General features: G+C 31.6%; 35 protein-coding genes, 2 long non-coding RNA genes and 1 other non-coding gene across 49 annotated transcripts in view; 23 read left to right on the top strand and 15 right to left on the bottom strand.

The window, feature by feature from the left end:
* The window catches only part of LOC114185476 (protein NSP-INTERACTING KINASE 1-like), a 3663-nt gene extending 1082 nt beyond the window's left edge, over positions 1–2581 (bottom strand). Inside the window, exons 1-9 of the mRNA XM_028073212.1 lie at positions 2037–2581; positions 1814–1946; positions 1596–1667; positions 1370–1513; positions 1203–1274; positions 1032–1091; positions 813–910; positions 519–668; positions 42–383 (exon numbers count right to left, since the gene is read on the bottom strand). Coding sequence (XP_027929013.1) covers positions 42–383; positions 519–668; positions 813–910; positions 1032–1091; positions 1203–1274; positions 1370–1513; positions 1596–1667; positions 1814–1946; positions 2037–2136 — 1171 coding nt within the window. The 5' untranslated portion in view covers positions 2137–2581. The remainder of the gene's footprint in view (positions 1–41; positions 384–518; positions 669–812; positions 911–1031; positions 1092–1202; positions 1275–1369; positions 1514–1595; positions 1668–1813; positions 1947–2036) is intronic.
* A 13404-nt stretch (positions 2582–15985) lies between these two features.
* LOC114184992 (pentatricopeptide repeat-containing protein At3g02490, mitochondrial-like) lies at positions 15986–19062 on the bottom strand. Of its 3 annotated transcripts, none has more exons than XM_028072450.1 (2): positions 16932–19062; positions 15986–16218 (listed from the first exon to the last, which is right to left on the bottom strand). In XM_028072450.1, the coding sequence occupies exon 1, from the start codon at positions 18887–18889 to the stop codon at positions 17000–17002; it is 1890 nt and encodes a 629-aa protein (XP_027928251.1). In that variant the 5' UTR covers positions 18890–19062; the 3' UTR covers positions 15986–16218; positions 16932–16999. The 3 variants fall into 3 exon arrangements, with proteins under 3 accessions (XP_027928251.1, XP_027928249.1, XP_027928250.1); XM_028072448.1 differs by lacking the exon at positions 15986–16218 and adding an exon at positions 16283–16720; XM_028072449.1 differs by lacking the exon at positions 15986–16218 and adding an exon at positions 16283–16665.
* Positions 19063–20378: 1316 nt separating this feature from the next.
* Positions 20379–21388, top strand: LOC114186028 (short-chain dehydrogenase reductase ATA1). Its single transcript, XM_028074026.1, has 2 exons — positions 20379–20431; positions 20563–21388. Exons 1-2 carry the CDS (start codon positions 20379–20381, stop codon positions 21386–21388), a joined length of 879 nt encoding a protein of 292 aa, XP_027929827.1.
* A 248-nt stretch (positions 21389–21636) lies between these two features.
* On the bottom strand, positions 21637–22383 carry LOC114183044 (mediator of RNA polymerase II transcription subunit 15-like). Its single transcript, XM_028069876.1, has 3 exons — positions 22199–22383; positions 22037–22105; positions 21637–21918 (listed from the first exon to the last, which is right to left on the bottom strand). Exons 1-3 carry the CDS (start codon positions 22316–22318, stop codon positions 21838–21840), a joined length of 270 nt encoding a protein of 89 aa, XP_027925677.1. The 5' UTR covers positions 22319–22383; the 3' UTR covers positions 21637–21837.
* A 2544-nt stretch (positions 22384–24927) lies between these two features.
* Positions 24928–27672, bottom strand: LOC114185260 (S-adenosylmethionine decarboxylase proenzyme-like). 2 transcript variants are annotated; one of them, XM_028072886.1, is made up of 3 exons: positions 27449–27672; positions 26494–26642; positions 24928–26400 (listed from the first exon to the last, which is right to left on the bottom strand). In XM_028072886.1, exon 3 carries the CDS (start codon positions 26247–26249, stop codon positions 25176–25178), a length of 1074 nt encoding a protein of 357 aa, XP_027928687.1. In that variant the 5' UTR covers positions 26250–26400; positions 26494–26642; positions 27449–27672; the 3' UTR covers positions 24928–25175. The 2 variants fall into 2 exon arrangements, with proteins under 2 accessions (XP_027928687.1, XP_027928686.1); XM_028072885.1 differs by having other exon boundaries at positions 26494–26646; positions 27449–27629.
* Positions 27673–32833: 5161 nt separating this feature from the next.
* LOC114185010 (proline dehydrogenase 2, mitochondrial-like) lies at positions 32834–35687 on the bottom strand. Its single transcript, XM_028072482.1, has 4 exons — positions 34901–35687; positions 33470–34115; positions 33142–33382; positions 32834–33039 (listed from the first exon to the last, which is right to left on the bottom strand). Exons 1-4 carry the CDS (start codon positions 35441–35443, stop codon positions 33000–33002), a joined length of 1470 nt encoding a protein of 489 aa, XP_027928283.1. The 5' UTR covers positions 35444–35687; the 3' UTR covers positions 32834–32999.
* Positions 35688–37876: 2189 nt separating this feature from the next.
* Positions 37877–41402, bottom strand: LOC114185749 (protein YIF1B-like). 4 transcript variants are annotated; one of them, XM_028073644.1, is made up of 5 exons: positions 41243–41402; positions 40089–40276; positions 39390–39488; positions 39131–39282; positions 37877–38578 (listed from the first exon to the last, which is right to left on the bottom strand). In XM_028073644.1, exons 2-5 carry the CDS (start codon positions 40269–40271, stop codon positions 38191–38193), a joined length of 822 nt encoding a protein of 273 aa, XP_027929445.1. In that variant the 5' UTR covers positions 40272–40276; positions 41243–41402; the 3' UTR covers positions 37877–38190. The 4 variants fall into 4 exon arrangements, with proteins under 4 accessions (XP_027929445.1, XP_027929446.1, XP_027929449.1 ...); XM_028073645.1 differs by lacking the exon at positions 41243–41402 and adding an exon at positions 40922–41168; XM_028073648.1 differs by lacking the exon at positions 41243–41402 and adding an exon at positions 41132–41154.
* Positions 41403–45341: 3939 nt separating this feature from the next.
* Positions 45342–46457, top strand: LOC114183097 (stress-induced protein KIN2-like). The gene is made up of 3 exons (XM_028069963.1): positions 45342–45457; positions 45574–45642; positions 46144–46457. Exons 1-3 carry the CDS (start codon positions 45401–45403, stop codon positions 46216–46218), a joined length of 201 nt encoding a protein of 66 aa, XP_027925764.1. The 5' UTR covers positions 45342–45400; the 3' UTR covers positions 46219–46457.
* A 2008-nt stretch (positions 46458–48465) lies between these two features.
* On the top strand, positions 48466–52550 carry LOC114186206 (probable 2,3-bisphosphoglycerate-independent phosphoglycerate mutase). Its single transcript, XM_028074246.1, has 6 exons — positions 48466–48613; positions 49003–49406; positions 50357–50502; positions 50777–51053; positions 51222–51494; positions 51904–52550. Exons 2-6 carry the CDS (start codon positions 49098–49100, stop codon positions 52387–52389), a joined length of 1491 nt encoding a protein of 496 aa, XP_027930047.1. The 5' UTR covers positions 48466–48613; positions 49003–49097; the 3' UTR covers positions 52390–52550.
* A 1148-nt stretch (positions 52551–53698) lies between these two features.
* Positions 53699–56314, bottom strand: LOC114184209. The gene is made up of 4 exons (XR_003604554.1): positions 56188–56314; positions 55167–55365; positions 54570–54677; positions 53699–54027 (listed from the first exon to the last, which is right to left on the bottom strand). It is a non-coding gene; the product is annotated as an uncharacterized LOC114184209 (long non-coding RNA).
* Positions 56315–58334: 2020 nt separating this feature from the next.
* On the top strand, positions 58335–66988 carry LOC114183358 (cell division cycle protein 27 homolog B-like). 2 transcript variants are annotated; one of them, XM_028070362.1, is made up of 16 exons: positions 58335–58528; positions 59441–59513; positions 59713–59822; positions 60106–60152; positions 60488–60585; positions 61076–61377; positions 61629–61784; positions 62162–62372; positions 62941–63167; positions 63310–63375; positions 64128–64247; positions 64928–65004; positions 65510–65629; positions 65715–65934; positions 66060–66341; positions 66520–66988. In XM_028070362.1, the coding sequence occupies exons 1-16, from the start codon at positions 58424–58426 to the stop codon at positions 66568–66570; spliced, it is 2265 nt and encodes a 754-aa protein (XP_027926163.1). In that variant the 5' UTR covers positions 58335–58423; the 3' UTR covers positions 66571–66988. The 2 variants fall into 2 exon arrangements, with proteins under 2 accessions (XP_027926163.1, XP_027926164.1); XM_028070363.1 differs by lacking the exon at positions 58335–58528 and adding an exon at positions 58671–58844 and having other exon boundaries at positions 66520–66777.
* Positions 66989–67767: 779 nt separating this feature from the next.
* Positions 67768–73295, top strand: LOC114183359 (protein FLX-like 2). 2 transcript variants are annotated; one of them, XM_028070365.1, is made up of 5 exons: positions 67768–67934; positions 68017–68551; positions 70817–70962; positions 71056–71153; positions 72582–73295. In XM_028070365.1, the coding sequence occupies exons 2-5, from the start codon at positions 68019–68021 to the stop codon at positions 73065–73067; spliced, it is 1263 nt and encodes a 420-aa protein (XP_027926166.1). In that variant the 5' UTR covers positions 67768–67934; positions 68017–68018; the 3' UTR covers positions 73068–73295. The 2 variants fall into 2 exon arrangements, with proteins under 2 accessions (XP_027926166.1, XP_027926165.1); XM_028070364.1 differs by having other exon boundaries at positions 67768–68551.
* Positions 73296–77517: 4222 nt separating this feature from the next.
* On the bottom strand, positions 77518–78145 carry LOC114185764. Its single transcript, XR_003604890.1, has 2 exons — positions 77895–78145; positions 77518–77813 (listed from the first exon to the last, which is right to left on the bottom strand). It is a non-coding gene; the product is annotated as an uncharacterized LOC114185764 (long non-coding RNA).
* A 5349-nt stretch (positions 78146–83494) lies between these two features.
* On the top strand, positions 83495–88230 carry LOC114183821 (protein trichome birefringence-like 19). Its single transcript, XM_028070973.1, has 2 exons — positions 83495–84068; positions 87260–88230. The coding sequence occupies exons 1-2, from the start codon at positions 83568–83570 to the stop codon at positions 88064–88066; spliced, it is 1308 nt and encodes a 435-aa protein (XP_027926774.1). The 5' UTR covers positions 83495–83567; the 3' UTR covers positions 88067–88230.
* A 4679-nt stretch (positions 88231–92909) lies between these two features.
* LOC114184231 (protein trichome birefringence-like 19) lies at positions 92910–94438 on the top strand. The gene is made up of 2 exons (XM_028071513.1): positions 92910–93464; positions 93555–94438. The coding sequence occupies exons 1-2, from the start codon at positions 92976–92978 to the stop codon at positions 94341–94343; spliced, it is 1278 nt and encodes a 425-aa protein (XP_027927314.1). The 5' UTR covers positions 92910–92975; the 3' UTR covers positions 94344–94438.
* A 513-nt stretch (positions 94439–94951) lies between these two features.
* LOC114184001 (60S ribosomal protein L37-3) lies at positions 94952–95758 on the top strand. The gene is made up of 4 exons (XM_028071228.1): positions 94952–95040; positions 95120–95255; positions 95325–95426; positions 95506–95758. The coding sequence occupies exons 1-4, from the start codon at positions 95038–95040 to the stop codon at positions 95550–95552; spliced, it is 288 nt and encodes a 95-aa protein (XP_027927029.1). The 5' UTR covers positions 94952–95037; the 3' UTR covers positions 95553–95758.
* Positions 95759–100053: 4295 nt separating this feature from the next.
* Positions 100054–105623, top strand: LOC114184943 (proline-rich receptor-like protein kinase PERK8). Its single transcript, XM_028072365.1, is given in 9 exon segments — positions 100054–101231; positions 101234–101885; positions 102673–103086; positions 103599–103685; positions 103975–104045; positions 104214–104290; positions 104517–104664; positions 104748–104909; positions 105025–105623. Coding segments are annotated over 9 exon segments (2235 nt in total). The 5' UTR covers positions 100054–100850; the 3' UTR covers positions 105268–105623.
* Positions 105624–106217: 594 nt separating this feature from the next.
* Positions 106218–114325, top strand: LOC114184160 (putative disease resistance protein At4g10780). 2 transcript variants are annotated; one of them, XM_028071422.1, is made up of 5 exons: positions 106218–106375; positions 107718–107954; positions 108526–108609; positions 108852–108929; positions 110944–114325. In XM_028071422.1, exons 2-5 carry the CDS (start codon positions 107732–107734, stop codon positions 113685–113687), a joined length of 3129 nt encoding a protein of 1042 aa, XP_027927223.1. In that variant the 5' UTR covers positions 106218–106375; positions 107718–107731; the 3' UTR covers positions 113688–114325. The 2 variants fall into 2 exon arrangements, with proteins under 2 accessions (XP_027927223.1, XP_027927222.1); XM_028071421.1 differs by having other exon boundaries at positions 108828–108929; positions 110944–114324.
* Positions 114326–117509: 3184 nt separating this feature from the next.
* On the top strand, positions 117510–118839 carry LOC114184162. The gene is made up of 2 exons (XM_028071425.1): positions 117510–117749; positions 118547–118839. The coding sequence occupies exons 1-2, from the start codon at positions 117638–117640 to the stop codon at positions 118753–118755; spliced, it is 321 nt and encodes a 106-aa protein (XP_027927226.1). The 5' UTR covers positions 117510–117637; the 3' UTR covers positions 118756–118839.
* Positions 118828–120765, top strand: LOC114186025 (probable disease resistance protein At4g27220). The gene is made up of 2 exons (XM_028074018.1): positions 118828–119286; positions 119401–120765. Exons 1-2 carry the CDS (start codon positions 118828–118830, stop codon positions 120763–120765), a joined length of 1824 nt encoding a protein of 607 aa, XP_027929819.1.
* Positions 120766–121101: 336 nt separating this feature from the next.
* LOC114186017 lies at positions 121102–121761 on the top strand. Its single transcript, XM_028074009.1, has one exon. It carries the CDS (start codon positions 121102–121104, stop codon positions 121759–121761), a length of 660 nt encoding a protein of 219 aa, XP_027929810.1.
* Positions 121762–132238: 10477 nt separating this feature from the next.
* LOC114184161 (disease resistance protein RFL1-like) lies at positions 132239–140454 on the top strand. The gene is made up of 5 exons (XM_028071423.1): positions 132239–132244; positions 132821–133057; positions 136599–136676; positions 136934–137020; positions 139022–140454. Exons 2-5 carry the CDS (start codon positions 132835–132837, stop codon positions 140425–140427), a joined length of 1794 nt encoding a protein of 597 aa, XP_027927224.1. The 5' UTR covers positions 132239–132244; positions 132821–132834; the 3' UTR covers positions 140428–140454.
* Positions 140455–147062: 6608 nt separating this feature from the next.
* Positions 147063–153792, bottom strand: LOC114183006 (protein CROWDED NUCLEI 1). The gene is made up of 9 exons (XM_028069829.1): positions 153647–153792; positions 153288–153616; positions 151677–151886; positions 151277–151530; positions 150904–151174; positions 150734–150817; positions 148306–150413; positions 148031–148199; positions 147063–147628 (listed from the first exon to the last, which is right to left on the bottom strand). Exons 2-9 carry the CDS (start codon positions 153498–153500, stop codon positions 147389–147391), a joined length of 3549 nt encoding a protein of 1182 aa, XP_027925630.1. The 5' UTR covers positions 153501–153616; positions 153647–153792; the 3' UTR covers positions 147063–147388.
* Positions 153793–158951: 5159 nt separating this feature from the next.
* On the bottom strand, positions 158952–165349 carry LOC114185066 (translation initiation factor eIF-2B subunit delta-like). Its single transcript, XM_028072563.1, has 7 exons — positions 164724–165349; positions 162832–162978; positions 162098–162447; positions 160059–160803; positions 159885–159981; positions 159744–159798; positions 158952–159351 (listed from the first exon to the last, which is right to left on the bottom strand). The coding sequence occupies exons 1-7, from the start codon at positions 165190–165192 to the stop codon at positions 159289–159291; spliced, it is 1926 nt and encodes a 641-aa protein (XP_027928364.1). The 5' UTR covers positions 165193–165349; the 3' UTR covers positions 158952–159288.
* An 888-nt stretch (positions 165350–166237) lies between these two features.
* Positions 166238–166309, top strand: TRNAE-UUC. Its single transcript has one exon. It is a non-coding gene; the product is annotated as a tRNA-Glu (tRNA).
* An 11232-nt stretch (positions 166310–177541) lies between these two features.
* On the bottom strand, positions 177542–179447 carry LOC114184669 (transcription factor DICHOTOMA-like). Its single transcript, XM_028071984.1, has 2 exons — positions 177976–179447; positions 177542–177861 (listed from the first exon to the last, which is right to left on the bottom strand). The coding sequence occupies exons 1-2, from the start codon at positions 179015–179017 to the stop codon at positions 177806–177808; spliced, it is 1098 nt and encodes a 365-aa protein (XP_027927785.1). The 5' UTR covers positions 179018–179447; the 3' UTR covers positions 177542–177805.
* Positions 179448–198681: 19234 nt separating this feature from the next.
* LOC114186144 lies at positions 198682–199320 on the bottom strand. The gene has a single exon (XM_028074174.1). It carries the CDS (start codon positions 199266–199268, stop codon positions 198966–198968), a length of 303 nt encoding a protein of 100 aa, XP_027929975.1. The 5' UTR covers positions 199269–199320; the 3' UTR covers positions 198682–198965.
* Positions 199321–206610: 7290 nt separating this feature from the next.
* Positions 206611–207956, top strand: LOC114183281 (allene oxide cyclase, chloroplastic-like). The gene is made up of 3 exons (XM_028070236.1): positions 206611–206950; positions 207066–207187; positions 207357–207956. The coding sequence occupies exons 1-3, from the start codon at positions 206731–206733 to the stop codon at positions 207756–207758; spliced, it is 744 nt and encodes a 247-aa protein (XP_027926037.1). The 5' UTR covers positions 206611–206730; the 3' UTR covers positions 207759–207956.
* Positions 207957–220259: 12303 nt separating this feature from the next.
* On the top strand, positions 220260–223899 carry LOC114183778. 2 transcript variants are annotated; one of them, XM_028070909.1, is made up of 6 exons: positions 220260–220848; positions 220936–220980; positions 221067–221348; positions 221448–221614; positions 223397–223586; positions 223694–223899. In XM_028070909.1, exons 1-6 carry the CDS (start codon positions 220629–220631, stop codon positions 223702–223704), a joined length of 915 nt encoding a protein of 304 aa, XP_027926710.1. In that variant the 5' UTR covers positions 220260–220628; the 3' UTR covers positions 223705–223899. The 2 variants fall into 2 exon arrangements, with proteins under 2 accessions (XP_027926710.1, XP_027926709.1); XM_028070908.1 differs by having other exon boundaries at positions 220261–220848; positions 223397–223899.
* Positions 223900–226148: 2249 nt separating this feature from the next.
* Positions 226149–228519, top strand: LOC114184304 (DNA-directed RNA polymerases I and III subunit RPAC2). The gene is made up of 4 exons (XM_028071599.1): positions 226149–226239; positions 226369–226493; positions 227531–227607; positions 228158–228519. The coding sequence occupies exons 2-4, from the start codon at positions 226393–226395 to the stop codon at positions 228271–228273; spliced, it is 294 nt and encodes a 97-aa protein (XP_027927400.1). The 5' UTR covers positions 226149–226239; positions 226369–226392; the 3' UTR covers positions 228274–228519.
* A 158-nt stretch (positions 228520–228677) lies between these two features.
* LOC114184301 lies at positions 228678–230638 on the top strand. The gene has a single exon (XM_028071596.1). The coding sequence runs from the start codon at positions 229257–229259 to the stop codon at positions 230418–230420; it is 1164 nt and encodes a 387-aa protein (XP_027927397.1). The 5' UTR covers positions 228678–229256; the 3' UTR covers positions 230421–230638.
* A 545-nt stretch (positions 230639–231183) lies between these two features.
* Positions 231184–233015, bottom strand: LOC114184303 (60S ribosomal protein L30). The gene is made up of 5 exons (XM_028071598.1): positions 232891–233015; positions 232673–232778; positions 232256–232357; positions 231520–231588; positions 231184–231426 (listed from the first exon to the last, which is right to left on the bottom strand). Exons 1-5 carry the CDS (start codon positions 232909–232911, stop codon positions 231386–231388), a joined length of 339 nt encoding a protein of 112 aa, XP_027927399.1. The 5' UTR covers positions 232912–233015; the 3' UTR covers positions 231184–231385.
* Positions 233016–233931: 916 nt separating this feature from the next.
* Positions 233932–236834, top strand: LOC114184302 (N-alpha-acetyltransferase MAK3). Its single transcript, XM_028071597.1, has 4 exons — positions 233932–234149; positions 234256–234376; positions 234798–234853; positions 236466–236834. The coding sequence occupies exons 1-4, from the start codon at positions 233985–233987 to the stop codon at positions 236688–236690; spliced, it is 567 nt and encodes a 188-aa protein (XP_027927398.1). The 5' UTR covers positions 233932–233984; the 3' UTR covers positions 236691–236834.
* Positions 236835–240572: 3738 nt separating this feature from the next.
* LOC114185501 (ethylene-responsive transcription factor ERF113) lies at positions 240573–243516 on the bottom strand. The gene is made up of 2 exons (XM_028073254.1): positions 243176–243516; positions 240573–241657 (listed from the first exon to the last, which is right to left on the bottom strand). Exons 1-2 carry the CDS (start codon positions 243324–243326, stop codon positions 241065–241067), a joined length of 744 nt encoding a protein of 247 aa, XP_027929055.1. The 5' UTR covers positions 243327–243516; the 3' UTR covers positions 240573–241064.
* A 5707-nt stretch (positions 243517–249223) lies between these two features.
* Positions 249224–256638, bottom strand: LOC114185500 (protein MEI2-like 4). The gene is made up of 14 exons (XM_028073253.1): positions 256179–256638; positions 255484–255617; positions 255320–255359; positions 254628–254768; positions 254082–254521; positions 253770–253886; positions 253531–253685; positions 253266–253321; positions 252787–253185; positions 251997–252591; positions 251047–251131; positions 250600–250668; positions 250292–250471; positions 249224–250063 (listed from the first exon to the last, which is right to left on the bottom strand). The coding sequence occupies exons 2-14, from the start codon at positions 255559–255561 to the stop codon at positions 249971–249973; spliced, it is 2448 nt and encodes an 815-aa protein (XP_027929054.1). The 5' UTR covers positions 255562–255617; positions 256179–256638; the 3' UTR covers positions 249224–249970.
* Positions 256639–262082: 5444 nt separating this feature from the next.
* LOC114185673 (trihelix transcription factor ASR3-like) lies at positions 262083–266129 on the top strand. Its single transcript, XM_028073541.1, has 3 exons — positions 262083–262936; positions 264333–264386; positions 265634–266129. The coding sequence occupies exons 1-3, from the start codon at positions 262294–262296 to the stop codon at positions 265915–265917; spliced, it is 981 nt and encodes a 326-aa protein (XP_027929342.1). The 5' UTR covers positions 262083–262293; the 3' UTR covers positions 265918–266129.
* Positions 266130–269001: 2872 nt separating this feature from the next.
* On the top strand, positions 269002–279476 carry LOC114185332 (ADP-ribosylation factor GTPase-activating protein AGD3). Its single transcript, XM_028072998.1, is given in 20 exon segments — positions 269002–269464; positions 270648–270724; positions 271651–271751; positions 272078–272148; positions 272489–272551; positions 273144–273188; positions 273487–273552; positions 273646–273693; positions 273782–273877; positions 273952–273993; positions 274137–274352; positions 274446–274577; positions 274686–274910; positions 275006–275092; positions 275170–275508; positions 276363–276508; positions 276611–276704; positions 278263–278353; positions 278356–278716; positions 278907–279476. Coding segments are annotated over 20 exon segments (2460 nt in total). The 5' UTR covers positions 269002–269419; the 3' UTR covers positions 279022–279476.
* A 1590-nt stretch (positions 279477–281066) lies between these two features.
* Positions 281067–284195, top strand: LOC114185333 (inactive leucine-rich repeat receptor-like protein kinase CORYNE). 2 transcript variants are annotated; one of them, XM_028073001.1, is made up of 2 exons: positions 281067–282959; positions 283594–284195. In XM_028073001.1, exons 1-2 carry the CDS (start codon positions 282052–282054, stop codon positions 283901–283903), a joined length of 1218 nt encoding a protein of 405 aa, XP_027928802.1. In that variant the 5' UTR covers positions 281067–282051; the 3' UTR covers positions 283904–284195. The 2 variants fall into 2 exon arrangements, with proteins under 2 accessions (XP_027928802.1, XP_027928800.1); XM_028072999.1 differs by having other exon boundaries at positions 281078–282959; positions 283591–284195.
* Positions 284196–284835: the final 640 nt, after the last annotated feature.

Genomic DNA, 284835 nt, shown 5'->3' with positions numbered 1-284835 from the left:
TGTCTAATTTGAGTATGAAATTTAGAACTGATCTTACTCACCCTTGAGACGAGAAGCAACACTGCCATTGGACATGTATGGATAAACCAAAAGCCTTTCTGTTGGTGTCATGCAAAATCCATAGAGTCTGAGGAGGTTTCTGTGCACTGCCAGGCTTATCATTTCAACTTCGGTCTGAAATTGAATCTCTCCTCCAATGGCATTGCCATCTTTAAGCCTCTTTACAGCTACAAGAGTACCATCAGAGAGAACTCCTTTGTAGACATTTCCAAAACCACCTTTTCCTAGGATGTTTTTGCTGCTGAAGTTGTTAGTAGAAATCTGGAGTTCTCTGAATTGGAACCTCTTCAAGTTTCCAAGGTACACTTCTTCATGATGCCGGTCTGAAACAGTTAACATAAAGATCATAAGCATATGAGAACATACCATACTTGAATTCAAACTGGTAGCTTTTGATGCACAGGAACACTATTATATAAGGAAATTGATCTCATTTAAGGTGTTCAATGGGAAAGTACCTTTGACATCGAAGAATGCTTGTTGATTGTGCTTGTGTCTCCACCAAATAACACCTCCAAAACCGATAACTATGAGGCAGAGACATCCCAAACTCAAGCCAAAGGCAATTGCCATTTTATGAGATTTTGGTCTTCCTGATTGTAAAGCATCTAGAGAAGCAAAGATATTGCTATCAGCATCATAACAATGACTGTGCAGAATGTATCAGAGTACACTAGTACATGGGAAACTGACACAAGGCTTGTAAGAACAATGAATTTTAAAAAACATGACAAACACTGACGAGATCTTACGTTCGGTATTGTTCAAGTTCATGGACATAGGCATCAATGTCATCCCATGACAGTTTGGCTCTTTTCCCGTGGCACAAACAATGGGGTTTCCAACAATGCTGAAACAATAAAAACGAATGGGATTAATCTATAGGCCAGCACCCAATTTTCTGTTTTCCTTCCAAGCAAAAATGCACATACATAACACCGAGAGATAGATAGAGAGACAGAGAGAGTTACCTGAATGATTTGGCTAAAATTCTGGGCACCGGGCCACTGAGATTGTTGTATGACAAATCACTGAATTACAATCACAAAACAAGAAACGTTTTTAGCAATACCAAACTGGAAAAATGAACTGAAATGATGCATAAGATACAAGTATAAGACAGAAGAGTTCATGTGTATTACAGAAAATTAAGCTGGGTCATGTTAGCCAGAGACTCTGGGAATTCACCAACAAGAGTGTTATTATTGAGCCTCCTGAAACAATTTTAGGGAAAATTTCAGCATCAGAGAGATTGATACTGAAAATGGTTTCATCTCAAGATATCAAACCCAAGCTTATCTATGCTTACAGGTATTGGAGGCTTCTAAGGTGTCCCAGAGATTGAGGAATCTCCCCTCTGAAGAAGTTGTTTGAGAGATCAAGGGTCTGAAGCTTAGGAAGTTTTCCCAGCTCTGATGGGATTGGTCCACTTATGTTGTTATTCTGTAGCAGCCTGAAAAGTTGTCCAAAACATAGTCAATAAGAAGCATTCATCTTGAGAGTATCAAATTGCATAGAGCCTTGCAATTACTTACACAATCTGAAGGTTGGTTAAGTTGCCTATGCTCGGAGATAGAGTACCAGATAGACTTTGGCTTGGAGTGCCCCTGCACAAAACAACACAACACAACACAACTTTCATCTTAAGCTTGAATCAATTTGCACTACAACCTGGTAGAACACCTGTTGAGTGTGTTCAAAATTGGAACAGTATTTCAAGAGGTTAATTATAAGATTGAAGGAAAAGACTCACAGTCCAACGACCAAGTTATCTGAAGAACATGTGACCATAGTCCAGCTACATGGATCAACTGCATCCCCATCCCAATTGTCTAGAACACCATGTGGATCCTCCAGAGAGCGTTTTATGCTCATTAAGGCTTGCACTGCATTAAAAAGAGACCTATTTCAAAACTCTGCATATTATGAAGCTATGAACAAGGGGAAAGAAGGAGCAAAATTTCAAGTTTGCATACCTTCGAAGTTCACTCCCTTGGGAGAAAGCAAAGCATCTGCGGAGCTCCAAAAGAAGAACAATGTGAAAAACAAAAGAGCTGTTCCTCTTGGATTCCCCATTCAGATTGAAAATCTCCAAGAAAGAAGATGCAAGTACACTTCACTTGAGGTTGAGGTTTCAAAACTTCAACCCAGAAATATGTAAATATGGAACGTTTAACAGTTCTGAAATGGGTGTGCTTTCATCACTGTGGTGTTCAAAATAAGAAAAAGAAACTCACTCCCTTCTTTCCATGCTAGAATCTCATTCACCGAAAAATCTCGTGTCAGATCAAAGGGGTGAAAAAAGACATGTTTTTAGACAGCATAAAGAGAAGTAGCATGCCTGTCACTGAGTCAGGAAGCTGTAAACAAAATATTATATATATAATGGCCTTAATCTCAGAACAAAAACAGATGAATAAAAACCAATTCAAGGTAAAAGTTTGAGTCACATATGTGGCAGGGAGAGAACGGGAAATGCACTTGAGAGTTACTTACTTAATCATGCACATGCACTTAAAAGCATAAAGAAGTTTTCATGAAACTATATATGCATCAGCAAAGTAGTAGATAAAGCAGAAAAAAGAAAAAAGAAAAAAAAGTACTGTCGCATGAGAGATATCATTAGATTTTATTAATGAATATTATGCAGACACATTTAGAACAAAAGAATAATACAGTAGTGCTTTTCTTTCCCTTTTGGCTGCAAAGAACCAAAATCCTACGTGTTTGATTCAGCCTCAGTACATTACATAGTATTTGTTTATCTGTTTTAATTTGTTGGATTAGTGTTAGATTAGCAAGCAAAAGCCATGAGTGGTTATGGTTTGGTGGAGAATCCAAAAGGGTGGAGTTTGGCCATTTAGTAGAGTCCTAAAGTTAAAATTTAGAATATTAAGGTATTGAGAATGTGAGAATCTCGAGGAAAATGGTGTTCTGGGGGACTGAAGATTGATGCTAGATTGTGTGAGATAACATAGATGAAGCAGAAAAATGTGAGTTAGGTATAAAAAATAATATAAGATGATGTGGTTTTGTGGTGGAAATGAATGGTATGTGCTTTATAGATTCCATAAAGCACTATGAGCTAACCATCACACTTTGGTCTCTTTGGTCTATTCCCACAGCAGACAGTCATTCCCATAAAATTGTTCAAAAAGAGTAAAACTTTGAAAAGCAAAAGCTGCCACTGCCATTCCCCTCTCTCTTTCCGTGACCCACCACACCACACACTTTCCTTTTCCATTTTTTTCTTTTCTTATTATTATATCACACTCTCACCATTTCCAACTTACACTAACATTAACCCTACAAACTACTCTTCTTTCTCCTACCTTCTACCTCAGCATTAACCCTAATATTTTGCTTTTATTCTTCTGCTTACTTGTTATTCTTACCAAACAACTCAACTGTCACATTCATTCTCCATACAAAAAATGTCAGAAACGTATATTATTGAACTCTAGTGTTCCAAACATTAACCTCATATCCAAGTGAATACTCCAAAATTTTCAATTATACTTCAATGTTCCACATCGATCAAAAAGATAAAAACAAATTTACGTTACTGTATAAATAGCTATAAATTTCAATGCAGAGTCTAATCTTATACAATTGAGTTAGACTTGAACAATTGTTCCTTATTTTTAGTTTTGTAACTTATACAAATTAAAAGTAATTTTTACCTTAATAATTTAATTATGTAATTTTTTACCTTAACAAAGTGATGTAAAATTGAATTAGGACAAAACTCATATTGGTAATTACCAAGAAAAACAAACTTTTACATGCAAGAGAGGTGTCTTTTACCAAAGAGTACAATTGTGTTACTATTTGGGGTTTAACTTTAGATCTTTGGGGAATTACTTTTAGAAGGATTCGGATCCTTTGCATTTTCAAAAGAATTGCACTCTGCAATTTTATGACATTATGTTTATTATTGATTTGTTTTTATTGTTTAATATAAAACATTTTGAAGGCTGGGGTTTTCTAGGATTCTTTGTCTTTTCTGTTAAATGGGTTGAACCAACATGATGGAGATATGTGTTTAACATTATTGAGAAGATTTTAATCTTGATTGACTTAAAGTTATATTTTTATGCTGTTATTCTTTTTATAAGGTAATAATTAATTATTATATTTATGCCAATATCCAGTTATATCAGACAGACCCTAAAATATTTATCACTAATTATTCATTACTAAGAATGTCAATACTTTTTTGAAAAAACTAGAAATATTGAAAATATAGTTGTTTTGGAAATAAGATTGAGTGGATTAACCAGAATCCGATAAAAGGTGTTTAAAGGAACTTATATTATTTGCATGCCAACTTTTGGTATATGGTTGTTGTTCATTTGCAAGTTTTAATAACTATGAGATAATTTCTTTTATATATTTATTTTTTAATTGATTAATAAATATGTTTACTTACATAAATATAATTTTTAAACTATAAATTTATACATTGTGGAATAACATTATTGAAAAATAATTTTTTAAGCAATTCCTTATTATATATATTACATTGTTTAACATTGAGTATCAAATTAATAAATAAATGGACTGACATTTTGACGATTAGCATAATAAAAAGATAATTTTTTTTGAAAAATACGATGATAAAATGACTAAAATGTAATTTAGCCTAATAGATAATAATATAACTTTAGCATATGATATAGTGGGTGTGATGATTTTAAAGGATTTCAATATAAAGAAAATATTAGATTGTCTTAAAATTTTTTATTATAAAATAACTATATACTCCTCTCTAGGATTAATTTTATTTAATTTAAATTAAATAGAAAATATAAGCAACATATTTTGAACTTAACATGAATTTTTAGGTAAAAGTGTTATAATGAACAATATGAATTGAAGTGAGTCTCCCTTATAAATCAATCTAAAAAAATTCATCAATTCTAATGATACTTAATATACTAAAAATTACTCCCAACATACCTAACCTTTATCTATGATTCTTAATAAATTTATATATCCATAAATTCAGGACAACAAAACAAAACATGCTTCATAGTAAAAGAATATGTGAATCAAAATTTGCATACCTCTCTACATTTTTTCTATAGTGTTTTTAAATATGGAATGTGACATATTTGTGCATCACATGTTCCACAATACATTCATATAGTTGCAGAGTAGATGCTGATTGCATACAACCATATTAAGCACAAAATTATAGGGTGGAAGACACGTCATCAAGAATATATTTGATAAAGACTATATGATAATATATATTACGCATGCAAATGTACTAATAACATAATTTGAAGGGTTAAACGCCATTGATTCACATATGGCAAAGAGCTATAGGTGATAATAAATTATTAATTAGCATTATAATAGGTTGCTAATAAGATTTCAAAATAGGTGACACGCCATCTATGGAGCAATGAGAATGTTTGCCACTTGAGTTAAAGATTATGATATCACAAAAAGAAGTGTTTATATATAATATTGTATCTATAAATGAATTGGATGATAGTAATGTATTTGGATGTGTATGTGGGTTATGTGAAAGGGATGTGACACACTGCCTAATGGTGCACTCAAAAGAAGAATTTTAGTTTTTTTTTTTTTTTTTAACTTGATGAACTTGTTACATAGTTCAACAAAATAAAAATTATTGATTGATCAATTATATGCAATATTCTCTCAAATGGGTTGCTAGATATGATATTTTTAAATAAAACTATGGACAATAAAATTCTTCATGCATATATCAATCTTATGTTTTTTCTTACTACAAAACCAGAACCAGTAAGAGAGATGGCATAACAATGATTCATTAGGTATTAGTCTCATCAAATGTTATATAATATATTTTACTATGCATATGTCAGATTGATGTCATAAAAAATCAGCAAATGTAGTACAATTTGAAATCCATCGAATTCACATTTAATATGTTAACATGCCCTCATTAAACTTGTATGTACGATGTGATCTATTTATTATTACTACTAAAAATTCAAACAATGGACCTGCATGCATAAAAAATAATAATAAATAATAATAATAATAATAATTATTATTATTAAGGGTGTGGAAGAAAACTGTAGGTCAATTATATAAGGCAATAAAGGAAAATAAATTGACCTAACATGAGAAAAAAACACAAAACAAAAATATCCACCAATTAAGGACCAATGCAAAGTGATAACAGCTAGCTAGGATCATATTGTCCTCTCTTCACAATCACAAAATAACCCTCTCCTATCTTTAGTACCATATATGTATATAATAATAATAATAATAATTTCAATTAGTCTTATTTAATTTAGGATTTAAAAATATTTTCTTTTAATTTAGCGAGATATTTTTTAAAATAGAATCATAAATGATTAAAACAGATCATAGCTGGAATGCAGTAACTTAATGTGTTTATAAATAAAACCTATTTGTCTGTATTTTGTGTGTTTTTTTGTCTTTGGTAGATAAATGAGGTTGTAATGAGAACGCAGTCACGGACACTCAAACGTGAGAAACAACAAAAACATGCCAAGTGTACGTCGTTTTTGGAATTAACACATTGGCCTATGTGTTCAGAAAGCTTCTCGGCATTAAATTCGACAAGGATATTACATTGTCTTCAAAATTTATTTTTGCAGATACTATATACATCAAAGTATGGTTTAAATATAATTTTGGTTTCTAAATTATGCTTTAGGTTTTTCTTTTTTAATAAAACATTTTGGTTTTTTAATTTTTTTCAATCCTCTTATTTTTTGTTTTGTTCCTATCATATCAATTAGTCGACATTGGTAAGTGTGCTTTAAATTCAGAAAATTTCCTTAACTTGAATGGAGCATAGTCTTTTTGATTTGGAAGGATGCATGCACTGAACCACACAATATTTGTATAAAAATTAGGTCATAAAGGTTCCACTCCTTCATCATGCTACCCTTGAATACCAAACAAACCCCAGCAGAATTAGTACAATGCAGTGCACTGATGCAGGTTTAGCTATAGACAAGTACCTATCAATTTTAGACACATGAAAACTCAATGCCAACCTAATATATATATCATATAATTGCTGTCAAAATTCTAAATTAAAAATTGTTAATAATTTTCAACATGACATAAAAAGTGTAGTTCTCTTTCCAAATCTAAAAATGAAATGAACATAAAAGATTGTTAAAGAACCTTTTTTTCTGCATGCATCTGTATAGAAGGTAAGAGAAAAACAACTCATCTGAAACATTGAAAAATGGAACCAAATATAAAGATAACTTTGGTTTGGATTATTTTACATGACATTTAGTTGGAGTATTTAAAATAGTGGTATTTTTTTGATGAAGTTCCTCTTGGATTCTTTTGAAAAAACTTAAAAGTACTCTCACTCACGTGATAGTAGTTTGACAGTGTTGTTGAATTAGAAGACAATAGAGAACATCCAAGTTCAAGTTTCAGATTTATTGGACCCTATCTGTTTAGTCACAATTTCAAAAACCAGTTTCAGACTCTTTATTAGTACAAATTCCTCTTTTTTCCTTCTTCAATTGCTTCCACAACTTTCTCTTTTCTATAATTTTTTTTGCTTCTTCTTCTTCTTCTTCTTCTCCATTTGGTTGAAGATGTTTCCATCATGAAAATGGACCCATTCCTCCTTATCAACTAATGATGCTACCAATTTGGATCTAATGTCATCATTTCACAATATCCATTTTAGAGTTTTAATAATGGATACACCCCATTTGTACAAATCATCTTTTTCATTCCATACTTTGTATATATGCACTTTATTTCATTGACATTTTGGATAAATTACATTAATTAATTAATTAATTACTTTCATTCTTTTTAAATGTTTAAATGATTTATTTGACTTTTTCTATTACACTTACTAAACTTGCTCAACCTTAATGAATAATGTTGGTAATAATAATTTTCCAATTAAGTGTAATGGTTGTTTAACATTTTTTTTTTCAATTTAACCCTAAACTTTTTTAAGGATGTAAAACTACTAGTGAGTTTAAATTTTAAGTATACCAATGGATTAAATCTTTTTAAAGTTTTTTACTTTTTTACTTTTATATAGTACTCTAAACTAAAATTGAGGAAACTATGTTGAAAAAATGTTGGAGCTACCTAGAAAAGGAGTGAATAGAGAAGATAAAATGCAATAATGTCAAAGAAGGTTTTGTTCAAACCAGCTTTGATTTTCAAAGCATATATATACACAGTAATCTCTTGAACATTAGAAAACATTGTAAGCAACTGCTAAGAAATCTGTCTTCCAAAACATGTTGATGAGTATTTGTCCATTCTGTATAACCAAATATACTGTGTTGATGAACTTTTGGAAACAAAATGATTACAATCATGATTGAAAATTTTTCAACAGTTGGCTAAGAATGAAGTTATCAACAGTTGCAGTATTTGTGAATCTTTATTAGAGTGTGTAAAATATAAAATTCTAAGCTTATTATAATATATTTGCAGAAGATAATGTGAATAGATAAATGTAACTCACAGAGATAAATCAGAAGGCAAAAAGCTTTGTGCAGCACATGGGCATCATTTCATGAGCCACCATTATTGAACTTGGTTGCTTTAAGGCTTGAAGGAGAACTTTTTTTATAAGGTGATATACTGCTATCTATGACCCTATTAAAGGGCATTTGATAGACTCTGAATAATTTACTTCTCTTACACTTATTTTAATTTTTCCAACTAATTTATCTTCCTTTTCTATGGTGCCATTGCAGGTGGCTACATTATTTGATACACTAATGCCAGGGACAAAAGTCAACCATATTTCTCAATATCCTTGTATCAAGATCATTACAATGTCTGGGAACCATTGATAACGTAAACTCTAAGCATTAAAAAAGAGATTAGAAAGTAGAGATCAAAACTAATTAAATGTTAATTTAGTTTGTTGAATGTATAAGTGGTTTTCATAAGCTTAAAATAAGTTTCCTTCAAGTTTTGCTCAATCAAGATGTACAACAACCTATTGTTGAAGTAACTAAGTAGGAATTTTTGGATTAACTTTTGTACTGTCAAAGTCTGTAATAGATTGTTAACTCTTGTACAACTTTGAAACTGATATAATATGTAAAGAGTAGGGATGGCAACGGGGCGGGGCGGGGACGGGTTTCACTATCCCATACCCATCCCCGCATAAAAAATTCATCCCCATCCCCATACCCAAACCCAACGGGTATCAAACTTTTTTCCCATCCCCATCCTCACCGGGTAACGGGTATAATCTCGTACCCATACCCGTACCCATGTTCTAACTACTTCAATATTAATTTTTATAAAAGAAAAAAAATTACGGTAAAGAAAACATAATATTATGAAATATTCAATATTAGGAGGATTTTCTTCGATGCCAAATACATTAAAATAAATTATAATTGTTTATATTTTATATTAGAATACCAAATAAAATTTCATGTGAACCAAAACATTTATTAAATTTGCAAACTACAACATTAATGAACTTAGTTGATAAAATTAAAAAATATTTCAAAAAATATAAAAGGAAAACAAATATTCAAATTAAAATATATTTTAAATGTTTGTTTACTTCAATTTTTTAAATTCTAATGAATCTCTTTTTTATACACTAATAAAAGTTATAATATATCACTTGATCAAAATGACACAAAGAACAAATATTCAAATTAAAATATATTTTAAATATTTGTTTACTTCAATTTTTTAAATTATAATGAATCTCTTTTTTATACACTAATAAAAAGTTATAATACATCACTTGATCAAAATAACACAAAAAACAAATAATAAACATAATAATAAAATTTTGACATAGATTTTGTATCTTTTGAACTTCAATATATGTTGCATAGTGACAAAAAAATATTCATAGAAATTACATTAAATTTTTATATTGTAGTAAATAAAAGTTATTTATACAATTAAAGTAAAAAAAATTACAGTATGATTAATAGTGAGTTATAAAATAACAAATAATTAGATAGAATATATCAAATATTTTATTCTACATGATGAAAATAAACAACAAATAAAAATATTAAAAAACTAACAAATGTGTGTTTTAGAAATAATTTGAGAGACTATCGAAAGAAATCGCACAAAGGAAATCAAATGTATAATTAAGGTATGATAAAATGAAAAAAACCTTAGAGAACTAATTATTAAATTATGTTTGAAGTGGTTAAAAATAAATAGAAATATCATTAGTGACCAAAAAATTTATCATTAAATTACAAATAAATTAGTAATTAAATTGGTCACTAAATCAAGTACCGATTCGATCATTGAATCAGTCACTAATTTAGACAATAAATCAACTACTACCACCAATGACGAAAAATAATGACTGATATGGGTTACTGACTAAATCAGTCACCATTTCATTTTTTCTTGTAGTGAATTATCATATACTATTCCTAAATATCATTATATATATATATATATATATATATATATATATATATATATATATATATATATAATTTTAACCACTTCAAACAGAATTTAAAGTGAAACAATTACATTATGATATATTATTCTACATGATGAAAATAAAAACAATAAATAAAAATATTAAAAAACTAAAAAATGTGTGTTTTAGAAATAATTTGAGAGACTATCGAAAAAAATCACACAAAGGAAATCAAATGTATAACTAAGGTATGATAAGACGAAAAATATCTCAGAGAATTAAGAAAACTTTTCAAATATCAACATATATACTTAATGGTTGAAAAATAACGAAAATTACTTTAATGAAACAAAAGAGTTCTTCAAATTAAACAAAAATTAATAATAATAATAATAATAATAAGTAAAGAATTTTTTTTATATTACCTTAAATTGAGAGTATAAACATTCTCATGTGAAAGGAAAATTTATAATAAATAAAAATATTAAAAAATAATATAAATATTCAAATGTAAGGCATAATTTTTTTTATTAACATACATTATTTTAACATAATTACATAAAGGTTATGATAAGATAAAAAATATATTGGAGATGAGAATGAGTTTAATGACAAATGAAATAATTAAAAGAAATAAAAAATAGAATATATATATATATATATATATATATATATATATATATATATATGGGTTACTTGATTAATTGTGAATATTTTAATAATTTAAACGAGAATGAAGATATGGCGGGGACGGGTATTATGGCGGGTATATGTACATCCCCATACCCATCCCCATACCCAACTGAGAAAGTCGGGGATTCCCCATACCCATACCCATACCCAGTCAATGCGGGGATTCCCCGTCAAAACGGGGACGGGTTCGGACAATACCCACGGGGATGAGTTTATTTGCCATCTCTAGTAAAGAGTGCATGCCCATTGAGTAGTTGTTAATTGCTAAAGGTGTTTGTACCATCCCAAGTGTTGATTGATTGTTAAGCCAGAGAGGCGTGTGGGAGAAACAACAACAATGAGACCTGAGTGAGTCCAATCAGATGGAGGGTTGACAATACTTTCGATCTAAAATCTTAAGACAATAAGTTCATTTTTACTTGATGTAGGACTTAGACTCGTAATTGGATTTCAACGAGGAAGAAATAAGAGAAGTGAAAAGAGAAAATTGGCATTATTTTGTGGTTGAGGTGCAGGGCAAATGTGACAAAGGGGGGCTTTGACAGGAAAGTAAAAGTGATTCATATGTCCACAATATGAAAGACAGTGATGGAGCTAACGTTGTTAGGGGAAGGTTGATTGAGGGAACACCTTGTCCTCATTTCCTACTTTTGCTTTTTCCACCACCCTCTTCAAAGTCTCCCATTTTCTTCTTACTTTGTGAGAATGATGTTTTAACATCTTGAAAAGATTCCAAAAACTGATCCCCCCACTTTATACCTCTGCACTCTCCCCACAATAATTCACTCTTTGCTTCTTTCCATTATTCCTATTTCACTTCTTACCACACCCAAACACTCATTTTTCTCTCCCTTATCCAACTTCACCTTTTTCTTTCTTTCCCCTTTTTAAAATATTGCCTCCAAAAATTTATCAGCACAAAAATATGGAGAGAAGGACCAAAACCAATTAAATACTACAATAAAGATCTCATACTACTCAAAATGAGACTGAACCTCCACATAAAACTCAAAAGTAAAACCAGAACATTTGTAGCCTTAGTTTTTACAAATAAACACACTGTACTAATGTGAAATGGTAAAAGTGTCAAAAGACACATTCATTGCCTACAGAATCATATTGTATTGTATAAAGCAGTTCTAGAAGAAGCCGTTATATGTTTGGAGCATTTAAACTGTTTTCCACCAACAAGAAATCTCAAAAACATTGGTCTCAAGCGACAAGGTTTGAATAGACACATGATTAGAGTTATTGTATGATTCCATTTCTCAGCACTACACAAATATTGTTACTGGTTACTGGTTACTGGTTATGCAATCTTAAATGTAGCAGCACTAGTGACATAAATCTAGGTAATTAATTCCTTTTTTTCCGAAGATTGAATAATATAACATTCAGTTCTTGAAAGAGGACACATAGCTAGCTATAGCTAACGTACCCAAAACCTTGAGTCACATGTATATGTACTGCTATTTTGAGTCACATGTATGTAACATACATTGCCATTATGTCATTGATAATGTACGTTAGGAATTTTTGTTTTTGGCAACATAAACCATCAATTATCAGTAGTCATGTCATGTCAAATGGCAATGCACCATGAAGTGAACAAAATCTAAAAGGGTCACTGATAGGTGATTAGTTAACCTTTAGCTGAAATTGAGTATAACTGATATTAATATCATTAGTTCAGTTTAATTTATGATGCACCTATTGTTTCTTCAGAGGTTTGGTCCCATCTGATATGTGCATTAGATTTGAGGGAAGCAATAGCTACTAATCATCACGAGATGATGGCATTTTTTTGTCAACATTATCTGTAAGAATATAACTTGTCTTTTGTTTCTTATGTGTGGTTCTGTAAGTTCTGTAAGTTCTGTAAGTCTTGCCAAAGGACTAAAGATGCAACTGCAGAAAGCTCCAAGAAACATTTCCACCAGGAAAATACCTTCAAAGAAGCACTTGATGCGAGGAAAATAATTTTGAGGGATATGAAAATAAATATAATGTAATAAGACAGCACTGTTCTGCTTCTGGGGTCACATTCAACTCTACAGTCATCACGTTTTGTTTGTTGATAAGTCTCATTCAACCCCTTTGCCTATCAGACTGAAAACGCTGTCACGGATTGAGAAATGAAAATGATGTTGTGTTTAGCCAAACAATCCTGCAGAATGAGGTGTTTTCGAGCAAATCAATAATATGTCACTTGAAGCATCATTTTCTATATGCTTCTCAAAACACAATAAAAACCTAAAGCACCTAACTTTCATCATCTTCTCAGTGTCATTTAGTCAGGGATGTGACAAAGTTCTAAACTGATATCTTGGTGCAACCAGATTTTATGATTTTAGGCACAAAGATGCATAAAAAAGACATCTTTTGGTTGATAACCAAAGACTAATTACTCAATTACAGAGACGCATTTAAGGATTTGATCTAATTTTTGTACTTTAATTAACTAATGAGTTACCATGTTTGCAGAAAAGAAGATAGTGTTGTTACAGGGCAAAAGAGGCAAACCTGATGGAATATATTGTAATGAATGAAGCAGAAAATGGTAGCCAAAGAGCAGAAAAAGACCACACGCATGCTTGTTGCAAAGACAAAGTGAAAATAAGAGCCAATTTCAAAAATTCCTTCCCTCCCCATGACAGTAACTTTAGCAGTCTCAAAGCATGCATGTATGAAGCAACAAAAAGCATATGCTTGCTTTGGTCCCCCCCACACAAACCCTTTCTTTCTCTCTCAATTCCTTCAAATCTTTGATACACAGAGGAACCAAAATTACCTCCGTGTCTTAAGCAGCATTGTTGTGACATCCTTTACGACAAGAAAACCCAACATTTTCATTGCCCAGAATCTAGACTCTGTTCATAATGATGCATTACAGAATGTTTTCAAAAGGTTGAACTTAAATAACATGTTCAAAACTGTTAAAAAAGTCTTTATCGATATGATGGCAAGTAAATCAAAATTTGTGATTGGGGTTTGACAATTTGAGGAACTTCTTTCCTTCCAAGTAAATCAATATTCAGTTTGTTTGGTTATTGTTACATTCCTTTTGTTAGGGAGGGTGCAATGGCCAACCGAATTATGCCTTTTTCCTTGAGAAACATAAAAACACGTTTTCTGAGGTAATGTTGGGAGAAAGTTAAAAAAATGATAAAAGAGTCGCATTGTAAACGTTGGTTTTGGAAGCAGTGATTAGTTGTACTATCATGGTGAGTCTCATTTTTTCTGCTCAGAGTGTTGGGTAGCATGAAAAGGGAAGACTCTTTACTTTGCTTTGAATGAAAGGAAGAATGTGGTTGTGTTGTGTTGTGGTTATAATTTGGAACATAGTTTAGGTCACTGATTTTGGAACTACAAGAAACAGGGTGGTCCGTCGTAGGGAAAAGATACAAACTCACACGTCTCTCTTAGTTGGCAATAGCTTCTTCATTGTTTTCTTTTTCTTTTTCTTTTTTTCCTATCAAAAGAAACATGGTTGGGGTCATGAAAAATGACACAAGAATTGAACACATAACGTTGAGGGTCCAAGTTTTTATTTTTTTTATTTTTTTGTTGAGCTGGTGTTCCTGGTTAAAGTTCTCGACTGTAATTTTTTTTTTTTTTTCAGTTGTGTTGCTTAAAAGAGTTCTTTTGCTTCGTTTAAGAATTAATAATATGCCAAATTTATCTTGCATTTAAGTGAAAAACGTTTCTTGTAAACACCATCCACAGAGTAAAATTGAATACTTCAAAGAAAGATTAGTATGTGTGTATACTCAAACGTCAGAAACATTCAGAAAATAGGACGATTACCCATGACCTGCTGCTTCATGTCAATTCAGCCACCCAAAAAGTTTATACTTCTAATACATTTGATTTCTTATTGATTTTATCGGCAAATTTCACTGAAAGCAATTTTGCTTTCTTTGACACCTGGTTATACTTTGTTATAAAATAAAAATTACTATTACTTTCTAGTTTTGTTCTTAAACTTTTCCAACTATTTTTTTTTTTAATAACCATACGCATTCCTAATTGTTTATCACCACTCTCCCAATTAAGTTTCTAATATTTAAGCTATCATCATTCTTTCACCTATCTATTTCATTGTTGAATATCGTGTCGCTACTCTTGTATTGCTAATTTATGATTATCCTCCTTTAATCAATTTGGGTAGTGTAACTCGTCTCGTGAAATAAGGCTTTATAGTTGTTGTAATCAGTATTAATATTTCGTATTATTATCCTATTGGTTTGGAAAACTGAACTGAATGTTAGAACTAATCAAGTTCTTCATGTAAGTTGTGGAAGTCATGAAGAGTTTAATGATTTACTCAAATTATAAATCAAATATCGCTAGTTTTAATTATTTTCCAGATTAAATTAGAAAAAACCTTTCTTTTTCAACATACAGTCGTATCTACCTTCACCACACTTCTGTTGCAGTTCCTGGCATCAATTATAGGACTATTTACATGTACTTTTCACATTAATGCAAATTGGCACTGATATGATATGACCTTACTATTACTGGTGTGAGTTGTCTGAAATGTCATTCAATATAGGCAAATCAATAAAAGGGAAAAATGCTTGCTTCGTCCTCAAGAAAGTGCTTTTATAAGAAACGCATCCACCAGATTTGAAGCGAGATCTACCAGTGGGTCTAAATTTGCCAGGCCCAATATGAAACCATAAAAAGAGGACCCAGTCTACACTTTATCGTTGCAACATGAATATCCAAAAGTAATGGTTAGAAGACGGAATACGGAAAGGTACATCTAAAGTAATGTTCCTTAATCATAATAAATTGTGAATTTGTGACCGTCAATAGTTAGCTGGATGAAAATGGTGATAATGTTGCTTTCGCTCGCTATTGAGAGTGGGTAACAAAAAATAACTTTCCAATTGAAGGTTAAGGCCGTCATCTCTCGGCTGTCGAATTCAACATTCTATCTTCATATTTTTCACCATTTTATGACTGAAATTTTCACGTCACCTTATACATTACTTCGACCAATGCCTTCCACATTTTCAAACATCATGTGTATTTAGAAAAATCCATTCCTAATCATGGCAAACAGGAATGAAAATCCATTGATAATGATTCTTAAACGATACAGATCACCGATTTCACAGGACGAAACTGTTAACATTATTAGCAAATAAACAAACTACAAAGTAAAACACAACAGTGTCTATTGCCTTGGTTCAAACAGTGCTATATTTTTGCCGTCCTCGAATTTACAGTCAGTAGTGGTCAAGAGCACAAACCAATCATAGAAACAACTAACCAAGCTCAGCAGAGTAGAAAGTGGAAATATTAGAATCCCACTATCCTATGTGAAAAGGATCCAGTCCAATAACAAATGAAGCTTACATAATATATCTAAGGCACTGAAGGACTAAGTGTGTAATACTGAAGGATTGCATGTGAATTTGTTAAGAAATACTGAGATAGATTGTTGCAAGCTTTTCATGTCTAGATTGTTTGCTTATATGCAGCACCTCAATCTACAGTGTACATTATTAAGACAGTGTAAATCAGGACGCATCGAACTACAGTCCACTAATGTCAAAGCACCAAGCAAAGCATTAGTTTGGTGTCCTTCAATCAATAATGATGTTGGAGAAGAATTTCGATTTGCATGTCAAATACAAGTTGCATGGGGGTATTATAGAATGTCAAAAAGTTTGGTTTGTTTGGCTTTATTCAAAGCAAGAATCAACTTCTTTTTTTTTCAATAATTTAAATGAAGGTAAAAAGAATAAGCACTCACCAAAAATTTCCGAACAACTGCAATTGCACATTCTTCTGAAGAGTACAACATGAGATATATTCGCAAACTTAAGCAGTCACGATACCAGAAGAAGCAGCTTCCTTAGAGTTCATGGAATAAAAGAGATTCAAGACATCTGCATCATTTCGAATGTACCGTGGACATTTAGAAAGGAAATTATGTGCTTCTTCATGCCTTCCGTGCTCGAAGAAGGCTTCAAACATACGAAGAAACACAGATGTAGACGGAAACCTCTTTGAAGTCATTGCCCTGAGAAACAGTACCGCATCATCGTCACTTCCACTCTTTGACAAGTGTTCAATAAATGGATCAGTATAAGGTGGAAAACCATGGGTTCTCATTAATCCCAAAATTGGTAAAGCATCTGCAAATCCTCCCTGAACTAATAACTCGGTTACCAACAGCTTGTAAGTAGAATGCCAGGGTTTTAGCTCTTTTTCATTCACTAGTCGGCAAAGAATCTTACATGCATCTATTGCCCTATTCGTTTGACAAAGTGAATTCATTAAAACATCAAAAGAATAGCCTGCCGAAGTGATCCCCTCTTTCTCAACCATCTCTTTAAAAGAATCAAGAGCTTTATCAATGTTCCCGGCAACACAGTGCCCCTCAATCAAAGATTCCCATGTCTTGCGATCTGCATTACACCCAGATGCTTCAACTCTATTCACGAACTCATGAGCTTGTTCCGTATTACCAGCAGCACTAAGTCTAAAAGCAATTTTTCTCTGTAAATTACCACCAGCAACAAACCCACACTCTTCCATTTCTTTCAAAACCTTGTTCCACTCTCCAGTCCTACCAACGCTGGTCAAAGACTTCAGCACAGCATCAACAATAGGGTCAGTTAACGAATTACCACTTCCGGTAAAAACCTTCAGAACCCTCGAAAACAAATCCATATCCAGCTCTTTCCCAGCAGCAACCTTCCTCAACAAAAAGACACAACACTCAACCGAAGGCTTATTCGCGCCAGCCATAGCAAGCTCATAAAGCTCAACAGCATCCTTTATCATTCTCCTCTTACAAAATCTCCCCAAAACCCTAGCAAAGGTCTCAACCTCCATCTCATACCCAGCACTCCTCATGTCCTCAACAAGCTTCCAAAACCTATCAATCGAGTCCTCCCTCCCCAACACCCTCGCCATTGCATTGTAAGTTTCCCCATTATGCTTAAACATCTGACTCTCCTCCAACCACCGGAAAAATATCAGCGCCTTAGCCGGCTCTGATGCCAATCCCGCCAAAACAATCTTAACCATATATCCGGAGAACCTAACATTCAACTCCTTAATCTGCCTCTCAACATCATCACTCCACACATTGTTCTTCGCAATCCTACACACTACGGCACAGTTCTTCTCATTCGAGTTATCAAACAAACCCTTCAACTTCGCCACGTCACCTTTCATTCCACCCTTCTCAAAACACTCCAACACTCTATCCTTCACACCCTTGGAAACCCCATATCCCTTTTCCTTCATTAAATCAACCAACTCCCAAAACTCGTTAACCAAACCATTGGTCCCCAAAACACGCAGCATTGAGTTGTAGCACTTGGAGCTCAACTTCTCGGGGTAGTTCTCCGAAACCCATTGGAAGAACCTCCGTGCCGCATCAACGTTTGAATCGAGCTTCCACAGAACCGCAAGGACAGCGTTGTGAGTGATCGAAATGCGATTCGAATCGACGAGGTTTTTCACGTCGTCGGAATCCTCAGGTTTCGAGAAAATGTCGGCGATGAGGACGTGGTCGTTATCGGAGTGAGGGAGAACAGGTTCCGAAGAAAACTGACGGAAACTAGGGTTTACCGGGAAGGAGGAATTTACGGTTAAACGACGGGAAATGGAAGAGGAAGAGGGGAGTACCTGAGAGTGATTGGGAATACGGGGGCGAGAACGGAGAAGATGGTGAAGAAGACGCCATTGGTATCTCATTTCTGCAAACGAACGAATAATGGGATTGTGATTTGAAAAGCAATTGATCGAGATTTTGAGTGTGAGGAAGAAACGAAGAGAAAGAGAGAGAGAGAGAAACAGTAACTAGGGTTTTAGGAGATGCAACTTTTTTTGTTTTGGTCATTGTAAAATTGGGCTTTCTAATTTGGATCTGCCTACTATGGAACTCACTTCTGCACCCATGTTTTCCACTTGCACTTGGTTACGGTATTAAATATGAAGATACTCTAAAGCATTATGGAACCACCACTATTGGCACTCATGACGTGTTCAAATAAGGAGGGGAAAAAGTTACGCTACCTTTCAATGAAAAATATCACAAATTTTGAAGATACTCAAGTATATTAAATGTAAATTGAAATAATTTTTAATTAATTTTTTTAAAATATTTTATTTAGGCAAAATAATTCAAATTTATGAGATTATAATTCTCTTTAAATCAAGTATTTCAATTAAAAAAATTAAATATCAAACAATTGCTATTAACATCAATCTATATTATTCTCACTTGATATCAACCACAATTATTTAGGTTAATATCAATTGGATTATTTTTAATAACATTGATATCTGTGATAAAAAAAATCACCCCAGACATGAAAAAAAAAAACTAAATAAATATGACTCTAAACTTTATACATACGTTTATTAGAACAAAATTACTTTACTACCACGAAAAAAAATTATATCTCCAATATTGGTCGAAAATACAAAGACTCGGCTTGAATGAAAAAATAAGAGTGATTTACATGCTTAATTAGTTGATAATTAAATTATATTTAAAAATTAATTACACTGCCAGAATATATTAATTCAAATTTATATAGTACCAAAAGTTATAAACATCAATTTTTATGAATATTGTTTTAATCATCTTCATTAATTCATCAATTACTTATTTATATTATTATAATATGGTTGTATTGGTTATGAAAATATCTTTTTTCCGGAGTTTTTATTTTATTTTATAATGTTTGAAGGATTCAAATTTGGAATTAAATGTTGATGTCAAACAACTGCCTTTGGAAAAATAAAGGAAACAGAATATTTATCTCCTTTGCATTGTTTTAATTATTTTCCAAGGAAATAATGGAGCAATTATATTTTTCAAAGTTCTCTTTTAAATTCTGTGATGTACAGAAGAGATTATTGTAATAACACTCATTTGACAGTAAATAAAACATTTATGAAGATTAAAATAACCACTTTTGCCTTTGATGATGTTATATAATCTTTTTAACTCCATGACTTTTCCTTTTCTTCTCAGAAACATGAGATCTGAATGAAATTAATTAGCTGAACAATAAACATGGAATTCATGAACAGAATAAATTACGAATACGAAGGAGTGAGTTGAGTAGTGGTTATAAGGTAGCAAAAGCATGTTTACACCATTTCTACACAACTCTCAATATTTAAGTGTTTGTTGAATATACAAAGATCCATAAAACAATATTACATCACTGAAATGGAACCACGCATGAATCAGAATATAGAAACTCAAAACTCATCAGCAAAAAGGTCAGTGCACACACAGTTATCTTGCTGATAAATAATCTCGTATATTTTCCAGTGAATCAATAATAGTATGTGATATGAACAGAAACTTCAACTGAATGCAACATTAATCACTTTTTCGATTTGTTGTTAAGACTAGCTGATAAGGTGGCAGTGGTAACTGGTGGTGCAAGAGGAATTGGTGCAACTGCAGCTAAGCTGTTTGCGGAAAATGGAGCACATGTTGTCATTGCTGATGTGCTTGATGAAGTAGGAGCCAAGGTGGCTGAGTCCATAGGGGGTCGCTACATACACTGTGATGTGTCGAAGGAAGATGATGTTGAATCTGCCATTAACTTTGCACTGTCATGGAAGGGTCATCTAGATATCATGCTCAGCAATGCGGGAATTGGAGGCCCTGAGGGAAGAAGCATCACAACCATTGACATGGACCAAGTGAGGCATTTATTTTCCACCAATCTTCATGGAACAGTGCATGGAATCAAGCATGCTGCAAGGGCAATGATCAAAGGTCGAAGAGGAGGATCCATCATATGCACTTCAAGTGTTGCAGCGGTGATGGGTGGTTTGGCCTTGCATGGCTACACCATGACAAAAGCAGCCATAGATGGATTGGTGAGAAGTGCTGCATGTGAGTTGGGAGAACATTTGATTCGTGTTAACTGCATCTCCCCACATGGGATTCCCTCTGAGATGCTTCTCACTGCTTTCAGAAGGTTTTCGAATGTTGTAGATATTACCCCTCAATGTTTGAATGAGTTTATTGGGACAAGGGCAAGTTTGCTTAAGGGGAGAGGTGCAACCATTGAAGATGTAGCACATGCTGCTTTGTTTTTGGCTAGTGATGAGTCTGGTTTCGTAACAGCACACGATCTTCGTGTAGATGGAGGATACACATATGCTGATAGTAGAATGAGTTACATGTACCAACCTAAAAAAGATGAGAAAATACTCATTTGAGGACAAAATTCAATCTTCATCTACTATATATATAGATATAGTTCTTCAAATTTTATTCCAGAATAACATATAGGTTTTTTCTTTGTTGGCATAGTTCAATGTGTTCTTCCCCTCGCTCTTGAAAAAACAGTTTTCTACAGAAATCAAACTGTGTGTGAACAGTTTGCTTGTAATTTCTGACAAACTCTGCTAACAACTTTATGTGATTAGTCTTCTTGTTACATGTAATCAACTATAGAAGTATTAAGTTATACTAAGAAAAATTTTATTGATAGATAAAATGAGAGCTACATCATAGAGTTCTCTTTAGGAGTACCATTCAAAACAAAAGAAACTAGAGCATTTCTTAAACAATGCCCTGACAACAAGAAGAAACGAGAAATACAGAAAAGAAAAAACAAAATCTAAGTGAAACTGCATGATCAGGATCCGTGCATATCCCTCTTAGTTCAATTATTTTTGTTCATGCCAGTTGCATTCTTCACAGCTTCAGCTGCTCCTTGTGCTGTTGCCATCATCTGCTGACCAGCCTAAACATACAATAATGTAAGGAAAAACATGTACATTAGTGTGTTGATTATACAATAAATGAAATTTTGATCGAGTTTATTATAATTAAACATGCGTGATATGTTCTCAAATTGGAACCTCTTGCATGGTTTCCTTAGCAGACTGAGCAGCATTGCTAGCCATGTCGATCAAATTGCTGGTCTTTTCCTGTCGTACATGCAAAAAAATATGGTCTTTTAAATGACATATAAGATTGTGCACGCCCCAGAAGACTAAATTTGCATGGGGAGTAAGAAAAACCTGAGCTTGGGCTTCGGTTTGGGCCTGAGGTTGGGCTTGGGCTTGAGCTTGTGCTTGTGCTTGACCTTGACCTTCGCCCTGAGCCTGTGTAGCCTCGAAGTGCAACTGCTGAGGGTCCATCTTTTGAACTGTGATGTGTAATTAACGAATTGATTGAATGTAATGAATGAGGATGAAGAATGATTGTAGTTTGAGATGAAGATTAGTTGCTGCAGTGTTGATATTTATATATGTAAGTTTGGTAAAGAATTGCTTTATTTGAGGTTCGGGTACTACATATTTGGTTATGTTAGAAGGATTCTTGAGGCTGTGCTGCTTTTGGGGAGAACCTTTAAACCGGTTCATCAGGAGAGTTTTGGAGAATTCAGTGACATTTTCTTGTGGCTGATAAAAAAACTATATACCACACACAGCATAGGATGATGCACTATATAGTTTAATAATTTTATGAAAGAATATGGAATTGATTAATTAACGTTGTGAAAATATTCCAATAATATATATATATATATATATATATATATATATATATATATATATATATATATATATATATATTAAAAAATACAGTAGAATATTGATAAGTGTTAGATCAAGAATAAAAAAAATAAGTGTTTTGATGGATTAGCATTAAAAAAAGTATTTAAATCTTATAATATTATTAATATTATAAAGTAATTTATTTTATGAAAAATAAATCCAATGATCAGACAAATAAAATTATGTTCTCGAAAAAGTACTAGCACTTAATCCGAAATATCTTAAAAATGAAGAAAAAAATTATTGATTAGCATAATTATGTATAATAAAATATGTTTGTTTTCAGTTTCTACAACAGTACTTTTATTTTATCAGCTTCTACAAGAGTATATACTTTCATAACCCATAATAATAAAAATGAGTCAAGTAGCTTATGTCTGATTAATAACTAGTTCAATTTGGTCTTTAGTGACTCCGGCGTCGTAACTAGCCTTCTTGGAGTCCATATATTCTTTTATAGAGTGAATGAATGAACTAAAGAAAAGAAGAATTGTTGAGTTTGAGATGCAGATGACAATTATGCAAACTGTGTAGACTTAAATAGTTTCTCAAACCACTCACTGGCTAACACTTTTACACTATTTCTTGGGGTCTAATTGTGATTCAAATTTTCATTTTTTTCATCGTTTCTAGAACAAATGTCACGTCATAAGAGGAACAGGATCAAAGAATCAAATCAAACCATGTGTCTAACGCCAATAAATTTTTGTATGGGTTAAGTATGATTTAGTTTTAGAACTTTCACTCAAAATTAAAATTTGTTTTTGTTTAAAATTTTGATTTATTTTAGTTTTTAAATTTTAGAAATGAATGAATATAGTCTTTTTAACCCAATTATGTTAATTTTTTTTTACGTGTCGAACATTTTTCATATTAGTATTGGAGTTTTTTACACTGTTTGACATATTTTTTGTTTAATATCTATTGAAAAATATGTTCGACACTTCAAAAAAAATTAATGTAATTGAGTTAAAAAGACTATATTCATCTATTTTTAAAGTTTAGGAACTAAAATATATTAAAATTTCAGACATGAACGAATTCCAATTTTAGATCAATGTTCAGAGACTAAAAACATATTTAACCTTTTTTTTGTTTATTTATGCTTACGAACCATTATCTAATTTCACATTATTAAAGGATAAGATAAAATTTATTTACTTTTCAAACTTTCGGATTTCTTTTAGATGGGATATTCATAGTTTATGTGTATGTATTAGTTTTAAATAAATTAAATTGTATATATATTTCAAAAAACTAACTTAAGAGTTGAGAAAAAAAAAAATCCTTTATCCGTTCAAATACAATGGCATCGTAGAATTTGCCTATGGAAATACATAGTAGAAGTAGAAGATAATTGGACTAATATATTTTTACTCATCTATCATAAAATATCAATTTAAATAGTTACTTTTAAACAAAAATATGTGTGGGTGTATTTTTATATAAAGAGACTTTTATTTACAAAACATTTCATTGTCTTTTACCAGTATTATTACTTAAATTTAGTTTATTTTAGTATAAATTACATTGTTAATATTAAATCTTAATGAGCTACATACCATTGTGGTGTGAGTTATCAAATCTTACAAAAAATAAATTGAAAATTTTAAATAATATTTTTATGTGATTTACGTGTGTTTATTTCCAAAATGTCTTCATTTTTCTTTACGTTTGTGTGCATCCAAATTTCTCTCGCTAAGGATGATAAGCCATCGTATAGTTTCTCATCAGAGCATTAAAAATACCATCTATCTCTTCAACATGTTTTTTATTTAAAAAGAACATACTATTACCATTAATAATAAAAAAATCCTTAATATAATACTTTATTCAATACATTCTTTTATTTTATATTCAACAACAATAATAATAGTTTTTTCGTATATATTTGCTTTTATTTGAAAAATTAGAAAAGTTAAAAATAGCAGTATAAAATCACAGAATGCGTTTGTGTATTTGCCAAAAATTCATGATTGGATTTGAAACGGGAAAGCATGTATCACCAGAAACCAAAGCATGACCATTTTTTTCTTTTAGTATTTAAGAGGAGATTATGTGAATTAGAATCGCATATCCAAATCTAACATACTTAAAAACAACTACTTCGTTCATCTCCTTAATTTGTGGCTCAAGGTAAAGGTAAATAACAGAATTGAGAATGTCTCACCAATAAGAAAGTTCAACAATTATAATTATAATAAAACGTATTTATTCATTTATTATAGTTCCATGATAAACAGCTGCAACACCCTCATTTAAGAGTACCTCATGAGTTGGCAGTTGTGAGGAAAAACATCAGCAGAATCACACAAACAAACTAGCAAGTGAAGCAACACAGCACGTTGTAGCTTCACTCTCAGATCATAACCCCCAAAGTTATTTAGGTAAAAACACAGATTAAAGGAAAACAGCAAAACATAAAAATCAGAAGCAATTATATCTCCCTTGCTTCATCTTCATTTTCTTCATCCTCACTCCAGCAGCATCTCAGAATTGACCTGGGAGACGCAGTACCATCGCCTTGAACAAATTTTTGGTACATAACTGCACCACCCACTCCAAGTTCTTCACTAGTCCTCTCTCCACAGTAATAGCCACTGATGTCCAAGGGAAATTTGTCAAGCTTTTCACCATGCATGTCAATGTGCAGAGCAACAGAAAACTCTGCTGGACGGAAGCATGTTAAAACCCTATCCACAAGTTCGCACAGAGTCATGTCATCAAAGTCATAGCCAACAGCTTCGAAACTAGCATAACTGAAACCATCTTCTGGAGTGACATGGATAGTGGATATTGCATTCCCTTCAATACCATTCATAGAATAACCACAAGGGTCAAATTCAAAGTCACATATATCAGACAGTGGAAGGATATTCCTAATTCCAGATTTCTCAGTCATCAAAGCTGCTGAAGATGTATTTTCTTTGAAAAATACAGAAGCACATTCCTTGTCTAAACCAGTCATACACATCTCAAGGCCGTACACAGATTCTAACGATTCTCTTGCCTGAGCACTTGCAGAGTAGATGTGCCATAACTGTGACTTTGAAGGATCACCCATTGCGTAAGCTTTGCTACCATTACCGAGGTTCCCGAAATAGCTATCAAGGACAGAGACTTCTTCTGAAAAGCTACGATGAGGATATGACTGTGCACCAGGAAAAATGAAACTTCCGCGGGTGTACCTTACAGATTTCACAGAAAGGTCAATGGAATCAGCTAACTTGAGAATTGCAGGAATGGACAGAAGCAACTTGGTAGTCCCACAAGTTTTGATGATAATTTTGTAAGGATAGATAAACAGGCTTGACTCCGACAGAACATAAGAGTCAAGATAATCGTTTGAAAGCGATGAAACAATAGTGCACTCTGCTGGGTTCAGAAACTCATCCAATTGGTCCCTGGACAATGCTCGCAGACCTGATCCTCCAGCAAGCACACCATCTTCAGAAAATGATATCTCAAGCCTTTTCTCATAACCTTCAAAACCAATTGCTGAGGCTGCCATCTTGACTAGAAAAGAAAGGAAAGTTTTGCTGTGTAGGTAGAGAACAAAAACACAAGGGAGAGAAAAAGAAAAAGAAAACGAAGAGGAGACAAAATGAAGACGGGGGCTATGTCACGCAACAAAGCGAAAGTCAGGATGGCTTGCGGATGCACTGCAATAGACAAAAGTTCGATTGTCAAACATAATGTTGGATACTAAATGTCTGAATCTAATCATCAGAAAAATAAATAGAAAAAATGTTTACGTTGGAGTATGCAGCGGATCTGAATTTCTTGATTCCACCGTGTGGGCGAACGTCTTCAATGATGTAGCCGAGGGGAGTTTCGTACAGAAAGGATTTACTACTAGACGACTTCTTCTTGCCACCTTTGGACTCCATCAGATCATTCAGACCTTTCTGACAAAAAAAGAAAACAAAATCAATCACAGAATGCTAGCAATCCCTGTACAAACATGAATTCTAGAATATTTCATTGTGCGAGAAGAACATGAACATGTTAAACGAAAAAAAAACTGCAATCTTGAACAAATTCACCATGTACGTGGCGTAACCTTTCATCAAGTTGAACAAATAAATACAAAATGTTAATACAAATTCCATAATCAGTTGATAAAACCGTAATCAATAGGGGTAAAAGACGTATGCTATCATGCCTACGCTGTGTGCGTTAAAAAGTCAAAATATTGTTCCCTATAATGCAGACAACAGGGTCTCTCTTCCAAGGATAAAGTATAAGTTAAGATGCTTTTGATCTCTATATCGTTGATGTAAAATAAATTTGCAGTCTGTGATAAGAAAAAAGATACAAGATTAAATCTTCTGAGATATTCTTTTAGGTACAAAAAAACATGATCTTTTTTATTCAAAAACATAAGAACATTATTGATCATTCTGAAAAGGTTATAAATCTGGAAAGAAAATAAATAAATAAATAAAAAATCATGTAAAATATTAAAAAACAGAAACCGAAAATGTTCCTTCCAATCCCCATAAACTCAGACATAATTGAAGAACATGACCAAAAACACACATTCAGATTGAAACAAAAGGTTTACCTGACATTTCTAACCGGGAAAAACTTTTGAATACAATAACACAACCCAAAGAACCCAAAAATTATTCTAGTGTATACCTCAAAACATAAACAAAAATCTTAAATCAAAATACAAAAAAAAAAAAAAACAATTAATATACTTACAGGTGTATATACAATGGAGGCTAGTGAAGTTGTCTGATATCCCCTCCCAAAATTGCACTTCGAATCAAAATTAATCCGAATGAAATGCTCTCAGAACAATTCAAGGAAGGGCGAAATTTGAGAGAAAAAGGGTTTTGATTATTGGTTATACTCAAAATCGCTGGGTTGTTATGGAGAGAAGAGATGGAACTTATATAGGAGCCTAGGTTAATTGGAAATTACGGTAGTACCCCTAAATTTTCTATCTTTGTTTTCATATCCTCCTCCGATAAATTTGGCAAAGAATCTCGGTTTACGTGCTAAACAAACGAATAATATGTTTAATTTTATCTTTCGATTAATTATAGAATATATGGAATGCTTTTTAAAGGTGGTGTTTATTTTAAATTTTAGTAAATTAACACTATAATATACTCAGTCATGCAATTTTATTCTTTCCTTTCAAAAATATAATTCAACCGGTATTTTATAGTCAATACAGATTGAAACTGTAATATATAAATTATTTTTATCTTAAGGAATTTAAAATGATAAGATCATAAATTAAGCGTTAAAAATATAAAATAAAATAAGATATATGTCTGCTAATTAGGATTTTATTTGTATTTCGAAGATAATTTATATATATACTTAATGATATATAAATAAATGAATATTTATGAGAGTCTCAGAATATAAAATACTATAATAATGACTAATTATTTTGAAAGCTGTCAAATCTTGTATATATAAAAGGAAATTTTTATTTTTATTACCTTATCTCAACAAAATATGTATATATTAAGAATGAAATTAAGGAAAAAAGTAACGATAACATTCATACTAATATTTTTGCCTAACATATATGAAAACTTCGTGAAAGAGATAAAGAGTATATTTAATTTTAAAATTAGTAAACTAATTATGATAGAAAAAATATAATCCAAGTTTAGAATTGTAAAAAAAAATGTTATTCCAAGGAATATTTGATTTTTGACCTCATCTTTTTTTATTTCTATGTATATGTTTTGAAGAAAAAAAATAGAATAAGGAATATTAATTAGACGATAGGGAGTTAAATGAAAAAAAAAAAAAAAAAAAGAGGAAAGATGCGATTTGAAAAGAGTAGTGGCGGGGTACGTGTGCGTTTGTGTGAAGCATGTTCGAAACGCAAGTCACGTAAAAAGAATGAAAGAAAGTGGTTTTGGTTTTCTTCATCTCATAATAATTCATATTCTTGTGGTGCTGAATTCGATGTTTTATTCTGCGTTTGGCACTGCGATTTGCCCCACATCGAATCGTCTTGGCCTCTTCTTTCTCACTTCTACATTGGATTGGATCCATTATCCCGTCCACATTGCATGTATATGGTCCCACATCGCTCAAAATTTAATACTCTTCGTATCATCTCTTTATATATTTCTGACCGACCTGACATTTTTTCAACTCTTTTCTCGCTGTTAAAATTATCCTCAGTGATATTATATGTGTAAAGCATTACCGAGTGACTGACATATTTGTTGATACTTAAATGTTTTTTTAGTTAATCCATGATTAGGGAAAGATTCAAAGCATGAAATGAATTTTGGTGAAAGAGTGATAACCTAATACCAAATTATTTTTTCTTGGAGAAGTGTGGAACCCCAATCTGAAAAGAATGTGGAATTTATGCCATATGAGTATGAATGACCTGTTAAACTTCTATGAATGCAATGGAATCAAAATTCTCTTTATAATATTCTTCTTTCCATTCATTTAAGGTGTATCTTCCCAGAACTAGAACTTAGCTAAACTAAGCATCTATAAAACATAGATAAGAATTTTATTCATCTTTCATAAATAGAAGAGAAATCTAATTAAGAAAGTTGTTCAAATTTTATTGTTAAATATATTGATAGAGTTTATTTAATTCTGATGATGTGATTTCTCTTATTCGCAATCCAAATCCTTTAGTTTTCTAGGGTTCTTTTGTCCTGATGGGGAATCATGTTTTAGCGATTTCTCATGCACCAGTATAATAGCGTTCTTATTATTTTATTATTTGGTGCCACATAAAGATAGAAAAAAATAAGTTAACATTGAATATAGACAAAAATAAATATTATAAAAATATCACGTTTAGGAATGTGATACCAATGAAATTATTAAAGTATATTTTTATTGTTGATAATATGTTTGGAGAAAAAAAAATCAAATCATCTTTACATCAAAAGTAAAGTCTAATTAGTTCGAGCTCGAATTAACACACGTTAAGTTAATTTAAGAGTTTGAGTTAAGACAAGTTAAACAGATATAAGTTAATCATAAGTCAAATTTAATTAGTTTAGATTTAAGATTAAGCGAGTTAGTCAAATCTAAATTAAATTGAATTGACTTAAACCTAAGTCAAATCTAGTTGACCTAAGATAGGTCAAGCTAAGCCCATTTATGCTTCAATTGAGGCAAAACGGTGTTCAAATCTTAATTGAAGTGAGTTCACCACCCTACCTCGAGTTATATCAACACAAGCCCATTTTGAGCCAAGTCAATTTAGATTTAGGTCATAATGAGTTGATCCAAGTTCAAGTAGCACAAAGTCAACCTAAGCTCCAGTTTGGTTGAATTTACTTGAGCCCTAGTTTAGTCAAGTTGACTTAAGCCCAAGTATAGTTTAGTTAAGTCAACACATACTTAGGTCGAATATAATCATCCATCCCAAGCAAGGTCGATATGAGTTAGTCGAGCACAAGTCAATCAAGGGCAAAGGTCGGACTGAGTTATCTTAGGCCAAAGCTAGATTGAGTTGCCCCAAGTCCAAATTAAGTAAGTTCTCCCAAACCTAGGTGAATATAAGTAAATATTGCCTAAATAATGATAAGTCAACTCGCTCCCAAGTCGAGTTAAGTCTAGCCAACCTACACATTCAAGTCGAGATAAGTCAACTCAGATCTTGATCGAGCTAAGTCAACCAAAATTCAAGTTGAGTTAAGTTGTCCTATCACCATGGGATGAGGTTAAGTTGAGTACAATCAAAATAAGTTCGAACCGAATGATATAAGATTAAGTTTGGCCAAGTTTAAGGTTAGTCAAGTTCAAGTGGAGCAGTTTCTTTCTACTCCTCCACAACTTTATTCTTCCACTCCATGAAATTGTTTTTTCCAATTTTATCCCTTTTCGAATTATTCTAAATTGCATGATTATTACGGGGGTGTCGAAAGAAATTTATGAAGGTGTAGGAAGAGATTGCTTTTGGGTGCTATCGAGACAAACCAGACTTAACTGGACCAGTTCAAATTGGATTTTCTTTGAATAATAATTCAATTAAAACCATGTCAACTTGAATAGAGTAAATCTCGCATCAAGCTATTAGGTTAATCCAACATGAATTTTAGTTTAAACGACAAAAATAATTTATTCTATATTTAATTCAATTCAACTTGAATTGAAAGAAAAATCAAATGTAATTTATGTGATTAAAATAGATTTAGATCATAAATATTATATATTTTATTAAATCTGAATTAAATTTTGAAAAATTCAATGCTTGAGCCATCTGCAGCAAAAACACATATTGATGATTTGTTTATAATTTTGTCGTCACAATGTTGTATGTATAAATGAATCGGTCCCTTTTGGGGCTGTTCATTTCATAGTAAGTTTAAGTTGGTTATTTCTATCAGTATCGCATATTTCTGAATCCCATTATTTCAGATTTTATTTTTCAAAATGCATTAAATCATTTTCGGAAATATTTTTTCCAAAAACACTTGCTCACTTTTCCGGAAAACATTTACCCACTTCTATTTCGAAAAAAAAAAAAAAAACTCTTGAAACTTTAATGAGGTGCAGAAAGAAATTTGTTGAGTACAAGAAATAACATCCTAACCGAGATTGTATCTTTGTAGACCCGTTTTACAGGTGAGAGCCCAACAATGCAAATATTTTATTGGACAAAAAGAAAAGTCATATATGGACTTCAAGAAAGCCCTTAGCCCATTGACCCGGTGATATATATATATATATATATATATATATATATATATATATATATATATATGAGAGAGAGGGAGTCATATTTATTAGCATAGATAATTACTTGTATGGATATTCTTCTTTCTTCTACGTAAATAACTAATATATCTTTCTCTAAATTCACATGTTTTTTACGTGTGGAAATTTAGAAGTTGTAAGATCTTGGATTCCCCCGATCAACACATAACATTTTTTTCTGAGCAATTTTGGAAACTACTATTAGGTTGTTTCCTTTACTTTTCTTTAATACTTTTCGAGAAAAAGAATGATATTTTCACATTTTTTATATTCATTTAAAATTATTTTTTATTATCTTCATTCTTTCTTTTTCTTTAATAATACAAAATCTCACTTTTGTTAAAATCGTTTTACTTTTATAAAAAAGATTGCAGTTATCAGTTACAAAGATTGCATATTTTTCTGGGTTTCAAAGGTTTGACCGGTTCTCCTTTTATTGTGACTATTGTGCTGCGTCTTCAATTGAGTTTGAACTCAGATTCTTCGGTTTCTTTTCTTCTGTTCCCTTCTATTTTTAAAATATGTTGAAAATTTAATATTTTAAAATACTAAAGTAATTATACTTTAAAAAAATACAAAAAATCTAAGAAAGAATCCAAATTCGTTCAATATACGAATCAAAATAGAAAATTCATGGATTCCCACTCAGCAATAGCTGCCATGGAATCTTCAACTTTGAGTTCAATTTTAAATTTATCCTTGCAAAGAATAATAATTAATAGTATGTAACATTCACCCACATGATTTGGTTACTTTTTTGGGGTTGGGTCATTTTCCATGTCAGGAATTGGAGGGAATTCAATTTGACACTTGCCCAATTAACTTGTGAAAGGGTGATCTATAGCTAGCTATCACATTATGACAATGAACAAGTTGTAACTCTTGTCATCACTTCTTTCGTTGGACTCTTCTTAGTACCAATGATTATCTCCTCCTCACTTTTTTCCAAATGGACCATTTTGATTCCAAAGTCACAATATTAGTATACAAAATTAATATGCAACTTGGAGAATTGATTTTGTGCTATTGGAGTTGGATTCGTTGCTGTTTCAGGTTGGAAAATTTAGATAAGAGTCACTTCGGAGTCCACATTGTTTTTGGTGAGTTCAAATTGTCTGCTTTGTGTTTGTTGTTATTCCTCTTCGGTTGTGCTTTCAAATACACTATGAAAATTAGAAACTGCGCAAAAGAAGATTTTTTTTGTTTACTCATGTTATTTGTCAATATCAGTTTAAATCTTTTGGTGAATTCAAGTTGTAACTGCTATCTTATTTTTATATGACTCGTGTATTTATAGTTTTGCAGTCAAGTTGTTATAGGTAATATATGTTATTATAAGAAAAATGACTTCACTCTTGGCGCGGTAGTGGAATATAATTAGAATATAGATGAAAGTAGGATGTACTTTTCATTGATTTGAATGAAGTAACATTTGAAAAAAAAAGGTTAACAGGATTCTCTAATTTGTACACAAATGTAGCAAATCCTATTTCCTAAATTCGATACATTGTAACATCCATGAATTCGTCCCACCAAATTGAAATTAAAAAACAGCAGCTTTTAGCCTCCTTCCCAGCTCCTTCCTGCAGATAAAGCAAAAGATCAATGTCAGATCGGAATAACAGCACCAAGTATTTGTGTATATGCCTCAATGGGAAAGTGTTCTTATTTTATGTTATTCTCACCTCATCAATTGCCTGTCAAAGCCCGAAGCTGCCAACATTCCTCTATTCTCTTCGGCCCTTCTCAGGAGATATGGCATAACAGTTTCCACAGGTCCAAATGGCATGTACTTACTCACTTGAAACCCTGCATTGCTCAGACCAAAGGAAAGGGCCTCAGACATGCCATGCAGCTGCGCAAATTCAAGCTTGTGGTTCACCTTTCCAATCCCCAGCTCATGAGCTTTTGCAGCTGCCAGTTTCCCTACACGAGCATTAAACACACCTCAATTGGGTCATGATTCCATAAATCATTAAACTCAATGGATGAGAAATGATGATGTGTATGTACCTGACTCAACATTGTGAGTTGCAAGAACAACTCCACCTGGGCCATCAGCAATCTTCTCAAGCATGAAAGATGAGCATTCATTGAAGCACTTGTGTGTGTCATCGATGGTGTCGTGAATTGGGGAACGATATCCTAAAGACTCAGCCAATTTTGCTTCGGTTGACATATAAGCACCCCTCACTAATTTGAACCCCATTGGGATTCCCATCTTCTCTGCAGCCGTTACTGTGAGCAGCAACCTCTCTTTGGCATCCTTCAGGTAGGTCTGAATGGTGCCATATACAATGGCGTTATCATCTTTGTTGTTCAAGATGGCAGAGGAGTAGGTGAAGTAGTCAATAGCAGGTTGAACAGCAGTGTGTTCAGCATCAACCAGTAAAGGAATGTTTGCTTGTGTACACTTTTGACAAAGGTCATGGAATCTCTGAATGGCAAGTTCAAGGTCCTTCTCTTCCTCTCGGGTGAGAGACTCTGGCCTGTTCCTTGTGTGGTACAGAGGGCTTGACTCGGAGAAAATGGGGAAGCAATCTTGCTTCCATGGCAAGCTGAAAGAAGGATCCTTGTGCTGCCATCTCAGCAAGTCGCTCATTCTTTCCAGAAGACTCATTGGACATATTGCGGTGATTTTCACGATCATAAAGCTCACCTGTCACATCAAAAAAATTCATTTCGTAACCATTGCAATCATCATCATACCTCCATCTAAAACACACCACTCTGCACGTGAAAAGAAAGGAAAAAGCACAAGCAGCCACAGGATTTTCGTGGACTACTGTGGTACCAAAAGGAAATTGACAAGGAAATCACGATGGTTCTAGACAGTAGCTGTTGTTGGAGAACAACCAACACTCCATTTCAAGCACCGCGCAACCGTCACCCAAGAGAAATCACCAATCTTGTCCCTCTCCAACAACATCATAATCTAACAGTAGTAGTACTAGATTTTGTTCCAGTGCAAAGGTGGGCGGGATCCCAATCAAGCCACCGTTTCGATTCTCATTTCAACAATGCCATTTATCATACATGTGGCAGTCACTCCCAGATCGCACCATTCGTTGCCGATCTGTTACATGCAAAAACCCAAGAACAAACAAAAAACAGAAGAAAAAACATTGTTCTTATACACATGCACACCGAAATTTCGTTCCTCCCAATTTTACACAATCTGTGAATTGCATGAAATTGGTGTAACGAAAATGGTGTGCTTTCTATACGATCAGTCACCAAAACATACTTATGATCTCAACGTCACACGTGACAATAATCTTCAGCATAAAAAGCTAAAGACCGTGTCAGGTGTTAAATGTATCAAAAATGGTAGAAGATCATATACATACGATGTTTTGGTTCTGATTTGTATAAATTTTTGGTCTTGCGAAAAATCATTTTGAATGAATGAATGAAGGATGAGAAAAATGAAGAAGGGGTTACCGAAGAAGGGGGAAGAGATCGGCTAACGTCGATGGTGTGGAGAAACGCTCTGTAGTTACGGTCACAGGCGTCATTGTCGTGGGCGTCCTCGACGCCGTAAACGAGCATGCCACGGAGGCCGGCGTGGTTGAGGGCACGGATCTTGTAAGCGGCGGTGGGGGCGTCTTCGCCGGCGCAGAAGTGGTCGTAAAAGGTGGAGCGGACGGAGGCGAGGATGAGTTCACGAAGGCCAGGCACTTGCAGGAGGTTGGATTGCATGAGCCAGGTTCCAAAGTCGACAAAGGGTCCGACAGCGGTTGCGTGGAGGACGGTGGCGGAGCGGAGGAGCGAGGGGGTGCGGACGTGGCAGAAGAGCTTCTCGACGTCGTGTAAGTTAAGATCAGCGGTGGCGGCTGGACGGAGCACGGCGGAGGTCGGGGGTGGGAGGCAGGGAGAAGGAGAGAGAGTCGGGGAGAGAGGAGCGTGTGAGGATTTGAGTGGTTTTGTGGCTGTGTTGTATCGGAGATTCCTTAGGATTCTTGGTGGGATAACACGAGTGGCCATGTAACGAACAACGTTAGCCGGTGTTGGTGGGGTTTGTGTTGGTGTTGGTGTTGGCGATGATGGTGTTGTTCCTCCCTGGGTGTGTTTCCTCTCTCTCTCTCTCTTTCTTTCTTTGGGACCTAAAAACGCTGTGAGGATGCAAAATGCTACTTCTGCATAATGCTCTTCTTTCTCTTCCTTTTATAGCTCTCACCATGCAACGTCGTCTTTCCCTTGCTCCCTTCCTAATAGGTCTTTTTTCCGTTATTTTTCTAACACGTTTGTGTTTTGTGTTTTTCTTAGTCCTCTGAAGTGACCGCATCTTTAGGAACCAAACCCTCTCAAATTTCAGACACATTCGGTGCTGACACAGATCCACCTTGCACCAATCTTAATCTACTCATGTTATCTCTTCTTTCTTATCACTCGACACGTGTACACATCTCTTCAATTTATTACTAATTTTAACTTAATTATAAATACACACACTTTCTTTTAATGATAATTAATAATTCATTCATACTACTATCAGAAAACAATAATGGTGTTTCATCATTTTACATATTTGGAGCATCATCATTTTCAGTCTTTTCATTGTAAATTATTCCTTTTTTCACTTGTTACAATACTTTACTCCTTTTTTTTCTTTTTCCAATTAGGGGAAAAACAAAATACTTTTTTTTTTTTCAAATTAAGTTTAATATGATATATTTTTACTGCCGTCCAAATATTTTTATTTTAAAAATGTAAACAAAAAATTAAGAGGGATTTTATTTTTTAAAATTTAGCTAAATAAATTTTGAATTAAAATGTATATTATTAATATTTTGTATACATATTATCAATATAAAAAAATGTAGTTTAATATGATTTTAATATAAAGAATTAGCCAACTATCCTTCTTTATTTCAATCATATAAATTTATTCATTAAATTTAAATTGAATGCTAATTTTAATATTCTTTTAGTATGAAAGAGATAAGTTCACTCAAGAAGAAAGTAAATTAAAGATTGAAGCTATGCTATCTAAAGATTAAATTATGGCTTAAATACCTTTTTAGTCCTCATTTTCATAGTGTTTGTTGCGGATGATTCTCATTTTGACAGAATGTTTAAAATGATCATCATTCGTTTAAATCATTAACAGAGCATTGTACAGGTGACACGATTTGTATTAGGGTGTGTTACGTGTACTATATAGGTGTGGTAATTAGATATTTAGGGATAAATAAGTGAGCTAGGGTTTTGGTAAGGAATGTTTGGACAGTTGATGAGTTTTGACAATCTTGTTCCTCCATTCCTAATTGGTGTTGCTGCAATCTTCTTCTTCCTGCAATCCCATTATATAGATATGTTACGGTCTCAATCTTCTTCCTTACCCTCTGGTTGTAATCGTGGAGGCAATCGTTACAGAAAAGGACTAAATAAAACACAAATTGCAAAAATGAGGACCAGTTTAAACATTCGATAAAAATGAGGATCATTTTAAACATTTGATAACAATGATGACCATTTTAAACATTTTGTTAAAATGAGGACCATCCGCAACAAACACTACGAAAATGAGGACCAAAAAAGTATTTAAACCTTAATATGTAATAATGTATGGTTCAAAAAACTGTTTGACAACACTAAATCACAATTTGAAAATTAAAATTATTTAACTTGTAAATTAACTTTTTGATACTTTTATTATTAAAATATTTTCCATTGATATTTCTTAAGTAGAAGTTTACTTTAAAATTAATTTATATAAAATTTAAAAATAAGTAATTTTCTGTGTTTTTTATATTGTAATTTGATTATGAGTAAAGTGTAATATATATTGTCCATTAAATACCATACTCATAATAGTGCATTATTTAATTCTTAATTGAAAGATCAAATAACTGATCATGAAGGGAGGAAAAAAACATAAAATAAGTGTTGGGACAGTTCTATAAAAAGCACAAGTCAAAATAACTACTAATAGTTAATAAATAATTATACTGTAAATAGGAATAAATAAGATTAATAATTAATAAGTCAAAATAATTATTAATTTTAAAAAGTTAATAAATAATTGCACCGTAAAGAATAAAATAAGAATAATATTAAATAATTATATTGTAAAAAGTAAAATAAAATAATATTAAGGACAGAAGAAATTACGTTTTTATATAATTATAGATGACAATAGTCTTAACCAAAAAATTATTTCAAAATTGCTTTTATCAACAAATGATATATGGTGTTATTAATTATTTCGAATTGTTTTTTGTGTTCGGAAAATAGATTTCGAGAATGATAAGATGTACGTAGAAATTTGTAAGGACGTAGGAAGCAATAGCCAAAATTGTCTTACCCCTTCCTTCTCTTGCGTCTGCAATCCACAAATTCCATTGAATCCATTTCAAAGAAACAGGTACTGCAACAGAAAAATATCATGTAATCTACCATAATATACAGACAACATTTTCAACTCTCACAGATCTTGCACTATTAGAATAGAGATAAAAAATAGTGTTCGGTGAAACGGTAGATACTGATACCAAGGCTACATACCAAACACCACAACACATGAACCTGAGACTGAGAACCATTATGAAGAGAGTAACCTCAAAAGTACTAAAAATCATATAATACATCTGAAGAAGGAGAACACCTATAATTTCGCATCTTTGAAATCCAAAAAAAGAGAGAAAAAAACCTTGTATTACAATTCTTCGAAGTTAACCAAAAAAATTACCAGGAACTTCTAACTCCTAAGAACAGTGTAAATGCTATCACTATATTACCCAATTTACAGTAATGTTTCCAAGCCATGTGAATAATGGGAACTGAGCCAAAGCAATGAAGAGCAAGAGATAGTGGTGCTTGGTTGAATCATAACTCCTGGCTTCAGCGAAAAGGACTCTCTTCATTGTTTTAACCAAGAACACTGCCATGCATAAGCAGGTTGACAGCATCAGAAAGTAGTAGGAGTAACTCCATATCATTCTTCCACAAACAGCCAAACATAAGCCCGTAAAAGTGTACCCAGCATACGCTATAATGTCCAATAGAGGTGCTTCCCCAGTGCCCAATGAAAGTAAAGCAACTTTAAGCAGTCCAGTTTGCATAAACCAACCAACCAATCCCTTGATAAATAACCAGTTCAAAGCTTCAGGACTGAACCTGCCCACAACAAATACAACATGTTTAAAAAACAATGTCAAACTAGAAAGCATGTGGAGATGGAACAAACTCAGCACTATAAACCAAACTAAATTCTTAGTGAAACTTTTCAAAATCCGTCCACGGAGTTATTAAAATAACAATCAAGAAAATGAAATCAGTAATCTTCATATCATAGAAGATCATTACTTGTCTGATTTCTAATCACATTTTATATGTTTTAGTTTGGAACACAAGAATAAAGATAACTCCTCTTGGACTTGAATTTCTTTAAGAAAATAGACTCATCATTACACCCAGTCAAAAAGGGACGTGCCACTGTTCAACTCTGATAATATACAGTATCCTTTTTTATTGCACAAGGTAAAATAACCATTTTGTATTTCCCTTGGCACCACCACAAACAAGCACAAATCGTTTTTAAATAACGGCGACATAGTATATATAAGGGTAAAAATAAGGTCAAGTGGGGGTCCAGGTGGCTAAATTTGAGTTTGAGGAAAATACATCTGATCATTTCAGCAATTAAGATTAAGGAGATATCATACTTACTTTCCATGTAAACCAAGCGAGATGCCGGCAAGAACAACATAGGTACCAAATGCCATTAATGGAATGTACAAGTCAGGAGCATTTATGTCATACATTGGTGGTTTATAGGAGAGCCTACCTCCCACGGGTTCAGTAATTCTAGTCCAATGACCCTGAACGCAAGAAAAAGAGACAAGGGCAAGGGAGAAGATAGAATAAGATAATGAAATGAAAATACAACTAGAAAAATTTGAAAAAGGGTGACACTATTGCTGCTTACCCGGTGCAGGAATGGGAACAGGATAACCTTTAATTTGTTCTTAACATAGTGATCATTCACTTGAAAGTAGTATTGGGGATCAGAGAAATACCGGCTTATCTGTAGTTGAACAGATAAAAATATTTACAAAAAAAAAATACTTTGAATTCACAACTCCATATAATATCTATAATTAAGTTAACAATCCAACTAAAGATACTAAAAATTATCTCAGCTGCATTGGTTTTTTCTCCGAAATCAAAAGAACCTGACTTAATTGAAATGTAAGCATTATTGAAGTGAGAGCATTTGCCATATATGAAATAGATTCAAAAGTGAATTGCAATAATGCACAACATTTAAATTTACTATAAACGGATTAAAAGTAAATGCCAAATATTAAGATGCTAAGTTGTATGGTATAATTGTCTTTTATCATCAACAGGTAAGCATCGTCTCTGATCAGCCGATAAGCATTGTTCAAATGATATACCAAATAGCTTAGAAACACGGCATTCAAAAGGTATCTATGTTTTCTAAGAAAAAGCAGTTTTCCACACACAACATAGATGCAAGGAAGAAATGCAAAACAAGAAAGAAACTAAACATACAAAAAGCTAAAAGGAGAGAGAAACAAAAGATCAGATAAAATTTTGTCAACAATGAATTAGCATGTCAAATTAAATGACTCAATAAAAAGAATGACAGAACGATACATACATTGCTTTGAACATACTCAGAACTCGATCCAAATATTTTTTCTCCATATGCACCCAATCCACCTCGAATGAGTCCTGATCCAGCAGCATTAAATGCATTCCCCAACAAATTAGGTTGTGAGCTCGTTGGAGGTTGAGGATGCAGTTGAGGTGCCCCCGGTGGCATCCCAACATTATTATACATCCTTACTGCACATAAAACAGCATACAATCAATCAGAACCCAGAAATAACTTTTTTCTGTGTTCTATGGAGATTTAAAAAACAAAAAGTCCACAACTGCTATATCAGCCACATCAATATTTTTAGACTCTCCAACTGCAATTGTGGTTACATCAGCCACAATTTCGCAGAACTGCAATCACAACCGCAATTTAAAACCATGATTGGACCTAAGGTGAAAGGAGAAAATGAGAATGTGGGGATTGAAGTTAAACCCAGCCACATAACCAGAGTCGCCTAAAAAGTACGAGATATATAATAACCTTGATGCACTAAATCAAATAAGTAAAAAAAAAAAAAAAATAGCATCTCATGACATGAATAAATCATCCAACTAAAACATAACAAGCCAAAGTGATGCCAAGATCCATTCCAGCAGTTCAGATGTAAAGATGACAGTCTGCTAAATCATGTTGATACCGTAAACCCTGTCCCTCCCTAGCTAGCATCAAACAGATAAATAGCGATGTTTGAAACGTGATTAAACATAAAAATAACAATTTTATTAACACGATGGTCGGTGGGGGTTTAAGAAAGAACAACATGAACTTCAAGTTACTTCAGTAAAATGCACAAACAAAAATAAGATAGAGAAAATGGGGATTAGTAATACCGGTTTAAAAAATAAAAGGGATTTAAATCAGTAGCAGGTTAAGTAATCATGAGCAATAAAATGAGCACAAGAGGAACGGTTCGTTTTTGTTTTTATGATAGCTTAGGGTTGAAGAAGCCCAAATAAAGAGAAGAAGAAAAGTTAGTGTGGAGATATTAGGGATAGCACAAATCAGGGACAACCCAATAGCAAAGAGGTATGACAGATTGCAAATTTCTAAGCTTTACAGCAAACAAAGGCGCAGAGAGAAAGTGAGTGATCTATGATTGAAATGCAAAAAAAATTGATAATGAAAAATCTTTGGGGAAAAGAAGAATGAACCTGAATAGAGAGTAAAGGGGGGCAGAGTCAACAAGAGAAACGCGTTTGGTAGATGAATTGAAGAAAGAAGACAGAGACGAAGATCTGACAGTGAAAGTCTTAAGGAACTGAACCGAATTAAGGAAATTCAAAGTTTTTCTATGCTTTTTCAATACGCACCGTCTCGATGCCTCCTTCTCCAATATACTAGTGGTGCTAAATAATAGAAAATTGTAAAAATTGTATTATTTTAATAATTAAATATATATAATTGTCTATTTTTTATTTTTTGCTCAAATAAAAATATTTTTTTAAATGAAAAAAAAAGGAGTTGAAGAAATAGTTGAAAGTTAATACGTTTTCTTCTCTTAAACATAGTCAAAGGTAAGACCAGATAGAAAAAGTTTCATCAATTAATCTTATTTCATTCTCTTCTTTAAGTTAATTAATACTGCTTATAACAGGGCATTTTGATATTACAAAAAAATAAGTAATTGAAAATAAAATAAATAAGTGAGAATAGATAAGAAATAAAGTGAAAATTAAAGAAATGTAATAAATGATTTTTAAAACTACTATCACTTATAAATTTTTTATGAGACTTTTATAATTAAAATTTCGTAGTTTGACTTTTAACATTTTATATATAAGAATTCTTGAAAGGATCTTATATATTATTAGAAAATATTATAATTTTAAAAGTAGATGAAAAATCTTAATAAACTATTATTATATTTTGATTTGATGACTTATTTGTATTATTTAAAAGTTTTGTCATAAGATGTAAAAGCAAAAGGCTTTTATTCATGACAAAAATTGAAATATTAATTCATAGCGTACTTCCCAGAGTATTTGGTTAAAAATAATGGATAAACATAAAATAAAAAAATACTTATAAAACCTAATTTTATTTTTGGTTATTTCCTACCAACAATACCAAGTTAACTTATGTTCTCTTTAATTCACTTATAATTAACAAGTAAGTTATTACTGTATGTAACCAATTTTAAGATATTTCAGATTTCTGGATAAATTACTATTTTCCAATATAACATTTTATTAGTTTTTTAATTAGGTAAATATTAAAATAACTATATATATATATATATATATAATTTTTAATATAATAAAATAATTATAAATTTAAAATAAATTTTAATTTTATTAATTTTATTTGAAATATGTGTTTACTTTTTAGTAATTATTGTTAATATTTAATTATTTTGTAAATTTAAATTACATATTAATTTTATTTTAAATATATATATATATATATATATATATATATATATATATATATATATATATATATACATATATAATTATATAATTATTAAAAATTAATTATATGCTCAATTATATTAATTATTAATATATTATTGTTAATGGAATTTAAATTAAACTAATATAGTTAAAGTTATGTTAAAAGTGTGAACTTGTAATTATATTAAAAACAAAATATACTAATATTTATTACACTAATTTGACTATTATTTCTTATTAATTTAAATTTTTCTGCATTTTTACATATTATTTTTAATGTTGTTCATTAATTAGAAATAAAAAATAAAGTGTATATGTGTTCCTCATTGGGGAAAACTTGTGTGTTACATCTCCAAGGAGCACTTCCTCTGTGGATAAAAATTGCATATAAAATATCAAAAATATCAAAAAAAAATTTTAATCAAATTGTATATTTATATAACGTGTATTTAACAAAAAAATAATTTATTGGTGAAAATAATATTCACTTGTTACTATTTTATTGTCAAACTTTATTGTAAATTTTAAATAAAATTATTTAATTTTATTCTTTTCTATCGAAACTTTTAACGAGGAAGACAAGATTAAGAGAAAGAAAGATGGACATGCATGGATGGAAATGATACAATAGTTTATCACTTCAAAAATTTATTATATGAGCACTATCTTAGAATATTTATTTTTGGGTGAATAATAAATATACAAGATTATAAAGCACGAATATCCTTTTCTGCATTCTTATATTGAAGTAGAGTAGTAACTTGTTCATCTAAGTATATAAGAAATAAGTTTAATTCACATATAAGGGATTGACACTACTCTCAATCCAAAATCTTGAGACGGTAAATGTTTTCATTTTTGTATAGTGTTCAACTTTCTCACTTTTATTAAATGTAAGATTTAGACTCATATTTGGATTCTCAAAAAATACTTATTAAAATATATTAAAATATAGAAAACAATTGATAGTGCTGCCTAATACTTTCAATTACTGAACTCCTTTTTTATCCTCAATTGAACCAATGAACTATCAGCACTTAACTGGACTTGGACTTGGTATTCTTTTCTTCATGTAATCCTATATGAATTATAATTGGAATTGTACTATTTCATTCACAATATAAGGTGTTCATGTTGTAGTTTCAAAGTTATAGCAGAGAAACATTAATTTTTCAATTCATCATAATTGACGGGCATTGGTGTTTTTAGTTAAAGGTTTCTAGCCACCGATGGGGATTGGTTATGTTGCCTGGATAGGAAATTGGTACGAATACGATACGGATATGGATACGAAGATATGACTAAATTGAAAAAATATAGGACACATGACAGAGCATGTATATACATGTTAAGTTTGAAATTGTCAAACTACCACATTGTCAACTGACACAAAAATGAATCTAATATATCTACCTAATATCCAATATGCGAAAAAGTAGTAATAATATAAAATTTGTTCCTTATTTTAATCATCAAAATCATGTCAAAGATAAAAAATATTTTTCAAATTAAACATAATATATCTTACAAATATCATACAAGTATCAGTGTCTGATACGTATCAGACACTAAACACGTCATTTATGAGAAGTGTCATGGCATCGTATAATCAATGTAAAGGCTGATTTCATAAACCTTGTAAAGGGCGTGTGCTGAAGTGCATTTTCAAGCAGAAAGTTGCAACATGCGATGGAATTTTGGAGTGGAGCAGAAAGAGTGGTGTCTTCGCGGTAGGAATCACAGCACATAAAATAGATGAAATTTTGCGAGCATTGGTTTTGGATGATGAGATTGAAGAAGTGAAGAGCACTCGAATAGGGGATTTTTCATCTGTTCTAAAGGATTCAAACAACAGTTCATAGGTTAGATATGATCCTTCTATCTTTCAAACTCATCTTGCAGCTCTTGTATTTGTATTGTAAACTTATGTAGCAAAGCTCTTACATTAAAGACAAGGGTAAAAAGTTCTTAAAATCAATGTTTATAATTATATTTTAAAAGTATAACGGCAAAATAATACTGAATAATCAAATAATAAATCCAAATTCGGTTGGAACAGTCTTAGTCAATAATCCGAGTTGAAGGTGATTTTCATTCGAGTAACCTATTTTTACAACGATTTTCTGAACCCATGAAAAACTGAAAAGAATGAAAATTTGATCATTCTCGGATCAAAGGGTGTGTTTTTGTTTTGTCCACAATAATTTTTTGTTCATCTTTTTATGTTTATTTTTATTCGTCAATAGTTAGTTACATAAGGAAATATGTTCTATTATTATTTTGGTAATTTTGTTGAAAAATGATCAATTATGTTTATATACAATAAAAAAATCATGAGAAGAGTGTATATTATTAAACTACAAGAACAAAAATGTTATTAAAACAACCATAAATTATAATTTTTTAAATCATAACAACAATCATATTATTAGTTTCAATCCATTATGATAACTCAAAACAATAATGATGTTACTAAAAAAATACATACAAACAAAAATCGTAGGACAAAAAATAATATTACTTTCATTAATGTCCAATTAATGAGGTTATAAACTTTCACATTTTATCAAAGTTGTAAAGACTCTCTTAAAACTAATTAAAAACAATGTTCATGTACCTTTGCACATTCAACAGTTATGCGCTTTCTATTTTTAACACAATGGATCCATACAGATAGGTTTTTCTTTTTTCTCTATTATTGGTTTACTTGGCAATTTTAGAAAGCAAATGAAGCGTAGGTGCCTGTTCTTAAGCCCAAATTTCGCTCACCTAATGGTGCATGTCATTACATGTGTTACTTTGGGCTACTATATATATTGCATCCCACAATTATGAATAACATCTCATATTAAAAAGTGTTTGTTCAATTACCTTTTGCTTTTTTAAGTTCAAGATTCAAAACAAGGAAATCCAAAAATGGACAAATCCCAGGACATGAGTCATCAAGCTGGTCAGGCTGTGGGTCAAGCTAAGGTGAGTTTAGCACTTGTATCATGTCTCATGTGTTCAATATATTCATTTCCTTAAATTTTTGAACAACATTCTTAATTATAGTGGCACAAAAAAGATTAATGTTGTTGATGATTTAGGAGAAGGCAAGTAACATGATGGATAGCGCAAGCAATGCTGCTCAATCTGCCAAAGAATCCTGCCAAGAGGTTAGAACATTTGGTTGATCAATTTAGCTTTGTTGATAGTTTAAAACATAATATAATCAGATTCAGACAGAAGTGCAACAAATACATTTTTATACCTATTAGAAAATGCTTTATTTGTTGGTTTAGGACCCATCATAGATACAATCGACATAAAAAAATTTTATGCCATTTCAGGAACTGTGCCATAAAAAGTCCACATTCTATGCCAATTTGGATCTGTCATAAAAAGTCCACTTGGGACATAGAAAAGTTTGTTATGTCTGTGATAAAAGTCAATTTCTATATCGACATAGAAAATCATACTTTATTTAAAAATAAGGATGATGAAAAGCATGTTTGAGATAACCTTTATGTGAGTGCAATAAAATTTGTTCCATAAATATATTATTTTCTTATTGAAACAACTAAGAAGGAAAGAGCTTTTCTAAACATAGTGTTAGATTCTATATAATAAACTCTAAACTATGGAGGATTTTTATGAAACTGTGTTATGGTGTGTAGGCTGGCCAACAGATGCAAGCAAGGGCACAAGGTGCTGCTGATGCTGCCAAAGATGCAGCTGGGGCTAACAAATGAATCTAATGAAGATTTCTCCAAGTGGCTATTTATGTTCCAAATTTTGGTTTTTGATCTTTCTGCATGTTTATTTACTTTTGCTATTTTTTGCTTTTAGTATTTTTTTTTTCATTTTTTTAATGGATGAATAAGATTGTTTTTGTATCAGTCACTTGAATGAAAGACATGATTATTTGTAGAATTATCATATTATAGTCCAATAAACAACCATTTTTCAATAAAAAGATGCATGTTAATGCAATTTTTTTCCCATTTTTTTCTTCAAAATTTTGTTCTTGAGTAATTCTATTTCAATGCTATTAAGAAGAGATTTCAGGGTTTATCTCAAATACATATAATAAATTTTATATTTAATGTTGAAGATTTAATATCTTAATCATGATTTATAATTTTTTTTAATTATATAAATTAAGAATAATAACAAGTATATGACTTATTGATTATATTTGTTAAAATAATTTCATTCTCAATAAATATATTTATTTTTCTCTTATAAATACAAATGTTTATATAATTTATTTGAAATAAAATGATTAATATAGTTAATATTAGGATTTTGCTATAAAATTAGTTATATTATAGACAAATCAACAATACAAATACTAATATCAAAAGTGAGCAATGCACTCTTAAATTTCATTGCTTGAGTTTTCCACTCAAAATCTATATTGGAAAAACCCATTTGAAAAAAAAAAAAACGAGCAAAACCATTGTTAGTGATTGCATTTATGTAATAATCAACTTAACTTTTAAACAATTTAATATTTTTTAAAGCAAACCAAAAGAGTTAATGTTAGAGTAAATAGAATAAACATAAAGAGAAATGTAACGAAATATAAAAAAATACAAGTCAAGTTGAATATAAATCAATGTGGAAATTGAACTATGCATATGAAATTCTTTATGGGAAAATAGTTTTAAAATAAAAATACTTTATAATCGTAAAAAAAGAAAATCTAAAATGTGTATGAATGACATTTATTTATTATAAAAAATTTAAAACTTCTCAAACAAACAATTTTAAATGTCTATTCTCTCTCTGTAAAAATCAAATAAATCTTATGTCAGATGAAGATCAATTACTTATTTTTTTTTTGGTTTTATTTCATAACTCTTTTAAACATCTACAAATTAATCCTTTTTCAAATTAAACAAAAAGTTAAAATTTCTGTTATTAATAAATAAAATACTATTTTATTTTGTTTAATAAATATGATTAAATATGTTTTTTCTCTCTTAACTTAAATTTTAGAATTAGTTCATTTTAAAACTTTGGACAAATTTAGTACTTTATTTTTTAAAAGTGAATTTAGTATTTTTAATAAAATTTTATTAGGTTTATTTGATATTTTGTACGTATTTTAGGATTATATTTGATTTGTTTATACTGTTTGATATATTTTTTCTTTAATATTAAGTCAAATATTATTATAAAATATACTTGAAATATCAAATAAACTTAACCCAATTTTATTAAAAAACTAAATTTACATATTTTAAAAAAGTAAATTAAATTTGTCTAAAATTTTAAAATAAATTAATTTCAAAATTTAATAAAAAAATAAAAACATATTTAACCCTGATAAATATACTATTTTTATTTTAATCTTTAGTCAAACATACTAAGTGATAAGGATATCACAGAATTGATTATAATGACATATCAGTAGTGTCTCATCACAATATCATCATGGCATTAATGGAAAAAGTTGACGGCTAGATTTATTTCAAAAAAAGGCTAAATATAAATACTATAAAGACTAAAAACAAAAACATTTATGTATTTAATTCCGTAGTATAATCGCATCTAAAAAGCTTTTGCTCCATTTCCCCATTAAATAGTATAATTAGTTTAAAATATTTTTGAAAATTTAAATGTCATTATATTAGATTAGTTATTTTAAAATATAAAAACGTTAACCACACTAATATAATATCAGTGGAAGAATATAATAAAGATAAAATTGACTTTTTTTTAATTTTAAGAAAATCAAAATTAAAATTTTAAAACATGGAATTTTTAAAAAACATAAACAAAAAATGACATTTTAGTCATTAAATATCTGCTTATATACTTCTACTTTTCATATTCTGATTAATTAAATTTGTTGTGAAAACTGGTTTGACACTTGAACCACTTATTTTGTTATTATAATGTTGGGACAATTTTTCCAATATTTATAAAAGATGGTTTTTTTCTTTTTTATAAATTAAGATTGATTTATGCTTTTCCGTTTTTATATTATGATTTGATTGAGTTGAGAATAAAGGGTGAAGAATAAAGTGAACATCTGAAAGTGTTTATTGCGTTGTTGTCTGAAATCTTCATCTTATTTCCTTTCATCTGCTGACTCTTCTGTCTGGATCGCTGACATTCATTGATCAAGCATTCAAGGTTGTATTTTTATTTCAGATGTTATCATCCATTCTGTTCTTCCTTATATTGCAATTTCATTTCCCTGCATCTCCACCATGCCAAGTTCATAAATGGGAGATCGATGCCATTGTACTTATTAATGTTTGAAACGTATTGGGATTGCATCCAAGTTTCCAATTTGAACGCTGAACACAAAATTGAAACAAAGTTCCAATTTTGTTGCTAGGATTTTCTTTCTTCCTTCTCTTTTGTCTCTGGTTTCATTCCTGTTTTTTCTATAGCTGACCACAAAGTTTGTTCTTCCTCTTTTGAAAGAAAGAAAAGAGTGATGGTTGAATGTTATTGGTTGAGCCTTTGTAAGTTGTGAAGCCAAATTACCGAAAAATAAAATGTTACTATGGTGGCAGGGATTTGGCAGTGAAGACACCATTGGAGTGATTTGTTACTTGCTGTTTAACCCTACTATTTATAACCAGAGGGAAGCAAGGAGAAAGGGTGCAGAATGGGTACTCCACAGGTGCCAAAAAAAAGAGTGGCATTTGTGTTGATTGATGGGTTGGCTGATGTGTCACTGCCAAGGCTTGGATTGAAGACTCCTCTTGAGGCAGCAAAAGTACCCAATTTGGATGGCATAGCATCTGCTGGAGTTAATGGACTCATGGACCCTGTTGAGGTTGGCTTAGCTTGTGGAAGTGACACTGCTCATCTTTCCTTGTTGGGTTATGATCCCAGGGTTTATTATCGTGGTCGAGGAGCATTCGAATCCATGGGGGCAGGATTGGCCATGTCACCTGGTGATATTGCTTTTAAGGTTGGTTAAGAACCCTATTTTCACCATTTTCTATGCTTATTTTTGTTTGAAGCTATTATACTTTATTTCATGCCACAGATAATATCACCTTCCTGGATGATTTAGATAGCGGATTGCGTTGAAAGATTGATGCAAATTTTAGATTCAACCAGAGTAGATATTTTTCTCAAATTTTAGCATAATATTGAAAGTTCTGGGCTCATTTTTTTTCATGGTTAACAAAGAACAGTAACACTGTTAGGGGCACTATCAATGTTTTGTCTTCTTTCCTTGCTTTCCTGGATGCGATGAGTTCAGAACAACTTCTCATTTGATAAATTCTGTAAGGGATTCCATATTTAATTTTAAGATTTAAACCATGTATATGTGGACTGCTCTCTGTTGTAGAAAAAGAAAAACAAGTGAGAAGAAAAAGGATAAAATATTTGAGATTTCTGCAGGAAGATTATGAGCTCTTTCTGTTCATCTCAAATTAGGGAGAACTTAAAGATAGTTACTGCTGACGAATAATTTTGCATTCAATCACTATTCTCATTTCTTCATTCAATTTGGGTTTTTTTTTTTGGTCTAATCTCTATTTCTCTGTCATTTATGTGTGAGATGGTTTGATGTTGTGGTTTTCTTTTTAACTAAAAGAAGACTTAACTTTTCGTATTGACATGAAAATCTAGTCTTTTTGGTACACAGTGGTACTGCATGTCTTTTCAAAATTAATGTAGGAGAGACTTTAATAGTCTGAAATTTTGCAGCTTCATCGAAATGCTTTACTACCATACAATGTTGGTTGGCATCAGTATTCTGATCAAGTTTCTAAAATTACTGATATATTTGTTACATAGATTGTGCTTTCTTTCTATGTTCTTCTGTTGAAGTTGTTAATTCTTAACCTTGTCTAAAAGTGAGTTTTCTTTGCATTGTTCATGGTAATCACTCAAAACATTTTCCTGCAGTCAAACTTTGCTACCCTTGATGAGAAAACTGGAATAGTCACCAGTAGGAGAGCTGACAGGCACTTTGAAGAAGAAGGTCCCATACTCTGTGCTGCCCTGGATGGATTGAAGCTTCCATCTTTCCCCCAGTATGAAGTCAGAGTCAGGTGAAGATGCCTGAGGTTGCTATAGCATTTAATGGTTAATTGTTAATGTAGGTTACCACTTATCATGGATAATATCAAGTTTTCAAGGGTTAATTGTTGCACTCTATTTTATTTGGCTTGAAGCTTTCTTCCAAATTTTAAAAATTTCAATTAAAATTGACTACTAAATGTTTACTAGTTTGGGAACTCAGGATTTTTGCATAGCTAAATAAATGATTATTATCTACCAAAATAATTAACAGTTCTTTATTTGTGATGGCTATTCCTCTATTAGGTATGCAACAGAACATAGATGTGGAGTGGTCGTTAAAGGACCAAATTTGAGTGGAAATATATCAGGAACGGACCCATTAAAGGACAACCGCTTACTTTTGAAAGCAGAAGCTTTAGATGATTCTCATGAAGCAAGGAATACTGCTGCTGTTGTTAATGAATTGTCCAAGGAAATAACAAAAATTCTGGTTTCTCATCCTGTGAACGCTAAACGTGTTGCAGAAGGGAAGAACATAGCAAATGTAGTCCTTTTAAGAGGTTGTGGCATTCGGATTGAGGTCTGTTCTTTCAGTTTATTTCATAGTTGATTCATTTATCTTTCAAGCATTAAAGTGATGCATAATAAATGCGGTGATACATCTTAATCCATTTACATATTCTGCTACTTTAAAGGAAAGCCCATCATACATGTGTATGCATTTAAAACTTTAAATTATATATCACAGGTTACACCATTTTTAGATAAACATGGTCTGTGGCCATGCATGGTGGCTCCAACAAAAATAATTGCTGGCCTGGGCTTATCACTCGGAATTGATATTCTAGATGCTCCTGGAGCAACTGGGGACTACCGAACTTTACTAACATCAAAAGCATCGGCAATAGCTAAGGCACTCTCGGCTCCTTTGCAGTCCTGCCCCAAAGTGTTTGTACCTGGAGAGGATGAGTTTAAAGCAGGTCGCTCTGATGGCTATGACTTTGGATTTCTTCATATCAAGGTCATAAATTTACAACTTTTGTTCTTGTTATCTGCTTTTACTTTTCTGCAATTTGCCTCCTATCTGTTCCAGAATCCCACTTTATATATTGGGGAGTTTTGTACAATCTTTTTGCTGCAATCAAGAGCTTAAGAAGTGTTAATTGTAATTCAGTATCTAGCTTAATGTAAAGGATCTGATGCGTATTGTTTAGTGCTGCTGCTGTTGCATAGACTAAAACTATCAAAAGATGATGTTGAATCCAGGAAAATTTAACTAGAAATACAAATACTAAGCAATACAATATCAGAGTTAAAATCTTCCATCTTTTGCTATTGCTGCTTCATTTCTCCTTATTCTTATACTGTTCTAGACTACTTTTACTTCTACCCTTTTGGATTATGCGATAAGACTTTATGTGGTACTGTAGGCAATAGATGATGCTGGTCATGACAAGGCGAGCGTTCTCAAGGTCAAAGCATTAGAAGCTGTTGATACTGCAGTGGGGCAGCTTGCAAGGCTTCTCTGGGAAGCAGAATCTTCTGGAGAAAATCAGTTTTACATTTGTGTCACAGGAGATCACTCTACTCCAGTAGAATATGGTGATCATAGCTTTGAATCAGTTCCATTCGCCATGTGTCGGCTAAAAGACTTTGTTGGTGCTATTGGGGAATCAACTGTTCTGAAAACCTCTCTTGATCCATTTCCCATTCCCAGTGTCAAGTCTGGTGAAGACTTGCTTAATGATTTGGACACAAAGGAGGGAAGAGACAAATGTTGTGAAGCTCACAGTGGTGATTCAGTTTATGAGCTGAATGAAGTGGCAGCTGCAAGAGGGTGTCTGGGGCGATTCCCTGGGGGAGAAATGATGGGAATTATAAAGAAATTTATTAGCTTAGATGAGAAAACTGCTTAACCATGAAATTAGGAGTCTCATGTCACTTCTTATTTTTTTATTCCTCTCACTGACATCTACTGACGTCAGGAACTTTTATATTATGTAGAATAACAAGTTTTGTTTTAAAAACAACAATGTAAACTCAACATAAATAAATTTTTCTCTGTTGTTTTTGTTCATACTAGAGACACATGAACTAAAGAAACCCTTGTGAGCCATCACGTCTGTTGAAAGAGTGTGTACTTTATAAATCAATTATTGTATTGGGATTAAGAATTAGAGGTTTACCCCTGGATGATGTTGACAATTATTTAGTTTGGTGATACGTAATTGTTGTAAGTGTTTGGTTCGAAATGATTAGGTGATTAAATTTAATTGTCCTTTTAGTAAAAATTATAATTAAGAAATCTAAACACTTATCACCGATCAATAGTTTGTCCAGAGATACTTGTTCTCTGACTTCAACACTCTAAAGACTCTCATAAGTTTTAGTTCATAGACTTCTTGAGACATTCGTCCTCTAATATCGAGACTAGAGAACCAAGTATTAAACATAAATCAAGAAAAATATTTGTTCTCTGACTTAGACATTTTAAAGACCATTTACAAACAAACACACCTAAACACAGAGTTATTTGCTCAAAGACATTCAACCTCTGGCTTTGACACTCTAAAAATCTTTCACTCCATCCACTGAAAAAGAGCTACCCAAAGATATATATATATATATATATATATATATATATATATATATATATATATATATATATATGTTTTATGTTTTTAAAACATAACTTGCATTGTTAATCAATTAGATGATGAAGGTATTAGAAATTGGAAAAGTATTGGATCTAGACTTAAAAGTCACGCACATGTAAGTAATATGAACAAATGGATTGAATTAAAAACATAATTGAGAAAGAAAAAACATATCGATAAAGGGATGCAAGAACAAATTACTTAGGAGAAATAGTATGAAGAGAAGATTTTGGTTTGATATATATAACTATAGTTAAAAATATTTCTGAAACATAATTTAGCTTTTTTATGTGGGATAAATGAAAATCATACAAAATAAAATAACAAAATTTTTTGAATTTGATTGAGATGTTACCATAATTTAATATAGATATAGAAGAGTACATTAAAATCTATAAAGGGTGAATTTCATAATTATTACTTGTGTAGGACTACACATAATGATCTTATACCATTGTTACCTTCGGACATATAAATTTTTAATTAAAATGATATAAATTGTTTTCTATCATTCTTCATTGTGCTCCATAATCAAAACTTTGGCACAACATACTCAAAATAATAGAAGTTAAATCAAAATACTTAATAATACATAAATACATTTGTACAAAACTTCTATCCCAAATACACGCAATAAAACCATAGACAATAAAGTAAAATCCAATCCATGAAGATGCTGCTGCTTCAAATCAGATGGCCAAATGGTGTCGCCATTTAAGGTTGTTTGCTGATTTTAATGACAAATCCATTATTTCTGTTACGTACAAAAGTCGAAGGAAGGGTCGGGAGAAGAACATTTTGTGCTGAGGAAGTATATTCATGGTCCTCTCAAATATGTTGAACATTGCAGAGACATATTTAGAAAAGCCTGTGTGAAGAATGCAGTGGTTACTGTACCTGCATATTTCAGTAATCCTCAGCGCAAAGCCACCATTGATGCTAATGCTATTATCTCTCTCAACGTTGATTTGAGGTTAAAAAGTTGATTTACCATTGAATTAGGACTTGTTTTGTGCATTGATGAAATAAAACTATCATAACTTAGAATAAAGGGGATAAACTCCTTATATGCTTACATAACAAAAGTCCGTCTAATGTTACCGGACAAACCAATTTATATTCAATAAATGTACTAATATTTTATAACTGTAAATAACTAAACCAATTTGTACTCAATAAATGTACTAAAATTCTAAAATTTGTCTTTTGAATACTAAAGCTACCAAATTGAAATAGCATTAAACATTATTATAGAACACTACTGTATCAGTTTTTCAAATATTTTTGGCCATAAAAAATGTTGTAAAGCATACCTGCACCAAAAACTTAAAATATATGCACACATACAAAACTTCAAAAAAAAGAAAAGTAAATGAAATAATATTCTCTTCCAATCTTAATCCCTTCTAATTTTGTATATTAAATTACTGATAGTTCACCTTAAGCCCCAAAGCCTGGTATCTCACTATATCATAAGAAATTTACAGGGGAGATGATCATTCTTTCCCATCAGATTTCTGCTTGGTCCCATCAACCGGAGGTAATGTCTAAATAGAAAAGAAGGAGTTGTTAACAACATTATAGGAAAAATTTAAATTCATAGTGAAAGTAGATATCACGCTAAAGATTCTGAACAAGTATGTGTTTGAATGTACTACTACTACTATGTTTGCATAGAATGGCTTGAATTTATAAAAGCACGGACATAAAGATAAATTTGATGAATAGTCAAATAGATCCAACAAGTTGAACTTAAAATTACTGATGGTTATATCTCAAAAAAATAGTTACTAATAATCTTAACTATGCATACTGTTTTTTGACAGTATAAAAAGACAAGGTATTTCAAATAGCATAGGTTTTAATCGAGCACATTAGCTCCTTATGTGTTGAAATATAAACTAGGCATTCAGAATTCAACCAATGAAAAAACACAAATAGCTTACACGCATTGTCATATTAATAACATAACACTGAATAAAGAGGTTACTAGTTAGTTACTAAAAGGCCACGAAAAAGTTGGATTAAAAACTTACAAGATTAGGCTTATAGATATTGTGAACAACAGAAGCACCAGCAAGCAGAGAGAAGACAACAACCACACAGGACAAAGCCAGTGAAGGAGTCCCTGTTGGTTGTCTTCCACCACCAAATTTTCTATTCATCTTCACAAAATATTTCTGACCGTGCGTGTCACCCAAAATGATTTAAATTAAAGCTTGGATCACGCAAGACCTTCAAAATTCAGACACATAAAGTGAACATAAATTGACAATCGAAAAACCTAACATTATGGTTAAAATATAAGCAGAAAGTGGGCTAGGATTATAGGATATCCACACAAAAACTAAATTAATTGCACACACAAATGTACACATAACTAATATTAGATCCTACATTCACATATAGATCTTACATTTCTCAGACAAGTGCGGGATGTTGTCAGAAGAAGAATAAGTTGATGAGACATGCATCATGAGTCATAATAGTTCGTTGTTAGAAAGTTAGGGAACACTTGAAAATGTTGCAAATATCCAAAGAAAGGGTCCACAAACAAAGCACTATTACATTTCCTTTTCAGTATCTCTTCTTTCAATTTTGGGAAAGGGAGGTTTCATACACTTCATCATAACAATTCATGATGTAAAGATTAAAGCCAGTCAAAATTGTTATTTTCTTCAAAATAAAATCCATTTCATAAACATAAACAAAACCCTGATCGATCAATTGAAAAAGACCCAGATTGAGTTTCTTGAAAAAAAAAATAGTGAAACATCAGACAAACTAAAAGTCTAACAATAATCCATCTCACATTCACAAAAGAAGTCAGAAAATAAAAGAAAAAACAAAAATTTCTCACACCCAGTGGATGTAATCGAAATCCAACAATATCCCCGATTGAAATCCCGCTACCCAACATCCAATAAAGGGAGAACGAAGAATGTCCTCGTGGAATTGAGCAAGAAAACAAAATTGAAAGCTGGAATGGTAAAACGGAAAAGGAAGAAACAGATTCAAGCAAGCTAGAAATAAAAGAATCGAGGGTTAGAAACTGACCTTGGGAAGGGAAATGGCGAGGGTGATGGAAGGCAAAGAGAGAGAAAATGCAGAGCTAGTGATGAAGATAAATGAGCGGGAGAGAGGTATCAAGAAAAACTGAAACTGGTATTCAGTAATTAAGTATCGTATAGCGATACTTCAACTTGGTTAAGCGTGTCCCATGTTTTAAAATACTTTAAAGATGTTTTAACATTTATTATAAATGAAAAATAATATTTTCACCAATTTTTTTTTTTAAAACTGGGTTAAAAGTGGATCAAGAAAAATGGGTTAAAGTATCATTGTACTTTATAAATTTATAAATAAAAGATATAGTTTATAAAATAGTAGTGTAGTACAATGAAATATTTAAATAATAATTAATTTTAATGATAATAAATAATTAGTCATTATATAATAACTAAATTATATCTAAAATAATTTTAAAAAAATATAATTGATCTTTAAATTAATAATTAAAATATTTTCAATTATGAATTAATTTTTAAATTAATCATTAACATTATCTATTAGGTTTTAACTACCCAAATAATTAATTTATAATTAAAAATAATTGGATTCACATATTAATAATCATATATTTATTATATATGTAAAAGTTATTATACATTTTTAATATTTATATATTTTATATTGTATCCTATTATTTTAAAACTAAATGTATTGACATATCAAATACGTATCGTGTTTAATATATATATTGATATATCGAATACGTGTTGTATTCGATATACGTATCGACATATCAAATACGTGTCGTATTTGATATACGTATCGACATATTAAATACGTGTCATATTCGATAAACATGCATTATTGATGAAGAAATATAAGATACACTATCAACTTGATTTCTCTTTTAAATCAAACAATGATTTCCACTGTAATTTTTTTTAATATGATTTTCATCCTCAACTATAATAAAATTTGTAAATAGTGTTACCTCTAAATTTTGATATCTCTTATTTTTAAAATTAAAAAATTTAATTGTACTTCTAGTCTCTTCACTATTTGATTTTGAAAGAAAGTCCCTCAGTTAATCTATCTTGTAATTATGAATAGAAGCCAGGGACGATAACAATAATGTATGATAGCGTTTGATAATTTACAGAGTTAGCATATCACAAGAACAAAATAACATTTTAATTAATAAAAGCTATCAGTTAATCGATTCAACTATAGATTGTACCTTCTTAAACATTTGATTGTTGTATCAAAAATAATAACGAAGAGAAAATAAAGTGTGGCTAAGTCGACTCAAGTTTTAATTTTTTTAAATAAATTCACATGTGGCAGACGCATATCACCCTACGTGTCAGCTTTCCAGATGTTAAATTTAGAACGTTGTTTGTTATTTGTTATATAAGATAAAATTTATCTTTGTTGAAGACAAAAGATTAAATCAAATCTGTCAAAAGTTTTATATTTGATAAAATAAATAAATTTAAATACTATACAAGAATAGAAATATATAATATTATTGTTTTAAGGTTTTTATATAAATAATGTCAAATATTTTATATTATATAAAATTAATGTCGTACAAATATATAATTCAAAAAAATCAATGTTTCTAAAAGTAAAAGGATCAGACAAAATTAAAATTTTGAGTATGAACTATTTACAAATTTTTATAATACGTTAGGAATAAAAATATATTTAATTTTTATTTATTTTTTAATTATTTAAAATAAGAATGAAAATGGCGACAAGTACATATCTCCTTCGAAACCCTCATCCATGCTCATCACAAGGAATCTTTCTATCTTATCAAAATGTTCCAAACATCATAATATTCTTTATTTTGTTTTAATTTTTTTAATGTGATCAGATTTATTTTTAAAGCAACTCTAAAGTAAACCACTATGATGAATTATTTACAGACAAAGGGAGCGTTCTTTGTTATTATTAACGTCACAGCCATCGATTTAAACGTTAACAGTTTGGTGGAAATTTTGGAAATTTATCATTTTTCTATTTAATTTTGATTTTAATTTTTTTCGTATATCATTTTCTTTTGGTTTTTCTGTCAGCAACAGCAACGGAACATTTGAGATTCACGATATGAGAGTGACCAACAACAACGTCACGTGACCTATTTTGAAATCGGAGACAAAGCACGTGCCTTACCAATTTCGTATTTTCATTTCATTTCATTTTGAACCGAAACCAAAACCCTCTCTTTTTCCCTTTATTTCTTCCATTTTCTCTCTGAATCGGTTCCGAAGCTGCCATGGAAGCGATACTCGTTGATTGCGTGCAGAAGAGTCTTCGGCATTTCATGCACGCCAACGCCATCTTCCTCTGCCACCGTCTATGCGCCGAGTTCCCCACCGAGGTACCTTTTCCCCTCTTCAATTTTCTACACAAAATTCTAGAAAATGGAAATGGAAGATCATCTCCCTCCGTTATAAGTTCCCAAAACTTCTCCGTTGTAAGCTCCGAGATCGGCGACTCTTGTCTTCACACCTTGCTATTTATTTGATTCAAGTCCATTTCGTAGTTTATGTAGTGGTAGTTGAATTTTTAGTTCGTTTTGGAGGAATTTGGATTTGGATACAACTTCCTCTTTTAGCTTCACAGTCTATGTGAACTGCACAGATTCTCCCTCCTTTCTCACGGTGCACTAGTACGATTAAATTGGGTTCGCGATGGTAATTCTAAGCCTCTAGTTTATTTGGCTCTTCGTTATACTTGATGTTTTTTGTTAGAGTGGTGGACTTATACGTTACGGTTTTCCCTCTTCCAAGTTTTGAAGTTGCGTGTGTGCTCGGTTTGGTAACAGTGATGAAAGGGTTTCTTTTCGTGTGAGTACTGTTTACTACGGTAGCTGTTTTAGGAAAGGGTTAAGGGTGAGGAGATATTTTGTGCTGCCCTTACTAACCCCTTGAATTGCTTACCTTACAATAAGTCTGAAGCAGAAATCACTTAAATAGAAAAAAGGTCATTATAAAGTTTTGACTTAGTTCTTGTTATGTGTTATATTGTATTTATATCTATATAAATGTGCCAGTGTGATATTTAGACTTTGTTCACTTTGAATTGATGTGTATTCTTATTTTTTGTGCCAAGATACATACGACATGCTCAAGTGAAGGCTTTTTATCTTTTTAACTTTGTTAATTGTTTGTTCTTGTTTACTAGTGCTCCTTTCTTTAGATATATATATGTGTGTATTCAAAGTTTCTTTCTGAAGGATATCGTTACTCTTGATAATTTTGGATAACTATCTTTTCTGGATACTGTACAGACAAATCTCCAGTTGTTGGCTGGATGTTACTTGCAGAATAATCAAGCTTATTCTGCATATCACATCTTAAAGGGTATGTGTCTTTCAATATATATGAACCAACCAGTTTTGGAATCTCATTTGTAATCCTGTTAGGTTTAATGGTGATCGTTATTTGTCTTTCTCCTGCCTTTTTTAATAGATAATGTTTTCCTACCTCATTTTTTATCACCTCATATTTATGCTTCTCATTATGTATCTCTTGTTATTCATTTTCTTTTTAATCCTTGAAGGGGCGCAAATGGCTCAATCCCGATACTTGTTTGCAATATCATGCTTTCAAATGGATCTTCTTAGTGAAGCTGAAACAGCATTATGTCCTGCTAGTGAGCCCAGTGTAGAGGTACAAAACATAATTCAGAATATATTTGAGAATGATTTTCTGCACTTTTTTAATGGTCTCTTGGAAGTCTTAGCATTTTTTGTCTCAAATCACTGATTATGTTTTTATCTTTTGTGCTTTTGTGTATTCCTTATCAAAGTTACTATTGTTGAATTCTTTATTCTTGTATGAGTTAGTTATAGCGTGCTGTTTGGCTTTTAGTTGTTTATTATTATAATTTGTCAATAATACATTTGCTATGAGAAGTAGAATGACTCTTATGTTATGTTGCCTTTTTTTGTAGGTTCCAAACGGGGCAGCTGGTCATTATCTGTTAGGGTTGATTTACAGGTTGCTAACCAATCTAACCTACCATATACTTTTTATTAGTTTATCTGAAATTTTCTTTTTATATTATTTAAAAGGGAATGGTCTGGTTGTGGCTAAAGCAGATTATAATCATACATCTTTAACATTAAATCAGACATAATTGAAATTTATATTTGCATCTTCCCTCTTTGTGGCATATGCAAGAGCTACAATATTAGTTTATTCTAAAGACATTGGATGCTGTAACTGGAGTCAATTCTATATAATTGTGTCAGTCACATATGTGTATGTCATGCAAGCATGCCACATTTGATAAATTCACCCTTCTAACTTCTCTTTGGTACTCTTTTTTTCAGATACACTGACAGAAGGAAAAGTGCCATTCATCATTTTAAGCAGGCACTATCAATGGATCCTCTAATATGGGCCGCATATGAGGAGTTGTGCATATTAGGTCGATATGATATATTCAACTTGTTCACTGCGAAAACTTGCCACCCTTTTCCATCATAACCATTTTAAAATTTATTTATGTTCTTTGTTTAGTGCCACCTTGATGCTCTTTGTTTTGACTCTTGATATCTGTCAATTTTCTGTAACCTTTTTAGTGATGAATGCGACTTTACAACTTCACCTAAAAGGTTGCTTTTTCAAGTTATAAGTTTCAAAAAGCTGCACAGTTTCTATTTGATGATGTAATATACTACAATTGGATAATTTTAAAGGTTGATGTATCTAATTGAAAGCAAAAACAAGTTTTATATTCAACAACAAAAAGCATAAGTTAGGATGATAATGTGCAGAACTAGACTTAATTTCATTGGGTGGCTGTTTATATTAATTTTTTAACAATATATCTGAGTTGTAGACTTCTAGTCTTTTGTTGTCCTTAATTATGTTATTGTCCTAATCAATTATCACTATGCTGTTTTCTGAATATTCAGGTGCTGCTGAAGATGCAACTGCAGTTTTTGGTGAAGCAGCTGCTCTTTGTGTACAAAAGCAATACCTACATTGCTCGACCACACCTAAGTTGCAGTCATCAGCCGAGGATTGTAATTTAGTTGACACTAGACACTCTGTCTCAGAAGATACAAGTCCTAGACAACTGAAACTTATGCAGGGCCTGAAGGATGTTCCTGGAAATCATCATGGGGCATCTATTTTAGGAGGAACTTCTCAACCAATTAATAGTGGTCTGTCCAACATATCATTTTATAACACCCCGTCTCCAATGGCAACACAGGTAAAGTGCATCTAATTTCATATCATGTGTGCATATTAATCTTGGATAAAATACACAATTTATTGAGTCATAATTTCTGTAATTTTGATTTTTGAAAATGGTTAGTTTGTAAGTCAGAATCAGAAATATTGGTAAAAAAAAGTGCCCTGTTATTCACCAAATATGAATGGATGTCGATTGGTTTATTGAATGTGTTGCATGTCCATTTTTTTTTTACAAAATTTGATATTTTCTGTTCACCTCTTCTGTAGTTGTCAGGTGTTGCGCCACCCCCTTTGTGTAGGAATCTGCAGCCTAACGGCCAAAACCTGAGTACAGTGAATACTGACAGTTCTCCTAAGTCATCAGTGAACTCTACCATTCAAGCCCCTCGGAGAAAGTTTGTGGATGAAGGAAAATTACGTAAGGTTGGGGACACATGAATGAGAACACGTTAAGAGATCTTAGCCAAAACTCTCCCTGCCTCCAGTTTGAAATAATACAAACTAAGCGTTATTTAGTTGCCTAAAATCTGCAGCTGCTCAATATCTCTGTTTTCTATTGTTTACATGCTACATTCTAGTTTTTATGTAATACATGATAGACTTCTAAATATCTTTGACATGATGTGAGTTAATGGAATAATAGTTTTGTTGATGTCAAAGAAAATGTTTCCTTGGAAACATACTCTGAGTTGTTTTGCTGTAGTTTTATAGATTGCATTTTATTTTATTTTTATTTTTTTACATTTTATTCTGTTCTTAGTACTTTATTTTTTTGATCTTTTGGTTTTTAATTGTTTCAGATTTCGGGGAGATTGTTTGCTGATTCTGGTCCTCGACGTAGCTCTAGACTATCCAGTGATGCAAGTTTAAATGCTAATGCAGCAGTTGTATCTGGAAATGGAACTGGTAATTCTTCTAAGTATCTTGGAGGGTCAAAGCTTAGCAGTATGTCATTTCGTTCCATGGCAGTTCGTAAAGGGCAGCCATGGCCCAATGAAAATGCTGACGAAGGTGAGGATGAGTCTTTATTATATCATATAACTTTTTCTACTGTATTATTTTTTTTTATGTTTTCCTGTGCAAAGATGATTGTTTTGAAGCTGCGGTAGTTATTTTGTCATGAACAATTTTGACCCGGCTAATGATTCTGTGTTTTTTTATGCAATTTTCTTCTATGCTCTTGCCTTTTCAAAGTTTTTTAAGCACATCTAGTAATCCTTGGTAGCAGTTCAGAGTGGCTAACCCAAAAGGGCAATAGTGGGACAATGACTACACCGAACATTAGACATACCACCATACTGTACAATGATTAATAAATACCAACTTTGAATAAGTAGAGTATAGATAGTTAAATGATTGATATTGATCCTAACATTCAGGTATGATATGTTATATCTATTATGCAATGGTAACATAATACTATTTATTCTACTATTACTGATCTTGTACTGGTTATACTTGCTATCCTAATGTATGACTCCCAACTTCCCAAGTTCTTACATAATAAATTAATTCCAATTTTCTTTTATAAAATATTTTTGAACTGCTAATATTAACATATCCTTTCTTTCATCTTCAGGAACTCGAAACGATGTTCTTGATGATTCTCGTTTAAATGTCACATCATCAACATCTAGTTCTACTCCTATCATGGATGCTAAATCTTATGAACAAGAAGCAGCAAATTTTTCCATTGGTGGACAAACAGTGAGTGGTTCAAAAGTCATTTCTGGCGCTTCAGAAATACTGACCCTTTTAAGAATTTTTGGTGAAGGCTGTAGACTTGCCTACTCATATAGTTGTCAGGTATTAATTAATTATCATCCCTGGTTAAAAGATATATAAATTTGTAATTATCTTTTCATTATCTTTTATTGGGTTTACGAAGAAAGGAATAATGATAGAAGAACTAGTTTTCTAATGTTTTGTTTATTTTTTTGTGAAACAGGATGCACTGGATACCTACATGAAACTTCCACATAAGCATTACAATACTGGGTGGGTTCTTTCCCAGGTAATTTTGGTTACTCAGCTAGCAAATTCTGGCCTTTCATAGGTAGTGGTATTGATTTAGCATTATACTACATTCAGATTTACGATGCTATATTCAAATGTTTCGTTGGCTGTTCCTATAGAAAAGAAAGGTTTTTCCTGGATGGAGTAACTTCTGGTTTCCAACTGATGTGTTTTTTTTTTAGATTCCTAATATTCTCATCCTCAGTTGTCCATATCTGACATATTGTGTAATATACCTAAAATTAGGATTCAAATAGGGTAAAATTTTGGCTGAAATTATACTGCCTTCATAGTTATCGTTTTCCTTCTGATTGTGCTCTGTAGCATCTTTTAAATTGTTTGTTCCAATTAATTTCTTTACTGATGCAGTTCTTCATGACACTTGGACTATTTGATATTTTCAAGATTTTAAAAATAATGTTGAAATTGGGGTCTAGTAGGAAAAAAGGGAAAAGAGAACAGGAAAACAGATAAATAATGAGATTGGATTTTTGATAAATACAAAGCTCAAACACCTAGAGTGTGCTTCTTTTTTTGTTGAAAATGATCAAACATCAGTTTGAGACAATTCAACTAGATGCATAATTTTCTGTTGGGGTGCTTTGAAAGTTGTGACTCCTACAAACCAAACACATCTATTTCAGAACATTAGCCCATACCTGCTTGATTCTTGATGTCTTTTGATCTAGAGATTCTTACTGGTGCATGTTACTAACTATTTGTAATATGATGCTTGGATGTTTTAAGCAGGTTGGAAAAGTGTACTTTGAATTGGTTGATTACTTAGAAGCTGATCAGGCCTTTGGCCTTGCTCGTCAGGTCATGCCTTATAGCTTGGAAGGAATGGATGTCTACTCAACAGTCCTTTATGTGAGTTTATATTACATTTCATTAGTTTTTTGTGATATATCATATATTGTATAATAATAATAGTATTAGTAATAATAGAAATTCTTTGAATTGATGATCCTGGAGGGATTTAGGAGAAGAATGGAAAGCTAGAACAAAATCTGAATGATGGTTGGTGTGTTGCAACACGTAATTTACTAACCCCTATTTATACTAATTATCCCAATCCACAAGTAAGAAGATAGATATGAATAAGATGTGATTTGATTTCCTCTCTTGCCTTTGATACTTTGATTAGTGGTTGGTTCAATTAATAGAGCCTCTTGGTAGAAAAAATATGCCACTATCAATGATAGCAATATCACGATACTAGGGACTGAGGATGAATCCAGAGAGAGCTAATTTCGCTTACTAGTCTGATGCACTATTTGGAGAAAAGTATTATAATTAATATCAGCTTGCAGTAAAATTATCCTGCAAAGTTTTTAGTCTGAGGCTTCTCTGATGTTATGGGCTATTTATAAAAACAATTCCTTGTTTTATGGCACTCATCTGGGAGCTACAAAAGCACCATGAAAATTAAAGCGTGGAATAGCCATCCAGAGCTATTTTATTTTATTGTCTTTCTTTTCCTGCTTCTATGTAATGTCTAACTGTTATACCTAATGCTTGATCAAGAGACTAAGTTATCTCTTGTGCAGCACCTAAAGGAGGATATGAAGTTAAGTTACCTGGCTCAGGAACTGATATCAACTGATCGTTTATCTCCTCAGTCTTGGTAGGCTTTATATGGAACTTCTTGCTGATTATTCAAAATATACCGGTTTTTATAAATTTCTTTTTTAAATTATTTCCTTTAGAAGTCACTTCTGCTTGCTATCATCCATATTTGCCTTATTACCAGAATGCTTTAAATTGCACGGCTTTGTGTAGGCAAATGTGCATGTTCGGGGAGTGAAAACTGTGCTGACTTTTGCAAGTGCTTTTATTGTCGACTTATGCCACATTCCAGACGTATATATAATAACTTTAGCATCTATATGCTTACCTACTTCCATTTAATATACGAGTTCTTTCATATGTAGCCCATTTGTGTGTATCAATATTTTTCCTTACCTGACCTATGTTTTTTCAAAACCTTTTCATGAAGTATACTTATTGGCATAACATCACCTGCTATTTGAGAACCATGAGTGTTTAGATGTTTCTTCTTTATTTGGCTGTTCTATCACAATTATTTTCATTTTATCTGGGTTTATAGTTGTGGTTGAATGCTTTGGCAGGTGTGCAATGGGTAATTGCTACAGCCTGCAAAAGGATCATGAAACTGCGCTGAAGAATTTTCAGCGGGCTGTTCAACTGAATCCCAGATTTGCATATGCACACACCCTTTGTGGACACGAGTATGGCCACTCCCTTTTTTATATTATATCCACAAGTCTCAATAACTTCTGCAACTCTTTGTGGTCTTCTAATTCATCGCTACAGGTATGTTGCACTAGAAGATTTTGAGAATGGAATCAAATGCTACCAGAGTGCGCTCAGGGTTGATGCAAGGCATTATAATGCTTGGTATGGACTTGGAATGGTATATCTACGCCAAGAAAAGTTTGAGTTCTCTGAACATCATTTTCGAATGGCTTTCCAAATCAATCAACGTTCGTCTGTAATAATGTCATACCTTGGTACTGCTTTGCATGCCTTGAAGGTAAGTCTCTTACCATACTGATTGTAGTTTGTACATAAAAAATAAAGATTCCATTTGTCTTTGGCTTTTGTATTTTGTAGTATCTTGGAAACTCTAAAATTATGTTATGCTTGTATGGTTGACAGAGAAGCGAGGAAGCACTGATGGTAATGGAGAAGGCTATTTTAGCGGATAAAAAGAATCCCCTTCCAATGTATCAGAAGGCCAATATACTCTTGAGCTTGGAAAAGTTTGAGGAGGCATTGGAAGTCCTAGAGGAGCTTAAAGAGTACGCACCTCGTGAAAGTAGTGTTTATGCTTTGATGGGCAGGATCTATAAAAGGCGTAACATGCATGAGAGAGCTATGCTTCATTACGGTATATCTCTGGATTTGAAACCATCTGCAACAGATGCTGCTTCTATCAAGGTGATTTCGCTTCTAATATAAATCGTTTTGCTTTAAACTGGTCCAACTTCTACATTTGCACTAACTTATCTTTATGCTTTCTGATTGGTTGGGGGAAAATTCAGTTATCTCCGTATTCTCTTAAACGGTATAAACTTGTCACATTTTCTTATGCAACTTGGAACTTCATCTTGAACAGGCTGCCATTGAGAAATTACATGTACCAGATGAGATGGAAGACAACTTGTAGCTAGACGTATGAAGTGCAGAATGCTAGCTTGTGTAAATTACCCTCATTTTGAATCCTTGAATACAAGGACTTGGCTCTGCTTGTGCTTTCGGCAAAATTGTTCGTTGAAGCAGAACTACTTGAGAAGTATTTATTTATTCATGCAGCCATCACGTCCATCCTAAAGAAGGATCTCTCTAAGTGACCAGAGTTTTGTACCGATTCAAATACTAAAAGAAAGGAGGAGATGATGTAACAGAGGTGCCAAGAAGCTCCTATTTAACGTGTACGAATAGTTGTGTCAAAGAAATCTACATGTATCTTTCTTTGGTCTACCCATTCATTTGTTAATAAATGACAGCTTCGGTTTGTGCCCTCGGTTGTTCATTTTGAGCGACCATTTTCTCTGAAGACGCTGAACTTCTCAGCAAATTCGTTAGTTTTTCTTTTTCTTTTCTCATCATTTTTAAAAATTGCGAAATGTTGGGTAAAGAAAATTAGTTAAGTAATCGCTTCGAATTATATAACAGTTACCAAGACAGAAAATGATATTTCCTAACAGAATTACATTCAGTAATATCCACTGTCCTATTATTAGTACACATTTTGAACGAAGAAACGTGGGAGTGCTGACCAAAATCAATGACTTCTCACAAGATACTTACATACTCAAATTAATTGAAGATATTATTTTAATTACATATTTCGCCATTTTACAATTGATTACATACTCTTCAACTTAGATTTTACACCAGCAACTTTGTTAAATTTACGTCATATTTTTGAATTTGGATTCATGCACATACTATAGCAAACTAAGTAATTTTGATTCCGATTAATTGGAAAATTTGAGGTAGTCGATTTATAATGAATATTTTTATTTAATTATATTTTAAGTCTTTGTAATAGGAAAATAAATTTTAGTCGACTGAATTAAAAAAAATATAACCTAGTTTTTTAATATAAAATTTGAAGGATAAAAAGTAAATTTTAAAAATAATTTGAATGCTTAGATTTAACGTAGATAGACATAAGTTATATTTCTTTTTCAAGTTTAAAGAATTTCTTTCATTTATAAATAAAGTAAAATTTATCCTATATTTTAGAGATTAAAAATGAAATTTTAATCTGTTGAATTCTTACTAAAAAAAAGTAAAACAGTTAAAGCACTCTTTCCAATTAAGTTTTACATAAACCTCCTTTAGAAAAAAGAGTGGATTATGATAGCGAAAATTTAGAAGTATACCGAACCATAGAGGCCGGCTGTTGTTGTGACTAACTAACCATTCTGGGGAATTCCTTTTTTCATCTTTGGATTAGGGTTTTTGTGGTTCCTTCATTTCGAAACTTTCTTGGATTCGCATTCTCTCTCCCCTAATCTCACTGTACATGTTTCTTTGTCATTCACATTCCCCTTCTCAATTCTTCATTACCTCATTTTCTTAGTTTTTCAAATTCCATTTTCAGCAATGGGAAGCAAAGGCCGCATGCCGCCGCCTCTGCACCTGCGGCGGTCAATCCCGCCGGGTCCCGCCGTGATGCCGCACCCACTTGTGGCGCCGTTCGATCTACTCCCGCCGCCTCAGGTGATGGAGCAGAAGCTAGCGTCGCAGCACGCGGAGATGCAGCGCCTGGGGACGGAGAACCAGCGGCTCGCAGCGACGCACGGCGCGCTGCGGCAGGAGCTCGCGGCGGCACAGCACGAGCTGCAGATGCTCCACGCCCACGTGGCGGGGTTGAAGGGGGAGCGGGAGCAGCAGGTGCGCGCGCAGTTGGAGAAGATCTCGAAGATGGAGAGCGAGGCGCAGAGCGGAGAGGGCGTGAAGATGGAGCTGCAGCAGACTCGCGGGGAGGCGCAGAACCTTGTTTTGTCGAGGGATGAACTTGTTTCAAAAGCGCAACATTTGACTCAGGAACTGCAGAGGGTTCATACTGATGTTGTTCAGATCCCCGCGCTTATCTCTGAGCTTGAATGCCTCAGACAGGAGTATCAGCATTGCAGGTATCCTTCTTCTGCCTCTTTTTTAGGGTGAGATGTGTACTTATGATGTAGTGACCAAGTATATGAAAGCATTGGTTAAGTGTTGTTTTCTATGTAGACATTGCTTCTTGTGTTGTGGCCTAGGTGATTTGGAATGCTAGCTGTCTCTCTAAGGGATGCAATTATGCCTGTAAAATTCATGGGGTGGTTTTTGTTTCTTCTGTTTAGAGGCTTTGTTAGTATTGGCGAAGGGTGGGATATTATGGAGATGTGGCAATTGGCAAGTTTAGAGATAGTTGTGTCTATTTTTTTAACATTTATCAACCTTTGATGAGGGATATAACCTGATAACATATCTTTAAAATAATGAAAAAAACGAATAGGGTAGTTAAATTGAGAAATTACTTGTGTGAACTTTGTTTAGTGGAAAATATTATGAAGAGTTTTGTAGTAGAAGGGGATGGAGGAATTGGGATTATTGGACAAGGTGAATGTCATTTAGATGATTTGATAGACGGGTAATAATATATGGAAATATATAGAAACAATGAACTAGGTTTTGTTACGCACAAAATCTTATAAGACTCTCCTTCCTCCAAATGATGTTTTACCTCTATTTACATGATTTTTACACACTCATGATAGGTTTTCCATGTTTGGAATTGGAGATAGACAAGTGAAATTTCAAACTCTATTACTATTACTTATTATTAAGCTTAAAAGAGATTTTCGTGTTGATATTTGTATATAGTGATATGCATGTTTGGTAGATTTGTGGTATGGTAGTCCAAAGTGTTTGGGAGTAGTGAGTTTGAGTCCCATATTGGGTATAAACTAGAAAGTTAAGCAATATATAAGGGAAGGAAACTAATCATAAACTCATTGTCTTCCAAGCTTTGTGTAGGAGAGGTTTTATATGGGTTAACTCAGTTAATTGATGTGACTCTGCCCGATTTCCTCTAAAAACTCTCGAAACACCCAAGGAAGGAATTTGTGTTGGAGCTTTGGGTCTTTTTAATTTGGGTTCTGCATATGTATTTATGTATTTATCCAGAGAAAGTATTGGTAGCTGATGAATTTTCACTTTGTAAGGGTGCAGTATTTTTTGCTTGAAATGCGATATATGTGATTAGGACCACTGATTGTAGACTTCCTAACTCTCTATACTTGAATGTCTATTTAGTATGCAACTTAATCCATCACATGCTCTTTTTCCTTATAAATTGTCAATACCGGATAAATAGGTTTGGCAGTTATAATGGTTAAGGTAAATATTCCATTCATTCTGATGCCATTCTATTTGGAATCCCAACTGCCACCCTTTTGGTTAAGGGTGAATCTTCCATTCTCATGCCATTCTATTTGGAATTCCAACCGTCGGGTGACGGAGTTTGACCATAACTTAGATGGGTCAAAATAATATATTCTCTTTTATTTTGGGTTCTAGGTGTCATAAATAAATGAGTCTATTTTTTTATTATTTATTTATCTGCCTATCCAAAGCAAAGTTTAAGAGTAAAAATAATTATTTAAAAAAACTCATGACATGAAAAATACTATCTATTAAACTAATATTTTATGATCGAGTGAGACAGAAGAGAATTACTTTTCAATAATGGAAAAATATATATGAAAAATAAGAATATAAAAGCATGAGTTTGTGTCTATCTTCATATTTTTTTTCATAAACGAAAGGGAGCAGAGTTACTTTTTATTTTCAATAATGAAAAAATATATATTAGAAATAAGAATAGAAAGCATGAGTTTGTCTAACTTCCTAATTTTCTTCATAAACAATAAGAAGCATGAGTTTCATGAACAAAAGGAAGCATGTGAGAGTGAGAATATGTATGAAACAAAAAAAAATATCAAGAAAACATAAAAAATAATTTATTTATTTTTAATTGCATTTAATTTTATGTTTTATTATTCATTAACATCAAATTTTATATTTTATAAAAGAAAAAATATCTACCTAATTTAATTTCCACTAATATACTAATTTTAAAATTTTTAAAAATTTAGGTGTGTTATGGTTCCTACGCCAAGACTAAGATATGTTTCTGACTGCCACCATGTGACCCTTCTAAACCCATTTATGATTTGGGTTGATTCTTACCATAGATTTATTCTGAACTTTCCATCTGCTTTTTTATTTTTTTACCCATAATTCACTCAAGACAACTTTAAAGCCAACCAATTCCTACTCTCTCCTTACATCATGTTGGCATAGTGTCAGAGTGCCATGTTTAGGGCCCTTGACAATCTTTTGTTCTGGTCATGCAGGGCCACTTTTGACTACGAAAAAAAATTATACAATGATCACCTTGAGTCACTCCAGGTGATGGAAAAGAACTATGTTTCTATGAGTAGGGAAGTGGAAAAACTTCGAGCCGAGCTTACAAATACTGCGAATGTGGATCGGAGAAGTAGTACGGATCTCCTTTCATACCTGTTTTCTGTGTTAGGATAGATCCGTAGATTTTTTCATATTTGTGGATTAATAACTGGTAATAAAAATTCAGGTGGGCCATATGGTGGAACCTCTGGAAGTAATGAGAACGAGGCTTCCGGTCTTCCTGTGGGACAAAATGATTATGAAGATGATTATTCTGTTATGCAGGTGTGTGATGCCTACATGTGTATATTGTCGGAGTGCATCATTTTAGTTCATTGTCTAATACTTTTAATTTTAAATCTTCTAATAAAAATTAATCTATCCGACGATTTTTCTTGTTTTTATTTATTTTATAAACTCTTCATTCTTAAATATAGTAAATAAAATAATGCTTATAAATTGCAATTAAGTATCTGTCCCTTGTATCAAGAATTAATGACGTGGTCCTGAGTTTATTATACTACCTGTTGATGAACTTTTTGAACTAAATGCCTAGTTGGAGTTTATTTTTTTCTACTATATTAATAGAGAGATCTGAATTAAAAAACTTTTATCTGTTTTCTCTATGCTTTTGTTACTCATTTTTTTATCAGCAAAAATTGAATAAATTAAATTAGAACACTCGGGGTATTCTAACCTTTTACAAAAGGAATTTACAAGAAAACTTCACATAAGGTCTACACTTTTTATAGGTACCTATGCTAACAATAGTTTTTGAGGAATAGACTAATAGGTTAGTCTATATGTTGTCAAGTATAACACCAATCTATAATTGCAAAGATGTTATAAAATTACAGACTCATGTAGTAACAAAACAATTTCTCAGACCCTACCACTACATACTAATCCTAAGGTTAAACAACCATAGAATTATGTTCTCAATATGATGCTGCTTAACATAATGGACATAATGGCATTTTTCTAGTGGTTGTCCACTCTTTTGTTACTCATTAATCTTTGATAATCACTTTTCTGATGGTACCAAATTAACATAATCACCTTGCTGATGGTTTTTGTTACCATGATAAAGAAATTCAAAATTTATAGGATTATCATGCTCATTCCCATGTTTAGGTGCTTTGCATGATAACAATTGGGAATATATTAGTGTATTATCTGTGTGCAGAGAAAATAGGAATGATATAGTGGTAGCAATAGATGCTTTGTGTTCAACTGCTATATTCTAACATCTGCTCTTCTAAACATAGTGCTAAATGTAGTGCTACTGATGAAAGATTTTAATTTGCGTTTAGATTAGGCACTAATAATGGGTTTTCAAGCAATGTACTTGCTTAGTGCCTTAAAACTAGAATTTCAAATTGATATTGAAATCTGATATAGATTCAAAATCCTGAATGCAAATTCTGCATTACAACCAGTTATTAAAATAGCTCCTAATCAAGCATTAGATATCCATATTTATGATGGCGGGTCATTGCATTTGTGCCCTCAATTGGGGATAATTTTAGATGCCATAGTAGCTAAAACCAAAAAATAAAATCTCCGCTTCCAATACTGATCTGAAATGTATGTGTTGTGTATCAGTAAACGTGACTTATCTTGAGATATGCTAATAAAGTAAGATTTACCGAGTAGAAGGACTATGTTCTTAGGTTGATTCGGTTTTTGAATTCGAATATTTTTGTTTTACAGGGACGTGGTCCCCTCCCTGCAGCCAGTGGGGGTGGTGGCAGTGCTACTACACTTGCTTCTGCTGGAGCGCAACCTGGTCCAACTCCTGCAGCGACCGGTTATGATGCTCCCAGAGGACCTGGTTTTGGAGCATCTGCAGAACCTAATTATGACGCACAAAGGGGTGTTACTTACGACACACAGAGGCTGACTGGATACAATGCCTTTAGAGGAGGATCTGCTTATGATTCCAATAGAGGAGCAATTTTTGATACTCAAAGAAGTTCCTATGATCCACAGAGAGGTTTGGGATATGATATGCAGAGAGGAGCTGATTACGATTCATCGAGAGCAGGTGGCTATGATACACAATCAAGAGGGGTTGGTGGTCCTCATGGACATGCTCCACCGGTGAACAATATGCCGTATGGTTCCTCAACACCGCCGGCTCGTAGTGGAGGTGGATATGAAGCTACCCGAGGTGTAAACCCCGGTAGGAGGAGATGATGATGACGACGATGATGGTGGTGACCTTGAGTCTGAATGGTCATGAACGTTTGGTTTTGTCCTATCTTGTAATGTGCATAGTCCACGAGAGGGGGAAACAAATGTTCGTCATTATTGGGAAGACATTCTCATCGCCTATAATTGCTATACATGAAATTGATAACACAATACCATATCTAACTTTCTTGTCTATATAATTTATTTAGGATTTGAGATGGTTTAATTTTATTAATTTCTTGTCTTCCCTTACCTTCGATTAAATGATTTCAAATCTTTTTTTCTGTAAATCTATTTTAAATTTTCTACAAGATTAATGCTTCTTTAAAGCAGAACATGAAAGAAAAAAAAAAGAATAATAATATTGTTTGAATTAGGAGAAAGAGGATAAATAATATAATAAAATTACTGAAACTTTTGTAGTTAATTTAATTGAATAATTCGTAGAATATCTTTTAGAAGTAGTTCGATGCAAAAGTAATTTTCAAAATATGAATTAAATTTAAAATAAAATGTTCAATATAATAAAAAATCCAATCTAAATAAGCAAAAAATTAAGTTTAAAAATATAATAATATATAGAAATAAACTATTTTATAAAATATGAAAATTAAATTAGTTTATTCCATTTTATTTATTATTTTAATATTTTTAATATATATATATATATATATATATTAATTTTTTTACTTTTATATTCAATAATATAATTATCATAAATATTTTTATATAAATGTAAATAGTGAAATAATATTTTTAAGCATAATGTATTACATTAAAAAATATAATTAATTATGTACATAAATACTCTAATATTATTGACATACCGATTATACTTTTTAACTTGATTATGGTACGTCGTAATTATCTTTTGTTACAATGTGGAAAGTTTATTGATTTTTTATATATTTTTTTTCTAATTTTTGGTTTTGCTTTTGGTAACTCTTTGTTACATAATTTGAAAAGTTTATTGATTTATTGTCATCTCATGCTTATATTTTGTTTTTGATGCTAACCGTTCTCTTCAATTTGCACAAATACTAAATCGCGCAAAGCTAAAACAAACTTCAGCACCACCTATTTTACATTGCATCGAGCTCTCTTATTATTAGACCAAAAGGAGTTACCCATATTTAGGATTGAACTTAACACTAAAAAATATCACAATTCAATTATGATTTACTTCATTTGATCTATCATAGGAAATTGAGACACCCTGTTAAAATCTATCATAATTTGTGTAGATTATTTATCAAGTTATCACATGTTTAATTACACATTACATATCAGTAATGCATGGGTTTGATTGAAGCTGCCAACAGAGACATGTTGAACAGCCATATAAACTCACTAAAATAAGTTTTAAATTTAGAATCAACTCCTTAATGTAAAACCACAAAGTTAGCATATAATCTTAAATAAACCCAACATGAATTTGCATACACTTTGGAGATCAATTTAGTGATTCCTGACCTTTATAATGGATTTTATTTGTGCATTACGATATAAGGATTTCTTCCAATTGAGTGTGATTGTTGTTCACTTCAACTTCAAGTACATATACGATATAAGAATATACCTCAAGACTGCACAGGTTTTCACCCAAGAGTTGTTGTTGTTTTGTCATTGTCAAATCTATCAAATATCTTTACAGATAACTCAACCCAACGTGTCTGAATCTGATGCATGTGCAATGCTACCATGGACCAAGACCACTTCCTAAACAGGTAAAATATATGTAATATAATACTCATATCAAAGTATTAGAATTAAGGTGCATTAGGAAAGTTACAAGGAGTAACCAAATGTTCAACGTTTGAATCTTCCTTCATGACTTGTATATGCTTTTGTTTGTCGTATATCTTTGTTACTAGTTTTGAGTATGATTGCTAATAGCAGTTATCTGATATGAAGGGTACTTACTCAATTTTTTTCATTTTTATCGATACGAGACTTAAACTCAGGCTTAAATTCTCTGTCAGATATTAATGCATCGAGGTTTCTGTGTGATGATGTCCATATATATCCCTTTTAGTTACATCACATCCAATGTTGTTTCATGAGCTGTGATTTCATGATCCAAATTCCAATCAAGAGAACATGTTGGTTGGGTTGGTTCTGATGGCCCCACTATCCCAAGAAAACATTCACTATGAAAATGAGTATTCCCTACTCTACCGCTGGTTTTTCTGTTTCTTTGCTGTTGTTTTGCTTTAACTGTTTGTTTCCTCAGGGTTCATAATTACAATACTTCTTCAAGAACAAAAGGTCGTGACTATTGTTCACACTAATTGAGAAGTTCTAGAGTCAGAAAAGTGAAGTGAATAAACCTTAACAAGTTCTACACTATTTGAATAAGCTATGTGGTGCAAGAAAATGCAAAAGATTGTGGTTGGTATAAATTTTGGACTTAGTATTTGGAAGAAAGAAGTGTGCTTAGTCATTTTCCTTTGGATGGTGTGTTTGTAGAGTGCATTTTTCATGGGCAATTCAATTACTATCTCTTCTCTTCCACCTCATGATTCACGTGCAGCCAAATTTCCACATCTTAAATGTTCAACTTTATTCTCTGTGGCTACCCACTGCACTTACTAACACTCATGTTATTTAATTTTCCCCCTACTCATTCTCTAACATCACCATTCAGAGTTTTACTTACCAATTTAATATACTTTAACTTTCTGCAGAAATTTGAAAACAATTTCATTCAGACCCTCACAAACACTACATATCAACTTCTTATGTGTTTAGTTCTGACTTATTCTCCGATTTTTTTAACGTTAATGCATGCTCTGGTGTTCATGGATAATATGAAAATTTGTTTATTAATGTTGTTTTATATATATATAAATAAGATCAATTTATAATGTATAAGTGAGTGCAAATCTCACATTATTCTATTTTGTAAGGTTCAGTTAGATTTAAAATTTACTTTTTAGCATGATATTAGAACAATGACTTAAAGTCTATTTTGGATCACCTATTAATGTTTAGTCTCATGCAACGTTTGAAATGTATATGTTTCAGCGTGATGGAGGTATGTTACAAGTATGTTAAGCCATGAAAATTTCTCATTTTGTTTGGTAAGGTTGAGTTAGATTTAAAATTTACTCTTATCATTGTATTAAAAATCATAAGTTAGAATCTATTTCATATTATCTACGCTTATGGTCGTTCTTAACGATGGTTGCTGGACTAACAAATCCCTTTCAACTTCCCTTATTCCTATGAATGTATGTTGGAAGCTTTTCAACCATTTAAATTTCTCATTTTGTTTGGTCCTTTTAACTAGTGTATTCTATTGAGACCATATAGTTTTGAGTTTATAAATAATATATAGTTTTGAGTTTTCCTTTGGGAAATTGGTGGTTGAGTTTGATGGGTTATCTTATCTGTTAGTTGGACGTTAGCTACATCAAGATTCTCCCGTTAAACTTTTAATATATGATATATAATATCGTGGATCATGCATTCATACGTAGATATTGTGCATATATATTTGACAAACACACTCTACAGTCTCTTGAAAAAAAAAACTACCGATGAAAATTTTTACTCTAGAATATGTATTAAACTATTATTCTTATTTACTTCTTAAATGATTTTTCTAAAAATAATTAATTATTTGTCAAAATATAAGCCGGATTCAATGGTTTAAATGTTTACACTAAATACACGAAATTTATTTTTAATATCTTATCTCTCGAAACAAAATTTCCCACTTAACTAACAAAACTGCCGAGGATATACTTCTTTGTCGGATATTCAATTATTCTTTGTATGAATATGTGTGATTTTTAATTTAAATATTATAAAAAACCAACATGTAAATTTACCATGTCTGAATAAAATATGTACATAATATTTTTGCTTTGGATTGAACTTATCTACTGTTCAAAACTTTGAACCATAAAAACATTATCAAACATGTGAATCACTAATTGGATCTGAATTGAAAATATTTTCTTGAATTTATTTTTAAAATACTTAAATTTCTCGTGTTCATTTAAAACAAGAGGGAAAAAAGTGAAGGTGACATAATTGGCCTGCACCATCTATAGAATGGTCCACCTAAAACCAGACCTGATGTTCATAAGCAATAAATTTGAAAACGAAAGGAGCTTCAGTGAAAATCTACTATACAGTGCATAAATACAGATATTTTTCTTTCAAAGTTTTTACCTTTTATTTCAATTTTGTTGCTGTTTTTTCCCCCTCCCACTTTTATCTATGCAAATGGCCTAAAAGAAACTCAATAATTCATTTTTCTGGTACTTTCCACCTTCCATTTTTATGCAAGTGCCTCAAACAACAAACTCATACAAATTCTGCAAAGTTTTTGCATGCTTCATACCATTCTAGACTTGTATACCTAACATGATTATTAGTAGTACTAATTACATGTGATTGATGCAAAGGTTAAGAGTTAAAGGATATAGAGTAAGTTAAATCATTGAAATTCAAAGACTCATGTATATGAATAGCAGAAAAACTTAATTATTGAAGAGTTTTTACCAACACAATAATACATAAGCATCATAAAGTGAAGGTTCTGGACTTAGGTGAATCAGCAATTTTTAAGGTCTCTTCAATGAGTTTTCTGGCTTTTCTGCTTCTTATCTCCACTCTCATGCTCTCACTCTTCTCCATCTTATCATAAGGTTTCCTCAGTTTCAAAGACCTTATTTTGGATTTTAGAGTCCCTACCAACCTTCCCAGACCCATCATCGTTAATTCTGCGAAAAAACACTGAAATAAAAACACTAAGCACTGCATAATAACAAGCACAAAGAAAAGAATGGAAAAACAAGAGGGTGATGAGAAACATACCTTGTCCCCTTGTTCTTTGTGGTAACAGAACACTTCCTCCACTTTTTGGTAGAGAATGCAGAAGAAGATGAAAACAAAAACTACACTTGTTGTAGAAAAAAGAAAAATGAAAAGGGTATATGATATGATGAACAAATAGTTTGTGTTTCTGTGTTAAAGGGGAAATGAAACAAGTTAGGAAGAGGAAATGAATGAATTGAAATGTGAGAATTGGTGTGAAATGTTAAGCATTAAGAGCATGTAAGGCCAATAGCAGTGAAGATATATATATATATATATATATATATATATATATTCAAAGTTCTGCATAATAATTTAAGTATTGGATATTCAGAACCATAAAAAAAGTTCTAATTACTAGTTTTTTTTTTTTACCAGAATTTGTAATATTTAAGTTATGCAAATAAATTCCTTAAAAAAGTTATGGAAATGGAATACAGAATTTAATTGCAAAAAGATCACTTAGGGATAGGTGACTAGTCTCTTATTTGATTTATTTTATTTATATTATATAATTAAATTATCAAAGAAATTTGTAGTTTTAAATAGTTATGCAAGAGTTTCAATTAAGTGGTCAAAAGGTCACTGTTTGTTGGTTTGTGCAGAAAGGAATTCCTACACGATGTGGTTTTAATCCTGAAATTTATTTGTACAACAAAAATTTGTTTCTTTGGCTATATATATCTTAAATATTAATGTTGACTACAAAATTCTTAAAAATTCATTTGTTTTAGAATTTAATTTATATATAATATTAGTGTGATACTTTTTTATAAGTATATGTATTAAAATTACCTATTTTATTTTATTCATTGATACAGCATGATGATAATGATTTTTGTTATATGAAAATGTTTTACGATAACAGAGTAGTACATAGATTAAGCTCTTAATTATATAACGTGTGGACAATTATTAGTTATAAATAGGAGATTAAATTGGGTGTGATTTGTGGTTAAGTCACCATCATCTTTTCTAAAGTATTAAATTCAGTATTTTATATGCTAATTATTTTGAATAATCAAAGATAAGGATGAGTTATTATTGACCTACAGCCACTCAATCTCTAAAGAGGATTTCTTACACTTTATATATTACTCATAGTATCAAATGAAACATTTCTGTTATAATAAAAAATAGAATTAAAGATATAGATTATTATATCATAGTTTAACAATTAGATTCACACACACATATAATAATATCACGGGATTTTTAGAACTATGTATTTATATATTATTTATCACATGACTATTACTCAATTTGGTACTTTTATTATAATGATTGTATCACGGGATATAAATAAAAACTTTATAAGATGTAAAAGATACATTCCATTTGAAAAATGAATTAAAGGTAATTAAGAAATTTAATAGAGTTAAGAAAGTTTTCACTTGTAATGTTGTGAAATGAAGCCCATTTAAAGTTTTGTTTGGGCCCAGTATGTGTAATATGTGAGAGAAGATCGTGTGGACTGAAAAAGATTAAATACCGTTTTGATTTATTGTTTTTTTGTTAACATGGAAATTAGATAGTCTAACCTTTTTAGTGGACTTACTTATATTTTATCTTTCTACTGTCATCAATGTATATGGTTTTGCACAAATTAAATTTATGAAAATTTTTAATTATTGCAATTAAATTTTTTTCACCATTTTTGTTTTTGTTTAAAGCTCTGCGTATCCTTATTTTTTCATTAAGATAATTTGATATTTAAGCCAAATTTTAAGATAAAAAATGAATGAAAATATCACTAAAGCATATTTCTTTTTATCACCCAGATCACAACATAAAAAAAATTAATGTTTTTTCTTTCTTTCTTCTTTCTCTTATTCTCTTTCTACTGAGTTTATAAGAGTACACACAAATTCACTAAATAAAGAGAAGATTTTATCACTGTTCTAAATTTGTTCTGAAGAAACACTTGGACAAATATAAGACTCGAATGGTCGGAAAATTGTTCGACAATTTACTTGGAGATTGAGAAAATAAAAATTTCTTAACTTAAATGAATGTTTTTATTTTTTAATAAATCTATTATATGAATTGATTTGTAGGTAAAATAAATGGATGATAAGTAAATGAATTATTGTCTTACTTTTAAACTAATTCAGAGTAAAATAGAACAAAAATATATTTATTTAGTATGTAAATTTATTAGATATATAGGTCTTTCTTTTTGCATAACTTTCTTAAATGTTATAGAATTAAATAACCTAAAAACTATCTATTTTATTATACTTTATTTGTCATTTGTTTTTCACTATCTTTCCTTATCCTTTCTTGAAGAACCAAAAGGAAAGAGTAAAGGATGATGAGAAGGGTGAGGTACAATAATTATTGTAAGATGTGAGAAAAAGGAAGCAATGGAATGGAATTTTGAAGATTTCCAACGTAAAAGGATCTAAAAAGAGAAGATGACAATGAAAGAGATAACATGTAATTTAGTTTAGGTGTAAAGTTAAACTTTCTCACATTATTAGCCTCATTACCACGTTCCTCCTCAATTATTGCTGGGCCTTCATTCCTCCACATTAACTTCAAGAGAAAATTTTAAAAAGTATAAATACATGTGAATGTTAAATTTGACCTTTTTTTCTAATTGAGGAGTAATATTTCATGTCTAAATTTAAAATTTTTGGATTACATTATTTTCAATTTTTTATAATATTTACTTTAAGTTAGAGGTAGAGAGAAAATTAGTTACACCACAATATCATATGACACATAATGTTTATGAGAAGGACACGGTAAAATCATGAGACATAGGAGAGAAGTATTTCTAAATGACAGGTTATGCATGCATTATGTACCATGTTGAATGATTTTATTATAGAAAAATAATTTTTTACTATTAAATTTTGACAACTTTCTCTTACAACTTTAGGTGGTATCTTCTAAGAGATTTTTCATTTTCTCATTATTAATATTACAAAAGCACTTAAAAGATGTTATCTCATGTTGTAAAAAAAAGTTGACAAAATTTAGTAGTCAAAAAATCATTATTCTTATAATATTTAGACTCTGATTATTTATTGTTTTTTATTTTCATCTCTATGAGATTTGAGATCGAAAAGACTTGTATATTTAAGTTCTTTTTCTTCTATACGGTGGAGAGCTTATTTCTAAAGTTTTACACTTACTTTTTCACTTGTAAACAAATATTTTACTCATCCAATAAAATGTTATGTTCTTATGTTTTTTAAATTGTGTATCATAATTAAAAAAATAATAATAAGTAAAAATTTGGAAAATTCATGCACTCAAGTCAAGTGTACTTGTGTAGTTGGTTACTTAGGTCAAACATGGATTTGGTGTTACATACACCAATTGTTTGAATTAATGTTGTCACAAAGGTGTAAACATGGTGGTCTGATTAGTTTTACTACCTAACCGGACACGAGTATCTTCTTCCATCCAAATCATGTTGTTTCTAATTGCCTTCTTCTTTGGCTGCAATAAATTACACCATTGATGAACACACAAACTTCAAAGGGAATAATCAATTACAGAGGAAATTGAATTCAAGGTGGTTGTGCATTCCTTTTCTTTCATCCATTGCTCTCTTATTTCTTCTCCATTCAACTCCAACTTTGCTACTACAAAACTCATTAATCAAATCAATCATACCTAATCAAAGGATAAACATGAAGCTATATATGTCTTTTACATATGTTTTATTTTTAAAATGATTATATATTAAAAAAAATATTTTGGATCCCTTACTTTTCTTTTTAATGAAAAATAGAATTAATCTCTTGTTAAAATTTTAGACCAATTTAATTTCAATATTTAAACTTGCGTATATTTAATCTTTTTAATAATTTTTTAATAAGTTTATTTATCGTTTCCTAACATTTGAGTAAAAAAAATTGTTAAAAAATATAAACAACTCAAAAACCATCATGAAACATATTCAAAACATCATATAAACTTAACAAAATTAGATTTAGAAAATTAAATTTATATATTTTTAAAATTGAAGAACTAAATTGAACCAAAATTTTGAAAAAAAAGTAATTACAATTTTTAATAAAAATTAAAAAAAAAAACTTATCTCTTTCTTAACAAAACACACAATTAATTATATGACTGAGTCCTGCTCATAAACTAGAGAATTAGCATTTGATTAGGTTATTGTTGAATTGATTAAATATCAAATCAGACATCAATTAGTTAGTCCCCACATTTAATTTTAATTAAATAATTTTTTCATTATATATGCAAGCTTACCATAATTGTTTTATGGTAGTCTTGATCATGACCTGTGGTTCGTACATGTGTCCTGATATGTTGTGATTGCACAAACAAAGATTAACGAACACAATATTTCCATTTCTTAACCCATTCATCATCCTACTACATTTGACCTTTGTCATCAAAATTATTAGGTAGTATTCGGAAACCAGCTTCGTAAAATAATTAATGAATCACATCACTTTCTAACATCACCAACATAATTCAAAGGAGAAATATTAAAAAACAATCACACTACAACAACATTTTACAGCACAAATTGCAGAAGATTCTTCCAAAGAAAAGCTGTGATCCGTCTTCTATTTAATAAAGAATATCAAATCCAAAAGTAAATATATTTAATATCACGGAAATACAAAAATGCACTCAATATTTAAAGGAAACGAAGATTATTGGAATAATATAAAGAGAATTTAGAATTCATTATATTAAAAATATAGATCTGGATCTAAAATTCTGACCTGCAAGCTTGATTATATTCCTGATCAATATATTGTCACTTGTCAAATTCAATCTATGTCTTGAACAAATTGAAAAAGCAAATTGCCTAATTTACCCTCCAAAAATATTCCACTTCCCAAGATGAAAAGAATGGCATTTGGTGAATGATCACGGATCTCGATGTAGTTTAGTTTATGTAAAATTCGTAAATGCAAATTAATTAAACATAAAAGTCTTAACCCAATAGAGAAATTATATAAAAAAAATTCCTTTTACTGTTACAGTTATTTTTATTTTTGTCTCTTTTTTTTTTTGGTTACATATTGCTTATCACAATTAATTAATTAATTTTATTTCTCTTGTTTTCTCCACCCACTTTTACAGATTTCAGATTTTCATTGACAAAGCAAAGCACAATATATATAGTGTAAGTCAACACTGGAACATATAATAATGATATTATTTACCTGCTCACCTAAGTAGTAGTTGCTTTGGTACGTAACATAGAAGACATTTCAAGATTTGTAATAAAATATGTTGTTTTCGAAATAAGGTGCATGCATTCATAAAAGAAAAAAAAAAACACCGTCTGTTTTTAAAGATTAATAACTATAAACAGTATTTGCGTTATTAATAACGTTTTGTAGTAGGACAAAGAAAAAGACAATTTCCAAATATTATATACCACTGTGCATAGCGCATGGGTGATGCCAACCAAAAATCCAAAAACTTTTCTCAAAAGACATCTCATATATCTCATGCATGTCTGAAAAAAAAAATTAATTAAGTGTAATTAGGAAATAAACTTTCTTAAGTACTTGCAATCATAATCCAAATGTAAAAAATGAAATAAAATAAAGTTCTTGCACACAACACAACAGATATTTTATATAAGAAAAACTTCTCCATTTTGTTCTATACAACCTTGTATGTGTTTGTTCCTACCCTTCTCTTCTCTTTCTCCCTCTTTCCAAAATGAAGTTCCAAGTTATAGAGCTTCTGTTCGGTAAAAGCACCCCAAAACAAATGATCCCAAAAGTGACTTTACTTGCAGTGTTTGCCATACTGTTATTCACTGTGACACCACTGTCCTACCCTTTGTTCCGATACTCTTCATCATCGAACAAAGAATCCAAGAAGCCATACTCAGCATTTGATGATCTGAATGAGTCTTCAAGCTTGCCTTCAGCTTCGATCAAAAAGTGTGACATTTTCAGTGGGGAATGGGTCCCAAACCCAAAGGCTCCATATTACTCAAACAAAACATGCTGGGCTATTCACGAACACCAAAACTGCATGAAGTATGGTAGACCAGACTCTGAGTTCATGAAGTGGAAGTGGAAACCAAATGGGTGTGAACTACCTGTCTTCAACCCTTTCCAGTTTCTTGAGCTTGTCAGAGGAAAATCCATGGCGTTTGTTGGAGACTCAGTTGGCAGAAACCAGATGCAGTCCATGATTTGCCTCCTATCAAGGGTAAGTTTTCTTATTTGTTCATAGTTCATCATTTTTAAGCTTCTGCTAAGAGTTTTCTGGTGTAAGTTTTTGATCCATCAAGAGCATGTGAGCTAGTTAGTTTTTTGTTTTTAGTATTAATTTTTTGATTTATAATTTATGAAAAAAATATATTATTTTTATCTGGGTGTGTTTTATTTTAATAACTTCTTACATAAATAATCAAAAGCAAGAACTAAAATACTAGTGGAAGGAGAGAGATTATTTTTCTACTACTTAAAAAAAAATAAAAAAAATCAAAACTTTAAAATTAGTTCTGGATCTGATTACATTGAAACCCTTTATCCTCACCTAAATTTCAGAGCCACAAAAATTTAAATATCTTAATAGTTAGTAAATGATACTACCCTTTTCGTTTTCTTTATGGAAATCTAAGCTTTGTGATATTTTAAGTTTAAAATTTTGAGGTGGAGATGGTGGGATTTCAAATCTATGAGCAGACACAATTACTACTACTATTCTTCTAATGTCTGCTGACACGTGAAGATTAGACATCAATAACGTTTTAGTCAAATAAATCACTTTCTTAACTTTATCTTCACCGTGCTAATTATTCCACTAATTATTTTTGAAAGCTATGTGATACAATTAATCAGCTCGTATTTGTTTTTCTCCAAATGTCTCTATCCCAACCCTGTTACGATGAGTTGTTATCCATATAACAATATTTTGCAACACTTTTTATTGCCATTTTTATCACATCATTATCTTTTTCCTTTTTTCATCTTATCCCTTTTTATTGAACAGATTTTATTGAAAAAGTATATGGATGCAGTTTTTTTTCCTATTTCGATTATATATACGTTGTCGTTTATCCTTGTGTCTGGTTTGTTCACCTAAGCCATTACGATACTCAAGGATTAGGTAAAATGATCAAAGGAAAGTAACATGCGTGAAAGCGCATCGAGCATGCATGCCGAGGAATCGAATCTTTTCTCGGGAAACTGTGCCACTCACTCACATTCGATTCAACTCGTCACACACACACCTTGTTCTCCACGTCTGTGTCTAGCTACCACATAAAAGAAAATGAATATAATATTAACCTTAAATTAGTGTTGCTAAATTTTCCAAAACCATTTATCAGTTCAACTAATAGCAATTAAATGTTAAGTATTTATTTACAGAGAAAAAAAAAAATAGTGTCGGCATAATTGTTGTCCCCTCTTTATGTATATCTAACTAACTAGACTTCCATTATTCAAAACCTGAAAAATTACTATACAAAATTTGACGTTTCGGGTATACTTGTGATACACAATAGTACTCCCAGAATTACCCTATGGAGGAAGCTACCCTGTCAGTAACTTAGTCACACTTTCAAAAAGAAAAAACTTGGTCACTGTTGATGGTAGCAGAACTTTTCATTCTATTGGCTTCTGCTTTGAATCATACACTGATATTATGAAGAAGAGTTTATGTCAACTTGCATTTTGAGACAGCAATAATTGTTCAGGTCCTGCCAAACCAGAAAGTAGAAATGGTTGAGAATTGAGCTTTCACATTTAATTATAAGATGGTGTTAGCACTTGATTATTCATTAGGTGATCATATAAGAAAACAAATGAAGAATTAATACATATAAAAACATGTAACTTGGTATTACACATAAAATGTACCTGATGATTAATTATAGTGAGTGTGTGTTAAAGAGTACTATTTGCTTGCATATTTCTCTTGTATGACACAGGGAAAAGAAAAAACACAAGGTACCCCAGTTTCTTGTTGTTTTATGTCAGGTTGTCTTTTGACATTCCAACCATTCTGCATAAGGCTATTAGCTAAGTGCTTGTTCGGTTCAGAATAATAATTATACTACGTTTGGTTGTTTTTATAAAATTCTTTTCAGTTTGTCTTGATCCTCTTTTACGATATTCCTTCTTCTTTTTAACATTACTTTTAAGAAAACATGCATTAGTTTGTTAATAGAAAGAGATTAAGAGAATATAATATGTCTGAAAATCATGTAAACTACTCAGTTTCTTATAAATTGAGGTCTTGTGCAAAAGTGACAAAAATGAAGCAGTTAGGACTTGCTATTATAGGTTCAAGTTGTAACACCAAACTGTATCTACTATAAGAAAGAAAGATTGGGAGAAAGAGAGAGAGAGAGAGAGAGATGAGAACTATATAAAGGTGGTGTGGAGAGTTCAATAATAGATCTTGTTGAGAGGTCACATTTCTGAAATTAGAAAAACCAGTGATGCTGTTGTGCACGTCAAATACTCTTTGATAACATTAGGACTTTGGTTGAATATGAAATTAATGAGAAATTAAAGCTTGGCCAACCAAATCCATATGCATGGACAAAATTTCATATTAGTCTGTGTTTGAAGGGAATCTGAGATGTGAGAGAGAGAGAGACCAGATGGGACCACTCGATTATTTTATTTACTCCAAATACAAAAGTGAATATATATATATATATATATCATAATGTATTATTGCCATTAGCGTAATGCATTATTAATAAGATTAGCTATCCATTTCTGTGTCTTTTGCGGAAAAGTTCACATGTAAACAATACAACTATGAGCTGGATCCTCCGAGTTTGTAACATGCAGGGTTTTGCTTCTTTTCCCAACACAAAAACATGACTTAAGATGATAAAGGAGGCTAAAAGGAAATGCTCTAAAAGGTGATGTTACATGGAATAATTTCAGAATTTGGCAATTGTTTAGGAGCTTAAAATTTGCAGTACTTACAGTACAAAAAGAGAGGATTCTCTGATAAAGTTCGAAACTTATAACTTAACTATTACTTTCTGTTTTTACTTAGTGTAAGTAAAAACAGCATTATTCTTGGTTAATGCAATAGTTGTTCTAGATTGAAAATTTTGTTTTGTTGCAGACAGAGTATACAGTTTAAGCTGATAAAAGAATAATAATACACTGCTGTTGTTATTCATACACACCACAGGAATAAAAAAAACATATAAGTTGAGTACGCATCACGTCATGCATTATTGTATAATAATAGTAACAAGTATACGCATTTCAAAGAAACGACACTTGATGTTTGTTTGGTAGCAAAATGACGTTTATTTGACATACACCACTTTGTTGTATGCTATTATTTGTTTGGCAAAGGAGCATATTTTGTTTTGGTTGTTTGTACGAGTATTCTGTAACCATTTTGTTGGGATTTGGTAGGTGGAATGGCCCATTGATGTGTCGTATAAAAGAGACGATTACTTTATGAGGTGGAAGTACCCGAGTTACAACTTCACCATGGCTGCTTTTTGGACAACTCATTTGGTGAGATCCAAAGAAGCAGATTCAAAGGGCCCAGGCCCAACTGGGCTTTGCAACCTTTACCTTGATGAGCCTGATGAGAAGTGGATAACCCAAGTTGAGGATTTTGACTATGTCATTCTCAATGGAGGACATTGGTTTACACGTTCCATGGTTTTCTACGAGAAACAAAAAATTGTCGGATGCCATTACTGTCTCTTGGAGAATGTCCCTGACCTGACCATGTACTATGGTTACAGAAGAGCTTTCAGGACTGCGTTTAAGGCCATCAATAGATTAGAGAAGTTCAAAGGCACAGTGTTTCTGAGGACATTTGCCCCATCACATTTTGAGAATGGGTTGTGGAATCAGGGTGGGAACTGCGTCAGAACTAAGCCATTTAGGAGCAATGAGACGCAATTAGAGGGTCTTGATTTGGAGTTTTATATGATTCAGTTGGAGGAGTTCAAGATTGCTGAGAAGGAAGCCAGAAAAAAGGGTTTGAAATATAGGCTATTTGATGTCACACAAGCATCGTTGTTGAGACCGGACGGTCACCCAAGTAGATACGGTCATTGGCCTAATGAAAATGTGACACTGTACAATGATTGTGTTCACTGGTGTTTGCCTGGTCCTATTGACACGTGGAGTGATTTTCTGCTCGGGATGTTGAAGATGGAGGGTGTGAGATCAGCGGAAGAGAGGCTTCACTTGCGTTCAAATTGACAATTCAATTTTATCGGATATTTGTGTAACGTTGCTTGTAATTGTAAACTTCATTGCGCACATCTATTGTAATTTGTAAATCTTTTTAAACTAAGATCGAATTTGATCATCCCTTTTATAACTTTATGTTCATTGATATATATCTTTTTGTTGTTCCTCATAAATATTATCGAAATATTCTTTACATAATTCGGAATATAAGTAAGGACCACTTGAATGACAAAACTCACTATTCAATCTGAAAAGACCACTTCAACAACTCACAGATGTTCTTCAAACCAAATGCAGAATTGGAAACAAGTAATGTTGAGATTTGATATAAAAGATCACGGGAGACATCACACCAACGAAACATGAATTTAATTTATATATAAAAAATTTACATTATTTTTAACTTAAAATTTTAAGACAATAAAATTATAGATCTTTATTATTATATAATGTTAAACTTTCTATTATTACTAATTTAGAATTACATTTAAATTTCACAAGTTTCATATAAAAATCAAGAAAATCTGATTTTGAAGTTTAGAACCACAGGGAAAAGGAAAATTATACTTGTTTAGAAATGTGAAAAAGTTTATTCCAGATCCATCTCCACCACTCAATTATTTAACACTACATCTGACGGTGCACAATAATCGGGACCATCATGAGCCCAAATTGAAGAAGCCCATCAGCAAAACCCAGTAGTTGGCACATCCAATCCAACTACTTAAACATTATTTATTATATTGATATATGTTTCATTTGCATGATTGATAGATAGTTAGATATCATTAAACATAAGAGATCATCAAAGTAAATTTTATATTTTTCAATAAAACCTTCTTTATACGCAGTTTTTTTTTTAATGTTTTAAAACTTGACTATGTTAGAACTTATTAATGAACTACATGATGTTCTAGCATGATGACATAATAAGAGAACTTGAACTTCATGATATATCAGATGAATATATAGCATTACGTTAAATATAAAATTGAAAATTATATTTTGAAATATTACAAGAAGTCGTCAAACCCACAATTTTATGAGAAATTATTAGAAAGTACAAGCTGCTGATTCAACATATTGTTTACTATTAGATTATTTATTTAAATTAATGGTATATACTTACAATTTTAATATTCAAAAAAATATTTTTTCTATTTTTCAGTCCACTATTTAATTTTTTTACCTATATTAATTGGAAAACCAAAAAGGGATGACAAAAGGACAGCACATTTTAACCCACAAAATCTAATTGTTGATGAAGAAATATAAATGAAAACTAAACATAGATATAACAAATTAAGGAGGTATTTTAGTAATTTAAAACATAATAAATATGATTATATATATATATATATATATATATATATATATATATATATTCAATTTAAAAAATCGAATATTATCTGTAGTCATACTAATACCAATATCAATACATGAATTTCTTATAGTTAAAATAAAATCAGGTTGTAATGGTTTAGACATTACACACAAATTCTTTCGTAATCTTACCTACATTGAATACACTTGGAGTTAAATAGTAGCTTCGTATATATAATATATGATAAATACTTTATCTTATGCTTATATTTTGTGAAAAAAACAATAGCATTTAACTATAATGTGGGATATTAAATATTAATGAGACAGGGACCATAAATTGACTGGTACATATGCAATCAAATACTATAAATAGTGTCCTTTGTTGTGACTAATACTACCAAAAGCAAGCAAAAGAAGTGGCTAATATTCAAGCTTTGCATGATTGCATTTTGGGTTGATAATAATAGAACAAGACCCATAACCAAAAACGTGGCACCCTCTTTTATGTAATCGATTCAACCCTTTCAAATGCAACACAAACACTTTTTAAAGCACAATATTATTGCTACATTTTCATTATGGTACAAATATGAGAAGAATTAAATGTGCCACTCAAAGGAAATATGTGTAGGAACCATTACCTTTTTCCTTTTTTGCAGGTAACAGGTTAATTAATTAGCTTAAGTTTATATGTTACTAAATAATATGAATAAACAAGTTTATCATATTACTAATCATTAGGCAAAGCCTTTTTAGTTGAAGTTTAACAATACGAAACAGACTTCATATTATGGATTTACTTTTAAGTAGAGACTGTAGTAGGTAAATTTCAGCTGAAATTTCATATTAAATAGAAATGAATAAGAAATTAATATATAGAAATAAAAGACAAATAAATATATTATTTTGATTTTTTTTTGTTAAAGGTGATATTTTTATCTAGTATATACATCAATTTGTTTATATCCATTACTAAAAATTTTCATATTACATGAGATTTTTCTCATAAATTTGTTAAAAAAAAATTGCAAGAAAAGATTTTTTTTTCTGTCATTTTTACTAAGAATCTTAATTGGTAAGTAACTCCTTCGTAGGTAATTATTTCCTACAAAATTATAAAATTTGTAAGTATTTCCTACAAAATTTGTTGCGAAAGATGTTTTATACAAAATATTTTGTAAAAAAATTAGTAGCAATTTCTTGCAACTTTTTTTCACAACAAAATTTGTAAATATTTTCTATAAAAAAATTTTAAAACAAAATTGACAGAAAATATAAATTTTTTTAATAGTGGTATTGTTATTAGCCTTAAATCTTGTCATTGTCTCGTTCCGAAACAAAAAAACTAAGATTAAAATCACAAAAATAAGTATTGCATTTTATAAACATTAAACTAGTTTAAATAAAAATTAATATTTTGTTGTCAATATTGTATTTTTTTTTTGGTAAAAGCTCATGCTAATCCAGATTAAACAAATAAAACAAACTGTGGGCTTAATTTAAAGTATATGCAGCAGCATTAATTTAAAATATTGTTTGGAGTAATTTAATGAAATTATGGTTGGCATTTTGGAAGTTTTTGTGAATCGATGATATAAAAATAGATTGATATATAATTTTGTTCTCCAATATTGATTGATTTTGGAGACTAAGGAGGAGGACCACTTAAGTGGCGTTTTGGATTTTGGCTTCACTTGCACATTATTCTTCCTTAGCTGGCAACTCCTTTGTTTTTAATTAATTCTTCTCTAAAATTTGTTCATAACAATAATGCAAACTCATTATTTATATCTTCACATTATTTTCTCAATTTCATACAAAATTTAGTTATAAATGTAGCAAAATCCATTTGCATAAACTAAATCAATTTTGAAATAGTTTTTTTATGTAGTTTTCATTAAGATTATTTTTAATTCTTTTTAAAATATATTTTAATTAAATTGAATTTTTTAAGAAATAATCATACCTATAAATATCTCTTTCAACTTTTAATCACCCACTCCTTCATACTAATGGCATATGGAAACTAAAACTGCATAAATTGACCAATGTCTTCGAGAGGAGTCCCACGCACTATAAACCATTTGTAAAAGCAAATTATTTTTTCACAATGTTTTGCAATTATTTTTTTATGTGGTCCAATTGTTATATTCATAACATCTCATTTTCAATGTGTGCACGATAAAGTATATACAGGGACTTAAGGCTAATTTCTTGTTATTTTTTAATATGTATAATTAATTTTATAATTATGAATATCGAAAATTTGACACCCACACCGCTTTATGTCCTCATCCATCTTTTTTAATGTTGAATTACGATAGATTGACAATTTATTTTTCAATATAAGTACTTTATAACTTTTTTTTTTATATGTTGATTGATTAATTTTTATATAATTATCATATTATCTTTATATTTTGATATTTTATTATAAAGAAGTAGTTATGTGAATATATATAAAAATTAATGGTTTTCAGAAATGATTTTGCTTGTGGTGTCAAGTGCCACATACTTTTCAGCATGGTTATTGCTTTATGTCTATTTCTTGTTTGTTTTAAATTTTTATTTCAGAATTTGAAGTGGCATGTCCTACCATTACCACGACAAACACTGTTGCAAAGGAAAGTAACTAACCTTGAACATATGGTTACCTTTTTCTTATAGACATCGTTTTTTTTTTATGAATTTTGAGATGTTTTGTCACTTAACAAAATGTGTCATTATTTTATGATTAATAAGTTGATGTGTTTCACCATTATAAATAGGAATATCATACTCTTGGGTTTATATTTTATTATATGGATTATAATTATTGAGATATTGTAGTTTTATATATTTATATGAAATTAATCTTACAAATATAAGATATTTAACATCACTTTTAACCAAAAATCTTAAGACTATGAAATTGAGTCTTTCATCATATATATATATATATATATATATATATATATATATTATTTAACTTTATCTATTATATCCAATGTTCCATCGAATGTAATATTTTTGATTCACAGAACTATTATCAACAAATACTTCGACAACATTTTATATTATTTAAAATAATAAGAAATTAGTTTATATTGATTTTGCATACTTTGGATCGGCTCTAGAATCATACTTAAAGCCGACACTATTTTTTTTGTCGTTAATTCCATGTATTATTGCTTTGATCACTTGTAGTTTTCTTTCTACATACAGCATGAGCTCTATACCTACCAAATGTTACAATCTCAGGCTTTGAATATTTCTAATTATATGGCAACAAATTAACTGTACTTTATTACCATAAAAATATCCATTCAATCCATTAAACTCGGTTAACAATATTATATATATATATATATATATATATATATATATATATATATATATATATATTGAATGGAGCCAGAAAATTAAATAGCCCAACCCAACAATTATTGTTTATACTTTTAATAAATATTATATATACATATTCATCCCTTTAAAAAAAAAAAAACAAGATTTATTTATTTATAGGGTTTATCATTTATATGTGTAATGATCACTCTGCCAAAAACAATGACTTATATAAACCAAAGCTTCTGATGCAGATTTTATCTCAGACATGAAAGTTCTCAATGGGAACGGGAAGCATGCACCAGGAAAACTTGTCAAGAGTGTTGTTATCCTTCTTCCATTCACCCTATTCATCCTCATGTTACCGCTTCCTCTTACCAAAAACTCTATCTTTATACCTCCTAATAACTCTACCTTTTCCTCTCCTAATAAGGTATATGTTAACAGAAGCAGCTACGATTCGAACGTGACAGAGATGAAACGATGCAACGTGTTTTCTGGGGAATGGGTTCCGTACAGTAAAGGACCCTATTATGATAACGAGACCTGTAACTTGATTCTGGATCAGCAAAACTGCATGAAGTTTGGGAGACCAGATAGAGAGTTCCTCAAATGGAGGTGGAAACCCGATGAATGCGAGCTTCCACTCTTTGATGCAACGCTTTTCTTAGAGATTGTCAGAGGAAAATCCATGGCCTTTGTTGGAGACTCCGTCGCAAGAAATCAAATGAACTCTTTGTTGTGCCTCTTAAATTCTGTGAGTAATAATAGTCACTAATCACTCAATGGCACAGTCACTACACAAAAACATGCGTATCTGAAACGTGATTCATTCACTTTCTTTCAGGTGGCTCGTCCTGAGGATATTTCCAGTAGATATTCTACAGATCCCATATATTTCAGAAGGTGGTTCTATGCAGATTACAATTTTACAGTTGTAACACTCTGGTCCCCATTTTTGGTCAGAAGCAGCGATGTTCACAGCAGCCTCATCACGAACCTGTATCTAGATAAGGCAGAAGAATGGTGGAGTGGTGAAGTGAAAAACTTCGATTTTGTCATTATCTCAGCTGGCCAGTGGTTCTTTCGGCCAGCATTGTTCTATGAAAAAGGACAAGTTGTGGGGTGCCACAAGTGTGAACAAAGCAACATCACAGACCTGAGTCACTACTACGGATACAGAAAAGCGTTCCGAACCGCATTCAGAACTATACTGAACATGGAAGGGTTCAAGGGTGTGACATTTCTGAGAACATTCTCCCCTGCACACTTCGAGAATGCTGAGTGGGACAAAGGAGGGAGTTGTGAGAGGACAAAGCCTTATGGGAAGGAGGAAATGAAGTTCGATGGTTACATTTTTGAGACGTACAAGGTTCAGGTGGAGGAGTTCAGAGCGGCGAAGAAGCAAGGGAGGAAGAGGGGGTTGAAGTTTTTGATGCTGAACACAACTGAAATCATGCTTCGTAGACCTGATGGACATCCTAATATCCATGTCTGGGGACATGAAATGAAGAACACGCACAGTGATTGTGTTCATTGGTGCTTGCCGGGGCCTATTGACACGTGGAATGAGCTTTTGTTCTATAAGTTGAAAACTCAGAAATCTTTTGTTTCTTCGTTACAGGGATTTGCGTAGGATACATAACTTTAGGTACAAAGATATAGTATTAGTCATAGGATGATGCAATGTATAACGTATTGATTCTTGAAACAAAGTGAGATTTTTTTTCATAGGATGATTTTTAAATTTTTTAAAAAAAGATGAAAGAGAAGAGTTATACGTATGTAGCATGAAATAATATTTATATTTATGTTGGATTTTGCATAATTAAATAATGGTTGGAATGTTTTTTTTTTTTTGAATTATTAAAGAGTATGAGAGATAGAAAAAATTATTTAAGAAATGAAAAAGGTATAAGTGTAATGTATTTTACTAATATGAATTTAAATGGTTGTAATTTATTAAGATAATAATTTATTGAATCAATAGTTATTAAAATTATAGTTTAAAAATAAATGAAAAAATAATAGAGATAAAAATTATTGTTTAATATATTTATAATTATGTTAAAAATTGTTTATAATGGTTAAACTATTATTTATAAATAGGTAAAATCATGTGCATAAAATTATCCATTAATATTTTTATTGCTAAATCATTCAAATTATATACTATAAATCAATGCAACAGAGTTAATATAAATTGGGCCGGAGGCCCATACAATAATTGGTCTAAAGGCCCATATAAAAGAATAACCTACCCATCTGTGCAGGCACATATATAAATCCTCTCCTTTCAGACAAACTAGGGTTTCTGCTCTGCTGCTACAATGGTATGTGTTTTTGCGCTTATTCTCTGTAGAAGTGATACCAATTTGATTCTGATGGTGTTTGGATTTTGTATGAGTGTAGGGGAAGGGAACAGGGAGTTTCGGTAAAAGGAGGAACAAGACCCACACCCTCTGTGTCAGATGCGGCCGTCGCAGCTTCCACCTCCAGAAGAGTCGCTGTGCTGCGTGTGCTTTCCCAGCAGCGCGCACTAGAAAATGTAACTTTTTTACAATTTTCAAATTAGGGTTTGTTTAAGAATTCGGTATTCACTGGTCTATGGTTTCAGATAACTGGAGCGTGAAGGCTATTAGGAGAAAGACCACTGGAACTGGAAGAATGAGATACCTGCGTCACGTGCCTCGCAGATTCAAGAGCGGCTTCAGAGAGGGTATAATCGGTTAATTATTTCAGTGTTTAAATTTGGGCATTTGTTTAGGGTTTTGGCTTACGTGGTGATTTTGAATCAGGTACCGAGGCTGCACCCAGGAAGAGAGGAGCGGCTACCACTGCCTAAGCTTTCCAGGGTAGCATTTTTTCTGGATCATTGAATTGTAGGAGTTAAGGCTTCTGTGTTGTGCGGAACCTTGCGGAACATTTTTTCTTTCTGTCGATTTGATCTCATTTGATATATATGGATTTTGTATTTCCACCTGAGGATGATAAGGAATTTTGATTTGATAGTTTTTTACGTTTAAATTTTAGTTTTCAACTCAGGCCTTATTTTTGGTGTTGTGGTTGTTGGCAGTGAATTATAATTAACTAGTTTATGTTAATTACGTTAACAAGATAGTTTTGATTCCGGCATTGGCTTAGATTTTGCTACTATAGGAGAAATTGAGTTCAGAATATGCTACTGCTTCATGATTTATCTAAAATAATATGGTTTATGGATATGTAATTTTAAAAGATAGAAAAGTGAGACCTGTTAATGTTAAACGTTCTTCGCAATCATGTCTCACCTGATAGTGTTTCCTTGATAGAAGAATTTGAGAAGTATGCAAGGCTGTGGTAGATAACATGTAATGGTAGAGATGCAATTTTCCCAAGCTCCTTTTTTCCTCTTTGTGTTTACTTCCTGTATCCCATAATTCTTTGCGCACCTCCTTAAATAAGTGATTATATATTCCACAAAAATTTCAGAATGAGTTTTTTAAAATTTACGGAGCAAAATTTCTAGAATAAAATTATGAAACGGAATTTTCAGAATATATGAAATACATCTCAGAATAAATTCTTGGAAATAAACTTATCAAAATATATGTAATGTCTTTTGAAGTGAGTTTTTCAAAATTCTACTACATTAGATATGTTTTAGAAAGGACTTTCTGAAACAAATGAAAAATATGTTGCTGAAAAACTTTTCAGAACGAGTTTCAGTTTTCTTGTACAGTTTCTTTTTTTCTTCTGCGTTTTTCATCTCTTGTTCTTCCTCTAGTTATGTGATGTGTTGCTGCAATGAATCTTTTTCATATACGGTGGAGGTTGCAATTAGTAATTGGGGAATGGAGAAAGCAACAAGCATTCCTCTTCTCAAATTCAAAAGTATTGATAGGCCATAAAAAAATATTGCGAAGTTGTAAAGTGAAAGGTATATATTTAAATTGTAATATATTTGAAAGTAAGTATAATAGTTAACTGAATTATCAATTCTCACGCTTCAAAAGAATATGACGTATTTAGAGGGTTAAATTAGATGAAGGGACGAATTCAAAATTTCTCATGGATTGCGCAATAATATTATTTCACTTTTAAATAATTTGTATCAGTATTATATCAAGAAAGCTTTAATAATCAAAGGGACACTGTTACAATCAACTATTTAATTTTATCATTACTCAAACTTAACATCACTACTTAAACTGGAACAGCCCCAATTAAGTTATAACATGCGGCTTAAACGAATAAGATATGTTGTAATGGCTGTATTATGCTGAAGGATAGATAGTGATAGCTATCAATTCCATTTTAAAAAGTACCAAACTTATCGTTACAGAATATTTAAATCGTTATTCCAGTCAGTAATCTTTTAGTAAAGTAAATATTAAATTTATAATGAAAAGGTTTAGAATCGATGCTTGAAGTTGTGAACTTGTTCTTTTAAACAATGTAAAGTAAATGAGAGAAGATGTGCAATTGGAATAGGAATTGTCAAATAATGATAATAAAACAAAACTTGCAAGTAGGCTGGCACATGTAGCCGACAACTACATATTGATTTATTAATAAGTTTATTCCATCAAATTATTATTTTGCTCACAGTTTAGCAACGTGCTGTAATATTTATTTGGGATATTACAATATTGTTAAAGTTAAATTGTGGTTAGTTGGAATATTCACATGTTTGAAGGAAAAATATTGTTGAGTGAAATCAACTTTGTATGAAGAAATTACTAGGTCTCATTATAGACTGATTAACGTGTAACAAAATACTATTAATTTTTAATAGCTTTAAAATATTAATTTATTATATCAAAATTGGTCAGAACCATGTAGATGTAGTGAGATTAACCCAATACTTTTATTATATCAAAATTGGTCAGAACCATGTCAAAATTTCTTAGGAACTAATTTGTATTAAAAATTAAAAACTCGATTGAACTTATCACCTGTGTGATGATTTTACTCGACATGGCCTTAATGAATAAAAGCAATGTATATTTAAACGTGCCAATCGTTTCTTGGCCTATAACAACTTTAGACTATTATTTAACAATTTTTATACCAATAAAATGATTATAACAAGTTAAATTTTGTATTTCTAAAGAAAAAGAAAGAGTGAAAAATAGTGTGTGGTAGTATCGTGTAAAAAATATTATAGTGTCGTATCATTATTTTTTTATTATTCTCCTTCGTCACTTTCGATTTTATTTATGGGTTCTGGTTTTAAAAAAGTGGATAAATTTATTACAGTTAAATATAATTTTAATTTTTAAATTTCAACGCGAACTTATCTCAAACTTTAAAATTAAATAAATATATATTATTAATTTTAAATTTTAAATTAGCTATAGAAAATTTGTTAGTTATCAATTAATTCTAAATATACAATATCACATTTAAATACAATAAAACCTTTGGTTCAATTTTTTTTTTATATTTACTTTCAATTTAAACAAAGTTAGAAAAACAAATATAAAAAGTTCAAAGAAATAAAACAGAATATCCAACGTAATAATCTAGAGACTAAAGGAATATATCTGACAGAAAATATTATAAGAATTCACTTAAGGATAAAAAAAAGAATGATTCTATGTCTCTTCTCTAAACTTTTCATTAATATTATTCCTTACCTCATTTCTATATGCTATTTCTCTACTACTAGAAGTTTCTTTTCTTCCATGGTATTAGATTTAGTTTCTAATATTAAATAAACAAGTATTCACTAAAATATCAATGATTTTTATTCCTATACTTATTCATTATCCTAATTTTAATCTAACAGTGAACATTCCTTTTATCTTTTAATCTCTTGGATAATTTTTAAATGGATCAATCTTCGGGTAGTGGTGGTGTAGCCTGATTATATAATCCAACTAATTTATCTCACTATTCCAAAAATCTAATTATCTATTTACACAATTATTTAATTGATTTAACCTGATTAACACATAATAAGAAAAGTATTTTTAATTAATTAATTTTATTTTATTTTATTTTTACCTACTTTATTTTTATTGAACTTCATATTCAATATTTATAGTTTAACAAAACATTAGTTCATGTGCACAAACTATTAATTTATTTAAGCACGTAGGATTGTCTTTTCCATGTGCAACAACTTACTGGATAAAAACTATTGCATTGTTCATGCAAATTTCTTTCTTAAAATGAATATTTTCATACTTCTCAATATTTTCACTGTCCATTTAATTGTTTTAAAGACCAGGAATAATTAATTATTACTCACGTTATATTAAAAAGTCAGAGATTAAAATGAAATTAGAAAAATTTGTTTCTATAAGGCATCAATTGGACATGTGATCTAACAACCAACCACAATACAATATAATAAATAATTAATACAAGTTAGAATGAACTTCAGCTTCTGACTTAATAATACTTTTGTTTTGCTTCTTCTTTACTATAATTTATATTTAATATTTAATGCCAACCATAACTCTATCACAGCCAATAACTGCAACATTTCATGCCACTACTCTCCAACTATATATAATAAAATCATTTTTTTAATCATCATTCTTTTATAGCAAACAACTGCTCATTGTAATTAACTTTAATTATTTTTCGATGACAAGTCTTAAGTACTGAAAGGAAAATTTAGAATTACAAATAAATTTATCTATTGATTAGTTTCTGATTATAGATAAACACTTTTATAGAGATACTCTTTGAATTTTTTAAGCCATCAAAAGTGACATTGTGTTTTGTGGTGATGACAAGAAGTATCATTCCTCAGAACCAACATAGTGAAAAAATCTAAGCACAAGAGGGATTAAATGTCTTCACCAAAATAGTAAAGAATCTTACAAAATACTGAAAACAAGAACTTACAACTGTTAAATAAGAAACTCCACTTAAAAGGGGAAACTTTAAAATATGGTAATAAGAGAAGATGTTACAACTTACAAGTTCTAACACAATCTAAAGTTTCTTCCACTTATGATTATTAAAAGTCACAAATTTTGCAAGTTTTATCTTCTATTTATAACAAATTAGTTTAGACTTTCTGATGAATTTTGTTAATGACAGAGACTGCTATTACTTCCAGTAACGATAAAACTAATGATTGAATAAAGAAAAAAATAAATAATGCTATTAGCACTTTCTAACATACTTTATTATTTATTTAAAATTTATTAAAATATAAATCATAAAAAGAAACTTATTAAAATAAAGAAGGGAATGTCAAATTTTATTATAGGTCTAATAAATTTGACCGATTCAACGTGTTAGGTGGGTTTCCCCTCAAAAAATAAAGTGACAGCATACAACATCAGAAGCATGGTCCCTCGAATTCAAAAAAAGTAAGACAAAATAAAATGGTATGGTTTAATGATTGCGTTTTCTGAATTTTCAATTGGGACACGACCTTGTCCCATTAACAGTGCATGTGAGGTGAGTGAAGGAGTGCCATAGAGAGTGTGTGAAACGGAGCTTATTCTGAAAGTCGTCTCCACGTTCTGCCTTGCACTTATTGTGGGGTGTGCTGTGTCTGTTTCTGTGTGCCACTATTCTCATATTCCGCAAAATCAGCTTTTTCCTACGGAGTTCTGAACCTTCCGTTTCTTGCCCGTGGTCAATTGTACATGCAATTTTCGAACACCCTCTTCTCAGATGTCGCTGAAGGTTGCATTTTTAGTTCATTGCTGAGTTTTGGAGATCTGGGTATGCTCTATTTTGACCTCTCCGGTGGGTTAGACCAGTGACCAAGCTGGGTCGTAATGTTGGAAGATGCTCCTTGATTTGCGAAAAGGTTTTGTTTCACGAGCTGGACTTCTTTTTCCCCACTGTGAATTTGCTTTTTGTCAGCTGTTGTACCTCACTAAAGTATCAGCTTTCTTGAAAGTTGTTTGTGGGTATTGACTTTTTGCTCTTTGCCAAAGTTAAGTGTTTTTTAAGGGATTGGGTCTTGGTGGTTGTGTTTTTTTTTTTCTCTGAAGAAATTCGAGCATTGCTTGTGGAAGGGTTGATCTGAAAATTGAAATTTTTTGTTGATGCTTGATCTGGAATGTTGTGTCGAGTTTGTTTCTGGAATTTGGAGTGATGGTGGTTTGAGAAAGTATCGGAGTAGTGGTGATGGAAGTGTTTAACTAGTAGTACATTTTGTTTTTGAGGGAAGATTTGTGCAGTAATGGCTTCAACCAACCCTTCTCCAAATGCTTCCCCTGTTGCAGTGCCTCCGGTTCTTGGTGGTGTTTTATCACCACCACCATCTTCATCTTCTCCGACCAATTCCTCCACCACTCCTCCATCACCTCCCAATTCTTCCCAGCCCAATCAAACACCCAATTCCCCTGCTCCTTCATCTCCTTCATCTCCCTCTGACCCTTCAGCTCCACCTCCTTCACCTCCTCAGGCAGTGCCTGCAACCCCTCCTCCTTCCATATCAGTCTCTCCTCCACCATCTTCTCCACCACCACCAACACCAACTCTGCCCCCTCCTTCACCACCAGATTCTCCTCCTCCATTACCACCAGCATCTCCAACGCCACCAGTTGTAACACCTCCCCCTCACCACCAGCCACCACCACTGCTCCTCCTCCACCTTCCCCTCCAGTTTTGTCTCCACCATCTTCACCAACTGTTTCCCCTCCTCCCCAATCTCCTCTCTCTACAATTCCCCCTCCTTCTCAGCCAATTTCACCATCTCCTCCTCCTCCAGCCAATGTTCCAAGGCCACCATCCACCGGTACTCCTCCACAGAAAGAAAGTCCTCCGAAAACTACTCCTTCACATGCACCCCCTCCATCAGTTTCTCAATCTCCTCCTAAGCCTCCTCCTTCTGATGTTCCCCCTCCATCCACATTGCCATCAACTCCTCCTTCAGTCCCTTCAGGATCTTCACCTCCAGCTTCTTTGCCTGACCCCCCAACCAATGAAACGGCCGTTGGGGGTCCACCGGTACCACTGCCGTCTCTTCCAACTGAGAAACCCACTGCTAGACCAACTAATGATGGTTCTAACGATATAGGTACAAACAACACGCCTTCACATTCAGGAGTGTTAAGTGCTGGAGGATCCGTCGCCATTGGAATTGTAGTTGGTTTTATTGTCCTCAGTTTTCTTGTTATGGCCGTGTGGTTTGTACAGAAGAAAAAGAAGAAGGAAAAAGGATCAAGAGGTGGTTATGCTGCTCCTTCTCCATTTACCTCATCCCACAATTCAGGTATTGCATTATGTATTGCCAACTATTAGGGCTTAGGGATATTATCTTGTTGGTTCTTGCATGTTGTTTGTTGTTAACCTTGATAATTTTTTATTCAGATAAGTTCAAAAGGATTTTCCCAATATTTCCTAGAGCCTTAAACTTGAATTAGATGATCCAGATATAATGGATTCTGGTTCCTAGATATTTCATTTATGAATAAGAGAAGTCCCCCTATTCTGGTTCTTGAAATATTCATCACAGACTCAAAACCGAAAGTCCGATGTCAATGTATCAATCTTCATTACCATTTAATTACAATTTCTCTTAATTCAATATTGACTCCATTTACGTATTACACTATGGCTTGCCATCTTCAGGGAAATACGATTAAGTGTCTGTAAGGGTGTAATTGCATTTTGATCTATATGACCAAGAACTGGTATTCAAATCAATGACATTAACAATGTCTTTATTTTTCATTAATTGAACCCTAAACTCAGTTGTTGCAAGATACTAGAATTGGGTTTGTGGCTAAAGACTGACAGTTTTGGACGTTTGAAGCCTTTTATTGGTTCAAACTTCCTTGCTGTCAGGGGCAACTTTGGTTTCTACATTATTTCTTACAAATTTTAGCTGATCAAGATACTTAGGCAGGATGTTTGTTGTCGGACTTTGTTCTGAAAAGTTCTGGAATTGTAGTTGCATTATGTTTAAATAGCATGACACCATACAGTTGTATTTGTTTGTGATAACTTCTTAATTCGGCTACAATTTTATGTATAAATCATTTGGTATTCTCTTCTAGGTACCTTATTCTTGAGGCCACAGTCTCCAGCCAACTTTGTAGCAGGTAGTGCATCAGGTAGTGATTTTGTGTATTCTCCATCAGAACCAGGTGGAGTAAGTAGCTCAAGATCATGGTTCACGTATGAAGAACTTATCCAAGCTACAAATGGATTTTCGGCACAAAATTTGCTGGGAGAAGGTGGATTTGGTTGTGTCTATAAAGGTTTACTCGTAGATGGAAGAGAAGTAGCTGTGAAACAGCTAAAAATTGGTGGTGGGCAAGGGGAACGTGAATTCAGGGCAGAAGTTGAGATTATCAGCCGTGTGCATCATCGGCATCTGGTTTCCTTGGTTGGTTACTGTATATCTGAACATCAGAGATTGCTTGTATATGACTATGTTCCCAACAATACTCTTCATTACCATCTCCATGGTAAGATAAATACATATTGATTGCATGGTTAGATGAGAGTTTGACACCCATTTGTAGAGAGGGGTGCAGAAAATAAGTTGTGAAAAATTAGAGTTGTTTCATAAATTTGTAGGACATAGACAGCTCACAGATAGTTCACAATTTAAGGAGAAAAGGTTCTTTGATTATAAAATTATCAATAAATTTCAACATTGACAATATCTTGATATATGTCATATGTGCAATATTGGCTATTTTGTAAGCCCCTTCCATAAAACATGGAACATCATTTCTGTTGACATTTTTCAAAATATTACCTAAATGAACTCATCCAAATAGACCATGTTCAATTTCTCACTCAATCAAAATGATTTACTACATTGACCTTAGCACCCCTACCTTATGTTTTTATTTTTGAAATTTGTTAAAATGTTTACTGTGGATAATACATATAAGTTCCCATCATCATGTTGTCTGTAGTTCACCTAAAATTTGATCTAAAACCTGACCAGTAAATTTATTCATTTTTTCAGAAGAAAATAGACCAGTACTGGATTGGCCTACCAGAATCAAGGTTGCTGCTGGTGCAGCTCGAGGAATAGCTTACCTGCATGAAGACTGTAAGTATCTTCTTTTTCGCAGTATTCTCAAGTATACATTTATCATCAGTTGAAGACAAGGTGTTTCCATGGTACTACATGCTCCTTCGGTGCTTGGAGTATTTATTTTAAAATAAGGACATTGAGTTCTTTAGAAATTTTGCAACCACTATTAAGATGCTAGCATCAGACATGGTTGCATTATTATTGATTGCACATTCATAATTACTTACGTGTTTTCCCCTTTATCTTTCGGATTTTTGTACCATAATAGATTGTTTATCTTAGTTCAATTTAATTAATTTATCAGGTCATCCACGCATTATTCATCGAGATATTAAGTCGTCGAACATCCTTCTTGATCTCAACTATGAAGCTCGAGTAAGCTTTTTTAACCTGTACCTCTGATGGGAGAATAGATTTTGAAACTTTTTGATGAAGTCATTTAAATAAATTTATTCACACTTAAACGTATGCTTGAACTGCATCAGCATCTTACACTATTTTCTTTATTGTTGTGACGTTTTTAATGTATGATTTGATCTACAGGTTTCTGACTTTGGGCTTGCAAAATTGGCATTAGATTCAAATACACATGTTACAACACGAGTAATGGGAACCTTTGGGTAAGTTATTTATTGATAGTAATATTTTTTGGTAGTAATTTTTTTTTTTTTTTTTCTGAGCTGTATCCTGTGTGGATATTATTTATTGATCTTTGATCTATTATGCCTTTGTTTTAGGCCGTTTATGGCATATAAATCTTTTAGAGTGTTTTGGATATTGGTGAAGTATGAAATGTTGGTATTGTGAGTATACATACCTAAGGGGAAGAATGGTCTGAATTGACAGGTACATGGCACCAGAATATGCAACAAGTGGGAAACTAACGGAAAAGTCTGATGTATATTCCTACGGTGTTGTGCTTTTGGAGTTAATTACAGGTCGGAAACCTGTTGATGCATCTCAACCAATTGGTGATGAGAGCCTCGTTGAATGGGTGAGTCACATAATTGCTTTCACAAACAGATACAAATATAAAAAAAATGCTGATTTTAATATAGTCAACAAACTTGTTTCCAGGCTCGGCCTTTGTTGAGTGAAGCACTTGAGAAGGAGGACTTTGAAATCTTGGTGGATCCAAGACTGGGGAAGAACTACGACAGAAACGAAATGTTCCGGATGATCGAGGCCGCCGCATCCTGTGTACGCCACTCGTCGGTGAAGAGGCCGCGCATGAGTCAGGTAATTTTATTCTCTGTCTATGGAGCATGAAATGCAGGTCAGCATGAACATGTATATATTTGTTGTGATTTTGAGAATGCTAAATGTGCATGCTTTGCACATTGGTGGTTCGCAGGTGGTGAGAGCTTTAGATTCCTTAGACGAGTTTACGGATCTGAATAATGGAATGAAACCGGGGCAGAGTTCGGTGTTTGATTCTGCACAGCAATCTGCACAGATAAGAATGTTTAGGAGGATGGCTTTTGGGAGCCAAGATAGTTCAAGTTTCTTCAATGAGTCTCAGAGTAGCTGGAGGAGTAGAGATCAAGACTCGACAACCATGTTTTCCCAAAACAAAACTGGTCCTTGGAACGTTTGAATCACACCACCCACTCACTCACTCTTCAGGGATTGCACAAATTTTGATTCATGCACACAACACAGACACACCTGCCAGTGCATGCACTTGAACTTCAGTTTTCTGGTGGGACATGTCTAATGTTGTAAATCTCTTTTTTACTATTTTTGTTCCCATTTTCCTAACATCATGTTGCTTGCTAAGGCCCTTTCTATTCTTTGTAAATTAGGTTATTTGTTACATACAGCAATGTATTTATTCATGTAAAATACCATGTATGAGTTGTAACACTTCCCGGCGCATAAAATCACAATTTACGCTGCACTTTTTTGTACTTTATAGTTTTCGGTTGAATTGAACATCAAAATTCAAAATGAGTATCCGATTTACAGAACTAAAAATTATTGTCAAAGTTTTTTGAAAATTACGTTCACGAAGTGAAAAATCACATATAAGATGTGCAACCAAACATACATAGGTTGTAAATCAAAGTTAACGGGTGCTGTGAATGATTGCTTAAACACTTCTTACCAGTTTGAATGAAATTTAAACTAATTTAACACCTTACAAAGAGATATGCCTTCAACCTTACAGCAGAAGAAACGATATGTGCATGATCACCATGTTCCTAGCCATTTGTTCTTGTGTTTGGAATTTATGAGAGGGGAACAGTTTTTTTTTATTGACCCATGGAAAAGAGTATGTATAGCATGTTAATGTCATTAATTTTAACTATGTCAATGTTTTGAAATTTTTATGGACGAACCTGCTACACTTCACCTGTCAAGAATTTGCTGACAGAACAACAAAGTAATGAAAATAAACTGAGAAATACGTTGTTTATATCATTACCAAAGGAAAATACACATATAAGGAAAGACTTTCGAGCCATGCCAATGGGTCCAGCGAAATATTGTTTGGTCTTGGTCATGATGACACGGCTACTTTTTGACTTCTGAGCGTGCATGTGTAATTTCCAGGAAATTTCGGCGAAACTGTCTCTCCTTGGACCGAGACCAACCCTTGAACAGCCTACATAATAATATTATAGAATCAGTGAGTTTTATATTGAAAGAGAGTAGGTTGCTGTGTATTCAGTAATCAACACCTGGAAGAAGGGCTTTATTCGGTAATTTCTTTATTCTTCTCTGATTTTCCAATGAAAATTATTGCCCTCGTTTTATTTTATACTTGAATGCTTCTTACCTGTATGAATCGAATTTAAACTAAATTAATTCCTTATAAATAGATATCCCTTCAACCAAATCCCAGAAGAAACGATTCACCTGCAGGATAACCATGTCCTCTAGGGAGAGACTTGAATCTGACGAGTCCTGAGTCGTGAAGTACTTCATAAATAAGAGATCTGACACATCTTAAATCCACAACTTTTACACATTAAATTTATGAATTTTTGTTTCTTATATATTGCCCATCTCACTCATATCCACTCATTATGGGATTATACACTTGCGTTTCCCATGATCTTCCCTTCTCAGTGAGAGCGGGGGATAGAATAGGTCCTGAGTCATGAGTCACCTAATATAAACACATCCAACATTACTTCGAACCCAAAATTTTAAAACATTAGCTTTGCAGGCCTTTTTCCTTATGTATTACTTATATGGTTCATCACCAGTCAATATGAGATTCTTGACACCACACTTGAATTTCACACAATATTGTTGAGTTCTCAACAATAATCAAGCATTTACAAAACCTCTTTATAGCAGCTTTGTCATGGATAGACCATCTTTACACTACACCAGACGATACTGTTTCTTTCAAATATTTCAACACTCCCTTCAAAACCTTCCAACGATGTCTAGGACATGCCACTTACATGTGGGAAAAATTTCAAGTACGAGTCAAAGTCTCACATTTAATAGAATCGACAAAATTAAATACTATATAAGAATAAAAACTCATAACACTATTATCTTAAAATTTTAGAATAAAAATAATATCAAATGTCTTATACATGTAAGACTAATGTTATATATACACAACCACGATCTCTATATAACTCAGGATTAGGCATTCATTTTAAAAACCCTTTTTCCTTTTAAAAGCATTATCATGGGTGGATTAATTTTGTACTAACTATGCTTGTTGTGAGCAGGGTCTCTAGCAATAGATTTTAAATTTACTACAACAAGTTTTCCCTGACAGAAGATGCTTTTACAAACTGCACACTAGGAATCCAAATGGGTTAGAAAATAAAATTAAAAAATATTTAGTGTTTTGGACGTTGAAAGCATGCTTGAAATGTGAATTGAAAAATCATGTTATTATGCCCAAAGCAGAACGCACTACTGTTTTTTGCAGTTGATGACACATTCATTAAAGCCTCTGTCAGTAGCCTTAAACCTGTTCAAGGTGGTGAAAATGAGATTTGATTAAGAAACGTGATCCCACTTTCCAACTGTGGATGAAATGAATATTAATTATATTTCATTGTGTGGATATAGGAAATATAGTAATAATGGGTAGACCAAAACATGAACACTACTGGAAAAAAGTTGATAAAGAAAAAGATGGTTCCTTGAAGTGTAAGAAATGCGGACATAAATTTAAAGGAGGAGTTTCAAGAATTGAAGCACATATTAAGGGAACAGGAGGCATTCGTAAATGCTCCTCTCCCCTTAATGATACAACATCTTCAAATCATTCCGAACAACACATGAATGTTATCGATACATCACCAGGTACAACTATTTTTCATTTCTCACTCACCCACTCTTTCTTTTGTATCCTATTGAAATGTTCAATTTTTTTATTGTATTGTAACTTTTTCAAAGGTTATTTATTAATGTTTTTACTTGATCCTTCGACAGCAATATATAAAAAAATCTCAAAGAGGAAAATAATGTAACAAAAAAAAAAATTCTTTAAACATTTCAACATAATAAAACTTGGTTCCTACACAATTTTTAGTGTGACTTTATACAGTCATTTTTTAATACAAATTAATTAAAAAAATGATATTATTTATGTTATATTTTTATATATCACTATTTTTTCTTGATCACATATTAACTATTTCAGCCCATTTTATTATCCTTTTAAATATTAAATAATTTATTATTAAAAATTTAAAATAATTTTTTTTCGTTGGTAAAAGTGTTTAATATAATTTAGATTTTTTTTTCTAAAAGATAACCATATCATTTTTTAAGAAAAAGAATTCTAAGAAAAAAAAAATAGCCACTCGAGTTTGTATATAATACATATACATATATGGTGATATTTAATGTTTTTAATTATCTCGTGTTAAAGTGGGGGAAAGGACCGAGGAAATGACTGATAGCGTTGGTCGTTCAATTAACAATGGAAGAGTTATACAATCATCATTAGGAGGAGGTATGCATCTTTTGTTACAGATTTATCTTGTTTATTTCCTTCTCCTCATCTTGTGTTTGTATTTTTTAAGGTGAGACAACTTAGTTTTATTTCTATTTTTCAATCATCAATTCCATTTATATGTCTTGTCAAACATACATACCTTAATTACTAGCTTTAGTTTTCTTGATTTTAGTGGAAGTTTGAGAAATGAATAGATTTTCTTTTTATGTACATAGCTTATTGGAATGAAGTGGTTGAAGGTGATCAAGGGATGGTAGAAATGGTTGGTGGTGCAGCTAACCCTGAAAACAGTCCATCATTAACCCATTTATTAGAAGGTACGCATCTCTAGTTACCATTTTTCTTCTCTTTTTCACCCAAGTGTGTTTATTTAGTGTTTTTTTTTTTCAATATTCAATTTTATTATTTCCCCAGTAAAGATTTTCGTGTTTTAACGTTATTATGCATTTTAAATAAACAACATTTTTTTTTGTATTTCTTACTGTGAGCATGATATATATTTATTGGAATTGTAAACCACTCACATTTGAGAATAATTGCTTTTTTTCTAAATTTCTCAAATCTAATTAAGTTTTGGTATAATTACTCGTATATTACCCTTTGGGGCTAGTGCGTCAAATAGGTACCCAGTTTAAAAAAGTGTCAATTGCATTTCAATTTTTAAAAAAGTGCTTCAATTAGGTATCTTTCAGATGGGGTTGACTAACACCGTTAACGACGTGCCGTGTGTTAGTATGTGGTTTTTTTAATTTTTTTTTAATTTTTTTTTAATTTTTTGAAAAAAAAAAAATGTCACGTGTCAAGTCTCTCTGTGTGACACGTGGCATTGTCAATGCCACGTGACATTGTCAATGCCACGTGTCAGTATCACTATCAGATGTCATCGTGTTGATTTCAGTTTAGTCCCCATATATGTTCTTTTGTTTCAATTTAGTACCTACTTATGTGTATCTGATTCAATTTTGACCTAATTTTTTTTAATAATTAAATTCCATTTTTTATAAAATTAAAAGTAATTAAGTATAAAAGTTTTACAAAAATTAATTATTTAATATTTATATTAAAATTTAGTGGTAAAAGTCATTTTATTAATTCATTTTTAATAAAAAAAATTAGTATAACATTCATACAAAGAGAAATTTGGTTTAAAATTAGTAAGAGACAATATTATTCTATTTTGAAAAAAAAATAAAAATTAATAAAACATGAGTAATTAATAAAGTAATGTGTTAAAAAGTCGTTATTAATAAAAATATTAGTATAATATTTATACAAATAATAAATTTGGTCTGAAATTAAGAGAAACAATATAAATATTAGTACTTAATTTTGTAAAAATATTTATACTTAATTATTTTTAATCTAATAAAAAATGGATTACAAAAATATTTTAATTATTAAAAAAAATTGGGACAAAATTGAATCAGATACACATATTTAGATACTAAATTGAAACAAAAAGACATATAAGGGGATTAAATTGAAATCAACACAATTGCATCTGATAGTGACACTGACACATGGCACATGGCACTGACAATGCCACGTGTCACACACAGGGACTTGACATGTGGCATTTAAAAAATTTTTTTTTCAAAAAATTTTAAAAAAATTAAAAAAAATTGAAAAAAATTAAGAAAACCACATACTGACACGTGGCAAGTTGTTAACGGCGTTAGTCAAATCCATTTGAACATTTCTTCAAAAGTTGGGATGCAATTGACACTTTTTTTAAACCGGTACCTATTTGACACACTAGCCCAAACTGAATACTATACAAGTAATTATACCTTAAGTTTTTTATTACTCAAAAATTTAAATTTCTCTTTTAGTTCCTATAATTTTCTTACCAATTCTAAACTTTTCTCTATTTTATATCAATAGTATAGTAGTCTTTCTCAAGGGCTAGTTTTTGCTTATTTTAAGTATCTCGTGTTGTAATATTGATAAATAAAAATCAACAAATGAATAACATTAATAAGTAAAAAACTACAAACTAAAATAAACATATATTCACTATAAAATTTAATAATTTTAACTAAATATTGTCAATTTCAAAATATATATTTTGAACAATTATTTTGATGTCATTTATTATAAATCGATTAAAAAAATTGAATTAATTTTAGAAACTCCTTATTTAAATCCTCTAAAGACCGATTTGGCTTTGTAGTATATTAATTTCTGATCTAATATTAATGAAAGGACAAGTTAGCAAATAAAATACTGTTTAACGAGAGCTTTAAAGATGTATTTGTATTTTTTTTTCTTTTTTGTTTTAATATATCAGAACTCTTAAATGAACTGAGGTTCACCAAAACAATAAAACAGGTCAAGAAGCAGAAAATGGTGATGGTGTTGTGACTACTTTAGAAAGTGACTGTGATGAGTTGATATCCGATCTAACAAGTGGGGAAGAGGACATTCAAGGACAATTACAATTGATGGAGTCACGTGGCAAGGAGCGCAACAGACACGTTGATTGGTGGTTGAAAGAACTACAGAACATGAAACAAAGAGCTATCAATGTGAAAAAGACACTGAATGAGTTTAGCTGCTCTAACTTCAATGTGCAACAAGGACAAATGTATTTAGTTGAAGAATTAGAAAATGAAATACAAGATTTGTTTGAAGAGATGGTAGGGCATATGGAAGGAAAGCCTTTGATGCTGTCAAATGAATTTCTTGGCCGGCAATTTGAGGAAAATGTTAAGAAGATGTGGGATCTTCTGCGAGAGGATAAAGTTTTCAGCATTGGCATACATGGAATGGGGGGAGTGGGAAAAACATTCCTAGCAACTTACATGGAAAGTGAGATAAAGAGAACCAAAACTTTCAAAGATGTCGTATGGGTAACTGTTTCCCATGATTTCACCATTTTCAAATTGCAACAACACATTGCAGAAATATTAAAAATAAAGCTTTATGGAGATGATGAGAGGGAGAGAGCATTGATTTTGGCGTCAGAGTTGGAAAAAAGAGAAAATATAGTACTTATTTTGGATGATGTTTGGAAATATATTGATATGGAAAAGGTCGGAATTCCTCTTCGAATGAAGGGTAATAAATTGATCATCACAAGTCGTTTGAGACATGTTTGCCAACAAATGGATTGCCTTCCAAGTAATATGATAGAGGTGATGCCTTTCAAAATTGGTATTAATTTTGATGATGATTGGGAGTTATTTTTGTTAAAACTTGGAGACCATGGGACACCTTCAACACTCCCCTCTCAAGTTTTGGATATTGCAAGATCTATGGTAGGGAAATGTGATGGTTTACCACTTGGAATCAGTGTAATGGCTCGAACCATGAAAGGGGAAACTAGAATACACTGGTGGAGACATGCCCTGAATAAACTTGACAAATTGGAAATGGGAGTGGAGATGCAGGAAGAAGTCTTAACTGTACTGAGACGTAGCTATGATAATTTAACTGAAAAGGATGTACAAAAATGTTTCTTGTATGGTGCATTGCTACCAAATCCTGTAAGATCAAATCCTGTAAGAAGAGATCTTTTGATTATGAATCATGTTGATATGGTACTGTTAAATGGAAAGAGGAGGTTGGAAGAAATATTTGACGAAGCAAATGTCATAGTGGATAAACTCATAAATCATTCTTTATTGTTGGAGGATAATCGGAGGCTAATGATGCATCCTCTGGTGAGGAAAATGGCCTTGAATATCATCAAAGAGAGTGGCAGTAACTTGATGGTAAAATGTGGGGAAAGTGTGGAAAAGATACCTGACATTGAGGAATGGACAATTGATTTGGAAGTAGTTTCTCTGGCTAACTATAAGATACAAAAAATTCCGGATGGCACATCTCCTAATTGTCCACGTTTGTCTACCTTGCTTTTATTTGACAATCGAATTACAGATATTCCAGAGTGTTTTTTCATGCACATGAATGCTCTAACCACACTTGATTTATCAGGAAATGATGGCTTGACACGTTTGCCTCATTCGTTGTCTAAATTGAGGACTCTCACTTCTTTAATGCTCAATGATTGTTCAAATCTGAAATACATACGTCCACTGGGAGAGTTACAATCATTGTTAAGATTGGAGATTTCAGGTTGTTCCATCCAAGTACCACCGGAAGGTTTGGAAAATTTAGTAAACTTGAAATGGCTAGATATGTCCAATGATGTCAATTTGAAGTTGGTACCAGGAAGTTTTCTCCCTAGTTTGACCAATATTCAATATCTAGATCTTTATGGCTGTTCAGGTATAAAAGCAGAAGATATACAGGGGATGAATTTCCTTGAATGTTTTGCAGGAACATTTGTCGATCGAGAGAACCTCAATCGTTATGTGCAACAAACACTGAATAGTGATTATGGACCTCAAACTTATTCTATCCATTATCAGGATCAGAGTCACAAAGGGCTTTGGGAGGAATTTTGGAACCGGGAGCCTCTTTCCGAATATAAGTGTCGAACTATGTGCATCAAAGATTGCGAAGAATTGTCATATGTCCTCCCGAGAGACCTTGTGAAGTTATCTGTAGAAGACAATGGCCAATGGGTATGCTTATGTGCTGCTCTGTCATCAGATGATTCTTCTACTTTGAAGGAAATTAACATTCAGTATTGCGCAAAACTGAAGAGCTTGTTTTGTTTATCTTGTTCCTTATGCGCTAATATCCAAAGCCTTCAATCTTTGAGACTTTCTCATCTGGAAAGTTTAACTACCATATGCAACAAAGATATTGTTAATTTAATACAACCTTGGCTTCCTAGTGGCATGTTCTCTCAACTCAAACACTTTCATATTAGCTACTGTCATGGAATAAAGACATTGATGACATCAAGCTTAGTCTCAGACTTTCAAAACCTGGTATCTATAATTGTGTCAAACTGTGATTCAATGGAACAGATATTTGCACTGACTTCTGATGACAATGATAGTATCAAAATTACACTCCCTAAGTTGACCACTTTGTGTGTAAGTTTTTTACCACAAATAAAGACAGTGTCCGAGAGAATTTTAGTATGTAAGTATGGGTTTAGACCGGTCTTCTTTGGTTGTCCCAAATTATGTGAACCCATAATAGAATCTATCATTTGACTGTGTTGATTAGATGATGAGACGCTTAGTCTTTATGTTCATTATTCTTGAATAGACAAAATAAAATCATTATTTACTTTTTGAAAAATATGAGGTTTACTAATATGTTTGTGGAAGAACATATATATGTGTATCGACTCCATATAGAATAACGTTTTCTTTACAAAAGATGATAATTCTTTGAAAAAAAAATAAAGAGTATATTAATATACTTTTGATCATCCTAAGTGTTGTGCAACATTTTGAAACATTGTTGCACAAAATTGAGATCTCCATCAGAATACTATCGCTCAATTAATGAAAGAAAATGGATGTATGTGAAGGATATTCATAGAAAATCATTTTACAATTGATTTTTGGTCACTACCAGGAAATTAAGTATGAAGTTTGAAGTTCAAAAGAAAAAGAAGATTAATAACTTATTTAGTTTCTTTTCCGTAATAATAGCTCTTAAGTTTTTTTCTTTTTAAGATTTTTCTTTCAACAGTATTGATAGTTTAATTATAAGAATACAATACAATACTACTTTTGCAAGTTAGCTGCATGTTGCAATCAACGATGATTATTCAAAGTTACAAGACTTGGCCTTTAGAATGCATAAACTATTTTATGTTTCAAATGCCTTACACACCCAACCTAATACGTTAATACTCTTCTCAACATTCAACTTTTTCTTAATAAATTAACGTATTTGTAAAAATTAAAATAGTACAAGTTTTCCAGACAAATAAATTGATCTGAAGAAATTGTCTGATTAAAATGAGTTCATGATCTGCAGTGGCTGATAATTTAGCAAATCTCATGAACTCTGAGAATTGTGCAGTGAAGATTTATACCAATGTACATTGTGAATGAGAGCAACTATAAAGAATGAGATTAATCACTGAAACCAATTGGTTACTGATCTAACATATGAGGAAAGAAACATTCAGGAACAATTGTGCTTGTTGGAATCCCGAATGTGCTACCCTGTCATGGAATGGCGCTCCTTCTCTGATGAAGATTGACATTAGTAATTGCATAAACTTAAAGAGTTGGGTATGTTTGTAAAATTCTTGTTTCTTTTGTAGTGATATCCAAAACTTCCAATCTTTTATTCTTAACTGTTTAAAAAGTTTAACTACAATATGTAAGGAAGATGTTGATTTAGCACAATCTTTGTCACCGAGGAGCGTGTTCTTTCATCTCAAGAAATTTTGTATCAAGGAATGCCATAAAATAGAAACTTTGAGTTGTTATTCTTTGAAGGAGATATTTGCAGTGCATAACAATGGTAATGACAATAGTTTCAATATTACTCTCTCCCAAGTTGATCACTTTTCAATTGTTTCATTTTACCACGATTGAAGATCGTGTCTAAAGTAATCTTATTCGATGTCTGAGAATACGTTGGAGATTCTTGATTCCCCAATTTAGAGAGGTTCCCCAGAATACAACTGAAAATAATCTAAAGTTAATTTTTGTGCCACAACCATTGACTACAAAGTATATTTTCTGACAATACTTAGAATATGAATATTAATCGAGTTTAGCATGCTTTTGGGAAAATCCCAGATTTCTCTCTCAACAGTAAACCCCAAAAATCTCCACATGCTTAACCCACTCATCCCCTTGCACGAAAATCAGTTCATCAAGATCGTTCGAACTCTCGTTCACCCAATTTTCCACCAAGCAGCATGCAAATAAAATAAATAATTAAAACATTACAATAATGATGTATCCAAGATTCAAACCCAAAACCTTTCAACACCATCCAACACACTCAACCACTTAAGCTATCACTACTCCTTTATTATAACTTGAGAAACTAATTCTCTTAGAGGTACTTCCAATCCACGATTATTACTAATTAAATATTTATTGTTTATATAAATTTATCGAGTCTTAAGCACGATATCTATATACCTTAACGTGAGAGAGTGTGTTGGAAGTCTCACATCTACTAAAGATAAAGAAATTTCATAGTATATAAATGGGGTGGAAACATTTCCTTACAAATCGATTTTGTGGGGGTTAAGTTAGACTTAAAGCCTACTTCCTAACAAATTCTCGTTGTTTCAACATTTTCATATTCTAGTAGTAAATTGCGGAAATGATAAAGGTCAACCTTTTGGGATATGATGAGAAGTGTAGAGCAATAATTTTGGCATCAGAGTTGGCGAAACGAAAAAGCACAATACTTTTTTTGGATGTTGGATGATATTTGGAAATATATCGATCTAAAAAATGTGGGAATTCCTTTTGGAGTAAAGGCTTATGACAAGTCACTTGAGACATGTGTGTCGAGAGATGGATTGTCTCTTACTTAATATGATAGAAGTGGGACTTTCTATGATGATGATCAACAGTGGCAGAACTTGGACAAAAATTGTAGGGGTGCCAAATTAGATTTGTTAAATATAATTTTTTTTAGTTAAAAAAAAAGTTCTTCATCTTTTTTCTTCATTTTCTCTACTTAAAACAAATACATATAATAGTGAAATTCAAAAATAAAAATATTACTATCATTCACTATTATATCATGATACCGAACCATGAATATCATTTTAGATCGTACCTCATCAATTTGATTTGGTGATATTGTCAAATTTGAGGCAGTTTTGCTCGAATCGCGTTCTAATGAATTTTTAAATTCATTATATGTAATTCTAAGAACTTTAGAGATTTGTTTTTTATTGTCTTGAATTCTTGGTTGTCATGAAATTTCTCAAGTTTAGTTAACGTAAATGCATTTTTTTCATCTTTATCACAAACCCTCCTCTTTAAAAAAAAGAATCAATTTTTTTATTTTTATCATAATCTTTCTAATATAAATTCATCACGTCTCGCCTATCTAGAAAAAATAAAATTTATATTCACAAATCACAATTATCACATTGCAAAACATAACAAAACTCATACCACTTTAATTAAATAAGCAACACTGTATAAATTCAAAACTTAAAAAAAAAATTTACCATAGGCAGCGAAAAACACAAAATCCCTAAATTTCATAATTAAGGGTTATAATAATTTGGGAAAAATTATAATTAGGGTTCCTACCAATTTCATAAAAGAATCCCTAGAATCATAATTTGGGTTTATATTAATTTGGAATAAACTTAATTTGGGAAAAACATCCTAAAAAGAATCATAAATTTAACATACATTACTCATAAAAAGATATTAATCTTGATATTAATCATAAATTTATTAATGTTTTTACTCAATCCATCGACAGCAATATATAAAAAAATCTCAAAGAGGAAAAAAAATGTAAAAAAAAATAAAATCCTTTAAGCATTTCAACACAATAAAACTTGGTTCCTATACAATTTTTAGTGTCACTTTATACAGTCATTTTTTCAATACAAATTAATTAAATAAAATGATATTATTTATGTTATATTTTTATATATCACTATTTTTTCTTGATCACACATTAACTATTTCAGCCCATTTTTTTATTTTTTCAATATTAAATAATTTACTATTAAAAATTTAAAATATATTTTTTCGTTCATAGAAGTGTTTAATATAATTTAGATCTTTCTAAAAGATGACCATATCATTTTTTAAGAAAAAAAAATAGTCACTCGAGTTTGTATATAATACATATACATATACATATATCGTCATATTTAATATTTTTAATTATCTTATGGCTTAAAAGTGGGTGAAAGGACCGAGGAGATGACTGATACCGTTGGTCGTTCAATTAACCATGGAAGAGTTATACAGTCATCATCATTAGAAGAACTTTTGTTACAGATTTATCTTGTTTATTTCCTTCTTCTCATCTTGTGTTTGTATTTTTTTAAGGTGAGACATCATTGATTTGTATTTTTCAATCATCAATTCCGTTGTTTGTGTTAGAGATTATATGTCTTGTCAAACATACCTACCTTAATTACTAGCTTTAGTTTTCTTGATTTTAGTGGAAGTTTGAGAAATGAATAGATTTTCTTTTTATGTACATCGCTTATTGCATTGAAGTGGTTGAAGGTGATCAAGGGATGGTAGAAATGGTTGGTGGTGCAGCTAACCCTGAAAACAGTCCATCATTAACCCTTTTATTAGAAGGTACGCATTTCTAGTTACAATTTTTCTTCTCTTTTTCACCCAAGTCCAAGTGTTTTTTATTTATTTTTCAATATTCAATTTTATTATTTGCTCAGTAAAGATTTTCGTGTTTTAACGTTATTATGTATTTTAAATAAACAACATTTTTTTTTTATTTCTTACTGCGAGCATGATATATATATATATATATATATATTGGAATTGTAAAGCACTCCCATTTGAGAATAATTGCTTTCTTTTTAAAATTCTCATGTCTAATTAAGTTTTTTATTACTCAAAAATTTAAATTTCTATTTTAGTTCCTATAATTTTCTTACCAATTCTAAACTTTTCTTTATTTTATATCAATAGTATAGTAGTCTTTCTCACATGGGCTAGTTTTTGCTTATTTTAAGTATCTCGTGATGTAATATTGATAAATAAAAATCAACAAATGAATAACATTAATTAGTAAAAACTAAAAACTAAAATAAACATATATTCACTAAAAGCATAGAATTTAATAATTTTAACTAAATATTGGAAATTTCAAAATATATATTTTAAACAATTATTTTGATGTCATTTATTATAAATCGATTAAAAAATTGAATTCTTTTTAGAAACTCCTAATTTAAATACTCTAAAGACCGATTTGGCTTGTAGTATATTGATTTCTTATTTACTATTAATAAAAGGAAAAGTTAGCAAATAAAATACTGTTTAACGAGAGCTTTAAAGATGTATTTGTATTTTTTTTTTGTTTTAATATATCAAAACTCTTAAATGAACTAAGCTTCACCAAAACAATAAAACAGGTCATGAAGCAGAAAATGGTCATGGTGTTGTGACTACTTTAGAAAGTAAATGTGATGAGTTTATATCCGATCTAACAAGTAAGGAAGAGGACATTCAAGGACAATTACAATTGATGGAGTCACGTGGCAAGGAGCGCAAGAGAAACGTTGATGAGTGGTTGAAAGAACTACAGAACATGAAACAAAGAGCTATCGATGTGAAAAAGTAACTGAATCAGTTTAGCTGCTCTAACTTCAATGTGCAACATGTACAATATAATTTATATTTTTTGATTTTAGAGATGGAAGCGCATATGGAAGAAAAGCCTTTGGTGCTGTCAAATGAATTTGATGGCAAGAAATTTGATAAAAATGTTAAGACGATGTGGGATCTTCTGCGAGAGGATAAAGTTTTCATCATTGGCATTCATGGAATGGGGGGAGTGGGAAAAACATTCCTAGCAACTTACATGGAAAGTGAGATAAAGAGAACCAAAACTTTCAAAGATGTCGTATGGGTAACTGTTTCCCATGATTTCACCATTTTCAAATTGCAACAACACATTGCAGAAATATTAAAAATAAAGCTTTATGGAGATGATGAGAGGGAAAGAGCATTGATTTTGGCGTCAGAGTTGGAAAAAAGAGAAAATATAGTACTTATTTTGGATGATGTTTGGAAATACATTGATATGGAAAAGGTCGGAATTCCTCTTCGAATGAAGGGTAATAAATTGATCATCACAAGTCGTTTGAGACATGTTTGCCAACAAATGGATTGCCTTCCAAGTAATATGATAGAAGTGATGCCTTTCCAAAATGGTATTATTTTTGATGATGATTATTATGTTGATGGTGATGGTGATGATATGAAGTTATTTTTGTTAAAACTTGGAGACCATGGGACACCTTCAACACTTCCCTCTCAAGTTTTGGATATTGCAAGATCTATGGTAGGGAAATGTGATGGTTTACCACTTGGAATCAGTGTAATGGCTCGAACCATGAAAGGGGAAACTAGAATCCACTGGTGGAGACATGCCCTGAATAAACTTGACAAATTGGAAATGGGAGTGGAGATGCAGGAAGAAGTCTTAACTGTACTGAGACGTAGCTATGATAATTTAACTGAAAAGGATGTACAAAAATGTTTCTTGTATAGTGCATTGCTACCAAATCCTGTAAGAAGATATCTTTTGATTATGAATCATGTTGATATGGTACTGTTAAATGGAAAGAGGAGGTTGGAAGAAATATTTGACGAAGCAAATGTCATAGTGGATAAACTCATAAATCATTCTTTATTGTTGGAGGATAATTCGGAGCTAACGATGCATGCTCTGGTGAGGAAAATGGCCTTGAATATCATCAAAGAGAATGGTAGTAACTTGATGGTAAAATGTGATGAAAGTATGGAAAAGATACCTGACATTGAGGAATGGACAATTGATTTGGAAGTAGTTTCTCTGGCTAACGATAAGATACAAGAAATTCCGGATGGCACATCTCCTAATTGTCCCCGTCTGTCTACCTTGCTTTTATTTGACAATGAAATTAGACATATTCCAGAGTGTTTTTTCATGCACATGAATGCTCTAACCACACTTGATTTATCAAGAAATGATCGCTTGACACGTTTGCCTCATTCGTTGTCTAACTTGAGGACTCTCACTTCTTTAATGCTCAATGGTTGTTCACAACTGAAATATATACCTCCACTGGGAGATCTACAGGCATTGCTAAGATTGGATATTTCAGGTTGTTTCATCCATGTACCACCGGAAGGTTTAGAAAATTTAGTAAACTTGAAATGGCTAGATATGTCCAGCAATGTCGATTTGGAGTTGGTACCAGGAAGTTTTCTCCCTAGTTTGACCAATATTCAATATCTAGATCTTTATGGTTGTTCAGGTATAAAAGTAGAAGATATAGAGGAGATGAATTTCCTTGAATGTTTTGCAGGAGCATTTGTCGATCGAGAGAACCTCAATCGTTATGTGCAACAAACACGGGACAGTGCTTATGGACCTCAAAATTATTCTATCCATTATCAAGATCGGAGTTACAAAGGGCATTGGGAGAAATTTTGGAACCGGGAGTTTCTTTCCGAAAAATATAAGTGTCGAACTATGTGCATCAAAGATTGCGAAGAATTGTCATATGTCCTCCCGAGAGACCTTGTGAAGTTATTGTTAAAGATTATACTTCAGTTGCTGCCTGTTTCATTTACATTAAAATAATTTATTTGTTTTAATTTTTTAATTAAAAGTTGTTTGACAGTTTTCAAACAAACTTAGTAGTGGAGATATTTTAGGAAGTTGTTAAACATGGGATTGTGACCCGTGCAGTTCTGTGCAGCTCCTATTATTTAGCTTAACAGTTTCATTTCATTCTGTATTTAAAAGTCTCCTTCAATTCAATGAGATAATTCACTTCAATCAGAAATATTGCTTTTGTTCAGAAACGTACTCCTCTGTTTTATTTCTCTTAAAACACCAACAAATTGGTATCAAGAGCCTTCTTCTTAGAAGGACCTGTGAGTGAATATTTAAACCCACCTTGCTTCAATCCATTAAATGGATTCTGAAACTCCTTTCACAGCACTAGCACCATCTGTGTTTGATGGTGATAATTATCACATCTGGGCAGCACGAATGGAGGCACACCTGGAGGCAAATGATCTTTGGGAGGCTATTGAGGAAGACTACGAAATTCTTCCATTACCAATAAATCCAACTATTGCTCAGATTAAAACTCAAAAGGAGAAGAAAGTAAGGAAGTCAAAGGCAAGAGCTACGTTGTTAGCTGCTGTCTCACAAGATGTTTTCACCAGAATCATGACAATCAAATCTGCATTTGAAATCTGGAAGTTTCTCAAGGATGAATATGAAGGAGATGAAAGGATTAAGGGAATGCAAGTAATGAATCTGGTTAGAGAATTTGAGATGCAAAAAATGAAGGAGTCAGAAACAATCAAGGAGTATGCAAACAAGCTTCTTGGCATTGCAAACAAGATAAGATTGCTAGGTAGTAAATTTTCTGATTCAAGAATAGTTCAGAAAATATTAGTAACAGTTCCTGAAAAGTTTGAGGCTTCCATTACTACATTGGAAAATACTAAGGATCTATCAAATATTACCTTGGTAGAACTCCTAAGTGCTATGCAGGCCCAAGAACAAAGGAGCAAAATGAGAGATGAAGTTTTGGTGGAAGGAGCACTGCAAGCCAAACTGTAGGTCAGCCAAGCAGAAAAGAAAAAAGTGAAGAATTACAAGAAAAATTTCAAAGGTTCAGAAGCTGCCAACACCAGTAAAGGTAATGAAAAAAAGAAAGAGTTTCCTCCTTGTAAGCATTGTGGCAAAATGGGTCATCCTCCTTTCAACTGTTGGAGAAGACCTGATGTTAGATGTGAAAAATGCAACAAACTTGGACATCATGTGAGAATTTGCAAGAGCAATTTTCATCAGAAAAATGATGCTCAAGTTGCTGATGAAGAAGAGGAGCAACTTTTTGTGGCCACTTGCTTTGCTATTTCAAATTCAAGCGATAAGTGGCTTATTGATAGTGGTTGCACTAATCATATGTCATTTGATCGTGAGCTCTTTAAGGAACTGGATACATGTGTAGCATCCAAAGTGAAGATTGGCAATGGAGAACACATTGCAGTGAAAGGAAAAGGCACAGTAGCCATTGAAAGTATGTCAGGTACAAAACTTATCAAAGATGTGTTATTTGTACCTAATATCAGTCAAAATTTGTTGAGTGTTGGCCAGTTGATTCAAAAAGGTTTCAAAGTTATCTTTGAAAGTGATCAATGTTTAATCAAAGATGCAAATGACAACGATGTGTTCAAAGTAAAAATGAAAGGAAAAAGCTTTGCACTTGATCCAATGAAGGAGGAACAAATAGCACTCCCTGCAGCAAATGTCCAAACTGAAGTTTGGCACAAAAGGCTTGGACACTTCAACCATACAGCAGTTGTGAATTTGCAAAGAATGGAAGTGGTTCAAGATCTCCCTTGTCTTGAATTAAAAATTCCAGAATGTAGAGCTTGTCAACAAGGAAAGCAATCAAGACTTCCTTTCAAGCAATCAACTTGGAGGGCAACTGAGAAGCTGCAATTAATACATACGGATGTGGCTGGACCTCATAGCACTCTGTCACTTAATGGTAGCAGGTATTTTTTGATTTTTATTGATGACTACTCTAGAATGTGTTGGATATATTTTCTTAAATTCAAATCAGAAGTTGCTGGTGTTTTTTTGAAATTCAAGAAATGGATTGAAACACAAAGTAGTCAGAAAATACAAGCTTTGAGATCTGACAACGGTAAGGAGTACACCTCCAAACAATTTAATCATTTTTGTGAAGAAGCAGGGATTGAACATCAGCTCACCGCTCCATACACTCCGCAACAAAATGGAGTGAGTGAGAGAAAGAACCGTACCATTATGGAGATGGCTAGATGTTTAATGTTTGAGAAAAATTTGCCAAGAGAATATTGGGCAGAAGCCGCACATACTGCAGTTTTCCTTCTTAATCGGCTTCCTACAAAAGCTGTCATAAGAAAAACTCCATATGAAGTCTGGTATGGTTTTAAACCTTCTTTGAAAAATCTTAAAGTATTTGGTTCTTTGTGTTTTGTTTATGTTCCTCAGGCAAAACGTGATAAGTTGGACAAAAAGGCAGAAGCTGGGATTTTTGTCGGGTATAGCTTAATTTCTAAAGCTTACAGAATTTTTCAGCCAAACACAAGGAAAATGTTGATAAGCAGAGATGTGCATTTCATGGAGAATGATGAGTGGGATTGGGATGAAAAACAAGCTGTAAAATTTCCTGATCAAGTTTCAAAATCTCAACTGGATGAAAATGAGCTTATAGATGACTTTCCAGTTAGAGGTATGAGATCACTTTCCGATATTTATCAAAGGTGTAATGTGGCTATTCTTGAACCAACAGATTTCTGGGAAGCAGAAAAGGATCCAAAATGGATTACAGCAATGAAAGAAGAACTTCGAATGATTGAAAAAAATGAAACATGGAAGTTGGTGAAAAGACCCACAAATAGAAAAGTGATTGGTGTGAAGTGGGTATTTAGAACCATGTTGAATCCTGATGGCTCAATCAACAAGCATAAAGCCAGACTTGTTGTAAAAGGGTACGCTCAAATTTTTGGTGTTGATTTTTTTGACACTTTTGCTCCTGTTGCCAGATTAGATACAATTAGATTGTTGCTAGCTATAGTTGCACAAAAGGGTTGGAAAGTTTACCAACTTGACGTGAAGTCAGCATTTTTAAATGGTTTTTTGGAGGAGGAGATTTATGTTGAGCAACCTGAAGGATTTGCTATGAAAGGACAAGAAGATGATGTGTACTTGCTCAAGAAGGCCTTGTATGGCCTAAAACAAGCTCCAAGAGCATGGTACAGCAGAATTGATGAGCACTTGATGCAGTTGGGTTTCAAAAAAAGTCTTAATGAAGCAACCCTCTACATTAAAGGTGATGAAATCAATTTCATTGTTGTCTCATTATATGTGGATGATTTGCTGGTTACAGGAAGCAATGAAGAGCTTGTGAGAAAATTCAAAGAAGATATGAAGAAAATTTTTGAGATGACAGATTTGGGAGAAATGGCTTATTTTCTAGGAATGGAAATAAAGCAGAAAAATGGAGAAGTGTTCATCTGTCAAAAGAAATATGCTAAGGAAATTCTGAAAAAATTCAGAATGGATGAATGCAAGAGTGTAGATACTCCAATGTGCCAAAAGGGGAAGCTGAGTAAAAGAGATGAAGCTGAACCTGTTGATGAAACTTTTTACAGAACTAAAAGAGTCCTAAGGTACATGAAAGGGACTTTAAATTTTGGTATCAAATTCTGCCCAAGTCAGGATTATTCATTGCAAGGATATTCTGACAGTGACTGGGGAGGTTCTCTTGATGATTTAAAAAGAACTTCAGGGTACTGCTTCTTGTTTGGAACATGTGCATTCTCATGGTGCTGCAAAAAACATAATACTGTGGCACAGTCTACAGCAGAAGCTGAATTCACTGCAGCTAGTACTGCTGTAAACCAAGCTTTATGGTTGAGAAAAGTGTTAGTAGATTTGAACATGAAGCAAGAGAGATGCACTGAATTATTTGTTGATAATCAAGCTGCGATCTCTATTTCAAACAATCCTGTTTTTCACGGAAAAAACAAACTCTTCAACATCAAATTATTTTTTATCAGAGAAGTGCAAAAGGAAGGAACTGTCAGCTTGATTTATTGCAAATCTGAATTGCAACTTGCTGATATATTTACCAAGCCTTTACCAAGAAGCAAGTTTGAGTTTCTTAGAAAAAAACTGGGAGTCTGCAGCAACCAAAGTAAGGAGGAGTGTTAAAGATTATACTTCAGTTGCTGCCTGTTTCATTTACATTAAAATAATTTATTTGTTTTAATTTTTTAATTAAAAGTTGTTTGACAGTTTTCAAACAAACTTAGTAGTGGAGATATTTTAGGAAGTTGTTAAACATGGAATTGTGACCCAGTTCTGTGCAGCTCCTATTATTTAGCTTAACAGTTTCATTTCATTCTGTATTTAAAAGTCTCCTTCAATTCAATGAGATAATTCACTTCAATCAGAAATATTGTTTTTGTTCAGAAACGTACTCCTCTGTTTTATTTCTCTTAAAACACCAACAGTTATCTGTAAAAGACAATGCCCAATGGGTATGTTTATGTGCTGCTCTGTCAAATGGTCCTTCTTCTTTGAAGGAAATTAACATTCAGCATTGCACAAAACTGAAGAGCTTGTTTTGTTTATCTTTTTCCTTATGCGCTAGTATGCGAAGCCTTCAATCTTTGACACTTTTTCATTTGCAAAGTTTAACTACCATGTTTTCGATGGGCATGTTCTCTCAACTCAAAGACTTTCATATTAGCTACTGTCATGGAATAAAGACATTGATAACTTCAAGCTTAGTCTCACACTTTCAAAACCTGGTATCTATAATTGTGTCAAACTGTGATTCAATGGAACAGATATTTGCACTGACTTCTGATGACAATGATAGTATCAAAATTACACTCCCTAAGTTGAACACTTTGAGAGTAGAATATTTACCACAAATAAAGACAGTGTCCGAGAGAATTTTAGTATGTAAGTATGGGTTTAGATTGAACATCAATGGTTGTCCCAAATTATGTAAACCCAGAATAGAATACTTGGCTCTATGATTTGACTGTGTTGGTTAGATGATGAGACGCTTAGTCTTTATGTCATTATTCTTGAATAGACAAAATAAAATCATAATTTACTTTTTGAAAAATATGAGGTTTACTAATATGTTTGTGGAAGAATATATATATATATATATATATATATATATATATATATATATATATATATATATATATATAAAGAAAGCCCACCAGAATAGTAAAGGGTCTTGCAAGTTAGTTGCATGTTGCAATCAACGGTGATTATTCGAAGTTACAAGACTTGACCTTTAAATAGCAAGATATATATATATATATATATATATATATATATATATATATATATATATATATATATATATATCATTTTTGGTGTTTTTGGTATTCAACGTCTATTCTAACACATGAGAACGTTATGCATACATTGGATTGCCGATATTTAAATTGCACATCAGAACCTACTTCACCGTTAGATATGGTGAATCTATGGTTTAATTTGCATGAATTATTCACTGTTATAAAAAGTAATTTACCTGCACAATTTTAAAGCATCTCTCAATTTTAGCAGGAGCTATTTGGAATAACTATTTTATATTCTAAAATGAATAAAAAGATGTCCCAAAAGGTTTATATGGGTACAAGAAGAAACATCTCTATAAAGTCAACAAATTTATATGACTAATGATAATTCAATGAATATATAAAAATAATTTATAATGCATAAACTATTTTATGTTTCAAATGCCTTACGCACCCAACTATAATACTTTAATACTCTTTTTAACACTCAACTTTTTCTGAATAAATTAACTTATTTGTAAGAATTAAAATAGTACAATTTTTCCAGACAAATAAATTGATCTAAAGAAATGGTCTGATTAAAATATGAGTTCATGATCTGCAATCATCAGTTCATCAAGATCATGTCTTCCATGACAATTCTCAACTATTTATAACATCTCACATTCAAACGAAAATATGTAAATTCATAGAAAGCCCAACAGTGTCACAAAATTCTCTACACATAGCAAAAATAATTCCAAACATAAAAAAATAAACTATTTAGCACTAGCCAAGATTTGAACTATCATTCACTCAATTTATCAAGCATATGCACAACCAACAAGCCATTACAATGTTCAATGGGTATCCTTATGTGATGCTCTGTCATTAAATGATCCTTCTCCTTTTAAGAGAATTGACATTAATCATTGCACAAAACTGAAGAGTTTGTTTTATTTAGGGTTAAGTATGATTTTAGTTTCTGAACTTTGGTCAAAAATTAGAATTCGTCTCTGGTTGAAACTTTGATAAATTTTGGTCCTAAACTTTAAAAATGAATGAATATAGTCCTTTTAACCCAATTATGTTGACTCTTTTTCAACAGGTGGGATGTGTTTCATGTTAATATTGGAGTTGTTTACTCTGTTTGACATATTATTGGCTCAATATCTACTGAGAAATGCGTTCGAAACCTAAAAAAAAGTTCACAAAATTGGATTAAAAGGACTATATTCATTCATTTTTAAAGTTTAGGGATAAAAATTTATCAAAGTTTCGACCAGGAACGAATTCCAATTTTGAGTCAAGGTTCAAAGACTAAAAACATACTTAATCCTTCTATTTATCATGTTCTTTATGTGCTGATATCAACCCTCAATAATTGGCACTTTCTCATTTGGAAAGTTTAACTGCCATCTGCAAGGAAGACATTGCTAATTTAATGCAACCTTTGCATTCGATAAGCATGTTCTCGTATCTCAAAACCTTTTCTATTAGTGAATGTCACAAAATAAAGACGTTGATGACATCAAACTTAGTGCCACAACTTCAAAATGTGGAGTCCATAATTGTAGAATTTTGCAATTCAATAGAACAGATATTTGCAATGACTTATGGTGATAGTGTTAGGAATCCAAGTGTGAGTCTAAGTCCCACATTGACCAGAATTGAGAAAGTAGAGCACCATATAAGGATCAAGGCCCATAAACCCATCGCCTTAAGGTTTTGGGTTGAAAGTGGTGTCAGTGTCTTATGTGGTTGGGCTCAGGTCTCATTGGTGTTGTTCTCCCCGGTGAAACCCCCTCTGTAAAACCTGACAGATAGTAACAAAATTACACTTCCTAAATTGACCAACTTGGAAGTAAAATCTTTACCACAATTGAAAGCTATCCATGGTTGTCCCAATTTGTGTAAACCCATAATAGAATGTGTGGATTGATTGTGTTGATTCAAATAATGTTTAGTTTTTATATTCATTATTCTTGTAAAGAGAAAAGAAATTCATGATTTACATTTTGAAAAAAGTATGATGGCTTTACCAATAGGTTTGTGGAAGAATATATATTTTGGTATTGCAATATGATAATTTTTTGAAACGAAAAATATTAGAATACTTTTGATCATACAAAGTGTTATGCAACATTTTGAAATATTTGAGGCTACACAAAACAGAGCATCTCCATCGTTGTAGTAGAAATAATACTATAACTCAGTGAGTGAAAGAAAAATAACTGTTACAAAAAAAAATGCATGTATAAAAAAAATGTATGTATGTGAAGGAATTTAAGTATGAAGTTTGGGTCCTGTAAATAAAGAACATTAATCATTTATTGAGTTTATTTTTTTATTTTTTTTCTTTAATAATAGTTAGTTTTTTTTTTCTGCAATATCGTTGGCATAATTATAAGAAATTAATAAAATATTGAAGAGAAACAAAAGGAGTTGAAAAATGGAGAATATATATATTTTTAATTTGTGTTAATTGAACATTTTTTAACATGTGTTGTAAGGTTAAAAGACTACTTCAATTTTAAAATTGAGGAACCAGTGTGGTTAGAGTTATTAGATTTTTCTTTATTTAAAATTTGAATGCTAAATAAGTTTTAGATGGTGTTTTTCTTTATCCGATGGAATTCGTTATTCTTAAAAGTTTTAATTTTTATCTCTTTTACTTTAGATATTCTAAACAAGTTTTAATTTTTTATATTTTTAATTTATTTACTTTTTATCCAATTTTTTTCAACCTTCACGATAACCAAATTTATTCCACAATTATTCAAATCAATTGAGCTTATTATGCCTAGTTTTGGTCCAAAGAACTCTTCATCAGATCCAAAAGCTCTAACGCTTTTAAAATTATAGGAATTCCTAATCTTTGAAAATTTTGTTTGTACAACTTACTCTTTCCTTTCTTTTTTTTCCTTCTTGCACTTCCATAGACTTTGGTTTACTCTTTTTTCTTTTGTGGGTCCTCTTCATCTTTGAAAAATTTATTATTTGTTGAATTTCTCATACCACCTACTATTGAATTGTTATTGACTCACTCATTAATGTCCAGTTTTATATTTGACACGTAAATACCTTAAATCCTAAATTCTAAATATCTTAACGTTAAGAAATGTGTTAGAAATATCAAATTGATTGAAAATAAGATGAGTTTATAATATATATAAATTAATGTGAATCTCACTTTATAAGGTGATTTTGTATCTAGTAAACCTTATAGGATAGTTTTACTCTAAGCTGCATCGAAATTTTGTTGAGTGTTAACATTGTCATGTTCATTCAATCTACCAGGATGATCATTGTTTTGTGCATGTGCAATGTTATTTTCAGAAACAAAGTTATCGTTTAAGTTGTTAGATCGAGGGACAGTAAAATCAAATTCATAATCATTAGTTTGCTAAAAAATATATGTATCATTTCGCTGCATCAACTTCGTTGCTCTATATGAGAATCAGGTTTATTAAGATTGCCACCGCCAGATCAACCACAAGCGTGGGGAGGAAGAGAAGAAAACCAACCACCACAGATACACCCACAAGAGTAATATGGATATTTTCAAAATTATGGGATGCACGAAGAAAAAAAAGGGGTGCAGAAAGAAGCTTCCTTTTGCTTCAGACAAAGTATAAGATGTTCTGTATTACAAACGAAATCTATAAAGAAAGCCCATACCACGGGAATTGTAAAGGGTCTTGCAAGTTACTTCATGTTGCAATCGTAAGTGATTATTCAAATTAGCAAGATATATATGTTTCCATCACATTCAAAGTAAAATCTTTGGTGTTTTTTTATTTTCAACGTTTATGACTCCAAACCACAGTTATCACCACCATATGAGAACCTTAAGCATGCATTGGATTACCAATATCTATATTGCATATCACAACCCAATTCACCGTTATAAAAAGGAACTTAGCTGCAAAATTAATTTAGAGCATCTCTAGTCAATTTTAGAATGAGCTACTTCTATGCATTGAATTGCACACATCTATATTGCATATCACAACCTACTTCACCCTTATGTATTGCAAATCTAGCTTAATTTCCATGAATTATTCACCGTTATATATAAAAAGGAATTTATCTGTAAAACTTTTTAGCATCTCTCGTCAATTTTACAATGGACTACTTAGAATAAATCTTTTATATTCTAAAATGAATGAAAGATGTCCCAAAAGGTTATAAAGTACAAGAAGAAACATCTCTAGAAAGTCAACAAATTTATACGACTAATTCGAATCGAATGAATGTAAAAAAATCATTCATGATGCATAAAACTATATATTTTGTTTCAACTGCCTTAGCTTGATTTATCTAGGCACTCAACCATAATACTTAAATACTCTCCTTAATAAATTAACATATTTGTATCAAATTAAAATAATGCAATTTTTAGAAAATAAAGAAATGGTCAAAGTCCAAGAGTTGCACTTTTTGAATTAAGGAAAAGGTGATGATAAAAGAAAAGAAATGCGAGAAAAATAATTTAAGGAAGTTATTAAATGATTTGATAGGTTTGATAAATTAAAAAAACAAGAGAAGGAAATGGATTACCAAACAGATGCAAATGTAAATAAATTGCTATTTTAATAGTTAACAAACTTGTTTCTAGGCTCGACCTTTGTTGAAGCACTTGAGAAGGAGGACTTTGGAACGTTTGAATCACACCATGTTTTTCCAAAACAAAACTGGTCCTTGGAACGTTTGAATCACACCACTCACTCACACTTAAAGGATTGCACAAATTTTGATTCATGTACACAACACAACGCGTTGATGCTTGTCAGTGCATCTTGAACTTCAGTTTTCTGGCGGGTCATGATGTCTAATGGTGTAAATCACTTTTGTACTATTTTTGTTACCATTCTCCTAACATCATGTTGCTTGCTAAAGCCCTTTCTATTCTTTGTAAATTAGGTTATTTGTTACATACAGCAATGTATTTATTCTTGTAAAATACCATGTATGAGTTGTAACACTTCCGAATCTAACACGGCGCATAAAATCATAATTTACGCTGCAATTTTTTGTACTTTATAGTTTTTGGCTGAATTGAACATCATCAAAATTCAAAATGAGTTTTAGAATCACCGAAGTGAAAAATCACACACACATACATACTTACATATATATATATATATATATATATATATATATATATATATATATATATATATATATATATATATAAAAGATGTGCAACCAAACATCAGGGAAAAATCACGTTCATAGAAAAGATTACATACCGCATTCTATTTAAAATTTTAAAACATTGGATTTGGAAGTTTTATTTTCTTATATATTTTTAAATTTTTTTTATCTATATTCAGTCCGTAACGAATGAGACTTGGATTTCTAAACTCTGGAGATGGATCAAATAAAACATTGTCTTTCTTTGTAATTACCGTTCTGCATGTTGAAATGCCATATATCTCCGACTTACTTTTGATGTCATTAAGTTTAATTACGTCAATGTTTTGAATTTTGTAATTTTTCATGGACGTCCCTGGTAACTTCACCTATCTAGGATTTGCTGACAGAATAGCAAACTAATAAAATAAAATGAGAAATACGTTTTTTGCCTCATTTATGAAGGAAGACTTATGAGGCATGCTATAAGACTTATGAGTCAAGATAATGGGGTCCAACGAGTTATTGTTTGGTTACTTTAATGAGGCAACTGTCTCTGAACCGAGTCCAACCCTTATAATAAATAATACCACAGACTGAATCCAACCCAATTGCATATGCATTTTCATCTTTCTTTTTTGCTCTTTGTTTCTCAGATCACTCCTAAATTTTGAAACAAAAATTTTATATATTAAAAGAGTACATTGCAGCATTCAGTAATCAACCACCTCGAAGAGAGCTTTATTCGGTAATTCCCTCTTTCTTCTCTCTGATCTTCCAATGAAAATTATTGCTCCATGATCCATTTTTGTATTGGTTTTACTTTACCTTATTTCTATAATTTTGCATTTCGTGATAGTTGGGTACTCAGTTGAAAATCAAAGTTAACGGGTGTTGTGAATGATTGCTTAAACACTTCTTACCTGTTTGAATGAAATCTAAACTAATTTAACACCTCAGAAAGAGATATCCCTTCAACACCCCCAACACCCAACTTAGATGCATTTTCACTCCAAAATTTTGAAACGAAATTTGATATATTAAAATAGAGTAAGTTGCTGTATTCAATAATCAAACACCTGGAAGCAGGGCTTTATTCGGTAATTCCCTTCTCTTCTCTGATGTTCCCATGAAAATTATTTTCCTCGTTTTATTTTATACTTAAACGCTTCTTACCTGTTTGAATCGAATTTAAACTAAATTAATACCTCATAAATAGATATCCCTTCAACCAAACCCCAGAAGAAACGATTCACCTGCAGGATAACCATGTTCTCTAAGGAGAGACTTGAATCTGACGAATCTGACACATCTTAAATCCAGAACTTTTAGACATTAGATTTATGGATTTTGTTTCTTATATATTGCTCATCTCACTCATATCCACTCATTCTGGGATTGTACACTTGAGTTTCCCATGGTATTCCCTTCTCAGTGAGAGCGGGGGATAGAATAGGTCCGGAGCATGCTTGAAATGTGAATTGAAAAATCATGTTATTATGCCCAAAGCAGAACGCACTACTGTTTTTGCAGTTGATGACACATTCATTAAAGCCTCTGTCAGTAGCCTTAAACCTGTTTGAGGTGGTGAAGATGAGATTTGATTAAGAAACGTGATCCCACTTTCCAACTGTGGATGAAATGAATATTAATTATATTTCATTGTGTGGATATAGGAAATATAGTAATAATGGGTAGACCAAAACATGATCACTACTGGAATGAAGTTGATGAAGAAAAAGATGGTAAATTGAAGTGTAAGAAATGCGGACATAAATTTAAAGGAGGAGTTTCAAGAATTGAAGCACATATTAAGGGAACAGGAGGCATTCGTAAATGCTCCCCTCCCCTTAATGATACAACATTTTCAAATCATTCCGAACAACACATGAATGTTATCGATACATCACCAGGTACAACTATTTCTCATTTCTCATTCACTCACCCACTCTTTCTTGTGCATCCTATTTAAATGTTCAAATTTTTTATTGTATCGTAACTTTTTCAAAGGTTATTTATTAATGTTTTTACTTAATTCATCGACAGCAATATATAAAAAAATCTCAAAGAGGAAAAAAATGTAAAAAAAAAAAAAAAATCCTTTAAGCTATAAAATTTTTAGTGTCACTTTATACAGTCATTTTTTCAATACAAATTAATTAAATAAAATGATATTATTTATGTTGTATTTTTATATATCACTATTTTTTCTTGATCACGTATTAACTATATCAGCCCATTTTTTTATCCTTTTCAATATTAAATAATTTATTAATAAAAATTTAAAATAATTTTTTTCGTTCGTAGAAGTGTTTAATATAATTTAGATTTTTTTTCTAAAAGATAACCATATCATTTTTTAAGAAAGAAAATTCTAAGAAAAAATAAATAGTCACTCGAGTTTGTATATAATACATATACATATATGGTGATATTTAATGTTTTTAATGATATCATGTGTTAAAGTGGGTGAAAGGACCGAGGAAATGACTGATACCGTTGGTAGTTCAATTAACAATGGAAGAGTTATACAGTCATCATCATTAGAAGGTATGCAACTTTTGTTACAGATTTATCTTGTTTATTTCCTTCTTCTCATCTTGTGTTTGTATTTTTTTTAAGGTGAGACAACATAGTTTGATTTCTATTTTTCAATCATCAATTCCGTTGTTTGTGTTAGAGATTATATGTCTTGTGAAACATGCCTACCTTAATTACTAGCTTTAATTTTCTTGATTTGAGTGGAAGTTTAAGAAATGAATAGATTTTCTTTTTATGTACATAGCTTATTGCAATGAAGTGGTTGAAGGTGATCAAGGGATGGTAGAAATGGTTGGTGGTGCAGCTAACCCTGAAAACAGTCCATTATTAATCCTTTTATTAGAAGGTACGCATTTCTAGTTACCATTTTTCTTCTCTTTTTCACCCAAGTGTTTTTATTTAGTATTTTTTTATTTATTTTTCAATATTCAATTTTATTATTTCCCCAGTAAAGATTTTCATGTTTTAACGTTATTATGTATTTTAAATAAACAACATTTTTTTTTTATTTCTTACTGCGAGCATGATATATATATATATATATATATATATATATATATATATATATATATATATATATATATATATATATATATATATATATATATATATATATATATATGTATATATTGGAATTGTAAAGCACTCCCATTTGAGAATAATTGCTTTCTTTTTAAAATTCTCATGTCTAATTAAGTTTTTTGTTACTCAAAAATTTAAATTTCTCTTTTAGTTCCTATAATTTTCTTACCAATTCTAAACTTTTCTTTATTTTATATCAATAGTATGTATTCAATAATCAAACACCTGGAAGCAGGGCTTTATTCGGCAATTCCCTTCTCTTCTCTGATGTTTCCATGAAAATTCTTTATATTTTTAGATTATTTATTTTAATTTTTTGTAATAATATGATACGATGATCTCATGATGATGAAAATAATAAATTAAAAATAAATTAAAAGAAGTGACTTAAAGTATCATACACATATAAGGAAAGACTTTCGATCAATGCTAATGGGTCCAGCGAAATATTGTTTGGTCTTGGTCATGACACGGCTACTTTATGACTTATGAGGGTGTATGTGTAATTTCCAGGAAATTTCGGCGAAACTATCTCTCCTTGGACCGAGACCAACCCTTGAACAGCCTACATAATAATATTATAAAATCTGCGAGATTTATATTGAAAGAGAGTAGGTTGCTGCGTATTCAGTAATTAACACCTGGAAGAAGGGCTTTATTGGGTAATTTCTTTATTCTTCTCTGATTTTCCAATGAAAATTATTGCCCTCGTTTTATTTTATACTTGAATGCTTCTTACCTGTTTGAATCGAATTTAAACTAAATTAATTCCTTATAAATAGTTATCCCTTCAACCAAACCCCAGAAGAAACGATTCACCTGCAGGATAACCATGTCCTCTGGGGAAAGACTTGAATCTGACGAGTCCTGAGTCGTGAAGTACTTCATAAATAAGAGATCTGACACATCTTAAATCCAGAACTTTTAGACATTAGATTTATGGATTTTGTTTGTTATATATTGCTCATCTCACTCATATCCACTCATTATGGGATTATACACTTGAGTTTCCCATGATATTCCCTTCTCAGTGAGAGCGGGGGATAGAATAGGTCCGGAGCATGCTTGAAATGTGAATTGAAAAATCATGTTATTATGCCCAAAGCAGAACGCACTACTGTTTTTGCAGTTGATGACACATTCATTAAAGCCTCTGTCAGTAGCCTTAAACCTGTTTGAGGTGGTGAAGATGAGATTTGATTAAGAAACGTGATCCCACTTTCCAACTGTGGATGAAATGAATATTAATTATATTTCATTGTGTGGATATAGGAAATATAGTAATAATGGGTAGACCAAAACATGATCACTACTGGAACGAAGTTGATGAAGAAAAAGATGGTAAATTGAAGTGTAAGAAATGCGGACATAAATTTAAAGGAGGAGTTTCAAGAATTGAAGCACATATTAAGGGAACAGGAGGCATTCGTAAATGCTCCCCTCCCCTTAATGATACAACATCTTCAAATCATTCCGAACAACACATGAATGCTGTTATCGATACATCACCAGGTACAACTATTTCTCATTTCTCATTCACTCACCCACTCTTTTTTGTGCATCCTATTTAAATGTTCAAATTTTTGATTGTATCGTAACTTTTTCAAAGGTTATTTATTAATGTTTTTACTTAATCCATCGACAGCAATATATAAAAAAAAATTCTCAAAGAGGAAAAAAATGTAAAAAAAATCCTCTAAACATTTCAACATAATAAAACTTGGTTCCTATACAATTTTTAGTGTCACTTTATACAGTCATTTTTATAATACAAATTAATTAAATAAAATGATATTATTTATGTTATATTTTGATATATCACTATTTTTTCTTGATCACGTATTAAAAGAGAGAAATGTAGTAGATGCTATGTTTATATAAACATAATATAATATAATCATAATCTTTATAATAAAATCATCTTGAATACCATAAACAATATAAAAATTAATTGAAAATAATTGATAATGATGGCTGAACAAATAAAAAATAATACAGGACATAATATCAATTAGAGATATTAAAATAATATTATTGACATAAATATTAATATTTATGATATTGATTCTAATAATTAAATCATAATTTTCTCTAATTTTAACTATTTCAGCACATTTTTTATCTTTTCAATATTAAATAATTTATTATTAAAAATTTTAAATAATTTTTTCGTTTGCAGAAGTGTTTAATATAATTTATATTTTTTCTAAATGATAACCATATATTTAAAAATAAAATTGTAAGAAAAAGAAAATAATCACTCGAGTTTGTATATAATACATATACATATATCGTGATATTTAATGTTTTTAATTATCTCATGTGTTAAAGCTGGTGAAAGGACCGAGGAAATGACTGATGGTCGTTCAATTAACCATGGAGGAGTACAATTATCATCATTAGGAGGAGGTATGTAACTTCTGTTACATGTTTATTTATCTTGTCTTGTTTATTTCCTTCTCTCATCTTGGGTTTTGTACTTTTTAAGGTGAGACAACATAGTTTGATTTTTATTTTTCAATCATCAGTTCCATTGTTTGTGTTAGAGATTATATGTCTTGTCAAACATACCCACCTTAATTACTAGCTTTAGTTTTCTTGATTTTAGTGGAAGTTTGAGAAATGAATAGATTTTCTTTTTATGTACATCGCTTATTGCATTGAAGTGGTTGAAGGTGATCAAGGGATGGTAGAAATGGTTGGTGGTGCAGCTAACCCTGAAAACAGTCCATCATTAACCCTTTTATCAGAAGGTACGCATTTCTAGTTACAATTTTTCTTCTCTTTTTCACCCAAGTGTTTTTATTTAGGGTGTGTTCCTACGAGGATTGATGTAAAGGAGAGTGTGAAGATGAATTTATTTAAATTTGAATGGATGACTTTTTGTATTTTTTTGAGTGAATTTAGAGATAAATTTTATGAAAGTTAGTGAAAGGTTTGATTGATATGATAGATAAAATAAATTATAGAAATAGATAGAATTAGAAAGTTACCAAAATATCCTTAATGAAAAAAGAGAATGATTTAGTAATTTGATATTATAAAATAATTATAATTAATTAATACGAATTAAAAAAAATTAAAATTATATAAAATTTTAAAATAAAAAAATTAAATTTTTATGAATGTAAAAACAATTATACAATTAAATTTAAAAAATTTATATAATTAAATTTTACACAAAAGTTATATAAAGTTAAAAAAAATTAATTTTTTTAAAAAAAAAGTAAAACAAAAGTAAAAAAAAAAAAAACTAACGACCGTGTCGAAACCGGTGTCATCCTTTATAAACCAAGGTACCGGTTACATAACCGGTGCCATCCACTTCTCAAAATACTACAGCACCGGTATTGCACCAGTGCATATCACCACCACAACCACCATTGCGGGCAACCATGCCACCCGTTCATCCTCTTCGTCGACCATCACACCCCCGAACCACCTCATCTTCTTCCCCTCCATGCACTCAACAATCACACACACACACACCCCATAACTCACCTCTCAAAACACCAGTCAGATCACCATTCACAAGCACATTGTTACTTCCATTTTAAAATGACCTTCGAAAAATAAACAATGGAGGAAGGAATCTTGGTCAAGAATATTTTTCAGGTATCTGGCAGAGGAAGGCAGACGAAGGAATCTGCCCACATGCTTTTGGAAACGGGAAATGAGAGTAAGGGTACTTTCGTCATGTATACAAATCATATGTAGTATCTTCGCACTTTTGAGGGGATGTATTAATCCATTCATCCCGAGATAAGTTCTTGCATATCCCTTCAAATAATCTAAAACGAACGTGCTCCAATACCAAGATCGACTCTCTCAAATTTGCTTCAACAGTGAAAAACCCTCGTACCTTGGTGTCTTTTTATTTATTTTTCAGTATTTAATTTTATTATTTCTCCAGTAAAGATTTTCGTGTTTTAACGTTATAATGTATTTTAAATAAACAACATTTTTTTTTTGTATTTCTTACTGTGAACATGATATATATATATATATATATATATATATATATATATATATATATATATATATATATATATATATATATATATATATATATATATATATATATATATATATATATATATATATATATATATATATATATATATATATATATATATATATGAATATTGGAATTGTAAAGCACTCTCATCTGAGAATAATTGCTTTCTTTTTAAAATTTTCATGTCTAATTAAGTTTTTTATTACTCAAAAATTTAAATTTCTCTTTTAGTTCCTATAATTTTCTTACCAATTCTAAACTTTTATTTATTTTATATCAATAGTATAGTAGTCTTTCTCATGGGCCAGATATTGCTTATTTTAAGTATCTCGTGATGTAATATTGATAAATAAAAATCAACAAATGACTAACATTAATTAGTAAAAAACTAAAAACTAAAATAAACATATATTCACTAAAAGCATAAAATTTAATAATTTTAACTAAATATTGTCACTTTCAAAATATATATTTTAAACAATTATTTTGATGAATTTATTATAAATCGATTAAAAAATTGAATTCTTTTTAGAAACTCCTTATTTAAATCCTCTAAAGACCGATTTGGCTTGTAGTATATTAATTTTTGATTTAATATTAATGAAAGGAAAAATTAGCAAATAAAATTCTGTTTAACGAGAGCTTTAAAGATGTATTTGTATTTTTTTTTCTTTTTTGTTTTAATAATATATCAGAACTCTTAAATGAACTAAGCTTCACCAAAACAATAAAACAGGTCTTGATGCAGAAAATGGTCATGGTGCTGTGACTACTTTAGAAAGTGACTGTGATGAGTTGATATCCGATCTAACAAGTAAGGAAGAGGACATTCAAGGACAATTACAATTGATGGAGTCACGTGGCAAGAAGCGCAAGGGAAAAGTTGATGGGTGGTTGAAAGAACTACAGGACATGAAACAAAGAGCTATCGAAGTGAAAACAACACTGAATAATGAGATGTATTTAGTTGAAGAACTACAAGAACAAATGTATTTAGTTGAAGAATTAAAAAAAAAAATACCACATTTGAATAATGAGATGCCTTTGGTGTTGTCAAATGAATTTGTTGGCCGGGAATTTGAGGAAAATGTTGAGAAGATGTGGGATCTTCTGCGAGAGGATAAAGTTTTCATCATTGGCATACATGGAATGGGGGGAGTGGGAAAAACATTCCTAGCAACTTACATGGAAAGTGAGATAAAGAGAACCAAAACTTTCAAAGATGTCGTATGGGTAACTGTTTCCCATGATTTCACCATTTTCAAATTGCAACAACACATTGCAGAAATATTAAAAATAAAGCTTTATGGAGATGATGAGAGGGAAAGAGCAGTGATTTTGGCGTCAGAGTTGGAAAAAAGAGAAAATATAGTACTTATTTTGGATGATGTTTGGAAATATATTGATATGGAAAAGGTCGGAATTCCTCTTCGAATAAAGGGTAATAAATTGATCATCACAAGTCGTTTGAGACATGTTTGCCGACAAATGGATTGCCTGCCAAGTAATATGATAGGAGTGATGCCTTTCAATTATGGTAATATTTTTGATGATGATCATTTCGAGTTATTTTTGTTAAAACTTGGAGACCATGGGACACCTTCAACACTTCCCTCTCAAGTTTTGGGTATTGCAAGATCTATGGTAGGGAAATGTGAAGGTTTACCACTTGGAATCAGTGTAATGGCTCGAACAATGAAAGGGGAAACTAGAATACACTGGTGGAGACATGCCCTGAATAAACTTGACAAATTGGAAATGGGAGTGGAGATGCAGGAAGAAGTCTTAACTGTACTGAGACGTAGCTATGATAATTTAACTGAAAAGGATGTGCAAAAATGTTTCTTGTATAGTGCATTGCTACCAAATCCTCTAAGAAGAGATCTTTTGATTATGAATCGTGTTAATATGGTACTGTTAAATGGAAAGAGGAGGTTGGAAGAAATATTTGACGAAGCAAATGTCATAGTGGATAAACTCATAAATCATTCTTTATTGTTGGAGGATTTGGAGGATAATTCGGAGCTAACGATGCATGCTCTGGTGAGGAAAATGGCCTTGAATATCATCAAAGAGAATGGTAGTAACTTGATGGTAAAATGTGATGAAAGTATGGAAAAGATACCTGACATTGAGGAATGAACAATTGATTTGGAAGTAGTTTCTCTGGTTAACAATGAGATACAAGAAATTCCGGATGGCACATCTCCTAATTGTCCCCGTCTGTCTACCTTGCTTTTATTTGACAATGAAATTAGACGTATTCCAGAGTGTTTTTTCATGCACATGAATGCTCTAACCACACTTGATTTATCAAGAAATGATCGCTTGACACGTTTGCCTCATTCGTTGTCTAACTTGAGGACTCTCACTTCTTTAATGCTCAATGGTTGTTCACAACTGAAATATATACCTCCACTGGGAGATCTACAGGCATTGCTAAGATTGGATATTTCAGGTTGTTTCATCCATGTACCACCGGAAGGTTTAGAAAATTTAGTAAACTTGAAATGGCTAGATATGTCCAGCAATGTCGATTTGGAGTTGGTACCAGGAAGTTTTCTCCCTAGTTTGACCAATATTCAATATCTAGATCTTTATGGTTGTTCAGGTATAAAAGTAGAAGATATAGGGAAGATGAATTTCCTTGAATGTTTTGCAGGAGCATTTGTCGATCGAGAGAACCTCAATCGTTATGTGCAACAAACACGGGACAGTGCTTATGGACCTCAAAATTATTCTATCCATTATCAAGATCGGAGTTACAAAGGGCATTGGGAGAAATTTTGGAACCGGGAGTTTCTTTCCGAAAAATATAAGTGTCGAACTATGTGCATCAAAGATTGCGAAGAATTGTCATATGTCCTCCCGAGAGACCTTGTGAAGTTATTGTAGAAGACAATGGCCAATGGGTATGCTTATGTGCTGCTCTGTCATCAGATGATTCTTCTCCTTTGAAGGAAATTAACATTCAGCATTGCACAAAACTGAAGAGCTTGTTTTTTATCTTGTTCCTTATGCGCTAATATCCAAAGCCTTCAATTTTTGACACTTTCTCATCTGGGAAGTTTAACTACCATATGCAACAAAGATATTGTTAATTTAATACAACCTTGGCTTCCTAGTGGCATGTTCTCTCAACTCAAATACTTTGATATTAGCGAATGTCATGGAATAAAGACATTGATGACATCAAGCTTAGTCTCACACCTTCAAAACCTGGAGTCTATGACTGTGACAAACTGTGATTCGATGGAACAGATATTTGCGGTGACTTCTGATGACAATGATAGTATCAAAATTACACTCCCTAAGTTGAACTTTTTGTGGGTAAATTGTTTACCACAAATAAAGACGGTGTCCGAGAGAATTTTAGTATGTAAGTATGGGTTTAGACCGTACATCTTTGATTGTCCCAAATTATGTAAACCCAGAATAGAATACTTGCCTCTATAATTTTTGACTGTGTTGATTAGATGATGAGACGCTTAGTCTTTATGTTCATTATTCTTGAATAGACAAAATAAAATCATTATTTACTTTTTGAAAAATATGAGGTTTACTAATATGTTTGTGGAAGAACATATATATGTGTATCGACTCCATATAGAATAACGTTTTCTTTACAAAAGATGATAATTCTTTGAAAAAAAATAAAGAGTATATTAATATACTTTTGATCATCCTAAGTGTTATGCAACATTTTGAAACATTGTTGCACAAAATTGAGATCTCCATCAGAATACTATCGCTCAATTAATGAAAGAAAATGGATGTATGTGAAGGATATTCATAGAAAATCATTTTACAATTGATTTTTGGTCACTACCAGGAAATTAAGTATGAAGTTTGAAGTTCAAAAGAAAAAGAAGATTAATAACTTATTTAGTTTCTTTTCCGTAATAATAGCTCTTAAGTTTTTTTCTTTTTAAGATTTTTCTTTCAACAGTATTGATAGTTTAATTATAAGAATACAATACAATACTACTTTTGCAAGTTAGCTGCATGTTGCAATCAACGATGATTATTCAAAGTTACAAGACTTGGCCTTTAGAATGCATAAACTATTTTATGTTTCAAATGCCTTACACACCCAACCTAATACGTTAATACTCTTCTTAACATTCAACTTTTTCTTAATAAATTAACGTATTTGTAAAAATTAAAATAGTACAAGTTTTCCAGACAAATAAATTGATCTGAAGAAATTGTCTGATTAAAATGAGTTCATGATCTGCAGTGGCTGATAATTTAGCAAATCTCATGAACTCTGAGAATTGTGCAGTGAAGATTTATACCAATGTACATTGTGAATGAGAGCAACTATAAAGAATGAGATTAATCACTGAAACCAATTGGTTACTGATCTAACATATGAGGAAAGAAACATTCAGGAACAATTGTGCTTGTTGGAATCCCGAATGTGCTACCCTGTCATGGAATGGCGCTCCTTCTCTGATGAAGATTGACATTAGTAATTGCATAAACTTAAAGAGTTGGGTATGTTTGTAAAATTCTTGTTTCTTTTGTAGTGATATCCAAAACTTCCAATCTTTTATTCTTAACTGTTTAAAAAGTTTAACTACAATATGTAAGGAAGATGTTGATTTAGCACAATCTTTGTCACCGAGGAGCGTGTTCTTTCATCTCAAGAAATTTTGTATCAAGGAATGCCATAAAATAGAAACTTTGAGTTGTTATTCTTTGAAGGAGATATTTGCAGTGCATAACAATGGTAATGACAATAGTTTCAATATTACTCTCTCCCAAGTTGATCACTTTTCAATTGTTTCATTTTACCACGATTGAAGATCGTGTCTAAAGTAATCTTAGTCGATGTCTGAGAATACGTTGGAGATTCTTGATTCCCCAATTTAGAGAGGTTCCCCAGAATACAACTGAAAATAATCTGAAGTTAATTTTTGTGCCACAACCATTGACTACAAAGTATATTTTCTGACAATACTTAGAATATGAATATTAATCGAGTTTAGCATGCTTTTGGGAAAAATCCCAGATTTCTCTCTCAACAGTAAACCCCAAAAATCTCCACATGCTTAACCCACTCATCCCCTTGCACGAAAATCAGTTCATCAAGATCGTTCGAACTCTCGTTCACCCAATTTTCCACCAAGCAGCGTGCAAATAAAATAAATAATTAAAACATTACAATAATGATGTATCCAAGATTCAAACCCAAAACCTTTCAACACCATCCAACACACTCAACCACTTAAGCTACCACTACTCCTTTATTATAACTTGAGAAACTAATTCTCTTAGAGGTACTTCCAATCCACGATTATTACTAATTAAATATTTATTGTTTATTTAAATTTATCGAGTCTTAAGCACGATATCTATATACCTTAACGTGAGAGAGTGTGTTGGAAGTCTCACATCTACTAAAGATAAAGAAATTTCATAGTATATAAATGGGGTGGAAACATTTCCTTACAAATCGATTTTGTGGGGGTTAAGTTAGACTTAAAGCCTACTTCCTAACAAATTCTCGTTGTTTCAACATTTTCATATTCTAGTAGTAAATTGCGGAAATGATAAAGGTCAACCTTTTGGGATATGATGAGAAGTGTAGAGCAATAATTTTGGCATCAGAGTTGGCGAAACGAAAAAGCACAATACTTTTTTTGGATGTTGGATGATATTTGGAAATATATCGATCTAAAAAATGTGGGAATTCCTTTTGGAGTAAAGGCTTATGACAAGTCGCTTGAGACATGTGTGTCGAGAGATGGATTGTCTCTTACTTAATATGATAGAAGTGGGACTTTCTATGATGATGATCAATATGAAGAAGCTTGGGAGTTGTTTTTGCTACAACTTGGACACCTTGGGACACCTTCAAAAGTTCCCCCTCAAGTGCAAGATATTGCAAGATGTGTTGTAAGGAGATGTGATGGTTTACCACTTGCAATAAGTGTGATGGCTCGAACCATAAAAAGGACAAACTAGCATCAATGAGTGGAGACATGCCCTGGATAAATTTGATAAATTGAAAATGGGAGTGGCGATGTAGGAACAAGTCTTAACTGTACTAAGACGCAACTATGATAATTTAGCTGAGAAAGATGTGAAAAAATGTTTCATGTATAGTGCATTGCTACCTAAAATTTTTGTTAGAGACGATTTGATTATGATACTTGTTGATAAGGGCCTCTTAAATGGAAAGAGGAGTTTGGAGAAAATATTTAAGGATGGAAATAAGATAGTGAATGAACTCATAAATCATTCATTATTGTTGGAGCATGATTCCACATTAAGAATGCAAGATTTGGTAAAGAAAATTGCATTGAAGGAGAGTGAGGCAAAGATGATGCTAAAATGCAATGAATATATGAAAATGGCATCTGACATTTAATTTACTACTTCAATCACCATTAGATCATTTTAACCCACTTTTTAATCCATTTTTTTTGATCCACTTTTAATTTACTACTTCAATCATCATTAGATAATTTATTTTGATTCTTTTTAGTGATGTGATGTGATGATCTAGTAGTGATTGAAGTGATGAGTTAAAAGTAAGTAAAAAAAATGGGTTAAAGTATCATTGTCCTAAAAAATATTCTAGAGGGCATATCTCGTTATTGTGTGCGCTTGTCCACCTTGTTTTTATTTGACAATTCAATTGGACATATTCCAGAGTGCTTTTTCACATACATGAATGCTCTAACAACACTTGGTGTATCAGAAAAGCATAAGTTAATATGTTTGCCTCGTTCTTTATCAAACGTGAGGTCTCTAATTTCTTTGATGCTCCATGAATGTTCAAAATTAAAAGATATACCTCCCATGGGAGAGCTACAATCATTGTTAAGGTTACAAATTTCATGTTGTTCCATTGAAGCATTACCCAAAGGTTTCAAAATTTTAATAAGGTTGGAATGGTTAGATCTGTCCAATAATGTCAATTTGGAAGTGGTACTAGGAAGTTTTCTCCCTAGTTTGATTAATATTCAATACAATACCTGAATTTCTGGCATTGTGCAGGAGGCATAGAAGTAGAAGATGTAGAAGGGATGACTATGCTTGAATGTTTTGCAGGAACATTTGTTGATCAGTATAATTTCAACCGTTATGTGCGAGAAATCTTGGGTAGTGATAATGGACCTCAAACTTATTTAATTCATTATCTAGATTGGAAGCACAATGGGTGTAGGATGCTTTTTTGGAGTCGTGAATCTCGTCTTTCCATATTTAACTGTCGAACGATGTCCTTCAGAGATTGCAAATAATTGTCACATGCCCTCCCCATAGACCTTCTAAAATTATTACTTGGGTATGCTTATGTGATGCCATAGAATAAAGATTTTGTTGGCATCAAGGTTAGTGCGACAACTTCAAAATTTGGAGTCTATAACTGTATCACATTGTCATTCAATGGAACAAATATTTGTACTGGTTGATGATGAGGATAAGAATAAAAATGATGAAGATGAGGATGAGGATGAAGATGGTAAAGATAAAGATGAAGATGAAGATGATGAAGGTGAAGATGATGATGGTAGCAAAATTAGACTTCGTAAGTTGACATGTTTGAAAGTAATATGTTTACCTCAATTAAAGACTGTGTGCGAGGGAATTTTAATTTGTAAATATGGATTTGAACCGTTCATAGTTGATTGTCCCAATTTATGTGAACCCAGAATAGAATAGGTGGCTCTATGATTGTCCCAAATGATGTGAACCCCGAATATATACTTTGAAATTGTTTGATGCATTTTTCTTTTATTCAATACTTTATGCTTTCATAAAATAGTTGAAGGGATAAGTTTTTCCATATCACTTTTGAAGGCTAACATTTATTTTTCTGAATCTTAGCCTTATGGGAAAATGTGAGGGTTGGATGCCTGAATATTATATGGATCCTATTTATTTAGAATTTGAGCTTCAACGTGCTTGGTTTGGAGACAGTGAAGAACTCCGCTATTTGCTTCCAAGAGACCTTAACTCACAATGGGAATGCTTATGAGCTACACTGTCATGGAATGGCCATCCTTCTCTGGTGAAGATACAATAGATATTGAAAAAAACTGTACAGTTTGCTATGTTTGTCAAATTCTTGTTTCTTTTGTAGTAATATCCAAAACCTCCAATCTTTTATTCTTAACGATTTAAGAAGTTTAACTACAATATGTAAGGAAAATGTTTTTAACACAATCTTTGTCATCATAGTGGGTGTTCTTTCATCTCAAGAAATTTTGTATCAACGAATGCCATAAAATAGAAACGTATCTAACACCAGGGTTAGTGCCACTACTTCAAAACCTGGAGTTTATAACTGTTTGCAGTTGTTATTCGATCAAGGACATATTTGCAGTCCATAAAAATGGTGCTGACAATAGTTTCAAGATTACTCTCTCCAAGTTGATCAATTTTCAATTGTTTCATTTTATCACAATTGAAGATCGTGTCTAAAGTAATCTTAATCAATGGGTCTGACAATACATTGGAAATTCTTGATTGCCCCAATTTAGAGAGGTTCCCCAAAATACAACTGAAAATAGTCTAAAGTTAATTATTGTGACAACCATTGACTACAAACTAAAAATCAAAGTATATTTTCTGCCAACACTTAGAATATGAATATTAATCAAGTTTAGCCTTAGCTCTATTTATCTTAAATATAAAATTAATCTAATATTTCTCTTAAATAATTATTTGTGATGCGTTGAATTACCCACTGGACACGCCATAGACTCAAACCCCAATTGCCACCCGTTAAGTTCAAACAATGAGATAGAGAGGCACCCTCGTTAAGTTCAAACAATCACATTTGACAGAAGAGATACAAACATTTGGGGATACAATCAATTTCCAAAGAGGGTAGGTAGCTAAAATCCAATATCTAAACTCTAGCTACACTATCGAATGCCTAAACTATCAACAAATACCATATGTTCCATCCAAACATTCATGAAAACGTACACGAAAAAAAAGCTAGAGAAATTCAATCACCTCTCTCCTAAGCACTACCCCTCGTGGTTATAATTTAGAGATCTACATCCAATTGTTAATACAAGATAACTTCCGACATCAGCCCTAAAGTTGATGAGGTCAAGACATGAAGAAGCATGTGGAGTTATGTCGTAAAAAAATTCCAAAGCTTCTTCCCTATTGAAGCTTCACCGGGTTGTTGGTAATCTTCGTCATCCTCGTTCTCAACTCCACCGGCATCTTCCCCATGGGATTCATACTCACCATCATTGTCCTCCGCATCATCTGCTGTTCCATTCACCTCCTCACTCAAGGTTATATTGTTTGTGAAGGTCCCTGTGGTATCACCACCATAACCGTCCCTTGTCTCAACACCTTTAATAGACTGCAATAATGACATGCAATTAACATTAGCTTCATACCGTTCACCAGACAGTAAACTGAAATCCAAAACTTGTTGAGATCCGGATCCTATTACTATCAATTTCCCAATTTTCAATAGTTCAACGATTCATAATGTGATTGTGTGCCCAATTTTTAATGTGTATTATTGAATGAGAATTCTTAGTTATGAAGAAATATAAGTCTGAGTCATACAATATATATGGATGGTCAAAAATTACGAGTTAGAGATCATATAACCGTTGAAAAAAATAATAATGCGCATTTATCTTTGAATCTTAGACAATTCAAAAATATGATTTAATGGTCTATATTTATAGTTCTCTTCCTCACAATGCAAGAGTTTCCATTTAATACTTCCATTTAAAACCTACACCATGCTGACCTGCTCAAGATGTACGCTTCCACCATTCTCATTAGTAATGCCCACCGAAAGGGAATGAGAAACTTTTGAGTCAACAATTTCCTCTTCTGTATCTTTTACACGATCAACCTCTCCTTGACTTTCTTTGCCACCAGCAGAAATAGCTCTAACGGATGAAGTTGTGGCTCCACTATAAAAATTCAGCCATATGAGTAAGTGGGCAAATAGCAAAAAAGAAAAGCATTTGCTCACATTCAATAATAAAATGGAAACCAGTTCTAAATCAGAATACTAACGTTCTGTGTCGTCTCAAATTATATCTTGTTTCACCAGCAGTTTGTGCAGGTGGAGCAGCAGCCTTCTGTCGCCTTCTTTTGCGCTGCCCTGGTATGACACTGTCAGAATGTCCTTCACTGGCATCTCCATCATGCCCACTTACAGTCATTTGAGATGTTTGAACCCGGTTACGCTTTCTGACATTCATAGGCATTCTTCTACTGGATGGTCTCTGACTTTCAGAATCCACATTGGCAGAATCCTCAGCATTTCCATTTGGAAACTCAGTTTCATGATTATCCACTGATTCCCCAGGCAATTCAGCAGCTTCCCCAAGTATACCCCTAGCCTCTTTGAGAACAGCTTTCACAGTGTGTGTGCGCTTTACTCTGGGTCTTCCCCCTCCCCTGCGAGGTTGCTGCTGCCCAGCCTTTGATTCTTCTAGTGCCTTACTGTCAACGTTGCTCTGGTTTTCAACTGAGGGATCTTGATCGGCAGCTTCAACCTCTGTGATGTCATTGCCAGATAGTACCCTCCGACCATCAAAAGAATCATTTACAACATCAAACGACAACTCTGCTTCATTTTCACGGCCAGGAATTCTTCCTGGTGAATCTTCCCTGTTAGTTTTCTCTATAGACAAATTCACATCTCTTAGAGAACCAGAATCTTCGGATTCAAACTTACTAATTGGGGAGATTTTAAAAATCTTAGAGGTACATTTCCGTAGCCAAGAGATAGTGCCAGCAGAAACAGGTGACTTTGGATCTGTTGCAGGAGATGCTCCAATGTTTTGCCTTGAAGGTAAATTTTCAATGGAATCTCCCAGAATAATATCACCTGCTAATTTTGGAAGAGAAGGCACCTCTAAGTTCTCAATGTCAACTGAAGATTGTAAATCAGACAGCACAAATTCAGAGATCATTTCCCCACAGTTTTGGCAACCCCGAAGTTTCTCAACAAATTCAATAAAACGTCGCCTTTCCACAATAAATTGTTCCCTCTGATTTTTCAGCTTCCTGTTGAGATCAACAAGTAAATCTATGTCCTCTTGCATTTCCATCCTTTGACTTTCAAGATGTTTTTTATTCTCATCAGTTTCTTGTTTCTCTTTTTCTAACTTACTTCTTTGAAGCTTCATTTCGTCCATTTCTCTGTTAGCTACTTCTCTCAAGAAGTTAATGTTGTTTAATTCACTCTCTCTCTTTTCCTCAAATAACGTCTTTCTCTCAATCAAGTCTTTTTCCTTCTGCTCTAACTGATTCTGCATATCAGCTTCAAGTTCCTTTTTCTGCAGCTCAAAATCCAGAAGCATTTGGTTCCTTTGACTTTGTTCTTTTTCAGCTAGGCTTGACTTCTCCAACTCCATTTCTGCTGCGAATGACTCTTTAGCCAATGCAAGAGATTCTAACTCCCTTCGTATATGGTCCTCTTTGGCCTGCTTCTCGTTCTTTAACTTTTCTTCTTCAAATTGTTGTAGTTTCAGTATTTCTTCCTTCTGTTGAATCACACTTTTCAGCTCTTTGTCAACATCTGCTCTCTTCAGATCTAGCTCATCCCATTCTCTTTCAAAAGTCTCTTTTTGTTGTCTTAAATCTTCAGTTTCCTTCAGAAGTAGCTCTTTCTGGTGTCTGTACTGATCAACTTCATGCTTCAATTGTGACTGCAATCGCAGGTATTCAGACCTCTCTTCCTCAGTTACTTTAAGACGTTCAATCTCTTCATTAATCCTCAACAACTCTTGTTCATTGTTACTTCTTATTTTCTCAACTTCAGCCATATGTGTGACCAGTTCCTCTCGCTCACTTTCTATTTTCTTTTTCGTGGTCTCCAAGCTTTTTTCCTCAGATTTAATAGACTTCTCCCTTTCCTTCAAAGCTTTGACTTTTTGTTCATACTCTTTCTCTTTCTCTTTAAGCTTCTCTGCTTTCTTTTCCAAGGCTTGCTCCCGTTTTCCAACTTTCTCCTCCATGTGATTGATTTCAGCTTCTTTTTTCTCCAGTTCTGCCAATTTATCCTTCAATCCATCTTCAAAGGATTTTCTTTTCTCATTCAATTCCACCTCAAATTCTTGCTTCTTCACATCAAGAATAGCATTGTGTTCATCAAGAATTTTCTGCATCTCAACCTGCAAAGATCCAAGCTGTATTTAGAAGAGGAAAGCAAAAGTAGAGGACTATTGGCATAAATCATTTGATAGAAAAAACATGGTCACAACACACTGATGTTATGACCAGTAACATTGGAATTAAACGCATACACCCAACCACCACTAACTTTTGAATGACCAAAAGTTGAAAAAAGTCACGGAAAAAATAAATCAATGAAATTCAGCAACTTACATATGACCATAATTTCCAAGAGCAAACATTAATGAAATGAATATGTGCATACATACGTGTGTGTGTGTGTATATATATATATATATATTTCTATATAAGAACATACTTTTTCTTTAGCATTGAGCTTTTCCTCCCATGCAGATAGCTCCTTTTCTTTGAGATCCAAATTTATTCTCAGAGAATCGTATTCCTACATGAGAGAATATGGAACCATAAATTCCTACAACCAGAAAAAACATAATAAAGGTAAACAATATCACATAAGCAAATACTTACCTTCTCTTTTAAAGCTATATCAGCAAGCCTATTGTTCACGTCTTCTTCTTTACTTCTCAGTGTTATATTAGTTGCATCAATCTTCTTCTGGGCCTCTTCAAGGTCCTTCTCTTTCTGTTGGCACAGTCTGTCATTCTCATTAGCCCTTTGCTCTCTTTCGTTGATAATTCGTTGACCCTTGGCCAGCCTTTCTTCACCCTCCTGTAGTTTCTTCTCCCATTCCCACAAATCTTCTCTCTGCTTAGACAATGTACTCTCATGTGCTTCTTGCCTGTCACAAATAAAAGACAATTATAACCCCCAATAAATATTTCAATTGAAAGAGAGCAGAAAAAATATTTAAACTAAAAAGACAATGAACAATAATATGTACTCTGCAATGAAGGATAATCGATCCCTTCGAAGTGCAGATTCTTGAGACTCCAGGTCTTGTGATTTCCTATCAAACTCTGAACTCTTTCTGCTGATTTCTGCAAATTTGGCATCAGCCGAACGTAATTTGGCTTCTACTTCTAAAGATTTCTCTTCAACGCTAGCCACTAAAGCATTTGCTTCAGCCAACTTTGATTCTGCTGTAAATTTAATTTTAGCATTTTCTGATCGCATCTCTCGCAGAGCCTTCTCAAGCTGTTTGAATCACAAATTTCTGGATATCAGTAAGAAATAATAGAGTAGTACAGATACAGACTATCCACAAATCAGATATACAGTCGTGCATTTTTATTTAAGGAAGAAGTTGATTGATATGTAAACTCGTATGTTGAAAAACTTACATCAAGAACACACTCTTTCTCAACACCCAAGGCCTTCCTCAGATTCTCTTCTCGCTTCTCTACCTCGGATAGAGCAATTAAATGAGCAGCTTTTTCTCGTTCTAGAGCATCCTTCACTTCTACTAAATCTTGACTTTGTTCAGTATACTTAGAAGTCCACTCTTTTTTCTCAATCAAAAGAAGTCCCATATTGAATTGGTACTCATAAAGCTGGTCCAGAAAAACTTCTAATCAGGTCAAACCACAAAATATAATCGGTAAAAAAATAATAATAAATAATAAGTAGCTTTTGATTGCCCTTATTCACTAAGCTCCCCTTTTAATTATTTTATTTTCATCTTAACATCAGCCTAAGTATCTTGTAGTCATCCTAAAACCAAACAGTATTTATCAGAGTATAATAATATCTAGAGATTGGACAACCCAGGGTGAATGAAAATAACATGGAGCCACCAAAATTGAGAGATAATTTCTTCTGAAATAAAAGTGGCAGGTTCAAACATCATATAAGCTAAAACTTAGTCATACCAAACATAGAAGGCTGACCCTAGCTTTAGTGACAAGACATCTCCAAAATGCATATAACATAGCTGCTCAATGCTAAACTTCAGTAAAATAGAACTAAAGGATTGAAATGCTTCTCTTTTCTATTTACTTTTACAGCAACTTTCACTCAACTCAACCAAAACATTACATCTTGATGATGAGAGTCTCCAAATACTCCATATCAATAATAAAATTAGTTATAATAATGCTAAATATCCCTCTCCTTTTTTGACAGAACAATAAAAATGTTAGTAACAAATAATGGATAAGGACATAAATATAAGTCAAAGCAAAAAACAACATAAAAAAAAAAAAAACAGTACAACCAAATTGAAATCCCCAAACTCTCAGAACTCATGGCAAATAGACGCCTCAAGAGTCTACGATGGGTCATGAACTCGAGAGAAGCCAAATGAGCCATTTCAATGTTACTCCAAAGAATGTGAATTTGTAATTTAATTTTTGAAAATTCCAGCACTCCTCCCAGTCATCACCCAGGTTCAACGACAAAATATAATAATCATCTTTACCGCCAAGCTCTAATATGAATCATCATACGACTAGAAGGACAAAATAAAATCATTCCTCCCCATTGGTGAAGCAAGCAGTATACACAATCCAACGATCAAGATTTCACTAAAAGTGACTTTGCTTCAACAATTTCATAATAGCCAAAAGGTTTCTTAAATAAGGAGAAAACAAAACATACCAAGTTACGGCCCCAGAGTCAAGCTTCAAATCTCAGTACGCACACCAAGTAAACAAAAAGCATATTTTTCAAGTTCAATGAAGAACCAAGCCAGACATTATCCCAAAAATTAAAATCTTACAAAGAAAACAATTACGTAACAATTGTTCAATCTCCACCACAGCAATTACACACATAAAATATTCCAATTAAAACCTAAAGCTAACACTACAATCTCAACCAGAAAGCAACCGTTAACTAAGACTCGAAGGCACACTTCGTAACAGTATCGCAGCAAAAGGAAAAGGAATCCTTCAAAATAAAAACCAAAAGAATATTAAAAGGTTTAAAAATAAATAAATAATCAACTAACTAACCTCCTTCTCGAGGCTGGAAACTCTCTCAACCAAAACCTCGCGATCCAAGTTGTTCCCGCCATTCTCAACAACCGCGACGATACCTTTCTCCTTCGCACTCGCGCCATCTTCCGAATTCGGACCCAAATCCGAACCCGGCCCGGTTCTGCCCCGAACCCCACTCTTGTTTGGCGTCAGGGACCAACCTGACCACACCTTCTGCGGCGTAAACATCTTCAAAAAAGAAAAAACAGCACAGCCGAATTCTTCACTCCACAGCAACGACCTTCGAGAATTCAACCTCAGCCTTGCTGCCCCATCGCGAATCGCGAAAATTCGAAACACAAAAGAAGAAGAAAGAGAAAGGAAGCCTAACTAAGCGAGCCTCCGGACGCGACCGCAGTTCCCAAATTCCGGCGAATTGAGGATTTGAAGTCCGATAACGTCTCTAAAATTCTCAAACGGTTCTCTTCTTTCTCTCTCTACTTCTTTCTCCTTTCTCTCTCCTGTTTTTGCTTTTTGCGCTGATCGCTCACGTTCCTTGTTTTTATTTTATTGGTTTAATGTCTGGAGCGTGACTGAAAGTTCGAGAGTACCCTTGCCTTTGTCGCGGTCGCGCCTCGTGGCCAAGGGTAATATCGGGATTCTGCAGCGTGACCTTTTGGTTTGGAACGTGGGTTCTCGTGTATTGTTTTTCGCCTGACGGTATTGCCCTTGCCAGTGGTGGGTAGAATAAGAAAATCTGAAAATATAAAGAAACAAAGAAAATATTAGCAAAAAAAGACACACTTTATTTAATGCAAAAATTAATATAAATTTTAAGTTGAACATATATTACCATGCTTTTCCTTTATAGTTGAAGTTTTAAATTAATAATTTGTAAAATAAATAAATACGCAAACAATTAAAGCAAAATTTCAATTTCTTGAGCAACTTAAAAATGTATTTATTATCAATCAAAAAGTATTAAAGTTATAAATTTGCGGGTATATTTTTATTATTAATAATGAAAATCATTTAAAATTGTCAAATGGTAGAATTCTTTACTTAATTTAATAATCACTTGTAAGGAGTGAAAAAATAAGATTTTCTGGTAACTTTTTAGTGGATAAAACATGTTTTTCAATTTCAACTCTAGCAAACCCTTAAATTAATCTTTGAAAATGAGTATATTAATTAAGAAATTTTGATTAAAATGTTCGTATACAGATATAAATCATTAAAAAAATTATATATATATAAATTCTTTCATATAAAGTATAAAGAAAAACATGAATTTATGAAACAAATATTCGTAAATGATTTATAAGTAAATAGTAGAATTTTTCAAAAATTTATATCCATAAAAAACTAAATTAAGAATAGTGTACTAATATTTCAAGAACTAATTTAAATATCTATTTTCTCATATTCAAGTTAAAATTTGGTTTTAGTTTATAATAAAATCAATGTATCTAATTTTGAAATACACCATATGTTCACAACGTGACTCGCATAATGTTTAAGAGACCAAAACAACGAATTAAAAGTTAAACAAAAAGAATAAAAAAGTTAAAAGGCAAACTTTAACATTGTGCATGGAATAAAAATAGATTGGATTTGTTTTTCATTAATTAAAAAAAATAATGAGAAAAATAGTATATCCGTGAGGGGTGTTTTGGTAAAATGAGTAGTTAGTGAGTTTGAGAGAAGATGCATGCAGGGTGTGGCAGAAAGAGGTGTTAAGTTGGAAAAGAGAATTAGCCAATTGGCATGACCTTTCTCCCAGCTCTTAATCATTCTGCTCCACTCACACAACAACCACTCTTTACTTCGCTACTTCGGACAATGTTATGTCGTTTTGCGGTTTATTACAACATTGGAAAACGGAACTCGAAATTAAATAAGGACTTTGGCAAATGCACCAGCAAACACAACAACTGAAACAAAATAGGTAACTACACTATTTTTATGTTCTATTATACTCCACTCAATTATACTATACTCCTTAATTATTATTATTATTATTATTATTATTATTATAATCTCTTAATTATATAATAATAAGGTTTTGATTTTGGATTGGTGCATGTACTTGTTAATGTTGCTGTTGTTGACTTGTAGGGACAACGTTGTTGGGTAACACTTACTAGGAAGGCACCGTTTGTCTTCTGGGAGAGGTTCCTTGCTGCACCAGTATCGAATAATTGTATTATTGGAAAAATTAAAATCTGGTAATAATTCAAATTTAATTACACCTTATTTTAAGAAATTAAATGTTCGAGAATTAGCTTTACCTAACTGGAAATGCGCAAAGATACTTCGACTTCATTGGGGTTGTAGAAATAATTTGAGGAGAATTAATGCATTAACTTGTCGTGTCATTTATATATCTTGTCTTTTGGAATTTTTGTTTTTACAATTCGACTTTCTTTATCCAGTTCAAAATTAAATCACGCTAACCAGTGTTAGGAAACTAATTAAAAAGATTAAAAGAGATTTTTTTTTCATTAAAAATTGTATAAGAGTGCTTTTGCCGTATAAGAAAAAACATTTATAATTCTTGAAACACTCAACATTTATCTATAGTAATATTAAAGATGCTTGTATTTTAAAGACATTTAATGTGTTTATGTTTATTTAGTATTTTCTTTTTCAAAAAGAGCAAGATTAGATTTAAAATATTTGGCACATAACTCTGTACTGTATACACATTATTTTAGTTAATAGTTGATATTTGCCATATAACATTGTAAAAAAAACATTTTTACCAGAAATTATAAATTTAATAATATGAAAAGATACGATATTTTGCATTAATTCATTACCGAGACATACATTAGAGTTCGTTTGTTTTTAAACTTTGTTCAGATGAAACAAAATTATTGAAACAACTTTACTGCTAAAACTTTTCAGTGTGTTTGTTTAAAATTTCAATCAAAATTAAAATGTGAAAATATTTTTGGAAAGTTAGTAGGAACTCGTTACGAAAATAAAACAAAAACTAATTAAAATGCTACGTCACAAGGAAATAGAAAGTTTGATAAAAGTATTTAACAGTTTTAGTTTCTTCTACTTGTTATTAGAAATTCCCGTCAAGTGTACTCTTTTCACTACCACACACTCTTCCCCACCTACTATTTTGAACTAAATATAGTAAAAGAAATATCATATGTAATAGACTTAAATATAAATAAATCTAATTGATTATATCATATTAAATGATATCATTCATAAAATACTTTTTATTGAATTGCAATTTATTTTCAATGTATGTTTTTATTTATAATATAAAGTTTTAGTAAAAGAAATCAATTAAAACTAGTGAAATTGAATAGTATTAACCAACATTTTGAATTAATATAAGCTAATTATTTGTTATATTTGAATCTATAAAAAAGATTATTTACTTTGATGTGAAATCTAATTTTGTTTGATTGAAATGTTTCTTTTACGGAATAAATAAAGTTAAAATTTTATTTCATATTGAGTGTATGAACTAGAATTTTAATTATTTAATTATTTATTTATAAAAACACCGTCATCTTTTCAAACTGTTAACTGGTTAAGAATTTTTATATAATTTTATTTCTGCTCTTTAATGTATTTTTACTAGTGTTTTTCTAAGTTTAGATTAAAGTTTGAATTCTCATGAGTTTTTTTAGATGACGAGTGATATTTCTTTAAAACAATTATTTGATTTTGATATTGTGTTGTTTTAGATATTTCTTATATGTTTAGACCTTTTAGAAGTAGATTCTCAATTCTAAGCAACCATGTTATTATTGTAGCTTGAAATACAAATATCAACCATGTAATTAGGAAAGTTGATAAACTTGTTTTACTTTAATTGGTGTGAAGTTTTGGTGTGAAGTTGAAATTAAACATTTGAAGGTGATAGGAAGTTGTGTAGTAGTATTTAAGTCATGGATTGTTAAGTAATCTATAGTGAATGAAGAAAAATGACTCCAATTGTACAAGTTATTTATTTATATGTATGAAGTAGTTTTGGGATAGAAAAAAACATATGAATTTCTTAGATTTATTATATTTGGTTATGAGCATTGAAGTGAAGTTTGATATATTTGGATTAATTTGAATTATGATAATGTTCTATTGTATATGAATTTGAAGTAGTCATAATAACTTAGGATAATAATATATCTTGGTTATGAATTGATTTTGTGGCGTCGAGGTTTTAAACTTGTATAGCATGTTTGAACTCATAAAATAAGTTTTTGTTGAGTTTTGAAATGTTTGTAAATTATTGTATAATTTATTCTTTGTATTATTTTTGCTCAAGTAAAATTGAGAGTGATATAGATTTTTTTTCTCAAACTAAAACATCCCCTCAAGTTAAAATCATGACAAAATCCAATTTTTTGTTTTTGCTATTGAATTTCGGTCAACAAAAGCTATTTTGTTCAAGTGACTTTTATATAATTAGTCTGATATTATTTTTAGTTAATAAATGTTATGTATACATGTATATACTAGACGAGAAGGGTTAAAGATGTTATTTTATTAATGATACGAGATATGATTTATTTTACTAATGAGAAGTAGTTAATCGTGGAATATGATTGGTAACAAGTTAAGTTACTAATCATATGTTTGTATTTGGTGATGTACTATTCACGAGGAAAAAAAAAGTGTAACCGTTATTTGTTTCAAATGGAATGCACTAAATATGGATAATAGATTTGAACGGATATAGCTTTGAAGGGACCTTGCTTGGATGCGAAGAAGAGGTGAAAAAGATAACTCATCATTCTTAAGTTACAGAATTGCTCTTAAGAATGTCAAAAATTTTGACATGGAAGAAAAATGATACATGATTCATGAGTGATGAAAATCAATTTATGAGTGATGAGAATCGATTCTCCTCTCTCTTTATCCGTAAAGATCGACTATCTCCGATGTGTTTGGTACCAAAATCGATTTGTTGGTTGTGATGTATGGTAGTTAAGGTGGTGGTGTATGACTTGATTGCATATGTTTGTGGTGGCTAATCATGGTGGTGTAGTGACACCCTTAAGGAGAATTGGTTCTCCTAATTTTGTATTTGGAAAGAATTTATTCCTTAATGGTGATGTATTTGCTAGAATAAATTCTAACTTAAATAATAATTGGAATCAATAATTTTATTGAAATTAAAGTACAATTATTCGACTTATGTTTTGTTATTTCATCCGTTATTCATAATAAAATAATACTAATAACAATAATAACAATTTTATTAATTTTATTTTAAATAATAATTTACATTTCATTTTATCATCAGAAAAATATACTAATTCTATTAGGGTTGAATGTGTAAACGGACCTGAAGTTGACTAATCATTAATTTACTATTAGAAAAGGAATAAAGAAGCACACAACGACAGTAAAATCAATTATGGGTTGACCAAGAGAACGATGTATATGGATTAAAATCTTGACGGAACATATTCCACTAAAGAATTTAAAAAGTTCTAACACATACTACAGATCAGGAATCCATGAAAGCAAACACCGATGAATTGAAAAGAATGTGCATTCACAAATATCAAATGTTGATACTTCTTAAAAAATATGAAATGTTTCTTCTTTAGGCGCATATTCATCATCTTCCCGGAACACTTATTAAAATTTATGAATATGGCACATTATCACCAATGTTATGCAGTATCAGCTTCATTAGTAACTCGTGGTGATCGTGATGAGTTTTACAATCAATAAACCAAAATTTAGGAACTGAATAATGAAGCACCAGAACAAAACTGTTCAAAATTTGAAGACCGCTAAAAAAGTGTTACAAGTGAGAATGCATGGACAAAATCTGTCGGGAGAGGCGACAATCCGCACTCTTCACTGCGACAGGAGAATACAGAGACAAGCGTCCAAAATTTCGAAAAGAACAAAAGGACCGTTACATTATTCCAGGGTGAGAAAATAATAATAATACAGAACGATGGCATCATCACAGCCTTCACAAAACTTTTATTGCTAAAATAGGGTCTCTGCATGCATACAAGAATTGAGATGATCTACATTGGAGCATTCATATCCACACCTGTTCCCTGCTATATTCCCTTACAATTACAGGTACACTTGTGGGTGGGACCTGTCAAGATTATATTGTTAAATCTTTTATTTTTCGTGATCGTAAATCAATACTAAGTGATAAAGGAAAAATGCTCCTTAAGACAATAAAAAATTCATTTACTTTTACAACAAAAGCAAAACAGCTATACAATGAGGATTAACCTCGTTTAAATTCTTGTCATCACTGTTTTAATGTGCCTCTTTTATCTAATATTTAAGGAAGGATGCAAGTTATTTTTTTCCTTTTTATCCTCTTGGATTTTCTTAGTCCAAATTGATCTTAATTGTGATTGTGTCATTCTACTAAAAAGTGAGACAGAATCCATACTAACGTTGGGTGCCCGGAATAAGGCACACTTTAGGTATTTGCTAGCAGCAACTAAATAAATCTTCTTTAATTGTAGCACTTACCATGCCATAATCTGTGATTATCATGGAAACGTAATCTGAAGGTGTTGCATCATAGCTGGCATCAATATAGAAAATTGCAGGGTCAGAGTAATGAAATGACAATTTTGGATTGGTATTATTACGTAAATATAAATGCCTTACATCAGATTTAGAAGTTGCAGATTTTCAGTATGGGCCCAACCTTCCAAGTGATTCACATCCTCTCTACTCTGAACCCTAGAAATGATGTCAGGATCACCTGTAAGAAAATTATAGAAGCATTAACTTTTTTCCAGACATAAGTGCAATGAACGTAATCTCTCATTGTTTACATACCAAGCTCATTTGAACATATGGAATCATGCTGCACCCTTTCATGAAATTTATAAGCCTCACAGCATACTAAAACAGGGACACGAAATGCATGGGCAACCATTGCAACACAAGCAGTCCCAACTGCTGAATAAACTGTCCCATTAGACAACACTGATGAAGCACCCAGAAATACTCGAGTAACTTCATTCATTATGTAGGAAACAGCATTTATATGAGTGTATGTACAGCTAAGACCCTTCTCCACAAGCCTACGAAGCAAAAGTTTCCCTCTAAGTCTTGGACGAGAGTCTACCACTACAACTCGAAACTGTTTACCTAACTCGTGTGCATGTAACAGTACCATTTCAACTGCCGATGAAGACCCATAAGTAAGAAGAACATCACCGTCCCTTATTTTTGTGATAGCATGCTTGACTATCACCTTGTCGGCAAGTATAATTTTCTCATTTATGAAACGCTCAACATCTGATTGAAGAGAGGTTTTTGATTCTGATTCGGACAACGTCAAAGGTAGCTTGGCAATTCGACTTTTGAGAAATCTAATTGCATTGCCCATACTGATAGAAAGTGGTCGACACTCAATGAGAAAAGAAACATAACTACTCAATCTTGCCGTTAAGTCTCTCACCAAAGTCTTTTCCGATGGAACCCTGTAGTCTTTAATGGCCTCTTGAAACGCTCGAAGCATAGCAATACAACGAGCATTGCCACCAGTTATATCTCCAGACAGATACTGCAAGCCTACCTGATAATCATCATTAAGACCACAACGGTTAAGGGAAAACGCAAATAAAAAGTGCAAAATTTACAAAACAAATTGAACCAGGTCTTAACAACTAACCTATCCCAATTCCCGTATCAGCCGCAACACCTTAAAACAATTTTAATGATGAACTCATGATTCAGCTTATAGTATCTCCATGCATACAATAGGTCCCTAGATACAATTTGTTTTCAATTCAGATGTCACTTAGGATGAACTTTTAACATTCAAATAGTTCAGTTGCCTTGATAAAGCAGTGCAAAAAAAATTAGAAAATGGAAGTATTTAAGGACTTAACTCTTCATACTATTTCATATTCTTCATCTTGCCTAGCCTTTGTTCTCATATGAACCACGGAATAGATAATAGCTTTAACCATCAAGTTGTTTTACTTCAAACATACTATTTCCTAAATCTAGTAGTACTTGGTTTGTATTCAACTTCCCCTTCCTTCCTTCCAATTGACTCTCCCTCTTCATGTCAATAATATCAACACCAACAAATTGAAGGCAGCGATGCAGTGTTGGAAAGGTCCAAATTATAACCAAAAAGGTGGAAATTGTGTCACCATCATTGCAAACTACACAGACCAATGTAGGATTTAATATTTTTTTTCTATCAACTGTCCACTTTAAAATGTTTTAGACAACTGAGAACCATGAAATCTTACTATATACGTGACTGTTTGAAACTTTAACTGCAAGTAAAATACCTAAATGCTTGGAGACGGCATAGAATTTACCCCAGAACGTGATGCAGCACCATGCAAAATTTGAACCAAAATGTTTGATGGATATGCAAATTTCAGCAATGAGGTTTTTATTGATGAAAAGCTGAAAACATAAACCTATAATTTAAATGTTGGAAGAGCCATAAGTCCGGAAATTGTATAAATGAAACTATTAGAATTTAATATAGTACATTAGGCTAGGGACAAAGAAATCATTTCCATTTAATGATTTAAACATGTTGAGTGTTGCAGCTGAATACAATAAATGAACTCCAATATGCTGAATGTTTGTTTTATGATTCTTTTCGCTCTAGGCTGTATTAAACACTGTTAATTTAAATTAATTTGGTGCTGAATTCTTCTGTTTTTAATATTCAACTTCGTATAGGGCAAGGAACCCCGTTTATCATGTGGTCTTATCTAATTGGTGAGCTATGAGGATGGCATCAGAACATCATCTATTATGAATAGATGGATCCTAACCCAACCACATAAGAAACATAGTTGTAACGAGATTAAACAGAACAGTAGAACAACATAAGCTACCTTATAAACAGCGGGATGCACAGGGCCAAGGTGGAAAAACTTTGCCTCAAGATCTGGTAGCTGACTCCCATGTTCATACTGTGGCAAATGCCTGAATAGTTCAACTCTGTTCTTAACTTCAGTTTGTTTTACCACAGCACGTCTTTTGGCTTTCTCCACTCTGCTTTTATCATCATATTGCATCCGCGGTTGAGGAACATCTTTCTTTCTATCTTTTTCTTGTGAACGATCAACCCCTTTCTTCTCAGAGGCTGTAACTGAAGCATTATCAAATTTTTGTGGGGGCTTTGCAGCTTTAGCTGGTTTTACATTCACTGAAGCCAGAGTTCCAGATGCCTTATTTCCTTCAGCTAAAAACACATTATATAAAGGCACAAACTAATGAGCAGCGTTAGTCACAATGAATACATTAAAAAAGAACATATGTGAAATCACATCATAAGTTCCCAATTGAGGCTTCCAGAAAAAATGTCTCAGCTTATGAATTGGGTTTGAAGAAGCTAGATCCAATGACCAAAATAAAAAATAAAAATAAAAAAAGTGCAACATTTCAACAGGAAATGTAAAATAGACAACCAAACTAACAACTACAACTTTTAATTCACTTTCTGAGTTTGTAGAGAAACTTCACATTTTCACATGTTCTAGCTGAAAGTTTGCTTACGCCTAAAATAAACAAGATCAACATTGCATAATCTCAATCAAACAAGGGCAAACTAACTACCAATACACACCTTTTGCAGCAGCCTTAGCAGCTCGTTGAGCTTCTTGAAGAGCTCGTCTTTCAGCTTTTGACGTCTTTTCTTTCTTCGGTTTAGTATTCAGAGCTTGGTCTTTCATTTCCATGGCTGATCCTCCTGCTTTGTCTGCTCTCTCTCTTTCTAAAGGGGATTAAGGAGAAAATGCTTAAATACCGAATAATAACATCATATTGTCAAAGATTCCTTTGAAAAGACATCCAAGGATGAAAATGAAAGATGACAAGAACCAGAGAGAGTATTTTACGATGACACCTACCATTGACAACAAGCAAGTCAGAGTGATACAACAATTATTCTTCATATGTTCTGACTGGACAATGTAGCAGATGGCAAAAAACACAAGCAACTATTTTTAATAAACATCTATCTTTTCTAGTAAATATCAGAGCCCAAAGTACCAAAAATCAGAAAACTAAGATTTAAAGGGCACAAAATTAGGTGGATTTTTGTGAGTTTTTCTCAACATAATTTGAGTCACTTAAAAGTGTTGGCTACTTCTGGAAAGTAACCGCAGGGTATACTCAGCATCAGGTACTACTCTAGCTTTAGTCAACATCAAGTACTTCATTCCAACATTCTACTCTTTTTTTTCATTTGGACACGAATTGAATCAAATTTCATCACAAAAGTAATAACTAGTTCTGTTTGTGAAACGTTTTAAATTTAGATAGCAACAAATAGGCATCTATCACGAAGCCAAAGTCTTGTTATTCAGTGATATTGAATTACACTTGTATTGAAACTTAGTTTGTAGTTTTTCTTCTTCTTTTTATCAAGTTGACTTTAATTAGGAAAAGATGAAAATATTTAAGGAACTATTCAGGCCAAGATATACCACAATCAATGTTTCAACCAGAGAAGCTAAAACGTGGTTGTGTGCTAGTTGACCCCCATAGTTAGTTATAGGAATAATTAGTTAGTGAGTTGCAGCTTGGGATAATCAGAGAAATAAAACATGTTGCTTATAAATAAGAAAATGGGTTGAGAGTGAGATACATCTGGTCATTTGTGAATAGATTAGACCCTTAAAGATCGGGAAGAGTCTTGGTCTGCTGAATGACATCCAGTGAAATCATTCATTTTGTATCTTCTACCCTGGCCTAAGACTGCAGAGTCCATTGTTGGACCCAAGTTAGAAAAACGCTTAGACTATTTAAAAATCACCAATAGAAAATCATTGTTTTCTTTACTTTACGGTATGAACCTGTTCTATCATTTTGTTAGCATGAATAACAGAAGATAGTCCTAGCCACAACTGCAAATCTCTGATTTTTTCTGGTGCTGGGTAATATACAACCCCTCGAATTTAAAGCAGCCACACAAATTTCAAGCAACTACAAACATACTAATGACAAAATGTAACCAATTTGCGAGAAGTAAATAACAATAACAAAGAATTTACTTGCACTACTTTTGAATTCAATATTAATGCATGCAAATGAGCTTTAGAATAAAACAAGACATTCAGCAGCTTCACTTTTGGGAATACAATACGCAAGCCGAAAGCGTAGTGCAGAAGGGAGTATCTGATAAAGAGCAAACAACACTATACTGTAAAACGTTCTCGCTACTGATATGCACGGTAGAGTTGACTTGCAGTCAATAAGCTGTCAAAAGTTAAATCTAGACCTCAACGAAGCTGAAAGAGCAACGACACAAGCCTTCATTCCATTCAATTGCACGCAACCGTAAACATTCATAACTTCCAATTCCAATGTGCTGACACAAAACTTGATCAATGCTATTATATATAATATATTGAATTGCAATTTCATTTTACTTTCACAAAAAATTTCAAGCTCAAAGCATATTGATTCGCCGATTCAAATAACTGAACAAAGAAAAAATAGCAAAACCTCACTCACCGCCAATTGCACGGGAATCAGCATTCACCACCGCAACCGTGGCTAATTCGCTTGCCAAAACGCTACTGGCCTTCGTCGCCGTCAAGTCAACCCCTCCGCGAGGAGACGAAGATGCCACCTTACCGCCGTCGAAGAAGTCTCCGTCGTCGACAACCATCCTGCTCGTGTAAGAGGACGGCGCTGGAGACATCGGAGCGGGAAAGAACTCCGACGAGCTAGAATAGCTCTCGGCAGTGACTGATTCCTCGACGGATGGAGAAGTCGGCGCGGGACGGGCGTGGAGGCTGAGATTCTCCGACGAATGGCGCGGCGGTGGGATCATGACCGGCGAGAGGGAGTTGGCTGCGGGAGAGACGTCAAGTGAGATCAGGTGTGGTGGACCCGATTGAGAGCGGTCGGGCGGGGCGAAGAACCCGACTCTGCGGACCTTAGGATCAATAACGGCGCGTGGAGCTCTACGCGCATCCATGACCAAAATAGTGGATAGGTTAGGTTTTGTTTGGGTCTAGTAACTTTCGGAGAGTATCATGTTTGGGTGGCAAGTAAAGTAAACAAACAGGGAAGAGTTTCTTTTGTTTTCTTCTCTCTTCTTTGGAAAAATTCAGTTAACAGATTTGAGCTTGGAATTGAAGTTGAAGCAGCCAAGACAATAATGAAAACAACTACAAATAAAATAAAATAAAGGAAATTGTTTGTTTATTAGCACTAAACGTGTATTTAATTCATATGTTTTCTTGCCAATTGTACAAGTTTTAATATTTTTCTGTCTATAGTTGTCATGCTTTAACTTTATAAAACATGTGGGTTTACTTTCTTAATTTTAAGTTAACATATGATTAAATTTAAAATATTTACTGGAATATTAACGTTGTTTTGTGTTTTACGATACATAAATTTTGACATTTCAAAATATATTAATATTTTCCTGAATACGTCAAAATTAATACATTTTAAGAGGTATTACAAAAATTCGCATAAAATTTGAAATCAACTTCGGTGATTTTAAGGTTTGGGCATCAAATTTACTAATATTCAAATACAAAAACACTTTTTATATTTGATAAAAATGTGAAAATAAAAAAATATTTTTTACTATTTAAACATTAACGTCGCAAATGGTATATTGCTAATTTAATGTTTCATTCTTATTTAATCTAAATAAATAAATAACTAAAAAATATATATTTATTAATGGTATTAGTTGTTTCTAACTTAATGTTTCATTCTTATTCAATCTGAATAAATAAAAGAACAAAAATAAACAAAATATATTTATTTAGATGTTTGTTTTACATTTAATTTTTTAATTTGATTAAATGGTATTTTAGTTTGTTTAAAATTCATAATATTAATATCTTGATTCTATTGATTACTTGTACAAAGTCATAAAAAATATCTTAAAACAATTAATTAGTTTGAATTTTCAATGGATTACTTGTCTTGAGGTGAAATTCTGGGAAAATATTAAATTAACAAATGATAAATTTGTTTTTGTTAAAATTAATATCATTAAATCCATTGTCGTCCAGCGGTTAGGATATCTGGCTTTCACCCAGGAGACCCGGGTTCGATTCCCGGCAATGGAAATTTTTTGTATATATTTACTTTTCAAGTAGTGACTTTTATTTTTTTTCCTTTTCACATTTTAAATCAACTTTTTTTCTAAAAGCAGACTTCAACTATTAGTATTATGATTTTTTAAATGTTTATAATCGTTACTTTTTACTTTGTTTTTACTCGTTATATTTTCTTCAAATAATGAGTTTTATATTTTTTTCACACATTTTAAATCAACTTAAAAAAAAAAACATGCTTCAGCTATTAGTATTATAACAATTTTTAATGTTTGTAGTAGTTCGTTTTTACTTTAGTTTTACATATTATAACTATTTTTATTCAAGTAGTGAGTTTTAATTTTTTTTCTTTTTAACATTTTAAATCAACTTTTTTCTAAAAGCATGCTTCAACTATTAGTATTATAACAATTTTTAATGTTTGTACTAGTAAGTTTTTGCTTTATTTATACATATTATAACTCTTTTGTTCAGGGAGTGAGTTTTCTTTTTTCTTTTTCACATTTAAATCAACTTTTTTTTAAAATTATGCTTCAACTATTAGTATTATAATTTTTTAAATGTTTATAATCGTTACTTTTTACTTTCTTTTTACTCGTTATATTTTCTTCAAGCAATGAGTTTTATATTTTTTTCACATTTTAAATCAACTTATTTTTAGAAACATGGTTCAAAATTGAAAAGAGGGTTGTTTCAGAAAGATAATGTTAAAATTGAGAGTTATACATTAAAGTAAACTGTTTTTCATGACAAAAATATATTTTAATTCATGACAATCAGATGAATTATTCAGTTTATATATATATATATATATATATATATATATATATATATATATATATATATATATATATATATATATATATATATATATATATATAACTGTGTAAATTGTGATGGTGAAGTGTTTGCTGACAAAGTAGAATCTCAGTCATGATTGTAACGAAGGTCTAATGGCTTTGCATTATTTTGCTAATTTGATTTTGGCTGCGCTAATAATTAATTAATGTTAAAAGATATTTTCATGATTGGCCTACATAAAGCTAGGGTTAATGTTTCTAAATTTAAAATTTATGCAAAGGGTTGGTCAAAATTGTCTCGTTGCAGTCAAAGAAAGTCACAGTAAATAATTGCTGTTAATTAATGAACAAAGTGCATTGACATTGAATAAAGGATTTGCACTTACGTCATCAACCATTGTATCAATTACCCTATTTAATATTATATCATTATAGTACCTTTTTTCCCCACTTCTCTCAAGTTATATTTTTGATAATTGTATTGACAAACCCAGTGCATAATAAAATAAGATCTTGCACTGCAAGTTTAAAATACTATACAATTTTTTGGATGAGGTGAATCTAAAGTTTCTTTTATAAGTACTTTCGGTAGGTGGAGAATTTTTCTACTAATAAATCTGACATCACCTCTTAACTTTATATTTGGGGGAGAAATTTCAACCATTTTAAAAAATTAAAATATTTAATAATTAAATTAGTCGTAATTGAATTTCTTTTATTTGTTAAATAATTAATTTAGATAATAATTAAAATATTTTACATTTTTTTATAAAACAATTTAATTTTTATTTGACATCGAAATCAACAATACTTTAAAATTTAGTTTAACTCAACTTGACCTGAGCTAGTTCGACCTAGGTCGACTCAAATTATTTGACCTCTATACAATTTAAATCAATTATATCTCAACCTATTTTACTCGATTTGGCCTGAGTTGATTTTACTCAACCTTCAACTATAGTAGATTGGTTTAAACTTTATGTTTAGCCAACTCAACTTAACTTTAAGCCCGGGACAACCTAGCTCGACTTCTGTTAAGGTCAACTTAGTTCAGAACCATCCTGTCAAGACCTTTAGTCCGGTCCAACACGACTTGAACTTCAGCCCAGGTCGGCTCGACTCGAACTTTAGCTCGGACCGACTCGACTCAACCTTTACCTCGAACCAATTCAGCTCGACCCATGACATGAGCAATTAGGCTCAACCTTAGATTTGCAATGACTTGGTTCAAATTCATCTCGTCTTAACTTTCAGCTATGGCCAACTTGGCTTGACATTTGGCCAAGGCCAATCCAACTTCATTTTCGAGACAAGTCGACTCGGCTGAGAGTCATCTCATCTTAACCTTTGGCCAAGGTCGACTTGGCTCGTCTTTCAGCTTGAGTCGACTTGACCTTCGATTGGGGTTGACTTAGCTAGATCTTTTGTTTGAGTCGACTTGCTACACCATTGATCAGGACCAGCTTAGCTCCACCTTTGATCTGAGCCGACTCGACTCAACCTTTGGCTTGAGCCGGCTCAGCTCTAACTTCAACGCTGGCCAACTGGCTTGACCTTCTACCGAGGTTGGCTCAACTAAACCTTCAATTTGACCCGGTTCAACTTGACTTTCGGTCCGGACTGGCTCATCTCGATCTTCGGTCCAAGTCAACTCTACATGATCTTTGGCTTAGGCGGTCTCAACTCGACCTTTGGCCCGAGTCATCTTGATCTTTGACTTGTCTCAAGTCAAATTTTTGAACATGTGGACTTTTTTATCCTAAGTAATAAACAATTTCACAACATTGGAAATTTTCAATTTCCTTTTGTTTTAGTGAATTTCAAATTTTACTATTTTAGTTATTTGAAATACTTTTATAAAATTCATCAATTTCAATTTTCTTCTAATTTCCTCGTCCAAACATATCATTTTACTTGGAATAATTTCAAATTCTCTAAATAAATTAATTATTATCTTAAAATTTATATTATAAAACAATGATTTCTTAGTTTTTTTTTTTTAATTTCCTAGCTTCATTTTTCGACCATTTCTAAATTTGGAGCATGTTTTTTGACCGCTAAAATTTTATATTTCAGTTTTCTAAAAACTCTATAAAATAAATTGTGTTTTGGGTGATAACTTAAATTTGTATAAAAAAATATTCTTGAACATGGAAAATTTGCAGTTTATTATTATTTTTTAACAATTTTTTTTAGCTTGCATGCCTTCGTTTTTTTATGCGAAAGTTGATTTCTTTAACATTTAAACAAAATTAATAATCTAAATATCACTTTTCTTTTAATTCATTTAAAGCATACGCCAGTTTGATTATAGTTAATTATATAATAATATTGATAATAATAATCTTTTATATATATATATATATATATATATATATATATGATTCATTAAAAAACGTAATTTTAAATACTTGCCACTTATTAAACCTAATTAAAAGGTCATAGGAGGTTCCTAATCCTATTCTTGATCACCAGTATGATAGTTGTTATGGTCTAACGTCTGGTTTAAATGTTATTTTTGTTTAGTAGCTCATGATTTGGTTTATATTATCGAGTTTTTACTTTATTTTATTATGACGTGCTCTGTATGTCACTTTTAATTAAAAATGGTCTCAAACATTAGTCAGTCTGTGTTATTATTAACAAAAGTTGTTTTAATATATTTTTCTAAATTAGGGATGATAGAGTAGATCATAGTTTGTGGCTCGATTTTACGGACCCTAAAATGAGAGATTGGTTAAAATATCCAACACTTTTTAATTGATTAAATATATCGATATAAAATAAATTAAAAAATAAAATATAGGTAATGAGTCAATGCAAGTTACCAACCCATATGATAGGTGAAGAACATTATAATTTTTTTGTATAACAAAAGAAATTGAATTAAATTGATTTATTTTTAATTCAATGTTTAGTGGATTTGATTCACTATTAACACCCCTACTCGATTTTAAAAGAGATATTCAAACGGGTAATGATAAATATGCACCTTCATTTTATATATAATAATAATAAATACTTGTTTTTTCTTACTATATTTTTCTTCTTCTAACATAATATATCTTATAAATCTATTACTTTCACTATCTCTCTACGTACGTAAGGTGTTCATCATTATTTTTTGTATGTATACATGAATCATTTTCCTATACACAATAACGTTAAAAGGGTAAAATTAAAAATTCTCATATTACATGAGAATATGAGAATTTTTTCGTAAATTTATTAAAAAAATTGTAAGAAAATATTTTTTCCTATTATTTTTTCTAAAAATTTTAATTAGTAGGTAATTCTTTCGTGAATAATTATTTTCTACAAAATTATAAAATTCGTAAGTATTTTCTGCAAAATTTGTTGCGAAAAGTGTTTTATATAAAATATTTTACAAAAGAATTGGCAACAATTTCCTTCAATTTTTTTTCATAATAAAATTTATAAGTATTTTTTTTAAAAAAATTTCAAAATAAAATGAACAAGAAATATGAATTTTTTTAGTAATAAAACATAACACACCGATTGTAAAAAGAGGCATCACCCACCGGGAGAATGCAAAATTACCCGGTCTCATTAAATATTACAGATAATAATGCTTAAACTTTAAACAGACAATTTTTCTTTCAAAATAATTAACATTAACTTTCTTAAATCAGATGTTTAACTATTAAACTAACTATACACATGAATGATTATGAAACCCTAAAAAAAAAAGGAGTGAGAATAAGTCCGTACTAGTTAGAGTGTTGAAAAGAAGTTGTGTAGGTAAAAGTGGTTAGGTAAAAGAGTGATAACTAAGGTGAGGTGAGGTATATAGTATAGCTAGCTAGTCTTCACATTCTCCTAATATTTCACATGAGAGCAGAAAAATAGCTGAAGAAAGGGATGGGTCATCAACTACGTCTACCTTACATAAATCAATGACACACTGCTGCATATACATTATGCAAACGTACCAATTTCGAAATTTCTCAAGGATCCACTTAGTCAGAACAATCTTACAAAATCATTTTCTCAAATATAATATCATTGCCTTTGCCTGTGTCTGCGCTCATCATATCAGCTTTTTTTTTTCATATTTTATTTGCTGCTACATACGGCCCAGAGAGAAAGAGAGACGTACAGGTTCAGCACCAGAGGTATCTGCATGCCATGCACTCAACATCATTATCAATCATCATATCTATATACAAACATTTTTATATCTAGGAACCAAAGAATTGCATAAATCATTTAAATTATGTTTCATTACCTAGAATAATGGTAACTTTCTTTTCCATGTGGTGTTTTATTTATATTTTTAGGCCGGAATTCATCCAAGTTTATGTAAATTTGATATAAAAAAAAGTTAGATTTATAAGGTTAAGTTAGACTTAAATTTCACTTCTTAAAATTATATTAAAGTCTGTTTTATTAAATTTTGTTGTTCGTTGAGTTTATTGTGTTATCTACTATCAGACTCAATTAGACTATTATCATACCATCTTAATATCCTTTCTCATGTTATATTTCTATTGAACCGATGAAAATAATGTCTTGAAAAGTCTCACATCGTTTAGGACAATCAAAATAGTGGGTATTAGTGACTATATAATGGACTATAAGTTCATGATGTTTGTTGTCTAGGTGAAAGACACTTCAAGCTTGAATTTGACTTTTCTTATTTCTTATACTCTTGTAATAAGAATGTTGTAAGAGTTGAGTTAAATTATTACTTTGAAGAGTGTGGATGTATTCGAAAACAAAGAACATAAATGTATTATCTATATATTTTTCTTATGATTATTTTATTTCTCTATTAATAAAATAATTTTTGAGAGATTTTTTCTAACAACTTTGATATGAAAAGAATTGTAAAAGTTTCACGTCGATTAAAAATAAAATAAGTTTACAATAAAATCAGTTTACACTGCGACCTTTCTTAGAAACTCGTTCCATGATATTGAATTATAAGCTTCAATTTAAGCTCTTAAGTTGTAAAACCTAAATATTTGTTATGAGTTGAGACGGTGAATAAATAGTGGTCAAAAACCACTTACTACTTTCTCCATTAGCTCTCAGTTTCCCTATATTTGGTATAGGGTGGCAGAACCTAAGCATGGTTTTTAGGTAGCATGCAGAAGAAAAATTATTACCAAAACATGCAGTAATCGAACACTTCTGCAAAGAGTATGTAACCTAATCTCAGGTGCTATATACCTGTTTTTGTGTTAGTGCCTTAATAACATCTCTCTCTCTATCTCTCACTCTCTCGAGGTTATTGCCACTCTGCTTTTCAACAGTGTTCTTTCCAGGAGTTTCTTCTCTGTGAAGTTGTTTACGTACACTACCAGCTGCTTCTGTTCAACAAGTTCTTCTTGTACGCAAGTACGTTTGTTTTTCTTCTTTCTCACTTATTTCGTTTTTCTTTGATATATAGAATCTACGTGCTTATGTTTCAATATATGCGTGTTGTTGTTCCAGAACTCTTCAGCTTCTTTATTCCTTATTCTGTTTTATGTGAGCCTGTGAAATCTTAAGAGTTGAAGCTATATATGGTTTTTTCATTGTTTACTTCACCTCATTTTTATCTTCAGTTCAGTTTTTTGTTTTTAATGTATGACGTGTTACAATCGATGAAGTTAAAAACATGTTTCAGTGTGTGGTTTTTACTGAATGAATCAAAATTATACTGAAGATTATTATTATTATTATTATCATCCATCTCACCCCTTTCTGTGCCGGTCTTCACTATTTATTTATTGATTTCATATTTGAAAGCTTGAAATCCTTTTGTACAAAAAGAAGAAAACACTTTCATTCACAATGAAATTGGAAAGATGATTGTCTGTTGAAAAAATGTACTCTTATTTAAGGTTTTTAATCCAATAAAAAAAATTAAAAACACTTATTCATCTTAAAAGCTAATTAAACATAACCTTTGACCCCTAATTAATAACTTTTAACATAAAAATCTGCTCAAAATTTGATAAAACTATTATAAACGATAATACTTGATCATTTTTTACTTAACTATTAAAATTATTGATTAAATTTGAAAAAAAAACCCGGAGGTGTATATATACGTTTTTATATTTAAGTGGTCAAATTATATATATATATATATATATATATATATATATATATTATGTGACTATACTAATTTCAATTTTAATTATTTACATAAATTTGTGAATCACTAAACTTAATTTTTAATTAAAATAATGGTATGTCAAAATCTGTATAGTACATTATTTTCAATGTTTAAACTTTCATTTACAATATCTGTATTTCTTATTAAAAATGACAAATAACTTTATCTTTCCAACTTCATTATTATTCAATCTCAAATAAAAATATTGATGAGAAGAAAACAACTGATATTGTTTTTAATATCAATTTTTATATCAATAATAACACACATATCAACATTTCTTTTTCTCTCTTCTGCATATGAGATCAGAGTATCCAAGAATAAATTTTCTTGTAATTTATTACTGCACACAGACTGTTATGTATGTTGAATATGTTGGAGTTATCATATGTTTTTGTCTTTCTTTTGGTCACAAGCTGATCTGCAAATTTTCTCTTACAACTTTTCAGCTTAAGTATTGACTTTTTTACGATAAAATAGAAGGAGGAGACAATGTGGAAGCGAGCCATGTATAAAGCTCACTCTGTCATCTGTAAGCAATCATTATCTTTTCTTCTTTTACTTAAATTAACTTTCATTTTCATTCTCATCTAACTTTCTTCTTCAAAAGTTACCTTAGTAAAATCCCTTGTATGAATAACAACGAAATTAAAAAGAAAAAAATGATGATAATCTATTAAATATAAAGTTATATCAAACACATGGACAAGCAAAATTAGTCTTTGGAACAGTTTAATTTTCTCTTATTGATGGTTGATTTGTATAGCAGTTGAAATTTTACCTTTTATTTTTGCTGTTTACGTTGTCTCTCCTTCTGAAATATGTGTGATTTTATATTGTAAAAGTACAATGGAACTGCACATTTTGTATGGATGATGATGGTTAGGTGGGGTGCAATAGAAATCTAATGACCTAAACGTACGAATATATATATATATATATATATATATATATATATATATATATATATATATATATATATATATATATATATATATATATATATATATATACTTTTATCTTTAAATATTTGTTGGGATGATTTAGGTGAGAATCAGATCTTCCATCCTTACCTTTCTCTACCTAACTTCCCTTCTACAATACTATTTTCTGATTCATTAATATAGGTAAAAGCTTATAGTACATTAAAAAAATATTCATTATGAAACGTTTTGAGTAGTCAAAATTATAAATTAATATTTTCATAATTTTAATATGTGGGGTAAAATTAGAAAAACAATAACATATATGTTTTGTTTCTTATAGTAGGCATAGAGACAAGTCTCATGAGTTGAGAGAGAGCAAGTTTTGAATAATTTACACGTACATATATATTATACAAAGAGATGAGTTTGATTAATGATTTTTTTTGTTGATAAAAAATGATATTTAATTAGTCTCATACATATTCCAATCCTATTTGAAATTTTATTTTGATGATATCTAATGCATTTAATAGAATAAAAATTAGTAAAATAGAACTTTTAAATATAATTGAAAAACAGAACCTACACGGCTTTGGTACCATATGCAAATTTCCCCTGCTTAATTCACTTCTTTGGTACATAACAATATTTAGTAGTACTTAAAAAGAGGTCGTATAAGAGAGAATATCAAATTTGGATTTTCTATTTAATTTTTGTGTTATTCCTATGTAGTATTTTCAAAATACATTAAAGGACATTGATTTTGATAATTTAAAATATATTAAAAATATTTTTAAAGTACCGATATTAGTTCATTTTGATTAATCTATTCCGTATAATTAACTTATAACTAATATTTTTGTCCTTTAAGTTGCAAATTCAAAGAATTGCATTTAGATTTAGAAGCTATCTTAACAAGAGTGGAAAACTAAAAGGAACTAGGCAAGTATGCGTCCCAATTTTTAAACTGCATTTTACTGAAGTCATGTCAGTTTTGTATGACATTAGTTTTTGCCGAAACTTATTTCAGTTCTTGCTGAAACTTTGGTCGAATACTCAGTGTTGAGTCCAATTATAAACCTTCATATTTTGTCTTGGATTTCAACGAAACTTCAGATGCAGTTTTGAATTGTACCGGCCTAAAATTCTGGGTTACGAACATTGACTATTATGTATCTATTGACACACGAGTTCGACCTATGCAGAAAGTTTTACACTAGATTCTATTCTAGCTATAGCTAGTGAAAGTTCTATGGCTTTAGGGTTGTCTAAAAGATTTTATAAGACCTTTTTTGTTGGCTATCCAGAGAACATGTTGACATGACTCTTGGAAACTTTTTTCTCTAACAATTTTCTTGCAGAACCCAACCACTTCATAGATACATCATCCAGAGTCTGTGTTCTTAGTCTGATATGAGAATATAAATAAAAAAACAAAATAATTGCAGAATACCTCTGTATGAGGCTACAAATTTTGAATCATGAATCCCTTTGAATGGTGTCTCTTAGCTTATTGGACAACCTATTTAAATAGATTTCCTAGAAACATTAAGAAATTTCTCCATCAAACACAAACATATACTAAATTCTAGGAAATCTTGGTGGGTGAGTAGTTTAATGTTAAACTTAAACTACTCAAATAGGGAAATAACAGATCAAATAGGTTATACTTGCTTCAGACTTCACCCAAAGACTTATAAATTATGCAACTTCTTGTATCAATTCCACAACTTAGCAGTGAATGAAAAGTTCACATTGGAGAGTATTCTTTCTTGAATATGATTCAGATTCAATAATCAGATGCTTATAACGTATATAATTTCTTTTTGTATAAGAAAATTATAAGAAGAACCAGTTTCTGCAAGTAGGTAGAAAATCAATCAGAGTTATATAAAAAGTATTGTATCTGAACTGTCAGACTTTAAGTTTGTCTTTGTAACATTAAATACAAATGCTTCTGCTAAGTGATCACATTTGTTTTGTCCAACGCTAGATATCGATCCATAAACGTCTGAATTTTTTTAAAAAGTTCTGACAAAGTCATTGTTAGTGCATGACTACAAAGGGCTAAACTGATTATTATTTAGTTATAATACAAAGTCTGTAGCTGACAAAATATATCACAGTGGATCATAAATTCAGTTCAGTCTGTGATATACAATAACTACGTACATAATGCAGCCAATAGTCTTACAGAAAGTTCCTTGAATATTTATATGATCATCATTTACCCCTGCTCTTTGTGGTCATCAAGTACATATTCTTGTTTTCTCTCACAATAGATATCTTAGAATTCTAATAAAAATAACTACAATTATCTATGGATTCAATAAAACAGTAGAAAACTCTTCTTAATTTTTAGTGGAAGAATGCTAATAGAGTGAAGATTTATAGATTGCATGGGTTCAAGGTGATTAACCAATGTAAGACATTCATGGAAATAAAATATTTAATAGAAATAAATACTTTATCGTGTTAAAAATATTAGAATCACTTTACTCTTTTTTTAAGCCATTGAAAATACTTGTTAGAAGTGTATTAAATGATTAAAATGCTTATGATACTTAATGTAATGACATTAGGGATTATAAACTTTGTCCTATAAACCTTACTTTTGCAATGCAATTATGCATAAAGGTTGAGGCATTCCAATTTCTCCTGTGCATATATCTATTCCTTTTGTCGATAAAAAAATGTTTATTAGCAAAGCATAACAATTATATTAGGATCTAACTTCTTTATTAAATTTATTTGTATGCATTTCCCAAATCATATTATCCCAATTCCTTCAGATATATATTATACAAAGAAAATCATTATGACAAATAAATTTGCAACTGGAAAATAAATAAAGAATTATCATGTCATGTATGTTTTGCTTGAAGCTAATGGAACAATGTGTGTGAGAAGAGCAATAAATATATTATGCAAAATTAAAAAATGTGTATAAGTGAAGCTTACTAAGGCATCATACACTAACTAGAGTATATAAACAGGGAGAAACATTCCTCTATAGATTAATTTTATAAAGGTGAGTGAAGTTTCACTTTATAAAATAATAAAATTTGTTTTAATAAGATTTAGTCTTATCATGTCAATCCTTATTAAATTACTATAGGATCATCAACCATATTTAGTTCCAATCTCTTAATCTTCAATTCTTGACTTGTTGATAAGTTTTTCACAGTTGAGTGAAATCTAAATCTATTTTGCAAGGCTCAACTCCTAGTGATTAATTAGTCTAGGTTTGAAAATTATTGTGTGATTTCTTATATTCGACCAGTTGTTAAATTTTAAGGTGGACAATTTACCCTCTTCCATATGAGTTGAGTATATATATATATTGATGATAAACTAATTATGTAAACATTGAAATATGCTAGCAAGAAAGTTCTTTGTAAATAAAATTGACCCTTACACAATATCAGCCACGCTTAAAATACTGGTCAGAAATTATACACGCAGCATCCTTTTTTGCCAACTGTCACATGCCCTTTGTTAATCTAGAGCAAAAAATAATCAGTACATTTTGGAAAGGAAATATAGGACAACAAAAGTCACTGGTAGAAAACACAGAAAGATTCCTCCATGATCATGGAATTCCTTGCAAAACACTAGAGACAATCATCGGATAATACTGAAATTTAACATATTAGGTAGGATGAGGATTGGTGCACTCCTCCCAAGATTTTCCAAAAATTTGAAGCCCTAATAAAAATCAACACATAGGATTTTAAGTATCAGTTTTAGATGTCATTAGCGATTTCAAGAGGAAAGAAACATATTGAGTGAGGTACTTGTTCATGGAAATGAAAAACTTACCTGCAGAAAGATTCATGCTGGCTATTGCACAAAAGGTGGAGCGTCCATTGGCAGCACTATTATTAGCTTCCCAATTTGGCGACAAATTGGGGAAGGAGTGGTAGTCACTGTTGTTCACACTTGCTTCCTTAGGGATCACAGCGTTTTGGTGATGAATGGAAGACATCAGAGAGTGTTTCAACTTTCTCTTGATGACAATGGATTCCTCAATAACGTTGAAGTCGTCATCTCTTGGCACTCCTCCATCTAAATCTTGAGGATGAAGTTGAAGGGGTGACCTTAACTGGTTCAGGATTTGATGGTTTTCAGTTGCAGGGCACTTTTTCTTGGATTCTTGCACCTTCCCTTCCCCACTGCACAGTATCTTGCAACTAGTCCTTTCCCTTGCTCTTGCCCTTGCTTTTTCCCTTGATTCCTTCATCTTTGCTTTGACACAATAAGCAGGTTCTTTCAACTTCCCCTCTTCCAAGTCCACCCCTTGTTGCTGCTGGTGGATCACAGAAACCACTTCACCATCCGAAGATGAAGAGAATTCGAAGCTATCAGCACTGTGCTTGCTTCGAGTTAGCTCCTTAATTGCCTTCTTGGACTTGGTGAAGAGCCAGTCGAGGGTGTTGCTGGCTTTATCAAACCCTAACATGTCTTGAAGATCGAAGAACTTGCGTGCGATCTCAATGGAAAGCCTCACCCTCCGGTCCCTCAAGCCCTGAGAAGTGTGAATCTTGCTGTGCCTGTCTTTCTTGGCCGTTTTCCTCGCTGGTTTCTTGGTGATGCCATAAAGGGCACCACCGAGATCCTGGTTGAGCATTGCTGCAGCGGCACAATCTGCAACTGCCCAATTGGCCAGTGTTTCAGGCATTGGAGCATGATAGTTAGTTGGTATGAAGGTAACAGAAAGTGGATCATGGAGAAAGGTGGTGCTGGCGGAAGAATTTTCAGGGTGAAGGAAAGTGAAAGAAGGGTAAGGCGAAGCAGAAGAAGAAGATGAAGAAGGGAAACGAGGGTAAGAGCCCGAGGAGGTGTAATTAGAGGAAGGGAACATCTCACATAAACAGATTTTCCAATTTCCAACGGAAGAAGGAAAAAAAACCCTAGACAGCTTCTGCAGAATATTGAGGACCACAGCAAACGCAGAAGATGTTTCTTATCTATCTTCCTACTAAGGATACACTTTTTTTAAGACAACATTGATGTTTTTGTGCATATGAAGCATTTGGTAGTGGATTAGGAGGAAAAAGAAAGTGGTTTGATTTAAGAAAGTGAAGAAAGGTTTAGGCCAATGATGGAAGTGTGGTGTGGTTTTCACAGTTTCCATTATAGTTGGAATAGAGCTTCATATTTATCAGGTGAGGTGGTGCAGGACCATGAAGAATGGTACCAAAGGGGTGGGGACTGTGGAGAAAGAAAGAGAGAGAGAAAGAGAGAGTGTAGTATGTATGAGTAGCATAACACAGAGGATAAGACACACATAATTGGTGGATTGTGTGCCTCATTATGTGGAAGCAATGTAAACAGAAGAAGGTCAAATCATTGAGCTTTTGAGCCCGTTAATATATGTGTTTTGTGTACGTTATATGGGTGTGATTCTCTGGCTTCGCGTGGAACCGTTGGATTTAGGGTTAAACTTCGGTGGCACACACTTTAAACAAATCAGGTTAAATGTGAAAATAGGTTTTACTCAGATAACCATGATTTTTCTTCATATATTTTATTAATCAAAGTTATGGCGATATTACTTTTTGAACCATTGACACTGTGACTTTTACATTATATTCATGAAACTTTTTGTATGTTTCTTTTATATACTCTTCTTTTTTTCTTATCTCCCTTTCTAAATTATAAACTGTCACTATATAGCATATTGTAAGCGATCAGAGTAAAACATTTATTCTATTTTTTTTCTTCCACTTTTGTTATACTTTTTTATTTTTTATCAAGTTTACTATTTTTATATTTAAGATGTGCTTAATGTGAAATAAACACTATATAGATTGGAAGTAATATGTTTTCAAAAGAAGTCATAATTAAATTGTATTCATGGATAGCTTAGAAGAATTCAACAACATAAAACAGCTTAACACAATATCTATAGTAGTATTTATTATGTGTGTTAACTTACAAAATTATGTCGAGTTTTTTTATTTTCCTTCTGCAAAATTAAAGTTGAGAGTTACCTTTTTCTGCAGAAGAAATTACACAGTAAGATTGGATTCACTTTTCCCAAGGGACATGAGGTTAAGGAGCTTTAAATATGGTGCAATTGTTCTTAATGTGGTTCAGATTTTATTTTACATTAAATTTTGAGTAAAGAGAAAAATCCTAAGGATAGGGATACCACAGTTTCTCGATCAATAATTTGAAAGTTTAGTTTTTTATTGAGATTTTCAAATTAGTAATTGATTGAATTACATAAAAACCAAAGTTCCATCACTTATAAAGTCATATATATATTTAAAAAATGTTAAAGTTATGTCCGTTTTAGTGAATCAGATTTTTTTCTCTAAGAAATAAATTACGTTATGAATATAAATAAAACTTTACACTAATTAATAATTTTTGTAGTATAACAAATTTTAATTAGACTGCCAATGTTTATATTGATTAAAAAAAGTAACTTTTACATAAACTAATAACTCAATGACTAGTAACTTTTCTGGGTGTATGTTTTTTTGGTTTACATGGTTTCATCATACTAATTGAATCAAAGTGTAAATAAATAAATCCCGGATTTTCATTTACAAGTCATTTAGATTGTATACTAGTATAAAGATACTTTTTTTTTTTATATTATCGTTTCTGATCATGCATTATAAAGCATTTTAATACCCGTTCAGTGAGTTTTAATTCGTTAATAAAAACAAGTAAAAATTTTCATATTAACAATAAAATTACGCAGATCATATCATATATAGTTGTCATATATAAAACCTAACAATTCAATTATTTATAGATATGGCATATATTATTAATATAAGTATACTAAAGAGTATACAAAATGCTTACACAGTATATAAAGACTTACTCAAACTTACATTCACTTTTATTTCTCATCAACACTGAAATCATTCAGTTGTCATCTTAAATTGTTGGTGTATATATAGAATTCAACATTATTTGATAAACCTCAGCTCTGTTTAACATGACGTTAGAATGTAATTAGTCGATGCAGATGACATTAATTGTTTTCGTTGCAGAAATTAAATGAATCGAGTCGTAATCGAATTGTAATACGGAGTTGGATCTTGAGTTATAAATATAACTATGTACTCGATCCTTTGTGGTGATAGTAACATTAGTATCAAAGGTTTGTGCTCCATTGACTTGGTCTAATCGTATCAGCTACTGTCATTTTCAATATAGCTAGAAAGCTCTTTCAATGTCTGACACGCACCTTGGTTGCAGCACAGCAGGGTGGGGGTTACATCTTCCTTCTGATCTGCACTCGACACAAATCACCAATATATTTACTACTGAATGCAGTAGTCACAACAACAAATGAATCACTCATCATCATGCTTTTCTTTTTTACATGTTATATATTTCGATTTTCTCGTCCACCAAAGGGTTTGAGGTTTGACGCTATTTGCACCAAATAAGGTAAATGTTTGAAGGATTTGAGGTTGCGTTTCCAAGATAGGGACATAACTGTCTCTTGACCTCATTCTTTTCCCTCCCCTTTGTAGTAAACTAGTAATCGCTTTTCGGCATTCACTTCAGTGATTCACTCTTCACAGTTAAGGCCATGCAGGTATATATATATATACCATCAATTTATACTTGCTTAAACGCTGCATGTTTTTCACCCACCACCTATCATTCACTTACTTCAAAATTCAATTTTCTTTTTCTAGAAAATACGTTTGTGTATATTCAACAAAAAATAAAAGAAAAATGATTGATATGGTGGTGAAAAAATAGAGCATTATATATAAAAATGTCTATTGCAACGCCACAAATCATTGTCAATGATTATGAAAGTGCCACTGATTTTTCAATACAATTTCAACATTTTTTAAGTCTAACATTAATTAGAGATATGCGTATAATCCTTCTTTTACAAACAAGTTTTCTAAATATAAATTAGGTTTAAAATCTACTTATAACATGATATTAGGATTATTGATTAGAATCTAACTTAATAAAATTTTTTGGACATATTATTTCACCTCCTATCAAACTGTTATTGGACCGTTTATTAATATCTAGTCACAATCACAAAATATGCATACATCGACGTAAGGAGAGTGTGTTAGATTTCGAGTTTGTGTCATTTTGATTTATGCATTAGGCCGAAAGAAACAAAATTGCGAAGAAGAAGAGTTTTTTTTCTCTACTTTTGTATTTATTCAATTCAAATATTTTTTATTTGTTTTTCTCAAATTTTCTAGTTCTAGCACAGAACGGCGGGATGAATAAAAATTGCTACTAGAAAAAATTCATAAAAGTGTTGGGTCCAGTGATAACAACTGAACGTAATACAAATTAGATGATTGCAAATTAGATTCGACACTTAATTAGTGAGATCTCTTTCTGGGGCCATTCACATTTTATATTTAATTTCACTGTCGGTAGAGTCACCGATTGGAACCCCTTCCAATTTTAGTCTATATATAATACGGAATAATGGATAAAAAAATATTTTTACGGACAAAAAATACATAATACCGAATAAATATATATTTCATATAATTAATTTTTTTTAAAATAATTATATTTATAGAATATATCATGGTTAATAGTTAAAGTAAATAAATATTTTAAATATATAAATGATGTATGTATTTTAGAGATTTGATGTTTTGTTGACTTGGTTTAGTTTATTTTAATTGTTAACTTAGCTCTTCAAGTCTAAACACTGTTTTTTTAATGTTTTGGAAGTTTGGGTGTCATGTTTTTCGTTTATTGAAAGCTTGAATTTACATTGGATGAGAAATTTTATACTTTTTATAAAGTTTAAATATATCAAATTTAAGCTATTTTTGTTTTAAATTGTTTAATTTTTAAATATGTTATTTAGAGACAATTTTAATTTATTGAATTTTGATCTTTCGTTAGTCCTGTATTTGGATCTATATTGTTATATTTGTTTTTAACTCAACTCAGTTTATATATATTTTTTTAAGTTTGGTGCGGACTCTGTTAAATTAATATTAACGATAATGTATAAACATGCTTACATGTATAGTTAAGGGCAACATCACGAGCTCTAATTAATGTTAAGTGGAAATGTTTCAACTGAAGTTAAAAAGAATGTATCAATTGAAATTAAATAAAGTTGAAAGATAATATGAAAAAGAAATACATGAATTAATAATAAGAAGAAAAGATATGAAAATTTTCAAATTTTTGTTATTTCAAACGAAACTTAAAATTATGTAGTTTTAAATAATTAAATTATTTTTGTAAAATTTCAAAACTTTAATTTTCTAAATCAATATTTTCAATTGAAATATATTTTATTATAAAGTATTTAATTTTTTTTTAAATGATATCAGAACACAAACTCTCTTCTTTTTTTTTTTGTCTAAGAAACATATTGTTCGTAGCTTCCGTTGATAAAACTTTTGCTAGGTGTAAGCATATTTTCAAAGATAATTTTGACTTATCTTGATTTTTTTCAAAAACAATTTTACTTAAAAAAGAAAAGAAACGGATTTGAAATTAAGTGACACGCCTAAGTAATCGAAAATGACATTTGATAGAGATTCGTTTCCATAAATTGCTACAGTACAAAAGTTAGTGGGGTTTGCTTTAATAATTATACCATATGAATCTAGGAATATAATCAAGATTTGGATATGGTTTTGAGATGGAATTAAACAATAATTAATACAAAATCAATAATTATGCTTGAATCCAAAATTATGCTAGGGATTCCGGTCCAAGGCATAAGAAAAAACATTTTTTTTTTATATAGCTACCATAGTGTTAACTCTTCAAAGTTGGATACATGTAAATTAAAACTTTTTTACATGCATATAATGATTTTATCTTTTTATAAAGAACCTAGGAAGGAGAAAAAAATGACATTTTTTTCATTTCATCTTTTTACTATATCAAGGCCGTGATATAATTACTTGCTGATTGGAAAAGTGTACACAATTAGATATATTGAATCATAAAACTTACATAAATATATATATTTTAAATTAATGTTTTATAATGTTTATTACATATTATTAATTGAAATTTTTTATTTTATAATAAAAAAATAATGTGGAATCTTTTCTCTTAAGAGAAGTCTATTTCCCTAAGGTGGCCCTGCCTAGTAGTATGCACATGTCATGGATCCATCCAAGGAGCCCAAGATAGCATAATTTCTCCTAATTTTTATTTTAAAAAGAATGTGTGTTTTTATAACTTAATTTTTAAAAAAAATCCAATTATCTCATTTTAAATCATGTTAAACGTTAATCAAACTCTTATATTCTTTTATTTTTATTATATTTTGATTTTTTAAATAAATCTATAACTATTATTTTAATAAATTATGTTTACATTCTTTGTATGTTTTAATAATAACAATTATTTTTCTTATTTTCTTTAGTGGTATTTACTAAACCTAAAATATTATGAAAATTTAGATTAAATTTTTAAAATATAAAACAAATCATTTTTTTCTAAAAAATTATGAATATAATAAAATATAAGAATGACTTATTAGTTTAAGATGAATAAAATGAGTGTGATATATTAAAAATATAAAAGAAGTGTATGGTTATTTAAAATTATAATAATTAAGAGTGTCATTTTATTAAAAAACCTAAAAATTATATATATTTTATTTTAAAAATAGAATGTATCATCATTAAACATTATATTTGTTTATTTTAAAAGTCATGTGTAAGTGTAACATATTACTAGTATTAAAAGGTTCGATGCATTAACACTAAATTGAACTTTAAGAAATCTACGGATACCTTAATATTTGTTTCATTTAATAATGCCATAAATGTCTTAAGTATTCAAAAGGAATGAGGAACCCAAGCTAAATGTATAAATTAAAACATGTTAATTATGCTTCCATGGATCTCTAGACAAGTTAGTAGAATGTGTGTATCAATCACAACCTTTTAGATTTTCTTTTCCCTTTTTCATTTTTGTTCGATTGGAGACAGATAGGAAAATGAACAAAAGAATAATAAGAAATTATATTAATTAATATGATAACTGATAAAAAAAATATTAATTGATATGATAAGAAGAAAAAAAAGTAAGATAGAAAAAACAAAAGAAAAAGAGAATACATAATAATAATAACCCTTTAATGTATAGAGTAAATTATTATTTGACACAATATAATATAAACTACTATAGTAAGAAAAAAAAATATTTAAGGACTTTTGTTTGACAGATTTCTATATAACAAAACATTATAATTTACTTTAGACTTTAATATTAATAAACTTAGTATTTCCTGTTTTCTTTTCCTTTTGCACTTAATTGAGTAATGTTAATATGTTTGTACCTTTAAAAATGGCATGGGTATTGAGGTAAGGAAGGGAACTTCTACTCTCCTTTAGTTATTGGCGTTGCTATAATCTTTTTTTCTCAATGTAATTGCCTGCTACAACGATTTAAATGAGGTACCACAATTATTTTAAAGTTATACTTAGAGTTATTATTTTCCTAACTTTTTATATTTTAATTTAAACATTCATATTTTAAGTAGGTTATTTGAGACAAATTACGTTCTTTTTAGTTTTGATATAAATATAAGAAACATAAAAAAAAATATTTTACATCAATTAATTACATAATGTTTAAAATTATTTTTTTACTTTGGTCAAATATAGATTAGGCAACATTTACATGGAAACAACTCAAAAACCATTATTTAAACTAGAAATAGGACATGATTATTTATTTTTGGTTATGTACTAATATTTATTTACCTTTAACATAGTCATTATAGTAAAGATGTTGTCTATTTATTTTAAGCAACAAGTTAGAAAATGTAGATAATAAACAACAATTACTAATAGTAGATAATTTAGATTATATTTTTAAAATTTTAGGTAATTTAGACCACATAGTTAAAAGTGTGGGTAGTTTGGACCATAAATTTAAAAATATGGATAATTTATTTTAAATATTTCGTATTATCATTATATGTCCCAATAATAATTAAATTGTTGCATGGTGTATCAATTGACAAGTGAACTAAGTTATAATTGAATCAAGATATTCGAACTCTTACGTTCTTAAATAAAAGGAGTTATATCCTAACTATTAACTTATTTCTTTAAGTAGTATTTTAAATTATTGTTTAAACTAATAAAATTGTCAAGTAAATTGTACAAACATAAAAAATACTTTTTTTCACTTTGATTAATTTTTTTAAGCTATGTACAAATGAAAAAAAAAAAAAAGATAGATCTTTCATGTCAATTTAGAGGAAATTTACTTAAAAAAAATAGTGTTTACATTAAAATAGCTTATCCATTTTCTCCATTAAAACAACTTGTTATTGAAAAAACAAACTCGTGGAGGTGGAGCAATATGCAAAACCAGATGACCAAAAAGGCGAATCACATCTTCGAGTTACAAACACATGGAACATTCTATAAACATGCAATAGTGATTCGCCGATTGACAAAATTAAATCCTCGCCAAATATTAAATCCTCAAAAGCCTACAAGTCAATAAAAACATTCCAAACATGATTTGTATCACTAAACACTAATAAAAAAATTAGTTAAAAAAATAAGCATTGATTTACATATAAGTAGATAACAATAAACTTAAACTTTTCTAACACTTCACAATTTATAGAAGTAATTATGAATTGGATTTCCTCAACAAAAGAAAAACTGATAGTACCTATCAAATTTAAGAGTTTTTTTTTTCTTTCTTAAAGTTTTGAATACCTTTTCAACGTAAAACTGAAAAGCCAGCATCCTATAAAAGGTTGCAGATACAATTACTACAAGTACTAGACTTACATTCGGACCTTCGCAGCATGATCGTTAGGCATGTTTCGAAAAATATTAGAATATCAAACACAAAGAATACGACAACGTATGTATGAATTTGACTTTGATAAGTACAGAGTTGAAGTTTGATGAGTGTTTTTAAGACATTAATAATTGTAAGAAGTTTGTCCCACTGTTGTTCTTTCTTGAGTGATCCATGGAGACATTGGTTGAAAGCGACCGGTACCTTTTGGTTCTGGCGAGCGAAACGACGAGAAGAAGTGGTAGACAGTGGTAACAGGAAAGAAAGAAAGAAAAAAATTGTTAACCTGTAGCTCAGAAAGTGCAGGGTTTTTGTGTGTTGCATGAGCATGATCATGTGGTTGAGCCTAAGATACTTGGTTTTTTGAGGGGTCCCATGATCAAACTTCTTCTGCTGATGATCTCTTTGTTACTACCATGCCCCCACCAGAAAACCCCTCAGACAAACCTTCATGTGCCGTGGAAAACCATTTCTCACGATTCGGCGACAGTGTGGTACGTTGCCACTTTTCGAGTAGTGTCAGGTTGTTGTTTCATCGCATTCATGCTAGCTGGCCACTTGCATAATTAATTATCACTTTAATTACCTTTTATGTTTCTCATCCTTTTTCCTTTTTTTGTTTTTGCACTTCAAAAACCCCATTCATTCTTCTTCTATTTTCATCTTCACCATCAAAGATCCATTACCGTTTGAGAACGAATCCATCTAGACACAATTTCCACATATAACTCATGTTACTTTGTCTCAAACTATAATAAGCCTTTCATTATTGGAATCATATATCAATTATTAAATTTAGAGCTTATTATCATTGCATTTTATTTTTTAAATATTTTCTTCTTCTTTTTTACATGTTACTTTATTTTTAGTTTTAATCATTTGTATTAAATTGATTTTAAAGCATCAATTGATTTCAATGTAAAAACGATAAAAATTGGTAGATGGTAAATGAAAAGTAAAAAAAAAAATGAATAGAACCGTTAAAAGGTGAAAGACTAGAATAAAGTACTAGTGTTTTTGGTTTTTTGGGAGTTTTAGAGAAAGAGTAGTGGACACAATATTATGAGAGAAAAAAGCATTTGTGGTTCATTTTATTTCTCCTAACATTACTAATATAATAGGGGTTTATTTCAAGTTGATTCCTTATTTTGACTATAGTATTTTTAAAATGTATTTAAATCATATTTTTAAGTAATTAAATGTTTCTTTGTAATTAAAACCTCAACTTTTTGGATGGAATTGAAAAGAAAATGAGTATTAAGATTTGAAATCACTCATGGTAGCAACTATTGCGTACATATAACAAGCTTTTTTTTTATTGAAGATCATCACAATTTAGAGATCCATAACTTACACAAAAAATGCAGCTAATACCAACAAGAACAAAAATCTAAACGGAAAAAAAAATGCAACAGTAAATGAGAAAAAGGAAAAGACAACAACTTTAGAAATCTATTATTGTGTTCACTTGAGAATGAAGAACAAGACAACAAAAAATTAAGAAAATTTAACGTTTCAAGTGAAATATAATCTGTTCCATATTTGTTGTGGTGAAATTGCATTAATGAAACACCATTTTAGAAGAAATTTAGTATTGGCTGTTGGTACAAAGTGTTCTGATAGGGAAAGATTTATCAAACTCTCGAAAAACAAAGAAATAGAAAAAATTGTAACTATTTAAAAGTACTACACATTAAGATGGTATAAAGGAAGGAGCACTGAACTAATAAAGGAATGGAAGGGACATCTAAAGTTGTGAAACAAAAACTATGGATGAATGAAAAGTTATGAATGTGCACTTCAACAGATTCATAATTACATATACGCATAAATGTTATATAAGGTAAGGTTTCCACCACTTATATAATATGAATTAGACTTATTTTAGCTTATATAAGATTTTCGATCCACCCCATCACACCGAGACATATACATATTAAATGTAAGAGTAGATATTAATGAATGATTCGATAACAATTTAATAGCGGTGAAGTAACTAGAGGTAACAATATGGACTTGGTCCATCAAGCTGGCCCACAGACCCGCCAAAAAAATGAAAGGCGGGGCAAGACATTGAGGTCGTGGACCTGCAAAAGTCCGCAACCCGCACGAACTGGTCCGCAGCCCGCAAAAAAAAAACTTGGTGAATATGAATAATACACCGCGTCGTGTATGTTAAAGTATGAATAAGAATATGATGAAAATATTGAATTATCAATTTATTATCCAATCTCCTAAAGTCTTCACTTAATTTTGTGAACTTGTTAAAGTTTCCAAATTTGTTGAACATTGAAAATTTTATCATAAGAATTGAAAAAAAAAAAAAAATAGGCAGACTAGTCTACAGCCGACGAGACCGCACTTATGCAGGACGAGTCAAGTGTGAATCGTACCGGCCCGCATTATCACCCCTAGGAATAATAAATCCAACATTAACAAACTTAGTTAGTATACACTTTAACTACTCTTATACCATATTACAAAATAATCTTTAAATCTAATTTAATCGACCAATAAAATGGGATCTGCATACGTATATATCTAATCACACGTGAGAATTCCAACAATTCATGTTTATTTTTTATTGAGATCACTTTTTTCTAAGAAATAAAAATGCTATAATTATACAATAGGTAACCGTTACCGTTTATTGAATACAATTTTATTATACAAGACTAAAGTTCAAGTATATAGTTACGTAAATGTATTGATACATGGTTAATATAGTCTCTAATATTATTTTTTTATTTATTGTAATGCTATTTTTCTCTTAACAAATTTTAAAAATTATGAATCTGACGAGAATGTCAAATTCACAAAGACACTTTCACGAAGATAATCTTAAAAGAAAGAAAAGTTTCATTGTTTATATTTTGAGTGATTGTGCAAAACATCATAATTTTTCTTTTGAATTCATATAAGAGCATAATAAATAAATGGGAATTTAGTTAACGAAGGACATACATCGCTCTCTTTATATAAATTTGAAAGAAATCTATATAAAAGAAATAATAATAATAATAATAATAAAAGTATTATTTTATTTTATTAAATGAGAGTGGATAAACGTCCCCTCAATTTTGAAAATTTTAAAATTATTACTAAATATGTGAAGAAAAAATATTTTGACCCCTCTCCTCACATAATCCCCTAATTTTGTTTGTCCTTAAATTTATTCCGTTTATTTCTTTAAAGAATTGTTTGATTAATATCAAATAATTTATAATTAAAATCTAAAATTGAGACTTTTAATTTTTAATTATAAAATTCAATTAAAAAAAATAATTTATTACTCTGTGATGAAGAATAACAATTATTATAACTTACGTGTAATAAGTAAACAACTCAAATCTCAATACTGAATAATATGAAAGTTAAGAATAGTTACATTAATTTCTAGTTAGATGCATAAATTAAAAAAATTTAAATATATTTTTATTTTTAATTTTTAATGAAAATTAGAATTTTTTTTATTTGGAATTAATTTAGTCTCTTATCTTTATAAATATATGGATTTGGTCTTTTAAATCAAAAATTTTTAAGTTTATTTGATGTTTAAAACACGTTTATCAACTAATATTAAAGTGAATTTGTGTCAAACGATGTAAAAAAACTAAAATACTATAATGAAGTGTATTTGAAATGTCAAATAAATTTAATAAGATTTAGTTAAAAATACTAAATCCATACAACTCCAGAATTGAAGGACAAAATTGGTTCAAAATTTATAAAATAAATTAATTCTAATTTTTACTAAAAGTTGAAGGAGCAAATACATATTTAACTCTTTAAAAAATAGTTTTTTATTTTATTTTTATTCACACATTATACATAAAGGCTGATTAAAATACCAAAATAAAAATTAATAAAATTTTAAAATGAGAAAGACATGAAGTTCATAGTAAAAATAATAAAGTTTAACTTTTTTTAATACTTTTATGTGATGGTAAAATTGATAAGTTTTTTTTTATGTTAACATAAATGTCAAAGTTCATAATAACATGAACTTATTTGAAGAAAAACATAAAATGATAATTAACACTAAACCCAAAAATGAGTACAATTACCTATTGAATTTGTTATTTTGGATATATGATGTGTTCTTAAATATTGTTCACAAGAAAACTATATAAATCTATACTAACGATTTTTTCTTTTCATAAATTTCGTTTTTTAATTTTACCTTTAATAAGTAATTTTTTTAAAATTAAAATAACTATTAACAATAAAAAGTAACTATAAAATAAAAAAAATCAATTTTTATTGTAGTAATTATTTATATTTAATTTTATTATAAAAAGGTTGATCACACGTCCACACATAGTTCTTTTACTAGTGTTAATAATAAAAATAGGTAAATAAAAAAAAAAAAAAAAGTTGTGCGTAATGTACAGAGACAGAATCAGTTTAGCAGGCCCACTCCTCCACCGATGGTGTGCACCATGCACGCGCGGTAGGGTCCTTTCAGATTTACTTCACTTTAGTTCTGCCACCTCTTTACTCTTAAAGAGGGATGACAACGGGGCGGGGCAGGTACGGGTATCATGATTTCATTCCCATCCCCATAATAAAAATTCATCCCCAAACTCAACGGGTATACAACTTTTGACCCATTCCCATCCCCACCGGATAACGGGTATTTTCTTATACTCATACCCATACCCATTTTTTTATTGTTCCATATATCAATTAAATATTTTTTATAAAAAAAATTTAAAAATCACACCAACGGAATCATGATACTATCAAAATATTCAATATTAAAATAACATACTCTTTTTGATTTTCATGATGTCAAATATTAAGAAAAATATTATAATAGTATAAATCTCAAATTAAAGTATCAAATAACAACTAAATAAAATTCAAATAATTATATAAAAGCTAAAAAATTACACATTACTAAAATTTTATAATAACCAAAATATTTATTAATTTTACAAATGATCAGTGGTTTCATTTGCATTCGATCCACCTACACATAGAAAAAAATGAAAAATTAGATATGATATAATAATTGAAATTGAAAATTTTAATTACTAGAATATAATGTACCTTCTTCATCATATTCATTTTCACTCATGAGAACATCTTTTCCTTTTAATTTTTTAACACCTACAAACACCAAATGTAGAATATTAGATGAGAATTCACAAAAAATACTAACAAAAAATATTAATAAATTTGAGTAACTTACCTAGATGGTTTGAGTTCCATATCCAACTTCTTGTACACATCAAAGCCTCTATAGTAAATAATTAAACATTATCATGAAACAAAAAATAAATAATAAATAAAATTATCATAAAGGAGTAAAGATAATTAAATGTGTGACCCAAATTTGAGAATATCCATTTGAACATAACATAACGGAAAAAAAAATGTATAATTAAGATTATGATAAAAGGAAAAGTACCTTGAAGATCTGCTTAAACCTTAAAGAACAAGCCAAACAATTAAAAGAGAGTAAAAAAGTGTATAACCAAAGTAACAAAAAGAAGAGCTACAAAATAAGAGTCAAACATTTTCATGAAAATAAATAAATAAATAAAGATAATCAAATGTGTAACCTAAAAATTATTTCATAGAATGAAATTGAGGAACACCTATTTGAACATAACCATGTACAGAGAGTAAAAATTATGTAATAAGAAGAAGAAAAATTACCTTCAAAATTAAATCTTGAAAAACAAACCATACAATTGAGAGAGTAAACAAAGTGTATAACAAAAAACAAAGAGAATGAGAAATATGTTATATATATATATATATATATATATATATATATATATATATATATATATATTATATTATATTATATATTATATTACTATGTATATGTATATTATATGTGTGGATATCTTATGTTTATATATATATATATATATATATATAATTATTTATATATATTATATTATATTATATATTATATTATATTATATATTATATTATTATTACTATGTATATATATTATATGTGTGGATATCTTATGTTTATATATATATATATATATATATATATATATATATATATATATATATATTTTATAGATATATATTTATTTTAAGTATATATTATATTATATTATATAATAATATAAATATAATAATATATATTATATTATTATGTATATATATTATATGTATATGCGTAGATATTTTATGCTTTTATATATATATATATATATATATATATATATTTCTTTTAAATTTTTATAAATTTGTCATGTTATAAATTTGTTTATAAAAGATCTCACTAGTTATATGATTAATTTGTTTTATACGTATATATTATATATATTATATTATATTATTATGTATATATATATTATATGTATATTATATTATATTATATTATATTATATTACATGTATATGTGTAAATATATATATATATATATATATATATATATAAAAGTATATTTTATTTATATGTATATATACTATATTATATTATATTTTATGTGTAAATATATTATTTATTTATATATATTTTTTAGATTATTTAATAAATTATAAATAGTTTAGTAATTTAAGCGGGGACGGGTATTTGGGCGGGTATATATATATCCCCATCCCCATCCCCAGTTGAAAATTTCGGGTATTACCCATACCCATACCCATACCCAGTCAAAGCGGGGATTCCCCGTCAAAACGGGGACGGGTTCGGGTGATACCCACGGGCACAGGTTTATTTACCATCTCTACTCTTAAACATACCAATCATTTCTAATATTGTTTATTCTATTACCAATATTCATTTTTATTTGGTTCCAACGCTATTTTTTCATTAACTACAACTAAATTAAAAATTAATCTGTGTATTTATATAAAATATATTTAAAGACTAAATCAAGGTACACACCTTGTTCTTTCAGGAAAAGGTAAAGAAATTGGGCTTGTTAACTGTTACTGAGTTGGACTGGGTGTACTACGCATGTTTAGAAAAATAAATTTTCTTTCTTCACCCCAATAATTTTACCCTGCACCTTATGGGATGATGAAATTACCAGTTTGTTTCTATTTTCTTCACTTCATTCTACACTAGTCACGCACCCTCTCTACAAGTTTATGAACCGAGTTTCAATCCTTCTCCTAGTTTTTCTTTTCCCTCTTTAAGTATAATTTCTCTCGCATACTCCATCACAGTTAATAAACTTATCTTTTGTTGTTACTTCGTCAGGTCAAAGCTGAAAAATACCAATGTGAAATGTGAAATGTATTTTTTTATTTTGAATTATATAATTTAAAATACAAATTTGTATTTTGAAATACACAATTTGAAATGTAATATAAGATTTTTATTTTAAATTGTATATTTCAGAATATAAATTTATATTATGATCTATAATAAAAAAAATATTGGATTACAAATTTTTTATTTCAAATTTTGGATTACATGATTAGAACATAAAAAATATTGATGTATAAAATAAAAAATAAAAATCCTAAACTAGAGAATAAATTTTACAAATGAAGCTCCCAAGGACTTTATACTTTCGGAATGTTTCTGGATTATACATCTGGGATGTTTTTGAATTATATCTATAACTATATATAAAGGAGATTTTCTCTTTTGTGTCCACATTTCATAATTTCAACTTTATCTTTTACAATTTAATTATTTATTAAATTTTTAAAAATTAACGGTTACTTTTACAAATTTTTATAAAACTATTTACTTATCTCCTTCTTCTTTTTTCTTCTATTATTTATCAACAGTTATTTTTCTCATATTTTCTCCATACATTTCACTTTAATTTTTATAAATATATTTTTATTTTGTTCATTAACTTAATAACATTACAATATCATTAATTATTAATATAATTCAAAAAATGCGTATCTCAGGCGCTATCGCGCCTGTGTTTACGCTAGAAATTCATAATGAAAATAAGAATCCTAAACCAGAGAGTAAATTTAGAAATTTTCAAATCTATAGGATTGCTGGAGGAAATGACCCTAGACAAAACATGAACGTTGCTGATTTGGGCTGAGGAAATTCTTTCGAGGTCCGTGCTATGGGCCCAAATATAGAACTGTTTGAAACAGCCGAGGCCCATTAACATTGAAATAGTTTTTCAAACTCTAGAGAACAATTTCTTGGAATTACAGTTATATGAAGTGTAAATAAATAGAAACATAGAAGATTATAACAAGAATTTTGGATTACAATGACAAGCAATTAGTTTTTTAATACTAGTATAAAAAATATATTATGTTTGTATGAATATTTAATAAATAAAGTATTAAATAATGGTAAATATATTTGAATGGGGAATGAATCGGGGTGGAGATGGTCCTAGAGAAGTTAAAGTTGTGGGACCATGGTTTTGTAATGTGAAAGAATGAAAAGAGAGAGTAATGGGTGAGCATGTGTGCATCATAAAGCTGCCACTTTGACCAATCAAACTTTTTTCTCACTGCTTAACTCAATCATGAGGTTCCCTCTGTTCATTGGGCCCTAACCACTATTCATCAACCCTTCTCTCTCTCTGCTTTACAAATATCATTTTTTAAAGTTTAAAATTATTTTAAACATGCAAAAATAAGCACAATTCTCTTTAATTTAATAAAAATTATTATAAATATATTTGTTCAGAAAAAATATGTTCAGAGAAAATAAAAAATGATGGCATGAGAGAATTTAGACAGTGTTTGAAATCTGACCCAGAGACACTGTCCTAGAGTGCACGAGTGCAAGAGTGTTGTGTTTGAACTTTGATGCTGTATATGAATTTTCTTTGTTTCCCTTTAGAGCCTTGTCGTATTACGTGTTTGCTAAAGCTGGGAGAGAACGTGATTCTTTTTACTGTAGATAAGATGGGAGTGTTTGTTGTGAGAAACCAAAACCTAAGATCCAAACTATTAATAAGGATTTTCTATTCTATTCTCCCACTCAACTTATGTCAAGATCATGGTAAATGTTTTTCAAACATACACTCACAAACTTGTCAGAGAAATGACATGTTTCGGTGGAAAATAAGTTTTATATACAGAGAAATAAAGAAATTAAAAATGAAATATTAAATTTTTGTTCATTTAATAAAGAAACCAAACATCATTAAAAAAGTTTATTCAGTTTATATATATTTATATAGTGTAATGATTAATGAAAAGCATAAATGCATGCACATGTTGGATATACATATTATATTCATTCATTGATACATTAATTTTATAGAAACATATCTTATTCATATATATCAGAGACGCCATGTCTGCACCAAAAGAATGAAGGCTCCAATTCTGAAAGAATGAACTTACAATTCTGAAAATACGATACTCTGTCAGTACCCACTAATAGTAAACACACTCAAATGTGATATTCCAAACATTAGATTTTAAGTATTGTAGTCATAATTCAAAACTAAAGCAATATTTAATGACTGTATCAACCTTAACCTTAACCGATTTGCACCTATATGAAGTAGATAAAATACTAAGAAATAGATTTAAGTTTAATTTAATCTTACCAAACCTGTTTGTAAAAAAAATTACTTACTTATATTTTATGAATTAATCTTATGAATTTATGTTTAGTTGACACGAAAAATTCAAACCAGCACATTAATCCTTTTACAATCATAATATTTTTAAACAATACACGATAATTTTTAGTGATAAAATATTATATATAAATGGTAATGATAAGTGTAAGTAAAATTTTAGATAAAATAATAATATATCCAGTTGTATATAGCACTTATATGAAATAATAGAGTTGTGAAAATAAAGCACCGTAGTTAAGCTCAATATGACGTAGATAAAGCATATTCCATGATATTTACCAAACACCACTAGTATATGAACGTGTTATGAATGAAAACAAGTGCTTTGTGATTTTTCATTTTTAAGGAACAACTACCAAAATATATACGAAAGTTGTCACCGAACCCCCCAAAAAATTAACAACTTTGATATGATTGTTTTGTTTGATTAATAGTTGAATGAGTTTGAATACATTAAATAGAGGGAATGATAGGGAAAAAAAATTCTGACACCAGTGGAATTTCTCAACAATATGTTTTATATTTATTTTGATGAGCTCTTATATATTTTTTTTACGAGAAAACGTAAGTTATTTGTTTCTATAAACATTAAAGAAATGTTATAGTTAGTTAAACTGGAATATTTTTCCGCAAGTAAAAATATATCTCTATGAACATAAGTAAATAAAATCATTTCAATTACTAAAAGTTTCACAAATAATTATTCAAGTTGTGAATCCAATTATGTAAGTTTTTTTCAAGTTAATAATAATTCATCACATAAATCAAGACTTGATATTATTCTATCGATATCGTTGAATTATAATTCCTATTTCTCGTATACATTATAAAAAATAATATTAATTCATTTGAACATATAAATATTATTTTTTTATAGTGTATACGAGAAATATGAATTATTGAAATAATTCATCAAAAAATATGGATTTATATTGGAATAATATGCCATTTCAACATAGAGTCTTTTCTGTCCCTCTTTTAATTTAAAAATATAAAAGTGACAAAGCAGAATAGAACGATTGTCTCAGACAAACTTTCTCCTACACTCAAAACATAAATTGGGAAAATTCCCACAAGAACAAGTGCGTGCAAATGAGGTCGGAAAAAGAATATTTTTGCATCAGTCAAATTGAAATATATTAATTAGGAATCATAACTATTGGTTAGAAACTTTTAATTGTTATTAGGAAACTAAAATCAAGATCGTAGAAATGAAATCTCATAATTGGCTATGAATGAGAGTGACCGAGAAATACTTTAACAAGTTTAACTACATAATAACATACTCCAAATAAATATATATAGTAAAATAGTTTTGATATTAATTATAATAACTTGTTTTCTGAATTGTGTGAATTATTGTAGTGAAGGAGAAAGAGAGTAACAATAGTAAGGTAAAAAAATGTGGAAATAACAGTTAATGAGTTTTGGAATAGCATCGATGTGCCATGTTAGAGCAGAAGCTAGCTAGTATTGTATGTAACCTATAGTGAATATGTACATTTTTTTACTGTTTGGACGCGTTCAAACACGAACAGCAACAATAATATTATTCAGAAAAAGAAAAAATTGAAGGTATGCGAATGTTCACATGGAGATTTTTGTTTAGGAAAAGCTATGAGGAAGTCTTGTGAAACAGTGACTCAGAGGAGACAAATGAAGAAGTGGATAAAACGGTAAGAAAAACAAAAATGATGTCGAAGAAACAATGAGAAAAATGGAAGAGAGGGTCATATCAACCACATGTGATGATGCACCATCTCTTTTTCAAAATGCATTATAATGTAACTTTGAGTTGACAAGACCTCAACAAATACAGCCTACGTAAAAGACACAACACACTCTTCAACTCATAAGCACCCATTTGTGTCCTTTTTTTTTCTAGCTATATAAATATAGCTCTTATGCTTCTTCTCTTTTCACTTTTAACTTTTACTTTCACCATTCATGGCAACATTCTCCTCCCTCTAATCCATAGACTCTTCAATTATACATCGATCGATACGAATCTGTATGAATTTTGTAAAATTGAGTTAAGTTTAAAATTTACGGTATTTCTGATCTACGAATAAACACATGATTATCATTACTACCTTATTTGCAATGCTATTTTTCTACACTAAAACAGTGTGTAATAACCTTACAAAATGAACAAAATATGCCAATTATATACAGATAACTTCACCATAAACAGTTCTTGATTCAAAAGAAACAAAGTGAAGTACTACACCAAGTGCAGAATGGAAACTGAAAATTTTAATTCATTGCCATATATTAGCCTTTTTGCACGTAGAGAACATACATGTTTTATATGAAGGAAATTCTCTCTAGCGTTACTTTCTCTGCTATTTACATAATAATAAAGAGCTAGCTAGAAAAACATATATATATTCTTTTTCTGCATGCTTGAACTATGATCCTTGACCATGGCTTTGAGGAATCCGGTGTGAGGTGATCCATGGTATGAGCAAAGAAAAACGTTGAACAATGATAGTTTGAAGATGTTGAGAATGTTTTTGTATCTAGTCATGCCAGCAGAGTAGCATGACCACACATCTTCTGATTATGTATAGTCTTCCTTTTTGCTCTTTGAGATACCCTCCAAGCCTTCTGCATGAAACCTTCTTCTTTGAAGCCTTCATGGAATCTCTGTTCATCTTTTTTCTGTCTTTGCAAGCTTGCACTTTGCAGTGTAGAGAGACAGATATCTGTGTGTAATGTGTGTGAGTGTTGAAAGTTGAGTGTTGAAAGTTGAAACCACTTGAAGCAGTGTTAAAAAAATGGGACTTTAGAGGGGTTCTTATAGAGAGAAATGTGTGGTCCATGGTTCCGAAAAAAATGTGTATTGGCCCCTCAATTCAGATTCCATGCCCCCATTCTCTCTCCATCTCTCTGCACCAACATTTATGTGGCATCAACCACCAAGATAAGTGGTCGGCCATTGAATTAAGCAAACCAAATAATAATGTTTAGGTCATCATGCTAAGTAAAACACCAATGTTATTACCTTAGATTTTTGAGCCCTCTCCATGGTTTTCAACCTCATAATTAGGCCAAGAAACAACGAAGCTTCCTTGTCATGTCCTTTGACTATATTCTCCAATTATTCCTCACACCTATACCCGAGTGATGAAGTTTCCTCTACTTCAAAATCCAATCATGGACTCATTTGAAAGAAATTATTGTAACTAATAAGTTCATGGTGATTTGTTATTAATTGTCTAAAGTTAATTAATGTTCATGTTCTTGCAAAACTTCACATTCTATCTTACAGTAGTTCGTCTGAAAACTGTAATGGCAGGCTAATAGTCAAAGTTAGGCATGTGATTTCAAATATGGGATATAAAGACAAGGGTGTGTCAGAGAGGGTTATCTTAAAGGACATCATAGTATAAATGTAAAATGGCTGTGGCTCCACGAGTTATGGCCTAATGTGCTTAATCGTGTGGCAATGAGCAAGATTCTCTCACTGTCTGTAAATAAATATGGAGAAAGATCAAAGATATTTATTTAATCCATCTTTTATTTCCATTCAGATTTGAAGTCAAAAAATTGTATGCAGTAAAAGATACTACAAAAATTAATCTAACGAGACTTGTTCAAACCCGACCAATTGCTTCGACATTTAGGGTTTCGTCTTAATTTAAGAAGAAGCATAATCCCACAGGTTGTGTCTTGTGCTCCACCCATATCACTTAGAATTGCAGCTTCCGTTTTCTATTATTCTATTTTATTTCTTTTCTCTTTGGAACCTTAAACGAAAGCTTTGTCGTGCTTAATTAAGTATATACAGTGGATAATATTCAAACAATATACATTCCTTCGAGTTAACTTCTCTTACATATGCTGACAAAATATCAAATTAATGATTATTCTTTCCCTCTTCGTACACGATGAAACTTAAGTTAAGTTGCATTATTAAGATAACTTATCCTTCTCCGAATAAAATAAAGAAACTTCAAAAAAGAGACAATAAGATAGCTTATCCGGATATACGTTACTCGGTTACTCGGTTTCGAACGAAGTCTAATTCAATTTTACAAAATTAGTTTATATTTATTTATATATTATAAATTGATTTTATATCTATTCGATGTAAAACTTTTAACGTCGTTAAGATTTGTTTGCATTTGAGTTAGATGTGGAAGAATTAATTGAAGGGTGTAAGCATAAGGGACATGGGGAGTTTAAAAATGTGGAGAAGGGCATCACTACCAAACTTGTCTGAACCATGTTCCTTTGGGGGGTTTGGTCTGAGAATATCTTAATGGACCAAAACGCAAAGCTGTAACGCATTAAGAAGACATTGGAGCACGTGAAATGCTCGTGAGGGGCATGGTTACTGCCTTTGAAACTGTGGACACACCTAGATTTTTTGCTTGGCGTTCACAGTTTGTAACCCTATTGTCCATTCCATGTTTCTGTAAAATCCTATTTCTTCATTAACATTCTCGTATTCTTTTCCAGATAAAATAATCAAAACAAACTGATACCTGATCTTCTAAATTTCTTGGTTTGATCAAAGATTATGCACGTATAACCACATTGGTACGGTTCAGTGTACTTGGTTACATTCATTCCATACAAGACAATGTACTAGGAGAATGCTAGCTAGTACGTAATTCTAATTAAATATCAGTTTTATGAGATTACAGAATTAATTACGGACTCTCCTACCATTGGATGAGATATTAATTAAGAATCTTAATTTCATTTATTAGATTAAAAGCAATGTGTGGAACAATTATAGGGAATGTTTATGTCAAAATATTTTGGTACTATGTGTTAAACATGTAATGCGAACAAAAACTTTCTTCATGATATATCTTCATTACAAATTGTCGTTATTTTATGATGTTATTATTTATTAAAAAGATAATGATATTTTAACTCACTTTTAACTTATTACTTCAATTATTATTAGATTATTTATTTTGATTTTTTTTAGTGATATGATGTGATGATCTAATGATAATTGAAGTGATGGATTAAAAATAGATAAAAAAAATGGATTAAAATATCATTATTCTTATTGAAATTACTCTTTTCGTAAAAATGTTAGCACGAATTTAAAATTTGTTTCCCTTTAACAAGAAAAGTTCGGAACAAAAACTATTTGCTAGCCATGCTAAAAGCATGAATGTTATATCATATATACTGATCAGTGCCAATCTTTTTATTAATTTAGAGTTAAATACGTTTTTACATTGTAAAACTAATAAAGTTTATTTTTAGTTTGTGATAGAATTATTTAACGTTTATCTCTCAAATGAACTAAAATTTTATTATATTTTTATGTTAAATTTGAAATAATTAATGTGTTTGATAGTTGTTTCGATATAATATTTGCTGGTGTATGTGGTACAATGTCCCCAGGTAAACATGTAATGCAATACAATATAACAAGTAATATCTTTAAAAAAAAAGTATATATGTATAAAAAAGGAACTTTAGGGATTTTGATTTTCAAAGGATAAAAAATAATAAAATATTTTAATGGGATTGAAATAAGAATTTACATTCTAGAAGAACGGAAATTAAAGAAATAAAGTTGTAGGTATCAAAATCAAATATCACCATTTTATAAAGACTAAAACATCTTCAAATATTCGGTTTTTAGTATTAATTTATGTTTGACCTTTTGATCTTATTAATATATGGCTATCGTTGAAGATGTTGTTTGTCTTTAACAAAGCTATAATTATTGGATACTACTACTAGTTCGTATTCTTAACTAAGGTTTATTATTGCGTGAATAATTTCATTGTTTGTGTGCATTATATTATAGGTGATATATATTATTAAATCATGAAGAAGAAAAAAAGTGATCGTCTAAACCAAAGCTAATAATTGAATTATATAATCAACACATGTTTCATAGACAAAATTAGTAATTAAATTATATGGTCAACATATTTAAAAATATAGTTCTACTAATTATGTTGAGCGACTTCTTTGGTTTATCAAGGGCAGTGTAATTTTTTTTATAAGTATTTTGTAATAGATAAAATAGTAAAGACAACTGAAATCAGTTTTTTTCCTAAAATAAAATAATCTGATATATAAACAAATTTGTAGAAACTAATTTTTCATTAGTTTGTCCAAAATCTATTTTTTAATTTTTTTATAAATTATTTTTTGTAAAGATGTTTTCTCCAAATAGATCTTCAAATTAATTAGATTTACCTTGGGCTTGGGTATAAAAGCATGAATTAGCCCATATGGTACTAAAAGGAAAAAAACAACATTCAGATAACAAAAACTGGGCTAATTTTGAATTGTTCCATTGACAAAACAATAAAAATGCAAAAGTCTAAGTCAAGCATTAAAACAACGCACATCCACATTCTTTTCACACCTCCATACCTTCCTCCCGCACCTCTATAGGTATTAAAAAATTAAAATTATCTATAAATCTTAATGGTTAAAAACTATTAATAGTAATAATATTATAATTAATTTTAATTTATATTAAAATTTATAAATTCATTAATTTATATTTACAAACTTTTTTTATTAAGGTCGACGTAAAACTTTTTTTTCTGTGGATTAAAATTAGTTAAGTTAATATAAATTGAACTTTTTTTTTGTTATGTTAGGCAACATTATAAATTATACTCTAAAGCTCATTAATTATCTGTGATCATATAAATATTTATTAAAATTAAATAATGAATACAAAGTATGAGATATCACACTAAATTTATGATAAAAATTACACTTTATAAAACATAAACAAAAAAAATCTATTATGAATTTTTTTTAAATAAGTACATGAACGTAAAACATTAAACAACTATCACTTATATGGTTTCCTATGAATAAAAACCAAATTAGCTATTTTAGGAGGACAACAATTTTCATCATGAAAAACATGAAAACACTTTTATCTCTCATATTCGAAAAAACTATTTGTTGAGCAAATAAATCATGACAAATTATAAAGTATAATCACTATTCAACCAAAACTTCTCAAATAATGGCGGAGCTCTTAAGGAGTAGGTGGGACCACGCCCCAAAACTTTTTCAACTTTTTTTAATTATATGTGTTTAAAATTTTTAAATTACGTATATTTTAAAATTATTTAAATTATATGTATCTTTTTAAATTAGGTAGTATTATATTAAAAAATTAATAAAAAATAAATTAGGTATTTTTTATTTTTTTATAAAGTATAATATTTAATGTTAACAAATAGTAAAACATAAAATCAAATATAATAAAGAAAAAAAATTATTAAGATAATTTTCATTTTCTCTCCCCATTGTCTTATGAGTTTTTCATATGTTATACTTATTATGAGTTTTTCATATGTTATACTTATCTATCACTTTTACCTAAATTTTTTTTGTTACCGAAACAAAAGAACAAGTTAAACATAAAATTATTATTTTTGCCATCATTTTTTATATCTTTTCTTTCATTTTTTAAGAAAAAAATTTTCTCTTGTCTCACTTGGTAGTGAAATACTTGTTTAATATATTTAGCACTATTTTTTATCTCATGACATTTTGTATATTATTTTTAGTGAATATAGAAGAGTAAATAATGTATTATGTGATTTTTTATATACAATTTTTAAGTGGACTTGATTATCATAATTTTGTTTAGTAGTTATATCTCTTAATTTTTTATTAGATTATGATAAATTATTTTTTAGTCTTAAACTTGTTTTTTTTTTAAATAGGTATATTGATGAAAATTAATAGAATAAATTCATTTTTTAAAATGGATAAAATAAAAGTGAAGATCAAAACATGACAACATCATTGCTTATCGCATAACAATGAAATGAAATGCTTGTGATGACTTTGAATCGATATGTGTACATTAGTAAGATGGAAAATTAATATTTTGCATATAATATGGTTATTTATATTGAAGAAAAAAATAGTTGAAAATTTTAGTTATGATTGAATTATTTGATAAGTTCAAAAATATGAAAAATGATGGACAATCCTTTAGATATGTGTAGTTTCTTTTATAGTTATAACTATACTGAATTATGTATTCATTTTTATTGAATTAGTGAGAGTAATGTTAAATATATAAATTTTAAATATATTATTTTGGCTCTCTCAAATATTTTGGTCAAGATCCGCCACTGTTCTGAAAATTCTGCCTCCAAGCATGCTCCAAAGCATAGATAAATCTCATAAACTATGCATAAATAGAAGCCTACACCCCTAAAAAAGCTTTAAATTATCTAGATATTCAGTGTGACTTCCTTTAAAAATACCAACACATGAAGTTAAATTAGAACAACCCCTAAGTGCATTGTCAATATTCACCTTAAGTTAATTAACATATGGAGTTTGCTATATTAAGTCCTCAAATGAAACCACCTACCCTCCCTAATTTGAATATTGAAAATAAATTTCAGCACATAAAAAGACAAATATAACATTACTCATATGCTTCTTATATTTATTATCAGTCATACATTCTAAGTCCTCAATTTGAAAATTGGCATAAGTAAAAATAATTTAATACTAAAATGTACTATGGTTTGTCATTCTCAAAATCATTCAAATAACTACAGTAATGACAAACATTCTAATCATTTTAAGCAAAAGACTACAAGAAAACGTCATAAACAAAAACAACCAAATCCATACAGAAAATTTGTAGATATTGAAAATCTTCCTTCAATCATTTTGCATAATAATAAAATAGTGAAAGAACAAATGACAGAAAAATTCAATATTATTCCCACACAAAAAAACAAATAAAACTACTCTTTTTTTTTAACATCCAAATATTAGAAAAAAGTCATTTGACACTATATTTAACTAAAACAAATTCTCCAAATCCATAGATTTCATCCTAGAAAAGTAAAAAATTTTAGCAATTTTTTTTGAAAAAATACATAATTAAATCTAAAATTTAATTAAATACATCATCATCTTATTAACCATCAAAGAAAAAAAAAATCACATACATAACAAAAAATAAAAATTCGAGTAATTAAATGGTTATGCCGAACTAACAACAAATTACTTTACTTTTGTTAAAGTGATTAACTCTTTAATTGATCTTTATTTTACCAACTTTTTAATTAATATCCATTAAAAAGTATTCTCTAACTATTATTATAAAAAAAATTTAATATTTTAATGTTAAAAAAAGTTGATAATTTCTTGACCAAAATCGAAGTAAAAAATACAAATAAAAAGACATAAATTAATCTGAAACTTTAAAAAAAATTAAGAAAAATTAAGAACTTTTAGTTTTAAATAATTTAATTACTTTCATAAATTTTAAAAAAATGTTTTGTTATAAAATATTTCAATTTTTGTATAAAAATAAAATATATTATTTAAAATTCTTAACAAAAAATATAATAATGGATATGGTTAAATGAGAAAAATATGAAAAGAAATGCTCAAGAAAGGATTTCTAGCCGGAGAAAGAAAATTCAATGTGAAAGAAGGAAACTTGAAATTTTTCTTTCCGTCCAAAAAGATACTAAATTAGTTTTGCGGTCAAGGAAAAAGTGAAATAAACTGAAGAATCAGAAAATCAAACCTCCAACATTCTTCTAACGTTGATTTTCTCGTGTTGAACGCAACTCATGCAACACATTCATTTTTCAATCGGACCATTATAGTTTGACGATTTTTCTTTTTAATTTTGAAAAAAAATTCTTTTAAAGTTACATTAAATATTTTTTTGAACTACATCAAACTTTTTTTTTTCATCTAATAAATTGCTGACATGTATGTAGACATTATGAAGAGTTTGTCCATTTTTATTTTTTCAGAATCCGCAACTTCATCATGGTCTTTCTTAACAACTCACATTCCTCATAACATATTCTTCGAGATGTAAAAAACCCATGCATGCCCAATTACACGTTGCAGTCCAACCAAGCACGGTTTAAACAAACCATAAAAAAAAACACATTGAACACAAGCTCATAGACCTACACAAAAGGTTCACCAACTTGTACCTTAAATTTATTATTACCCCTCCAAAAACAAGTGTCACCCACGCCGATTCTCAACATAAGAAAATGAAGCACTATTCATGAGACCGTCCACTATCTTTTGTAGCCATTATTGAACCTTTGACCCTCTCAAACGTGTCTCTCTTTCACATTGTCACCTTAAGATTCACACATTTCTTCCACCGTCCACCTGCTAACCCAGTATTCTTTCTCCCTCTGTAGCCACCACTTTGCACTATATATAGCAAAACCACCTTTACCTTCTTCACATCACACATTCCATACATAACCTTCTCTTTTCTTCTCATCTAAAAACACTCTCAGCACAAACTTAACCATGGCAACCACCTTCTCAAGCCATGCCATCAAAACCATCCCTTCTGTCACTACCAAACCATCTTCGTTCCTCACACCCTCAAATATCAAACTTTCATCTCCATTCAACCATTCTCTCACCAAAACTCTCAAGCTTAACTCCACTTTGCCACACTCTTCTTTCACTTCAGTTCCCAAGAAATCTTTCACTTGCAGAAGCCAGACTCAGCCTGTTGACTCTGGTAATAGACATACCCAGTTCTCAATTTTGTTTCTTTATAGCTAAATTAAATTGAGTTTTGTCTTCTTCATGCTCTCACGTCACCCTTTTGGTTTCTTTGCTCGATCACTATGCAGAAAAAGTCCAAGAACTAAGTGTGTACGAAATCAACGAGCGAGACCGTGGAAGCCCTGTTTACCTTAGATTGAGCTATAAAACTGTCAATTCTCTTGGTGATTTGGTCCCCTTCAGCAACAAGGTAAGTTTATTCGGTTTCAGGACAAAATTTAGACAGAGTTTCAGAATTTTTAATGTTGATATTCCACCGAAGTTTGAGTTTGTACAACGTAATCAAATGTTGGATTTCCATGTGATAGAGGCCAGTGAGTTGTGTTGTTATGATTGATTTTGATTTTGGACATGTGCAGTTGTACACCGGAGATCTACAAAAGCGCATTGGCATAACATCTGGTATTTGCATTTTGATACAAAACAAAGCTGAGAAAAAAGGGGACAGGTATGAAGCAATCTTCAGCTTCTACTTTGGAGATTATGGTCACATAGCAGTGCAGGGACCTTACCTAACTTATGAGGATTCATATTTGGCTGTGACGGGTGGATCTGGAATTTTTGAGGGAGTTAAGGGTCAAGTAAAATTGCATCAAATTGTGTATCCTTTCAAAATTTTATACACATTCTACTTAAAAGGTATTAAAGATTTGCCTCAAGAACTTCTTGTGAAGACGGTTGAACCCATTCCATCTGTTGAAGCTTCCCCTGCTGCTAAAGCCCTTGAACCCCATGCCACCCTTGCTGGTTTCACAGATTAAAGTTCAACTTCTTTTTGTAGTTTGATATAAGTTTCTGAATAATAAGTGGGTGTTTGATGCTTTTCTTTTGGTAGTGGAGTTTCTGAAAAAGTTGACATTGATCCACTAGTCGTATTTAAACAAATATCTTATGTAATTTGTATTTGCCATCATTGGTGTTGGATTATTTATATGTTTTAGCTACTCTTTCTTATGTCTTTTTAAAGAGTGGGTTTTTTTTTCCTAATATGTTTTTATGTTTTCAGATTGTGGATGTGCATGTGTCATTATAATACAATTTTTGTATATATTTTATAAACATGTGCTTTTTTCGTCAAATCACATGGTTGGTATTGTATGAATATCATTATTATTAATTAATTTTTTTAAAGAGAAAATTATTTGATATTATTTCACAACTCTTATAAAAATAAAATATTTCTAAAGGTAAAATAGTTTTTATAAAAGATAATAATAATGAAGAACAATGTTAAATGATAAAGAAAAAAATATGGTTTTCTAAGTGTGATTACTTGTCGTATGAAATATTTCTAAAGGTAAATAGTTTTTATAAAAGATAATAATAATAATGAAGAACAATATTAAATGATAAAGAAGAAATTATGGTTTTCTAAGTGTGATTAGTTGTTGTATGAAATCTTTGATGTTATATGTTATAATAATGAGTTTGACATGTAACATGTATGAGATGGTTGATTATTTAGGTTGGTATGGAATTGAGATGTTAAATGACTTTATGCTGGTCGGAGAAACATGATTTTGCACTACTACATTCATGATTATTAGTAACAATAAAAAAATGTAACTAAATTACAAAAAATGTTACTAATGTGATTTAGTAACATTACATCAAATGTTAGGTATACCCTATATTACTAATGATTTTTAGTGACATTTTTATGTATCAATCGAGACATTTACAAAAGTGTTACTAAATACTTTTAGCAACATTTATTTAATGAAAATGCAACATTTTAAACAATGTTACTAAATTTTTTTAGTAATATTTTTTGTATAAAAGAGTAACATTATAAAATTGTTACTAAAAATCTTTAATGACATTTCTTTTAAATAGAGATACATTTTCAAATTGTTACTAAAAGGTTTTAGTAATATTTTTTTTAATAGAGGCGACGTTATGTTACTAATATAGAATATCTTTTAATATAAAATATTTTAAAAATACACATAATGATAGTCTAATGTTAAATTTAATCATTGAACAATAACTTTCTCATTCAAAATTTCACCAGATTGAGAACATATGGATTTAAGTTCTCATAAGTACACATATCTCAAAAAAAATTTACTGAAGAGAAGATGTTAACAATTGTTAAGAAGTTCTCACGAAGAGAAATCTAGCAATATTGAATTATGAAATGAATCATACTCAAAATACCTAGCTATGTTGAGCACACTCATGAGAGAATTTAGGTACTATGGTATCAGAACTGGATGCCAGTAATTGTTCAAGCCAATGACGCCGCCACATCCTAGCAATATCAAGAGGAAGCCACGAGGGGTAAAAAGTTCAAATTTGTATCAATATCATATCAATCAAGTCAAAGTTTTCACTAAATAAACATTCATAATATCTTACCCATTTCAATTTAAATCCATCCAACTTGCACCTTGTGCAACAAGGATCTGAAAAGAATAACATCAATTCTAGTTTCAACCTGAAAGCCTGTCTCTCTGTCCAAGCGCAAATGTTGAAGAGCACGCATTCCACTCTCCACAATCGTAACTGAAAACACCTATTTCAAACACACACAAAAACTTTAGTAGAAAAACTCAATTTGGCAAGGGAAAATCACAAACACAATATTCGCAACGCCGGGTCACCTTTGCAGGAAGAAATCTTGAGCAACCGTTCAATAACCATGTGATCAACAAGTTTGTCATCAACGGCAAGAATGTGAAGCATCGAGAAGAAGTTCAGAAATTAGGGTAACAAACAAAATAATTCAAAAAGAAAAATGAATTGAAGCATGTACCGAGTATCAGATTCACAATGCCAGTGTTTCATCGAGAATAAGAGTGAAATCTTCACTCGCTGATGTTTGGTGGTGACGCCTTTCTTGTTCCTCGTGTGCATTGCGGAGGTTGGCGATGATGGAAGAAACCCTGAATGAAGATAGAGAGGACAGTTCCCCATTTCGCGTCAACACGATGTTGGAGGTGTTGGTGACTGTCTGCACTTACATCGGCCCTGGTGATGTGTTGCAGCACTGGAGACGAAAGCAAAGTGGTGAAGAGGAAGAAGGGGAAGTTGTTCAAACCTAAAGAAGATGGGGGAATCAAATCAGTATCTTTGTACAACCTTAAAATGGTAGTATTTTATATTTAATTAATTTCTTATAATATTGGTAAAATGGTATTATACAATAAATTTATCTATTTATAGTAACATTTTCAAAACATGTTGCAATATTATAATTAGTATCACTTATAGTGATGTTTTTAAGAAAACATTACTGTAGGATGTGTATAGTAACATTTTTAGTAAAAGTAACTAAACAAATGTTACTAAAGCTAGGAAATTCTATAGTGTTGTTGCGGTCAGGACATAATTCCATTATGGTTGTGTGGTGGTGCCTGATTGGTCAGGGTGTAATTCCATGGATCTCTAGGTGAGATCTCATGATGGTGCCTCATTGGTCAGGACGTAATTCCACATTAGTTGCGTGGTGGTTGTAACATCCCGCCAGGATATTACTAATTTATAAATAAATAAATAAAATAATTAAGACAACGCATTTAATAATACCTCATTTTCCCAAAACGCGGGAAAATTTAAAACTTTATTATTCGTGCAGATAATTTAAAAGTGTTCATTACAAAACTGAAACCTCAATACCATCAAGTCACCCCTCAGGGTTTACAATTGTTTTCAAAACAAGTAAATACATAAGAAAAGTTTCCCCAGATAAATCCCCTCTCCGCGCCTAAGCTGCACCTGAGCCACCTGCATCACCAGCATCTGCTCCCGTGTACCGCGTACACGATCATCGCCACACACACGCAGATAGGGTGAGCTTAGCAGATAAAACACATATATATACAAAACTATAAACACATACATATAAATCAGTAATCATTCACATATCATCACTTAAATTAACTTCTCACATTGTCCTATATTTTTATTCTCTCAATTCAATCTCCAATACGTTTATTCGTATTCTACCTCGTCTGCTAATTACTTCAAGGTGACTTGCTGCCATACCTATCGGCCACAACCGATAGAGCACGTGCGGGAATACATGCTACGGATCATACACCGCAACGTCAGGTAGAGTTCCCACATACGAACAAAGTCCGTATCGTCCCAAGACTACCAAACTCGTCAGCCAACAACTGAGGAGGGCAATCTATCTGGACCCATCCGTACTGGCCACAACCAGTACACTCATACCGGCCACACTCGCCAACCCGAGCCATAACTCCAGGGTTCCTCGTGTCCATCCGCCATCCCGAGCCACAACTCAAGAGATGCTATTCCGAGCCACAACTCAAGGAATACCACGTGCTTAACCCCTATCCCGAGCCACAACTCAAGGGATACGTTCCGAGCCACAACTCAAGGAACTCCAGCATCATCACCTCTGAAGCATTACCAGAAACCTTGTAGAACACCCTACGAAGTCCAACAACTGGGACTTACAACATCTAAACCGCCTAGCGGGGGACACGTACCGCTAGGCGCCACAGCTTCCAGACCGCCTGGCGGGGGACACGTACCGCCAGGCGCCAAGCGCCTCAAAATTGTCAATAATTGTAAACACCGCCTGGCGGACCAGTCCTTACCGCCAGGCGCACCCATGTTAAATACACCACGAGTTCTGCCATTACCGCCCGGCGCACCCACGTTCACCGCCAGGCGGATCTCGCTCCAGACCTTGTAGAAGTTGTGGTCATCGCCTGGCGGTTTACAACCCTCCGCCAGGCGCTGTATCAGTACAGACAGTGTATAAATGTCATTACAATCTGTTCAGTTTTCATTGATTCCTCACCCAGTATACAATTATCCCTTGACTTTTCATCAATCCATTTGAATTGTTCTCCACTTGTCCAAATGACTACCCACTTTCTATGTGCACCTATTTGGTTGTCTTAATTAGAACCCCATTCTTCTCTCCATAACATACTATATTATCCAGTACCCAATACTTACTAACACCTTTGCCTCAGCATTATATTCACTCTCATATATGTTCCCCTTCCTAATACTCAGTGCATTTATGCATTTTTGTGGTTAAACCTTAAATCTCAAACATCAACAGTATACTCTGTAAGCATTATCTTCTATGTGAAACACATTCCTATCGCACTGGAACTGCTTTCCGCCAGGTCATACCCTACTCTAGTATTCCACACAACCATCCCACATGATTATACACTTCTACTCTTATACCAGTCACCCGCACTTACACACAATCCCTCATCTACTCTTCATTCCCACGATTTTCAATACCTATTATTCAATTCTCGCACACCCCCATTAGCATGTTATCATAGCATTTCCGAATTACCAATAATACTTCCGACATCAACCCCAAGTGTTCAACCCTAAAACACCTCGTCACTGTTTCATCAGATTTCTCTATCAAATTACTCTCGAGAATCGACGTTACTACACTGGATCATCTCTCAAGAGCATCCCCTTGATTTTCCCAATTTAACTCACGTCTAAAGACCTAAAAAAAAAACCCAAATAGCGCCTCAGCCCCGTGTCGCCTGGCGGTCCCGACCAATCCCGCCAGGCGCTTCATACATTCCCGGCCGCCAGGCGATTTCCCCTCAGTAACCCAGTATAAGGCAAAAACGCATGCACTGCCTGGCGGCGATGTATGCCCGCCAGGCGGTTTCTGGAAATTTTCCAGAAAACACAGAAAATTTGCAGAATACACAGATAAGCATCCAGTTCATACATTTCATTTTACATTATCGAAATATAAAACGAAAACAACGATTACAACTCCCCTAACCTGGTTCCTTAGCTTAAATTAGAGCAATTGATGAAGCTCTCCCTTGATCACCAATGGCCACCCTTGGTGTCCCTCAATTCTGCCTTCACTCCCTCACGTCAGCCCCTCTCACTCACCCTTGCCTCTGTCTTTTTCTAAGTCTAGGTTCAGCCTTGCCAAAACCTTGCCTAAACTCCAACTTTTTCCTTTTAAACTAGTATTTTAGGTTACTTAAAAATCTTAAAACGAATTTAATTGCATTTACCATTTAATAACCCTCATCTCTCACCATGAATGGAAATGCAGCCCCCCCCTTGGGGGTACTGCTTCCCCTTGCCTCTGTTAACCTTTCCCATTTCCCTCCAAAGTCACCATTAGCAAAAATAAAACACGCATAATTTCCATTTAGCCTTTCCAAGGTTTGAACCCATGACCCCTTTGTTACCACTCAAGTGCATCACCATTTCAACCAATCATGTTTCATGCTACCCATCACAATTCAAGTATCATAACATACAAGAACATGTTTTCATAAATTTAAATAACAAAATCTTAATATCAAAAGTTAGCATACATAGGACTCGAACCCAAGTCCTCTCGCACAATCAAAGTGCTCTCAACCATATGGGCTAGCACTTTTCCACGTCATACCAACCAAAATTTAATGTCATAATTATTACCCCTCCCGTATTTATTAATTAATTATTTATTTAATTAATTAAATTCTACGGGTCTTACAGTGGTGCCTCATGGTCACGACGTAATTTCATGGCCCCTGTTAGTGGGAGTTTGTGGTGTTGCCTCATTTATATAATTTAGTGAGGATTCAAGATAAGGATTGCATCCTAACACTCTAAAGACTCAATTAGTCTCACGTAGAGCGTACTAACTGAAGTGGTGAGAGTAACAAGAGGCCTAAAACACTTTAAGGCTAACCTTGTGCGTGGTGGGATGAAACACTGTAACAACTAGCTCGGTAGAGCAGTAAAGGCCATCACAAGTGCAAGCATCCGGTGAATCCGGCTAATTATATGTATTTGGATAAGTCGTGTCATGAGTCTTAGTCTATTGTTTGCAAGTCATAACATGATTGGTTGACATATGTATCTTTGACTATGAACGTGTATGTAATTGTATGATAAATCATTTTCTACTCTAGCTTACCCCTTTGCTTGTTTGATTGTTCTGTGTGTGGTTTCCTCTTTTTGCGATGATCATCAATTTATTGATGTGAGCATATGCGAGAACTCCTCGTGGTCAACAGGATAATGGTGATTTCGCTGCATAACTCGTCTTGGGTCGGATCTTGCTTTTGCGAGTTCTCTGTGAGGGTTGTAGCTCATGTTTTACCTTGCTCCTTGAGCATTCTTTTTATGTACTATTCAACTTTTATCTTGCTTAGTCTATGACATTGTGATATGCATTAGACAACTCTCTAAGTTATCTGGGATTTTGTTGTAAGGAATGATATTTATACTCTTTGTCATTACTCTTTATTTTACCTTGTGTAATGTTTCATTTAATTATGTCATTATTTAAATTGGACGTTAGGGAGGAAAGTGAAGTCGTCACTTTTCAGTTTTTTTTTTTACGTAATTAATAAATTTTGATTATTTTTTAATTTAAATTTATTGGAAGAATAAACAGGCAAAAAAATTAGTGGAATAAAAATAAACATCTATATATATATATATATATATATATATATATATATATTAACATTGATTAAAAATTAAAATACAAAATTTGAAAAAAAAAATATTAAACTACAACGTTCAAACAAAGTGAAAAAGAAAAGGAAAAGTGAAGTTGCCATGTTAAAGGACGACTTCACTTTTCACGTAACACAATGAAGATTTTGGTTTTTTTTTTCTAAGAAAAAAAAAATTGGCTGGGTGGAGGATGACTGCATCTATAATGTCGTCCTCCACCTTGACGACTTGACCATATTTACCAAATAAAATTTTAAATTTCAACTGATCTTATTTTACAAATTTAACGAAAAATGGACCATGAAATAAAAAAAAAATCAGAGTAAATACATGAATTTGTGTGAATTGTGAAGTAAAGTTTGTGTTATTTATTTTAAAAAATTTGGATAAGAAAATAAATAAATTTGATGGCGAAATTTGTATCGACACATTTTCATTAATCTGAAGACAAAAAAAGGTGGGTAAGGTGGGTTTCATCCAATTATACAGAGAAGAACTTGTCCAAATTATATTTTCTTCCATATCTTAGCTTTTGCCTTATTAGAAACTTCTTGAATACAAAATAAACTGACCCAAAACAACACACCAACACAGTCCAGCACCTCATCATGACGTCACCTTCAAACTTCCTATAATACAAAACGAACAATTTTAACAAATTTGAAAATCATTGAATCGGTCTCATGCGTAAGAGAACCTATTCCCACACATCAATGGCTTCATGGAATCGGTTCCAACACATCCAAAACCAGTTCTCTTGCCTTTAACTATTAAAAGAAACGGTTCCAACACATCTAAAATCGATTCCCAATATGCTATGGCATTGTTAATTTTTCATTACTATTTTTTATTTATCCATAAAAATATGTCCCAGTATTAAATTTAGGCCCAGCAACATTTTATTAAAAAATATACCAAACGACCAGTAAATATACATAAGGGAGGTAAAGAATTGTTATTATTTATTTAATGTTTTCGTCATTATAAATTTTATAACGTCACAATCACATATATTAAGACCAATTAATTTACATTTTCAATGATGTCAATTGAAAAGACAATAAAAAGTAATTGGTTAAAATTATTTTAATCAATTATTAGTAAGCACTATTTTATTATTTAATCATTTTCAGATACCTAGTTATATCCTACCATTACAATTAAACAACTAAATTAATAATTCACTCATTTATTTTATAATGCAACCTTAGGTTTCTTGGTTTTAATTAACCACGATTTCGTGAATGTCTTTACTAAAACACATTGTGCGGCACATGTCTTTTTAATTTATTCAACTGTCATATTCAAATTGTGACCACTTCTGCATAATATTACTTTTGTATATTTAATAAACACGTGCAGCCTCAAAGTATTTCTTCATGTATATAATGATTATTGATTTTTCTTTTTATAATCTTTGATTAGTTGTTGCCATCCATCTCTTTTATATGATTCAATATGCATTTCAGATGGCTTTAATACCCGATTATTCTTTCCAAAAATATACCAATTTTATTTTTTTGTTCAATTTAAAAATATACCATGTTCTAAATTTTATATATATATATATATATATATATATATATATATTTATTGAATATAACACTTACAAAATTATAACATTGAAACCATTTACTAAAATGAATGTGTTTGCAATCTCTTGCATGCTCTCCTAATATTTCACCATCTTTACAGAATTTAGTTATATATAAAAATGATCTGTGATCAAGAAAATATTGATTGAAACTAAAAGGGATTAATTAATTGAAACTATTGTTACATATATAGTTTAGTAGTTGTATCAAATTTGGTGACTGAGTTACACTATGCATATTATTTGAGGAAAAATGATTAGCATAATAATTGATTTAGCAAGGGTTCTGCAGTACAAAGTTCCAGTACAAGAACACAGTACCAATCAATGCAACAAGATGTACTACATTCATGGCCTTTTTCAAATACCAATCAATAAATATTATATAACATGTAGCAGATCCTTCAATCCCTGCTAATACAATGGTTGCATCTGATTGAGGCAAATCATGATTCATTAATTAGTCACCGTTGAATCCCCTGGCTGGCCGGAGCAAGTTGTGACGGGAATCAATGGCGGTGGTGACACCATGAAAGTAGTTTCATTATAAGCACTTTTTCTTCTTTCTCTTGATCTTCCTGTTATATATACAAAAGGGTGTTGAAGGATAGAAATTCATTACTGCCATTGATTCTCATCACAACATGTTCTAGTCTCTCAGGGAGCCTCATAGTTCTTCTTTTCATATACTCTTTTCTCAATTCACCTATATCATTGTTGGAGTAGGTGATGTTTTCAACCAGCAATGAATTGAATAAACAGAAAAGGAAGTGAAAATTTGGCACCAAAGAGTTACTTTTGAAATTTATTCATTTGGTTTGACTACCAAGTATTTGGTATAGTTATCATTTTTTGTTGTTCCGTTGTGTTTTGTTAGGAAGGTCAGAGAATTTGTATCTGGAGTTTTTACAGAACAAGATAAAGGTAAAGAAATGTAAATTTTAGGGTTATTGATTCCTGTACCCTTACAGTTAGTAATTATTGTAACCTCATCAGAGAAAAAGACTCAAAGATTCTTTATTATTGCACCATATCATCATTATTCTGTTGCTACCATTATTGTCACCGCCACCCTCATCAAAGTTGTTGCAGAGGAGGAAGAAGAGGAGAAAAAGAACAGTCACTGCCATTTTATGTAAGAATGTTTTGGAAATTTTATTATAAAAAACATTATATATATTTTGAAAAATTTATTCTGAAAATTTACTTCCAAAAAACATATTGCGAAATATATTTCGCAAGTTTCGAAAATTTTAATCCGGGTATTACAGAGTTTTTATTTCAAAAATTCTAAAAATTTATTCCATAAAATTTTCAAAATAATATTTGAGACCCATAGAATAAACAGTTGGGCTTTTGAAAACAAACGCAAAACAAAAACCGGCCCATTATTTTCTTCACTCACAAAAATTAATCGTGAACGAGTATTTTAAAACAGTAGCCAATCACATGACATTGTCTTGATTTTCATTTTCATTGTTTGTTTTGACAATGGAATGAGTTTCATTTAATTTGAGAATTAAGAATAAGATTTTGCAGTAAAAAGTCAGAACTAAAATAAAATATAAAAAGAGAAACAAAATAGATAGAAAAGCGAAAAATAGCTTTAAAAAAATATATTTTTCTCTCTTAAAAAAAAGAGATTTTGATCTGTTTCAAAGTAACTAACAAAGTAAAATTTCCCATCCTAAGAAACTTCTCATGTAACAGAAAATTGAAGAGGTTAAACTAACATACTCTTTTTTTCAATCAGATGAGATTGATTTTCCCCCAAAACGAACAGAATCTCTCGGAATATATGCCATCATCTCTGATTTAACTTTCTTCGTGGCCCTCACTTTTTTTCTGAAGCTATTTTGGAAACATGTATTTGGCTGGCTATACAAGGGAAATGTAACAGGTTTTTTGGAACTGATCAAATCAAGTTCTCATCAATCATATAATTTGACGTCATTACTCAAATACATCACGACAAAACAAAAACACAATCAGACAATTATTTGTCTCTCGCAACCTAAAATGTTTCCAAACGTGCATGCTTCAAGGCTAAGTTTTCTACTTTAACTCATGCTTCTTTTAATCGAAGAATATACAACAACAACAACAACATAGATGAACCCAAATCATTTGTATCATAGTCTTCCATTTAGTATAGTTGATGTGATATATTTAAGAAAGTGAAACTAATGAAGACATTGGTGTTTCTGAATGGCCTAGGCTATTGTGGAAATGGATGGTAATTGTTTCCGAAAGGAGTGTTTGGAAATTTGCATTAAGATGAGACAGTTCACTGGGAAGTAGTTTGTGGGGACAGAGAATGGTAGAAAGTAGAAAGGCTTTATAAAATAAATGAAGTAAATGGGTCCCAGAGGTGGGTGTGAAACAGAACCTCTCTCTTTCTTGATACTAACCTTGCATACACATCAGACAAAACTGACGGCTATGATGAGGTCCAGTGTGGGACCCTGGTCCTGCTTCCATAATGTGAGGGTCCCAACCTCACTCATTGTCAAGGGTCAAGACAAGAATGTGACATGCACATGCTCAAGAGCAAAGGAAACAAGACATTCTCACTATCACACAACACACATCACAACACAACACAACACAAAAACTCTTCACCACTCCAACAAACACTACTCACATCCACTCTTTTCATCTCCACACCCTACACTGAAAACAACTCAACATTGCAAACTCATCATATTATGCTCCACCTCATTATTATTCTCAACTCAAAAACAGTGTTAATCCAAAGGATTCACCCCATTGGGATTTCACTAGGTTACAACTACCTCAAATTTGGACTAGTCTTAGGAGGGAAACTTCATTCATCTATTCTTCTACTACCCTTTCAAATTTTAAATACAATATATATATATACATGCTACTGATACACCACTCACAGATATGCAAAATTTACCAAACCTATGTTTTTACCCTTCTTCTTGTTATCAAAACCTGTATATATATATATATATATATATATATATATATATATATATATATATATATATATATATACTCCCTATAAATTTTCAACAAAAAGAATCATTCTATAACAAAAAAACATGTCTTTTTGGTTGGTTTATGCATTCAATAATGCATTCCCTTTTTGATTTGCAGAAGCTTCCCGGATACTTTCCTTCATGTGTTTTTGTTTATTGAAAAAGCATCTAACTTACCTTGATTGCAGAGTTTCCTGAATTGGGGTTGAGTATCATGGTAAAAGATTGGTGTTTTATCAAACTGAAATGAGTGATTTGTTGTTGTGATATCAGTTCGGATAAGGTGATGGTGTTGGTTTTAATTTGTGGAAAACTACAGGAAGCATGAGTGTCAGACTCTATGGAATTGCCATTATTGTAATAAATGATGGTTTTCTAAATTTTATGGCTATTCTTTTTTTTTTCTTGGATACAATAAATTGCTATTTTTATTCATGTACTGGAACAATTGTTTTTCTTTTGTACCTTAGGGTGACATAATTATGGTGTTGTCGTAGAGAGTTTAACATTTTTTGTTTAAATCCTCGGAGAAAACAACAAAAAAAACATGTTTTTGCTCAATTCCTCACCTACCCTAATCATTCATTTGATAACCTCATCCTCATGTGGTTGTAACTAAATACATTGACTAAAATGAATTGAAAATTGCATCTAAATTGCACCTACTTTGACCACTTAAATTAAATATGATACGGCTATCGTTAAAGGTGGATTCGCTGAAGACTAGTGGAGGCTCTGACTAATCCTCTAACTCAACTTATTTATCTAAATCACATTATTAATGGTTAATTAATCAATCTCATGCTCAATGAATAATAGAAAGAAAGCTTACGAGTTTTGTATGTGATGTTAGTGTGCTGTGACAGTAGAAAATATGAGGAGCCATCATCACCAAAAGTGATGTTGATGCATGAAACAGATCCATTATTTGGTGTTGTTTTCCACAATCTGCATAAAATGAAAATTCACCGTGAAATAGAGTGAAGTTGTGTGCTGGATGAGTTGTGATATCAGCGACATTTTTCCTGAATTAATGCATCCTAATTTTATGGAACTAGAAAGGAAATAAAAGATAGACAAATTTTGATTTTGTCTTGCTTCAGCAATAAAAAAAGGGACTAATAGTTAGTGTCCCATGATTGACTTGAAGATTAAACTTGCCAACTGGGCTAGGATATTAGGGGTCAAAGAATAACAATAGTTACTGAGAGAGAGTCCAATGAAGTTAATGCAGAGGCCAAAAAACAGAAATATAAGAAAGTTGTAATATGGAATGATATTATTTGAGGAATGGTGTTGCACCATGGAGATTCAAAAAGTGAAAAATTGAGGAGAGACAAACACTCCTTACAGAAGTACTTAGGCATGCCTAGTGTTTGAATTGATGCCAAAGCCACATTCCACCTACCTATACCTTGCCTAGACAAAAAGCTTCAACTTCAGAACACTCTCTTTTTGTCATGTCTGAACCTGCAGCATCATCCACTTTCAAACCTGTGCAAGTTTGAGTTGGAGTGAGAGTGACTCGAATCAACCAACATTTGCAGCAACATTTCACCCTGCTGAATTATTTTTCTAACTCATTCATGGCCACAGCTGAACCACTTCCTTATAGTTCAAGAAGAAGAGACGAGTCAGAGTTCAATTTGAGAGAATGGAACGTGAAAGCTCGAATCAGCCGTGAGAACACCAATTCCAGAAGGTACTCAGGATCTTACATGAGAAGCTTCAGAGAAGACACAAGGTCATTTAGATCAAACATAGCCATTTCCAGCACTGCTTCTTCACCCGGATACCCTTTAAAAGGTGCCTTTCTTTTCACTCCAATTCAAAGTAGTTCATGCTTTCAAATTTTTATCTCATTTTCACCTCAAATTGTCCCGTTTGTTGCAGATGAAATAGACCCTTCAACATATTCTTTCACTACTGCTCTTAAAGGTACACTACAACTGAATCAACAATGATAATTAGCATAGCAGTTACATATTTTTCTGAATCAATTGAATTGGGATGGTTCATTGCAGCATTGCAAGCAAGAGCAGCCTATAACAGTTGGGAATGCTCATCCCCAGATGGGTTTGCTTTGAATTCCAAGTGGAATGAAGCAGAAAGGTATATATGCAACCCTCTCTCAGGGGAGGTACCATTGGAGTGTTTGTCTGCAAAAACTCTTAGTGGAAGATCTTTCAGAAACTCAATAAGCAGAATTGCCATGTCTGCTCCTTTAGTTTATTCCTCCAAACACATTCCAACAAAGCCAGCAACTTACACTCAAGAAGAAGTGGCTCTTCAATTTCCCAATCCAGGTTCACACACTTAATTACCCAATCTTCTTCTTGATTTTTCCTTTTTTCTTCTTTCTAGAACAGTTAAAGTTCTGAATTCTACTTTGCCTCTGTATGCAGAGAAGAAGAAAGAGGGTATGACAAGAGATGTAGGTACTCAAAGCACACCTCCTTATCTCAGTTCAAGCAGTCCCAGCCCTGCTTCAACTCCATCCATCATGGAGAGATCAAAACCTCAACCTGAAGACTCACCTAATTCAAATGCAAAAACAAAATCTGAGGAAGAGGTACTGTCACACATTTTTCACCGAATGTTCCTTTAATGAGTTCATCAGAAATTCAAAATCTTATACATGTCCTAATTAAAACATCAAACACTTTAGATTCAGTTCATGTTTCCCTTTCTTTGGTCCTCATAAATGAATGCGCCTCATCAAACACTAGACAGTAGAAATTCCAAGTTTCAAAATACTGTAATTGTTTGGCAGAATGAAATTATTAAAACTAGAGTAAACAGTGTATGCATTAATAATATAAAGAGTTTTAATATATATTGTTGACTTTTATTATAAATATTTTAAAACTCATAACAATCATAACTTTTGATCAGCTAATGGTATAGATTTTTTACACATACTACATATATATTAAACTCTTAAACAATCTACAGAAGTGTCCAAAAATTCAGATACATGAGTCAGGTTCATTTAAGTTTTTCAAAATTATTCAAAATGAATGGATAGAAAGAGAACAATATCCTGCGGTTTCCAAGATTAAAGAATCAAATCTGTTGTCTAGATTGTAACCTTCTAATGTGGGGCAGTGGTAGATATATTGTCTCTCAGTAGAATTTCATGTTTTAAGTGTATCTCTGGTTTTTGGCCCCTACTTACTTTCCCCCTAGTAAGCTGTTTTCTACTACACATTCAGTTGCACTTGTCTGTGTGGTTTTGGGAATCAAATTTCCTGTCATGAAACTGTTATCTTGGTTTCAACTTACAAGTGTCAAATTTTGCATCATATAGCTCTTCAATCCAACCTAGTTCTCCTTCTTGAATATGATTAAAACAATACAGTGTGGTTCTTTTTTAACCTATGTAGCTTTCCCTTGTCTCACATGTGAAGCCACATAAGACTCTGAGATTCAAAGTACATTGGTTTATGCGTGTTTGGTTCTACGTGAAACTGTCGTAGAATTGATTAAAATTGATTTTTTAACATAAAATAAATATGTGTTTGATTTTCAAAATCAACTAAAGAGTAAAATTTCATGTTGAATGATAAACTTTCTACGATGAAGAATGATAATTCTCCAACACTGAACCAAAACCAAAGACACCCTTTATCTCTGTGGGTACCTCAACAAATTGTCTACTCACTGTCATGCTATGTACCATTCATTAGGATCACACACATAAATGTAGAGAGTAATTTATATGACAAAAATAGCATCATAGAATAATCACATTAATGGATAATGCAATGGTCTGAAACTATTGTACTAAGTGTGCTACATATGAACAATTCTGCACTGTCAAATGATGTACCCAACAAAGTTGTTAGAGATTGAATCGTTTTCAAGCAAGCTGATTAGCAACAAGGAGTAAGTTAAGTTATCAGAAATAATGATTTTGTCCTTTTCTAATTCAAAAAATGTTACATCTCTTGCTTCAGTTTAAATTTATATGGATTTTATAATCATATAATTTGGCCTACCTCTTTCTTTGTCAGAATAAATTGTCGGTTCTTATCATCCAAACAAAATTGGCAGATTAGGTAGAAACAAGTGACAGCTGCATTAAAAGAATATTTTCTGTATTCCAACTTATCTTAAAAAGAAATATACTGTATAAATACATTGGAGTTATTATATATGTATAAGATTGACTTACATATGTAGAGAGCATGTAAGAAAATTGATAAAGGAATATTTTGCACAAAGATGACAGATAAAAGTGATGTTGATTAGTGTTTCCTAAAATAGAAACAGTGTGGGGTGAGTAATGGGATTGAGAAGCACATGATAGAAAGCATGACATTGATATGTGAGAGTGGAAATGCATGTGCAGGTGGAAGTGAAAGATGAAGAAATATGGGAGACAAAAGAAACAGAAAGAGAAAAGAAGGAATGGAGGAAGAGAGAGGAACAACTTTGCAAACAACAAAGTGGTTGCTTTTGGTGGATGAGAAAGAAAGAAAAGGCAGAGAGAGAAAGAGAAAGAGAAAGAAGGAATAACATGTTTCTCACTCACTTCAGAGGTACCAAAAGATAAAGAGCATCAAAATCTGATAAAGGGTGTAAGTGTGGAACAATGCATGATGGTTAAGATTCTCTCTCACTCACTCACTTCACCAATTTTTTGCAGTGCTTTGCTGAAAATAGAAAAGTTAAGAGCATTAATGCAAATTGCAATCGTCAAAAGCTTGTGGACTCTGCTGTGTGTGACGTGTGACTCTCTTTCTTTCTCTATCTGGTGGTCCATTTTTTTTTTTTTATGTTTCTGATAAATATTAAGTAATATGATATGATATGTTGTGTTCTTGTGGTGAAATTTGCTTGAATTCACGTGCATCTTTTGTTTCTGCATTTTGAATTCTTCTTCTTACAATTCAATTTTAAACAAGTTTCCACAATGGTTCACGCAAAATTTATGAAGAATAATAATATCAATAATATGATTAAATATTATATATAGATACCTCTTCAAGAAATAAATATGTTTTTTTTTAAATTTAGGATATATATCTTAAATATGGTTTTCTTCAAAACCAACTCCATTCACTTGGTAACATTGTGTCTATATTTTTAAATTCTTTTCTTAATTTAATGTATATGTATAATTAACTACTAAAATTGTGCTAATATGAGTAATCTCTTCTTAAAGTAAAAATGTTAGATTTATCAATACCTTTCAAAGAAAGTATTTGTCTACAAGAAAATAAATTGACATGAAAACATAATAAACAAGTAGTTTGGGATATGAACGTTTTGTAATGAAAAGAATCATGGTGGTGCTGAAAAGATGATTTTAAAAAAAATAAAAATAAATATATATATATATATATATATTTATTTATTTATATATATTTACTGTAGAAATGATAAAGACAAAATCAAAGAACAAAAAGAAAAGTTTACAAAATAATAAATTAAATATTTTTTTTATTATCATATAGTATCAGAATTAGAAAGAGAAATATCATGTGCCTGCCACAGTCTTTGAGACAAAAATAGTGTCTAATTTTGGACTGTTTGGCCCAAGGGACCTTCCGTCAAATTAGGCTTGGTCCATTTTGAAAAATAATTAAATTAATACATATTTTGACAGTTTCAAAATTAATATATATTTTGAAAAATAATAATAAAATATTTCTTCTAAGTTCAATGTTTGTACGGGTCTTTTTTAAAACTCAAATAATTAAAAAAATAATATATTTATCTGTAAAATTACTCTGTAACTCAATATATACATAGTTAGAGAGGACATACTTTTCTCTAAATTATTCTTTAAATACTTTCCTTCCTGTGTGTAAATATATATTTAAAATATAAAGTTAACAAAATACAAAAATATTACTTTTTTCTTTAAATTCAGTAACAACTTATATATTTAAGTTGTATCAAATTAAAATATCATGTTTTTAAATTGACAAAAAGAGGGGAGGACTAAGCACAAGTTTTCTGATTATTATTATTATTATTATTATTATTATTATTAGATATTAAAAAGACTTGAAATTCATTCGGCCACAAATTACAATGTCCATTCAAACAGACGTTAAACATCAAAGAAAATAATGAAATATTTTATTTCCTTTTAAACCATGTTGTTTACAATGAGAAATTTTTTTGCTTGTTGAATGATTATTATTTTTCTTTTGATTTTCACGTATAAGTTTAAAAAAATATCTTGAGAAAAATTTATTCTCCTAAGTAATTCTAAGAACTCAAAAAACTGTTTTTTGATTATAACATATATTTGAAGACAAACCTGTTATTACAAAGGAAATTTGTTATATAATCAAGTCATGTTTGATATTCTCTTAAATATTCTCTTTCTAATATATATTTATGATATTCTTAAAACAAATACAATTTTAAGAGACTTATATCTAAATCAACGAAAAACTTGTTAAATGAGAAATAAAATTTATTAAATTTATAATTGTTTACTAAATTTTAGGTATAATATAATATTTTAAAAACAATGTATTTGGACAGTAATTCTTAATATTCCAACTACCCTCATTATCAGGTGTTGTTTTGTAGTTTCCTCCAGGAATTTCTTTTTTATTTATTTTTTATGTATAGTAAAAGTAGAGTTTTGGAAGTGCAGACTAATATTATGTGATTCTATAATTACAACTGAGATTCTTCACCCTTTTTTAAATGCGTGATTTGTGAAAAATGTTACAACAAATAAAAAGCAACAAAATCAATTCGGGTTTAAATCTTTATTTATGTTTTACGTGTTAGCATACAACTAATAAAATTTTCTTTGTGATGATTTATCAATCTTTTTTAGTGAAACGCACACGAATTTGTAAGAGGTAACTACTAACATTTTCAAAAACACTATTTATTTTTTGCAAAAAGAATTAAAAATATAATATATAATATTTTATTTACGTGTAATTTTATGACTTTAAATGAATTCCAAATCATCAAATCTTTAAAGGATTGCGTGAAGTAGTGTTCTGTGCCCAATTTTTAAATAGGAAAAAATTAATTTTGTTTGTCTAAATTTCTTAAAATGCAAGAACAAAGTGATTTTATTTTGTTTGAATAGCTAAAACGACATCGTTTCCATGGTCATATAAATATACAAGCCAATAGCCCCTCGTAGTCGCATTGCAAGTGTCGCGGAACCCAAATTCCTTCCGCCTTTGTCTTCAACTGCGTGAAGGAGAGGTACTGTTTCTGAATTTTTTTTCTTTCTTGTTGGTTTCTATGAGCTGTGAGCTGTTGTTTATTTCTTGTGGTTCTTCCATACAACTTTTGTTCTTAGAATGATAGAATATGTAATGGATTCGATTGCAGATTCGTTGTTTGTGAGGGACAGTAATGGAGTACGGTTCAGTCTCTGACCCGAGTAAGTCCACGTTTTCTATCATAGATGAAGATCATACCTTGGCAAACACTGTCAGATTCACCTTAAATCAAGAGTAAGTCAAAGTGTTATGCCGATTCATGTCTCTAGGGTTCTTCTGTGTCTGATACACTAAGGAAACGAGAGAAGGGAAGAGCTATAAATTTCTTTTTCTCTGTGATAGACTAGTCAAACAGAGTCTTTGAGCCATTTAGGTTTAAGATTGATAGTGCTTCTAATGGGCCTAAGTAGTGTGGCCCACTATCAGTGTCTAGGGTAAGAAATTAAATTGTGTTAGAAACGAATTATATATAGAAGAATAGAACAGTAAACACAAATAATAGTATCACCCGTCAAAATTTAGAACACAAGGAATAAGAATACTTATAATAACTAACTAACATGAAAAATAAATATAATAGATAAAAAGAGTTTAAAATGATCTCAATTGAAGTGTGTAATAATGCCACAACGCAGCGAATTGTAAGGAATTGAATAAAAAAACAAAAATGCAAAAGCTTTTGGCCGACAGAGTAAGAATTTAGTCAAATAGCATTTGTAAAACATAGGGAAGGGAGGTAATAAGTTTTTATCTTGAATAAAAAATGACTAAATAAAAATATTTTTACTTTAAATTATAATTGTAAAAATATTTGTTTGTTAGCGAGGTGTAACGTTGCAACTAGATGAGGATAAGATATTCATCCCAAACACTGAATTCTACACAGAACAAGGAATGAGAGACTGAATTTTGAAATGTCTGCCTAAATTCTCTTGAGAGCATCACACACTGAAGCCATAAACGGTTGCTTATCCATAGTAAATTTTGGGTCTGAAAAGTAGTCATGCACCTGAGTTTAAGTCGAAAAGTTCCTATTGATATTGATTTAGTGTCTTCATGCGGGCATGACTGATTAATCCATTTACATTTCTGTTAAATGTAGTTTGAAGGATTTTCACTTTAAGACCTCACATATAAAGTATTGTCTGTTTTATTTACCTGGCTTTTCCATAGATCTCTTTTTATGCCCAAGTTTCTCTCTTTTCTTCCTCGTCATTATCAGTGCAATATATGCTGATGAGGCAATGTGATTGTATTATGTTGTCTTGCAGCCCAAGAGTGGCATTTTGTGGGTACAGCATTCCTCATCCGTCAGAGAATCGTGTTAATATCAGAGTCCAGACAACAGGTAAGTAACAATGACTGATTTTCAAATTTGTTTCTGCAGCTATTACTTTTTATTTTGCATTAAAATCACCAGAGTTCTGTGTACTTAGTTACCATTTCATATTTTGTTAGACAACGTTGTATATTCTGCCGAGGTGCCATTTGTTGCTTTTGATAGATACGAAGTTGTGAAAGGGAGACGAACTTTTTTAAGCCAATTATTATCACCACAAAAATTGTGATACTAAAATCTGTCTCGTTGCATTATATTCTCTCTTGAACGTAAAAGGTTTTTCTTTTCAAATTTGAAATATGAACACATTACAAGGTTTAGGCACTGCATCCATAAAAAAAAAAAAAAAACTAAACAGAATACAAATTATACAAATTACTTTTCATTCCAATAGTAGATCATCCACAAATACGTTTTTCATGATGAGTATTTTCGCCCATAGGTGTATCTGTTTAGCATTTCTTGTATTTTTGTGTTGTAAAACTTGTCTCTTATAATTTATATATATAATTCAATATCACCGCATTGGTATCTTACTGTTGAATGTGTCTTTGTATAGGAGATCCAGCATCCGAGGTATTAAAAGATGCATGTCAAGATCTGATGCTTATGTGCCGCCATGTTAGGAGCACTTTTGATAAGGCAGTCAATGATTTTAAAAAGCAGCAAGGCTAGGATAAAATGGACACGCCGAGTTGTATACTGGCTATGGTTTCAATTTGTTTTATGTTGATTTTACTTTGCGTCATTGTTCTCCATAGTTGGGTATGTAATTGTTGGTAGTGAACTTATCTGCCAATCTTTTATTTTGCCCATGTAACAGATACACTAAAATATGATGAGCAGGAAAAGGTATGTGCCAAAATAGTATTCGTAATCAGTTTTGGAATATACTTCAGAAAGCAAACTTCATTCCTGAAACTAGCTTGTTTGCTTTTCCTTTTTTTTGGAAAACTTGAGTTCATATCCACGTCAAGGGAAAAGCTATATAGGATGTGGGAACCAATCAGACACTGAAATGGCAGCCTTAGTTTTGAAAATTTTACTTCAGATATGCTTAGTTTCATAACCTCGTATACACAAAGGTAAAGCAGTGAATTTAAGAATAGAACATGCTCATAATTATGCGAATAGAATCAAATGCCTAAAACTTTCTTCATTATCATTCATTCATACTACTCAAAGGTAGGAAACATCATAATTTAGCAAAAGAAAGGGTTTAGATCTAACATGATCACTGCTATTGTATATTTGTACATTCAAAGAGGTAGCAAATGATTGTTATGAGATATAAGAACTCTGTGGATAACCATAGAGAAATGGGGTTGATAGTGTATTCCAATCATCAACAATACACATTACTCTACCATCAGCAGTTTCTTACACAGTGATTTGTATCTCTGGAAGTTGTTAAACGGTGGACATTTTGTTTTGTACGAACGTTGTGGATGAGTATTTTTAGTCAAATAAAGTTATATTTAATTAATTTGTTTAGTTGTATCATAATGATAACGATTTTCCATTTTAACCTTTTTTGTGAACTATTTTCCTGTTACAGAGTTTGCAAACATAAATCATAGTCAACCCCTAATTTGCTCAACTTAGTAAGAAATTGGAGTTTTTGTTTTTGATTTGGTCGTGTTTCCGTTATTTTCTGCATGCCAAAGCTTATTCTGATTCTAACAACCATATTCACGTCACACTCTCCAATCATAATGCCAATCTCATCACCCAAACAACCCTTCCTCGTAATCATCACAATCACTATCTTCTTCTTACAGAGCCCAGGTCCAGTCCCAATCATCGCTCGAGATGCCCACGTCATCAATTTCCGATCATCGAATCTCTACCCGGAATCCCTCGCATGGGATCCCATCATGCAGCACTTCCTCCTCGGGTCCCTCCGACAACGGGTCATAACCGCCGTCTCGGACTCCGGCATTGTCGAAACCTACATCTCCGACACGGACCTTCCCGAAGATGTCTCCATCCTCGGCCTTGCCGTCGATACCCCGCGCAACCGCCTCCTCGCCGTCGTGCACTCGTACCCTCCCCTCCCTCCGTTCAACGCCCTCGCCGCCTACGACCTCCAGTCCCGCCGCCGCCTCTTCCTCAGTCCCCTCCCCTCCGAAGGCCTCGACGCCGCCAACGATGTCGCTGTCGATTACAGTGGCAACGCCTTTGTCACCAACTCCGGTGGAAACTTCATCTGGAAGGTCACCGCCGACGGTTCCGCCTCGATCTTCTCCAGATCGCCGAAGTACTTGGAGGAGACAAACAATCCGGCGGACGACGACGGCTCACGTCATGATTACCTAGGGTTGAACGGAATCGCTTACGTGAACAAGGGTTACCTCTTAGTGGTGCAATCGAGCACCGGGAAGGTTTTCAAGGTGGACGCGGAAGACGGGACGGCGAGGAAGGTGTTGGTAAAAGAGGAGCTGGTGGGCGCTGAAGACATCGCGGTGAGGAGTGACGGGGTGGCGGCAGTGGTGGCACCGATGAAGAAGCTGTGGTTGTTGAAGAGCATGGATAGTTGGTCGGAGGGAGCGGTGTTCGACAAGGTGGAGGTGAATGTGCGGCGGTTTCCGACGTCGGTGGTGGTGGGACATAAAGACAGGGTGTATGTGTTGTACGGACACGTGGATGAAGGGAAGATGGGGGATTCGGGAAGAGAGAGTTTTGGGATTGCTGAGTTGCGATCCAAGGGTGAAGACGAGAGTGTTTGGATCTTCGTGCTTATTGGTTTGGGCTGCGTTTATTTTTTCTTTTGGAAGTACCAAATGGCTCGCCTTGTCAGGAAGATGACCAAGGTCAATTGACTCTCACCTCTTCTTAATTGCCTCATTGCACTTTTCAAATTTCATTTTTCCAAACACTTTCTTATGTCTGTTCTTCAATTCAACCCCACGTTTTGTGTATAACAAAATTGTTGTTATTGTTTTTTCTCCACAGATAAAATCAAATGTAAATCTAACAAGATTTGAAAGTACACATGATCACCCAATACCAAATCCCTTTATTTTTTTTCAATTCTCTATCTCTGAAAACTTCATTAATGTCGTTACATTTCTTTTTCCATGAGAACAGCATTATTGTTAAGTCAATATTCCGCTTGCATGGTAAATATGCACTTTACGATTGATTTTACAATTGATAATTAACATGCACTGTACCATCTTAGGAAATTGCCATTGTCTATTTCCTTGTGAGCCTTGTACGGCTTTACATATTAACAGGTACAAAAAACTGAATTTCTCTGGTTACTTCAAATCTACGAAATCCCTTTTTCTATCACCACTACATTCGTCTCCTTAGAATCTACTTGTTTAACTTCGATAAAATAACCCCAAAGTAGTTTTTTCAAGAAGCACATGGGTTGAATTTAACTTCGTTAAAATAACCCCAAAGAGTTTTTTTACAAGAAATCCATAAAAAAATAGCCCAGGCTACCTTGAGATACATTCTGAATTGTTTCATAATAAAATCCAACTAGACCGATTTGAAGTTCTTATTCATATGGGAGAGTTGGCATGAAAATCCAAAAACGAACAATAATAACAGCGGATGACTTTTGAAGCAATAATGACGAAAATAAAATTATATTATCTTTATAAAAATTAACACAATGAAACATGATGAAAACTCAAAATTACTTGATGCTCAGATAGAATACCCAAAAACCATGCACCTTACATCAGAAGTCTACAACTGAATCAGATACTCTTTCAGCAATGTCTTAATGAACTAACAACAGAAAATAAAAGCATGCAACTCCAATACTACTTTATTGTTCCCCAGGGAGTGTCTTGATGATATCAGAATCACCTGAATAAACCATAACAAAACAGTATTAGAAAAAGAAAACATCAAGATCAGTTTCTAATATATGATTAAAATAAGAAAGATGGCATCCCATACCAGGATCAATAATGCTGAGACAGCACACTCTGTAATATTTGCCGCATGCAGTTCCCAAATCAACATTGTCTATAAAACAAAAATATTTTTTGTTAATGAGAAAGATCCACACCGAATCCTGAAAAGCGTCACAAGACATTTTCTACCAAATACCATAACATGGAACTGCTAAAAACTCATCGAATGCATCAACAAATAAAACAAGAACTACTACAAAACAAAATTGAATGCATATTATTGAAGAGAATTAATAGTTAGATGGTTAAAATCCTATCCTACTACAATGAAACCACTATTTTGGTTATAATGCAATATAAAACCAAATGGAATGCATATTATTGAAGAAAATTAAGAGTTAGATGGCTAAAAACCTACTATAATGAAACCACTGCTCAGTTTATAATGCAAGAATATCCATGGCTCGTACTCAATGTTTATTCCTCTATAACATAGAAATTACAACAGACATTTAGAATGCTGCCAAATGCTAACTTGAACTCTGAAGAAAATAATAGATGAAAAATAGCACACAAATACATAATAAAAATCACATTCAATAGTCAGTTGACCATAAAAACAATACCATAAATTAAATACAATAAGATTCTAAACCCATTGAAATAAAAATAGTTCTGGAAGAATAGATTACCTAAACTAACATAAAACAGAAACTTGTAATTTTCCACCTATCACTGAATCATGCCAACACAAAGGGGATATTAGATTGAGAACTTACTCCCATTGTAGTGATGGACTCCAACCTTTGCTAACATAGCATAGTATTCTATCTCTGACTTCCTCAAAGGAGGGCAGTTGTTGGCAATGATAATCAGTTTTCCTGAAACGAATTCAACAACATTTAGTTATCGTTTAATAAACGTACCACCAAAACATCAACAAAAAGACATAATCAACACTACGTAAAACAAAACACCAAATTAACAGAGAAGAGACCATCGAATCTGTCAAATAATTAAATTAACAGACAAGATTTTTAAAACAGAAGCACACAGCCACCTATTTTGAAATAAGATCATAAAACTTAATTGACACTTCCATTAACACTGAGGTTACACGTAATGGTATGAAAAAATAAATAAAGAAATTGCCAAAAACGAAAACTTAGAATGACAAAAGTGTGCAAAAGGGACACCTTTGGAGCTCCTGAGCGACTTGAGAACGGTCTTGTAACCAAGGGTGTACTTGCCACTCTTCATCACAAGAGCGAGCCTGTTGTTGATGCTCTCATGGGTCTTCTTCTGCATTTTGCGAATTGGAAACAACATAACATAGTTCCATTAAAATCGACTTGGAATTGAAAACTAAGAACAGATCAAGAACGTTAATTGCAGAGAAGGAAAGAGAGCTCACGGTCTTCTTGGCGGCAACCATTGTTGCAGTATGGAGAAAGGAAGCAGAATCCCTAAACGGAGGAAACGGCGACTGAGAAGCTGCGAGGTCTGGTAACTAGGGTTTGATATAGTGTACTTATTCATCCTCCATTGGATTGGGCCTTTTGTTAATTAGGAATAATGGGCCTCACCAATTTGTCGTCAACGAGGCCCATATATTATTGGATCTGTTTTGATAGAAGTTTTTCATACTCCTTTCACTAATAATAACATTACTATGAACAAAATTGGAATATTTTAAGTTGTCACCAATTTAGCATTAAAAAAATATTTCTGTTTTTTTTAAATTATAATTTATAAATATTGATGCTCTTTGATTTTTTTTTATTTATTATAAATAGCCTGCACTTTGATTGTTATTTATTTTTTTCGAGTAAAAAGCAACTTGGAAAAGTGTAAACATGGCTGTGAAAAGTTGAAAAGATATGAAGGATGAAAATGAAATAAAAAATTACAGATTAGATGAATTTTCAAATATAATGTTTTGAGACTACCTAAACAAGTTAAACTTTGATACTCTTTAAGATATCACGAAGTTAAGTATATAACCCTCACATGTGAAAAAATGGACGAAAAAAATCTTTAAAATTATTATGTAATTAAAATATGTAATATGATTTAAAAAAAATCTGTATGACTTTTCAAATAATTGTGTGACTTAAATTAATTTATAATATATTTTTATGAGATTATATAAATCAAATTTAGAGGTTTCATTTCAATATCAAAATCGATTCTCACATAATACGTCCCCAAAAATCATATCATTGACGAGTAGAAAGCAAAGTATTGATAAAAAACATTATATTCTCCTTATACATGAATAAATAAAAAAATAGGACATAAAAAGTAGAAAAATTGCTGAATTTCAGTTTTGCTGAGTTAAGTTTTTACAAGGCTATGGAAGTGGGGTGTGAGAAGAGAAAAAAGGAGGTGGCAACATCAATAGAATAAGTGCCGAAATGGAAAAACTCAAGGCCCATATATCTTGGCCATTTTAGATCCTTTGTGCTGTGCAAGAAACGGCGGCAGAAAGGTGCGGAAGAAGAAGAAATGGAGAACGTGGAATTCGAGGCTTCGGAGATTGAATACGTTAGCTATGGCGGCGAGCATCACCTTCCTCTGATAATGAACCTGGTGGATCAAGAGCTCAGCGAACCTTACTCCATCTTCACGTACCGTTACTTCGTCTATCTATGGCCTCAGCTTTCTTTCCTGGTTTCTCAACTTCTCATTTTTTTTTTCAATTTTCGTTAATTCAATTGCTGTAAAACTTGTGGGTTTTCCTTATGTTGATTTGCTTTCTGCATGTGCTTGGTTTTAGGCGTTCCACAAGGGTAAATGCGTGGGCACGGTGGTATGTAAGATGGGGGAACACCGCAACACTTTCAGAGGCTACATTGCCATGCTGGTTGTCATCAAACCTTATAGAGGAAGAGGCATTGGTAGTTCTTATTCTATGTTGTCTTTTTTTTTCTTTAATTTATCTGTGAAAGAAGTGAAAAATATTAAATTTTGACGTGATTTTTCTTATTTCTTTTAATGGAAAATTCATAATATGAAGATACTAGGACCTTGGCCACGTTTAGTCGAAAATAGGTACTAAGAATAATTTTTTTATGATTTCTTCCAAAAAGCACTTCTCAATCTAGGATAACGAATTTATGAGTTTAATACACGTGTCCAATTTGTTCAGTGGTTGATTTTTTTGTGTTAATTTCCTGTTTTGTGATGTTATTATTGGATATTGTTATAATGTTAAGTGTTTTTGTGATGTTATTATTGGATATTGTTATAGTGTTAAGTGTTGTGATGTTACTAAATGCTAATGTTTGGGTTTTTCGTTTTTGCTTAATTTTTCTGCAGCTACAGAGCTTGTTACTAGGTCTATCAAGGTGATGATGGAATCAGGTTGTGAAGAGGTATATGTGTGTATTAATGTTACCATGTGTAAACAATAGAAGTACACTGGATGATTTGGGAATGACGGTTATGCGTTTATTATACACTTCATGTGCATTTGTATGATGATTGCATCTCAGTTAATGTTTTGGTGTTCTGGTCCAAAAATGATTATCATGTAGATGGGATGAAAATGGTGAACTCCCAAATATGATTCACACTTATTTTATTCCTTTACCTGGGAAGCAGAGAATTAGTTTTTTCCTTTCATTGTTTATCACACTTTTATTCATTTTATTTTAATTTTTTTACCTTTAATCTTATGAATATAGAAACTAAATTCTGGATAGAATTCAGCTTAAAGGAATGAAAATACAGCCTCAAAATGCTATAGGATCGTGCACTCTCCTCCGCAGGCCAAAGTCACCTTTACTACCCAATGTACTCATACCCTCTCATGTCCTGGCCTATTCCCTAAATGAGTTCTCTCATTATTTTTCATATTATTCACCATTTTTTTCCTCTCAGTCTCCTTTGTCATCTGTCCCTGTCTTCTGTTAAACACTTCACTTTTCCAATCAAATTCTTCACTACTTATCTTCCTTCAAATTTCATCCTGGCCCCCTTTTCTCGTCTTCTCATAAACACCGAAAGGTCCATTTTTCCATTTCTTCATTTCCTTCCGTATGTGCATTCCAATGGTTCATCATCTTACAGCCAGCCTATGGTTTCATGTCTTTTATCAGTAAGTTTCACTATGATATATTATTACAAATAGAGAAAATGTAGAAAAAATTGTTAGGAAATTGAAATTGGAACCAAGATTTTTAGGGTGAGTTATTGTATAATTTGGCTGACTTTGTTGTTGTTTTACTAGAAAAAAGAAAATCAATGTATCATTAGCGTTGTAATATTAGTGCAGGACATGCCAATAAATTGGTTGCATATAAAAATATCAAAATCTTTTATCATATTGCAGTTTATTCATGCAGGCATGCACCTCTTTAAATACTAGTATAATGCTCAAATACAACACTAAAACTGTGTGCTGATTTAATATGTTTGAGTATTTAGTCAGAGAGAAAGATTGAGTACCAAATATTCAACTTTACTTTCTCCTATATACAAATGGAAAGATGTTTGTTTAACCTTCAGTTTCTAAAGTTGAATAGCAATGAGAACACGTCCATGTTATGGATATGTCCCTGCATTTCTTGATTCTCCATTTTCTATAATTAAACTAGGATTGTGATAATACACGTGCATCTTTTCGGTTTTCCTCTAAAACATCAGTTCTGTTTTTGTCTCTTTCATTTTGTTTGTTAAAAGCACCCTTTGGAATGATATATTTTTTTCCCCTCATTCTTCTATTAGCCTTGTGCTTAAATTTTTTCATGTTTTTCCTTGTTGTATGCTGACAGCTTGTTAAGAGATAAATTCATTTTGAAGAAACTAATCCTACTGCCATTATAGATTTTGATTCTTATCATGTAGTGGAAAAACAGTATAGCCAGAGTTATATTGAATATCATACATCTGTATTCGTAGTAGCTTAAGCCTAAGTTGTATAGAATTTGACCTTAGGGCCAAACTTAATGGTTAAACTCACATTCTTTGTTATTATATGTATAGGTTACATTGGAAGCGGAAGTGACAAATAAAGGAGCACTGGCACTGTATGGTCGCCTTGGCTTTATCAGAGCTAAACGGCTCTTTCACTATTATTTGAATGGTGTTGATGCTTTCCGTTTGAAACTTTTATTTCCCCGCTCAGAGTTGCACCCATCTCTTCCTTTGATGGCAGATAAATATGAGAGCCACATGCAAAGTGACCAAGGTGATACACCATTTAAATAATTATTTTGTTCTGTATTTGAGGAAACAGTTTGGGAATATATTTGTAAAATTAACCATGCATATAAATTCTAGTATAATTTTTTTTGTTGTTGTATAACTCCTTCATTTGAAATGACTATATAGGAAAAACATCATGTACTTTGATATATTAATGTTCAGGTTTTTTTCTTTTGGGATGAAAAGCACAATGACTTCTATCGATATGAAAGGTCATGTTCAAGTTTTGAATGGAACTTGTTCAACACATATTGGGAGAATAAACATAGGCTTTGTACCCTGTATATCAGAGAGGAATTATTTCCTTTCTCTTTAGTTTTTAAAATGTCTGTCTTGTCACGACTTCTTTAGAAATCGGAAAAGTGATTAATAGGAATTTTAAAACTTTTTGCGAATAAATGTTTATTATGTAAGTATTTGTATAATGGGGCACCATGCATTTTTGTTTCAGCAAACTCTCATGGTTAAAAACCACCATCAGTAATCACTACCACCTAAAATATCATAACACTAAAAAACTAGATTGCTCTTCATCATGACACATTTTTGTATCAGAGTTCATGATTCATGTATGCACACAACAATCTACATCAGATAATCCCACTCGGCCATTAATGAGACTCGAGTACCTTAGATTTTTGGTTCAGAATTTATTCCTTTTTAGACAAGTTATGAGTGATTCCGTGGTGCTATGCGATTTCCAAAACTAAAAAATGATGGAATGGGAAAAGATAAGAAAATGGTAACTGGTCTAGTAATGAGGATAAGTGTGTATTTTATATTAATGGTGCTACTAAAACAGTCCTTAGTAATATCAAATTACATCATCTAATATTTATTAATTCCAATCAATTACATGACAAACTGCAATGAGTTATAATTATTTTTTCATATTATCCTTAATATTAAATACTAGGTCCCAAACAATATTATATGTAGTAATTGATTCTATTGATATTATCTTTAACACATTTAAAATCAGAATATTAATGTCATTTGTGTAGGAACAATCGAGGTTGCAAACACAAACTTGTTCTATAAGAGTATCGAAACTATTGTTTTTCTTAATCATTGACTTGGGTATTGAAACTTTTGTTTTTTAATCGAAGAGATTTGTTTTTATATATTCAATAATTTTATAATTTTATATCATTTAAGAGTCGAGATTAAAAATAATTTAAATTTATTTTTTTCTTTCAACTTTTTGAATATCAAAACAAATAATATTTTAAATGTGTCGATTAATTTTAACAAGAGAAATAAAAATAAGGTTTCAAATGCAAATCCTCATTTTCCTTAAACATCAACTAATGGATTTCTTTTGATATGCTAAATAATTTTGCATCATTTAAGAGTCTTTCAAAATAATATAATAATATATTAAATGTGTCAATTAACTCTATCAATATCATATTAACACATTTAAAATAAAAAAAAACACACACACACACACACACACACATATATATATATATATATATATATATATATATATATATATATTATACACTCTATTATCGAAAATAAATAATTATACTTTATAAGTTTATGAAAAAGAGAGTAGATTTTAAGGGTTAAGTTATCTAATCAGAATTTTGAACAAAATAAATAAATAATTTATAATATTGTAGTATTATTCTATAATCATAATTTTATATTAATAACTCGCATCTTGTTAAATATGATTAGAGAACATTATATAATGTTTTCTTAGTAAAAATGTATTCAAGTTTTATAAATAAAAAATCTAATTAAAAATATTTTATATAGCATAAAGCAGTAAAATTACCAAGAAAAATTAGTTATCTAGGTCAACATTCAATACACTATATTATAATATAGTAGAAAAACATTTTCAACTAATAATAAATGAAGATTAAAGTAATCAATTTTAGCACACATGGGGATATAAAACATTTATAGATTTTGATGATAATGAATTATTGTTGGAGAGAATAATAAAGTGGTAATTAGGGATGTCCGGGCGAGTACAGTATGGGTAATAGCTCCTTTGTAGCCTATTTGTTGAATAAATATATGTCTTATATCCATATCTATGCAAGTATCCATTATGTAAGTATCAACATATTTTTTTTAATATGGATGGATATTCACGGTACCCGCGGTTATTTACAAAAGAAAATTTTAATATTTAACAATATATTTCAACCATAAATTGAAATAAAAATACAATGCTTAACATTTATAAGTTTCAAACAAAGTAGAAATAATCTATTTAAATATTGTTGAATGACAGTTTGCAAAAAAATAGAAAATTTTTAAAACCAATTGATAAAATTTAAGATTAATGTGTTAATGTTTTAGTCGTATTTTTTTAATTTTTTATTTAAATTGTAATATAACAGATATGAGTATCTATAAGTACGAATACTATAATATATATATATATATATATATATATATATATATATATATATATATATATATATATATATATATATATATATATATATATATATATATATATATATATATATATATACCCACCTATTAAGATGTGGATTTAAAAAATACTCATACCCGTTATTTACAGTTATCTATTTACGATATTCATTTTATACTCGTTACATAATGGCATATACATATTTTTCTTACTTATGGTGATAATAATTGGTAGGTGACACGTCAGACATCCAAATACTTAAAGTAAAGCAATAATCATCGAACTTTCTATAGGAAGCATGGCTCATGGGACATCATTTGTTTTCCCCAAATTTAATCTATTTCAATTTCCTCTTCTGTACTTCTCATCGCATGCAGAATGAACAGGTCAAAAAGCTTCTTCAATCAAAATCATTCATTTCACTTTTTTTTCCCTTTCTCTTTTCTTTAACTTCGCCAAACATCGCCACTTCCGTCTAACCCAAACTTCATAATATACTATTGCTATTTGCAGACTTATGTTCAACGCCAACCCAAACTTTTTACACTTTTTCTTTCTCTTTCATTTTTTTATATTACAGATCTTTCATTATAAAAAATAAGGTTAATTTACGGAAAGATGAATAACTGTATTATATATATAAATAAATAACACTATAACAACTCCTATTAACACGGCTATTGAAATTCTATAAAGACGACTTCAAAATCGTCATTGTTAACGTCGTCGTTAAAAGTAACTTATAATAACGATGGTTTAAATTACCGTCGTCAATGTTATAGTATTTCAGGACGCTTCAAAAGTTGTCGTTGAAATTGTTTTTTTTTTCAAACTAGAATTATATCTCTTTGATAATAATGACGACGATTTTGGTATTATCCTGTCAATAAAGATATGTTGACATGTTTTACAAATGTAATGACTAAAAATAAAACAAATTTACCTCTAAACAATCTTCACCTTATTAAAAATTCTTAAATTTGTATCTTACACCATGCATGTAATTACTTACTAATAAGTACTTTCTTAGTCACACTTCACTTCAGAAGTTCAAAGATTTTAGGCTAAGAATATATGTGGTTGAAGAAAGGAAGAAAATGGGACAAATTGAAGAAGAATTTTGACATTAAGCCACGACCCTTTTTCTTCTTAGATTTTTTTTTCTCTTGACGGTTGCTAATGTTTTGTCTTTGGTTGGGAGATACTTGAGTCATTGAATTTGATAGGAATGATTGCTTAAACGAGTCGTTTATCTTAACAAAAATATGAGTATCTATCAATCGATAAATATAAAGCTAAATTTCAATACATAAAAAAGTGTTCACCTAACGTCTTCCTGATTGGTGAATAATCGGAGAAAAATCTGAAAAAAATAAGTAAAATATGATCTGTTTAAATAATTATTTTTGTCTCACTTTGATCGATTAAAGCAAATCACTAAAAACTTTCCAAAAAAAAAAAAGTGATCAACACGGAACAGATAGCATTATCCATAATTGAATTTGAAATTAAATGTGGGATCCATGTCTTGTGCAAGTGCAAGCTCAAAGAAAGATACTCAATCCTTCACTCTTTTCTGCAGCAACACTAACAAAGGTAAATATTCTACTAGTGAAGCTTTATAATCGCTTTTGTCGAGATTCTGAAGCCATGTTTGGATCAAAGCTCATGCAAATTTAAATTTCCAACTACAAATTTTGATGTCCAAAGCGATGGTTATACATCTCAAAAATCTTGATATTTCGAAAAATTGTGGACAACTAATCTCGATGGATAAAGATAATGATATTTTGACTCACTTTTAATTCATCACTTCGATCATCTTAATATCTTAACGATGTAATGATCTAAAGATGATTGAAATGATAAGTTAAAAATAGATTAAAAAAAGTGAATCAAAATATCATTATAATATTGCAACTGCAATGTTGCAATGTTGTGAATAGAAATTAATCAAGACTTTCAAAAGCATGCTACTGGCCTGAATGACCATGTCCCTGTTCATCAAATTGTTGTTGGTGGTTGTAGAAGTAGGATGCTTGAGAAGAGGTTGAAGAAAAAGTGGTGGAGAATTGAGAGCTGAAAGGATCTTGTTGTTGCTGCTGCTGATGTTGCTGATGTTGTTGTTGATTGTTGAAAAGATGGGATGTGTAGTAAGGAAACTGTGCATCATCGCTTGAAAGAATCTGAGCGTATTGAAGCAGGTTTGGGAAAAGTTGGTGGCCATGTTGATCGTGTGTGGAAAATGAGGGTGGAGCAGCAACATCATGAGCAGAAGAAACAGCGTTGGAAGTTGCATGGGAGGGAAAAGTGTTTGTGTTTGATGAAGATTCATGGTTTTGGTGCATAAAAGAAACATTGTGATGAACTCTTTCGGGGAAATTAAGCTTTGCTTTTGTGCCTTTGAACTTGAGTGCTGCTCTGTCATATGCAAGTGCTGCATCTTCTGCGGTTTCGAAGGTTCCTAACCACACTCTTGCTGCTTTTTTTGGGTCACGGATTTCTGCTGCCCATTTCCCCCATGGTCTCTGTCTCACTCCTCTGTAGTGTGCCTTCTTTGTCACTCCTTCATTACCAACACACACAAATTAATCACAGATTCAATGTTTCAAAGACTAGAATTCAAATGTGAATCTAAGTCCTATATTGAATAAAAATTAGAAAATTAAACATTATTCAAGAACAAAGACTCATAAATTTATTGTCTTAAAATTTTTACATAGAGATAATGTTGTATATGTTGAATTCATCTTTTATTGATATTGTATCTTCTCATAACTTGGTTAAATTTATCTAAAATGAATAGAAGTTTATAAAGTTTATTTATTAAGAAAAAAAGTAGGTTAAAGAAGGTTGGAATATATTTATTTTATTTAAAAGATATTTTCTCTTTCAGGAAAAAAAATGATAACAAGCAAACTAATCAACATCTTGAGAATTATAAGGAGAAGATATATTAAGACATTTTGTTGTATAAAATAAATTTAAGTTCTTATATCATGGTAAGAAGAAGCTCAGACTTAACCTAACCTAACCTATTAAGAATAAGTTAGTGGTGAGAAGATATAGACTTTAGGTTAAAACCCTATAAAGAGGCATTGTAGACCAAAAAAGGGAGTTTCAAATTTATTTAGTTGCTATTTATTTCTACAAGGCTGAATCTGGAAACAGAACGTGCAAATTATAAATGTGGTGGAACCATTTCGAAACACAATGTCTTATAATAATGTAATTGATTATAAAAGAATGAAAGTGCTTCTGTCTTAACTTAAAAAAAAAAAAAGAGACCATATCAAATGGTTAATGCAAATACCGATGTAACAATGTTAAGGTAGGTAAGGTAGGTGTAGATTTTATGTTCCCCACTGCATAAAACTTGTCAAACTCTGCAGATATTCAATATTAAAGTATTTGTAATTTGATATCATAATTTAAAACGAAATTCAAATTAAAAATTATTGTTATAAAGTTTTAAAAAGTTCTAAGAATTATGCATGCAATATATATGTGTGACGTATGAATGTTGGGAACAGAAGTATGATATGTATTTTATTCTGTTACGTGAAGAAGTTCGTATGTTTAGTTCTTTGTTGATGTGTGGTTTTGGGCATTGGTCAAAGATGAGATAAGAAGAAAGAAGAAAAACCACGACAACTTGATAGAAGACACACGCATGCATTGAATTCCTGTGTTTACTAAGTTGTCCACATGCCACTTATGCTAACATTGTCATTCCCAGTTTCCATTTTTCTCATTGTGTGCTGTTTTAGTTTTATTTATTTATTTATTTAAATGAGGTTTTCAATATTTCCATCAAAATAAATAAAACTGACATTCTTTCATGAAAAACTAACCTGTTTTTTTCAAAATACACGAGAGATCAGATCACAGATCGTTGTATAAAGTTATACTTATTTGAATTTAACAACAATAGATCAGAATACACCAAAACAAATGGATTCTACTTTTACTTTGGTTTTTTGACTGAAAACAGATTCATTCTGCATATGCACCATTTCCATTCATCGGAATTTAAAGACACAGAAAAATGATGAATTGAAAGAAGATAAGAAAGGTAGCAAACCTTTATCTGAAGAAGGTTGAGGTTGAGGTTGAGGTTGAGGTTGATCTTTGGTGTCGAAGTTTGAGAAAGGAAAAGAGGTTGATTGTGACATAGGAGGGTTCCGATTTGAAGTTCCCATAACTTGAGAAAGAGCTGAAACCATTGCAGACATGTCAGTTTCTGAAGACCAAGTCGCATAAGCATCGAATTCTTGTACTGTGTCCTCTTTCTCTTCCTCCTTTGATGTTTCTGAAGATAGTGGTAGTTTTCCATGCCTCCTTGGATCCACTTTTAGGTTGCTTCTCTATGCTCTTTTATGTTCTTAGATGTGATCTTCTTCTGCTCATGTCAATGCTGCTATATAATAACCCTCTTATACTTAAATATATATTTCTTTTTTTCCATAGTTAATCATTCACTCTCATTTCAATTTTTATCTAAAGTGTTTTCTAACACACGTTATGTTATTATAATATTAATGCTAACATCTAGCGTTTATCTCTAGACCAAAAACTATACTATACTTTCTAATTAAGGTATAATTTTTTTATTTAACTTTTAATTTAGATGCAACTCTTTAATTTAATATAAATCTAAACACTACAATTTGATTGTGATTTAGTTCATTTGATCTCAGTTATATAACAATTGATGTTACCTATAATAATTAAAAAAATATATAATAATTTTTTTTTTTTTCAGGATGTTTGTGGTGGTAACTGGTTAAATGACATTATTTTTTACATGTCTGAGTTTTGAGTTCTTGGTAGACCAAATCCATATCTATTGCCATATTCTTCTACACCAATTGTGTTTTGAACAAGTGGCTTCATACCATTTAAAGAATAATGACAGTGACACGATTATAAGTGGCTAAAACAAAGACACATCTCTTCTTCTTCTTCTTCGATTTTCTTCCTTTTAGTAAATCGGATTTTCAACACCTTTATTAATTTGTAGGATCAATATTTGAGGATGGTTTTTCTGTACGATTTTCATAGTTATGAAATAATTAGTATTAATTGGTTATTGTGGTAATAGATTTTAGAACTAATAATCCTTTCTTTTTTGTATTTATTCAAAATTATTTTTAAATAGTTAACTTTTTGGATAGGGAAATAAAAATATTTTTTATATGTTTAAAATATATGTGTACAAAGCTAAAACAATTTAATAAAAATTTCTTCGAAGGAAAAAAAAAGTTGCATAGAAAAATTTGTAAGTTTCTGCATTTTGAAGGCGTAAAACCTAGTTTTTATTTAAGAAAATTGTTTTGATAAACTTTTATAGTTGATATTCCAAAACCTCATGGAATTTAGTATAATATATGTTCTTTTAAAAACTAAAATGGAAAATTTTCAGCTATTCCAACAAAGATGGGATAAGTCTTATCTACTTTTCTTAGAAAAATTGGGATGAGGCTAAATTTAAAACATTTTTTCAAACAAGTTGTTAAACATCTAAAAATTTGAAATTTATAATTAGTTTCTTATATTTTTCTTAAAATATTTTATTCAAAAATGACTTCCAAAAACTTTCAACATCTTTTTTTATGATTTTCACCTTATTATAAACTTTATGGAACTTAATATAAATAAAATAAACCATTTAAAATTATTAATAGAATTATAATTAAATTATATATATAAATAACTTCTTGAAATAATCATTTCTTAGTTTGTTCCATTTAAGTCTATTAAGAGAGGAGATTCAATGAAATAATACAACATCAAATAAACATAAGTTTAACTATATAAAGAATTGATATACTCTCAACAAAAACTTTAAAATAATTGATTTATGATTTATACTCAATATTAACTTAGACTCACACTTCATGACCTTTTCAAACATTTGAATAATAATTATGACCAAACTTATCGCTACAATCTTTTTTCATAAATTCAATTGTAACAAAATTTGAATTTAAATTTAATACATTATTAGTGTAAAATTACTGCAACCTCGATTTATTAAAAATTGCTGAGATAAAGTTAAAGTAACTACTATCAAAAAAATTAATAACTTTTAATTAGTATAAGCAAACATTTAATTCTTTCCCACAATTAAATTTTTAAAAGCGTTAAGTTCATATAAATTTAATAAACATTTAAACGATAAGATACATGGCATGTTATGTTGACATGGACAATGAACATAACTTACACAAAAAAGAAGACAATAGACAGGAAAAGATTATGATTATCATCAAAAGATTATAACAAATATTTTGGTCATATCTACCATATACATATCCATATATGGGATGATGTAAACTTGACACTGACACAGATCCTTCAATATATCAATCGATATTTATGAACACTAAATAAATTAACGATGTTTTTTGATACAGCAATCTTCATGGTTTGTCTGCAAATAGTGCAGAGTGTTATCTATTTTCAATTGTCTATATCCCATATTTCCAAAACCTATCTTTAGTTCCAATCTCAAAACTTAATTCACAAAGTAACCACACACACACACCGAAATTGCAACCTTCAATCTGCACGCCGCGTGCATGAAGTACAATGTTGTCCTCATTCCTCTCTCTTTCATTCACGCATGATCTTTGGTCCTTTCATCACATGTAACTATCTTCTTTCAGCGTCCCATGATACAATTCCTTTCTTTTCATACCATTCATTCTCATTACTTCCACCACTTTTATTTTATGCTTATATCATACAAGATATATACAACTATATGTTTCTTTCACTCAAATAGTCAAAGAAAAATGAAAATTTTCATTCATTCGGTTAAAGATCCCCATCCAGTAAAGATAAGATTAGTTTACGGTATATAAATGGATTAAACTTTATAAGCTCATTTTTTAATATGGTATCAGAGTAGTCAGATTATCTTAGTGATATCTTTTGTTTATTTTGGTCTATTATATCACTTATTATTGAAAAATTTATTATTTAATTGGACTATCGTGTCATCCACTATCCGACTGCTATCAGATTATTCATTAATGTCTAATATCATGCTCGAAATGTATATGTTTTAATGTTGAGATCCTTAATACTTTAAATTTAATTTAATCTTATGGAAGCAATTTATAAGATAAAATTTGTTTTATATTATATATTATAAATTTATCTTATTAGGATTTCTTACACATCATCAAACCTGTTTCGGTACATCCAATAAGTCTCACATCACTTAGGAGTCGAGGTCAAGCGAAGTTTAAATACTCTTACCTCCTTCGACCCCCCTCTGAGACATTTTTTAAAGACAAAACCATAACAAAATTCAAATGTTCCAAAGTGGACAATATCTTGAGAACGCGATATTTGTTCCTAGTTGTTCCTAACGATGACTGTCAGACGAACTTGGGTCGGAATCGGAACAAAACCATTTAAATATTAATAAGTGATTTAATAACAAATAACTCTAATTTCATCTTTAAAAAATAAATTTTACACATCGTTGTATTCCTCTATAGATATTTATGTTCTAAATTTACTTGATGACTAGGGATGAAAATGGAAGACATGAGTAGAAGGTAAGTTAATTGGGTGGCATCAAATGCTTAGAAAGAGTGAGTAATGGAGATGAGTGGTACGTCAACTTTTCACTCATAATCGTATCCCATGGAATGATTGGTGATCTTACTTTAATACTTTAGTTGAGTTGAGTTGAGACAGAACACACCACAACCTCTTTTACTCGCTAACTTTATGAGTAGTAACATAGAAATTTTGTGTACTTTGACGATAAACGGTGATTAATTAAGTAATTAATTAGGTGATTTAAATTGGCGAGGAAGGAACATTCAATGAATATGGATTTGGAAAGCAAAAGAAAAAGGGTGTCGGCGTGAGTGATTGATTGATTAATCGCATCACATGTGTGAGCCGCAAAGCAAAGAGCATGCATGATGATGCAAGTTGCATGGGAATGGATGTAGATGTCTGCGCATGCATTTGCATCTGCGTCTGCATGTGCATGTGCAGTTTCCTCGCATGCTATCACTGTCCTTTCATGTGTGTCAACATCACTCCCACATGCCTCCAACATCCCACCTTACGTTATTTTTTTCTTCTCAAATTTAATACATTACCAAATTAGAAAAGAAGAAAAAAAAAAGAGTTATACACCTTTTTTTTGCGTGCGACTCTTTTGTGAAAATAAATTTTAACTTTAAATAAATAATATCTACAAGTAATTTAGTTTTAAGATTTTTAATTTGGATGAATATATATCATTGTCTTTACTATATGCTCTTTGTGAAATTATAATTTATAAATTTTTTTTTCTATCGTTGTTTTAGAAAATAGTACAATAAAAATATTAGAAATTTTAGATCAAACTAAAATTTGACGACTTTATAATACAATATATAAGTAATAAATAATATAAATATTTTCTTTTTTAAGAGAAAACAATTATTCATTTTCTGTCTTATTTTGTGTTTTTGTATTTTATTTATTGTTTTGATAAGTTTTTATGTGATAGTAAATGATTGAATGTTAAGATTCATAAATAATGTTTAATATAATCTTATCCAAAGAAAGAATTACTTATTTCTTCTTTTTTTCTATTTTTTTATCTTATATAATTAACGTTATTTTAGCTTTCGGTAAATTGTACTTTGATATTCTTAATTTGCTAAAGCTCGTTTTTTTAGATATTCTTCATTCTCGATATATTGATATGTCATATGAAAATTCCTTCTTAAGTTGAAAAATATACAAACGTTTATTCTAAATGATTAATCGTTGATAAATGACTAAGTCCTTTTCTTTGACACTTTGGTTGATTGAAATTTAAGATATAAAAATATTTAATATGTAATGAATGACATATTTTGGTTAACTATTTGAATACTATTTTGTCTTTAGCAATGGGCAATTAATAGGGGTGTTAATGTCATTTCAAAACTAGTCTGGTTTGGGCCATGAATTCTTCTGACAACTCCATTTCCACCACTCAAATCTACTCTCTTTATTCTCATTTTGGATATGTCAAAAGAAGCTGCTTCTTTCTTTCTTCTCCCCCAAATATTAGATTCTATTTGCCATTATACTTTATGAACACAAAAATGTTGCTATTTCTCTACCAGTGAAAGGAAGAGAGATATAACTATAAGAGACAGAAAAAATATAAATACAATTTATAATAAAAGAAATATTTAATTAGTCGGATAGTAGTCATTTTTTGTTCAAATGTTTCGGTTTGGTATCCACTTTTAAAAATGTGTCAATATAGTCCAAACTTTTGAAAAATTGTCTTAATCAAATTCTTTTCAGACAAAAATCACTAAAGTCGTTAACTTAAATCATGACTTTTACCACTAAATTTTAATATAAATATCAATACTTAATTTTGTAAGTCATTTTAAATATCAATATCATTAACGGTATTAATATTTTTTTGTTAAAAATAACCTAATTGAGATATCTTTTCAAAAATTAAGACTCAATTAACACTTTTTTTAAAAGCGAATACCAAACTACCATATATAAATGAAAATGAGTATCATCATCCGAGTAATTAATTCAAAAGTTATGATTATTTGTTTTCAAATCGAGGGAAATCAGACGCACATCTATCTTTTTCTAACAAAATGACATTCAACATAATTTTAATCAGATTATTTTACCGGTCAAACAAGTTTACTTATTTAAATAAATAAAATGATATTACCATTTTTATATTATTTTTGTTCAATTTTAAATATAATATTTGGAAATTATACAGTTTCATGTTTATTTAAACAAACAAATAAGAATATGAAGAACTGTTTCATGCCTTTGGATTGCCATATGGGCACTTTTTTAATAAATAATATAGCATAATGTTTGTTAAATTTTTTTAAAATGATTATTCTTTTAAAACTGTCTTGTTAAGGAATTGTAAGTAAAATATTTTTAACTCAAATAAGTAATTCAAACTAGTTCACCAAAAGCTAATTCACCTTGTCACTAACATGAAATAGTTTTACTTGAAACAAACTTGAAATCTTGTTAAAAACCAATACAGGAAATAATTTTACTTGAAACAAACTTACAGACAAAACAAGAGAAAAAAAAAAGCTCAAATGAATTAAGATTATTCAGCTCTTTGTAACATTATGTATTAGTACAATGGAGCATACAAGTAAAGTTCCTTACATGCTAACTGGACCCCAGTTACAATGAAAAAACATCAGAAAAATAACAAATTAAAAGAAACAGAAATTGCCAGTTTTGATGAATCAGAATTGACATGAAACCTTCTGCATTGAGTCTCCTCTAGTAGCATAATTTGAGATGTCAGTTATGTCTTTACAAGTGACAACAGAGACTCAAAAGACGAGACACAACTGCTATATTATTCAAAGTGTAACATTTTCAAAGAAAAAGTGAATGGAAGAGTGTGCATGCACGCACACCAAGCATCAACAATGATGAACAATCCAAGAAGGCTTAAGCACAGTACACAAATAGTTGATAAAAAATTTCAGCAGTTTGGGATGAGAATGACTCGAAAATCAACAATATACATAAGAAAAAAGCAAGGAGAGGAAGAAGGAAAACAAAGGTAAAATTGATACAGACTAAGTTCTCCTCAAACCACACTTTACAAGCCTCTCCTCCAATCTCCAATGTGAAATTCCTGTACATGTAATCTTTTGACACAGTACTCTTGCACATGAAAAGTTGTGATTCAGTAACAAAAGCCAAAAGAACTGGAAAACTTCTTGCCTTACTCAAGGTTAGTGTTGGTAAATATGTACCGCAAACATACTTTATGAATGTAACTAGATCACTTGGCTTCCAAAGGTTAACTTAGCATCCACTAAAATTAATGGTATGGATGGTTTCCTTAGTCTGACTCCAATGAATGGATATCCTCCTGAGTGCTGCTTCTCACTCTTCCACCTTTGTTGCGAATATTAATGCCCACTGGGAAAGGAACCTGTGTTCCTTGCAAAGTTAGTAGCCATTCTGTATGTAGTTTTTTTCTCTCTTGGTAAGTGCAAATTTCAAATGGCTTCCCAAGATTCCATACTACTACTCTTGAAGCAGGTAAGAATACATGCTATATTGTGCTTCAAGCAAGCAAGAATACATGCTGTATTATGCTTGAAGCAAGTGAGAATGTATGCAATGTAACAGATAAATGGATCTTAAAAGAGATTTATACCTGGTCACCGGCATTAGGGCCATCTGTATTGAAGAGGATAGGCCTGCAGCGCTTATCCTCATTCATCAAGCTTGAATTTTGGAAGTGAGCAATGAGTGCTGCTTTCCCTTGTATGCGAGCATATGCAAGTGATGCCACTTTCTCACTGTTGAATTTCTCCCATTTCTTTCCATTGAACACCTACCAGAGTTGCATCATATGATTTAGTCTATTGGTGCAGGGTGTGTGTGTGTGTGTGTGAATGTAATGTGATTATGATAAGTTTAACACCAATCATTTTCAGTGTATCATCATTTTCTAAAGCATACCTGATAGAATGGTATAATCAAGTCGGGATTGATTATGTTGATGAATGCATATCCCACGTTACATTTGTTCTGCAATTAATGTTGATTCCGTGTGAATAATCAAACAAAAAATGAGAAAGGAATACTAGAGTAAATTAAATTTCATAGTAGAAATGTTCTGTAAAAGGAATCTGTTTTCATGCAAACAAGTATATTTTACTAGAGAAAATAATTCAGATGAGAGCTGCATTTTCTTAAACTTTCTTATTGTTTGATTTGTCCATGAAAATGAATTTCCCTGGACGAAGGTCAGTTCATTTTCTTCTCTTTGAATTTCATGCAAGAAACCAAGAAAGTATTTTCATTTTACTGCTGCATGAAACAGAAGAAAACAAATATGTTCCTGAAAGATATTCTCTATACAACAAATGGACCATTAACTTATTATAAAGGGGGACAGTCACTTGCCCTGAAATCAATTGGTAGGTAAACAAAATCATAAGTTCCTCTATGGCGTTCGTCAATAGCAGCCAACAACATCTTGGATGTATACCTGCAGGAGAACAAATCAGAGTGAAGGAAAATGATAAGATTAACAAAATTAATGTAAACGAGGTGTATAACTGAAATAGAATTCGTCTTTTTCAGCAAAACTTATGCAACACAGATGACAAGGTTTCTCATACATGCTTAAAACCTATGAAAAAAAAAATCAAAAGCTTAATTTTGTGTTTATATTCATAACCATCCACCAAGCTCACCCACCATAACAGTCCTAACTTTATAAATATGTGTAGTCTACTAAACTGGTCATTAACCACGGCAAAGAGTGAAAAAAATAAACAGGAAACAAATTGTCAAATATCAGGCCTATAAAAGATAAGTTTGTTCACGATTGAAGTCATGTTCCTATGGAATCAGAATGTATTTACTCGTGGAGAAAAGGAAGGAAACATAAGCTTGCCTACTACCAAATCTACGAGTAAAAGAACAACACAAAGTTGACATAAACAGCTTCAATCAAAACTAAAAACAAGGCTTCCAAAGAACTTCTTTGACGACATAAGAAAATTGAATTTTCTAGAAGTGAATTTTCCAGAAGGTTAATCTCTTAAAAGAAGAAGTTTTAGAAGAAAGCCCAGTGCAAACTAGGAGTAATTTGCTTAAGCTTGCAGTTCACACAAGAGTTCTTTCTAGGTGTTTGTGAGACTTTTTCCCAACAGCAAATTAATAATTGTTCTGCCTTAAGAAATCATATACCCTAAGGTTGGCTGAAAACTCCAAAATCTATTGCAAAGTGAAAGTACAACCCAAAATGTACCAAATGAATGTAAAAACGTTTTCATCGCAGAAAGTGAAATAGTAAGTAAACACAAAAGGCTAAAGCTATTTAATGTAATATATACATTTCTACTTACTTGTTAGGAATGTTCTTTATCATAAGTGTTGTTCGGATATCTTCCCCTGTTTTTATGCGGTCAATATCAAGTTCATACTGTTTCTTGTCCGCCAAGTTTGACACACCTTCAGTTCTCCTGCTTCTAGTACGTTGTTTGTGAGTCTCAAATGAATTAATCATATGGTTTCTTCCAGGAAACATTAGGTCCTTTTGGTTATGAAAATGGAGTCCAAGATTCTTGGGGAGGATTCGAAAATCAACACAGTTTCCCCCAAAATGGGGAAAGAAATTGCAAGAAACAAAGTCAACACAATTTGATGTTGTATTACCAGAAAATTGCATATTCCCAAGAGATTCCCCTGCATAGGTATGTCTTCTGTCCCAAAAAGGAGCTGAAGGCACATGCTGGCTATTTATGGGTAGAACAGTTGTCATCATATGAGATGGTGACCTAGGAAGTCCATGCAACCTTGGTAGGGTGGGGGATGGACAAACTCCATCAAAATATAAAGGTGAATTTGGCCACACCATTTCAGGAGGCTGATAGAAGTTCCCACATTTGTAATGATGGCCAGGAGGAAGAGGGAAGCTTCCATTACCAGAGGATTTGAAAACTGAGAAAAGGGAGAGAATAAATATGATCAATTTAGTATTTCTTAAACATATCTTAAAAATTAGTCTTTTGTTTCCCATTTACTATCCAGGAAGTTCCATGATTTATAGATTTGCTAGCCATAGGATGAAGAAAAAAAGAGAAACGACAATAAAAAGTTCTTACACATTCCAATCAATTGCACTTTTTAACTTACATTCATTGAATTCCATGAAGCGTCCATTGGAGTTTACTTGACAGAACTGCATGCTTTCTATTCTTTCTTGTGTTTTAAGATTGATGTTTGCTGCCACCTCAGGAGGAATACGGCGAGCACTGTTAGCTAAACCATCATGAAATTCTGGGAGAAAATGTGGATGAGAAGCTGATGATGCGTCTTGAATATCAAAATTAAACTGGCCTGGGGAATCGTATTCAGTAATTTCACGTCCGTTGTCAAATGATTTAACTCTGACCAGTGATGGTAAGGAGTTAGGAACACTTGAAGAGACCCCATGAATACCAGCAGTTTTCACAGATGGTGTACATGAGGCAGGCTCAATACCAAGAATTCTTCCACCATCCATCTTACCAGGTTTAGAAATGCCATGCAAACCTGGTCCAACGTACAAACATCATTGAGAGAAAAAATATGTTTCTGCTGCTGAATTGATAGTTGATTAGCATATTTTCTACCTGGATAAAGGCTACTTTCTTTCTGTTCTAGTTCTGGATGTATCTGTTGAGCCATACTGAAGCCAAATAAAAGCAAAAAAAAATTAGCAGAACAAAAACTAAATAACTTACAATTAATGGCTTCTGATCCTGTAATTTGCTTCTTGAACAATAAGGAACATAGAATGAAACACTGATACTTCTTTTTAAAATTGCAGACTAAATTGTGACTGGTATTGCAGTGTGACAGGAGGAAACTATTGTGACAATTGAACCCAAAGATTACCTCTGTTTTGAGTCTTCACATAGGTATGGTTCAACCTTTAGCCTCTTCCTGATAGTATCATCTCTATTTAAAGCATGGAGAGCTGCCTCTGCTGCTCTAGAATCATAATATTCAATCAACTTGTGATGTTGTAGATCATGTGGGCTTTTACCAATCTGCAGTTCAAGACAGTTAACCAACCACATACAAATTGTTCTGATCAATATTTGTGCAATAAATTAATTGGTAACCAAACTCACCTCCTTGATTTCTCCGTATACATTGAATATACGGTGAAGTTCATTATCCGAAACAGATGAATCATACAAAAAGACCACAAGGGTGCGCTGATTCATATCTTTCTTGGAAGGAGTATCCTGATAAAATTTGTGCCACAAAGCAAGACGTCACAATCGAACTCAACGCAAGAATATACTTTCAGTGTTACGAGGAATTGGATTCTCAGCACAGTTTGTTGTAGCATTATCAAAAAGACCAGTAATTACACAACACGATTGGATGAGCTTGTGTTCTAGGAGAAACAAAAGGACAAGAAAACAGCAAAAGCATACCTCAAAAGGAGATCTCAGTTCAGAATCTTCGACATCACTATTAATGTTTCTCACAACTAATGTTCTAGGGTGTTTATCGTAAGGCTGTTCACCATCAATTAAGGCACTACACAGTCCTAGCTGACTGTTACAAGCTCCATCAAGGATTTTAGAATTCTTTTGTCCAGAAGATGGAGTATTATCATCTCCTAAATCCATCCCTCCAACACTACTGAAAAGGTCTAGTTCATCCATGTCATCACCAGAGCTGTCTTGGATGATGTGGTCGAGCTCAAGTTCATTTGTCATTCCAGAAAGGAAATCATCATCACTGGGGAGTAGATTTCCAATAATTTGAGCCTCAAGTTCTTCAAGAGAGTCAAAAAGTCTTTCTTCCTCGTAGTGGGAAGCAACAGTGTCAACAGAATGCCCATATAAAGCATTATTTGCTGATGATCTCACTGCACCAATAGAAGTCAAACAAAGGCATTTTAGCTCTTTAGAAACCTCAGCATACAAGTTACAACCCAAACTCATTTTAGAAGTTAGGAGGCAAATAAAACTTACGTTTCCTGCTAAACAATTCCGACAGAGAACTTGAAAAGACGCTACTCTCATTCTGAGGAGCAACTATATTGACTTTGCTACGATCTGGCAAATGGGATAACGCTTGTACACTCAAGCTGGTTTTTATTCCTTGATCAAAATCTACATGACATAAAAAAGTCAAAGACTGATTATTAGACCATTATGCATATGCATATCTGAGTTACTTTCTGTCGATACACTTGGCATGAAAAGTAAATTTCTAACTTCGAAGTACTTTGCATGCTGTACTCTCCTAAACTGATAGTTGAAGGTATTGAGAAAAAAATTAACCTAAAAGCTTATGTTGTCAGAAGCAACGGTAGAAATGGTTTTCAGCACACGTTGACGTGCATAAGCCTTTTTGGGCTTGAAGCAAACACAGAGTTCAATAGCACTCAAACATTACAAGTCAAGCTCTTCTAGTAATGAGTGACCAGATAAAAGTTTTTAAATTGCTCAACCAAGGCAATCTGAGATTCCTAATATAGCAACTTGCAAATGCAAATCGAGCAAATGACTCCTAAATCCTTAACAACATATATACAAAAATCCTATAAATTAGGGGAAAAAAGGTATTTAGCAGCAGATAACTGCAAAACGAATCCACCCCAGTAGCGCTCAGTCATGACAACCATAATAATAACACAGTCAAATAGATTAGTAAAACTAACCATAGCATTTCGGCATGTTATCTGATTTCCATAAGCTAGCCTGCCTCAGCAAAGAGAAAGAGAAAACAGGAATAAATAAGGCCTGGAACCGCAACAGTGTTTCAATTTCAAATTTTTACAAATGACACTAAAGTACACCATGTATAGATGAAACAAGAAGATACCTCATTAGAAGAACAAATATCTTCAGAGGAATACAACGATGAAGAGAAACAATTATAGTCAATTGTTTCAGAAGGCATGATGAATCCCACAATGTACTATGCCTCAAAATTGAAAATCTCCTAACTTTTTATATCTGTTGAGCACAACATAGCATGGCAGTCAATTCAACCTTTTACCTCGCCAGCAAGAAAGCTACGAGGAATTGTAAACCTTCCAAGTTTTCAACACGAGATTAAAAACATAAAAATTCTTAATTAGGATAGATTATGGAAAGTTAAAACTCGTTGAACTAAGAAGAATGTGAGATGTTGGTGGCTCCTAACAATTTCCACGTGACATGTTTATCAATATTTCTTTTTTGTAAATTTAAAACATGATTACGATTCACATTATCAAAACCATCCAGTTCCAAATCACCTAATAATTTCTCAAGATCATGACCCTCTAACATTGGCACGCAACATTAATTGCAAATCCACCGACATTGTGAACGATCAAGAGGATTTGAAACAGTTGAACATCTTAATATTCACCCCCCCTAAAAAAGCTTAGTTACTTGACCTGTTGAACATTCTAAACCCACCAAGTCAAAAACCAAAACTTGAGAGAACAGAAGAGACAAAAATTGACGTAAACCCAAAACCCCATGATGGAAAAAGCGAAAAGGGGTGTCAAAAACAAAGACAGTACTTACCTTGTGGGAATTGGAAGAGGAGAAGACAGAAGTGGAAGGAAGGGGTGAGAATGAGTTAAATAGTGATAGTATTTGGAAAGAAGAAGATGAAGAAGAAGAAGAAGTGTGAGAGAGAAAACGAATAAAGTAGGGCATAAGGCAAGGTGGGAATTTGCAAAAAGGGAGGATCATCTTTGTAGGTATCAATGCATGTGTGGCGTGCAAGATCCTCCATCCAAACCTTCTCACAACCTTTTACCGTTCCCTGCATTGCACGTTAACTAACTACTTCAACTTCTCTCCTTTCTCACCTTCACTTCTTCTTCTTCTTCTTCGTTTCTGAACTTCAACGGAATTTGCGAGCTCTCGCCGGAACTGTGATTTTTCCGGCAAACAGGGACCGGGAGACGACTGTTTTTTCCGTTTATTTCGTTAACGGCGTGAATGCGGTTTCATGTTATGTTCCTCTTGAAATGACTTTTCTTACCATTCTTTCAATCATTAAAATTCCCGTACATGTGTTTAACAACTACATTACATCGAATTGACTGAATTAACACATTGATTGGATTGATTAATTTTTTGAAGCATCTTTGAAATTATGAATCGATCATTTTTATTATTATTTTCTAAGAACAAAGTGTGAAAATGACAAGAGTATTATTGTTAACCTATTTTCTTTTGACAAATAGATAAATAATGTAATCTAATATCCATGCCAACGTATACCGATGATGTTTTTCTCATTCTCTAAAAAGTTGCCACTTTTTCTGCACATTTTCCTCAAAATGTTCAGCAACAAATTCATTGGACAAACAAAACCAGAGACTTTTACTTCTGTATAGTGAGTTCTGATTCCTATCCTGAAAATTTCAAACATGTTAATGACTTACCTTGTAATACATTCAATGTGTTTGCAACTTGCTATGGATCACTTCCATTGGAAGTATTTGTAAACTCTGAAATTGCAATTTTTAAGGAACAATTGAACAACATATAGCAATGTCTTTTCCTTTTGTTTCATCTGCATCACTTTTAATCCTTCATAAACCTTCAGCAATGGTAAGGTTTACAATGCATGCATGCACCTCAGATTACAAAAAATAAATGTAAAAAATTGAGTGTGGAAAAGGTTAAACTTAAAACAACAAAAGTTGGTGACTTAATTGCATTTTCTTCAGTAGTTCAACAGATTTAACTATTTTTCTTTAGTGTTATTTTGAAGATTATAATTGAAAGGGTCATTTTTTGCTAAAAAAAAACTAAAGGCCTATTAATATAATATTTAATAAATACAATCATATAAATTAAAAAGTAAACTAGCTTCTTATTTATTTTATATATATATATATATATATATATATATATATATTCAGAATCCATTCTTAAGTTACCTTTGCCGATTTTATTTTATTTATACATGTTCTTATTAACAATGACAAGTTTTTCTCATCACTATTTTGTTCTAAGTACAACTAATTAAAGCATATGTTTAGAAGGTGATTCTGTATTTATTTGTTAACTAATTCTTAAACTAATTATTTTTTATGTTCCCAAATACATCATTATTACAAGATTAATTATTTTCCTAAACATATAATTATGTATATTTTTTTTAATTAATGGGAAATAGAGAGATTAATTTCCAACAAGGAGAATAATGTTTCTTCCGAGAGAAACCCGCACTTCATTATTTCTTCTTACTTCACACAGTAAAACCTACTTTAGCCTAAACATTAGTAGTAATTAGTGATTAGCAGAATCTAATTGTGAACAGTTGTTCATAACATAAGAATTGGGCTATAGCTACAATTTGGCCCAGCAAGAGAGAGAGAGAAAAAAAAAATGATTATGGGTTACTCTTCTTACCAGATAACAATAAAAATTTGTGAGAATGAAAAATATTTTGAGGAATAAATAACAACATTTAAAATAAAGAGTTAAATAAAAAATTTATATGAGTATATTTAGCATAATATAACTATAAAGTAAGGAGGCTATATTTAAAACCAAACCAATTATAAATAATTGATCAAAAATTTAAGAAATTGACTAAAATTGTTTATTTATTTATTATAGTTGAATTTAATTCAAATTACATATTAAAAACTATCAATTAAATCAATCACACATTTAAATATAGTAATGTATGTTTATAATGATTAATAATTAATAAACTTTTAAGAGTATGTCTTTTTCTTAAATTATTTTACTGTTTCATTATATTTACTTATAATGTATTTATACTTATTAAATCATGATAACAAATGCATATTATATTTATTAACTGTGAAGATGTCTAGTTTATTTATGGCTATAACAAATATCATAATAAATTTTTATTTGAAAATTTATATTATAAAAATATTGAAATATTTGTAATTGTTTAATAATTTTATAATAATAAAACTCAAAAACATTTATTTAATTTAATTTATTAACCATTTATTTTGGTTTTGTTTGCACCTTATATTAAATTAAAATTCAACCCGAATGATTTTCATATTTGGTTTCCAACCACAACTAAGCACAGACACATATAATAGTTGTTGCATCATATGTTTTATATATCATATTGGACATTGTTATAGAAAAAAAATATTAGTTATTATAATTTTTAATAATTAATTTTGATTTCTATTTTTTCTCCTGACTTTCTATCTAGCGACTTTACTCTTTTTCGATTGCTTTATTTTTGTTTTAAAAATTTTATTTCCAAGTTTCGACAAATTTTATTTTTTGAATTTTATGTTGTGGATATGTACTAATATTTTTTTTGTTAATATTTTTTCTTTTAATTTCTATTGATATTATTTTTATTATAATTTTTTTGCTTGATTTTGTTTTTCATTACTTTTCGAATTATGTGTTTTAAGAATTTTTTTACACATTTTAATTGAGAAATTAAACTTTTGTTTGGATTGAATTGAAAATTTATTAATTATATTTAAGGTTTAATATTTAGGTTTAACACGTTTTAGTAGATAATGGAGATGAATAAATGAAAGTTAAAAGAAATTAATCATAATAATTTAATAGATAATTTTATATAAAAAAAACTCAAATAAATTTTAACTAAAAAATATAGTTCTTAAGTTTATTTTAACTCATCTCAGCCGCTCTTTGTGAATATATCCCTAATTATTTCACATGAATATTTTAGTTATTGAAAAATTAAGAAGTCACTAAAAAAAGTAATTATTGAAATTGTAATTTATGAAATAATTTATCTTTTCAAGGTGTGATTTTAATTGTTGTCTTTCGTCTCAATCCATTAATAAAATAAATATTCGCATTCCACAACACTGTGATTCACATGGGTATTAAAAATTGCGAATTCGAGAATATATATAAAATAAAAAATGAATAAACATGATCATGATTTTCAAATGCCAATACATAATGAATAAAAAAAATTAAATACATAGTTAATTTAATTAAGAAAAATTAAATAAGAAGTCACGTGTATCAAAACTTTCCGCAGAGAAAAGGTTAAAAAACCAATAAGAGACGTATGAAAGAATAATTTGGTATAACACTATGTTTTCTAAAAAAAATAAAAGGAAATTAGCACACAACGTAGATTTACCCATATTTTTTTTGTTGTCATCATTAAAATTTTCACTGTTTCTGAAAATTTATAAAGACGATACTGGAAAAGTTGGGACAATAAATCATGAAAACTGTAACAAAAAGAAAGAAATAAAAAAAAAATACGTAACAAAAAAGAACAATTAGGATAAATAATAATGAAAAGGAAAAGAAAGACGTAGAATTACCAACAGCCTCTTGTTTGTTTTTGTTAGATAAATGAGAAATGTGGAAGAGTCAACATGACTAAAAAAATTAGTATTTTTTCTTTTCTAAATTAGATCTATCTTTCAAAAAGACCATCCCATTTGAGTTTTATAAGACTCTGAGAAGAATAACTATTTATTTTTTAGTAAATAAATCCAACAACGAATAATTATTTATCCTCCATAAACCCTTTATCTCACTTCTCCATCTTAAATAAAAACGACAACTTTTCTTAATAGGTGATTATATGTAAGTAGCTTCAATAATTTGGAATTAGGTTAATAATTCAACAAACATAAACATCAAGTTGAAATCAATGAAGATCCATAATAACTCTATTTAAACCATGAAGTCAAAATTAGTTGAATTTAATCTAACTTATAATTTGTTTAACTTGTTTTTCAACCAATTTTAAGAGCTCTATTTGTTTGTGTCCAATTCTCGAGGATTTGAAGGAAAAAATTAGAGAGGCTAAAAGAAAAAAAAAAACAGGAAAGAGAGAGAAAAATAGAACATATGTCACCACTATATTTTTTAATCTTAATGATAATTAGAAAATGATAACAAAGGTCGTCGATGAAAATTAAATATTTAATTAACAAATTCGAGGATGATCGTTGTCTCTTTGTCCATTGCAACCATGTTAATTACTTATCAAAGTTCCATTATAACAAAAAAATTATCTTAAATACTAGTGAAGTAATTCTCTATATTTACCAAAGAATAACACTACATCAAAATTCACATTTATAACAAAGCATCTTAAATAATGTGATTTACAATAAAAATTGTTGTTTATAAAATCTGGATACAGATACAAATACGAACACAGATACGCCTAAATTGAAAAACATAAGACACGGGACATGACATGCATATATATATATATATATATATATATATTAGTTTTAAAATTTTAACTAACAAATTATCAACTAACAAAAAAATGAATAAAATTTATCAATCTAATATCCAAAAAAGTGAAAAGTAGTGATCATATAATATTTTTTTTCCTTATTTTTATAATCATAATAGAAACTTATGTGATAAATTTACAAGTTTATAGGTTTTTTTAGAAAACCATTGAATTTGTGGTTATTAACATTGTATTGGAGTCATGTCAAAATTATGTTAAAGGCAAAAAAATATCTTTCAAATTGGACACTTGACTAATATGTATGATACGAGTATCGGTGTCCGATACGTATCGGACACGAAACACACCATTAATGAGGCGTGTCCGGTTTCATAGTTGTCATGTTTAACCTTGTTTTTGTAATCAAAACTAGGAAAGCAAGATTATTACGTTGTTGCGAGAAGCATGTGTTATTTTGAAGATTTTGTTCCGTGAGGTAGAAATTGTGTTTGTTTGATTTTGCGAGAGTGTGTGAATGGTACCTTACGTAATAGGCGTGCGAAAAATTATAATTGAGAGTAGTGGGTAATGAGGGTTATGTGAAAGCACAAAGAGAGAAAAAGAAGAAAGTGGGATTAATGGAGGGGGCCATGGGGATTAAGCATTGAGCATTAAGCAAAGATTAGAGGGAAATTATTCGATAAGATAAGAGAGGTTGAGAAAGGAAAGAAAGGATTAGTGAGTGGTAGGGTAGCATGCCCTTGTCAACTCATCAACAACAACTATTTAAAAGGGGATTTGGTGTTATTCCCCCTTTGATTGATGCCACATTTATTCAAAAAATTAATTTTTAAAAAAGGATGAAAAAATAAATAAATAAAAATGAAGAAAAAGCTCATAGTAACATCAAGGGGTTGAAGGTGGAATTTTACACGTTACATGGAACCCCGAAACAGGAAGGGAGAGTGAGGATTTCACATCTCATAGGGTTTGGAAAATGACCAAAAACAGGAATAGAAAAAAAATTGAGGATGGACAATGAAATGAAAGTGCTGTTTGGGGAATTTTATGTCAAACCAACCCAACAAGTAACCTTTACAAACAAAGAAAATCCCATTAATTCAGAATTAAAGATAAGGATATGACCCCAATAAATAGTAATCAATAATAATTGTTAATGGCAATAATAAAATTAAAGAAACCCTTTGTTAAGGGGTTAAGGGTCAAAACATATGTTTAGTGTAGTAAAAAAATTAAAAATAAAAACCCCAATTTCACTAGCAAAAGCCACAAAAACCCACTCTCTCTTTGCCTCTATTTTTTTTTTCTTCTCTCCCTCTCTTCGTTCTTACGGAGAGAAACATAAATAAACAAAACCTAAACCCTCTTTTTTTTTTTCTTAACGCCGTAACGGGCATTCCCAAAAGCACCGTCACAAATCCTCACGTGCCAGTCACGTGTTTTTTGACAATTCTCTTTTTCATGGCTCTGGACCAGCCTTCCAACCCCAACGCCGTTGACGGGGCGGGTAACGGCGCCACGCCGTGCTCCGCCGCGGACGGGGCCGACGACGGAAGGCCGGCGGCGAGGCTGCCGCGGTGGACGCGGCAGGAGATTCTGGTGCTGATTCAGGGGAAGAGTGACGCGGAGAACCGGTTCAGACCGGGTCGGGGGAGCGGTTCGGCGTTCGGTTTGAGCGAGCCGAAATGGGCGCTGGTCTCGGCGTACTGCAAAAAGCACGGCGTGAACCGGGAGCCGGTGCAGTGCCGGAAGCGGTGGAGCAACCTCGCCGGCGATTACAAGAAGATCAAGGAGTGGGAGTTGCAGGTCAGGGACGAAACGGAGTCGTTTTGGCTCATGAGGAACGATTTGAGGAGGGAGAGGAAATTGCCCGGTTATTTTGACAGGGAAGTGTATAATATTCTCGATTCTCCATCCACTGCAGCTGCTGCGACGGTGGAGACTCCTACGGCCGCGGTGGAGGCGGCGGTGGATGAGGAAGTGCACCTGTATGATAGTAATCGGAGAGTTGGGAGTGATGATGGTTTGTTCTCTGATTGTGAGAAGGAGGATGTTTTGCTTTCGGCTCCTGCCAAGGATGTTCCTGCACCCGTTCCAATCTCAGGTTCGTTTTTTGGAATCAATTTTAGATACGTCCTTTGTGATTCTATGAACTACTGTTGAACTACTGTTATGTTATTGTAAGGGTTTTTATTTTTTTTTTCTTTTCCTCCACTTTTGGTATTGTTCATTTGTTGAGAATGATTGCATTACAGAAAAGTTATGGTAAAATTGATGGAAAAAAATTGTCTTATGATATGGATATGTGTGGAGAAAATCCATTGATGAGTAAGTGTGTATTTTGAATTTCAGTTTCATTCAATCCAACACTCACAATGCTCCTCTGTTTATGCATTGGATAGTACCATATCTACGAACAATGGCTGTTCTAATGGATTTCCAAACATACTCAGTGAGTAAGTGCGTATTTGTAAAACCGATGTCTCACATTTCGATGATGCAGTTGAAACGTCACTGAAAGTACTAAAAAATGAAGAAAATTGATAAAAACTTAAAATTCTTAAGAAGGATTTATTTGGTATTTGGATTTATCATTTATAAACGTTGAAATACAACTAAGATGGTTTTAGGTAAATATTCATGTATATGGTTCCGTGTTAAGAAATTGAATATGAATCTACAGTTGATTAAAGTTGAAATAACTTTTTGGCTGGTTCATACAAACTCCATACTAAGTTTTTTATCATCTAGATCTAGAATAAAAACAAAGTAATTCAGTTTAGTTTAAAATCAATTTTAGCTTATTGTGTGGTTGATTACCAGTGATTTTCTCCAGCAAAAAATAGTTGTTTTTTTGGTGATTTATTTTGTGTCAATTTTTTCTTGAATATTGTTTTCTCTATGGCCGATCCAAACGACAATTAATCTTGCGAAATCAATTTTGAGTTACTCATATATACCGTGTGTGTTTTGAAATACTCATGTAGTGTGTGTTTGGTTTTTGCAAGACACTGACTGTTTTTGCACTTGTACCGGAGCTGAAAATAGAGAAGCAAGTGTGTTGTTGGATTGGAAAAAAGGGGCTTAGGTTAAACCCCACATTTCTTCAAACACTCACACACAGTGAGTTCAAAGTTAAATATATCCACTAATATGTAATTTATGCGACAGATGCAACTCAGTGAAAAAAGTTTTGGTTGATATCATTGTTGTTGGTAATGTCTAGCATTTATTGGTATATGCTAATGTTGTTGGGTTGTCTTTTGTGAAGTTGGAAAGTGTCTAGACATGCTACTGGCTTTCATGGCTTTTGGCAACACTTTTCTTTTGTTATGAAAGACTAATTTTTTAGTGGGCTTTTTCTTTTGGGTATTTTTTTTTTCCATTCTAGCAATGTTGTTGTGAAGTTGGAACTTTGGAGTCAAGGGCACTGGGATTCCCATGTGGCATTCTTCAATTATATATATTTCCTTGATTTTTCTCTTCCTTCTGATTTGCAGAGAAGCAGTTTCAACCACTCCTTCAACTATGTGAAGGAGAAGGCAATGCTGAAGGTAACAGAGTCTTTTACTCTTTTATTCTTAATGCATTTGAATATTTAACGATTGATTAAAAATCATGATTATTGTTTTAAGATTGGAATAATAGGATTAACAGTGGTATTAGCACTGACACAATTCTCATTGAAAGTTGAAACCTTGTATTTTTTCCGAAATGGATTCTTGTTGTGTTCTGTAGACAGCCTTGATATTTTGGCATAAAAGTTTAGGCCCATGGTCTGCTGATGTGACCAACATGATGTTGTAGGCCCTAAACCTAGTGCCTATGTTTGTTAAAGGGCATCCAATGTCAATGACAGGATAGCCAAACAAAAACGTGGAAGCTACTTCGGTGTCCTTTCCATGTCTTCAAAATATCATGAATTCAGTGCTTATACAAAGCAAGCTAAAAACTCATTAGTGACAGCTTGCTACCTTGTCCGATGTGTTTGTTTCCCATTCTTTCTGTTGCTGCTGCTGCATTCTAACTAATTAGTTATCCATTTTTTGTCATAAATTTTTGCTATTGCATTTAGAATTTCAATAATGGCAGGTCACTTTTTTTTCATTCATTTGTTATCTATCCATCTTGTTGTACCATGTTGCTTTTACTGGAATCCAACAAATCCGATTCCTGCATATCAAATTTGTCTACTTTAGTACAAACAGAATGATGGTTTATCTGAAGATGAAAATGGTAATAGGCTTGCAGTTAGCCCACCTTCTTACTTTTGGGATTAAGAATTGATAGGATTGGAGCATTCAATGTATGGTTGGTTACTTAATAATATATTGGATGCTAGGTATAAAACATATATCTCTGCTGCAGGGTGAATTTGATTAGGATTAAATACATTTGAATGGGATGATGTTTAGTCGTATATTTGACAGGGTAATGGTGCTTACTCATGCTTAACTTTATCACTTCTGAGAAGTCATTGAATTGCACTTTAGGTCTCATTGTCACGTTTCTTTTAACATTCCACATTCTAAACCTACCCTAATAAATGAACAACTATGTTCTGCAATTCATGTCTGAAAAGAAAGTTCTTCTCTTTTAATAAATGCCAAGCTATGTCTTAGGCACAAGCTTTCATAATGGTATCACCTAAACTTTTGAGCTTTAGCTGCTAGGATGTAGCTTCCTTAAATAGGTATAGAAATAAGACCAAAGCTTCTATTATGACAAATACAGTATTCAGGACTTAACTGATAACATTATTGTAACTTCATTGTCTTGACATTCCTTAATTTGTCTGCAGGTACTACCAATGAGAAACGGGCAACCCCAAATCCAGAGATGGGTTCTACATCTCAAGGCGGACGGAAGAGGAAGCGATTTTCAACCGACACAGAGGAGGAAAGTTTGCAAAGTCAATTAATTGATGTCTTAGAAAAGAATGGCAAAATGCTTCGTGATCATCTTGAAACTCAGAATACCAATTTCCAATTGGATCGCCAGCAGCAGAAAGACACTGCAACTAACATAGTTGCTGTACTTGATAAGCTGGCAGATGCTCTAGGGAGAATTGCTGATAAATTGTAGAGCAAGGAGGGTCAGAATAGAATAGTGTACAGAACAATTGGAGTCAACAATAGTGGTTCCCATAATTTATCTCAGTGTAGTTTGTAGAAGATGAATGTCACACACTACTTACCTTTCTTTTTCATCCCCGGTCACTGCATAATGTCACTTTTTTGTTGTTTATTACTGTTCCTACAGCATCTTATACACAAATTTGGAGGTTACTACATCTATTTATTCTCTATTTATTCTCTTCTTTCGGTGAGGTTTATATAATGAATATTTTCCGGTCAATAATAGCGGTTGTACAGATGATATTATTACATTTTTTTTAATCAGTTGTATCTATTTGCGTGCTCTTGCAGTATTTTTCTCTTTGGTATAATTCATCTTTCTACCCATCTTAATCATTAACCATACTATTGGGAACAAGGGATCTAGTTTATGGAATTAGTCCATGTTAATAGCACCAGAAGAAGGGTGGAACAGAACCTCAGGTTTAATTGTTTTTTGTTTTACTGACATGTTATATCTAGATTCATGCATTTAACTTAGTTGTCCTGTGTTCATATTTCGTTATGTGCATTTTTAAATTGTTATTTTAGTTGATTTTGAACAAAAATTTTATTCTATTTCTGATGTGACATAAAAACAAACATATATTAGGTTTTGACAGAAAGATAAACCCATTAAAATTAATGATTCAATTTAGTCTTAAAATCAAATTAATCATTCTAATTTAATCTCTTGAAAAATAAAAATGTTTTTCAAAATCATGGCATGTTTGTTTCTCCTCCCATGTCACTCTCTTACTACCGCCACTCTGAAATCTCACCAACATTCCAATCCTAATTTTGTGTATAAGTTCAAAATCAATAAACTCAGTCATAAATATTGTCAATAAACTAAATTTCTTACACGGCTTGTGTTTAGTTCATCAAATTCAATGGCACTGCGAAACATGAATTTACAACTTTTAAGATTAAAGTTCCAATCTTACTTCCATTTGACCTAATATACATTTTATACACAATAGTCACATGTGATACTTAGTGAAAACCTACACAAAATAATCACGTAAACTACATTTTATCCGACCACAATTCTACATCAAATAAAAACTACATTTTCAGTAAGTGGTTACTTGGGATATAGTTTTAAAACACTGTCCTTTTTCTGTAACACAGGAATTTGCTCCTGCAAGTATTACACTGGTAAAATAAGAATTATATTACTACTTTGTCCACTAATAAATAATATTCATTTGTTCTCCGAAGACAAAGACAACAACTCAACACGCCAATTACAATTACACATATATAAAAAAATGTAATATTATTCCAAATAACTAATTAATGAAATAACATTTGTTATACCGTATCATTTTCATTACATCAAAATCTAACTGCTTCGACAAGAAAATCCATTTTTAAATTTGTTAAAATATTATTACTCCTACTTTAATCATATTCAACATATAAAGTTACACGTTTTGCATTTTAAACTACAATGTTACCACTAGTAACATCTAAGACAAGTGCAATAGTGTCAACAACATTTATTCTTTATTCGAGATTTTCTAAGATTTAAGCAGTGGAAATCGTGGAAATGTTTATTTATTTATTTATTTACTGAAGAGAAAATGTGGAGATGTTATTAACGTGTAATGAAGTAATTAAATGAGATGACACTAAGAGAGGTTCTAATATGTTTAATGAAAGTAATCTAGATGATCAATTTAATTTTTTTAAATTAAATTGGATTGCTTTTAAAAAAATTGAACTAGACAGTTTTTTAATGAATATATTTATTTTTATAAAATAAAAAAAATTACACAGGTTGATACATACACAATGTAATAAAAGGACATAAGAAGGGTGATCTCAATTACTTTAAGCATATGCAAGTAACATAATTAATCTTGATGAAAATAACATAATTTTAGGCAACTGACTGCATAGTTTTATAGTTAAAATTTTGGACTATTTAGTTTATCGATAAACCAACTTATTAAAATAAAAATAAATGTATACCAATTAAAATAAATAATGTGACGTGGAATCGAAGTAAGAATGATGTCTATTAAAATAAATATCTTATCTTTGTAATAAGAGGAAATTCTATTCTATGAAACAATTGGTAATAGAAAATGAAAACTTATAAATCTTATAAAAATAATTGAAATTAGTCGTAGAATAGTGTAGAATAGTGCATTCGTGGTCGCAATCACGGTGTCAGTGGTATTTTCTACAGAAAATAAGAAGAAGCAAAACAAATTATAGAAAAGAGGAACATAAAAAAAAAGTTGAAAACAGAAAAGAAGATTATTTTTGACAGGTGTCAGTTTTCTAGCACAGTCAAAATGGAATTATGCAGGAAAATAACAGAAAATAGAAAAGAAAATTAAAAAGAAAGAAAAAAGAAAAGAAAAAGAAGATAGATTATTATTGATGAGCATGCGAGGAAGATGTATTGGGAGGAGAGAGAGTGGGGCCCACTACGGCCCATGAAATGGAGGGAAACTAGGTTTTGGCCCACAAGCCATTCCTTCTTCACAGTTCACAGAGACAAACAATTGTTCAGTTCAGGCCACGCTCCGCTGTAGCGCGTGCAGAAACTCTCCCATGCTGGTTTTGGTAAGGTGTGTGTGAGTGAGTGACGGAAGAAGAGGTTTATATTACAATAATAACGCCGTTCTCTTCTCCAATGGTACGACAGCGTACAACCTTGTTTTTTCTTTACACCAAACTTATGTTTCAATTATCAGATTTAACTCCCTAGTAAAAAATGTTGAACCATTTCACGTATAGCAAGAAAAAGTGTATATAAATCCAATAGTTAGGTTATAAGAAAGTGGTGGAATGTTTTTTGTATTCACCAAAAATAAGCAATTTATTTAAGTGTATAGTTTTATTAAATAGTTGAAGAAAAAAATTTGACATAAAAATTTGAAAAGGGTGGGTGAGATGAAGAAGGTGATGGTAATTATTATGAGGGTATTATAATAATATGATTAAAAAAAGAGAAAGATAAAAAAGAAAAAGAGGGGGGCAAGAAAGGGAAAGGTGCATGAAAAGGAACTCAATGGGTGTGACTTTAGTCCAAGTGAGTGTCTGTTACACACATGGGATTCCAGAATTTTGGTTGGATTAGTGAAATTTTTGTTAAACAATTCCCAATATACCTTTTACTTTCTCTTCCTTTCATTTCATTTCCCTTGTTTGATCAGAAGAGAAAGAAGATGCAGCAGTGACACCAAACACACAACAACACAACAGTGAACAACTCATAATACCCAACACACATCAAAATCAAATCATATGCTACCTCGAACTCCAAGGTTGTCTCTCGGCTAGGGTTTTCAGTTCGCCACCAAATCCAACTCAACTCCACGCTCCTGCAAATGGTCCTCTTATTCTTCGGCTCTTCGAGATCGACCATTCGTGCCGCGATAATGCTAAACAATACTTACTCTTAGGTCTATTCAACCACCAGCAAGCGCGAATCCTTTGCTCCAATCAAAATGCAATTCGCCAAGCTCGATGACTCTCCTATGTTCCGCAAGCAGGTCATTCCCTCTTTTTTGTTTTTTTTTTCTACAACCCCCCCTTTTTTTTTTCTAGAACCTTGTTACAAGTTAGTTTGGATGTTGTGTGTAATGTATAGTGGGTTTTGTTTGTCTTTGAGCTTGATCGGGTGGTTTTAAGGGTTTATCGAGTGACGTGTTAGGGAGTGGAGGGTTGATTTTGTGCATGTTTTGGTCTTGTCAAATGGAATGTGAATATTCTGAATCCTGAGAGTTCCTTTGTTTTATTCTGGGAAATCCCTCAAAAGGGAACGAAGTGGGTTCCCTTCGAGGGATTCTCTGTTTTTTAGTAATGGTTTTGGGCGTGATGTTTGCGTTCTTAGATTTACGGTATGTACTAGTGCCACGCGTATTTAGGGAAGTTCCACAATCTGGAAGTGAGTCTTTAGTTTATGGTTTGTTGCCCTCTGAGGTTAGTCAGAGATGGAAGGATATTTTGCACTTGCACATTTGATCAGGCATCAAAGGTGGGTTTTGGTAGAGCTTGGATGGGCAGTGAGAGTGAGAGAAAGCAACAGCTATATCAAGAGAGTCCTCGTGCTTTTCCCCATTTGTTACTCCATTACTAATTGGGGTAAGAAGACTTGGTCCCTAAAGGGGGAAAAATCTCACTCCAAGAAAGCTTCCCCGTCTTCTACTGATATGGCTGACACACACAACCTCATACGATTTTACTCCGTGAAAAAAATTAGCCCCCTTTCTAGCAGACTAAACTGATCCTTATGTTAATACTTTCATAGAGTGTTTAGGCATTGCTCTTTTTGGTTACTTCACGAACATAACCATTAAGTCCCTTTTATATGTTAAATCATAGTGGTATTATCCTAAAAAGCAATCTGTTCTTCTCAATTCTTGGTTGTAATTATATTTTACTCTCTAACAAACCATTCGATCATCTTCTGAATATTCTGAAATATAGTGTATTTCTTGTTGGTTGAACTATATAATTATTGGAAAGCTTTGTAAAATTTTAAATTTAGTGTTTATTGAATGAGGTTATTGTTAATGGGGTTGGAGATATTCATTGTATCACATCTGACAATGATGCTGGTCTTTTCAATTCTTCACTTTGTTTCATATGTTTTATTAGTACAGAATGATAGGTTCTCTCTTAACTGACTTGATGTTCCTAAAATTGCTTCTCCTTGAATTCTTTGATGAACAGATACAATGCATGGAGGAAAGTGCTGAATCTTTAAGAGAGAGAAGTTTAAAATTTTACAAAGGATGTAGAAAATACACGTATGTATTTTTTTGCCCACTTAACTTAATATCTCTTATGTTCGTGGAAGCATGTCTGCTGTACAAATTACAGTTTATTTAGGCTTTTTAATGCCTTTATTTTTTAACCTTGATGTCTTTTTTTTCTATATCTGTATTAGTTTAGCTCTTTCATCTGTTAATTTCTTGTTTGGTTTTTGTGGTTTGTTTTCTTCATGACTAGATGAAATCAGCATCAAAATTTTCTTTTGGATAGAAATTTTAGATTTGATAACGAGGGTGAGATGTCCTTAACAAAGGCTCTGAGTAAATCACAACAAAAGCAATCAAGATGGTAGAACACCATAGTAGCATGAAAACAATAATATGTGATAGCATGTTTAAGGACAGAAGTATTTTTGTTTGTAGGAGCATTCCCTTTCATCCAATCAGCAGCATAAACTGCATGGCACCATAATATTTTAACGTCTTATTTGTGCCAAACCTTTAATATAAAATACAGAAACTTCCTTGAAAGTGGCTATTGGCTAGTGTAAAAGTAAGTGACATTTTTATTTCCAAGCTAGAGCTTATTGGCATTCAACTTATCCTTTCAACAATATTCTGTATTTTTTTTATCTCCAAGAACATTTATTTTCATTTTGAAGGAGTGAATACGATGCACTTTTAAAAATAAAATTAATATTTTTTAACTAGGTAGAAAGAGGAAACTGTTAGTTCTACTTAATAGTTTGTTACACTAGTATGTCCTCTATGAGGATGTTCCTCATAGTAATTGTCCTGCAATATCTGTCAATTTATCCAAAGGAAAACTTTAGTTTTTTTTTTTTCTCATTAGTTGTTAGGAGTATCTCATAGCTTATAGTTACATATTGAATATTGATTTTGAAGTTGTTAGGTTTGCCTTTTCTTTAGACTTTAATTGCTTTCACTTTTGTACTTTCCAGTGAAGGTCTTGGGGAGGCCTACGATGGAGACATTGCATTTGCCAGTGCCCTAGAAACTTTTGGTGGTGGACATAATGACCCAATCAGTGTGGCTTTTGGAGGTATGCCCCTCTTTACATCAATCTTGTGATGGTTGATGAGAGTTTCTCTGTTCCTCCTAGATGATTTTGTTTCCATTTTTGGCACCCCAGATGAGCTGTCAATAAAGGATGACTTTTAATGCTTGACTATGTTAACATTTCATTCTAATAATTTCAGTTCTTAGTGAGATAATTTGTTTTCAGTTTTTCTCTTTAATGCAGTGGCCACTGGCTGCTTGGGATTAGTTGACTTCATAATTTGATTTTTAAGTTTGTACTTTATCTTCAACTCTAAAAGTCTATTGGCTATGAAATACTTTCTGATTGAGTTTCCACCTTCATTCCAGGCCCTGTTATGACCAAATTCACCATAGCCCTAAGAGAAATTGGGACATACAAGGAAGTCCTTCGATCACAGGTAAACTATTGTGTTGTAACTTTTAAGTGTTTTTTAATACTTTCCTTGTTGTTAAAGACTCCTAATGATGCATTTTAAAAGGGAGAAAATGTAAAACAGAGGATCTCTTACTTCAATCTGTGTTACATTTTTTATATTAATGAATCTATTCCTTTCCAAAGAGAAAGAGAAAAACGAAAAAAATATCAATAATGCATACAAACTCAGAAGCCGAATCTCATTGTGACCTTTAATAGTCAGCTTTTTGGGAGTTTCATCCTTGATATTTGTCCTTATCAATCAGTTCTTGGTGACACATTGTCTGCTATACTGCTAACATAGATTGCGATCTTTCTGTCAGGTTGAGCATATGCTAAATGACAGATTGCTTCAGTTTGTCAATATTGATTTGCAAGAGGTCAAGGTACTTCTTTTTTACAAAGAATAAATATTGTAAAAATTTATGTTTATCCTTTCAGTTAGATGTGTACGAAACAGATGTGAGAACTGATAAACTTGTCTAGTAATAGTGCGTAGACCTGTGAAGTAATAGGCATGTAATTGGTTTTTGCTTCTTTGGTTAGTTACTTAGATTTTTAGGAATGTTAAATTGAAAGAATTAATTGTCTTATTTCCTCAAAATGAGCTAATCCATGCATACATGGATTGATGATTTGAGAAGGGATTCTTTTGATGCCCTTGTGGAAAGAGTAGTTTGTCAAGTATTTGGTTCTTTCAACTAAACTTCAGGATCCTATGTAGGAGCTAAATTTGTCTTTCTTTTCACAATTCTATTATTTCTATTTTAAATGAGCTAAATATTTGGGCTTCATTTTCCGTTTTGAGATTTTTGTGAGTGAGTATATGAAGTATTTTAAACTTTATGACATATATATGGTTTTTTGTTTTGTTAATATTGATTATAATATCACCTAATATCAAGGATAGTTGATGTTTACTTCTGTGAGCAATTTATGCACTTAGTTTCTGCTCTAAGGGATCCTCTCTTAATGCAGGAAGCACGGAAACGCTTTGACAAGGCTAGTCTTATATATGACCAGGTGCATTCTTATTATCTAAGTTTTTTTATTTTATTTTCCCATGTGGTGTGTTCCTCCTGAGTTGAAAAACATGGATGCTAAGCGGACTGCCTATGATAATTATTCATTCAAGTAGAAAGAAATCAGTGGAGATATAATGAATTTAACAAATTTAATTGACTATTAAGATGAACCAAAACTTCTGGTCTGTTTTCAGAAAGCAGAACTGATTGAACTTACTGGAAACATGTTTTGAAACAAGCAGTGTCAGAAGCTGCAAAATTCTCTCTAACGATTGCCAAATTTTCTATTCTTGCAGACTCGGGAGAGGTTTCTGTCACTAAGAAAAGGCACTAAAACTGATGTAGCTACTGCTCTGGAAGAGGTAGGCCTTTGTGTTTGTTACCTGTTGGTTCAGCTTAGATTCTTTCTCGTGTATGTGATTCTTTAAACCTTTAAACGTTTGGAGATGTTTCAGGAGCTTCATAGTGCAAGATCAACATTTGAGCAAGCTCGATTTAATCTGGTTAGTGAATTTATTTGATCAGAAGTACTTAAATGATTACTCTTTCCATGACATGTCTTCACAAGTAAATTATGAGTCTTTTGTCCAGGTAACGGCCTTGTCAACTGTTGAAGCAAAGAAGAGATTTGAATTTTTGGAAGCAGTCAGTGGGACCATGGATGCACATCTTCGTTACTTCAAACAGGTAGATATATTTGTTAAATTATTCTTTTTCTACAATCTGTTTGAGCTTGCTCAAGTTCAATTTTTCACTTGTAGGGTTACGAGTTGTTGCACCAAATGGAGCCATATATTAACCAGGTTTAGTTGTCTTTACACTCTTATTTTTTTGTCTAAGGGGGTACACGTCATTGTAAAAACATTTTTTGAGTGGTATTTTGTTGGTGATTAATTTTCCAACAGTAAAAATAAAATTGATTCACTCCAGGCTAGCTGTTTTGCAGGTCTTGACTTATGCTCAGCAATCAAGAGAAAGATCCAATTATGAGCAGGCAGCCCTGAATGAAAGAATGCAAGAATACAAACGACAGATTGATCGGGAGAGTAGGTGGTCATCAAATGGTTCTAATGGGTCCCCTAATGGAGATGGTATACAAGCCATTGGTAGAAGTTCACATAAGATGATAGAGGCTGTTATGCAATCTGCTGCAAAGGGAAAGGTTGAATCTAGGCCTGAAAATTGTTGACTGAAGTTGTTAACAATTACTTTCTCCCAGTGATTTACTTTTGTACTTGTCGTTTCATCATTTTAGGTTCAAACAATTCGACAAGGTTATCTCTCAAAGCGTTCCTCAAACTTAAGGGGTGACTGGAAGAGGAGATTTTTTGTTCTTGATAGTCGGGGAATGCTGTATTACTATCGTAAGCAGTGCAGCAAATCATCTGTAAGAAGTGTAATGCAAAAAATAAGTTGGTTTTTCAAGGATTTAATCGAAGTCGAAGTTTCTTCTGAATGAAAATTTCACCTCATTTTTGCTATGTATGATGTATAGGGGTCGAGTAGTCAACATTCTGGCCAGAGGAATAGTTCTGAGCTTGGTTCTGGACTTTTAAGTCGATGGCTGTCTTCTCATCACCATGGTGGGGTACATGATGAAAAATCTGTTGCTCACCACACTGTGAACCTGCTTACGTCAACAATCAAAGTAGATGCTGACCAATCAGATTTGAGGTTTTGCTTCCGGATCATTTCACCGACAAAGAACTACACTTTGCAGGTTATTTGATATTATTTTTGGATTTCTTTTAATTCATACAAGGATGGTGATTAAGGCTTTATAGTTTCATTCCTTAATTATGCTTGTCAGTGCAGGCAGAGAGTGCGCTGGACCAGATGGATTGGATTGAAAAAATCACTGGTGTTATTGCCTCACTACTGAGTTCTCAGATCCCTGAAAGGGTAACTTCTAGGAACTTTTGTTGGTCATGTAGAAATGAAGTATAAGTCAATTTGATTAATGTTAAAATTGTTATCAGATGTTGCCTGCAAGCCCAATGGGAAGTGGTCATCATAGGTCTACTAGTGAGAGTAGTTCTTTTGAAAGTTCAGATTTCGATCACTCTGCTGTTGAAGAATGTGCAGCAGATAGAAGTCTTGCTTCTGCACATCTGGAGCGCCCCTCAAGAAGTTTACAACAGCAGCGATCCTGCACTAAAAGTGAGAAGCCGATTGATGTGCTGCGAAGAGTTTGTGGGAATGATAAATGTGCTGATTGTGGTGCTCCTGAACCTGATTGGGCATCACTAAATCTTGGTGTTCTTGTTTGCATTGAGTGTTCTGGTGTGCATCGCAACCTTGGTGTGCACATATCAAAGGTAGACCATACAATTGCACTCTTTTGATCCTTGTTTAGGTTTTATCTGCAAACCATTATTTTACTTTCCAGTATAATTCGTAAGGATGCTTGACAATGAGCTGGTGTAATTAAAGAAATATGAGGCGATATAAATTGTGTAATTTGGAACAATTGGTTGTCTTTAGAAAATAACTATGGTTGAAGAGCCTTTGTTAGCCTAGTTGATAATTCCCAGCATTCCAATTTCAGCAAACAGAACTCCTTGTTGGATATACAGAGGAAGGGAGAGTTTTCAGTATTTTTATCTCAGTAAAATAATATATTTTACTTGTATCTTGTTCTTTTTCGATTCACCTATTCTTTGTGTCTGCTCTCATGATAAATTTTTTCATGAAAGAAAACTCTGAAATCTAACTTTTATATTGTACTTACAATAGATGTATTTATAAAATGCAACCCACTTTGTGAGTGCTTTTTTTATATTGTAGCTTAGAGTTAATATTATAATGAGGATTGCAATTGAAACCAATTTGTAGATGTTTGGTGCCTCCTTATAATAAGAGATAATTAATTTTTTTTTACCGCATTCCATAAGGTCAGCGACTCCATATACATTGGAGAAGATAAGCATCTCTTGTGAAAACTATGAACATTTGAACGGGGTAAATGTAGGTACTCTTGATTGGATGTGTAAATATTGTCTTTCCTTGACTAATCATGTTTTCTTGCATACTTGTAATTTTAGGACAAAATCTTCTTTGATGTAAAATCAATAATCGTGTCTGGTTTAGATACTCGGGTTTTAGCTGGCACTTTCTTTTTTGTGATGAGGCTTTTAGATTAATCATCGAGAACCATTTTGTCTCATTACAGGTCAGATCTCTTACTTTGGATGTTAAAGTGTGGGAACCTTCTGTCATAAGTTTATTTCAGTCTCTTGGGAATACTTTTGCCAACTCCGTCTGGGAGGAATTATTACAATCAAGAAGTGCCATTCAGGTTGATCTTGTCCCTACAGGGTAAAGAATCCCCATTATTATATCCTTGTATTAAAGCCATTATTATTACAACTATTATTGTTTGACCAATTATTGCTGATATTCTCTTCTATTATTGTGAAGCTTAAGCAAGTCTGATAAGCCGCTGATGTTCTTCTTTCCCAAACCTTGTCAATCTGATTCTCTATCAGTGAAGGAAAAGTTCATCCATGCAAAGGTATGACTTAAAAAAAGAGGAGTATTCTCAGTATTTGTGATAATAATCTCAATATACATGGTTCCTATTTATACGGTTATAACAATAGGAATCAATCTTTAGAATCATGGAATCCATTCTTCACAAATTATGCTAAATATACTAATTGTCAATAATAGGTAATAAATTAGGAAACCAAATGTCTTTTATAATATTTATAACAGTATGACCGTACTCTGTTTGTACACTCAACTCTTGCTGACCGTAAATGATGTTCTGGTTTTGTTCAGAAAAACCTGTGAAAGGGTGAGCTTTAGGGAAAATTAGAAAAGAAGACAAAGGTTTTGTTGATTTTGGATTAATTTAAAGCGTTGTCAGTTGTTGAAACAGACCAGATTCTAATTTTCACTTTGGAAGCTGAGCTGAAGGATAAAAGAAAGTAGGACTTGGAACTAGAACTCCTAGGTATCGCATGTTCAATGGTCTGTGTTTCTTTGATATATAAGCTCTTTTAGCAGCACTCAAATGCTAATTGGATATATCACTTGAGACAAAACTAGTGGCAGAAACTTGGAGACTTAATTGTCACTCAGCCGACAGCTTATAAGTTTGAATTATTTATGAAAACATACTATTTATTAGTTGCATTAGAAGTTAGTGCAAGCAAGTATAAGTAATGAAAATGTAATTTTAATATTGAGATTTTAACGTTGTGTTTTAACGTAATAGCTAAAGCTCTTAGGTTAGTTGATTCATGACATGGTATAGGAGCCTATGATGGAGTGATCTATAGTACAATGCTTAACGCTACTTGCTTCTGATAAAAAAGGTTAAGTTTAGCACAAGGTAGGTGAGTATGTGCATTATGTACACTTCAATCCCAAATGCCTCTTGCATGAGGGGTATTTTAGAAAACATTTGTGTGTTTTCTTTTTTACCTATCAGCTTAAGCTTTGGGAGTAATTGATTCGTGGAAAAAACACAATTTAATTTTTCTTTGGATTGTGAGCTATGGTATTAGCTACAGAATATTACTTTTATCTGCCATAATGTATCCCAAATATCTATGTCTTATAGTTGTATCATGTGACGTTGTTCTCCCGTTGCCAGTGATGTCATGCATGGGAATCTATAGAAAACAACTGTTCTTCGAAAGAGATGTTTCCATTAAAAATGAATTCGTGCTGGTGTAGATACCACTTATCAGAATAATCTCACTTTATGATAATAATGTGTTGATCGAACACATTTATCTAACTGGATATCAATGTTTCTTGTCAGAAGACTCGCTTGAGTACTTTCATATTTTAGTAATAATTTGTTAGTTGAGTGAGACTAGTAGTTTCTTAAAAAATTAAGGTAGCTTTTAAGATGATTGGAAAGGGTAAAAGTGCTCTGAATTTGACATGAGTTTTGCTTGATGATTACTTTTTGTTTGTATTTTGGACTTCAAGCCAAACCGTACTTATTCAGTATGTGAACCGTACTTATGTATTTATTTTTATCGTATTTTTCCTTTTATGCTATTTTCTGATTGTGGTTTTTCTGACTCCCTGGACCATTTCTGTTTTCATGGCAGTATGCAGAGAAGCTTTTTGTTCGCAGGCCAAAGGACAACCGACTCTCGGTGGCACAACAAATCTGGGAGGCTGTTCATGCTAATGACAAAAAGCTGTATATCGATACATTGTTAATTCTGACGTTGATGTTAATGTTGCTTATGAGCAAATGTGCAACAGTTCCCTAACCCTTGCCAAAGTAATGCTATTACAAGAGCAGACTAGCCATGATCACAGCTCTACTTTGGCCGGCAACACATTGGACTGGTCCTCAAGTAAAGAAGGCCCTGTCATGGACAATCTAGATGGGTGCACCCTACTTCACCTTGCATGTGAAACTGCAGATATTGGCATGGTGGAGCTCCTCCTACAGTATGGTGCAAATGTTAATGCAACTGATTCAAGAGGTCAAACGCCACTACATCGCTGTATTCTCAAAGGCAGATCTGCATTTGCAAGATTAATGCTTTCAAGGTGATTCCGATGCAACAACATATATGATGATATATCCGGTTCTTTCAATAATTTATGTATTCAGCTTTAACTCTGATATTATCATTTAAATGAGTAATCCAGGAGGTACTAATAAGCTATTTGCCAATTCATAATTATTTTCAATATAGTTTTGGCTCAATGGATGGTATTGAAATCTTTAAAAATGCAGGGGTGCGGATCCGCGAGCTGTGGATGAGCAGGGAAGAACCCCAATTGAACTTGCTGCTGAGTCAAATGCTGGTGAAAGAGAAGTCCATGCTCCATTAAATGACTCAAATGGATGAGAGTGATAGACGAATATTTCGGAGTTTATTACATATATAAAATATGGAAGATTTGATTATGTAAATTTGTATTTCATAAATTGAAAAGCTGGGTTTTTTTTTCAAGTAAAAAGTCCCTAGTGTGGAAGATTAAGGAGAGAGGTAGGTTGAAATGCCTGCCCCTTAGTCATCTTGTGCAAAAATAGTGCTAAGATGTGTAATGTAAAATGGCCACATTGGTCTAAGTTGAAGAGTTATGCTGCACTGGTAGCACCCAGCCAGCACTTTGTAATATGATGTTTGTGTAATTTTGTTTACTTTTGAGGTGAAGCTGCGATGCACACTAGGCTAGGGATTTGTGTATGTTGTGTACATTGGTTTTTGTGAAGGTGTTGTGGCTGTAATTCACATTTTTGGTATTTTTGGGATTACTTGGTGGGACATGTACCCATAATGTCATGTCCCTAGCTCTCTAATATTCTGATGTATTTATGTAGTTAAAAATCTCTATATATTGTCAAAGGCAAAAAGATAAAGAAAACCATCAATCACCTGCTATATTAGAGTGACCCCCTACCCTAAAAAAAAAAACTCAAATCATTGTAAATTTAATAAAGTTTCAATCTTGAAAAGACGGAGTGGGACAACATGTTCGAATGCATGGGAAATTTTTGGTCAATTTAATCAAAAAGTGAAGTGGTCCATTTCACCCCCAGTTTTCAGTATTGGACAATTGTGTCGAAAAAACACTGTATTCTTCGTACCCAGCAATGAAGAATTACCGTTTTTCAGTACATCATTTGAAAAACGAAGTTTGGATATTTTGTAAGCTTGTAGTGAAAAATTTTGACTGGGAGACATGTTTGTTGGACAAAACAAATCTGAATCTAGTAGGTTATGGCAAGACAACACTCATGTTATGTTTTAACATAGCTCTAAACAAAAGCTCAACTTTTGTCACGGGTGACCTTAACATAATTATTGATATTAGTGACAGTCTAACAAACACCTGAAGTGGACCCTCCTCAACTGGGTTATGACTTATGACCAGACCACATTTTACAGGAAAAAAATCCGTTGTAATCTTTCAAATGTACAAAAGTGATATGAACTTGGTCTTTATTGTTTAAAAATAGTCTTTGAAAAATATGAACATAAATTCTGTTTCTAGTTATATAAATTCATCTTCGTTTGATTCATCTTCTGTTTCTAGTTATATATTTATTCCACATTTCATATTGGGGCAAACAAATAAAATTTTCCATAAATTAAAGTAAGAATTTTCTTCTAACTGAACTGTTTAAATTGATTTTAACTTGAGGAGAAAGTTCTACTCATTTTAACTCAATTTTTTTTTTTTTAAATGTTATCTGAACTTTAAAAACCGAATATTGTGGAGCATACTTTTAAAGGGAAAATGACTGATTTGTTTAGCGTGTGTTTTAAGCTGAACATTTTGGTACGCAAGTTTGATTAACTATTAATAAATTAATTTTAAAAGGTGAAGTTCATTTTCACATTATTCTATTCTCAAGCACCCGACCCCTTGTTCATGTTTGAATTTATGACTAATGGGTCAAACCATACAATGTAAATAGTTTGTTAACAACCAAAAATTTCATGAAACCGGTAGCTCCACCTAATTTCTGAATTTCACAATCTAAACTGTTTATAAAACATACTTTTACGTTATTATATTACTTGAGTACTATATTATTTTACTCTTAAACTAAAAAATTCTTCTTTTCTTTTTTCCTTCATTGCACACGATAAAAAAAAATTCTACATTAAAATACAAGAGTTATTTGTTAATTTAATCCAAAGATAACCTTTGAAGTAAAAATGTTATTAAAGTCATTCCTAATCCTAGCAGCTGCCACCAATAACAGAGAAAGGAAAGAAAAGATAAGGTATAAAGAAGGAAAAGCAAAAGCATGTAATATGTGTATATAATAAATATAAATAATATAGTAATTGAAACGTAAGTAATTAAAGGCAATTATTTGATCGAAAAAAGAGATAACTTTACTAATGACACACACCAAACATAACACATAGCTAGAGTTGTTAACCACTCGCTCATAGCAAGCATATCACAGATTCCCAGACACCTTATTTCAACGGCCCATATGCATTCTGATGAGATCTGACGGTCCATGAGAACTGTACATTGCCCCTCTCACGGATTTCAATGTTTCGCTTTCGGACCAAACGTGGGCCCCACATGGTACTGTGTCCTGAGTGCTGGCTCCTCACAAAGGCGGGAACCAGTTTTTTGTCGCAGAGGTATGGCTCATTGTTGTCTTCAGAAAGAGAGAGAAAGAGAGAGAGTGTAGAGAGAGAAACAAGAGACAATCACTGAAGCACTCTCTCTACATGCTGTGTGCGTGATTCTGTCACTGTGTTTGTGTTTAAACACCTAAATCCAATGACATTGCAGTTTCTGAGGAGCATTTGGTTGTGTCTGTTCTAGTTGCAGTTATTATTGTTGTTGTGGTTCAACTTTAGTTACTACCACATGCTCATGCCCCTTCAATTTCTGTTCAACTTTTTGACTTTCTGTTTGGTTTCCAAGGAAAAAGATAGCAACTTGTTTCTGGGGCTAGTTTGCTTTTGGTTGGGTTTGTTAGTCCCTGCTGGCACCTAGGAATAGTGGGGTTTTGGTTTGTTTTTGTTTTTACTTTAGGAGGTTCAAATTCCTGTGAAGGTAGAAAATTTACGAGTGGTGAGAGGAGTGAAAGAAAGGATGGGATTCGGTGGTAAAACGTAAACTATTCGGTGACAACATCTGTGCTTGCTTTTCTGTGATGGCTTTCTTGTGAAGATTTTGGGTTGAAAAGGTGGAAGAGGATGCTTATGCTTATGCTTATTCTTGTGCGCGTGCTTGAACTTTATTTAGCCCGTTTGAGCATCAAGTGTAAAAAGTTGTTCTTGGTCTTGTTTCCAAGTGTTGAGGTGATGGTGGGTTCGGGCTTGTGAGTGATTCATGCCTCATTTTGGAGCTTCCGGGATTGGTTTCTGGTTGTTGCTTTCTTTGTTTGTGGTTCTTTGATGTTTAGGAAAAGGCACATCGCTTCTTCTCTTGCCAGAGAATTGTTGGCACTCCAGCCACTTTTTATTCTATTCTTGTTCAGCTTGCACCACAACACTGTGCAATGTCAAGGAAGGTTGAGTAAACATGTTTCTTCAGAGCCTCCCTCGCCTTCTAGGCCATCACCACCATCATCATCAGGATACAAGGATGACCCCAAGAAGATAATTTTTAGCTTGGTTTTAGGAGCAGTAACTGGACTGGTTTGTTCTGTTTTCTTTGCACTTGTGGTACGTTGTGTGGTGCAGTACCTAAACCGCACACCAATCCTCAAGGGGCCTGTTATTTTCTCCCCCAAAATTGCCCCCAAGACACTCCAAATAGCTTTGGCCAAGGAAAACCACTTGCTTGGTTCGAGTCCTAATGGGAAATACTACAAAACCGTGCTTGACAATGGACTCACTATTGCAGTGAAAAGGCTAACACCCTTTGGGAGCAACTCTCCAGAGGCTAAGAAAAAATCATTGAAGAGGCAGATACAAACTGAGCTAGAGCTTCTTGCAAGCTTAAGACACAGGAACTTGATGAGTTTGAGAGCCTATGTACGTGAGCCTGATGGTTTCTCATTGGTTTATGATTATGTGTCCACTGGGAGTCTTTCTGATGTGATGAACAGAGTGTGGGAGAATGAGTTGGCCTTTGGTTGGGAAGTTAGGCTCAGGATTGCTGTTGGTGTGGTGAAGGGTCTTCAGTATCTTCACTTCACTTGTGCGCCTCAGATATTGCACTTCAACTTGAAGCCAACAAATGTCATGCTGGATGGTGATTTTGAACCCAGATTAGCAGATTATGGTTTGGCCAAACTTTTACCCAACTTGGATAGAGGAACTTCTCTCTACACTCCACCTGAATGTTTCCACAATTGCAGGTAAGTCAAATCACTCGGTTTGAATCATTGTCACTCACTGGTGTTTTGAATTCAGTCTGTTTCTTTTCTTCGTTTCTTACGGCAAAAGGGTGCATAGGTGGTTGATATCAGCCATTTGTTTGATTCGTTTCCTTTTCAAAAGCTCCAAGCCTCGTTGTAGTTATTCCCTTTGGAGCACCCTGATCAAAGGCTCTTGTTCTCTATTTTCATTGTGTTCATTTGCGGATTGAAAATGGTATTATTTAATAAAAACTATGTGAAGTAGTGTTTTTGTAGCCAGCTATCAGTATTATTACTTCCTAATATGAAGTTTTAGACCTCAGGCACTTTGTCTGGTCCAAACGAACATGTAGTTCACATGCTGCAAACTACTGAAACATAGATTGGTGTGAGTAGGAACCCAACTAAAAGTTATAGCTATTATAATATCACTGGACAGAGGTTTGTGCCACTTTAACTTTATGTATTTATAGCTTTTTTCATTGGTATATATGCCTCTGGATGCATCAATATCAATAGTGATAAGTAATAACACTAAAAGTGGTTGCATGCTTGATGCATTGAATGTTTATGAACTTCATGTGAAACTTCATAGTATTCAGATTGAATGGTGTTTGTTTTGCAATTTCAGCAGGTACACTGACAAAAGTGACATCTTCAGTTTTGGCATGATACTAGGTGTTTTGTTAACGGGTAAGGACCCTACAGATCCATTTTTTGGAGAAGCAGCGAGTGGTGGAAGTTTGGGATGTTGGCTGAGACACTTGCAGCAAGCCGGTGAGGCGAGGGATGCCCTTGATAAGAGCATGTTAGGTGAAGAAGGAGAGGAAGATGAGATGTTAATGGCTGTTAGGATTGCTGCTGCATGCCTCTCTGATATGCCTGCAGATAGGCCTTCTAGTGACGAGCTTGTTCACATGCTAACGCAACTGCACAGTTTTTGAACCAAACCTTCATTCTTGGGTTTCTAGAGATTTTTTTTTTTCCTGTTCTCTTATCCCTATATCTGTAATAAGATGATAGGGGTATGTGGCTGGCCATGATTCTGGTGTAATTGATTGTTTTGCTTGATCTTGGTTTTTCATGGTGTGGTTTCTAATCATCTGCTTTCTCTTTCTATATATTCTTTTGGCTGATTTTGCAGGTTGTAGTTGGTTTAGGTCACAATAGCACATTATGTTTGTAAATGACTTAGTCATGTTAACAAGATTTTTCTTTTCATGTGAACATTCAAAATATCTCTTTTCTTCTCTCTGGTTTGCATATGTAAAAGTGAAAGCTTTTGATGCAAACCCAGTGTTTCAAATTTACAAGAGATAAAGAAAAAAACACAGAAAAGGAATAACATTTATTCTTTAGCATGGAAAGTAAAAAGAGTAGAACTACAAATATTTGACATGTTTACTGATATAACTGAGATGTGTAGCACTTCATCTAAAGCATGTAGATACTGAAAATATTTTTGTTTATATGAAAAGTTTGTTAGTGAATGATGTGTCACACAAATCTCCTCCCTAACCTAAATTCCAAATTGATACTCCAGTAGTGTGTTAACAGTACAACAATTTGAATCGGTAGAATAAATTTTTGTTTTGGTTTTAAACAGCTGTTAGAAACTGAGATCTAACATGAATTCAAACAAAAGCTGTCACCAAAGGGGAAATATTGAAAGAGAAAGCTAAAGTATACATGTGAAAATTTATGTAAAATGTTTTAACATTCTTAAATCTCTTATATGTATATACAACTTATAAATATTATATTTTATCACTAATTATTCTTTACGTATGAATGATAAATTTATAATTATAAAATGAAATTATATGTACTACGTTTTAGTAATAATTTATAGACAAGTGGGTATAAGAAATTTGAA

The sequence above is a fragment of the Vigna unguiculata genome, chromosome 5 (assembly GCF_004118075.2).
Source record: "Vigna unguiculata cultivar IT97K-499-35 chromosome 5, ASM411807v1, whole genome shotgun sequence".
NCBI classification, from domain to species: Eukaryota; Viridiplantae; Streptophyta; class Magnoliopsida; order Fabales; family Fabaceae; genus Vigna; species Vigna unguiculata.
This window is presented reverse-complemented; position numbering and strand designations above follow the sequence as displayed.

Coding starts and splice junctions, on each gene's coding strand:
- LOC114186017 (XM_028074009.1), top strand. CDS start 121,102: ATGGATTCTGAAACTCCTTTCACAGCACTAGCACCATCTGTGTTTGAT.
- LOC114183778 (XM_028070908.1), top strand. CDS start 220,629: ATGGCCACAGCTGAACCACTTCCTTATAGTTCAAGAAGAAGAGACGAG. Junction 220,849..220,935: donor ACCCGGATACCCTTTAAAAG/GTGCCTTTCTTT, acceptor CGTTTGTTGCAG/ATGAAATAGACCCTTCAACA. Junction 220,981..221,066: donor TTTCACTACTGCTCTTAAAG/GTACACTACAAC, acceptor GGTTCATTGCAG/CATTGCAAGCAAGAGCAGCC.
- LOC114186144 (XM_028074174.1), bottom strand. CDS start 199,268: ATGGACCACACATTTCTCTCTATAAGAACCCCTCTAAAGTCCCATTTT.
- LOC114184303 (XM_028071598.1), bottom strand. CDS start 232,911: ATGGTTGCCGCCAAGAAGACC. Junction 231,589..232,255: donor AGTCCATCACTACAATGGGA/GTAAGTTCTCAA, acceptor TTTGTTTTATAG/ACAATGTTGATTTGGGAACT. Junction 231,427..231,519: donor TCTCAGCATTATTGATCCTG/GTATGGGATGCC, acceptor TGGTTTATTCAG/GTGATTCTGATATCATCAAG.
- LOC114183044 (XM_028069876.1), bottom strand. CDS start 22,318: ATGGACCCTCAGCAGTTGCACTTCGAGGCTACACAGGCTCAGGGCGAA. Junction 22,106..22,198: donor AAACCGAAGCCCAAGCTCAG/GTTTTTCTTACT, acceptor CATGTACGACAG/GAAAAGACCAGCAATTTGAT. Junction 21,919..22,036: donor CTAAGGAAACCATGCAAGAG/GTTCCAATTTGA, acceptor TTGTATGTTTAG/GCTGGTCAGCAGATGATGGC.
- LOC114185673 (XM_028073541.1), top strand. CDS start 262,294: ATGGCTCTGGACCAGCCTTCCAACCCCAACGCCGTTGACGGGGCGGGT. Junction 262,937..264,332: donor TGCACCCGTTCCAATCTCAG/GTTCGTTTTTTG, acceptor TCTGATTTGCAG/AGAAGCAGTTTCAACCACTC. Junction 264,387..265,633: donor AGGAGAAGGCAATGCTGAAG/GTAACAGAGTCT, acceptor ATTTGTCTGCAG/GTACTACCAATGAGAAACGG.
- LOC114183359 (XM_028070365.1), top strand. CDS start 68,019: ATGGGAAGCAAAGGCCGCATGCCGCCGCCTCTGCACCTGCGGCGGTCA. Junction 68,552..70,816: donor CAGGAGTATCAGCATTGCAG/GTATCCTTCTTC, acceptor CTGGTCATGCAG/GGCCACTTTTGACTACGAAA. Junction 71,154..72,581: donor ATGATTATTCTGTTATGCAG/GTGTGTGATGCC, acceptor TTTGTTTTACAG/GGACGTGGTCCCCTCCCTGC.
- LOC114185749 (XM_028073644.1), bottom strand. CDS start 40,271: ATGTATAATAATGTTGGGATGCCACCGGGGGCACCTCAACTGCATCCT. Junction 39,489..40,088: donor CTGAGTATGTTCAAAGCAAT/GTATGTATCGTT, acceptor GTTCAACTACAG/ATAAGCCGGTATTTCTCTGA. Junction 39,283..39,389: donor TGTTCCCATTCCTGCACCGG/GTAAGCAGCAAT, acceptor TCTTGCGTTCAG/GGTCATTGGACTAGAATTAC.
- LOC114184162 (XM_028071425.1), top strand. CDS start 117,638: ATGTACATCGCTTATTGCATTGAAGTGGTTGAAGGTGATCAAGGGATG. Junction 117,750..118,546: donor ATTAACCCTTTTATTAGAAG/GTACGCATTTCT, acceptor ACAATAAAACAG/GTCATGAAGCAGAAAATGGT.
- LOC114184992 (XM_028072450.1), bottom strand. CDS start 18,889: ATGAGATACCAATGGCGTCTTCTTCACCATCTTCTCCGTTCTCGCCCC.
- LOC114184160 (XM_028071421.1), top strand. CDS start 107,732: ATGGGTAGACCAAAACATGAACACTACTGGAAAAAAGTTGATAAAGAA. Junction 108,610..108,827: donor ACAATCATCATTAGGAGGAG/GTATGCATCTTT, acceptor TTATGTACATAG/CTTATTGGAATGAAGTGGTT. Junction 108,930..110,943: donor ATTAACCCATTTATTAGAAG/GTACGCATCTCT, acceptor ACAATAAAACAG/GTCAAGAAGCAGAAAATGGT.
- LOC114186028 (XM_028074026.1), top strand. CDS start 20,379: ATGGAACCACGCATGAATCAGAATATAGAAACTCAAAACTCATCAGCA. Junction 20,432..20,562: donor CAAAACTCATCAGCAAAAAG/GTCAGTGCACAC, acceptor TTTGTTGTTAAG/ACTAGCTGATAAGGTGGCAG.
- LOC114185500 (XM_028073253.1), bottom strand. CDS start 255,561: ATGCCTTCTGAAACAATTGACTATAATTGTTTCTCTTCATCGTTGTAT. Junction 251,132..251,996: donor ATAAAGAACATTCCTAACAA/GTAAGTAGAAAT, acceptor GTTCTCCTGCAG/GTATACATCCAAGATGTTGT. Junction 250,669..251,046: donor ACCTACCAATTGATTTCAGG/GCAAGTGACTGT, acceptor CATTAATTGCAG/AACAAATGTAACGTGGGATA.
- LOC114185501 (XM_028073254.1), bottom strand. CDS start 243,326: ATGTCTGCAATGGTTTCAGCTCTTTCTCAAGTTATGGGAACTTCAAAT. Junction 241,658..243,175: donor TCAACCTTCTTCAGATAAAG/GTTTGCTACCTT, acceptor TTGGTAATGAAG/GAGTGACAAAGAAGGCACAC.
- LOC114184304 (XM_028071599.1), top strand. CDS start 226,393: ATGGAGTACGGTTCAGTCTCTGACCCGAGTAAGTCCACGTTTTCTATC. Junction 226,494..227,530: donor AGATTCACCTTAAATCAAGA/GTAAGTCAAAGT, acceptor GTTGTCTTGCAG/CCCAAGAGTGGCATTTTGTG. Junction 227,608..228,157: donor TATCAGAGTCCAGACAACAG/GTAAGTAACAAT, acceptor GTCTTTGTATAG/GAGATCCAGCATCCGAGGTA.
- LOC114183097 (XM_028069963.1), top strand. CDS start 45,401: ATGGACAAATCCCAGGACATGAGTCATCAAGCTGGTCAGGCTGTGGGT. Junction 45,458..45,573: donor AGGCTGTGGGTCAAGCTAAG/GTGAGTTTAGCA, acceptor TTGATGATTTAG/GAGAAGGCAAGTAACATGAT. Junction 45,643..46,143: donor CCAAAGAATCCTGCCAAGAG/GTTAGAACATTT, acceptor TATGGTGTGTAG/GCTGGCCAACAGATGCAAGC.
- LOC114183281 (XM_028070236.1), top strand. CDS start 206,731: ATGGCAACCACCTTCTCAAGCCATGCCATCAAAACCATCCCTTCTGTC. Junction 206,951..207,065: donor GACTCAGCCTGTTGACTCTG/GTAATAGACATA, acceptor ATCACTATGCAG/AAAAAGTCCAAGAACTAAGT. Junction 207,188..207,356: donor TGGTCCCCTTCAGCAACAAG/GTAAGTTTATTC, acceptor GGACATGTGCAG/TTGTACACCGGAGATCTACA.
- LOC114186206 (XM_028074246.1), top strand. CDS start 49,098: ATGGGTACTCCACAGGTGCCAAAAAAAAGAGTGGCATTTGTGTTGATT. Junction 50,503..50,776: donor CAGTATGAAGTCAGAGTCAG/GTGAAGATGCCT, acceptor TTCCTCTATTAG/GTATGCAACAGAACATAGAT. Junction 51,495..51,903: donor TTGGATTTCTTCATATCAAG/GTCATAAATTTA, acceptor GTGGTACTGTAG/GCAATAGATGATGCTGGTCA.
- LOC114184669 (XM_028071984.1), bottom strand. CDS start 179,017: ATGTTCCCTTCCTCTAATTACACCTCCTCGGGCTCTTACCCTCGTTTC. Junction 177,862..177,975: donor CAGCATGAATCTTTCTGCAG/GTAAGTTTTTCA, acceptor GATTTTTATTAG/GGCTTCAAATTTTTGGAAAA.
- LOC114185333 (XM_028072999.1), top strand. CDS start 282,052: ATGTTTAGGAAAAGGCACATCGCTTCTTCTCTTGCCAGAGAATTGTTG. Junction 282,960..283,590: donor GAATGTTTCCACAATTGCAG/GTAAGTCAAATC, acceptor TTGCAATTTCAG/CAGGTACACTGACAAAAGTG.
- LOC114184302 (XM_028071597.1), top strand. CDS start 233,985: ATGGAGAACGTGGAATTCGAGGCTTCGGAGATTGAATACGTTAGCTAT. Junction 234,150..234,255: donor GGCCTCAGCTTTCTTTCCTG/GTTTCTCAACTT, acceptor GCTTGGTTTTAG/GCGTTCCACAAGGGTAAATG. Junction 234,854..236,465: donor TGGAATCAGGTTGTGAAGAG/GTATATGTGTGT, acceptor TTATATGTATAG/GTTACATTGGAAGCGGAAGT.
- LOC114184001 (XM_028071228.1), top strand. Junction 95,256..95,324: donor AGCAGCGCGCACTAGAAAAT/GTAACTTTTTTA, acceptor CTATGGTTTCAG/ATAACTGGAGCGTGAAGGCT. Junction 95,427..95,505: donor CAAGAGCGGCTTCAGAGAGG/GTATAATCGGTT, acceptor ATTTTGAATCAG/GTACCGAGGCTGCACCCAGG.
- LOC114183821 (XM_028070973.1), top strand. CDS start 83,568: ATGAAGTTCCAAGTTATAGAGCTTCTGTTCGGTAAAAGCACCCCAAAA. Junction 84,069..87,259: donor TGATTTGCCTCCTATCAAGG/GTAAGTTTTCTT, acceptor GGGATTTGGTAG/GTGGAATGGCCCATTGATGT.
- LOC114183006 (XM_028069829.1), bottom strand. CDS start 153,500: ATGTTTACGCCGCAGAAGGTGTGGTCAGGTTGGTCCCTGACGCCAAAC. Junction 150,818..150,903: donor ATATAGCTTTAAAAGAGAAG/GTAAGTATTTGC, acceptor TCTCTCATGTAG/GAATACGATTCTCTGAGAAT. Junction 150,414..150,733: donor AGCTCAATGCTAAAGAAAAA/GTATGTTCTTAT, acceptor GGATCTTTGCAG/GTTGAGATGCAGAAAATTCT.
- LOC114185066 (XM_028072563.1), bottom strand. CDS start 165,192: ATGGATGCGCGTAGAGCTCCACGCGCCGTTATTGATCCTAAGGTCCGC. Junction 162,448..162,831: donor TGCTAAGGCTGCTGCAAAAG/GTGTGTATTGGT, acceptor ATGTGTTTTTAG/CTGAAGGAAATAAGGCATCT. Junction 159,982..160,058: donor CATATGTTCAAATGAGCTTG/GTATGTAAACAA, acceptor ATTTTCTTACAG/GTGATCCTGACATCATTTCT.
- LOC114183358 (XM_028070362.1), top strand. CDS start 58,424: ATGGAAGCGATACTCGTTGATTGCGTGCAGAAGAGTCTTCGGCATTTC. Junction 63,376..64,127: donor CTGGGTGGGTTCTTTCCCAG/GTAATTTTGGTT, acceptor TGTTTTAAGCAG/GTTGGAAAAGTGTACTTTGA. Junction 64,248..64,927: donor TCTACTCAACAGTCCTTTAT/GTGAGTTTATAT, acceptor TCTCTTGTGCAG/CACCTAAAGGAGGATATGAA.
- LOC114184301 (XM_028071596.1), top strand. CDS start 229,257: ATGCCAAAGCTTATTCTGATTCTAACAACCATATTCACGTCACACTCT.
- LOC114186025 (XM_028074018.1), top strand. CDS start 118,828: ATGGAAGCGCATATGGAAGAAAAGCCTTTGGTGCTGTCAAATGAATTT. Junction 119,287..119,400: donor TCACAAGTCGTTTGAGACAT/GTTTGCCAACAA, acceptor GATGATATGAAG/TTATTTTTGTTAAAACTTGG.
- LOC114185260 (XM_028072886.1), bottom strand. CDS start 26,249: ATGGCAGCCTCAGCAATTGGTTTTGAAGGTTATGAGAAAAGGCTTGAG.
- LOC114184231 (XM_028071513.1), top strand. CDS start 92,976: ATGAAAGTTCTCAATGGGAACGGGAAGCATGCACCAGGAAAACTTGTC. Junction 93,465..93,554: donor TGTTGTGCCTCTTAAATTCT/GTGAGTAATAAT, acceptor ACTTTCTTTCAG/GTGGCTCGTCCTGAGGATAT.
- LOC114185010 (XM_028072482.1), bottom strand. CDS start 35,443: ATGGCCACTCGTGTTATCCCACCAAGAATCCTAAGGAATCTCCGATAC. Junction 34,116..34,900: donor GATCTCTTCCCCCTTCTTCG/GTAACCCCTTCT, acceptor TTGATGTGACAG/GTGAGCTTTATGATCGTGAA. Junction 33,040..33,141: donor TTTGACAGGCAATTGATGAG/GTGAGAATAACA, acceptor CTTTATCTGCAG/GAAGGAGCTGGGAAGGAGGC.
- LOC114184161 (XM_028071423.1), top strand. CDS start 132,835: ATGGGTAGACCAAAACATGATCACTACTGGAATGAAGTTGATGAAGAA. Junction 136,677..136,933: donor ATTATCATCATTAGGAGGAG/GTATGTAACTTC, acceptor ATTGCATTGAAG/TGGTTGAAGGTGATCAAGGG. Junction 137,021..139,021: donor ATTAACCCTTTTATCAGAAG/GTACGCATTTCT, acceptor ACAATAAAACAG/GTCTTGATGCAGAAAATGGT.